This window comes from Geotrypetes seraphini, chromosome 5 (genome assembly GCF_902459505.1).
Source record: "Geotrypetes seraphini chromosome 5, aGeoSer1.1, whole genome shotgun sequence".
Classification (NCBI taxonomy): domain Eukaryota; kingdom Metazoa; phylum Chordata; class Amphibia; order Gymnophiona; family Dermophiidae; genus Geotrypetes; species Geotrypetes seraphini.
In genome coordinates this window covers 111,891,672-112,096,869 of record NC_047088.1, presented here as the reverse complement: position 1 = coordinate 112,096,869, position 205,198 = coordinate 111,891,672, and the positions used below count along the sequence as shown (strand labels likewise).

General features: G+C 43.6%; 1 protein-coding gene across 3 annotated transcripts; it reads left to right on the top strand.

Moving 5' to 3' along the window:
• Positions 1-232: 232 nt before the first annotated feature.
• Positions 233-162,617, top strand: PELO (pelota mRNA surveillance and ribosome rescue factor). 3 transcript variants are annotated; one of them, XM_033946447.1, is made up of 13 exons: positions 233-368; positions 12,942-13,034; positions 13,384-13,534; positions 13,666-13,756; positions 17,565-17,728; positions 27,609-27,669; positions 27,766-27,927; positions 56,494-56,540; positions 97,667-97,740; positions 109,308-109,379; positions 121,405-121,479; positions 140,785-140,816; positions 160,242-162,617. In XM_033946447.1, exons 1-13 carry the CDS (start codon positions 328-330, stop codon positions 160,328-160,330), a joined length of 1,152 nt encoding a protein of 383 aa, XP_033802338.1. In that variant the 5' UTR covers positions 233-327; the 3' UTR covers positions 160,331-162,617. The 3 variants fall into 3 exon arrangements, with proteins under 3 accessions (XP_033802338.1, XP_033802339.1, XP_033802340.1); XM_033946448.1 differs by having other exon boundaries at positions 140,785-140,866; XM_033946449.1 differs by lacking the exons at positions 233-368; positions 12,942-13,034 and adding an exon at positions 13,047-13,178.
• The last annotated feature ends 42,581 nt before the right edge of the window (positions 162,618-205,198 follow it).

Here is a 205,198-nt window from a genome sequence, read left to right as displayed (position 1 = left end):
ATACATTTTTCAGCTGGCATTCAAAGGTCAAAATCTACTCCTCCTGCCGCCACCTCTGCTAAAAGCCAAATCCCACATTCGACACAAATTATGTTAGTCCTTTCCGTAGCAACATAAGTTCCACATTTTCCCTTCTGCTCGCCTCGTCCACTTCCGAAAGAGAACGTTTAGTGATGACGTTTAACGCCGCTAGTAAAATGCCGGTAGCGACGCTGAGGACGTCCTTAGACTCCGCCTCTTCCTCAGTTGTACTGTGTATGTTCCGGAGCATTATTAGTCTCTTGGTGGTAGCTACGGAAAGAACGTGGTAGACAGCGGCTTCGAAGAATGAAGTTATTGAGTAAAGACATTGATAAGGACAATACCGGGTGAGTTTTGGCGTGTTTTTTTGAGGAAGATTTTGATTCCGTTTTCTGGATTAGGGAAAGCTTTGTATTTGTATTGCATGGTGTCTACTTCTTTAATGATTTCAGTACCACGAATCACAAAGTACTGCATGGGAATTTTAAGGCAGGCTCATAAAAGTCTCTGGGAGCTGGAGTAACTTCCTGTTGTTGAAGCTATTCCTTTTTATTCTCTTCATACATAACTTAGTAGATGACGCATAACTGAGAAGTTAAGAACACTGCAGGTATCCCATTTTCTTTTACCGTACACATACACATTTTGGGTACCAGAATGCTGTGCAGTTCGGGCCAAGCACAGATGCTGTCTTCATCTACTTATTTCACTTTGGTGCATTTTGGAATTTTTTGTTCGAATATTTTTATTTAGGAAAGGGGTCACACAATGCTCTTAAGATATGGTAAAATAAGCAGGTGTGGGTTTCATCTAAGTAAGTAAGCGACTATTTTTATTATCAAGTAAACTATATAATGATGGCAGAAAAAGACCTGAATAGTCCATCCAGTTTGCCCAGCAGTCACAGCCATGGTTAAATTGTCTTTCTTTGGCATTCTGGGACAAAGTGGGATATAGACCGTAGAAGTCTGCCTGGTACTGTCAAGTTCCAAAGTTCCAACTATAGGGGTTGCTGTGGAAGCTCACTTCAGCCTATCCGAACCATCTTGTTATTTGCGGAATACAGACCGTAAAAGTGTGTCTGGCACTGTCCTAACATTCTAAATTGCTGAAGTTTCCATCGAAGCGCTCTCCAGCCCATCTTAAACCAAATAACTGTATATGGGACACAGATCATACAAGTCTGTCCAGTACTGGCCTTAGTTCTTCACAGCTGGAATTGCCATCTAAGCACCACTTGACACATCAGACACATATGCAACCATTTAAGTTTTGTTTTTTAAACCATGCATTTTCTGATTAGAGATCCTCCATTTTCATCCCATGCTTTTTTGAATTCCGTCACCATTTTTGATTCCCTTGGGAAGGCATTTCAAGCATCAATTGCCCTCTCTGTGAAAAAGAACTACTACTATCATCTAATCAGTCATATCCGACACTTGGATACTCTGTAGGCCAGTCCTCGCCATGCTTTCCTATTTTCCACGGCTTCTTTCAATTGCTTGTTCATTCTTGATGGTATCCAGCCAATGGGTTTTTGGTCTTCCCCAGTAGTGTAATGAAAGTGAACAATGCCGCTCCCCTGCCCCCTTTGCTGTGCACACATGCCCCTTCCCTGTACCTTTATAACTTGGGCGCAAGCCGCCACCAACTTACCGCCTGCGTCAACTTCGGCACTCTCTCTGATGTCACTTCCTAGGCGCAGGTCCTAGAAGTGACATCAGAGAGAACACTGAAGCTGATGCAGGCAGTAAGTTGGTGGCTGCTCGCACCCAAGTTAAAAAGGTACGGGGGAAGGGAAGGGGCGCATGCACAGCAGAGAAAGGGGGTAGAGAGAAGGTGGACCGCCCCCCCTTACTACGCTGCTGGTCTCCTCTGCTTCCTTATACCACTGACCATTCCGAGTAGTACCTACTTTTCTAGTGAATTCGCCCTCATTACATATCCAAAATAGGTCAGTTTCTGTCTGGAAATCTTGCCTTCCAGGGACAACTCTGGGTTTATATTATCAAGAACAGCTTTTTTGGTGATCCTAGCTGGCCATAGGATTCGTAGATGTCTTCTCCAGCACCACAGTTTGAAGGTGTCAATTTTCCTTTTATCTGCTTTTGTGAGTGTCCAAATTTTATACCCATATGTCACGATTGGGAACACAATGGCAGTGATTAGTCTTTGTCTGATAGTGACTGAAATGTCTTTGCACTTCCATAATTTGGTCCATGATCACCGTGGCTGTATGCCTCAGTGTTAATTGATGTTTGATCTCTGTTGTCAAACCACCACTGTGATCAATGAGGGACCCAAGGAAAATGAAGCTGTCAACCACTTCTATTTCTTCATTGTTGAACTTTATATGGACTTTCTTGTTGGTAGTAGTCATGATTTTGGCCTTGATGATCAGGTAAAGTCCCATCTTCTCACTTTCTTCTTTCAGCTTCAGGATCAATTTCTTGAGGTCCTTTTCATTCTCTGCCAGCAGGGTAGTATCATCTCCGTATCTCAGCTTGCTGATTGTTCTTCCGCCTATTTTCACTCTAACACTCGAATCATTTAAGTCCAGCTTCCTCATGATTACTTCTGCATAGAGATTGAAAAGAAAAGGAGAGAGGTTGCATCTTTGTCTTGTACCCTTTTTAAAATTGAACCATTCTGTATCTCCATACCTGGTTCGCACTGGAGCTTCTTGATCGTAGTAGAGCAATCTGATTAACCTGATCAGGTGCGCTGGCACTTCTACCTCACTCAGTTCTATCCAAAGCTTGTCATGTTCAACATAGTCAAAAGCCTTGGTATAATCAATGAAGCACAGGTAGAGCTTCTTCTGGTACTCCCTCGCCTTTTCTATGATCCACCTTAAGTTTGCAGTGTGATCATGGGTCCCTCTGCCCTTATGGAATCCAGCTTAGGCATCAGGAAGTTCTCGAACAAGGATGTTGCTGAAGCACCTCTGAATGATCTTTAGAAGCACCTTGCTGGTGTGGGGGATCAGGGCGATTTTTCTATAGTTGGTACAGTCCCTGGCATTGCCTTTCTTCATCAGTGGGATAAAAAATTTCTAACATTACTTTTCAATCTACCACCCCACAACCTCAATTCATTTTCTCTAGTTTTACTGTTTTCCCTTCTATGGAAAAGGCTTTTTTCTATCTAAATACCTTTCAAGTATTTAAATGTCTGTAACATATCTCCTCTGTCCATCCTCTCTAGGGTATACATATTCAGGTCAGTGGTGTAGCGAGAGTAGGAGGTGCTCCCCCCTGCACCCTCTTCTTCAATCCCCTGCTCCTTCTGCGCCCCCCTCCCCGCTCCTTCCTCATTCCCACGCCACATTCATGCCCTCCCTTCCCCCTCAAACCTCTTTAAATCTTTGCCAACATGAGCAGCTTCTCCAGCCTGCTGCTTGCACCAGCATTGGCTTTCCCTCGGATGTCATTTCCTGGCTCCGCTATGAGGAAGTGACTTCAGAGGGGAGCTAGGTACCACGAGCAGCAGGCTGGAGAAGTTATTCACACTGACAAAGATTTAAAGAGGTACGGGGGTGGGGGAGGGAGGGCATGAGTGTGGAGTGGAGTGTGTGAGGGGGTGGGCAAAGAGGTGCAAGCACCTCCACCAAGACAGTGCCCAAGATGGTCTTGCCCCCCTACCCCCCACCGCTGCCACTGATTCAAGTATTCCAGTCTTTTCTCGTATGTCTTTTTGGCGCAAGCCTCATATCACTTTTGTTGGACTACTTAAGTCTTGTTATATCCTTAATAAATATGGCCTCCAAAACTGAACTCGGTACTCCCAAGTTGTTCCTCATCAACAACTTTTACAGGGGTATTGACACCGCCTTTCTTCTGCTGGTTATGCCTCTCTCTGTACAGCCTAGCATCCTTCTGGCTATGGCCATCACATTGTTGCACTATTTTGTCTTCTCAGACACTTATCACCCCAAAGTTCCTCTCACCTCCTAGCACATACTACTCCCTTGGATTTCTACTCCTCAAGTGAATCACTGCACTTCTTGGCATTGAATTTTAATTGCCAAACATTAGACCATTCTTCTAAACTTTTGCAGATCCTTTTACATGTTTTCCAGTATTTCTGGGGTATCCATTCTGTTACAAATCTTGGTATCATCCACAAAAAGGCAACCTTACCTTCTAACCTTTCGGCAGTGTTGCTCACAAATATATTGAACAGAATCGACTCAAGCATCAATTCTGGAGGCAATCCACTACTAACTTTCCTTTAACCAAGTGAATTCCATTAACCATCACCCTCTTGCGTCTACTGTCAACCAGTTCCTAATCCAGTTCACCACTTTGATCCTAACCTCAGCCTGTCAAGTTATTCAAGAGCTTTCTATGATGAACCATGTCAAAGGCTTTACTGAAAACTAAGTAAATTACATTCATGATTAAATTGTCATCTATCTAATTCTCTGGTTGTCCAGTCAATTCAATCAGATTTGTTTGGCATGATTTACATTTGGTGAAACCATGTTGCCTTAGATCTTGTAATCTATTGGATTCTAGGAAATTCATTATCCTTCAGCAACGCTTCCATTTCTTTGTGAGGCTTACTGGTTTGTAGTTTCCAGTTTCTTCTCTGTCGACACTTTTGTGAAGAGGGGCCACATCTGCTCTTCTCCAATCTCATGGAAACTCTCCTGTCACCAAGGATTTATTAAATAAATCTTTAAGAGGACCCACCAGAACCTCTGAGCTAGCTCTCTCAGTGTCCTATGATGGATCCCGCCTGGTCCCGTGACTTTGTTCATTGTCAGTTTTTCAAGTTGTTCATAACACTTTCTTCCGTGAACAATGCAGTATCCACTCCATTCTCATATATAGTTCTCCAGGATTTTCTTCCATAAACACAGAGCAGAAGTACAGTCAGACCTCGGTTTGCGAGTAATGTGTTTTGCAAGACGAGCAAAACACTCTCGCAAATTTTGCCTCACAAACCAAGTGTTGATTTGATATGCGAGCCCCCACCCCCAAGAACCGGCATCGCCCGTCCGCCCATCCAAATCCTTCCCACGATCGGGCACCGGTACGCAGCACCAACCCACAGGACGTGCTGGTGCCGAAAGAGCCTGCCACCTGCCGCTGATCTCTGCTGGGCCTTGAACATTTGCGCATGCTCAAGGCCTTCTGGCTCTCGCTCTCTCAGAGATTCTAATGAGATTTTCAGAGAAACATAACCAAGAATCTCATTAGAATCTTGAAGAGAGCGGGAGCCAGAAGGCCTTGAACATGGCAGATGCTCAAGGCCCAGCAGTAGTGATCAGCAGGCGGCACTGGCAAGTCCTGTGGGTTGGTGCTGCGTGCCGGTGCCTGATCGTGGTAAGAGTTTGGGCGGATGGGCGGGGGGTGATGCCAGTTCCCGGGGGTGGGGTGGGGTGGAAGCACGCCAGTGGCCTCAAGAGTGGGGGGGTCTTTTTGGGATGTAGTGGGGTAGGGTGGAAGTGCGCCAATGGCCTCGGGGGGGGGGGGGGCGGTGTTCTTTTTGAGATGTGGAACGAATCATCTGAGTTTCCCTTGCTTTCTATGGGGAAACTTGCTTTGATATACGAGTACTTTGAATGAACATACTTCTGGAACGAATTATGCTCGCAAACCAAGATTGCTCTGTATTTGTTTTGCACATTTGCCTTTTCCTCATCACTCTCTATGTAACGATTCATAGCTTCTTTCAGTCTGAATTCCATGTTTAGCATTCCTTCTTTCACTAATATATCTGAAAAATTTTTTGTTTTCCCTCTACATTTCTAGCTGTTTGCTTTTCCGTCTATGCTTTATCTCTGCAAACCCCCTGCAAACCCCTTTATCTCTGGCAACCCCCCTTGCAACAACTATTGGATCATTTTGTAATTGTCACTGGTTTACACCATACACTTGTTAACTAATTCTCTGCACCTTCATTGCATAAATTGCCCTGAACTGTTTTCTGATATGCTGAACTGTTTTCTGATATGCTGTAACTTCGCTGTAAATGTACAGTCTCTTAACCTGTAAACCGCTCTGAACTGTTTTGTGGTATTGCGGTATACAAAAATAAAGTTATTATTATTATCTCTTTCCTCACTTCCCCCACTGTCTCCTATCATCCCCTTGCCCATATCACACCACCCCCATTCCTCACCTCTTGTTCTTTACTTTATCCATTTTCTTCTCTCATTTTTCTTTCACTCTTAAATTTACACAAAGAGCAACCAGTTTTTTCTAATATCTCAGGATCAGGTTGTCTGTCTACACTGCTTTTGTGCATCCCACCTTGCTTTTTTCGTGCTGTTAATGGAATTTGCTGATAAAATTGCCAAACTATCGAGTTCCAAGGTTTTAGGTGTATCTTGGATATCTGATAATCCCAATCTGATCTGCATCATTGATTATAGTAAGTAGAAACAGGAACTACAAATACATTCCTAATCAGATTGGCTAAAAGGTCTTTATAATAGAAATGGGTAATTTGGGAGCTCAGCAGATCAACTGCATGACAGTACACTTTTATGTGCTTTATGGCCATATCGGATAGAAGGTAAAAGTGAAGGGAGATGAAGGATTGCTGCCTGAAAGATCAACTAAAGCTCTGAGAGTCCCAGGAATGCCAGTGTGAAAAGGTGAGCTTTCAGTAAGACCTGTTAAATAGTACTCTTTCCTCAAATATGGTTATATTTATCTAGGTCTCCAGGAAATGTGACAGGTTGCAGCAGCAGGCATGGCCACAAGGTGATGGTATCATGTTTAAATAATTACTTGCTGCCACCTTGTGGTCATTTTTGACATATGCCTGTACATATATGTGACAAAAGTGACAGCCTGGGTCAAGAACTGGTTGAGTGGAAGGCGACAGAGGATACTGATCAATGGAGATCACTGAGGGAAGTTACCAGTGGTGTGCCTCAAGGTTCTTTTCTTGGGCTTGTTTTTTTTACATTTTTATAAACAATATTGCTGAAGGTCTGTCTTGTATGATTTGCCTCTTTGCGGATGATACCAATAGAGTAGACACTCAGGATGGTATGGATAACATAACATGAAGAAACACCTGGTGACGCTTGAAGAATGGTCTGAAATTTGGCAGTTAAAATTTAATGCTAAGAAATGCAAGGCCATGCATTTGGCTGCAAAAACCCAAGGGAACGGTACAATTTAGAGGGTAAAGAACTTAAGTGCACGACAAAAGAGCAGGACTTGGGTGTGATTGTATGTGATGATCTTAAGGAGGCCAAAGTTTGAAAAGATGATGGCGAAAGCTAGAAGGATGCTAGGGTGCATAGAGAGAGGTATGGCCAGTAGGAAAAAGGAGGTATTGATGTCCCTTTGGTGAAACCTCATTTAGAATATTGTGTACAATTCTGGAGTCCATACCTTCAAAAAGATATAAAAAGGATGGAGTCGGTCCAGAGGAAGGCTACTAAAATGGTGCATGGTCTTCATCACAAGGCATATGGGGACATATTTAAAGATCTTTGGAAGAAAAGTGGGAGAGGGGAGATATGATAGAGACGTTTAAATACCTACGTGATGTAAATGTGCACGAGTCGAGTCTCTTTCATTTGAAAGAGATGCTCTGGAATGAGAGGGCATAGGATGAAGTTAAGAGGTGATAGACTCTGCAGTAATCTAAGGAAACACTTTTTTACAGAAAGGGTGGTAGATGTGTGGAACAGTCTCCTGGAAGAGGTGGTGGAGACAGAGAATGTGTCTGAATTCAAGAACGCCTGGGATAGGCATGTGGGATCTCTTAGAGAGAGGAAGAAAAAAAATGGTTACCATAGATGGGTAGACTGGACGGGCCATTTGGCCTTATATATGCCATCATGTTTCTATGTTATATATGATTGCCATATAATTAGTCATGTCATTACTCATAGAAACATAGAAAATTATGATAAAGACTAAATGGCCTATTTAGTCTGTTCATTCATACCAATTATTAAGCTCCACAATCCTTGATTCGAGATCCTTGGTGCTTGTCCCGTGGTCTTGAATCCAGATAGTCCTTGTCACTACTACCACCAGTCAGAAGATGTTTCACACACCCACTACCCTTTCTGTAAAGATATATTTATTTTCAGGAGGAGAGTGTGATATAGTGGCACGTAGTGGTTAGAGCTAGAGCCTCAGCACCCTGAAGTTGTGGGTTCAAACTGCAACGCTGCTTCTTGTGATCCTGGGCAAGTCACTTAATCCTCCACTGCCCCAGTAACATTAGATAGATTGTGAGCCCACCAGACAGGGAAAATGCTTGTAGTACCTGTATGTAAACCGTTTTGAGTGTGGTTGTAAAACTACAAAAAGACGGTATGCAAGCCCCAATCCCTATCCCCTTTCATCTTCAACATATGACCTTTTCTGTGTGTTTATACCACTAAGATGTAAATGTCTCTTCTCTTGCCTTCTAGTATTTGCATACTGAAATTTCTAAGTGTGTCCAAATATGCTTTGACAAAGGCAATTGTCCATTTTGGTAGCTGCACTCTAGACCAGTGTCCTGTAAACTTTTTAAAGCTGCGACACACTAAACTGAGGGCCTGGAAGTGTGCGAACGTCGACACAATGATGTCATGTGCATGTGTGATGTCATCACATCGACGTCTGTTCATACACGGAGGCCCTCCAAACAGGGCTCTAAGCCTGCGATTATGGTCCTCTTCTGAGATGAAGTACCTTGGGATTTATCTCAGTGCGGACTGGTCCAAGGTCTATCAACGCAATATTCTGGACAAGCTAGATACTATTAAGACTTTTTGTACAAGATGGAAAGATCTTCCTTTATCTCTACTGGGCCATGTTGCACTGGTCAAAATGGTCCATCTTCCTAAATTATTTTATCCCCTACAGTTGATTCCTCTGTGGAAACGGAATCTGCATTCCGATCTTTGGTGGGCTCTTTTGTGTGAGCATCTTGATGGGTTAGAATCAGCTTTTGGAAATCGGTTTAGAGCAAGGGGCGAGGCGACCTAGCCTTACCTGAAATCTGTTTACATAATATGGCAGCTCTTTTGAGATGGCTGCACGAACTCCATACTGGTGGCTCGAGGTATGTGCCTCAGGGACTTCTTGCGTATTGGACATCCTCTCTTCACCCCTTGGTGAGTATGTTGCTGAGACCGATGTCTATGATCTTTCAACCCTTTCTTGAGACCTTGCACAGGGCCTGGAAGTGATGGAGGGGTTCACTTGGAGGTAATTGTAAGAACTGGGCTTTCCTACCTCTTTATGACAACCTGGACTTTCCGCTTGGTGTAGGGGGAGCCTGCAGGAGACCTACCAAAGTTTGGTATGGGAGTTTACATGGGCCAGTCCGAGGCAGTGGTCAGAGGAGAAGCTTCTGCCCACAGACACACGTGACTTCAGGCAGGCTCTGGCGGCCTGCACAAATTACACTAATGCGCCACGAAGGTAAGGGGGAGGGAGATAGATGCGGCCGGTAGGAAGGAAGGAAGGAGGTGACCATGCGCCTTCCCTCCCTTAACTGCGGTTTCACATACTTAAGCAGCATTTCCAGTGTGCGGCTCTCCCATTTGGCCTGGCAACGGGCCCCTGCACGTTCACCAAGGTTATTATGGTGGTGGTTGCAGCTCACCTCAGGCACATGGGGATTCAAGTTCATCTCTATCTGGATGACTGACTAATCAAAGCCCCATCCAGGCAGGAGTGTGAGCTGGCAGTGCATCAAAGTAGTGGAACTGTTCCAACATTTGGTCTGGATTGTCAACTTCAGGAAAAGCCATCTGGAGTACCTGGACATTCTCTTTGACATGGCTTGTGTGGCTTGGAAGCTCAGGAGACAAATTCTGTCTGCCTTGGAAATGCAGTCTCCAACTACTAGGAAAAGTCTTTTTTTTTGTTGTTCTGTTTTGTTTACACCAAAGCGCCAGCATGAAGTTGGAGAGGGCAAAGGGGATGCAAAGGCTACAAAATAAACCCACCGGGACATTTGACCCCCCCAAAAAAAACAAAACAAAACACAAAATTGTATGATTGGGTGGGAAGACTGAATCGAATTGAAAAACATTTCCCTAAATCTGGCTGCACTAGTATCTGGGGGAGGGAGAAGGGGTGTCTGAACTAACCTTTCTATGCTGTCCTGGACTATAGCATTATTTTTCCCACATAAGACATACAGGCAAAGCCCTTTTTTGTAAAAAAAAAAAAGATATTGCATGCGGCAGGATAGGAGATTATACCATATTTGCATTCATTTAAATGCAGTTGCTGTCAGGGTTTTCGGGCAAGTTAACACCAGTTCTGAAACACTTTCTGCATTGCTGTTTCACAAAACTAACTTTGTGGGAAGCTTTCTGTATCTATCCCTGGAATTTAGATGTCCAGTCATTCCAAAACTGATTGACAGATTGGAGCCCCTGCCCCCTCTTCTTTCTCTCCAGGGCAAAACATCTGGAGAAAAATATTCAAATTAGTAGACAGGAAAATAAATGAGACTTGGGTTAGATGCACTAAAGCCAGTGATTGTTGCTAAACCACTTCTGACTGCTTTAGAAACGATTGCATTTTCTGATCCAGCCATGCAAATTAGCTATTTAATATTAAAACCCCATGCAACCAACCGAGGAATTGATGCACTAATATTGCTTAGCGATGCTCAAGAAAAAGTGATAAAAAAAGCGACTGGTAAGACCAGTTGCTTACCTGTCTTACCGGATGCTCCTCTGAAACCCCCCCCCCCCCCTTGGTACCTTTTTCAGAATTTGAAAGCAGGAAGGAAGCATGGTTCCTCCACCTCCAAGGCCCACTGATCCAAAATGGCTGGCCTCCCCTCCTCTGTTCATCACGTGATGAATGGGGAGGGGCCTAAGGCCCTGATTGGTTCAGGCGCCTGAGGCCCCTTGGGAGGGGCCTTAAGCGTCTGAGCCAATCAGAGCCTTGGCCCTTCCCTTTGTATCCCATGTGATTCATGGGGAGGGGCCTGAGTCAATCAGAGCTTTGGACTCCTACCTCTGTATCCCAGGATACAGAAGAAGGAGCCTAAGGCCCTGATTGGCTCAAACGCCTAAGGCCCCACACCAAGGAGGGAGGGCCTGCCATTTTGGATTGGTGGGCCTTGGAGGTGGCAGAACCTTGCTTACCTCCTGCTTTCAATTTCTGGAAAAGGTACGGGGGGTGGGGTTAAGGGGTTCGTGGGAACATCTGGTGGCAGGAGGTAGTGGGCATCAATGTTCCCTCTAAGGATTGATGAGGTGTGTGCAAAAAAAAATATGCATGAGCGACAAGTTACATACTCCAAAAATTTATGAGCATGCGCGCATGTGCACTCCTATCTGCGTGTTCTGTGAGGTGTAGGTCCGTGGCCGCAGGAGTGCGCATGCGCGAATCCCCAGCCTTACTGGTATGTTCATGCTGTTGTTCGGTCTGCCCTGCTCCTTGCCTTGTCTTAGTGTATTTTTAAGCTGAAAGACGTGGCAGCGGCTCCTCTCACGATCCCCACCTGCGTCGGAAGTCCGATGCAGTCAGGGATCTTGAGAGGAGCCGCCGCTGCATCTTTCAACTTAAAATACACTAAGGCGAGCAGGGCAGACCAAAGCTTCAAAAAACATTTCAGGCGGCGGTGCGGAGCGGCGGATGGAAAAAACAAGGCTCCGAGGAGGACGGCAGGCATGGCGTCGCCCGAAGAGAACGACAAGTGCCGGACTTGCGCCGCTTCCTTCCCTTTTTGCGGCGCCGCATTGGCGCTTGGCCTGAACCGTCGCCGCCGCTTCCTCTCACCTCCGCCCGCGCTCGATTCCAGTCATGCCTACTGCGTATTTTAGTGAGCGACACGAGAAAAATTATGAGCGACGCCAATGAAATTAGTGAGCGATCGCTCATGTGCTCAGCTTAGAGGGAACATTGAGAGATGCCTAGTGAGTGAGCATCCCTTCTGCCAATTATTTCTTATGTAAGGGGGGGGTTTGGCAAGGCAGGAGGGAGTGGGCATTCCTCCTGCTGATTTTCACTGGCAAGAGGGGGTCATTCGTTGGTGAGACGTCAGGGAGGGTCACCATTGATGGGGCTTTTTTCTTTTTTTTTTAATGGGGCAGATATTGTGCAGGTGTAACACACACACAGCATCTATGCCCATTAAAAAAGAAAAGAAAAGGTTTCTGCCCCAAACAGCTGAGTGGCAGGAGGCTTTTCCCTGAATCTCAGCTGTCCAGGCTTCCCCTACCAGCTCTGCGCATGTGTGAGAGTTTCTCTCGCAGTGATCAATTGGAGGGAGAGGCGGGGATTACGACAAACATCTGTGCAAATAATTTTTTTTTTTAAATAACATGGTTGTTTAGGACAATTTTCAAAACCATTTATGTAGATAAATAGCAATTTACAGGCTTAAATTAGCTGTCTGAAAATGCTCTTCCCTCAATGTATGCACTTTATAGAATTTAGTCTATACTTTAACCGCACCACTTACATTATATAAGGCATTCTTGGGGAGAAAAATAATGTTCAAAGATGGATTTTTAAAATCTACATATATTTTCCTTGGAAAAAAATTGCCTGCACAAAATCAGGGTCAAATATCACTGCATTAGACTTAAAAGGAAAAGAATGAGTGCTTTCATACTGACAACTGGTGCAGAGTCTGGGTAAAGTATAATTGTGGATTGTGTCCTAATGTGAGCAACTCATAAATTGTTCTCTTAAGCTTCTGCTGCTGGCATCATGATTGTTGCAGTTGTCTGGGTCTGAAGAAAGTCACAGCATGATGGCTGAAATGTCAGTTCTACCTACCCAGACATGGCCAGACCCAGACAACTGCATCAATCAACTCCTTTCAAGGGTAAAAGGAGTGGGGCGGGGTTACTTTATTTATAACAATTGGTGCTCCTTGATGTGCTGTGTTTGGAAAGATTGATTAAAATGTTTCTTTCCGTTCTTCTCCTTGTTTGTGGGTTTTTTTTCTGCTGGATGCTGACTCTAAAGCCAGGTGACATTGATCCCTGAAGAACCGGAGGACATGTGGCACACCTACAACTTGCTCCAGATAGGAGACAGCCTGAGAGCCTCCACCATCAGGTGAGAGAGGTGGAGGGAAGAAATAACCTGAGACCTCCTGCTATCAAGTACCTGAGAACTACTACCATGGAGTCAGAGGAAGGCAGAGAGACAGCATGGGTGTGAGAAAAAGGAAGAAGGGCAACTTAAAAGCTTCATCAGTGCGTAAGCAGATTACAAATGGGTGAAAGGATGGTATGGAGAGAGGGAGATAAAGTGTAAAGAAACAGAGGGGCATAAAGAAAGAAACAAGACAGTGAATGGGAGAGAGGAGTGGGTTGTTCATATAGATTCCCATAAGTTGAAAAGGAAGCTGAAATTTGTAGGAGCACTGGTCCTTATAAACTTAACATGTGTGTTCCTGTGACAGGAAAGTGCAAATGGAATCCTCCACAGGCAGCGTGGGCAGCAACCGTATCCGTACCACTCTCACTATCTGCGTTGAGACTATTGACTTTGACTCCCAGGCTTGCCAGTTGCGGGTGAAAGGCACCAATATTCAGGAAAACGACTATGTTAAGGTACTAAGGAGAAGGAATTTCAACCCTTCTGTTTTTGAAATCTCTGATCACCCCTTCTGTATCCATTAAATTCAGAATTGTAGCATATCAGTATATGAGATCCCCATCATTCAGATCTCTTTTTCTTGTAGATGGGAGCTTACCACACTATTGAACTGGAACCGAATCGTAAGTTTACATTGGCCAAGAAGGAGTGGGATAGTGTTGTGCTGGAGAGAATAGGTGAGTACCTGCTAGACTCTCATCCAAATAGCAACTTATCTTTTAACGTTCATAGTACTGGAGGTGGGGATGGGGGGTGGAGGGAGAGTGGGGAATTCTTGGTTTATTTGTATTAAAGGCTGGCTGTATTTTATTGTCGCTAAGGTGATCATGTTGGGGTTATTTATTATGAGATTATCTTGCTTGTATGAATGATGTTTGTTGTCTTCAATAAAAATTGTTTAAACAATAAAGGACTCATTAAAAAAAAAGTTCAAAAAGTGGCGTAAATCGGAAGACTGGAAGGTGGCGAATGTTACGCCGATCTTCAAAAAAGGTTCGAGGGGAAATCGGGAAACTACAGACCGGTGAGTCTGACCTCGGTACCGGGAAAGATGGTAGAGGCGCTCATAAAGGACCGCATCATTAATCACCTTGACGAACACGGTTTAATGAGGACCAGCCAGCATGGTTTCAGCAAAGGCAGATCTTGCCTGAAGAACTTGCTGATAGACAAGGGCGACCCGGCCGACATTGTATATCTGGATTTTCAAAAGGCGTTCAACAAGGTTCCGCATGAACAACTACTTCAGAAAATTGCGAGCCATGGAATCGAGGGTGAAATACTCACGTGGATTAAAAACTAGCTGGAGCATAGGAAACAGAGAGTGGGGGGTAAATGGACAATACTCGGACTGGAAGAGCATCACCAGCGGGGTGCTGCAGGGCTCAGTGCTTGGACCCGTGATCTTCAACATCTTTATAAATGATCTGGACATTGGTACGACGAGTGAGGTGATTAAGTTTGCAGACGATACAAAGTTATTCAGAGTAGTGAAGACACAGGGGGATTGCAAAGATCTACAAAGAGACATAATCAAGCTTGAGAAATGGGCAGCAACATGGCAAATGAGGTTCAACGTGGATAAGTGCAAAGTGACGCATGTCGATAACAAAAATCTCATGCACGAATACAGGCTGTCCGGGGCGGTACTTGGAGAGACCTCCCAGGAAAGAGACTTTGGGAATTCTTATCGACAAGTCGATGAAGCCGTCTGCACAATGTGCTGCGGCGGCAAAAAGGACAAACAGAATGCTAGGAATGATAAAGAAGGGGATCACGAACAGATCAGAGAAGGTTATCATGCCATAGTACCGGGCCATGGTGCGTCCTCACCTGGAGTACTGCATCCAGCACTGGTCGCCGTACATGAAGAAAGACACGGTACTACTCAAAGGGTGCAGAGAAGAGCGACTAAAATGGTTAAGTGAGAGCGACTAAAATGCCGTACAGTGAGAGATTAGAGAAACCGGGCCTCTTCTCCCTTGAAAAGAGGAGACAGAGAGGAGACATTATCGAAACATTCAAGATACTGAAGGGAATAAACTTGGTAGATAAAGACAGACTGTTCACACTCTCCAAGGTAGGGAGAACAAGAGGGCACTCTCTAAAGTTGAAAGGGGATAGATTCCGTACAAACATAAGGAAGTTCTTCTTCACAAAGAGAGTGGTGGAGAGCTGGAACGCTCTTCCAGAGTCTGTTGTAGGGGAAAACAGCCTCCAGGGTTTCAAGACTAAGCTGGAGAAGTTTCTGCTAAACTGGGACGTACATAGGTGAGGCTGGAATCATTTTAGAGCACTGGTTTTTGACCAGGGGCCGCCGTGTGAGCGGACTGCTGGGCACGATGGACCACTGATCTGACCCAGCAGTGGTAATTCTTATGTTCTTATGTTATTTTCTTGGACAATCAAAAATACAGATCGTCCAATTACCGATAATCAAAGCTGGTTTTATATGTATCTAAAACCAGCTTAGGCCTTTACCCTGCCTCTGAACGCCTAGATTGAAAAGAGGTGTTTTTAGAGGAGGGGAAAGGGCGGGAGGTGAGCCGACCTAGACTTAGTCGTACTGCAAGTATAGCCAAAAATGTAGAAGATTGCCTAGTCGGAACCAAGTCAAACAGGTATAAGTTCCGAATAGGGGCCGCTGAGCTGAGATTGAATTTTTTATTAAGATACTTAGTCCCAGATTCACTAAAGATAGCGACTCAATTGTTGTTGGCTGATTCTCTGGCTGATTTTCGAACAGCGATTGATTCACTATCAAATTTGCATGCAAATGATTTCTACGAAGGTGCAAATCATTTGCATGCAAACCCACCGACTCAATTGCTCAGTGAGTGATCGAGATCAATTGCTCAGTGAGTGATTGAGGCATGTGCAGAGCCCTGACAGTAGTGACAGGATATGCAGCATCCTGTCACATTTGTCAGGGCTTCTGGCATTTTTGGGGGGGAGAAGTTTGAGGGGGGTCATTTTTTTTAATGGCACAGATATTTTGCGTTTATTATACATGCAAAATATCTGCCCAATAAAAAAAGAAAAAAAAAAAGCCTCCTGACAGCGCCCCTCCCTCCCCCTCCAAACCCCCCAAAGTGGCAGGGGGGATGGTCCCTCCCTCCTGCCACCAGACGTCCGCCGCTGCTGATCTTAAATATGGCAGGAGTGATGCCCACTCCCCCCTGCCAAACTTAGATATGGCAGGAGGGATGCCCACTCCCTCCTGCCCTCTCCCCCGGTACCTTTAAGTTAGGAGCAGGAGGGTTGCCAGTCAGACCCTCCTGCTCCTGCGCAATGCGGGCCTTGGGCCATTTCCCGGTGCATCATATGATGCATGGGGAGGATCTCAGGCTACTCCCTTAGGAGGGGCCTGAGGTGCCTGAGCCAATTAGGGACTTCCTTAGGGAGTGGCACTGAATTCTTGAGGCCCACCTTATAGAATTTGTGGATTTTTGTTTTGGGTTTGCTAAGGTAAGTCTATTAACTGTTCCTTTGTATAGTTTTTGTGTTCTGCCTCCTTTACAGGCTAAGTTTCATATATAGTGGTATGTCATCAGTATACAACTGAAATTTCTCCTCTGATTTATCAGATTTACTGATGGCCTCGTATTTAAATTCAGCGCCAGATTCTACAACAGTGTTCTGTGCCCTGTATATCTGTAATTTTCTTAAAACTTATCATTTACAATCCTGGTATATGCCTCCCTACTGCCACCTAATTTAATTGGTTTTATTGCCTTTCATCGACACAATAATTGTCATTTAAAATTAAACTGTTGTAAAAAAAAACAAAAAACACAAAAGATGGCACTTGCCGACACCTAAGGGTAAAATAGGTGTGGTTAATGCTGGAAGTACCCTTGGGCGTCAGCAGGCACCTCTGTAGTCATGATTCTCATCACAGATAGGTGCTGGAAATGTAGGCCATGGTTTTCAAGGTCTCCATTTCTGGCACCTATCTGTGACATGGCTGTAATTCTCTAAATGGTGTTGTCTAATAATTGACATGCAGTCAGCGCTGCTTTTGTGGGCAGCTGCTTATCATGGCGCCATTTATAGAATCTGGGCCTTAGTGCAGCTGAAATAATTAACTCCTAGGATACTCCTAGGATAATTTCCAGGGGGAGAACATTCAGAATATTTTAAAACATTACCTTTGATACTACATGTGCAGCAAGATTTTATAATGAATGCTGATAATAATCTACTATCAGATCTTTACCTTCATCTGGTGAATAATGATGTTTCCTTCTTTATGTGCTATGATGTTTAGACAAATTGTCCATTTCAGAAGGCTTCTTTACCATTTTTTTTTCTCCATAATTGAATTGATTTGCCAGTTTTCCTCCTTTTTTTATTTGAATGAATTATTTATGCATCTCCATAAAGAGCTGTAATCTTTCTCTCAACATGGTGTTCTTTAATGGTCTCCAATTCATTGATTCTGTTCTTTGTGGTATTTCTTTTGATGCTGTCTCATGTCTCCAGATCAAGCTTGTGATCCAGCATCGAAGGCTGATGTGGCTGCTGTGGTGATGCAGGAAGGGCTAGCCAACATTTGCCTGGTCACTCCCAGCATGACCATGCTGCGAGCCAAGGTCGAGACGACCATTCCCAGAAAAAGGAGGGGGAATTGCAGTCAGCATGACAAGGTAAGAGAAAAAGAGAGGAAAGGAAGATGTAAGAAAAAGATAGAGTGAAAGTAAAATTGAGAAAATGAGAGAAGCAATGAGATGAGATGTAATACATAAGAATGGAGGCTGAAAACATTGCATTACTTATAGTATATAACCTGTCATGGCCTCAGAAGGGTTCATAGTGGTTTACAAGAAGAATAATTGAACATATCCAGGAAAAATCAAATAAACTCATAAACCTACTTACAGCAAATACAAATGATCAATCTCTTTCTGAAGTAACATCTTCAGCTGCTTGCAAAACTTCCTATAATCATTTAAACATTTCAGTGTAACTGGTAAGAGTTCCACCAGCTGTCTGCTTGATATGTAAATGGTGAAGAAAATACTTTTTTGTACTTGACCCTATTCCCCCTCGAGTAATAAAGTAAAATATTGTTAGATTGATCCCCTAGTTTTCTAACTGATAAATTTAGTAATGATTACATGTACAGAATATTGGAGCCTCTATCTGTAACCAGTGAAGTCTTGATAGTAGAGGACTTTTTTCCCCAAAACTTTGATACCTGACATATCAAATAAGCTGCTGTGTTCTGTAGTATCTGTAATTTTCTTAAAACTATCATTTACAATCCTGGTATATACCATTATGATAATTCAGTATGTTCATTACCTGCACAACCAAGTGAAAAGATTCAGGTTCAAAATTGGATCTAATTCTTCTGAGTTTCCATAGCATTCTAAAAACCTAAACAGAAACAGTTTGTGCCAGTTGTTCGAAAGTAAGAAAATTGTCAGAAATGACACCTAGTATTTTAAGTTTTGTCTCTAATGTATGTTTAGTGTCATTTACAACAAAATCTTTATTGGGGATGGGAATAAATATACTAGTTTAAAACTTAGGGGGAAATTCTAAAGACTGCGCCCCACCGACACCTAAATTAATTGAAAAACGCCCTTGGAAATGGCAAGGTTGAGGTGCCTACCAGCATCTAAATAAAAGGTGCCGGAATCGTGCCTACATAGGGGTGTTAGACTGCCAAATGCCAAAGTAGGCATGGCCAAAATCAGGAGTGGCATTAGGCGGCCTGAAGCGCCTATGTAGATGCAATTCACACAAAGATAGGTGCCAGAAATGTAGGCCCAGAAAATCCAGGCCTACATTTCTGGTTCCTATCTTTGCTGGGGGATCCTGACAATAGTCTGCAGCCTGCCATCAGCTGATCGTGGCAGAGAAATCCCTGATCAGCTGAGCCAACAGGACTCTCCAAAACCGTGGCTTTGGGGAGTACTGCCGCCTCAGCTAATCGAGGATTCTCCTGCTGCGATTAGCTGAACCATCAGGGAGAACCCCGATTCCCCTCCCTCCCCGTACTCACATACTGACTGATCCCCCCCCGTACCCTCCTCCAAACCCAACATCCCCACACACCCCCTTGTACCTTTGATGAAAAATTTGCTGGAGGGATGCCTACTCTCACCTGCCATCAGGCCTGCATCATCAAAATGATGGACCTTCCCTTTCCTATGGGAGGGGCCTTAGGTACCTGGGCCAATCAGTCTTAGGCACCTCCCAGTGCATCCCAGGATGCACTAGGAAGGGGAGGTCCTGTCATTTCGATAAGGCAGGGCTGACAGCAGGAGGGAGTGGGCATCCCTCTTGTTGATTTTCATCAAAGATACAAAGGGTGTGTGTGGGGATGTCAGGCTCTTTATGGAGCTCTCTCCTTGGAGGGGTACTGGGGGAGATCATTTGGGGAGAGAGGAGGGGTAGGAGGGGAGAGAAAACTTTCTTCTAACACTTAGCCACTTCATCATAGGTAAGAAGTTTAAATTTGGTCCAGTTACCATCTGCTATTATCTCTCTATCGGTTCAGCTAATGCAGCAGAGGAATCCCTAATCAGCTGAGCCAGCAGGAGTCCTCCTGGCTCAGCTGATCAGGGATTCCTCTGCCACGATCAACTGATGGTAGGCTGTGGAGGGGATCCCCCAGCAAAGATAGATGCCAGAAATGTAGGCCAGGGTTTTCCGGGTCTATATTTCTGGTGCCTGTCTCTGTAGGCTTGAGGTGCAATTCTCTAACCGGTGCTGTCACGTGATTGGCCACCAACATGGGCACCGGTTAGATAATCCGGGGTTAGTTTTTTCTTTGTTAAGCTTCAATCTAAACTTTACAGCCTAGTCTTCTAATATATCAATTGTTTTATGGTTGTTAAGGCTTCACATAGATCCCCAGAAAAAGGGATGTAAAGTGTAATATCATCTGCATATACGAAAAGGTGGAATTAAGGGAACCTTGAGGGAGCTCACAACCTGGTGACCAGGGACTAGATTTAACTTTATTCATTTTCACTTGATATGAGCGGTGTTTTTAAAAGTCCTGAAACTACTTTTTTACTGCACTACCAATGCCATATTGGTCTATCGGATCAAAGACATTCAACGTGTCAGATTGCAACAGGAGTACCTGATTGCTTTGACTAGTATTATCATAGGTTAGAGATATTAAAGTGACCAAAATTTTTTCTGTACTAAAGCCTTTTCTGAAAACTGATTGAGAGTGGTGTAAAATATCAAAGCGGTCCTAGTTATCAATTAATTGCAGCGCAACTAATCCATCTATCACTTTAGTTAGTAATGGAATAGAGGCCAATGGTCTGTAATTATTTACATTGTTAGAATTTAAAGAAGAATTCTTAATGATGGGAGTAAGAATATTACTAATCGTTTCTGGGAAATGACCAACAAAGTATCCAGAGAATAGGTAAGATATCTAATAAATTCCACTGAAGCATCTTTCATTAAATAAGTTGGTCAATTATCCAATAAACAATGAGAAAACTTTCTTCTAACACTTAGCCACTTCATCATAGGTAAGAAGTTTAAATTTGGTCCAGTTACCATCTGCTATTATCTCATCTCTAACTTTAGTAGTACCACTTTCAAATTCAGGTAGAGCAAAATGATGATATGCAAGCTCATCCGCTGATGATAAAACATTGTTTGAAGATATAATTTGCAATGGATTAGTCATCTGGGTAAAATAAGAAACCTTTAACCTTACAGAAGGGGTGTAAGGGAAATGTGGGGCTTGGTACTGAGTGACTGGAGATTCCTGACACTGATATGCTATTTAGCAATACCACTATTTTATTTTAATTTTTTTTTGGGGGGGGGTGTTTATTAACTGTATAGCAAGACAATGTATAGCAGGTACAGTTTAACATAAAACTACATTTCCTTAGCATAGCAGCAGATGAATCCAGAGACAAGTGGGATAGATCACATCGACCAGCAGGTGGTGATAGAGAAACTGATTAACAGTTGATCTTATAGACTGGTGTTCCTCCTGTCCATTCAGTTATGTTTGCTCTATCTCCCAGCAGGGGTTGGAGCTATCACTCTAGCTCCTGGATTCTGGCTGTGCCGAGTGAATTTGTGTTCAATTGGATTCTTCTGTTGGGACTAGTTCACTTCAGAAAGACTGGGGTGCCTGGCTGATCGGTACCGGCTTTGGGAGCTACACCTGGGCCCTCCCAGGTCCCTTCTCCACCCTCCCCTCCGGCAGATTGAGGGGTTTACTTGGGCTCTGCAGTTTTTCTTCTTTCCAGTATAAAAAAAAAAAAAAAAAAGAAAACAGAGCCTGCTTAGGCTGTGCTGGGCCTTGTTGGTCAACTTTCAATGACAATTGCCAGCCATATCCTTGCTTCCTGAATTAGTGTGAAAGTTTGGGGTAAGTAAGATTTCTGGTTTTTGTACTTTGTTGCATTAGGTTTGGTCCCGAGTGCCGGTTTTTTTGAGGGCTGCGTCGGCGGTTATGGCGGGTTTTCTCCGTTTAAAAAAAAAAGTGTTAAATGGCGGCAGAGACTGTTAGGCGGTGTTCACGCTGTGGGAAGCGCAGAACACTGTCGAGTTTGTGCTCTGCCGGGTGTACAGATGCACCGGCAGAGGATTCTTTCTTACAGGCGTGTGACCTGGCCATTTCCCGCGTGGGGGAGACGCGATCGACTTCCCCTTCCCTCGCGGCCGACGCGGCCGTGCTGCAGGGCACTTCGGCGGCTGAGGGAAATTCGGCAGTTGTAGTGGCGTCGGGAGCGCTGGGAGGAGCCGCGCTTCCGCCCTACGGCACAGAACAGGCAGGGTCGGTAGCATTCGGGCTAGGCTCGTTTTCACCAGAATTTATCATGCTGATGCACCGGGCCTTTATGCTGCAGAGCTCTCAGCCTGCTCAGCCGGTGCCGTTGAATGTTCCGTGGCTGCCTGTTCCCTTTACTTCCTCTACCACTTCTTCTAGTAATAATGCTGGTGCGGCTGCTGTTACTACTGTTGCTCCTCCGGTGAGGTCACAGGTAGCGAAGAAACGCAGACTCGCGGCCGCGGAGGAAGGGGATCCTATTCCAGTCTCCCCTTTATCTCCTCCTGAGTCACTGGAGGAAGGTGAAGTATTGGACTTAGAAGCAGAGGATCCCCCGGGTAGGGAAGTGGATGATCCTTCCGCTCTCCGTCTTTTTCATAGGGAAGAACTTTCTTCTTTAATTTCAAAGGCGTTGCAGGGATTGAACATCTCACAGGAGGACACTAAAGTTTCTGAGTCCACAAACCCCCTTATGGCAGGGACGCGGAAACCGCCTAGATCCTTTCCGGTGCATGAAGCCATGCAGGAGCTTATCGCGGCGCAATGGGACACGCCGGAGGCCAGTCTTAGGGTGGCAAAAGCCATGCGGCTCTTATATCCCGTTGCCCCGAACGAACTCGAGAAGTTTAAGCTACCCAGGGTTGACGCGCTGGTGGCTGCGGTTACCAAGAAGACTACCTTGCCGATTGAAGGGGGAGTTGCGCTGAAGGATGCCCAGGATAGAAAGATTGAATCTTCACTGAAAATGTCATTTGAAGTGGCTGCGGTCACTTTACAGGCCGCGATTTGTAGTTCGTATGCGGCGCGGGCATGTCTGCAATGGTCTCAGTTGATGGCTGATAATTTGATGGAGTCCGGGGGTTCTGTCCCATCAGAACTGGCTGATTTGGAGTCGGGACTAGCCTATTTGGCAGATGCCTTATATGATATTATTCACGCTTCTGCAAAGCAGATGTCTCTTTCGGTGGTTTCTCGCAGATCTTTATGGCTCCGCAATTGGGCGGCGGATGCAGCGTCCAAGCTTCGGCTCGTAAAACTCCCTTTTAAAGGGCGTTTGTTGTTTGGGGAAGATTTAGATAGATTGGTGAAAGATTTTGGTGATACCAAAACCCAACGATTACCGGAAGATAGGCCTAGGCCCCTTTTGAAGTCATCAGCCTCCAGACCGCGTTTCAGGGATGTTAAGAGATATAGAACAGGTAAACCATTCTTCCGGTCTACGTATGGTTCCGCCACTTCTTCGAGACCTAGGTTTTTGCAGAAAAGTTCTTTCGTACAGCGAAACCTCCTTCAGCTCAGCCTGCCCATGCCCCAGCAAGTCGCACGCCACAATGACGGGGTCTTGGCTCCCTCCGCCATTCCCTTAGGGGGGCGGCTATCGGCTTTTTTGGCGGAGTGGGCCAAAATCACGTCGGATCAGTGGGTGTTGGAAATTATTCAAGAAGGTTACAAGTTAGAGTTCGCCTCTCCCGTCGTCGATTCTTTCTTGGTGTCCCCGTGCAATGGGGCGGCCAAGGGAGACTCGGTCCGACAAACTCTTCAGGTGCTTCTGGATCTTGGGGCGGTAGTGCCGGTGCCACCGGAAGAGGTGGGCCTCGGCAGGTATTCCATATACTTCATTGTACCCAAAAAAGGGGGATCGTTCAGACCGGTGCTGGATCTCAAAAGAGTTAACAAATTTCTCAGGGTTCGCCATTTCCGTATGGAGACGGTTCGCTCAGTTATTGCGGCAGTACGACCGGGGGAGTTCCTCACGTCCCTCGATCTCAAAGAGGCGTACCTCTTTATTCCGATATGGCCTCCGCATCAGCGGTTTCTGTGGTTTGCGATCCTAGGCCAGCATTATCAATTTCGGGTGATGCCCTTTGGTCTTGCAACGGCTCCCCGCACATTTTCAAAAATGATGGTGGTAGTGGCAGCATTTCTGCGCAAAGAGGGAATTCGGGTACACCCTTATTTAAACGACTGGTTGATCCGTGCCTCTTCCAGGCAGGAGAGTTTGTCGGTGACTCAGAGAGTGATTTCTCTCCTTCAGTCTTTGGGATGGATCATCAACTTTCCCAAGAGCTCTCTGTCCCCGTCCCAGTCTTTGGTGCATCTGGGAGTGAGGTTCGACACGTGTCGGGGGAAGGTGTTTCTGCCCCGAGACCGGGGGGAGAAGTTGCATACTCAGGTTCGTCTACTTCTCGGGTCGCCCAGACCTCGGGTTTGGGATTATGTACAGGTTCTGGGCTCGATGGTGGCGACTCTGGAGGTGGTTCCCTGGGCTCGGTTCCACATGAGGCCATTACAGAAGTCTCTACTCTCCCGGTGGTCCCCGGCATCTCAGGACTACGATCAGCGTCTCCAGTGGAGTCCTCGAGCGGCTCTCAGCATGCAGTGGTGGCTCAACGAGTCCAATCTGTTCCGGGGCATGCCGTTAGCAACGCCGGAATGGGTCGTGATTACGACGGATGCCAGTCTTCTGGGCTGGGGAGCTCAGTGCCTGCAAGTATCGGTGCAGGGGGTATGGTCCTGGGAGGAGGCCCAGTGGTCGATCAATATGCTGGAGTTGAGAGCTATCAGGCTTGCACTTCGGGTGTTCCAGTCCATGATTCAGGATCGCCCGACCAGGGTCTTTTCGGACAGCGTCACGGCGGTGGCGTATATCAATCGTCAGGGGGGTACCCGGAGTCCTCAGTTGGCCGAAGAGGCAATGGGGCTGTTTCGATGGGCGGAGGAGCATGTTCCTCTTCTCTCGGTGGCACACATTGCAGGTCACGAAAACGTTCAGGCGGACTTCCTCAGCAGAAATCTTCTCGATCAAGGCGAATGGGAGCTGTCAGCTCGGGCGTTCGATCTGCTGGTCCTACGGTGGGGGCTTCCAGACATAGATCTCATGGCCTCGTCCCGCAATGCAAAGCTGCCTCAGTTCTTCAGCAGACGCAAGGAGAAGGACTCGGAGGGAGTAGACGCGTTAGCTCTCCCGTGGCCTCCGAATTCCCTTCTGTATGTATTTCCTCCTTGGCCAATGATAGGTCGAGTGTTACAACGCATCTCTCTCTTTCAGGGCAGGGTGATCCTGGTGGCTCCGGATTGACCGCGTCTGCCGTGGTACGCGGATCTAATTCAATTATCAGCAGGCGATCGGCTAAGGTTTCAGGTGACTCCGGACTTACTGACTCAGGGTCCAATCTCCATGGAAAATCCGTCCCACTTTGGTCTTACGGCCTGGCTATTGAATGGTCGCGGCTAAGAAATAGGGGCTATTCAGAGCAGGTTATTGCCACTCTTCTTCAAGCTAAGAAGATTTCTACATCTACCTCCTATGCTAGAGTCTGGAGAATTTTTGAGTCATAGTGTAGGAGGCAGGGTATTTCGCCCTTCAGGGCATCTCTGTCGGCTATTCTTTCTTTTCTGCAGGAGGGCGTAGCTAAAGGGTTGGCCTATAATTCTCTGAAGGTTCAGGTGGCGGCCATTGCTTGTTACAGGGGCCGGGTTTCTCGCTCGGCACTCGCATCGCAGCCCGATGTGGTCCAGTTCCTCAAGGGGGTTCACCATATCCGGCCTCCTATAAAGCGAACCTGTCCCGCATGGAATCTTAAACTTGTCCTTGGGAGGTTGCGGGCGGCGCCTTTTGAGCCTTTGTCTACGGCTACGCTGAAAGATGTTACGTTGAAAACGGTATTTTTGGTTGCTATGGCTTCTGCAAGACGGGTGTCGGAACTGCAGGCGCTATCTTGCAGGGACCCCTTTTTGCGTATTTCGGATGCTGGAGTGTCTGTGCGGACGGTGCCGTCCTTCCTGCCTAAGGTAGTTTCTTCCTTTCACGTGAACCAGTATTTATTCCTCCCGGCCTTTTGGAGGGAGGATTGGGGAGAGAGATACTCGTCATTGCGTCTCCTGGATGTGCGCCGGATGGTTCTACATTATTTGGGGGTGACTAACGACTTTCGTCGGTCGGATCACCTGTTCGTGTTGTTCGCGGGCAAAAACAAGGGTATGGCTGCGTCTAAAGCTTCCATTGCTCGTTGGGTCAAAGAGACGATTGCTTCGGCTTATTTGTTGACGGGGAAGCAAGTTCCGGAGCAGCTTCGTGCTCATTCGACTCGAGCATTGGCTACGTCTTGGGCGGAGTCCGGTGGTCTTTCTTTGGAGGAGATTTGCCGGGCGGCTACTTGGTCGTCTGGAAATACCTTTTCGAAGCATTACCGTTTAGATGTGGCTGCCCGTGCGGAGGCTAGTTTTGGCGCTTCGGTGATTGCGGAGGCGGCATTGGCTTCCCACCCGGTTTGAGTTTTACTTTGCTACATCCCACTTGTCTCTGGATTCATCTGCTGCTATGCTAAGGAAGGTAAAATTATGTTCTTACCTGTTAATTTTCTTTCCTTTAGAAGCAGGAGATGAATCCAGAGCCCCACCCCTGTGGACTATCTGTCTGTGTGTTAGGTGGAATTTTTTCAGTTGGGGTATTGTTGGTAATTGTATTCTTACATTTCTTATTTAAACATTCGCTACTGGAAAGAAGTTTTTTGGATACTCATTCTCCTATCTTTGGATGCTTGGGCAAGGAGCATAACTGAATGGACAGGAGGAACACCAGTCTATAAGACCAAGTGTTAATCAGTTTCTCTATCTCCACCTGCTGGTCGATGTGAGCTATCCCACTTGTCTCTGGATTCATCTGCTGCTTCTAAAGGAAAGAAAATTAACAGGTAAGAACATAATTTTACCTTTTCATACCAGCATAATAAAATGACCAAATATTCCATAAGCATAAATACAAAATGAGGTAAACTTTGGAAATGACAAATTGAAACCTAGTAATAGGTCCCACATGATACAGTATCAAAAATATAAATGTTAAACAGCATTGTAGAACAATCGGATAACAAATATTATAATGTTAGTATGATACAAATAATACCATAATGACAGTATGAACGAACATTCAGATAACATAGATATGAAGCTAATGCTGTTCTTACAATTCAATGAACCATCATACTATGTATCTGAGATGGAAACTAGACAGATTTGAAAAGAAGGAAGAAAAATGGAAGAAGTTGATTATGAAAGATAAATATAGGGCAGGAAGAAGAGATAAAAAAAGAGTGAATAGATAGAGCACAGGGAGACAGAACCAGAGATGTGGAACGAGATGATTAGAAAGTTAAAATCACCAGACAACAAAGGTAAAATTATTTTATTTTTAGCTTGGTAAGGGGGTAATGGGATTTTATATACCACCGTTCTGTGGGACAATTGAATTAAAATGTGTCGGTTTTGAGATATGCAATCTTGCACAATACAGGAGGAAATGGGAGGGGACACTTTATGCAATTAATCGCATGATTAAAAATTTTAATTGATGTACAGCCTTTGTGCATGCTGTTTCCTTTAATACAATAGGTGCAATATATTTGCCTTCCCTGCTTAGGTACTCTTATAGAATTACCCCCCAAATAATTAAAAAACAAAAGAGAACTGCAGACTAAATTTATTTAAATCAAGATCATAAATGCGGTTAATGTTACCACCTTGTACCATACCAAGGGACCCGACACGGTCCGTGTTTCGGTAAACATGCCTTCATCAGGGGTCCCAGGTGGATAAGGTTTCAAATAAAACCGCAAACGAACACTTAGCCTGATAGGATCGCGGCAACGAACTGTGAGAAAAATCTCTTGAAGCTCAGCCTTGGCAAAATAATTATGCACAGAAGAACCTTGGTATAGTAATACTGTCAGTCAGTTATATTTGTCCTCTCTTTCTGGCAGGCTCTGGATAGGTTTTATGATCAGGTCATGCAGGGGATCCTGAGGCACATAAACTTTGATGGTAAGATGCTGCACCATTTGTCTCTCTGGCTGTCTCTCTGTGTTGTTCTCTCCCTTGCTTTCCGATTTCTAATTGGTTTAATATACTTCCCCTTAGTGGTCAAGTGTGTGCTGATAGCCAGTCCAGGATTTGTCAGAGAACAGTTCTATGACTACATGTTTCAGCAGGCTGTGAAAATGGATAACAAGCTGCTCTTGGAAAATCGTTCCAAATTTGTGCAAGTCCATTCCTCCTCTGGACACAAGTATTCCTTAAAAGGTACCCCTCTCCTCTTTCTCTTTTTAAAATATTTTTAAAAGTACTGTTAGACATTAACCATTAATGGATTAACTTTTTCTGTTATATTGCAAAAATGGGCCAAAGCTCATTTTCTGATGCAGTACTACACTGGAGTAATACAATAACCTTCTGCCAGCATCTTTTGCTGTGAGAATGTAAATACAACTGATGTAGCCAGTACAAAGACCTGGATATGGTAAAAATGCATTTAAAGACCACTCGGGAAATTGCATTTAAAGACCACTCGGGATAATATATATTTGGTAAAAATGAGCCATGGGCTTCAGTAGGAGCAGCAATAGCATAGGTAATTATGGGAAGGCAATTAAACATAGGTAATTATGGGAAGAGAAGCTTTGGATTCTATGAAAAGTTATGAGGTTGAGGATGTGAGATGCAGAGGGATGGGCAGGGTTGAGAAACTGGAAGGTTGCATATGATGGATAGAGAAGAGAGGTGAAGGACTACATGTGACATAAATAGAGGGTTTTATGGAGAGGAAAGGAGAAAAGAAACAGAAGGTCATATTGTTTTCCAAATTTCCAAGGAAGAGACAGCAGACTCTGACTTGTGCAAGACCAAATGATTTAATAGAAAAATTAGAGAGCATCCCAAAGAGCTTACAGGTAGAGAATAGTTAAGAATCCAGAAACATGCTAACAGAGTACAATAGTAGTGGGGTGCACACACTTTGGGCATTGGCCAGAAAACACAATGAGACAGAGGAGCAGAAGGGTGTGGGTCAAAAGCTTGAGTGTACAACCAGGTCTGAAGGAATTTCTAGAAAGAGGAATAAGTATAGCTGGAACTCAGAGTTCCAAAGTGAATAGAAGTCAAGATACCTATAGGCAGAGTGGTATGGTATTCTGAAAGAATGGACTTCATCTTAATTGGGATGGAACTAGGTTGCTGGTGCTAACATTTACAAAGGAAATAAAGCAGTTTTTAAACTAAAATAGTGGGACAGTTGCCCAGGAGCACACAGTCAGTGTGGCTATCCTTGAAGGATATTAGTGAAACAACATATAGGGAATCCTAGTAGAGAGGTTTTAATAATGGTGAAAGAAAGCCGGGAATGTTTAAGGGGAGAGCAGGGTAAAGGTTGCAAATTATTCCTGTCAACTTATAAGCAGCTTTTAGAGGCAAGGAAAAAACACAACTTGAAGCGCCCGTATACAAATGCTAGAAACCTAAAAAATAAGATGGGAGAGTTAGAGTACATCGCACTAAATGAAGAGGTACATGTATAGGCATCTCGGAGACCTGGTGGAAGGAGGACAGTCAGTGGGACACTATGTTACCAGAGTACAAATTATAGACTACAATGATAGAGTAGATCACATTTGGAAGGGGAAGGTTGCGCTATATGTTAAAGAGGGAATTTGAGTCAAACAAAATAAACATTTTGCATGAAACAGTGTGGAATCTTTATGGATAGAAATTCCATGTAAAGAGTGAAGGAGTATACTATTGTGTTTCCCCCGAAAATAAGACCTACCCCGAAAATAAGCCCTAGCATGATTTTCGGGGTAGGTCTTAATATAAGCCCTACCCCTGAAAATAAACCCTAGTTGTCGGCGGCAGCAGCGCTTCCCCCCGTGACCCTTCCATCTCTTCCACCCATCTGAACCCCGACCCTGAAACCAAAATACAGTATCTTATAACAAATCGCATCATCAGCAGCACAGGCCCCCATCGTGGCTTTCTCACACCAGAGCACTCTGCCGCGTTCCTGATGCCGTCGTCAGCAACGCGGCAGAGAAATGCCCAGGCGTGAGAAAGCCACGATGGGGCCTATGTTGCCAACAATGCAGTTTGTTATAAGATACTATATTTCAGTCTCGTGGTCAGGGTTCGGATGGGTGGGAGAGATTAAAGAGTCAGCAAGGAGAGGGGGGTACGGTGGGGGTTGGGAGGGATGCTTCACGGGAGGATTGGAGGAAGGGAGTGATAGAAGCTGCAAGGGTTCTGCTGCACAAGGGGAGGGAGGGATATAGGTTGCAAGGGTTCTGCTTTACAGGGGAATGGGAAGGAGGGGGGATGGATAGAAAGATACTGCACAAGGGGATGGGTGAGAGGGGAGGAAAGATGCTGCACATGTGGTGGAGAAAAAGGAAATAGGAAGAATTGGGGTGGAGGAGAGGCAGGGAGAGATAATCATTGTACATGAAAAAAAATAAGACCTCCCCAAAAATAAGACCTAGTGCCTTTTTGGGCCCAAAATTAATATAAGACAGTGTGTCTTATTTTCGGGGAACATAGTAGTAGGGCCGTTCTACCGTCTACCAAGACAGAATGAACAGACAGATGAGGAAATGTTTACAGAGATTAGGAAAGCGGGCAAATTGGGCAATGGTATAATATTGGGTGACTTCAATTATCACAACATATTTTTTATCTATTCTCTTCTATTGAGAAGACAGCAATCAAAACACCTGTCCAAAAGTGGAGAAAAAAACCCTCACGTTTATGTCAACATAACAGCTAAAGCTAAAAGTAAGTAAGCTCACTCATCATAGGTAAAAAAAAAATAATGCTCCAAAGTAGGGCAGTGAACATGATATATACTCCTCCTTCACCAACAGGCAAAAAAAAAGATATGCAAGTTTATATCCAGTGTATCAGCATGTAAAAATAGTTGAAGTAGTACTCATGAGAACAGTTGAAATATTACAAAAGAACATAATTCCAACCAACAATAAATTAGTTCAATTAGTTCCAACCGATATTTTTTTTTTTATATCTCACTGAACTGGCTATGACCAACAATTATTTCTTATTCAAAGAGCATACTTTATGCAAAAGAAGGGTGTAGCAATGGGGGCAGCTTTTATGCCCTCCATTGCCAACCTGTGTATGATGGATTTTGAAAAGAAATGGGTGTACAGCTCTGTATGGTTTCAGTATGTCAAGGGTTTGTGGCGATAAATAGACAATATATTTTTAATTTGGATTGGTACTACTACTCGGAAGATTTGTGGGGAGTTTGAATTTGTCATAACACCATCCGCTTTGACTTATATTATAATACTGAATGCATTGCTTTTTTGGCTATATTAATTTTCTTTGAGGGGGACAGTTGTTCCTCCTCGGTATACACAAAACCTACATAATGGAATATCCTATTGCATTTTTCAAGTATGCATCCTATCCATTCTTTTTTTCAGTTCAATAATTTTTATTGATTTTCATATATACAGAACAAAAAGATCACAAAATTACAGAGTATATGGTCCATAAACAGTGAACAATAGAGTACCTTTGAGAAGGTTTGTAATGCATACAAATACAACAGGAACTTGAATGTATGAATAATAATAACATGTCAATGATGGTACATATCGGGCAGGTCAATGTGAAAATGGGAATCTATATAGATATGTAATTGAAGTATCATTAAGATATTTACACATTTGAACAATAGTCATGTAAAGGAGACCAAACATGTTTATACTTGTTAAGGGCGTTCCTTTTTCTGCTATTACCTGTTCGTATTTACCGTGAAGACACAGGGTGTTCCACCAAGCATGATATACAACTTTATCTAAATTTTTCCAGCAAAATAGGACAGTTTGAATTGCTATGGACAGCATGATAGTCAAGAGACGGCCCTTATCCCTATCTAGGGGTGAGACAAGACCTTGGGACATAAGAATGAGTATTCTAAGTGTGAGTGGTTCTGAAATGTTTAAGATGGTACATATGGTATCCCAAACCTTTTTCCAGAAAATATCTAGATGTCTACAGTTAAATAGCAGATGTTCCAGCGAGCCATCGCTACTGTCACAGGACCAGCAGTTAGATGACGAGGTGGGATTAATTTTATGTGAGCGCATGGGAGTCCATATAGCACGATGGAGCATAAAGAAGATGGATTGTAATATCGATGCAGATCTGATGGATTTAAATAGTGTTGACCGCACAATAGTCCAGTCTATGGCATCAGAAGGCAATTTTAATACATGTTGCCATTTGAGTGCAGAGGGCAAGGTTTTTCCTGTGTACCGCTGCATCATCTTATACCAGAAGGATGCTTTGCCATTCAATGCAAACGACTTATCTATCAATGTGCATATGCTGGGTTTATCAGCAAGAGCCTTTGGGTCTGGAATAGTAGCACGTATACAGTGTGTGAGTTGCATCCATGCATAAAACTGGTTTGTAGGAATACCCCGAATAGTTGAAAGCTCGTGGAAGGACATCCAGCCAGTGTCATTCGTCAAATCCTTAATTGACTCTATGCCACTTTGTTGCCATAGTGACTAAGTGAATGGTTTGGATTGAATTAGAAATCTCTGGTTGTTTCAAATCGGTATAAGTGAAGATTGCTCCCAACTATGAGTTAATGTGGATTCTAATACTTGTAGTGCAGTTTTATATGACATGAGGATGCGGTCACTTTTATCCAGGCGAGATAGGGTGTGACCAGGAAGGGATTTCATGCGAGCTTTGCCGTATAAAAGATGTTCCAGGTTGATCCATCCTGGCTGGTCTGAGGATCTGAGTTCATTATTATTATGACCCTGATTCCAATGATGTATAATGAAGGCACTATGGTATCTGTGGAAGTCTGGGAAATTTACTCCACCATCCATTTTCTCTAATTTGAGTTTATCAAGAGCAATTCTAGGTTGTCTCTTATTCCAGATGTATTGTGTAAGGATGGAGTCCAACACCTTATAAAAAGAGCGAGGTAGGTAAAACGTCAACATGCTCAAGACATAGTTAATTTTTGGTGCAATCGTCATGCGTATCGATTCCAGTCTGCCCCACTATGATAGATTGAGGGGGGTCCACGCGGAGCTGGTATGTCGGGCAATCTGTAACAAGTAGTCAGAGTTGAGTTGTATTGTCTTCTCTAAGGATGGTCCAAAGTAGACTCCCAAGTATTTCATTTTTGTAGCTGACCATTGTACACCAAATTGTTCTACATCAGGTTTAACCTCAGGGCACTTAAGAGGCATGACCACCGTCTTGCTCATGTTCAATTTATAACCAGACAGGTCTGAGTATTTCTGGATTGATGTTATTAAGTGAGGAAATGAAGAAGGAGTTATATAAAGAAGTATATCATCGGCATATGCTGATATTTTAGTCTCCGAAACCTTGGATTTGAACCCTTCAATGAGTTTGTTTTCGCGGATTGTGAGGCGTAGAGGATCCAATGCCAAATCAAACAGCTAGGGGGATAAAGGGCATCCTTGCCTGGTGCCACGTGATGGATGAAATATGGAGGACAAAGTGCCATTGATAAAAGTTCTGGTGGACGGTGAGGAGTAGAGGATCTTGACCTTTCGAATAAAGTCTACAGAGAATCCAAACCATTCCAGTACTCGAAACAAGAAGGCCCATTCCACGCGGTCAAAGGCCTTCTCTGCGTCCAATCCCACCGCAAGAAGATCTTGATGTCGATCCTGAGACTGAGCAATGATGTGTGAAAATGTTCTCGTGTTATCTGTAGAGAATCTCCCCGTAATGAATCCACTCTGGTCTGTTTTGATCAGTTTGGGTATGACTCCTTGTAGTCTGTTGGATATGAGTTTAGCGTAGATCTTTGCGTCCACATTTATGAGAGAGAGTGGTCTATAGTTTGCTACCGATCGTGGGTTTTTATCAGGTTTTGGGAGAATAATAATATTTGCTTCAGTGAATGATCCTTGTATCTGCCCCGTATTAATGATGTGGTGAAGAAATTGTAAGTAGTAGGGATTAATTAGATCCTGAAATTCTTTGTAGAACTCGACGGTTAACCCGTCAGGCCCAGGTGATTTGTGGGGTGCCATGGATTCTATCGCCATGGTGAGCTCTGCTAGGGTCAAAGGTTCGTCGAGTTGTGTGTTATCTTCCTGTGATAAGGTGGGATGAGGGAGATCATCCAAAAACTGTGAAGCAGGGGCGTTGTCCTCTAATTCTGAAGTATATAAGTTCTCATAGAAATTTTTAAAGGCCAGTGAGATTTCTTGGTTGGTGGTTAAGACTTCTCCACTGTCCAATTCAATGGCGGTGATGTACTTTTTATTTTCTCTTTTGTTGAGATAAGAGGCCAGCAAGTGTCCGCACTTGTTGTTATCAGCAAAATATGAGGCAACTGTTGGAACACTGATTTTGCTGCTGTTTTACTGAGTGCGGAGTTATAAAGATATCGAGCCTTCGATAATTTAGTGAGGGTAGGGATGTCTGTAGGGTCTTGTTGATGATTCATTTCCAGGTTCTTGATGTCTTTCTCCAATTTTAGGATGCATTCTGACTGAATTTTATGTTTACGGGTCGCCAATGCAATGATGACGCCCCTGATATAAGCTTTAAAGGCGTCCCAGCATACAATCCAGGAAGTTTGTTCCGGGGTGTTGTAAGTGAAGTATTCTTCTATAGCCTTACGGATGCTTAAGTTAAATTGAGGGTCTTGAAGCAAGGAGGAGTCAAAGCGCCATTGACGGTGAGACTTCTGTATTGCCTTACAGTTGATCTGAAGGGTTATTGCTGCATGGTCCGAAACCGATATGGGCAAGATTTCAGCGGAAGAAACTGAGTCGCATAATGTCGTATTCAGCAAGAAGAAGTCTATTCTCGAGTAAGACATATGAGGGTTAGAATAAAATGTATAAGCTTTTTCAGAGTTGTGGACCGATCTCCAGATGTCAACCAGGTGAAGATCCGTAATCATATGTTGGAGAGCAAACCACGTTCTCGATTTTTTTGTATCTGTATTGGGAATTTCTGTCAATTTCTGGATTCAAAACCATGTTAAAGTCACCACCCACGATTAGGTGGGAATCAGAGTCCAGTAATGCAGATGTGACGATTTCACTGAAGAATTCTGGGTTGTCCATGTTAGGTCCGTACAAGTTGAATAAAGTAATCTTCTGGCCACCTCACGTAATGGCAACCCTGACCCACCTGCCATGTAAGTCGTGTGAGGAGGAGATGACTGTGAGATCCAGTTTGTTACGGATCAAGATCATGACAGCCCCTTTCTTCTCTATGGCCAGTGAATAAAATGCCGGCAGGGCCCAGCCAAAGCGAACTTTATCAGAGGCTATCGTGTCCAGACGAGTCTCTTGAAGCATAATGACATCAGGTTTGTGTTGGTCTAGGCATAGCAGTGTTTTCTTTAGTTTGATCGCATTGTTTAGCCCTTTAGTATTAAGGGAAATGCATTTAAGGGACATTCCTTATGACACAGTGATTAACAGAGTATTTGATACCATCTCTCTTTAATACAGTGTCCACATTTTTTGTTATTAGTGACCCTGGGGAAAAGGTACATGTTAGTAAACTCTATGAACTGAAATAATATGGGACCATAATATCCATGAAATGACCTAAAGTCAAGCATTACAAAGCACGCATGCGCTGTGAGTGAAAAACAGCAGCTCCTATAGAGCACCCTTATATGAAACATCATTACATTAGGATTAAGTCTAATACAAGCAATTGAAATCTTATGAATTAGTGCAGGCAGCAAATAGTGGAAAACAGTCAGGCTAGATCAAATTGACCTAACAGCATGTCAGTCAAACCTGGTGGATAGGAGTGGGGGAGTTCAGCTCAATAAAGGCAGCGAGATCATCAGGGTTGGTGAAGTCTTTTGTTTGATTATTGAGAGTCACTCTCATCCTGGCCGGATAAAGCATGCCAAATTTTGCATTTAATTGTTTCAACTGCGGCCGGTATGAGAGCAATTTCTTTCTTTTCGCTGCAGTGGTCTTGCTCAGATCCGGTAGAAAAAGTATGGTGGATCCCTCGTGTTTAACAGGAGCTCTGATTTTGGCACGCTGCATGATGTCTAGCACATGTTGGTAGCGAAGGAGCTTGAGGACTACCGGTCTTGGGTAGCGGTCGTTGGGGTTTTTTGCTGAAGGAACTCTGTGTGCCCTCTCGATTTCAAAGTCATGCTGGAAAGTGAGGTCCAGTAGTTTTGGTATCAGCTCCTCTAGGTGTTTGATCAGGTCACGGTCATGAGTCCCTTCCTGAAGTCCAAGGAGACGTATGTTGCATCGACGAAATCTGTTATTATTATCTTCAAGCTCTGTCTCCAGATAAGCAATGCGCCGGGTCTGAGCTCTGAGGTCAGCCACGTGCTGTGTGGTAACCTCCATTTTGCCTTCCAGAGACAGCACTCAACGTTTGCAGTTGAGAGAGGTCTGCAGTGAGGGAAGTTAATTTGTCATTTATTTCTTCCGTAGCTGTTTTAGTGTCAGTGACCAGGTTTTTCAACTCGCGAAGTTCAGCGAGTATTTCGGCGGTACTTCCGGTTTCAGATCCCGGCAACGGAACTTTCGATGGCGACGGGGGATCGGGTTTGTGCCGTTTATTTACCTTTTTTTCAGCCATGCTCATTCCAAACTTAGCGATTCTGAAGCAGAAACGTTAGCTCTTTCCTAATCTGTAAAGTGTCAGCGATTTTGGACGCCGGTGCTGCGCTGCGATTACAATTACAGGAACGGGTGTAGGAACTCCACAGTTAGGCTGCCATCACACGTAGGCTCAGCAGCGCCCCTCCATCCTATCCATTCTAAGATGAATCTTCCCTTTACAATTTTTGAGATACAGAAAGTTGTGCTCCACTGTTGAAGATTATAATGATAAAGCCAAGGAGTTGATTAATAGATTGTACAATAGAGGCTATCCGAGAACAACAGTTGAGAAAGCAGCAAAAAGTGCCTGGTGGAATCATAGAGACTATTTGTTACAACAAAGAGAGCAAGAAATTCAGCACAATATGATAATGTTTGTGATGAAATATACATCTCACACTCCTAAAGTTGTTGGATCAATTGAATGTTATTTAGGTATTTTATTGGCTCATGAGGAAAGACTAAAAAGGTTAGGGCTCTTCAGCTTGGAGAAGAGACGGCCGAGGGGAGATATGATTGAAATCTACAAAATCCTGAGTGAAGTAGAACGGGTACAAGTGGATTGATTTCTCACTCCGTCAAAAATTACAAAGATTAGGGGATACTCAATGAAATTGCAGGAAAATACTTTTAAAACCAATAGGAGGAAATATTTTTTCACTCAAAGAATAGTTAAGCTCTGGAACGCGTTGCCAGAAGTTGTGGTAAAAGCGGATAGCGTAGCTGGTTTTTAGAAAGGTTTGGACAAATTCCTGGAGGATTTCCTGTTGAGACATGGGGGAAGCCTCTGCTTGCTCTGGATCGGTAGCATGGAATGTTGCTGTGCTTTGGGTTTTGGCCAGGTACTAGTGACCTGGATTGGCCACTGTGAGAATGGGTTACTGGGCTTGATGGACCATTGGGCTGACCCAGTAAGGCTATTCTTATGTTCTTATTGAGAGATTTGAATGTTAGATTTACAGTAAGAATATGAACTTGAATGACTGTCCATTTGAAATTCGAACTCGGGAATAGATGAGGAGGGTGGCATTCTCAGTTCATTGAAAATGTGGTCAATATATGGCTTGCCCAGTGATGCTGGAGGGGTCCTACTTTTACCGTTATAAAACCAAAACATTTAATTTCCTTGCTAATACTTCCTGCACATCCTGCAATATATCTGCTCATCGGTCTCTGTGGTCTCTATAATGTGGGGCAGACATCACAGCAGCTATGCATCAGTTTAACAGAACATCAACATTGTATCTCGGCTAAAACACTAATGGAATCGTTGGCAGACAATGTATAGCCAAGCAACATAGATTTGCAGCCTTTAGATGTTGAGTATTGGAACAAGTGATGGCTCACTGGGGTAATAAAGCGATATTTGTATTTATATTTATTTATTTATACCCTTCCTTTCCCAAGGCGGGTCACAGTGACCCGCAGAAGCAAAATCACATACATTTATGCCAGAAAGAACAACGATGGATCTTTATACATAGTAACATAGTAGATGACAGCAGATGGTCCATCCAGTCTGCCCAAACCTGATTCAATTTAAATTTTTTCTTCTTAGCTATTTCTGGGCAAGAATCCAAAGCTTTACCCTGTACTGTGCTTGAGTTCCAACTGCCGAAATCTCTGTTAAGACTTACTCCAGCCCATCTACACCCTCCCCGCCATTGAAGCCCTCCCCAGCCCATCCTCCACCAAACGGCCATATACAGACACAGACCGTGCAAGTCTGCCTTTAATTTACAATCAATCATTCCCACATGTTTGAACCAATCCATTGAATGGAGGATGTTCTATAATGGAGCATCTTCAGTGATGACATGAATTGGCCATGTCTGTGTGTTTTTTCATCATAGCCCTTGCATAACTATATAGTTGGGTCTCATAGAGAGTTCTTCAGATGGTGGCTTAATATGATGTGTGCATATTGATCCCCTGATGACTCGTTTGTGAAATTGAATGCTCTCTTCTTGGATGGTATATACAGATTGACCCCTGGTGATAATTTAAGTGAAACAGGGTTCTCCTGTTGGGGCATCAGCAGTTAAAGTTGGATATACGGGAAGAGGAAGGAGCATTAATCAGGTCTCATCGAAAATCTAAAACACGTCCGATGATAAAAAGAGAACATCACACAAGAGGTTATATTAATCCAGAAGAATACTGGTCACAGTATGAACTGCAAGCGGAGATAGATGAAGGAGTCAATTTCTGAGATCACTGGACGACAACCAGCAAATCCATTTTAGATAAAATTGCCCTTAAACATAATAGCAAAAGCAGTGCAAATAAATATAACAAATGGTTCGACACCGAACTTCTAAAAATGAAACAACTAGCTAGACGACTGGAAAGAATTTGGAACACAGCAGGGGAATTGGCAGACCGTAACAAATGGAGAGCCAACATAAAAAGCTACAAACAACTGATAAAAGATAAACGTAAAGCATTCTACTCTACCAAAATCAACTTATCTTGCAATGGTTCACAAGGAATCAATACAAAAGAGTTGTTCAACTTGATCACAAATTTATTTGACACCACTCGCCACACTCTACCCGTACATAACATTAAGTTACCCTCTGCGAATGATTTAGCACTGCATTTTTTTTTTTTTTTTTTTTCAAAGTATTTTTATTGAGCATGGCAAAAGGTCCGGACAAGCGATTTTGATTCAAAAATTAAAAACCTAAGAAACAACTGTCTAACAAATGATCCCAGTGATCATCAAATAGCTAACATACAAGGAAATGAAATACCAGCAGATATGATCTGGAGTTCCTTTCAAGACTTAGAATGGAATAATTTTACCAAACTATATAACAAATACTCTAAATCATATTGCGTTCTGGACTTTATGAAAGCGGCGCCATTAGAATTTAAACTATCGTTGCTACACTACTTAGCCCATAACCTAAAAAATGGAAAGTTCCTCACTAACAATGGTCACATAATAATAACCCCAATCCTAAAAAATAGTAAAGAATCATCAGCTCTAATAACCAACTACCAGACTAGTAGCATCCTTTCCATTTATTGTAAAAATCATGGAGGGATTGGTACACACCCAATTGATGGAATATCTTAATCAGTTCTCTCTCCTACATGAAACTCAATCTGGGTTTAGACCTTTATTCAGTATGGAGACAGTAATTGCGGCTATCCTAGATAATCTGCGTCTATTGTTTAGCAAGGGCCTCAATGCCCTGATCATGCAATTTGATATGAGCTCTGCCATGGGAAAATGCTACAATGCCTAGACGCTATTGGTATCAGGGATGAGGTGTTGAACTGGTTTCGTGGCTTCCTTATGTCCCGTACTTATCAGGTACGTTTCAATTATGATCTCTCCGATACCTGGAGCAATCCATCCGGTGTGCCGCAAGTGTCACCGCTATCCCCATTGCTTTTCATTGTCTACATGTCCTCACTGGGTGTGCAATTAACCCAGCTGGGGATAAAATTATTCAGTTATGCAGATGACTTTACGATTATCATCCCATTTGCTAACTCTATCATGGAAACTATTCCCAAAGCATCAGAAGCTATAAATTTGATGGAGCAATGGATGACTGACTTCAAGCTCAAACTTAATTCAGAAAAAATGAAATTTTTCGTTGCTTTACCACACCCACTTGACACCAAAACACCACTATGCATCAATAAACTTAGTTACCCTATTCAGTCTACCATGAAGATACTGGGTGTAACTCTGGATCAATGCCTAACCATGAAAGACCAGATGGACTCCTTAATCAGAAAGGGTTTTTTCACTCTCTGGAAACTTAGATCCATCAAATCATATTTTGATATGTCAGCATTCAGAATCCTGGTACAATCCCTCGTACTAAGTAACTTAGTACATTGCCTATTTAGCAATTTCCCAAAAGAATATGTGACGTTTACAATTAATGCAAAATGCAGCGGTCAGACTAATCTTCGGGCTAAAGAAATTTGATCACATGACACTTTACTACCGGCAGTTGTACTGGCTACCGATGGAAGCACGCGTAAAGTTTTAAGTTCGCTTGCCTCTGCTTCAAAGTACTATACGGACTAGCCCCTAAATACATAACTTACCTTTTCTCCTTCTCAGCCAACAGACACAAGAGAAGCTCACACTCGAACTTCGTTTCCCCCCCAGTTAGAGGATGTAAACTGAAAAAACACCATGAACACCTCTCACATCAGGCAGTATTATGGGGTAAAGATCTAGAACAATTGCTTTCGCCCACTACGTATGAGGAATTCAGGAAGCGCCTAAAAACATATCTGTTCCTGAAGTATCTAGACAGCTGACCCGTACATCTCTTTCTCCTCAATAACGGTTCTCTTGACCTATTAACCAATTTCTTTCATCTCTTAAGTTTAATCAATTTGTACCTTCTTTTATTCTTTTGTAAACCGCATAGAACTTCACGGTACTGCGGTACATAAACTGTTATTATTATTATTATTATTAGCTGTTTGAATTGGACTCACTAGACAAAGAAAGATTTCAAGACACATGCTGTTTGTGGATTTCACTGAAGAGTGGCCGAATTTGAGCTAAGTATTTTATTGTTCGTTGCAATTATGTTCTTTTGTAATATTTCAACCATTTTCATGATTATTACTTCAACTATTTTCACATGCTGATACACAGCAGTGTACCATGTGAGTTTAATTCCAGTATATCTTTTTTTTTTTTTCCTGTTGGTAAAGATGAGGAGCATATATCATGTTCACTGCCCTAGTGTGGAGGTTTTTTTGACCTATGATGAGGACTGAGCTTACTTTTCAGCTTTGGTTGTTATGTTAAGCTCCTTGACATAAATGTGAGGTCTTTTTTTCTCTCCATTTTTGAGTAGGTGTTTTGGTTGCTGCCTTCTTCCCAATAGAAGAGAATACATCAAAAGTATGTTGCAATATTATTCTATTCTGCCCAATTAAGTTTATACATAAATTATCCCATTATTGACTGGGTAAATGTTACATTAGGGAGTGCTAGGGAGGTAAAATCCTAGATGTAATGAATGACTGCTTCTTGGAGCAGCCAGTCCAGGAACTATCAAGAGAGGGAGATATTTTAGATTTATGCCTTAGTGAAATACAAACTCAGTTGCACCCCAAAAGTTAAGTGAAACTTATTATTTTTTCTGATTGAAGATTTTTTTGAATAATCACTATATTGCATTCATTCAACCTCTGTTACTATTCTATACACAGTAATTGGGTGGTGGGTTTGGCTACAGGAGCTTTGTCTTTTGGCCGAATTACCCAGTTCTAAGTGTATGTGAATCTTATCACATTTATGATATTGTAAACATTGTAAACATGTGAATAAGAACATAAGAATTGCTGCTGCTGGGTCAGACCAGTGGTCCATCGTGCCCAGCAGTCCGCTTCCGCGGTGGCCCTTAGGTTAAAGACCAGTGCCCTAATTGAGTCTAGCCTTACCTGCGTATGTTCTGGTTCAGCAGGAACTTGTCTAACTTTGTCTTGAATCCCTGAAGGGTGTTTTCCCCTACAACAGCCTCCGGAAAAGCGTTCCAGGTTTCTAACACTCTCTGGGTGAAGAAGAACTTCCATAGGTTTCTAATGAACCTATCCCCTTTTAACTTTAGAGAGTGCCCTCTCGTTCTCTCTGTCTTGGAGAGGGTAAACAACCTGTCTTTATCTATTAAGTCTATTCCCTTCATTATCTTGAATGTTTCGATCATGTCCCATCTCAGTCTCCTCTTTTCAAGGGAGAAGAGGCCCAGTTTCTGTAATCTCTCACTGTACAGAAACTCCTCCAGCCCCTTAACCATTTTAGTCGCTCTTCTCTGGGTCCTTTTGAATAGTACTATGTCCTTCTTCATGTACACCAACCAGTACTGGACGCAGTATTCCAGGTGGGGGCATACCATGGTCCGGTACAGCAGCATGATAACCTTCTTCGATCTGTTTGTGATCCCCTTCTTAATCATTCCTAGCATTCTGTTTGCCCTTTTTGCCGCTGCCACGCATTGTGCGGATGGCTTCATTGACTTGTCTACCAGTACTCCCAAGTCTCTTTCTCTCCGAGTACTGCACCGGACATCCTGTATTCATGTATAAGATTTTTTGTTACCGACATGCATCATCTTACACTTATCTACATTAAACCTCATTTGCCATGTCGCAGCCCATTTCTCGAGCGTGATTATGTCATGTAGCAAGTCTTCGCAATCCTTCTATGTCTTCACTATGAATAACTTTGTATCGTCTGCAAATTTAATCACCTCGCTCGTCGTACCAATTTCCAGATCATTTATAAATATGTTGAAGAGCATGGACCCAAGCACCGAACCCTGCGGCACTCGTGACGCTTTTCCAGTCCGAGTAGTGTCTATTGACCCCCCACTCTCTGTTTCCTATCCGCCAACCAGTTTTTAATCCATGTGAGTATTTCTCCCTCGATTCCATGGCTCGCAATTTTTTGAAGTAGTCGTTCATGCGGGACCTTGTCAACATATGTAGAGATCTTTTTTATCTTTTTTCATATTAGTTGAATACAGGACATAATATAAGAGATAACAGTGATCATAACATGATCAAATTTGAGCTGTTATATGGATTGAAGTCACAAAGGAAATCTACTTTATCTTAGGACAAGCAGGCAGCAAATTCTCACGTGTGGGGTGACGACATCCACAGAGCCCAGTATGGACAGTGGTAAAAGTTACTGCCACCTAATTTTAAAAATTTTGTGACTGCCTGCACTATGTTTGCGCAAGTGCCTTCCTGCCCAATGTCAACTTGCAGTACCTCAATTATTCATTTTCCATGGAGCGAAGAAGTGCTATTTTTCTGGACTCTGTCCAACGCACGTTGCCTTCCTATCAATATTCTTATATTTTTTTGGCCCTTTGGCTTTCTTTCTTGTCTTATTTTATATCCTTCTTAGGTTTGTGTAAAGCTTTTAAAAAATACCCCCTTTTTTTTTTTTTTTTTTCTTTCAGGACTCTTTCCTACCTCAGTGGTTTTTCCTTCTTGTTTGTCATCATTGAGTTTGAACTTGCTGCCAAGATTTTTCTGTCCATGTCTAAACCTTCAAGCGGTTTTAAAAAGTGCTGTTGGTGCCAGTGCCCTATCTCAATCACCGACCTGCACATTTTGTGTTTGCAGTGTTTGGGCCCTGAGCATTAAGAAGACAGTTGTACTCGTTTTAGGTTACAGAAATGCTCATTGAAGGCTCGTCGTAACCAGCAGGAGAAGCTGTTTGGTTCGACCATGGACTCTGGTGATAAATCCAAGCCCTCAGTACTGGCATCGACATCCAGCATCGGACATGATTTCTTCATCGGGCGAGCCCGCTAAGAAGCCATCCTCTTCCCAGCAAGGGTCACAGGCCTCTACAACATCAAGTCCTTTGATGCAGGCCAAGTGTCGACGCCATCGGTCTCATTCAGGGTGTGCATCCTCATTGAGGTCTCCCACCCCTCGACACCCTGCAGCACCAATGCTACCAGCTTTTGAGCCAAGGGTACTGATGCAAATCTTCAGGGAACAACTCAATGAGTTTTTCCCTAAGGAGCTCGGTGACATATTTAAGTTGCACTTGATACTGGTGCTTACATCGACTCCCTTGTTACCAGCCCAGCCTGAGCGTAGCACTCCAAGGCCGCATGGTACCGATTCCAGGTCTGCATCGAGATGTCATTCTACATCATATCGCCACTCTCCATTAAGGCATCAATCCTCTCCATCGAAGTTTCAGTGTGAAGAGGCCTTTAGGCAATTTTACAGCCTGCTGACTGCATTGATGGATTTGGGCCCTGAGCATTAAGAAGACAGTTGTACTCGTTTTAGGTTACAGAAATGCTCATTGAAGGCTCGTCGTATCCAGCAGGAGAAGCTGTTTGGTTCGACCATGGACTCTGGTGATAAATCCAAGCCCTCAGTACTGGAAACTCAAGGGAAGGCGGCCCAGGTAAAAGCAGAGGTGGGGGACAAACGCCGGGACCTACAGTGCTTATACACGAATGCAAGAAGCCTCAGGGCCAAGATGGGTGAACTGGAAGTCATGGCCAAAGGGGAGGACCTGGATGTAATTGGAATTACGGAAACTTGGTGGGCAGAGGACAATCAATGGGATGTGGCGCTGCCAGGGTACAAGCTCTACAGGAGGGACAGGACCCACAAGAAGGGGGGAGGCATAGCACTATACATAAAGGACTCTATCTACTCGGTCAGGATGGATACGGCGACAAAGGCAGAGGGGCTGGAATCACTATGGGTCAAATTGTCTGGAACCAAAGGTGCAGACATAAAACTGGGGCTGTATTATCGTCCACCTGGTACGCCGGATGCAGTCGGACACGACTTGGAAGCGGAACTGAAGCAGGAATGCAGTACTGAAAATGTAACAGTGATGGGGGACTTCAACTACCCGGGGATAGACTGGAGTACGGGTCACTCCAACTGCAACAGGGAAACGGAATTCGTAGAAGCTATGAGGGACTGCTTCATGGAACAACTAGTCAAGGAACCGACGTGAGGGGGAACTACTCTTGACCTCATCCTTAACGGATTAGGGGGGGCCTGCAAGAGGGGTAGAAGTGGGAGGACCACTAGGCAACAGTGATCACAACGCAATCAGATTCACATTAGAAAGGGGGACACCCATAGTGAGGAGGACCGCATCGACTGCGCTCAACTTCAGGAAAGGGAACTATGTTGCTATGAGGGAAATGGTGGGGAGGAAGCTCAAGAACAGCTTTAGGATGGAGACTGTAGGAAGCGCCTGGACCCTATTCAGGGACACCCTGCAGGAAGCACAAAACCTGTACATCCCCAGTTTCAGGAAAGGCTGTAAGAACAAGTGGTCAAAAAGCCCGGTTTGGATGACAACTGAAGTAAAGAGGGCAATAAGTGACAAGAAAGTGTCCTTCCGGAGATGGAAAAAGGACCCAATGGAGGAAAATCACCAGGAGCACAGGAATTGCCAAAAGGAATGCCACCGAGAGGTTAGAAAAGCAAAAAGGGAATACGAGGAGGGGCTGGCCAGGGAGGCGAAAAACTTCAAGGTATTCTTCAGTTACGTAAAGGGGAAGCAACCAGCGAGAGAGGAGGTGGGGACATTGGATGATGGGGATAGGAAAGGAGTGATTAAGGAAGATAAAGAGGTAGCTGAGAGGTTGAACACATTCTTCTCGTCGGTCTTCACGTGCGAAGACACATCCAATATACCGGACTCAGAGGAGCTCATGAGTGGGGAACAGGCCGAAAAATTGGAGCATATAGAGGTAAGTCGGGAGGATGTCCTCAAACAGATAGACAGGCTAAAAAGCGGCAAATCGCCGGGACCGGACGGGATCCACCCAAGGGTTCTAAAGGAACTAAGACAGGAAATAGCGGGCACAATCCAGCATGTTTGCAACCTATCCCTGAGAACAGGAGAGGTGCCAGAGGACTTGAAACTGGCGAATGTCACACCTATCTTTAAGAAGGTATCGAGGGGTGACCCCGGGAACTACAGGCCGGTGAGCCTGACTTCAGTTATAGGGAAGATGGTGGAAGCGATGATCAAGGACAACATTTACGAACACATCGAGAAAAATGACTTACTGCGAACAAGCCAGCACGGATTCTGTAAGGGAAGGTCATGCCTTACAAACCTACTGTACTTCTTTGAGGGAATAAGCAGTCAGGTGGACAAAGGGGAACCCATAGACATCATTTACCTCGATTTTCAAAAGGCTTTTGACAAGGTGCCACATGAAAGGCTGCTTAAGAAGGTATGGAACCATGGGGTGGGTGGGGATGTACACAGATGGATCAAGCACTGGCTGTCAGGTAGACTGCAGAGGGTCGGAGTAAAGGGCCAATATTCTGACTGGCGGGGAGTCACAAGCGGTGTGCCGCAGGGATCGGTGCTGGGGCCGCTACTCTTCAATATATTTATCAATGACCTGGAAACGGAGGCAAAATGCGAGGTTATAAAATTTGCGGACGATACCAAACTCTGCGGCAGAGTTAGGACGAGGGAGGAGTGTGAGGACCTGCAAAGGGACCTAGACAAGCTGGAAGACTGGGCAAACAAATGGCAAATGCGCTTTAACGTTGAGAAATGCAAGGTCATGCATATAGGAAATAAGAACCCGTTGTTCAACAACAAAATGGGGTGGGCACTGCTGGGAGACAGCGGACTTGAGAGAGACTTGGGTGTGCTAGTGGATGCATCAATGAAGCCATCCGCACAGTGCGCAGCAGCGTCGAAAAAAGCCAACAGGATGCTGGGCATCATAAAGAAGGGTATCGCAACCAGGACGCGGGAAGTCATCATGCCACTATATCGGGCGATGGTGCGCCCGCATCTGGAATACTGCGTTCAGTATTGGTCGCCGCACCTCAAGAAGGACATGGCGGTACGTGAGAGAGTCCAAAGGAGAGCAACGAAGCTGGTAAGAGGGCTGGAAAACTTCCCATACGCCGAGAGGCTGGATAAGCTGGGTCTCTTCTCTCTGGAAAAGAGGAGGCTCAGGGGAGATATGATAGAGACCTTCAAGATCCTGAGAGGCATAGAGAGGGTGGATAGGGACAGGTTCTTCAGACTGAGAGGAACAACAGGTACGAGGGGGCACTTGGAGAAACTGAAGGGGGATAGGTTCAAGACAAATGCAAGGAAGTTTTTCTTCACCCAAAGGGTCGTGGACACATGAAATGCGCTCCCGGAGGAAGTGATCAGACAAAATACAGTACAGGGATTCAAACAGGGATTGGACGGATTCCTGAGGGACAAAGGGATCGTAGGGTACTGAAAGGGGTGCGGGGACAAAGGGTCAGGAATTTGATGGGAAGATAGGACTTCGATGAGAAACCAAGGGGTGATTCAGACAGGTCATGACCTGTTGGGCCGCCGCAGGAGCGGACTGCTGGGCGGGATGGACCTGTGGTCTGATCCAGCAGAGGCACTGCTTATGTTCTTATGGTGCTACCAGCCTATGGGTCTTTAGGCTGCCAGTCAGACCAATTCCAGACTGAGCCTCAACCATCAAAAAAATCTCATGCTGCAACAAGGGGAGGAACACGCAGCAAGGCCATTATTAAGCCCGGCCAAGGATATGAGCAGCTCCTCAAGAGACAGCCCCCAAACTCAAAAAATATTACAGCTAGTTGTCCCCCTGATTCTGCTAACAGCAGACTTCTACTGTGTGAGTCTGCGTCTTCTTTCAGACAGAGGTACCAACAAGTGAGTGAGATCTCTGGGCACCAAGTCTCAAACGTAACACAACAGAACCCCCCTCCCCCCAAAAAAAAAAATAATAATAATAAAACCACAGAGTAGATCAGATACACATCTGAGCAACTTACTTGCAGAAGAAAAACTGAAGAGGCAAGAGAAGCTGGCTGAGAAGGAGGCAGAGTTGAAAAGATGTCAGCATTCTGAAAGCAACTTGTGGGTTCGAGACTAGCATTCAGGACTACTAGACACATTGCACTAGAAAAAGTTATTACTATGAATTTTTGTCTCTGTGGCAAGTTTCTCTTTGTATTCTCTTTTAGTCTTCTTTGCATTTAAGTTGCAAGAGCTTGTGTTACTTTTTAAAGAAAAAAGCTAAAAGGGTAGGATTAGTGCAGAGTGACTCATCTAGGAGGTGTAGCTAACATCACTTTCAATATAGAGGCACTTCTATGAAAAGATAATCCAGAACTCAGCTGCTCCTTGACCTGAAGAGGGGGTGAGTGAGGATCTGCTAAAAGGAAGAAAAACTCCTATCTACTGGCATTCAGACTTGGGATAAGGTAAACTTGGGCTTCAGTAGGTTATATCATTGTCTTTCATTTTAATTTTATGGTACTCTGTTATTTCAGCAAAGTCAGTTTAGACCAGGATTTCTCAACACATGGTACGTGTACTCCAGGGGGTACGTGGGCTGACTGCCCCCCACCCACATATCCGCTGCCCCCCCCGGCCTGTCTGCTCACTGGCAGCTGCCACTGCTCGCCTGCTCCATTTAATTCCCCCCGTTGTTGCCGCAAATCGAAAAAGGCCAGACACCAGCCAAGCGGACCTTCTCTCTAATGTCAGAATTGACGTTGGGGGAAGACTTATGGGCTGGTGGATGCAATCACTGCATGCACTTGGCCATTTTGGATTTGCGGCAGCAGCGGGGGGGAGGGGAATTAAATGGAGCCAGCGGGCAAGTGGCAGGATCAGCGGGGGGGTCGGCTTGGGCAGGTTGGCAGGTTTTGGCGCAGCTTCGGGTGGGAGGGAGGGAGGGAGGAATGGAGGAAGGGGGCACTAACTTGGGACATGGTGCGATCAACGCAGTGTCTTCGGGCCGGCTCCCTGAGTACTTCAGTGCACAAAGCCATGGGAAAAGGCTCCTATGCCTGAACCGGAAGCCTTCTCTCTGACGTCGCAATGTCAGAGGGAAGGCTTCAAGATGAGGCATGGGACGCGCGCGTGGAGCCGCTGCCCACAGCTTTGTACACTGAGCACTCTGGGAGTCGGCCCGAAGACACCGCGTTGATCGCAACATGGACCAGCCTGAAAATAACACCAGGGGGCAGGCCAGAAGGCAAGGCACAGCATGGAGGGACAGAGAGGAAATGCTTTTATTTTTTTACAATTCGATCTCTCTGCAGCTTTCGATGTCATCCACCACGATATTCTAATTTATCAACTTTCTGAGTTAGGCATCGACTCCACAGTCTTAGAATGGTTCTCGAACTTCTTACGTTCCCGCTCTTACACTGTCAACACAAATGGCATCATGTCCGCACCTTGGAAACCGACCTGTGGAGTCCCGCAGGGATGACCCCTATCCCCTATTCTCTTCAACATCTACATGTCTTCCCTGAAAATCTTCCATCAATCTTCCCTTGAAACAATCTACACTTATGCTGACGACATCCTTGTCCTTTTCGAGACAGACTCGAACCTTACCAACCTCTCAGAACATAACAGCCTGTATAACTAAACTCCAATCCTGGTCCCTCTCTGTTCAAATGAAACTGAACGAATCCAAAACGAAACTTCCCTTGCTCGGTCCAAAATTAGAACAGTTGCCCACCATCTTCGCACTGCCCTCTGGAGCCATGCTGCAGCTTGAGTTCTCAAGCAAAGTTCTAGGCATCATCATCGACTCTTCTCTTTCCTTCAATGACCACCTCAACTCCCTGGTAAAATCATGCTTTTTCAGCCTCCACATGCTGAGGAAAGTGAGATCCTGCTTCCGCCAACAACACTTTGCCGTCCTTGTTCAATTCATCATCCTTTCCAAACTAGATTACTGCAATTCCATCTACCTTAGTCTAACAAAAAAGTGTCTTCATAGACTTCAACTAATTCAGAAACCGCGGCCAAGCTAATCTTCGCAAAACGTAAATTTGACCATGTCTTTCCACTTTTGTCCAAACTCCACTGGCTCCCAATAATCGCCAGGTTTCATTTTAAATGCTCCTGCCTAGCTTTTAAAATCCTACACGGCATCCTCCCTCCTCTAATCCCTCTATCTTGGAACTCACCGAATCCCGACAATACCAGGCCCACACAAAAACTTAAACTTTCCTTCCCCTCTCTAAAAGGTATCCTCTATGCAGGAAAATTGGGAAAATCTCTCTTTTTCAGAATTACAGGGCTCTGGAATAACCTTACTACCCCACTGCGGACTCGGGTCTCCTTCCAACTATTCCGTAAGCATCTGAAAACCAGTCTTTTCACAAAAACGTAACGCTCTCCTCCCCCCCTATTCTCAATCCACCAAATTCAATGTGCTATTCTCTTCCTTTATTAAACTTTTGTAAACCGTGCCGAGCTCTATTTTCATGGAGAGGATGCGGTATATAAACTTAAGGTTTAGTTTAGTTTAGTTTTTTATTTAGTGATTGATTTACATCTGCTGTCTGTTAATACAATTATATTTTGTGTGTGTGTATATATGAAAATGAATGGAAAAAATGATGTTACAATTAGTACCATTATGGGGGCGGGGTCTGAGGCAGAGATTGGGTGGAGATGGGCACGACTTAGCCCAGTCTTCCTCAACTGCTGGTCCGCGGACCGGTGCTGGTCCACAAAATAATTATTTCATTTCCGCCGGTCCATAGGTGTCAAAAGGTTGAAGAACACTGGTTTAGACAATAGTGTAGCCTTTAGAAGCTCTATTAGGGTTTTATATAAAAAGTGTTTGTCTAGGTTAGTATTTTAGATTGCAGTCAATGCTGAATTGTTCTAGACCCTTCTGAGGGTAGCTAAGACTATGAACTGACTTTCATCAGATGTTTGTCGCACCCAAGGTGGATTCGCTGGTGGCACAGGTCACTCCCTAATGAGGGAGAAGTGGTTCTAAAGGATGGGCAGGACCATGGGTTGGATTCTGTGTGGGTGCTGGTTATTTTTGTGTATTTAGAGCTTTTTATATAATTTTTGGTGCATACATACAAAGGAGATAAAAATATTTGAGCACATGTCACTTTACCAAGATCAGTGATGAATTACCACCCCAGTAAGGGCATGAAAAATTACTAAGTAGTGCCTTAGGTATTTGAGGTCTGGTTAATCAATTTGACTTGATATCAATTTGTGAGTGAGTTGTACCCATCTCCCTTCTGTAGGGCTGTTGGAATTTATTCAGGACTCCTAGTCCCTGTTTTTGTGCCGGATTGAGCTTGGGTGGGTCCTGTTTGGGGTTCCGTCCGACCTCGGGGGGTGTCAAACCTGGCAGGTCTCGAGTGGGTCCCTCCCCCATTCCTCCACCTCCCCAACATTTTTTTAGAGGTGCCTCAGCAGTAACCTTGCCCCCTAAATCAACCAAGGTATACTACTTTGAGAGCCAGTGGAGTCTGTTCTGTGAAAAAAAATAAAATCCTGAGGCAGTGCCGGTCTGAAGGGTTGCTTTCCCTTTAAATATGCTGTAAATTTTCAACTAACCAGCATTTTTTTTTCTTAGCTAGGTCGCGTATGGAGCAATGAACTCTTTGCAAGGGAAAAAGTGTTCATTGTGCTCCAGACGCGAGGCACTCGTGGCCGGTCTGAAAACAGCTGTTCGGGCCAGTGTAGTGGAGGAGCCTCGTTGGCAGTGGGTGCCTGCGTCCAGGGCTCCCACTTGTGAGCCAGTAGAGGTTTGCAGGGAAGCCTGGTCTTCCCCTTCCGCCCACAGAGGGATTTCCTCAGCTGACGATGGTAAGGGTAAAAAGGATTCCCTTACCGCCAAAGCGGCTGGGGATTTCCTCTGAGCTGTTTTCTCTCACAGCTGATTCTGGCTTACTTGCTTTAGTGGCTGGGACAGTTCAGGTTTCCCAGCCGCTACAGGCCCTGGAGGGGTTATTTTTGGTGCGATTTTCGTGTTTTTTGTCAGGAAGCCCCTCCATCTTGTATGTAGCCTCAGGTGATCATCTCCTTGTTTTGGTATAACAGGGACAAGTTTCAGCTGGGTCCCCTGCTGTGGCAGGGAGTCCCATGGTACCACCGGGGGTTTTTTCCTCCTCATTTTCTTTTGTTTTGTGTAAAGCATATATTCAGGTGGCTTTAGGTCCTGCTTGTGCTCCTGGGGGCTCAGGGTGTGTGTGGGGGGGTTTCCCTCCACACCCCCTGCTGTTTTGACCCCTTAACTCTTTTGTGTCCCCCTCCTACTCCCTCGTCCAGGTGCCTGTGGGTGGTCTGGGGTGAGGACTTGTTTTGAGGATTGTTTTAACCAATGCATGAGGACCTGGATCCTTGGGGAGACCTCCAGGATCCTCTCGAGGGGACGGCCGCTGGTACCGGGAACTTAGTCTTTTTCCATCTACTAACAAGGAGACATCTGTGGTGCACCTTTTTATTCAGATCTCCTCGGTGTTGCACTTTGAGTAGGTGCCACCTGAGACCCCGCGTGTGGAAAACCCTTTTCTTTAGGGGGTCTGCTCTGCATCCTGCTCTTTTCCTATGTTTCAGGATTTTCAGGATATTCTGGCGCAGTGGAATATGCTGGAGCAGCCGTTTCGGTTTGCGAGCTCCAGGCCTCGTTTGTATCCCATCCCGGAGAGGGATAGGGCTACCTTGAAGACGACAGTGGTGGATGCGGTGGTCTCGGCTATTGCTAAATGGCATGCTGTGCCCGTAGAGGGCAGTTCTGCCTTATGGGACTCTGGGGAGTGTATGATGGAAACCATTCTTAAGCATAATTTTAATGTCTCTGCCTTGGGTGTCCAGGCGGCTATTTGTGAGGGGCTTGTAGCTCGGGCTGTTTTTCAGTGGGCCGAGCATGTCCTTGACTGTGAGTCTGATGACTGTTCCTTCATGGATCAGGAAGTGGCAAAGATGCTGACGTATGCCAAGTCTATGGTTTTTGGGGTGACCGCTCGTTGTACCTTGGTTGGCGGTTGCGGCGTCTTAAGACTAAAAACTTTCTAAATTTCCCTTCAAGGGGTCTTTTTTTTTTTGTTTGGAGAGGTTTTGGATAAGTTGGTTCAGACTCTGATGGACTCAAAATTGCTCCGCCTACCTGAAGACCGTGCTCACTCTACTGTTAGGGTTGGCAGTGCTCGAGGACATTTGCAGGAGTTCCGCAGATACCGCCCTGGGCGTGGGGTTGCTCCATTCTCCTCTTCTGGGTTTTCCAGGGGTCGTTTTCTTTCAACACATGCAGTCCTGGGGGGCATGTCAAGGAACTCTAATATCTCTGCCCCCGCACCCCACCCCAGGGAATGAGCAAACTCGAGGGCATAACTGTCCCGAATCACCTCCAAGACCCACGGATTGGACGTGATTTCTGCCCATTTTGGAGAAAAAAAATCGCACAGCCGGGCACCCACAATGGACGCGATTTCTGCTCATTTTGGAGAAAAAAATCGCACAGTCGGGCACCCACCAGAATCTGATTCCGGTAGGTGCCCGGCTGTGTGATTTTTTTTTTTTTTTTTCTCCAAAATGGGCAGAAATCATGTCCATTGTCAGGCACCTTGGAAGAAGCAGGCTGTTTGCCAGACCCTTCAAAGATTGTTAGTTCTTAAAGCAGTAGTTCCAGTCCCTCCTCAGCAGTGTTTCTCCGGCAGGTACCGTATTTTCACCCATATACCGCGCACCCGTGTAAAACGCGCACACGGGTATAGCGCGCGGGGAACACAAATTTATGTAAAAAAAATTTAATATAGCACGCACACGCGTATACCGCGCATGCTAAAACCTCCTCCCACCTACTCCGAACCGGCATCCTCCCCCCCACTCGCGCCACCCCCTCCCCCGCGATCCTACATCCCCCCCAGCACCGCAAAATATCTCTTACCCGATTGGGCACCAGCACCAATGCACAGGATGTGCCAGTGCCCAAAGATCCTCCCTCGTTGGTTTGGGCTGGGCTGGGCGGTGCGGTGCGGGAGAGATCCTCCTTCTTCCTGCGCCGGGCTGGAGAGAGCGAGACCAGAAGGCTTTGAGCATGCGAAAATGCTCAAAGCCTAGTCCAGCCCGGCGCAGGAAGAAGGAGGATCTCTCCCGCACCGCCCAGCCCAGCCCAGCCCAAACCAACGAGGGAGGATCTTCGGGCACTGGCACGTCCTGTGCATTGGTGCTGGTGCCGGTGCCCAATCGGGTAAGAGATGTTTTGCGGTGCTGGGGGGGATGTAGGATCGCGGGGGAGGAGGGGTGACGCAAGTGGGGGGGAGGATGCCGGTTCGCAGGGGGGATGCCGATCGGATTGAAAAAAAAGTTGTAAAACGCGCTCACACGTATAACGCGCACGGTTATCCACGGTTTGTAAAATCATGTATAATGCGCGCGTTATATGCGTGAAAATACGGTACTCAGTTTATTTGTGGTGCCCAAGAAAAAGGGGACTTAGCGACCTATCTTAGTTTTGAAAGGGGTCAACAAGGCTCTTAGGGTTCTTTCTTTTCACATGGAGACACTGAAGGCTTACTTGCATGTTCCATTCAGGGTCTCCCATCAGCGTTTTCCTTCGCTTTGCAATCTTGGGTCAGCACTTTCATTTCTTTGTGCTTACTTTCGGTCAAGTCAAGACTCTGCGAACATTCACCAAGGTTATGGTTATGACATCATCAGTAACGTGGCAGACTGAATTCACGAGCGGGCAAGACCGAAGCAGCCTGTTTTGCATGCTGCCAGCCCGACGCTGCTTAGGGAGGGTAAGTAAGGCTCGCAGCGGGTTTCTGATGGAAGGGTGGGAAGGATGGGGATGCAATGAGTGCGGGTGCTAGGGGAGGGGGGCAGTGCTTGGGGGGGGATGCTTGCTCAAAGTTCTGCTGCACAAGGAATGGAAGGGAGGGAAGGAAAGCTGGGTAAGGGTAAGGAGTGTGTGGCGCAGTGGTTGGAGCTACAGCCTCAGCACCCTGAGGTTGTAGGTTCAAACCCCGCGCTGCTCCCTGTGACCCTGGGAAAGTCACTTAATCCTCCATAGCCCCAGGTACGTTAGATAGATTGTGAGCCCACCGGGACAGATAGGGAAAATGCTTGAGTACCTGATTGTAAAAACCGCTTAGATAACCTTGATAGGCGGTATATAAAAACCTAATAAACTTGAAACTGCTGCATGATGGATGTGAGGAAGGGTAGGATAGAAGCTGGCAAGGGTCCTGCTGTGCAAGGGATGGGAGGGAGGGAAGGGAAGCTGGGCAAGGGTCCTGCTGAACGAGGGATGGGAGGGAGGGTATGATAGAAGCTTCACATGTATGGGAGAGAAAGGAAAGAGAAAGAATTGGGGTGAAGGAGAGGAAGGGAGAGATGATCATGTACATACCCCGAAAATAAGACCTAGTGCCTTTTTTGGGCCTAAAATTAATATAAGACACTGTCTTATTCTCGAGGAAACATGGTATTTGTTGGAGTTGAGGTCTTAGTCTGACTGGCAGCACAAAGATTTCCAGTTTTGGATCCATTCTGGAAATGATTTGAAGTAGGTAATCTTCTCCCATCAGTCAGGTTGCAGAAAAGCTAATAAGGCAGACACCAGCATGGCACAACACAGTGGAAATGGGGGGGGGGGAATTTGATTTTTGAGGGTTTCTGGAGCCAGAGATAGGGTCCCTCCACCTCCAAATCACCTTTTCCTGAGCTTTTAAACTTCAGAGGAGCCCACATGGGCCACTATTGGCGTAAATTTGCTGGTGGAGACCACTTTGGATTTTAAATAGTCTTTTTTTTCTAAAGCCTCCATCTGCCTCAAAACCCTCGATTTGGGTCAAAATTTATTGGGACTCCTCGGGCCATTCTACCCCCTTATCTTGACAGTTTTATGCTGGATGGTCAGCTGAGGAGCATCCATGTACTGCAAGAATCGGGCTTAACCTCATCTGAGTCTTCTAGGGCTGGGGAACCTCAGGGGTCTGGTTGGCAGTGAAAAAATCCCTCCCGGAGCCCCTGAATAGCAAGTCCACAAAGCGCAAGTGCGTAGATGCAACAGAGCCCAAGAGAAGCCAGTCTGAGGCCCTACAGGGGTCCATGGGACCTACAGTTCAGGGTTTACCCTGCATTTCGTTAATCTCCTGTTGAAAATCTATTTGACGGGACACTCTGTACTGCCTGCAAGTGCACCGGCCTTGGACCGGAGAGAGATCCCTCTGCTAAGGAGCCCGACGCCCAGCTTGAATGACCAGGTGGACGAGGACTGGAGATCTACAGGAACCTGTAGTTACAAGAAAAAAACATGCCTTTAACATGCCTTTACTGTGCCAGAGCACAGTTTTTTGCCTGGAGGACTCTGGTTCCCTTTCAGGGTTAGGAAGCAATAAACCTGCTTGACCAGGGAGATGATCCAATGGTGTGGCAGCTTTTTAAGTCAGCTACTATGCCTCACATTATTATGGATGTGCTCAGGGAATTGAAGCTGGAGCCAGAACAATCGTCAACCTTTCATTGCACAGTTAAGAGCAGTACAGATACTCAAACTACCTTTTTAAACCAGTTTATCAGGAACAGGTACAGTACACAGGTTTTCTTTACCACAAAGATTCAACTTGCATATATGTACCCATAAGACCTAGAGCAAGGATATTTGACAGCAACACAAAGGGAGTAATAAAGTTGTCCTTTAATCGTAGGGTCTCTGACTTTGACACAGAGCCACTGTTGCAGTCTGCTCCTTTGTATCAAGTTTACTTTGATTAGTGCCCTCTAGTGACTTAAGGTGCAAAGCTCTGATCTCCCAATTAGGTCAACATCAATCAGCAACAGATGTTAACATACTTTTGTTGTCAGGTCTCTGTATTTGACCCAGTTTGTAACCTCTCTTCTTTTTTTTTTCCCTAGAAGTGCTGTCTGACCCCTCTGTCACAAGCCGCTTGGCTGATACCAAGGTTGGTAGCCCTTTTCCATTAGACCAAAATTTAAACAGATTTAGTTATCAGAAAGAGACTGCAGTTAACAGACCCTTATTTTTTTCAGTCAAGCCTGTTTGTGTAATTAAGACAGCAAAATTATTTATTTTTGCTAGTATTTCTGCCTTAATTGAAATTCAGTAGGTAACTGCTTTGTGATGAGTGGCCATAGGGAGGCAGCAATACTTTATTAAAGATAGAAAATATTATTAGTACTACATGTAATCTTTTTCTGTAGTGCAGTGTCTTCAGAACTGTTAAGAGACATGCAAAGTCACATTTATACAGGGATATTGTGAATGCTGTAATTTAGAAAGACAGGGGCTATTATGGTGGGTTGGGAGGACAGTCCTTATCCCAAGGAACTTGGCTGCAATATGAGTATTTTGGAACTGGAGCTTCTTCAAATTGTCACAGGTTGGGTACTCCAAGGATGTTTCTATAACTAGGTACCTACAGGGCAGGATTAATTCTTCAAGGGCCCCTAGGCACACATGTACACTGGGCCCCCTAGCCCTGCCCATGCCCCACCCATGCCCAACCCCCTGCCCCCATTTATTTACCTGTTTTCTTATTTACTTCTTAATTTCCACTTGCATTTCTTTTTTTCTTTTATTATAAAATTCAAAACAAACAGATTATCATGCCAGTGCCAGTCTACAGTTTTAGTTCTATGCAAGCCCCCAAACATCTCTGAACAAATCCCCCTTCTTTCCCTTTAACTATGAACCCTTTCCATATGTATATAAAAGTGTTCAAATGCATTGTAATACTATCTGAAACATGTCTATATTAATAACCAAGTTTGTAACTCCTCTCAACTGCTTCACTCTGTCGTCCAACTTTAACCCATATATATTTATAAACAACCAAATCTGTAACTCCTCTGATACATTCCACTCCATGTATGTTAATTTGTAACAAAACAACAAGGCAAGCGGTCCACCAAAGAATCCAACCTGAAACAAAAGATCGGCAGACAGTAAGGAGATTCAAATCAGGTTTATTCAAGGTGTTCCCAGGAACCATGCCTGATGCATTTTGCCAAACAAAACCATGTCTTTTATACACACAGGGCACAGAACCATCCTTACCCAGTATGGAATAAGTAATCATAAACTACTCCCCTCCTCCTTTTTACAAAAATACGGAAGAGGTTATTTTGCGCTGGCTGGTGGGCTGAATGTTCTGCGCTGTTCTGACGATCATAGGAATTCTATGATCATCGGAGCAGTGCAGAGCATTCAGGATACTGGTTTGTGCTACAAACCGAAGGAATGGTACAGTTTGGGGGGGTGAAGAAACAGTGGTGCATATCCCCCCAATAAAGATAGCAGATGTACCGTATTTTCACGCATATAACGCGTGCGTTATACACGATTTTTACAAACCGTGTATAACCGTGCGCGTTATACGTGTGAGCGCGTTTTACAACTTTTTTTTTTTCAATCCGATCCAGCATCCCCCCTGCGAACCGGCATCCTCCCCCCCTCCCCCGCTCACGTCATCCCACCTACCCCGCGATCCTACATCCCCCCAGCACCGCAAAACATCTCTTACCCGATTGGGCACCGGCACCAGCACCAATGCACAGGATGTGCCAGTGCCAGTGCCCGAAGATCCTCCCTCGTTGGGCAGGGCTGGGCGGTGCGGTGCGGTGCGAGAGAGATCCTCCTTCTTCCTGCGCTGGGCTGGACTAGGCTTTGAGCATTTGAGCACTGATTAAGGACAGTATCTGTGAACACATAGAAAACAATGGACAGCTAAAGTCGAGCCAGCATGGCTTCTGCAAGGGTAGGTCATGCCTCACAAACTTATTGTACTTCTTTGAGGGGGTAACAGACAGGTGGATAAAGGGGAATCCATTGACATCATTTACCTTGACTTTCAAAAAGCCTTTGACAAGGTACCGCATGAAAGACTGCTTAAAAAGCTGTGGAGACACGGGGTGCAAGGGGAGGTCCACCGATGGATCAAAAACTGGCTGGCAGACAGGAAACAGAGGGTTGGAGTGAAGGGCCATTACTCAGACTGGCATGGGGTCACGAGCGGAGTTCCGCAGGGGTCGGTGCTGGGACCGCTCCTGTTCAATATATTTATAAATGACCTGGAGGCGGGAACAAATTGCGAAGTTATTAAATTTGCGGATGACACCAAACTCTACCGCAGGGTTGAAACCATGGAAGACTGCGAAGATCTGCAAAGGGACCTAACGACGCTAGAAGAATGGGCCAAAAAATGGCAAATGAACTTTAACGTAGGGAAATGCAAGGTCATACATGTAGGGAAAAAGAACCCGATGTTCAGCTACAAAATGGGAGGATCACTGCTAGGGGTAAGTAACCTTGAAAGAGACCTGGGAGTGATGGTGGACACGTCTTTGAAGGCGTCGGCACAGTGCGCCACAGCCTCAAGAAAAGCAAACAAAATGTTGGGTATCATTAAGAAGGGTATCACGACCAGGACAAAGGAGGTCATCCTGCCACTGTATCGTGCAATGGTGCGACTGCATCTGGAGTACTGTGTCCAGTATTGGTCGCCGTACCTCAAAAAGGACATGGCGGTACTTGAGGGAGTCCAGAGAAGAGCAACTAAACTGATAAGAGGTATGGAAAACCTCTCATATACTGACAGACTGAAAAAGCTGGGGCTGTTCTCCCTGGAAAAGCGGAGACTTAGAGGAGACATGATAGAAACCTTCAAGATCCTGAAGGGTATAGAAAAAGTAGACAGGGACAGATTTTTCAGATTACGGGGAACCACAAGTACAAGGGGGCACTCGGAAAAATTAAAAGGAGACAGGTTTAAAACAAATGCCAGAAAGTTCTTTTTCACCCAGAGGGTGGTGAACACATGGAACGCGCTTCCGGAGGCTGTGATAGGCCGGAGCACGTTACAAGGCTTCAAAGAAGGTTTGGATAGGTTCCTAGAGGATAAAGGAATTGAGGGGTACAGATAAGAGTAGCGGTAGGTTATAGGGATAGTCTGGGACCATTGCTCAGGCAATGGGCCTGATGGGCCGCCGCGGGAGCGGACCGCTGGGCGAGATGGACCTCTGGTCTGCCTCAGCGGAGGCAACTTCTTATGTTCTTATATAGGCTCTCTATCAGCTGAATTAATGTGTTTGGGTATTCCCATTTGCACTAGAGTTCTCCATAGTTTAATGTAATCCACACAGTCAAAACCTTTGCTGAAGTCGATGAAGCAAAGGTATAGGGGTTTTTGGTATTCTTTGTTCTTCTCCAGTGTTCATCTAACATTGGACTAGGACTCGAACACAAGTTGATGGCACCTAATAACCTTTGTCACCCGGTTTCTGCTTTCTTCATTTTGTCATTTTCTTCCTTCCATCCACTGTCTGCCCCTTCCAGAAACTTTGTCAACCCCCTTTCATCTTTCCGTTTCTCCTCCTGCCCTCCCCTGCCCCCTTGGTCTGGCATCCATCTTCTTCCCTCTGTTCCTCTCACGATCTGGCATCTCTCTCTCCTTCCCCCTCTCCTTCCTTCCCCCTCTCTCTTCTCATTTCCTCCACTCAGATCTGATATTTCTGTCTCCTTTCCCCCATGCTCTGGCACCTCTCTCTTCTCTGTTTTCTGCTTCTGTCTAAATTAAATTATCTCTTACTATTCAGTCCTCAGTTTCCCTCTTTTCACTGTGTCTACCCACAGATTGCCACCCCTTTCTTTCACCCCTCCACTGTCTCACTAATGCTCTTCTTCCCCTCATCCAGCATATGCCCTTTTTCTTTATCCCCTCCTATCCAGTATGTATTCTCTTTCTCCACTTCCATTCAGCATCTGCTCTCCCCTCTCATCCATCTGCCCTCTTCTCTATCTCCCTTATCCCCACTTCCATCATCTGCCCCCTTCTTTCCTTCTCTTCTTGCACCCCAATTCCATCATGTTATCCTGCCCCCCTCACCTCTGCTGCTACTTTCCAACATGCTCCTGATGCTGATGGCACAAGTTCTCCCTACTTCCATCATCTGCCCTCTTCTCTCTTTTTCTCCCTTCTCCCCTCTTAACCTCTCCCCCTAGTTGACCCATATCCCTCCCCCTCACGGGTCACCTTTGCAATGTTTTCTTTGTCTAGGGAATACTTATAAAACAAATTGGAGAAATTATTTTATTTTCACTCACTATACAATTAAGCTGTGGAATTTGTTGCCATAAGATGAGAGTCAAAGCAATTAGCTTAGCTGGCTTTAATTTGGAAACACCCCAAAACCATTATTAGTTATGTAGTTGGGTATGAGTAATACAAAACAGAAGTACTCCCTGGGATCTTGTTGAGTATCTGTTGGATTGGCTACTGTTGGAGACAGGATGCTGGGCTTGATGTACTAGTCTAATCCAGTCTAGCGCATCTTATGTTTTTATGTTCCTTATAACCCAAGCATAGTACCGGGTAAAGCTTTGGATTCTTGCCCAGAAATAGCTAAGAAGAAAAATTTAAAAAAAATTTAAATTGAATCAGGTTGGGCAGACTGGATGGACCATTTGGGTCTTTATCTGCCGTCATCTACTATGTTACTATGTTACAAAATTATGCATATGAATGTACAGACTAATGCCAGATATAGTGGTTCCTTGGTTTACGAGCATAATCCGTCCAGGATCATGCTCGTAATTCAAAACGCTTGTTTATCAAAGCAAAGTTCCCCATAGGCCTTAATGCAAACTCAGAATATTCGTTCCATAACCAAAGTTTGCAATGGTGGCCCAGGGGTGAATACCTGCCTGCAGGTGCTGCAACGATTCCAAAGTGGTGCCTTCCTTCCTTCGGGGTCCCCGTGCGGCTGCTCTCCGCTTCGTCCGATGCCTCTGCCATCGGTAAGCGCCTCCCAGTTCCCATCTAAGCCTGCCGCCATCCTGAATGAGCATGCGCGCGGCTTCATCTCTCCTCTCCTAAGTCAGCCGCTGCCCCGACAACACGCTCACCACGTATAAGCATGCAGGACGAGTAGGAGAGGTGAGGTGAAGCCGCGCACATGCTCATTCAGGATGACGGCAGGCTTAGATGGGAGCTGGGAGGTGCTGACGAACAGCAGAGGCATCGGCCGAAGCGAGAGGGCAGCCGCACAGGGACCCCGAGGGAAGAAAGGCACCACTTTGGAATTGCTGCAGCACCCGCAGGCAGGTAATAATAATAATTTATTTTTTTGTATACCGCCATACCCAGGGACTCACCCCTGGGCCACCATTGCTGAGTGCTCGTTTATCGGGGCAGTGTTTGGTTTACGAGACAAAAGTTTGCTGAGTGTTTTGCTCGTCTTGCAAAACACTCGCAAACCGGTGCACTCGTAAACCGAGGTACCATTGTATATACATAAAAGGCAATTTTATGTTGAAACACTATTTTGCAAATCAGTGGCATAGCTGGTTCTCAGTGGCCCTAGGCAGAAGGGCCAAGATGTTCCCCCTCCCCCGCCATGCTCAGCTACTTACCCAGCTGCAGGATCTTCCTCAGTTACAGCATAGAACCATGAGATAATGCAGGCTATAATTATTTAAATAAATCAGAGACAGTGTTAAAGGTTATCTTTCTGGCCTAAGGGGACCTTTTCTCTGCCGCATCCTACCCACAGAAAGTTGGATCAACATGGCAGAATATGACAGAGGAAAAGTATTTAGTGCTGTCTGTGATGCTGTAAATATGGAGGTCCTGATGCTGAATGGTTGTTTAGTTGGAGGCCTTAAATTGATGATGTTCTGCCGAAGCCTTCCTGCCTATATCTGTTGAAGTGAAGTGTGGGTTGCTGAAGGATTGCAGCTCTCCTTTTCTTCCATTTTGGAGATCGGCATTGTGGCTGTTGGTAGAATGACTTATTTTCTTGGCTGTGTGTGGGCCCTGATTCTGCCCCATTTTGCTGTGCTGACTCCTTCCGCTGAGTGGCTGTGCTGCAGAGATTGCTGCTTGCATCGGGTCCGTCTAATTTGTGACGTCCGAACCCCACCGACCCTCCCACCACGAGATGACCAACAAACCTCCCTGCAGCGTCGGCAGCCACAGCACTCTAAACAAGCTGCTTCGGGGCCTTCTCACGCCGGTGATTCTCTCTGCCATGTCACTGATTATGTCATCTTGTGGTGGGAGGGTCGGCATGGTTCGCATGGGAGGGAGAGACAGGAGGGTCAGATCGGGCGACGAAGCTGCTGCCGGTGAATCCAACGAGAGAGATCATGATGGGCTAGTTAAGGGTAGAAATGCCTGGACTGCGAGGATCCAAACGATCCTAAAAGCTCCGCACCGATAGGCCCCTCTGACCATTGTGGGCCCTAGGCACGTGCCTACTGGGCCTATCCTTTAATCCAGCCCAGGGTGCCTAGTAAATGAGGCTAAGCATGAACCTATTTCTAGCCTAATTTCTGTAAGTGAAACTGGGTAAGGAAAGGGGTGGAGTAAATTTTCCATGTTTTAATCTGTGTCACTGCATGGTTTACAGACAGCTTTGATGGATAGGACCCAAGGTGGTTGCAGTTGGAATGGGCTCTATAAAGTCCTTTTCCTTTGTTTACCTTGATCATTGCTCAAGTTCAAATATTTGTGCCCCATTTTCCAATAATGCTTGTACTTCATATGTACTACAGTATATGGCTAAATGTTTTAAATTTTCTTGATCTGATATGGAGTCTTTCTCTTTGATTCAATTATGATTTGAAGATACAAGATAAAAGCATTTAGTTAGGGTGACTAGCAGGATAGGGGTGTCTGATATGTACACCAGCTTTTACATGGTAGTCAATTAAGCAATTTGGGGCACTTAATAGGAATATAAGTATAAGCATTATTATCAGTGGCTGCAATTGAGGTACTGTTTACAGTGTTGAAATTAGATGTTTGGTTACTAAGCTCGACCTCTGGGTTAAATGATTTTTGTGTTGCTTCTAACTACTTCTAACTGGTCTCCCAAAGTGTCGCCTCTCCCCTTTTCAATCTGTGCAAAACTCTGCTGCGTGACTTATCTTCTACCAACCTCGCTACGCTCATGTCACCCCTCTCCTTAAGTCAATTCACTGGCTTCCTATCCACCATTACATACATTTTAAGTGCCTATTGCTGACCTACAAGTGTGTTCATTCTGCTGCCCCTCAATATCTCTTCTCTCTCCTTATACACCTCCTAGAGAACTCCATTCCTCAGATAAGCCGCTCTTAACTGCCAATTCCTTTCATGCCTGGAATAAATTACCTGAGTTTGTCCACCAAGCCCCTTCCCTTACCTTGTTTAAAAGCAGACTGAAAACCCACCTTTTTGATATAGCCTTCAATCCTTAACCCTACTCCTCTGCCCTCCAACTCAGCCAATAGATTAATCGTTCCCCTTAACTGTATCCATGACATCCTGTTTGTCTGTCTTGTCTGTTTAGATTGTAAGCTCTTTCGAGCATGGACTGTTTTCTTCTTTGTGACTCTGTACAGCTCTGCATATGTCTGGTAGCACTATAGAAATAATTAATAGTAGTAGTAACTTTGTAGATTCACCTAAGAAGGCATTTATTGTATATAAAAGGGCAAAGCTCAGTTGTGGATATGCATGTGATGCTCTTAAGGGGGTTTGGGAGTACAATTTGGAGGGAGCCTTTCTGAAGAACAAACAAAAGTTGGGGTGGACCAAGAACTTCCCTGCACACAAGTGTAGAATATAAAGCACTCTTATTGGCAAAGCACCGACATGTAAAAAGATCCAACATGGAGCCGTATTTCGGCAGATAATTGCCTGTTTAAAGGGTCACAAATACTCTGTCGGATGTGTTATGTCAAAGAGCAGAGTCTGCATCCAATAGCACCCATAGTGTACTAAAGAGAAAGGCAAGAAAACAAATATTCAGTTTCACAGCCAGTGCTGCAAAAGCCTTTCTGTGATACAGTGGAAAGGTTTCTTTGGACTGGTGTCCATTATCAGAGGCATTAACTTTGGGACCCTTGAACTCTTTTCCTACCTAGTGAAAAACCTTCCAGGATCTTCTATTAATTCTGATATTGTAATCCATCTGGGGACAAATGACCTGGACAACAATAGCAAGTTTGGAGCACAGAAAACATTCCAGAAGCTTGGGGAGTAGCTTTTTCTGAAGTTATTCCTACATATGGAGAGAGGGGATGGTGTACCAAAGCTTATTTGTTCATCTAGTTGTACAGGTGAAACATAGATGAAGCATAGAAGATGACGGCAGAAAAGGGCTACAGCCCATCAAGTCTGCCCACTCTGCTTACCCACCCCCTGTCTATGCCCTAATGTCCCAATTTCCTTATCTTAACCCTCAAAGGGATCCCACATGGGTATCCCATTTATTCTTAGTCTGGCACGCTGTCTGCCTCGATCACCTGCACTGGAAGCTTGTGCCAATGATCAACCACTCTCTCTGTGAAGAAATGCTTTCTGGTGTCGCCATGAAATTTTCCGCCCCTGAGTTTGAGCGGGTGCCCTCTTGTGGCCGAGGGTCCCTTGAGAAAGAAAATATAATCTTCCACTTCGACACGTCCCGTGAGGTACTTAATTGTTTCGATCATGTCTCCCCTCTCCCTACGTTCCTCGAGAGTGTAGAGCTGCAATTTGTTCAGTCTCTCTTCGTACGAGAGACCCTTGAGCCCCGAGGTGTTTCAGGTTGTACTTGGAACCTTTTCACACATACTTCTACTTCATAAAGTGCCTGTTTTCCTGTAGTAACTTAGTCATTGCTTAACAAAACTGGGTTCATTGGGTCAATGTAAGTAGCGGCTAACAGAATTTGATTATCCAGCAAGAGATCCTCTCTTTTCTTCATTGAATGCCATAAAAAATTAATCCTCCTCTTTTGTTCAAGATATACATCAAGCTTTTCCACTCCAACAAATTTCATGTTTATTTAAGTTTTGATGTACCGCTCATTATACTACTGAGTGGTGTACAATAAAAATGGGGGGGATATAGAGAAGGGGGGTACATTATATAATGAAAGACATAAAATACAATATGGTAAGATGGTTATAGGGAAGGGGTGGAACTACATCTTGATAGGAAAGAAGGAGGGTGAATCACATTAGGAAAGAGGATTAGATAGTTTTATTTAATACTCTTTTTATTGAAACCAATGAGAAATACAAACATCCGTACAAGAACAATAATTTTTCAATAATGGACCATGCCCACCATGGTCCCAAGCTGTCCACCTCTGCATTACAACACCTCCCCTTGGTCCCCCACCCCCATCCTCTCTTCCCAACCCTCTGCCCTCCCTGTCCCCAAACAGAAAAAAAGGTATAGTAACCCATAGACTAAACTCAAGAAACCTAATTACAAGTTATTCAAGACCTGACAGCAACTTCTCGGAGCCAGAATATTCAGATAAGCAGTCCACACTTGAAGGAAAGCCTTACGCCTTCTCTGGGAGCCAGAAGCAGCTCTCACCTCCCATCTCATCAAGGCATGGAGCTTGTTTCTCCAAAACCACATGGAAGGAGGTAGCTCAGACAACCAATGATTCAAAATACATTTCTTCCCCACAACGTAACATTTGCTCAAAAACAATTTTTCCCGAGCTGGATACATATGCAAAAAAGAGAAATGGCAAAATAGCATACTAGGCTCAAAGATAGAAATAGCTGTATTTAAGATTTTTTTCCAAGAGGGAAGCAACATCTTTCCAAAAACCTTGAACTGTTTAACACGCCCACAGACTATGCACATAAGAGTTCACTGCAGAATGACATTTTATACAAAGCTGTTCATCAACATTTCCCATATAATAGGCTTGGTTTTGAGGGACATAAGCCTGCACAACATAGTATGATAATGACACTCTTGTAATTCTGCACTACCCACCACAGCTGGTATACCCTTAAGAACCCTTAGCAATATAGGTAATGACAGATTCCAGTTCAGGTCTCTCTGCCAGTGCTGTAGCACACTAGGTAGTTTTATAAAATACTTCTTAGATCGAGTTAAAATTGTTATCCCAGGACAAGCAGGCAGGTATTCTCACTAGTGGGTGATGTCATCCGACAGAGCCCCGACACGGACATCTTGAAAGCATGTCTTGCTTGAAGAAACTTAGAAGTTTCGAGATGCCCGCACCGCGCATGCGCCAGTGCCTTCCCGCCCGATGTACCGGGCGTGTCTCCTCAGTTCTTTTCTTTCCGCGGAGCTGAGAAGTTTGTACTTCATTCTGCGCTGACTGAAATTCAGTTTTTTGCCTTCTAATTACCCGCGTTTCTGTTTCTTTCTTTGATTTTATTTCAATTTTACTTTATTTTTCTAAAAAAAAAAAAAACTTAAAATTATTTCTTCCGGCGGTTCGGCCGGGCCGGCCTCGTGGCTGCGGCCTAGCGGCTTCGACCTTGCAGCGTCGATTTTCCGGCCTATGTCCCGACCAATCACCGGTTTTAAAAAGTGCAGCAAGTGCCAGCGTGCGATTTCGCTGACGGACCCACACCGACGCTGCCTTCAGTGTCTTGGTCCGGAACACGTTCCGAAATCGTGCCGGCCTTGTTCCACGCTCACTGCGCGCTCGTTTAAGCGGCGCTGCTTGCTCTGGGAGTCGATGTTCAAGATGGAGACTGCCAAGGACATCTCTGCTACTGCGGCTGTTGAGGTTTCGCCGGTCCGTTCGAAACCTGCATCGACGACTCCTGCATCGAGCATCGTGAAGCCCGCATCGTTCACACCGGCTTCAGCATCGTGTTCAGCATCGGCGCCTGCTTCCGTCTCCTCGGTTCAGGTACCGCCTTCCACTGTTCCTCCGGTGGTCATCAAAGTGCCTAAAGCTAGCAAGCAGAAGCACTTGGCCACGAAGGAACGCGAAGACCATACTGGAGGACCCCCTTTCGGTGCGGATCCCTCCATATCGGCTTCGCTTCGTTCCCTGCTAGAAGCTCAGTTTGTCGAGCTTATGCGCACTATGGGACCCCGGCTTATCGCCAACATTCACGGTGAGCTTCCGACCCCGGTTTCAGAGGGCGGTCCGCCCCCTCCCCCTCCTCCTCGTCGTTCAATCTCTCTACTCGACGAGGGGGATCGGTGGAGGGCGGCGGAATCCTCCAGGAGGGCTTCCCTTCCTGAGATGCCACCTTTGGAGCCCATCACACCTCCACGCCAACAGGGGGCTAGAGCGGCTCCTAATAATCGTAGTCCTGGGCATACTGCATCGCAGGAGGAGTTCTTCCGCACTCCATACCAGACCTGGGTGGCGCTGCGTGAATCCGCATCTCTGCCACCTTTACGATCCACTGCATCAAGCCCTATCCATTCCTTTGAGGCTTCGAAGGACCACTCGATGCATAGAAGATCTCGTTCTCCGTCCCGTCACCGGAAGGGGCATCGATCTCGACACTCTTCTCGGCACTCCTCACGTCATTCGGAGGTGTCCCCGCAGAAGAAGATGCAGCGTTTGGGATACTCCTCGTCGGATTTGTCCCAGCCGGAAGGGCCGGAGTATGAGGAACCATCTACCTCCTATTCTCCCTGCCGATCTCAGCTCTCCCTGGACCCGGAGGCTTCCACGTCTTCTAGCCCGTCTCGTCGGCCGGCCTTGGCGGACCAACTGTCTTTCTCATCCTTTCTCCGACAAATGGCGGATGACTTGGATGTGACTTTGGACACTGGGTCAAAATATTCTAAAGAGTATTTGGACACCATGCATTTACCTCACCCTCCGGCGGAGACACTTCGGCTTCCTCTACACAAGCTGCTGGACCAGACTTTCATGCGCTGTTTTGAGACACCGTATTCCTTACCTGCAGTCCCCAGTAAACTGGATGCTCGATACCGCATCGTTCACCACAAGGGGTTTGAGGGAGCTCAACTTTCTCATCAGTCCCTTCTCGTCGAGTCCTCTCTCAAACGTTCTCATCCCTCCCAAGTCTATGCTTCCGTTCCTCCGGGCAGAGAGGGGAGAACGATGGATAAGTTTGGTAGACGTATCTATCAGAACTCGATGATGGCGACTCGAGTGCTCAACTACAACTTTTTCTTCTCTTCATACTTGGATTTTTTCTTGCCGGTGCTCTGCAAGTTCATTCCTTTCATCGATGCTCAGGCTCGTTTCCAGTTTGAAGAGGTGGTGGCGACCCTGTCCCAATTACGCCTTCAACTGATGCAATCCTCCTATGATGCCTTTGAGCTCTCGGCTCGAGCGGCGGCATGTTCGGTTGCCATGCGTCGCCTGGCATGGCTTCGAACCATCGATATGGATCCGAACCTCCAAGACAGACTTGCAAATGTACCTTGTGCAGGAGCGGATCTATTTGATGAGTCTATCGAAACTGTTACTAAAAAGCTGTCGGACCATGAAAAGTCTTTTCAGTCTATTCTACGTCCTAAACCGAAACCTCAGCAGTCTCGTCCATCTAGACCGCCTCAGATTTACCAGCGGCGTTATCAACCGAGGCAGACTCCTCCTGCGAGACAGCCTGCGAAGAGACAGCCTCCGCAAAAGACTCAGCAGAAGCCTCAGATGCCGGCTGCACCCAAGGCTACTCAGCCTTTTTGACTCTCTTCCAGGGAGCATAACCGACGTTCTGTCTTCCCCTGTTTTTCCCATAGGGGGTCGTCTCCATCATTTTTGTCATCGATGGGAGTCAATCACCACAGACCTTTGGGTCCTTACCATCGTAAGAGAGGGATACTCTCTTCATTTCCAACGGGTCCCCCCGGACCACCCTCCAAGAGAGTATCCTTCCAACTTAACGCAGACCGCTCTTCTTCTCCAGGAGGCTCAGGCTTTGCTTCGGCTGTGGGCCGTCGAGCCGGTCCCGTTAGATCAGCAAAACCAAGGGTTTTACTCCCGGTATTTCCTGGTTCCGAAGAAGACGGGCGATCTGCGGCCCATTTTGGACCTTCGAGTCCTCAACAAGTTTTTGGTCAAGGAGCGGTTCCGTATGCTGACCCTTGCCTCTCTCTATCCCCTCCTCGAGCAGAACGATTGGTTATGCTCTCTGGACCTCAAGGAGGCCTACACTCACATCCCGATTCATCCGGCCTCCCGCAAGTTCCTCAGATTTCGGGTGGGACATCTACATCTGCAGTATCGAGTGCTTCCATTTGGCCTTTCCTCTTCACCCAGAGTCTTCACGAAGTGTCTGGTGGTGGTGGCCGCTGCACTCCGGAACATGGGTCTCCAGGTGTTTCCATACCTCGACGACTGGCTCATCAAGGCCCCGTCGGCCCCAGAGGTCATTTCGGCGACCTTGACTACAATTTGTTTTCTGCAGAACTTGGGCTTCGAGATCAACTTTCCCAAGTCACATCTTCAGCCCACCCAGACTCTCCCCTTCATCGGGGCGGTCTTGGATACCATCCAACTTCGAGCGTTCCTTCCTCCTCAGCGCATGGATGCTCTTCTTCTACTCTGCCAATCGGTGTCTTCTCGCCCGTCCATCTCAGCGAGACACATGATGGTCCTCTTGGGTCACATGGCATCCACAGTTCATGTGACGCCTTTTGCCAGACTACATTTCAGAATTCCTCAATGGACCTTGGCATCTCAGTGGACTCAGGTGTCCGACCCGTTGTCCCGCCACATTGTAGTCACTCCTGCTCTACGGCAGTCTCTTCTCTGGTGGATGACCTCTTCGAATCTATCCAGAGGTTTGCTGTTTCACTCTCCTCCCCACCAGAAAGTTCTCACGACCGATTCATCGAACTATGCATGGGGAGCTCATCTGGATGGTCTTCGCACTCAGGGGTTCTGGACCAGTGCGGAACGACTCCATCAAATCAATCTTCTGGAGCTCAGAGCCATCTTCAATGCTCTTCAGGCTTTTCAACATCTGCTTCACGACATGGTGGTCCTGATTCGCACCGACAATCAGGTCGCCATGTATTATGTCAACAAGCAAGGGGGCACGGGCTCGGCCTCCCTCTGCCAGGAAGCTCTTCGAGTCTGGGATTGGGCGGTCCGCCACAACACCTTCCTCAGGGCTGTCTACATTCAGGGGAAGGACAATGTCTTGGCAGACAAATTGAGTCGTCTTCTCCAACCTCACGAATGGACGCTCAATTCCAAACCCCTTCATCAGATATTTGCACAGTGGGGGACACCTCAGATAGACCTCTTTGCAGCCCCCCACAACTTCAAGCTGCCTCAGTTTTGCTCCAGGATCTACACTCCTCTCCGCCTCGAGGCAGACGCTTTTCTGCTGGGTTGGGGGAATCGCTTCCTATATGCGTTTCCTCCTTTTCCTCTCATTCAGAAGACTCTGGTCAAGTTGAGATCAGACCATGCCACCATGATTCTAATTGCTCCTCGGTGGCCCAGACAACCTTGGTTCTCCCTTCTACTTCAACTCAGCAGCAGGGAGCCCATACTTCTTCCAGTGTTTCCTTCACTACTCACTCAACATCAAGGTTCACTACTTCATCCCAATCTGCAGTCCCTCCACCTGACAGCTTGGTTCCTTTCAACATAACTCCTCACCAGTTTTCTCAAGCAGTGAGGGAGGTCTTGGAGGCTTCCAGGAAGCATGCTACTCGACAATGCTACTCCCAAAAATGGACTAGATTCTCCTCCTGGTGTATTTCCAATGCCACGGAACCTCAGCGAGCTTCCCTTTCTTCTGTATTGGACTACCTTCTACACCTATCTCAGTCTGGTCTCAAGTCTACCTCCATACGAGTCCACCTGAGTGCTATTGCGGCTTTCCATCAGCCTCTACAGGGGAAACCTTTGTCTGCTCATCCTGTGGTTTCCAAATTTATGAAAGGTCTTTTTCATGTCAACCCTCCTATCAAACCTCCTCCTGTGGTTTGGGATCTCAATGTTGTCCTGTCTCATCTCATGAAGCCTCCGTTTGAACCTCTCAACAAGGCTCCACTTAAGTATCTCACCTGGAAGGTGGTTTTTCTGGTGGCCCTCACGTCTGCTCGCCGCGTCAGTGAGCTTCAGGCCCTAGTGGCGGATCCACCGTTCACTGTATTCCATCATGACAAGGTGGTTCTTCGTACTCATCCGAAATTCCTGCCTAAAGTGGTCTCTGAATTTCACATCAACCAATCCATCGTGCTTCCAGTGTTCTTTCCAAAGCCTCATTCTCATCCTGGGGAAGCTGCTTTGCACACTCTGGACTGTAAACGTGCTTTAGCTTTCTACTTGGATCACACAAAGCCTTACAGAACTGCTCCTCAACTTTTCGTCTCCTTTGATCCAAACAAGTTGGGACGACCTGTATCGAAGCGCACCATCTCTAACTGGATGGCGGCTTGTATCTCTTCCTGCTATGCCCAGGCTGGATTATCCCTTCCCTGTAAGGTCACAGCCCATAAGGTCAGAGCAATGGCAGCCTCTGTAGCCTTCCTCAGATCGACACCGATTGAGGAGATTTGTAAGGCTGCCACTTGGTCCTCGGTTCATACATTCACCTCTCATTATTGTCTGGACACTTTTTCCAGACGGGATGGACAGTTTGGCCAAACAGTGTTACAAAATTTATTCTCTTGAAATTGCCAACTCTCCCACCATCCCATTGGGGTTAGCTTGGAGGTCACCCACTAGTGAGAATACCTGCCTGCTTGTCCTGGGATAAAGCAATGTTACTTACCGTAACAGTTGTTATCCAGGGACAGCAGGCAGCTATTCTCACGTCCCACCCACCTCCCCTGGGTTGGCTTCTCAGGCTAGCTACCTGAACTGAGGAGACACGCCCGGTACATCGGGCGGGAAGGCACTGGCGCATGCGCGGTGCGGGCATCTCGAAACTTCTAAGTTTCTTCAAGCAAGACATGCTTTCAAGATGTCCGTGTCGGGGCTCTGTCGGATGACATCACCCACTAGTGAGAATAGCTGCCTCCTGTCCCTGGATAACAACTGTTACGGTAAGTAACATTGCTTTATGCCTTAATATATCGTATCTTAGGCATCGTTGAATAAAAAAGTTTTGAGATTGGATTTAAATTTAGTTAATGAGATTTTGTGACGAAGATATGATGGAAGGGCATTCCAGAGAGTGGGAACTGTTACTGAATAAATGTTTTTTTGCATGGTGTCACACATATGCTTTGGAGAAGTAATAGTTAATAGATTTTCCGGTGCAATAGGTAAGACATTCACTAGACAGTAGGGTTATTTCCCTGTAGCCACGTGCTGCTGCAGAAGGAATCCACTCTGGATTTTTCACTCTGCCTCTGTTGTACTTCGTTGGACTCTCTAGCTCCACCTTCAGTTCTTTCTTTCTGCACGCATGCCTGCAGGAGTGTTTGTTCAGCTCTCCCCATTTTATTATTTTAATTTGATGTACTTTTGTCCCCTTTTTAGGTAATTTAGTGCTTGGAGCATGCCTGCTTGAGAATTCATAGACTTCGGTCTGTTGCTGACAGGCCAAGCCCTCTGGATACCTGTTAGCTAGCCTGTATAGTTTCTCTGGAACTTAGGACTGTCCCTGAGGTGGTCTCACCTCCTGTTAATCAGGGGTCAAGCACAGGCTGCTAGGTACCCTTAGGAGGCTTGGCGGGGTCTCGCAGGGTCCTGGCTGCCTCGTCGTGCCTCCGCCCATCACAGTGTGCATCCGTTGGTCCGCAGGGGTGAAGGAGTAGTCATATATAGGAGTTTGACTGGAAGCCCGAAGATCAGCTTTACAGATCCATTCCTAGCATTGTGGCAATGAAAGGACTCATCCAGCTACTGTGAGAGAGCTGAAAGCAGGCTACAGCATAGATTCTGTCTGGGCACAGTGAGAGGAATCGGGGGAGGTTGGAAAAGTGGGGTTTTGAGTGTTTCTAAATGCTCCCCTCCTGAAAAAATCCTAAAATCGCTATTTTTACAGTTTGGGAAGTGTGAAAAATTTGGTGTAAATGTTTGATGGCGGCCATCTTGGATTTTTAGCAATCTTTTTTTTTTTTTCTAAAGCTCCCTGCAAATTTCACCTGGAGACTTACTGAGATGGAGTCCTTGGGCTCTCTTCATGTGGATTCTTGCCAGGATTGCGCATATTTAGCGTTTTTAGAGCACTGAGCCAAGAGGGGAAGCCCCAAACAGCTGAGCAGCAGGGGAAGCCCTGAAGCCACGGTGGCTTTAGGGAGTCATGCTTGCGTTGATAGGCGGGCAGGGATAGCAGCAAAAAAAATTTGACAGGAGGGTAGGAAGTAGCTGTGTCCAGAGTTTGCTGTTCTGAGCAGGTGCCAGGCACAGTTCCTCCCCCTTTTACCAGCGCTGCTCTGCACGAATAGTTTGCATTTAATTTGCATGCTATTCATACTGAACATCAGCCTTTGGGGAAAAATTGTTCCCGCCACGTAATTTTTATTGTGGCATTGAAGCGTTGTGTATCAGGGCCATTGAGTTAAAAGCACAAAGAAGTAAGAAGAAACTGCAAGGCCAAAAAGAAAAGGATAAGTTTGTTAGTTTTGTTTAGTTTTGTTTTTGTAATCTGTTCCTTGCACTTTTGTTAACAAGTTGATACATGTTTAACCATGTTTTTTTTAATTTGAACTAATGGACATTAGGGAGCCATCTTATAAGATCTCTTTGGCCAATGTCTTATTGTTTTACATAACGTATCTTGCAGTGTTTCAGTTTCTCTGTTTTTCCCTCTCCTTTTTAATCAATGGCCTCTGTCTCCCTCTTCCACTTGCTTTCTTGAGGTTCTCCTTAAGTCATATACTGTCTGCTGCAAGAGTGGAATTAAGATTTTGACTTTAACTGTTGTAAATAACTGGCAGTGATTAAATGTGAAAACCACCTTTTCAGAAAAAAAAGACATGCCACATGAAAGAGAGAATAGTCTCCTAAAGAGATAGACCATGGGAGTAAAATCCATGGAGTAACCCACTCCCCAGGTCACATTGTTAGCTCTTGCAGGGACTTGCTATCAATAGCAAAAGAGGAAAAGACACAAGTGCACCTCCCCTCTTAGAAAATCAGAGCAGCTCTTTGGCATTTCAACACCTTTAGGGCTTAAGATCAAAGATTGTACTTCAAGGAAACTAGGAGATGATTGAGAAGCAGGTCTGAGCCTGCTAAGGAGAGGATGGAGGTATAGAGAATGCCAAACCCCAGAGAGAGAGATATGCTGATCTGGAAGGAAATGCAGACTGTAGACTTAGAACTATGTATCTACATATGATATCTTTTTATGCTTATGATGGAAGTAAACAAAAATCTCCAGCAATGCCTTTATAGTTTTAATAGGTGCTGCTAGTTACGGGTTCCATTTACTAACCTGTGTGATACACAGTAACATACATTCAGACTTTTACTACATCTTTCATTATTGTCAGCAAACAGTGTTCTCAGGTTAATAATAGATGACATCTGTTTATATTCTACCACATGAGAATATGATATCAAAATAGCATTGAAAAATTAAGTTATATTTATGTGTGACTTGGCATCAGCAGTACAAACTTATGTTTAAATCATTTTTAGTGAATTAAGATAATCAACTTATACAAATACAATCCATCTTACTAGATATATCAAAATCAAAGTAATTATACCAAGCCAACCAAAGAAACAATTCAACAGTTATTCAGCATGAATTCCTTCCCTCCCTCCTTTCTTCTGTCCTCTTTGTCTTGTGTTGCAAGTCTTATCCTCTGAAGAGCAATCATTTGCGATCTCCATGCTTGAATTGTTGGCATAGTAGAAGAAGGGTCATAAAGCAAGTATAATTTTTTTTATTTGCCATTAGGAGTAGGTGTAATCTATCAAATACAAGTGGTGAAGTGCCTTAATCTTGCATTTGGATTTTAGCAGTGCTTTTGATTTAGTGGACCATGAAATAATGTTGAACTGCTTAGATGCAATGGGACTTTCAGGAAAAGTGTGGAATTGGTTTCAGGGTTTCTTGATGAAAAGATCATACTGAGAGTTTTGTGATGGTAAATACTCCCACTCTTGGAGTAATCCTACTGGAGTACATCAGGGCTCCCTGTTTTCTCCTACGCTATTTAATATTTATGTTTTATCACTAGGACATCTATTGCAAAATTTAAATCTAAACTTTTATATATATGCTGACGATATTTCTATTTTAATTCCTTTAAATGATCTAACTCTTATCAACAATCTTGGGCTCAAATTACTTAAATTTAACCAGATCTATATATAGGTCACAACTTCTCCCTTTCACTTTTAGGCCTAGCCTTATTTGTAAAACATTTTCAATTACCCTCCTGATGTTGTTTTTTCCTTAAATGTTCTTCTACTTTCTTTAAAAAATTGTAGTTCACCCCTCTTCCCTTGTTTCGCTAATTAATTGTGTATATAGAGTGTATGTTTACTTGTATAAATTGTTTACTTTGTCCCCCACCCAAAAAAATTTTTTTTATTGTTATACGCATTGAAAATATTTGGCACTGCGTTTATATCAAACTTTTAATAAACTTTAACTAATGATATTTTAAAGCAAATTTCCCATATCATGACCGAGATAGAGAAATGGATAATCAATTTTAAATTGAAACTCAATACAGAAAAGACAAAAATCTTTCTGGCCCGCCCAAAAGACAAAATAACTAGGCCATCGCTTTGTTTAAATGGTCATGACTACCCAATCTCAAAATCTATAAAAATATTGGGAGTCATACTAGATTCACAACTATCTATGGTAGAACATACGAATTTAGTGGTGTAAAAGTGCTTTTTTGCACTATGAAAATTAAAGACCATCAAAAAATGTTTTGACCCTCTATCTTTAGATTATTAGTGCAGGCACTAGTTTTATTGATACTGGATTACTGTAATATTGTTTACTTGGGAGTCCCAAAGAAAATCTTGAGAAAATTGAGAATAGTACAGAATATGGCTGTCCGATTGATATTTGGGCTGAAGAAAAATGACCATATTAGTCCTTACTATCGACTGCTACATTGGCTTCCGGTGGAGGCACGAGTGCTATTCAAATTTTTTTGCATCTGTTTTAAGTTGGTTTGGGGAGTTGCCCCAAATTACCTTTTATCTCATTTTGTGTTATACAGTCCAACGAGGATAACTAGAAATTCCAATTTATTTGCTTATCCGAAAATTACTGGCTGCAGATACAAGACTTTTTTGGAAAGGACTCTTGCATTTCAAGCAAGTAAGCAGCAGTCCTGGTGGGGTAATTGTATTGGTGGAATTATGTTGTCTTATGGTGTATTTCGAAAAGTAATTAAGTCAGCGTTGTTTGACAAATTTATTTCCTAAATGAGGATATTGCTATTAATCAAAATTTTACATTAAATATTTTAGGAAACTTGTTGTATTTTAATTAATTGTATTTCACTGATTGTCCAGCCTTCTTTTGTGTAAACCGCCTAGAAATTGTTTGATTATGGCAGTATAGAAGAATACAGTTATGTAATGTCAGCGATCCAATTTAGTGTCTGATGCCAAAACAGAAATACCACTACACATTGCCAGAACAAATTTATTTATTTGTCAAACTTATATCCCAAGGACCTATGTGAATTACAGTAAAACACTCATAAAAACAAAACAATGACAAACACATACATGTATGACTTAGAGGTGTTTTGGGTCCAAAAGGACTGAAGAAGAGCTGATAAATATCTTCCTACAGGGGACCATGACATCAATAATGTTTTTTGACATTCATTCCTATCAGAATACCTGGCCTAGGTCACACATGCAGAACACAATAATAATGGGTGATTTCAATTACCCTGATATTGACTGGGCAAATGTAACATCAGAGCATGTTAAGGAGGTGAAGTTCCTTGATGAAATCAAGGACTGATTTATGGTGCGGCTGGTTCAGGAACTGACAAGAGGCAAAGCAATTCTAGATTTAGTCCTTAGTAGAGCACATGATTTGGTGCTGGGACCGCTTGATAACAGTGATCATAACATGATCAGATTTGATATAATCTCTGGAGTAAAGGTGTCACCAGGGCAGTGCAAGGAGAGAGTTACCTCCTCAGTACAAAGCCCCTTCAAAGTTTGTGGAGGTGCGGGAACCTGTGGTCCAGTCGGAAAAGGACTGGAATGATTTGGGATCAGACTCTATACCATTGCTCTCCAAAAAAACATCCTTTTTTTAGGATTCTGTTTCACAGTTTGGTGCAGATAACCAGGAATCAGTGGCAGCCCTAGACCAGGGAGAGGATCCGGCGGTACAAAGAGTTTTCAAATTGTCAGATTTAACTGGTTTCTTTGCGTGAGTTGGATCTAAACCCTGCAGGTCTCAGCTGCTCAGCTTTCGCTGTTATGCAATAACAAGTCACAGTCCACATGTTTCCCTTCTCTCCCAGAGATTACCAGTATGATAATAGAGCATTGGGATATGCCAGAAGGTCCCTTAATGGGGGGCGAGGGGGATGACAAAATTGTATCCCATGGCTTCAGAATTTCAGCAACTATTTACACCACCAAAAGTGGATTTGTTGGTAGCGCAGGTTACTAAACTGATTTCACTGCCTAGTGAAGGGGGTGTGATTCTGAAGGATATGCAGGATGGCAGAGTGGATTTGGTCTTCAAGAGACAATTTGAGGCACTGGCTTTAGGCCTTAAGGCAGCACCCACAGCATCCTTTGGTGTGAGACTGCCACAAAATGCTACACCAGAATCCGGGCGCAGAGGAGTCAGTTTGCGCCCTGTCATCCTTGCAGGGGTGGATTATGTGGCTGACGCTATCAACAGTATGCTCAGAGTTATGAGTGAAGTCTCAGCTTATATAATCCCTGCCCACAGAATGATCTGGATTAGGCAGTGGGTGGGAGATTTGGCATCTAAAGGTACTTTTGAGGAGATTCCCATTTAAGGGACAAATGCTCTTTGGCAAAGGACTGGATGACCTCATGACAAGTGTAATGGATCATCCTAAATCCTTGCCAGACAGTTGACCATGAGGATCAGACAGTTAAGTTATGGTTCCTTTCGTGGCTACAGAAGATTGCGTTATGGGTCTAGACAAAGGTTTGGCAGCTCCAGGAGAGCTCAGACATCCGGCTCATACTCAGCAGCCAATTCTAAGAAGTCCTAATGATGCCAGGACAGCCTCCAAGCTCCCTCACATAGGAGGGGATGCATGTGTTGTCATTGTGTCACATCCATGCATGCTCAGAGGCCTTCCAGTTGTGTGGGGGTGGGGTTATGTGGGGGCGAGGCTGGAGCAGAACAGGCAGGGCTGGACAATGTGTCCTTATTTTTATAGCAAAAAAAAAAATGGTAACCCTATGTCAGAGGTCTCGGCACCTGTAGCCTAAATTTTAGGCTAGCTCCTAAATTCTAATGAAATTTGTCAAAGTCTGCATTAGTTTGTTGTTTGTTGAAGATGAAAAGTGAAGAAAAATGGCTAGTACAATAAAACAGGAGGAAGTAAAGAAAGTGATAGGAGACAAGAAAAAATCATTTTGGAAGTGGAAAAAAGACAAAACCAAAGGAAATTGGAGAAAGCACAGGCAGTATCAAAAACAATGTCACCGAGTAGTCAGGAAAGCCAAGAAAAAGTATGAGGAGAGACTGGCCAACGAAGCAAGAAATTTCAAACCATTTTTCCGATATGTGAAAGGGGAAACAGTCAGCGAGGGAGGAGGTGGGACCCCTGGATGAGGGTGACCGGAAGGGAGTGGTGAAAGAGGAAAAAGAGGTGGCTGGTAGGCTAAACGAGTTCTTCTCGTCGGTCTTTACACTAGAAGACACATCCAGTGTGCCAGAACCGGAAAAAATCTTCAGGGGAGATCAAGAGGGGAAATTATCATGCATGGGGGTAAGCCTCGAAGACGTTCTCAGGCAGATAGATAGATTAAAAACTGACAAAGCTCCGGGCCCAGACGGGATCCACCCGAGAATACTGAAAGAGCTCAGAGATGAAACAGCAGAGTTACTGCGGCATATTTGCAACCTGTCCTTGAGAACAGGGGTAATCCCGGAGGACTGGAAGATAGCGAATGTTACACCGATCTTCAAGAAAGGATCGAGAGGCGACCCGGGAAACTACAGACCGGTGAGCTTAACCTCTGTTCCGGGGAAGATGGCCGAATCACTGATCAGGGAAGGTATCAATGAGCATATAGAAAAAAATAATCTGATGAGATCAAGCCAGCATGGTTTCTGTAAAGGCCGATCATGCCAGACGAATCTACTGCATTTCTTTGAGGGGATAAGTAAACAATTGGACCAAGGTGACCCCGTAGACATCGTATATCTAGATTTCCAAAAAGCCTTCGACAAGGTGCCCCATGAACGCCTACTGAAGAAACTGTGGAGTCACGGGGTGGAAGGGGATGTGCACAGATGGATCAAAAATTGGCTGGCGGACAGGAAGCAGAGGGTAGGAGTAAAGGGGCACTACTCTGACTGGATAGGGGTCACAAGTGGTGCTCCGCAGGGGTTAGTGCTGGGACCACTGCTGTTCAATATATTTATTAATGATCTAGAAACGGGGACGAAGTGCGAAGTTATCAAGTTCGCGGATGACACAAAACTCTCCAGAATGGTCAGAACTGTTGAGGAATGCAAAGACCTGCAGAGCGACCTGAACAAACTGAGTGAGTGGGCAAAAAAATGGCAGATGAGCTTAAATGTGGAGAAATGTAAGGTCTTGCACATAGGGAAGGGGAACTCCAGGTACAGCTATACGATGGGAGGGAGGGTACTCGGGGAAGGCAGCCAAGAAAAAGATCTGGGGGTATTGGTGGTTAACACAATGAAGCCGGAGGCGCAATGTGCAGCGGCCTCAAAAAAAGCAAGCAGAATGCTGGGCATTATCAAAAAGGGTATCACTACTAGAACGAAGGAAGTTATCCTGCCACTGTATCGAGCAATGGTGCGCCCACATCTGGAATACTGCGTCCAATACTGGTCGCCATACCTCAAGAAGGACATGGCAATACTCGAGAGGGTCCAGAGGAGAGCAACGAGGATGATAAAGGATATGGAGAACCTCTCATATGCCGAACGGTTAGACAGGCTGGGGCTCTTTACCCTGGAAAAGCGGAGACTGAGAGGGGACATGATACAGACTTATAAAATCATGAAAGGCATAGAGAAGGTGGAGAGGGGCAGATTCTTTAGACTAGCAGGGGCAACTAAAACAAGAGGTCACTCAGAAAAACTGAGAGGAGACAGATTCAAAACGAATGCAAGAAAGTTCTTCTTCACTCAACGGGTGGTAGACACCTGGAACGCGCTTCCCGGAGAGGTGATAAGCCAGAGTACAATTCTGGGGTTCAAAAAGGGACTGGATGACTTCCTGGAAGCGAAGGGAATAACGGGGTACAGATAGAGGTTTACCTCACAGGACACTGAGCAAATAGGGTATGGACTTTTTAGGTTAGGTAGGGAACATTTTCAGGTCATGGACCTGGAGGTCCGCTGCGGGAGCGGACTGCCGGGCACGATGGACCCCTGGTCTGACCCGGCAGAGACAATGCTTATGTTCTTAAGACTTCGTTAAAACAATCCTTGTTTTTTGTGTCTAGCCATTTTTCTTCACTTTTCATTTTTGGTTCATCTACGAACTTCTATAAGCTTATCTAATTGTTGTCAGTTTTCCTCTTTCTTGTTGTAGTTAATGAATGCTAACCATTTTTTCTTACTATTTCAGCTTCTATTCTTCTACTTTATAAATCTGTGGTGCCCTATTTTTCCTGTTTATTTTTATTTTCATTCATAACAAAAATGTTTATTAGCCCTTACAGTTGTTTTCCAGCTGCTCTTCTGATTCCTGTAGTTTCTCCCATTCAACTAATAATATCTGAAAGTACTGTCCAAGTTTTAAAATTAGACCCTTATTTACTAAGCTGCATTATAGCAGCAACACACATTTGCTAATTACACAATTAACACCAGAAATTTTAATGCAGTGCATGTTAATGAGCTGTGAAACATGCAAAGCAGGCTATAATGCAGCTTGTATTAAATTTTAAATTGGTGTTATGTATTGAAAGTTAACACTTCAAGGGGTCTGCCAAATAAGAGAACTTTTTCACTGTATCTGGTATTGCACCCTTACACACTGACTATGCAACTATGACTTGGTGGCCTCCAGCATTTGAGGATTCAACCTGAAGGGATGATGTAAGTCCACATCCTTCTCATTGTGGTTCTGGAAGTGCCCCGTCCCTGGACTTCATCCAGCTCCCCATAGACAGGGTCCTTCCTCCCAGTGAGAATCAAAACATACACACAAATATATATATATATATAGAAGTGTTAAGTAACATTAGTATGTATCATTTTAAATTGCATCTTCCTCGAGGGAATATTTTCTGTCAGCCCTTTAAGCCCAGTAAATCCTTTCTAAAGAATTTGAGGCTACACATCATATCAGTATTATGTCTTTTCATTGCAAGATTATCCAAATCTCCAGCAGTTTATACTGTAAAGCTTGATAAGCTATTTAAATGAAAAATCCTTTGAAAATGGAGTGCAAGCAGCCTTCAAATGAATTTGGTATAAACCAGTAATTGTTGATCCCTTGAATAGAGCTGAAATAACGTCTAACCTGCAGGAAGACACAGAGCTCACAATTCCTAGATAAAATTTAAGTTTTAAATCTTAAATTTATATATATTGCATACTGAATTTGGGCCAGGTCTGTAAAAGGAGTATTTGGGTCAAGGAGAGACTCAAGATTTGAAATCACTCTATGAAAAAACCAACAAATATATATATATTGCATACTGAATTTGGGCCAGATCTGTATATAATTCAGTTTCTAGACTGTATTCCCCCCTCCACGAAAAAAAAAAAAATAATTGATCTGATATAAAATACAAGATCTAGACATAAAACAGACATCATAACCTGAGGAAAAAAGTCTTCACATTGCTAAAATACAAATCCATTAAAAGTGATGAAATAGTTCCAAATTAACATTTAAAAGATAAAATCATTGCATATAAAATAAATGATCTAAAAACATATAACCTTAACTCATTAACTTGAGTTTTATAACATTTATTTGTAGAAGGGGCCTGACAAACCCATGGAGACCATTTGTGTTCTTCCTGTAGGAACTCATTACTATCATCTCTTTGTCAATGGATATGATTTATTAAATTTACTTTACTGTACTACCTTTTCTGACAAACTTAACAAAATGGTTTACAGACTAAGGTCTCCTTTTATGAAACTGATAGCAAGTTTCTAGCTGTGGGGAGCCGTGCTGAATGGCCCATGCGTCTCCCAACGCTCATTGGGTTCCTATGAGCGTCGGGAGCAGCACGGGCCATTCAGTGCGGCTCCCCGTGCTAGAAACTGCTATCACAGTTTCGTAAAAGAGAGGATAAATATAAGCTAAAGGAACACTAATCACTTGATAGGAAAGAGAAAACAAAAGATTCATTCTGACAAAGGAGATAATTTCAACAAGCATACAGGAGAACACACAACAAAAAGAGTAATAAAAAGACACAAGCTTTTGCATTTTATTGATCTGAATAGCTTGCCATAAGTAACAGATGGTTTTTCAATTCATTCTTGATTTTTTTTTTTTTTTAAGTTCATACAGTTTTTATTGGCGATCAATGCAGTTAAGAGTCACAGATAGGAACACATCCAGGTCCTAGGACAAATAGAAGGAATGTATATAGCTCAAGCCAAATGCTGATCACTTTTACTACTTATTGTAAAAAAAAAAAAAAAGTACTTCCCTCCCGACAAATACCCCATCCCATAACGTAAGACATTAGTTATTATCGTACTGTTATGGCAGGAAGACAGCCAAATATCCTTATCGCTCTGATACTACATTACAGGTTTTATTATAACTAAACCAACCTAAATCCCCTATCAACCATCCCCCTCTAAACCACTCCTCCCTCCTCATGCTCTATCTCCTTTCATTAAATGACACAAATGCTTAATGTAATAAGAGGTTTGGACTCTTGTAACCTCTCCATCATCAAAAATGGAACCATTAAGCAGTACTCCCTACTTTATGTCCTACAGCCTAAAATCCCTCCCCCACTGCACTACCTAATAAAGGACAAGGCAGAATAGATGCAATCCCCCTGATATTCAGTGAGACAGCTGGCCGGGAATGACTCCTGACTGGCTAAGTCCCATTTGGCCAGCTATCCACCGATATTCAGTGGATCAGTTACCGCCGATTTTCAATGACTGACAGGCTAATAAGGCCAGATAGACTTGCCTTGGCCAGCTAGGTGTGACCAGCCAAGCTTTGCCCCAAATATTCAGTGCCTGGACTGGATACTGCCCCAGCACTGATTGTTATGTCTTTTTCGGATTCCATATGCTAGGTGTTCAGTCCCAACCCACAGTCCAGCTAGTGCAGAAATCCACAACTTTTCTGAGCATATGATCCACCCCCCCCCCCCTTAGCTTGAGAGCTGAGAGTTGGTAAACAAATCCAGTTCACTTTCTGCAAGCAGTTCGTGCAGAAGTCTTTTGCAGTTTCTTTGCTTCTATTTCTTTTTTTTTTTTTACTTAAAGTTTGTTTCTAGGTGGCTTCAGTGCCTTGAGACCTCTTCTCGGTGGTCCCCTTTCGGAGGAAATAGTCCAGCGGTGCTGGACTGCAGCTTGACAGAGAAACTCTGGTGGATCTGTGGAGCCAGCTTGCTTTGTACTACCATTTATAGATTTGGGGTCTCTTCCCCTGGGAGTCTGCTGGCCTGTGACCTTGTCACAGGCTTCAAGCGCAGGATGTATGTTTCTGCAGCTAAACCCACCTGGATTTCAAGGTGCAGGCTGCTTTTCCTGTTCCCGACCACGTGGACAAGGATCCGTGGGGGGTGGAGGTCATAGTCCAAAGATCTTCCACTCTGGTCATTTGGAAAAGTTTCCATTCAGCTGCTGTTAAAATCGCTGACAGGCATGGAACTGCAGATATTGTGAGTACCTCCATTATTTCCTATGTGAACTTTGGGGGCGGCTTGTAAAATGATTTAAAAGTCATTTTTCAGTTTCTGAGGGTAGAGTTCAGGTCCCCCACCTCACCAGACCCCAAATCGCTATTGTTTATTTTCGGATTTTGTTTATTTTTGCCATTTCTGGCACAAATTTGTGATGACGGCCATCTTGGATTTTAAAATCGATCTTTTTTTTTCTAACTTTTATTTCTGTTTCAAAATCGATTGGGATGGACTTCCCAGCTCATAATCTATTGAATGTGGACATTGATTGCACCGGATGGGCACCAGATCAGCAATTGTGTACCTCATGCTGGGGGAGGGGACAGGAGCTTCGGACTTTGCCTATTCCTTGTCCTCTTGAGCTGAGAAGCCGGCCTGGGTCTTTGCCTTCTGAAGAAAATTTCACCCAGAGGCCATTCAGGAGGCTTGCGCAGTACGCCCGCATTCAGAGCCTGCAGACTCTTGACACGATGCATGTACCTCAACAGATCCCTTCCATGGTTGTAGAGTGGGCCTTTTCACAGAATTGTATTTGGCTCTTCTGAACGGCATATCCTCAGACCCTGTTCATTTGATGCGGCTGGCAGGCACGTTGGAGCTTTTTCGGTCTATAGCATTTGTGGCAAAGCTTACTGTTCGGGAGCTCTCATGTCTGGCCATGCCTGACCTCAATTGCAGTAGTTACCATGCAGTTTTTATGATTCCTCTCTCTCCTGCCACTGTATTTAATTTGGATCCTACTAATGCCTTTGCTGAGACTGGTCTACTCAGCCACCCTGAGCGTCTGGATTTGGAGGTGCTGATCCTTCACATTTGCATCAGGCTGCTGTCCGCCTCTTTACAGCTGATGTTCTGAATTCTCTGGCTTTGGTCCTGGACTGTTCTACTATGCCTTTTTCCATTCAGTCCACAGCTTCTTGGTCTGATTTCAGAAATATGTGATCCCCGGAAAGCTCTTTCCAATCTACCAAAGCTGCTGCTGCTGCTAGGCCCTGAAAGGATATATAGGGTTGGGGATGCAGAACCCAAGGAGTTAGGAGTTAAAAGCACTCTCAAAGAGGTGGGCATTTAACTGGGCCTTGAACACTGCCTCTGAGATGGAGCCCGCCGTAGGGTTTCGGACAGCTTGTTCCAAGCATATGGCGAAGCAAAGCAGAAAGGACGGAGTCTGGAGTTGGCAGTTGAAGAGAAAGGCACAGATAGGAGGGACTTACCAGCTGAGCGGAGCTCACAGGGGGATCATAGGGGGAGATAAGTGAAGAGAGATAGTAAGGGGCAGCTGAGTGAGTGCTGCTGCTGAGTTCCGCTGCTCAAAGTTTTCAAGTTTGGACAATTTCCTGGAGGTAAAGTTAATAGTCTGCTTTTTAGACAGACATGGGGGAAACCACTGCTTGCCCTAGGATCGGTAACATGGAATGTTGCTACTTATTTGGGTTTTTGCCCTACTCTGCCACAGCTACTTTCCTGAACCAGCAGCAGCAGCAGCAATGACAATAAACTTTAAATTCAGTCATCGTGGGACCTTCCTGCACTTCCCTGTGGCTACCAGTCCTTCCCCTCCAATATCACTTCCTTGTTCTGGAGCAGAGCAGCATTCTGCTAGGAGGTGCAGGAAGGTCCCGCAATGGCTGTATTTAGGTTTCCAGCCACTACTGCTAGTTTGAGAAGCATACAGCAGCAGTGGGGAGGTGAGGGGACAGGATACTGGATGGCATTGGAGTGGAAGGAGAGAGAAGTGAGCAGTATATTGGTATGGAACGGTGGTGGAGGGAGAGGAAAGTGAGGTAGAAGGACAGAGGGGGAGGCAGATACTGATACAATTGAGGTGCTGGATGGGGAAGAGGTAGGAGGGATAGAGCTGCGCTGCTCCACTTCCTCTGAGATCTTAATCTGGAGAATGGGTGGAGATAGCTACACCCTAGGGACTGGGATTGCACTTATTTTTCATCCGTACACTGCTCCTACTCTCACATAGATTACATTTTGGTGGAGAAAGAATTGCTAAACAGGGTGGGCTGAGCCAGAATTGAGACACAGACCTGGTCTGACCACTCACCTGTGTGGGTGTATTTGGATGGGGGTCTTCCAAAGCACGGGTAATACCTATGGAAGGCTAAACGATGGCTTCTTAGATGATCCTGTGATCCTACGTAGGATTTAGACAGTTATTGACGATTATATCCAGTTGAATCTAGGTGGTGAGACCGTCCAGGAGGCAGTTTGGGAAGGCCTCAAGGCGGCGGTGTAGGGTCACCTCATCTCCATGGCGACCCACTTCCCCTTGAGATTTAGAAGATCTGTGGATGAACAGCATAGAAATTCATCTAGAAAATAGGTTTTAAAAATAGCAAATTGGAAGGATTTGGTAAGAAAAATGTCTTATTTGACCCTCTGTCACTTTTTGGATGTTTTTCTGTTTTGAAAAAGAGCTTCACGGATACCTATGTATCTTTATAAAATACTAGTTCATATTCTTCAGAAATCATGTCTACATTGAAGGTTTGAACATGTATGCCTGCTTAGAAATAGGCATAAATATTAGCATGTAATGTATTTGGGTGTGTTATAAAGCGTGCTCATAATTTGCAATGTGCTTTTCCCAAATTCCTCCCTAAATATGCCTGTTCTAAAGTCACTTTCAATATGTGCCTAAATGCATCATGCGTAATGTGGGAATGTGTGGCACAGTGGTTAGAGCTAAAGCCTCATTACCCTAAGGTTGTGGTTCAAACCCCAGGTACATTAGGTAGAATGTGAGCCCACCAGGACAGATAGGGAAAACATGCTTGAGTACCTGAATGTAAACCACTTAGGCTATAAGGGCCAGATTCAATAAAGATAGCGATTCAATCGCTGTTGGCCGATTTCTGGCCGATTTTAAAACAGATTGATTTACTATCTTTGCTGCATGCAAATGATTTGCACGGAAGTGCAAATCATTTGCATGCAAACTCCCCGACTCAATCACTCGGTGAGCGATTAAGTCGGGGCAGCCCTGACAGTAGTGACAGGAGAAGCGGTCTGCTGTCAGGGCTTCTGCTGTTGTTTTTATTTTTAATGGCAGAGATATTTTGCAAAATATCTTGCCAATAAAAAAAATAATGAAAAAATAAAGCCTCCCCTCTCCCGACAGCACCCTCCAACCCAAGAAAACCAGCTGCTACACCCGAAACTGCCCTCCCAACCTGTGTGAATATGGCAAGAGGGATGCCAACTCCCTCCTGCTATCGGGATCCCCCCCCTGAACTTACTGACACTGCCCCCCACCCATCCGTGCAAATATGGCAGGAGGGATGCCAACTCCCTCCTACCATGGAAACCGCACCACCACCACCAATGACCTGTGCCCCCCCTCCTCCCCTCCCCATACATTTAAATGTTGGGAGCAGGAGGGGTGCCTAGTCCCTCCTGCTCCATAGGACTCCAGTGATCTTTAGGAGCAGGAGGAAGCGCAAAGTTCTCTTGTTGCTCTGCCGGCCGCAACACAATGCCGGCCTTAGGCCCTGCCCTGGTGCATCATGTGATGCACGGGGAGGGGCCTATGGCCCTGATTGGCTCAAGTGCCTCAGGCTCCTCCCTTGGGCAGGGCCTGATGCACCTGAGCCATTCAGGGACTTTCTTAGGGCTGAGCCTAAGGAAGTTCCTGATTGGCTCAGGTGTCTCAGGCCCCCCCAAGGGAGAAGCCTGAGGTGCCTGAGCCAATCAGGGCCTCAGGCCCCTCCCTGTGTATCACATGATGCACTGGAGCAGGGCCTAAGGCCTCAGAAGCATTGCGGGAGGCATTGGAGCAGGAGGGATTGAGCATGGCGGAATAGAAATCTCTAATGTAATGTAAATTGCTGCCTTCCTACTTTGCATGCCGTTTCCCCTCATTTGCATGCACGGATTGGGTCGGAGGTTGATCGGTACACAGGTTAGTGAATCGGGTCAGAGGGAAATCAGATCGCAAACCAATCGGTACACGATCGGTTTGCTTAGTGAATCTAGCCCTAAGTGGTATATAAATACTTAAATAAACAATAAAATAAATACATATATTCATATAACTTAATTTTATAAGGCCTTTTACGCACATAAATCAGCATTTATACATGAAAAAGATTTATAAATTTATCTGCTGTCATAATTTATATTTCTGTTTCTCATAACGATGCATTTGTATTGGGTGTGATTAAAAACATCCACACTGGTCACCTGATGATGCTTTGCTGAGTGTCAATTCTTTACCTTGGCTCTGAATTCATCCTACATAATTTTTAATATTTTCCCCATATCGCATTGCAAAAGCTGGACTCACTAGGCTGGGATGGAACATGACTAGGTGGAAATTTATCCTCCGGGGGAGGTGTACCAAATTATGGCCATTAGAACCTGTGGCCTGCACAAGTCAATCGCAAAGAGGAGCACTCTAAGATGATGCTGGTAACACCCTCACTGCTTATTGTCACGCTCTAGGATGAAATGGTAAATGAACTTACCAAAAATTTGTCAGTGATAATTAACAATAAATTGTCTAAACCAAAAGCATCTGTGAATGAAATCAAAGAAAGTCTGGACAAGTTCTTGGAGGAAAAGTCCATAGTCTGCTAGTGACAGACATGGGGGAAGCCACTACTTGTCCTGGGTCACTAGCATGCAATGTTGCTACTATTTTGGGTTTTTGCCAGGTACTTGTGACCTGAATTGGCCACCGTGAAAATGGGATACTAGGCTATATGGACCAGTAAGGCTATTCTTATGTTCTTAACATTAGATCCAGTGTATTTATCAGCCTTCCTCTGGACCTATGCGATCCTTTTAATATCTTTTTGAAGGTGTGGCCTCCAGAATTGTACACAATATTCTAAATGAGGTCTCACCAAAGTCTTATACAGGGGCATCAATACCTCCTTTTTCCTATTGGCCATACCTCTCCCTTTGCAACCTAGCATCCTTCTAGCTTTCACCATCACCTTTTCAACCTGTTTGGCCATCTTAAGATCATCACATACAATCATACCCAAGTCCCGCTCTTCTGTCGTTCACATAAGTTCTTCACTCCCTAAACTGTACCGGTCCCTCAGGTTTTTGCAGCCCATTACATGACTTTGCATTTCTTAGCATTAAATTTTAGCTGCCAAATTTCAGACCATTCTTCAAGCTTCCCCAGGTCTGTCTTCATGTTAATCAGCCTCAAGTGGTCTGATTTCCAGGATGTAACAGAAGAAGTGGGATGGAGTGATGACTATTGGGTCAGTGGGAGCCCCACAGGGGAGAACTCTAACACTTTCTGCTCCTGCAAGGCTCATGCCATTGTCAGCAGCTCATGGACAGGATGGAAGGGTTAGCACCTAGAGGGGACAGGGAGGGGGAGGATGAGGTAGGGCTTTGAACTTGAGAATGACATGGTGGCTGTTACCCGTGGCTAGCCACGGGTAACCCACTGAAATAGGGAAAGAAAAAAAGTGGTTGCCACAGGTACGGGGACAAGGTCATTCTGACACAACCAGAAACAGGAAATTGCGTCGGAGAAGAAGTTTCAGGCAGCCACACGCGACTTGATGAAAGGCTCAGGCAGCTGGGAGATAAAAAAATGAAAATCCACCACTAAGGTGAAGGGAGGTAGGGAGATGGCAGGATGGTGGCGATTAGGCGGGAGGGAGGGGGCTAGTGGAGAGAGAGGGGGAGGGGAGAGATGAACAGACGCTGCATGGAAATGGGTAGGGGAGAGAGAGGGAAACACGCTGGAAGGAAGTGGAGAGACAGGGGGAGGGAGAGGCAGATTCTGCATGTTACTGGGTAGGAGAGAGAGAGAGGAGAAGATGCTGCATGTTACTGGGTAGGAGAGAGGGGAGAAGGCTCTGAAGGAGATGGGTGCCAGACCAAGGGGGGGGGGGGTGGAGGGAGAGTCACAGTAACAGAGCAGATGCCATATGGAAGTGGCAGAGAGAAGGCAGCCAGTGGATTGAAGGAATAGAATGACGAGAAGATGTGGAAAGCAGAAACCAGACAACAAAGGTAGAAAACATTTATATTTCTTTTCTTTTGCTTTAGGATAAAATAGTGCATTAGTTATGTGGATAAACGTTTGTAAATGACAGTTGTACAGAATATTGGTTTTTTTTATACTTTAATAAAATAAGTTCATTATAAAATTATTTGAGGCTTGTGCGGATGGGATCAGATGGTTTGTGGGGGTGGGGACCAAGCTAATGGGGATGGAACAGGAACAGAGCTGACAGGGATTGGGACCGAGCTCACGGGGATGGGGACGGGGATGAGCTCACAGGGACGGGGCGGAGACGGGGCCAAATTTTTGCCCCGCGTCATTCTCTAGTTTGAACCACCTAGTTTGCATTACTGTGATGGTGTGTGCTAGGGGGAAGTGGGACATGACTGTGTATGCACGGAGAAGGGATAGCTGAAGGTTATGCTTGCAAGGGCTGGAGGTGGGGGGAGGGTACTGAGATGATACGGATGGGGGGAGGCGGTGCTGGGAGAGGTGGGTGGAGATGGTGGTCATGGTGATGGGGATGTTACAAAGGTGGTGACCACCAATAAAGAGTGCACTTGCCTTTACTGGAAATTAGTCAGAATGAGTGTTTGTCTGGCATGGACTCCCCAAGCTGGTGTGGTTAGTAGTCAGTTCTGTGGTGGGCGACAAGCTCTTTATCTTCATCCTCTGGCTCTTCCTTCTGTTTGCTGTGCCTCTTCTGGCAGGAGTAGTCATCTTCGGAGAGCCAGGTTGTGTAGCATGCAGCAGGCCATGAAAATCTGTGTGACCTTCTCGAGGCTGTAGAAGAGCTCCCCTCTAGAATGGTCCAGACATCTAAACCTCTGTTCTTCAGCAGACCAAAGCGTACATTCAGTGATGGTGTGGGTGCTCTCACACCTATGTTTGTACTCCTGCCTCATTTTGGGTGTGGACAATGAGAGTCATCAGCTAGGTTCACTGGGGATAGCTTCTGTCACCTCTGGGGAAACGAATCACAGACATGGGTGTGTATTGGCTGATATGGTCACTTTGTGGAGGTAGGGTAATGGGTGTGGGTTCTGGGGCCTTCTTGAAAGAGGGAGTGTGGTGACAGATAGGAAGGGGGAGTGCACAGGGAGAGGAATGGCCAGTAGGATAAAGGAGGTATTGATGCTCCTGTATAAGACTCTGGTGAGATCTCATTTAGAACATTGTGTACAATTCTGGAAACAGCACTTTCAAAAAGATATAAACAGGATGGAGTCAGTCCACAGGAAGGCTACTAAAATGGTTGATTGTCTATATCATAAGGCATATGGGATAGACTTGAAGATCTCAATATGTATATTTTGGAGGAAAGGCAGGCGAGGGGAGATATGATAGAGATGTTTAAATACCTTTGTGGCGTAAATGCGCATGAGTTAAGTCTTTCATTTGAAAGGAAGCTCTAGAATGAGAGGGCATAGGATGAAGTTAAGAGGTGATAGGCTCAGGAGTAATCTAAGGAAATACTATTTTACAGAAAGGGTGGTAGATGCGTGGAATAGTCTCCACTACCTCTACAGGGAGACTGTTCCACACATCTACCACCCTTTCTGTAAAAAAATATTTCCTTATATTACTCCTAAATTCAAAAAAGCATGGGACAGGCACTTGGGATCTCTTAAGGAGGGGAGGAGAGATAGTGGATGTTGTGGTTGGGCAGACCGGAGGAGCCATTTGGTTTTAATCAGCCGTCATGTCTCTCTTTTTCCAGCAAGGCATTAACTTCATAAGAATTCAGTGCATCCATGCTTGACATGCCAGTGGCCCATCACCACAGGTGCAAACCACTGACCCTTGTAACAGCATTGTGAACACCTCCACCTACTGCACCTCCTGTGACCCAGCACCAGCATTCGTACCCTCACACACCAGCTGCCCAAAACATCATTCTCACTCCACCAGTAAACAGTGCTCACATACACAGCTGCAGGACAATGCATTCACTCTCCCACTACCACTAGCAAACAGCAGCAACACAGAATATGACAAACTAGGACTGGAAAATAGAACAATAGTAAGAGAGAGATGGAAAACAGGTAGAAGGAGGCATAGGCGTCGGAACGGGGGGGGGGGGCACAGGGGCCTTGGCCTCCCCAAAAATTGCTCATCATTAGGGGGGGAGCAAACAGGGAAGCTGCCCTATCTTCCGCCATAGCCTGCAAGTGACTTCGCCCATGCTCCGGGGCTCTAATGCTTTGCTTGCTGGCTTCCCGACCCTTTTCCGACGAAACTGGAAGTTACGTCGTGAGGGGGGAGGGAGGGAGAAGTGAAGTCAGCAAGCACAGTGTTAGAGCCCCCGGAATATGGACAAAGTCACTTGCTGGCTAGGACGTGTCTGCGGGCGATAGGGCAGGGAGGAAGGCGTCAACTCGTTGCTCCTGCTTGCTTCGGGCTAGGGTGGCGGGAGATAGGACAGGGAGGGAAACGTTCAACTCGCTGCTCCTGCTTGTTTCGGGCTAGGGTGACGTCAGCAGGAGATAGGACAGGGAGACTTTCAACTTGCTGCTCCTGCTTGCTTCGGGCCTTCCTCACTGCCAGGTCCTGCCTTTGCGGAAACAGCGAGGAAGGCCCGAAGCATGCAGGAGCAGCGAGTTGTGAATGCTGCAGTGTGATAGGGAAGGACGAAGGAGGGATGATAGAGGGAAGATAAATGCTGCTGCTGCACCCAATTGGTGAGAAGGAAGACCAGGGAAGGGAGAAGAGAGGAACGAGAGATGCCAAGTCCATTGGGGGGGTAGATGCTGCTGTTGCACATAATTGGGGAGAGAGAGGGAGAAGGAAGACCAGGGAAGGGGGGGAGAGATGCTGCTGCTGTACCCAATTGGGGGGGAGAGAGGGAGAGAGGCAGAAGGAAGACCAGGGAGAGGAGAGGAACAAGAGATGCCAAGTCTGGGAGGAGGGAAGAGAAATGCTGCTGCTGCTGCACACAATTGGGAAGAGAGAGGGAGAAGGAAGAGAAATGCTGCTGTTACATCCAAATGGGGGGAGAGAGGGAAAGAGGGAGAAGGAAGACCAGGGAAGGAAGAGGAGAGGAACGAGAGATGCCAAGTCCTGGAAGAGAAATGCTGCTGCTGCACCCAATTGGGAAGAGAAAGAGGGAGAAGGAAAACCAGGGATGGGTGAGGAGAGGAACAAGAGATGCCAAGTCCATGGGAGGGAGGGAAAGATAAGGAGATACCGGACCATGAAGTGGGAGGGAGGGATGCCAGGGCATTGGGGGGGGGAGGAGACAGATGCCTGACTCTAGGGGAAAGGAAGGAAGGAGGGAGGGAGTTAAAGGAAGGAGAGGAGATGCCAGATAATGGAGAGGGAGGGGGAGATGGAAGAAGAGGAGAGAGATGCCAGAGCATGGGGGGAGGGAAGGGAAACTAAGGAGACAATTGCCAGACCAGAGGGAAAGGAAGGAGAGGAGGTGCCAGAGCATGGAGGGAGAGATAGGAGAGGGGAGAGATGCCAAGACATGGGGGAGGGAAGGAAATAGAGATGCCAGACTGTGGAGTGGGAAGGAAGGAAGGAAAGGAGAAGAGAGAGATGCCAGAGCATAAGGGAGGGGGTGGTGACAGAAAAATGGAGAGGGGGTGAAGCTGAAATGAATCATGTATAAAGGAGACAAGGGACACAGAATATACAGTTTATTGAAGGGACATAGAAAGAGGGAAGATGCCATGGATGGAAAGGGCAGATAGGGCGGATAGTGGATGGAAGGGGCAGAGAGAAGGTGGACAGTAGATGGGGTAGAGAGGGAGAGGGCAGAGGCTGGGTGGAAAGGGCAAAGAGAGATGGCAGATGTTGCATGGAAGGGAGAGGACAAACGCTGCATAGAAAGAAGAGCGAAGAGAAGATGATTAAAGCAGAAACAACAAAAGGTAGAAATAATTTTTTTGTTGCTTTTTGTAGAATCAAGTAGTATTGTAACTGTATTGATAAAAATTTATAAATAGGAAATGGAAATAAGGCCATTTTGGGGGGACTAAATCCCTTTCCTCAGGTCAAGACAGGATTCCATAACAGCAGTATACTGTACTGTCCTGAAGAAAGATTTGGCCTCTGAAAGCTAATTGAAAAATGGATTAATCCAATAAAATGGTATTTTCTTATTTCTCATTATTTGTTTTATTTCTATTTGTTAATTTGTAAAGTGGTGATTATTTTGTATCAGTTTTTTCAAATTTACTACTACTATTTACATCTACTGTCTTCATGTTTTGCATAGTATTAGGGGACATGTGTCACTGTTTCTGTGGTGTTGCATTGTATGCAAAGTCTTGCATATTAAGGTTTCATTTTTATATAATAGTACTTTAATTTATGGTCCCATATTTGCTTATGGGTTATCTGTATTCTGGTAGGAATGAATGTTTAAAAGCATACAGTGTGCTTTGTGTAGTTTAATTTTGTGGTTAACCATTGTGTGTTGTTAATAAGATTATATTGTATGTATATATGAAAAATGAATGGAAAAAATGTATTACAATTAGTACTATTATAGGGTGGGGTCTGGGGCAGAGATTGGGTGGGTTGGGGTGGATATTGGGCAGGGTCTGCCCTCCCAAACAAAAAAGCGTTCCGCTGCCTATGTAGGGAGGTTTAATGGGTATTGGGGACAGTGAGGGTTTGGTGGGGGAAGGAGGCCTGATACAGAGGAAGGGATGGGTGTGGCTGTGAGGACTTGCAAATATTGGCAAAGACTCAGGAGATGAGCTACAGGAGGCAACTGTGAGGGAAAGGGATTGGGACTTATATACCACCTTTTTGTAGTTATACAACCACACTTGAAGGGGTTTACATACAGATACTTCAAACATTTTCCCTATCTATCCCAGCAGCAGTGGAGATTTAAGACACCATCAACACCTTTTCTCACATTAGGCAGCATTATGGGGTAAAGATCTAGAACAGGGGTGCCCAATACGTCGATCGCAATCAACCGGTAGCTCGGGAAGGCGACCCCAGTCGATCGCAGAGCGGGTTCCCTTCTTCCTTTCTCTTTTTTCCCCTCCTGACTGGCCCGCCTCTTGAAGAACGCCGGACAATCAGAGTGCTGGCAGGGCGGGGTGAAGGTCGGTGGGGGATGGAGCTCAGCGCACCACAAGAAATAGAAGCGCCTGCTGATTGAGGTAAGAGCCGAGGCCTAGTGCTGCCCGATATACAATTTTAAAAACCCAAAAATTGGCCTCCCAATCAGTGGCGTACCGGGGGGGTGCGGTCCGCCCTGGGTGCACGGCTTGGAGGAGTGCACAGCCGTCCGGGTCCTCCTGCCCTTCCTTTCCCCCGGTCCGCGCTCAGGGCTCGTGTCTGCCTGGTCCTGTTGGTTATCGCGGGAGTTGACGGCACCATTCGAGCATTTTTATTGTTGGTAGATCATTTTGACTTGGTCATTTTAAAAGTAGCTCGCAAGCCCAAAAAGTGTGGGCACCCCTGATCTAGAACAATTGCTTACGCCTACTACTTCTGGGGAATTCAGGAAACGCCTAAAAACATATCTGTTCCTGAAATATCTAGGCAGTTGACCCGTACAACTCTTTCTCCTCAATAACTGATCCCTTAAGCTGTTAATCTCTAACTTCCACCCTGTTAAGTTCAATCTATTTGTACCTTTCTTTTAATCTTTGTAAACCGCATAGAACTTCACGGTCCTGCGGTATATAAGCTGTTGTTATTATTATTATTAAGTGACTTGCCAGGGTCACAGGGAGCAGCACGGGGTTTGAATCCACAACCTCAAGGTGCTGAAGTTGTTGCTCTAACAATTGCGCCATACTCTCCTCCTGGGGACAGTGAGGGTGAAAGGGTTCAGACTGGGGCAAACAAATTAAGTACTCTGCAACTCTCTATTATTTCTCACAAACGATCAGTTCACCTCTCTACTCTCCAATTCAGAAAATTCACAAATGAGCCAAAAGACAGATTGGCACGTGTCCTAGATGCTTTTAAAGAAGGTTTAATTCTCTTTTTCTTTTCTTTTTTAAATATTCTTTATTCATTTTCAAGATTACATTAAGTGTTAAAATATATTCAATCACATAAACCATAAATACATTACTTAGAATAATCATCTCACAAATTCATATCTCCATCCCTATCCCAACCCTCCCTCCCATATATTCAATTATCATATAAAACATGTAATAATAAAATCCCCCCCCCCCTGCACCTTAAATTAACAAATAAATATAAGGGAACCAATTTTAAATTAATCTTTACAATACTTCGTTAATGGTTTCCATATATCCTGAAACTTTTTAAAATAACCCCGCTGTACTGCAATAAACCTTTCCATTTTATATATATGGCATAGAGTTCCACCAGAAGTTGTAATTTAATCTCCTCCAATCCTTCCAATTAAATGTGATCTGCTGAATGGCAACTCCAGTCATTATAAGTAATAATTTATTATTATTTGCAGAAATCTGACTTTTTGCTCTCATTTACATACCAAATATCACAGTATCATAGGATAATGCCACCGGGTTATCTAATAAATTATTAATTTGGTCCCAAATTGATTTCCAAAAATTCATAATAAATGGGCAATGAAACAATAAATGATCTAAAGTTCCTGCTTCTAAATGACAGTGCCAACAACATCTATTAGACAAAGAACTATCTATTTTTTGTAACCTAACAGGGGTCCATAATGCTCTGTGCAACAGAAAAAAACAAGTTTGTCTCATAGATGCTGACACCGTACATTTCATCCTCCAAGACCAAATTCGTGGCCATTGAGATGCAGTAATTTCATGCTTAATCTCAATGCCCCAAATATCTCTTAGACCAGTTTTTAAATTCTTTTTATTAAATCCACTTAACGTTTTGTACCACTGGGCAGCCTGGTGACCCAAGAAGTCTGTCTGAAAACACATAAACTCCATACTATTATGATTATTAAGGTTTTTCCAATCAGGGAACATTTTTCTTTTTGCCTCCAGTCATTTTGCCATCCATTATCGCCAAAAAATGACAATCACTTAACACCGCCCATGTCACAGCCACAGAAACGCCCCCTCTGGGAATGTTTGTTTTTTGACGAATATTGGACTTGGATGGATTTTTTTGATTGTTGGTTTGATTATAAGTTTTAGACATTTTTCTATGAGAAACACATATATCTGCCATTTTTGAACTTTTTTTTTATTATTATAAACCACTATACATGTATATCTTTTATAGAAAGGGAATGAATACTCATTGGTTTGCATGAAAGAGCAGTGTTTCTAAATGGGCTTAGCTCATAGGAAATAACCTCAGAGTGTATTAGTTATGATTTCAGTCTCTAATATGTAGTACTTTTGATATATGCAATATATCCCATAATTCCTTGTTTTTATGTGGTTTTTTTTTTTTTTTTCCCCCTGCTAAATTTTGTCTTACCAGGCAGCTGGAGAAGTGAAAGTCTTGGAGGACTTCTACAAGATGCTTCAGCAGGAGCCTGATCGGGCCTTCTATGGGTAAGGGAATAATTGCAAGCAGCAGGGGATGCTGGAAATGACTGCATAAGGTGGTGCTTCATAATATGATGAAATATGTACAGGTCAAGAAGGGTGTGAAGAGAAACAGTTAAGAGGATAGAAAGGAACTGGTGATTGGTTCAAAATGACTTAAATGGGTAGTGGGTGGTTGGTGAATTTTGGAATGTGGAATCAAGATTTGAGCGTATATAGGTTTTTTGTTTTTTTTTCTTGGAAGAAAGTGGAGAGGGGTTTCACTGTACACTGGTTTGTAGGTCTTGGCGCTTTCCATGTGAGGCTGGGTTTTTTGTGGGGGTTTTTGTCAGTGTAAAGAGGTTCCTAGATATCTTTGGGGGTTTTTGTAAAAGTTTGGCATAGTAGGCCTTTTTAGCTTTGTGGATAGCTAATTTGTAATTTTCTAGTAACTTTTTCCAATAGGTTTTGTCATTTTGGTCTTTGGATTCGCACCACTTCCTTTCTGCTTTGCTTAGTTCTCATTTTTTTAATTCTGAGGTTGTCTGTAAACTAGGGAGAGAAGAATTTGTAAGTGTTCATTTTTCTTTCCTTGGCTTCGACTAAATTCTCATAGAAGGTCTTGAATTGTGTGTGCCAGTTTGATGAGCTTCTTCGATGGGGTTAGGCTCATTCATTTTTTGTTATTTTAGCGATACCAGATGAGTTTTTTTTTGTTTTTTTTTAGGTCAATTGAGTCAGGATTAAGTACTTTCTTGGATGAGATTGTGTTCTTAATTGTAGGATCTGTTGTGTCATCGGTAAGGTTAAGAACATAAGAATAGCCTTACTGGGTCAGAGCAATGGTGCATCAAGCCCAGTAGCCCATTCTCATGGTGGCCAATCCAGGTCCCTAGTACCTGGTCAAAATCAATGAGTAACAACATTCCATGCTACTGATCCAAGGCAAGCAGTTTCTTCCCCCATGTCTTTCTTATCAGACCATGGACTTTTCCTCCAGGAAATTGTCCAAACCTTCCTTAAAACCAGCTAAGCTATCCGCTCTTACCACAACCTCTGGCAATGTGTTCCAGAGCTTAAGTATTCGCTGAGTGAAAATTTTTTTCCTCCTATTGGTTTTAAAATTATTTCCCTGTAACTTTGAGTGTCCCCTAGTCTTGTAATTTTTGACGGAGTGAAAAATCGGTCCACTTGTACCTGTTCTACTTCACTCAGGATTTTGTAGACTTCAATCATATCTCCCCTCAATCTTTTTTCAAAGCTGAAGATCCTTAACCTTTTTAGTCTTTCCTCGTACGAGAGGAGTTCCATCCCCTTTATCATCTTGGTCGCTCTTCTTTGAACCTTTTCTAGTGCTGCTATATCTTTCTTGAGATAAGGAAACCAGAATTGAACAAAATACTCCAGGTTAGGCCACACGATGAAGCGTTACAGAGGCATTATAACATTCTTAGTCTTGTTAACCATCCCTTTTTTAAATAATTCCTAGATTAAGTAGTGGTCGGACCAGGGTACTGGTGTTGTGAGATTGGTCTTTTGTGTGAAGACTAAGTCTAGTGTATGGCCAACAGAGTGAGTGGTTGAGGTGATGATCTTGTAGAAGCCTAGGTCAGATAATGTTATGAAGTCAGCTGGAGCCCCAATGGTGTTGGGGTAGTCGGAGAAGCTGAAGTTGCCAAGGATGATAATTTGAGAAATAAGTAGCTTGCAGATAAGGTCATTTAGGGCTCTCATAGGGGAGCTTGGGGCTCTGTATATCAGGGTGAAGGTCAAGTCTCTGGTGCGGCCAATGGAGAAGGTGAAGTATTCAATGCCACTTAGTGTGACAGTGTCTATTAGTCTTGGAGTGATGCTTGATTTTATAATGGTTGCTACTCCTCTTCCCTTGCAGATATTTACACATGAAGTGAATTAGGTTCAAATGACGTGCTAAAGTTTAAATGGATATGTGTATATTTTATAAAATACAGTATCTCACAATCCTGCCTCGGATCCCTTCAACCTGTGCTCTTGAGAAAGCATACATATTTACTACATTAAACTATGTACTATGAGGGTACTTTCTTAACCAGACACCTATTTTAAGGTAGCAAAAAGTGCCCTGTTTTATGAAGAGATATAGGCACCTACTATTCTTTATAAAATACTAGCATATGGGACTGAAAATACACCTTCATTTAAGGTGTGATCACTTCCACCAGCTCCATAGTTGGTGGAAGTGATTACAGCTCAAACTGTGTCCAAATTCTGCTTATGTGAAATGTAGTCATCTGAACGGTTGGGCACACTGGATGGACCATTTGATTCTTTATCTGCCGTCATTTACTATATTCATTATGTTTATGCAGTTGACATGTATAGTTTAACATTGGTCGGTATTTTTAAGATGTAATTAACCTTTCAGAATCAGAGAAGTCACATTTTGCAATTGTTGGAAGCTGAGAGCTAGCTGTGGTTTTTCATATTCTAATTATCAAATTCAGAAGAACTTGGAGAGCTGCAGTCAGAGCTCCTGCTTATATAGTTCATTAGGACTGTAGCAATAAAAATAAAATGGTATGTGGTAAAGAATCAAAAATATAAACAAGCTGAATATCAATAATAGGAAACAAAACACCAAGCAAATATTCAGGATAGAACTGCTAATGGCAGAAGGCAGAAAGGCAAGTGATTAACACGGAGAAAAAGACCTCAGTGTTTCAAGGAAACATCCAAGAAACTATTATGACAAGTAATATACTGTCATAAAAAACACATTCTTGGTCAAAAAACTCCGTGAATGAATATTAGAAAGCTGTAGTAACACAGTTTAAAATACACAGTTTAAACTGCAAATAGCAACAAAAATAAACTTGCACTTATCTTCCATACATCTCCCGACAAGCAGTTAAGTAAGATCTCCACTGCTCTGTAGAAGGAACCAATTCAATTCTCAAGTTGTGCTTCAAAATACATCTCAATATTCCTGACAGGCCCTGTTTCGCCGATTGGCTGCTTCAGGGGAATATCTTTGAAAAAAGAGCAACAGCTTCAAAAATCTTCCGCGGGTAAAGAATGACACGGGGAAAAAATTTGTCCCCGTGAGCTCAGTCCCTGTCTCTGCCCTGTCCCTGCAAACCATCTGATCCCATCCTCGCAAACCTCGAATAGTTTTATACTGAACTTATTTTATTAAAGTATAAAAAGAAACAATATTCTGTTGTTTCTTTTATAAATCAAAGTTCTGGCTGCCGAACTAGAGGAAGAGATCTTCAGCTGGCAGGGCTTTGTTTTATAAATGTTTATCAACACAACTACTACTGTATCCTAAAGCAAAATAAAAAAGAAAAGAAATAGAAATGTTTTGTCTCCCACTCCCGGCATTCCCTCCCTTCCTTCCCCTCACCTTTGCTGGCGGTTTTCATTTTTCTGTCTGTGCGGCCCGAGCCTTTTCTCAAGTTGCATGCGGCTGCACTGAAACTTCTCCTCTGACACAATTTTCTGTTTCCGGTTGCGTCAGAGGAGAAGTTTCAGGCAGCCATTCATGACTTGTTTAAAGGCTCGTGTCATTCAGAAACAGAAAAATGAAAATCGCCAGCAAAGGTGAGGGGAAGGGAGGGAGGGAATTGCCTGGACCACAGCGATCAAGAGGAAGGAAGGAGGGGGCTGCTGGACCACACGATCTCGAGGGATGATAAGTATGTTGTGCACATTGCCTCACTTAACTGCGGGGACAAAGCCATTCACCGCTCTACGGGGCAGTGAATGGCCTTATCCCTGTACTCATGGCAACCAGTTTTTTTACTCTCCGTTTCGGCGGGTTATCTGTGGCTAGCCACGGGTAACATCACCGAGTCATTTTCTAGTATGTGTCTCTGGGTGAGTGTATATCTGTGAGTGGACGTGGTTTTATTTGCAATAGAAGAGATATTCTAGACAAGTGGGTAGTATCCCAATGGCCACATGCCATCTGCAGAAGGAATCCAATCTGGATTTTTCTCTCTGTGACTGCTCTTCTTCAGTGTGTTCTCTAGCTCCACCTACATTTTTTCCTTTTGCACACATGCTAGCAGGAGTGTGTTTGTTCTTCTCCCTCCTTTTTATTATTTTATTCAGTGTTTTTCATCCCTTTTTTGATATTTCTTGTGCTCGGAGCAATTATTAAGCTCTGCCTGCATGGAGAACTCACAGACTTCAGTCTGCAGCTGACAGGCCAATCCCTGTGGGCACCTGTCAGCCCAATCCCTGTGGGTACCTGTCAGCCAGCCTGCATCTGCTTCTAAGAAGTTTCTCCTACAGCCAGACGTAGTTTGGCACAGGCTGTTGGGCATACCTAGGATACTCAACAGTGTCTTGCAGGGTGCCATCTGCATTTTGCGTTGCCGCCCGTTCCTGAGCGCATCTATTGGTTCACAAGGGTTGAGGTGCAGTTTGGCATGGAGTCTGACTGGCAGCCCAAAGATCATTATCATGGAGGCATTGTAAGCATGAGGCAGTGGTTCTCTGATTCCAGCTACTGTAAGAGATCTCTGGCATTTTCAGCATTTCAGCACAGGTCACAGTGAGTAAGGCTGTCACAGCCTGTGATATGAATTGGGGTGGGGGGGTGTCTTTGAATTTAGCAGTTTAAAGGTTTCTGTGTTCCCCCCCCTTGAAAAATCCTAAAATCGCTGTTTTTAATGTTTGCAACGCATGTGGCGGGAGTTGACAGTGTACCAATTGGCTCTCTCAGCAGAAAGACTTTGGATCTGGGTAAGTGAGAGCTGTCCTCAGCAGCATTCCAAGTCATTGTGCAGCGCTGGGGCCAGTCCCACTTCGTCCTCGTGGCCATGGCAAAGGGCATGACAACACCTCAGTTCTCTAGTCGCAGGTCCTAGCCTGACAGCACAGATATTGATGTGCTCATTCAGCAGTGGCCTCAGGAGATTCACCTGTATATCTTTCCTCCCTGGCCCATGATAGGCCGAGTCATTTGGTGGATAGCGACCCTTTTGGACTGTATCATTCTGATGGCTTCCAGACTGGCCTCACAGGCTGTGGTACGCAGATCTGCTGCATCTTCGCAAAGGTCGCAGCCTTAGATTCCTTGCCCTTCCGGACCTGCTTTCTTGTGATCCGGTCTCTATAGAGGACCCGGGTCGCTTTGCTGTTACGACATGGCTTTTGCATGTGCAGCTTTAGCGCATACAGCCTATTTGGAGGTAGTTATTGCCACGCTCCTCAAGTCTATGAAGTCGACTACTATGTTTGCCTTCACTAGGGCATGGCAGACTTTCCAGCATTAGTGTGACCAGGAATGGAGGGAGCCATATTCTGCTCCGATTTCGGTGGTTCTTGCCTTTCTTCCAGCTGTTCTAAATACAGGCCTCACTGTGGCATTCCTTCGTATCCAAGTGGCTGGGCTCTTTTGTTTCAGAGCCTGGGACCATCCTTGATCTTGGGCATCTCACCCTGCCATTGCCAGATTTCTGCACAGGGCTCTTTGCATTAGGCTACCAATTACACCACAGTTCCCTATGTGGTATCTCAATCGATGCTGTCTGGCTTTACCACAGCTCCTTTTGAGCCTATTCGGGATGCTTCCCTCTTGGCCTTGACTTTCTAGATTTGTCTTTCTGGTCACTGTTACTTCAGCGAGCCATGTTTCGGAACATCAAGCTCTTTCTTGTAGAGTGCTGTTCTACCAATTCTTGGTGTCTGATCTTCCTTGTGCATGGTTCCTTCTTTCCTGCCAAAGTTGATTTTGGCTTCCATGTTAATCAAGAGGTGCATTTGCCTGTTTTTCAGCCTACTGGTTCCAGGCCGCAAGATCACCTTTTGAAGAAATTTGATGTGTGCAGGGTGCTTCTTCGCTACCTGAAGAACACTAACAACTTTCGTCTCTCTGACCTTCTGCTGGTGCTGCCTCATTCTGTTGAGCAGGGCACTTCTGCTTCCAAGACTACCATTTCCAGATAGATATGTAGGGCCATTTCATCAGCCTATATTCTGGCTGGGACTCGGTCTCCCTTCTCCATTAAGGCACATTCATCTAGGACTATGGCTTCTTCGTGGGCCAAAGTTAATGCAATCTCCCTTGAGGAAAGCTGCCTGGCAGCAACATAGTCCTGTTTGCACACATTTGCCAAGTATTACAGAGAGGATGTGATGGCAAGGTCCTCGGTTTTCCAGGTTGCGCAGTTAGCCCTCCCTGGCATTTGTCTAGAATGTCTCCCTTATTGCATTTAAAAAAGATTATGCACTTACCCTAGCAAGCTCTTTTCCAGTAGATAGGGGAGACATTCTATACTCCCGCCCTGCCCTCCTCAGCCTACTTACTGTCCGTTTCTGCTTATCCAAGTTGATTCTTTGATGTTAGTCAGCCCTTGCGCTCTTTAACATAAGAACTGCCAGATTAGATAAGACCCAATAGTTCATCAGCCCAGAATCCTATTTCTAATAATGGCCAACCCAGGTTTACAAGTACCTGGAAGGATCCCAACCACCGTATTTTTCGCTCCATAAGATGCATTTTTTCCCCCAAAACAGTAGGTGGAAAAAAGGGGTGCGTCCTATGGAGCGAATACCTAATCCCCTCCCCCCGCCTGCCCGTTACCTTATTTAGACCGCAGACCGCCCCTCACCCGCTGCCACTGCCAGTGGTCGCTCGCTGCTACCACAAGTTGAGGAAGAGAAAGGCCAGGTGGGTGCAGCGATTGCACACCACCAGCCCATAAGCCTTACCCCCGATCCCGGACCTTCTCTTCGATGTCAGGAGTAAGGCTTGGCCCTTCCCAGCAATTCATTCCATTCAGAGATAGTGAAGTGCCGCCATCTCTCTGCTTGTCCCTTGCTCTCGGACTGCAGTGAGACCATGGCTTGCTGTGCCGTGCTGATGAGTTCGACCTACTGCTGAGCCAGGAGTCCCCCTGCCGCTGCTGCTTTGTCGATGTGTCCTCACAGCGGCAGCAGCGGGAGATAATTAAATCCAGCGGGCAGGCTTGGGGGGGGGGGAAGAGGACAAAGGCTGGAAGGCAGTGAGGGGAACATAGGAGGGAGGAAGGAAGGGACAATTATTGGGCCTGAGTTGGGGGGTGAGGAGAGGACAAAGGCTGAAAGGTATTGAGGGGGACATAGGAAGGAGGGAAGGAGAAAGGAACATTTGTTGGACCTGAGAAAGGAAAGAAAGAAAAAGAAATCACCAGACAACAAAGGTAGGAAAAATGATTTTATTTTCAATTTAGTGATCAAAATGTGTCAGTTTTGAGAATGTATATCTGCTGTCTATATTTCGCACTATATTTGTCTATTTTTCTATAGTTGTTACTGTGGTGACATTGCATATTTTAAAGTCATCTGCCTTACAAAGAAAAATGGGGAGACCCAATGATCCACAGTGAAAACAACCCACCGATGAAAACAAAAACTGTGGATACAGATGTTCTGGAGATAATTTATTAAACAACGACATATAAAACCATGAAAATTCAATTAAAAAAGTACATTGATAAAAAATACTGTGATAAAAATCCAACCGGACCCTATATGGTCCGTGTTTCGGCGAACACGCCTTCCTCAGGCGTCCTAAAAGGAAGAGTTAATGATGAATAATGATAAAGAGAAAGATAAAAAATGTGTCCTCTCCCTGCCCGCCCTGTCTCTGTCTACCGCTAGACCTCCAGAGGGGGGACAGGGTACAGAGCCTGGCAGGGAGGAGGGACAGGGTGCAGACCCTGGCAAGGAGTGTGCAGTTGGGTGCAGAGCCTGGCAGGGAGAATTTGTTTCAGAATGTTTTTTTTCTTGTTTTCCTCCTCTAAATCTAGGGTGCGTCTTATAGTCAGGTGTGTCTTATGGAGTGAAAAATATGGTAATAAATAGATACCATACTGCTTTCCCTTTGAGATAAGCAGTGGCTTTCTCCAAGTCTTACCTTTTCTTTAAAATAAAAATATACTTTTACACAGATTCACATTTCATAAAAAGTGACAGGTAAGGTAGAATTACAGTACATTGAAAAGGAAGAAATTGCACCTCGTAGAATTCAATAAATTTCCTTTAGCACTATTATAACCAAAGGAACTAATAAAGGAAAACAAAAATGAGATTGCACCAGTTAAGATATACAGCCAGTCTAAAAGCATATATTAACTCTGAGAAATTATACACAAATTTCCAGTACCCTTTTTCACAGAAAGAAAATTTGAAAGTTGTTTCAGATCAAAGAAAATACACTTTTTACTCTCAAAAATGAGCCTGCATTTCCAAGAAAATGTTAACATGAAAGTTGCCCTCAGAGCCAGGTCTTTAGATTTATACACCAAGAACACCTAGGTCCTCCCTAGGCTCGCAAGAACGTCTATAAAGTAGACGACCCTCCTCAGGGCTTTGTAAAAAAAAAATTTTAAAGTGTGTCTTGATTGGCTGTCTAGACAGCAGTAGGATATGCTGCCTACAATCAGGACACCGTTTATAGAATTTGCTCCCTAGTGTGTCCTCTGGGGGCTTAAGAAACAATCGGGAAATATTCATATTACTGATCTGTAAAACAAATCATTCATATGTCTGAAGTATAATCAGAAGAGTTTTCCTGTCTGGTTCAAACACAAATGTTGCTGCAAGTTTTTTGACTCACTATTTCCAAAGAGGATTCTAACAACTCAGTGAAATCCTCCCTATTGTTCCAGGTTACTACCACCTATAGATTTTTGCACAGTCCCACTCTGTTCCTGGACAAGTGGGTTATGCATCCCATGACACGAGACTGCTTGTAGGAAGCCTCATTTACATAATTTTTCTGACCCTCCCCTTTTAGTACTGCTTTCTGGTCTCCAGTTGCTTTCATACAGGCGAGACAGTAGGAGCCAGTCTTTTTTGCTCGGGTTTATTTTTTTCTTCACTTTGCAACTTCATGCTGCAGAGGTTCCCCGCGCGGACAGCTCTGGCTGCAGGAGATCACAGACTTTGTGGGTAAAGTGTGCTTCCAGGAGGTTAGCTGCTTTGCAGTGCTCCTCCTGGACAGCCTGCACTTTCAGATCAGGGCTCAGGGACCATTCCTTTGGAAGCTGGCTCATCCCAGGTTTGTCCACTAAGTGGGTTTGAGCACAGGCTGCATGGCTCTGTGGGTTATGTCCAGGATCGGGGCCAACTGTGTTCCTCCACCAGGTCTTGTGCATGGTGTGTCCTGGGGTTGGTGGAGGTCTCCAGCCATGGTGTCGGACTGGAGGGGTAGTCAGAAGACCAGCAGACTAGATTACAAGGCTTGTTGAGGCAAAGGATCTCCCGGTAAGCTAGTGTCTCTCAAACTGTGTGCCACGGCATTGTGGTGTGCTCTGAAGAGATTCCAGGTGTGCCACGAGAGATTCCAGAATTTTACTTTATTTTTAAAAATTCCCTTTATAAGTATACACTAGAATAGATGACACGTATGTTGCGTATGCAAGAGTTGGTCAATGTTATGAGCATCTGTGTGCGTAAGGATATAACCACCCAGACAAGCATCATTCTTTGACATGATTGATCCTTGAAAACTAACAACAAATAATTTTATTTTAATTTTTTTATGCAGTAATTAACTTAACTTGAGCAACAAAGCAATCAAGGCTTTGTTACCGTTTGGAACTTAGCTCTGACAGAAATTAAATTTTTTTAAAAAAGAGAACAACTACGGATGGTGGATGATGGAAATGCATGTTTATTTGTTGACTATCAAGCCCCACGTTTTGAATTAATTTGCCCTCGAAAACCATCACATCCATCGCATTGAGTTTTTGTTCGTTTTGCAATTTTATAATTTCAGTTATAATGTGCTTCAAAAATCATTTGCTCCGTTTAGTGTACCGGAACTAAAAAAAAGTTTGAGACACTGCGGTAAGCTGTGCTTCCTTTTCTTCAGCTCTCAGCACAGCATGGTACAGTGAGTAGGCTGACACTCAATTACAGCAATTTTTTGGGGAGGGGGTCTCCAAAAATAGTGCAGTTTGGGAGATAGTCCTAGGTCCCCCACCCCTAAAATCCTAAAATTGCCACATTTAGGGGGTTTCTGTGTTTTCTCAGGTTATTTTCTTTTGAAAATTGCTCCCATGGCAGCCATCTTGGATTTTCCCCATTTGAATTTAAAGTTATTTTTTGTCTCCACAAGCTTCGTTTTTGAAAGCAAACTATTTGGTGGACTCCTCAGGGCAGGATACTTCGGATTCTTGCCCTATTTGGCTTTCTAGCGGGATATGGGTGGGATATGACCGGTCATTCAGCCACTTTCCGACAGGAGCCCATATCCCGTGAGTTTACTCCCTCCTGATGATGCGTGGAGCGAAACTCGAGTTGAGGGACGGGGTGTAGGCACCTTCTGGTGTGCACTGTTGATTTTGAGGTGTTTTTGGTTTATTTTGTTCACTTCTACAGCAGAGGAAATGTTGCATCGTTCCCAGATAAATACACCTTTTTATCTGGATTTTAAAAGATGATGCACTTTATGGAACTATACTGTGGTTGTGATGATCCTAGTCAGCAACCTCTTCTCTACATACCACATTAATTTCATTTGAGCATTGAAGTATGCGGATCTGAACACAGTCTTTAGCACATACAATTATTTGGTTATGCAAAGGATTGATTAACTTATTCATGATTATACAATACATATAGTAGATTTTTTAAATATAAGGTATTCAGCCTGAGTGCAATTCAGCATTGAACTAATATAAAATCTCAGGACATTTTTATTGCTACACTCCATATAGTTTATGATTGCAAGTTAATTGCTAATTGTCAGTGCCAATTAGACTAAGTTATGCTTGTACATCGTCTATGCACCGATGTAAGTACACAACTTTAGGTGCCATTTACAGAATTTGGCCATAAGAGGAGGTATGACGGCAGTTGGGGGGGTTGGTGGAGAGAAAGCATGTGAAATGTGCCTCATGGACTAATTTCCATTTTATCTGTGTGTGTGAATTTGAAAGGAGAAATATTCCTCAACTGCTATATTTCAGTATGTATCAAAGTTTATGTGCTGTAGAAGCTGAAACTGTTTTTCATAGAAATGGTTTGGGCTAGTTTGGGATATGATTTATTTCTCTGGAACTTCTAATCTGATCTTGACCCATTTTTAATTTGATGCACTGGTTTTATCTTCATACCATATCCATTCTATTGAATTTTCAATCTTGACCTTTTGAAGACATTTGGAACCCCTTTATGTATAAATCCTTTCTTACATCCATTGGTTTGGATAGAATAACTCCGTATTGTGGAGGTGTTCTAGGAGTAAGTGGAGTGTGAAGAATGGAACAACACATATAGTTGTGATTATTGAAAACTATTTTCATGTTTGTTTTCTTTTTCATTCTGAAAATCTTCCCACAGAGAAACAGTTGTGAATCTCTAGGTAATTTTACTTAGCCAATGAAGCAAACTACAGGAGATAGTTTTTTTTATTATTGTTACAACCTTATGTTTAAAAGTACATGCATAGTTTATACAAATGTGGGCCCCTTTGATTATTGCCCTTAAACTGAGTTGATACTAGGACACATAGGGTCAGTGGTAGTTGTCATGACATCGGAGGACCATTATTTATTTTTCTTATTCTTATCCTAGTTTACGCCTCCGTTACAACTTATTCCTTTTCTTTGCAGGATCAAGCATGTGGAAAAAGCAAATGAGGCTTTGGCGATTGACACTTTGCTGATCAGTGATGACCTCTTCAGGTAACTGCCAGGGGATTACCTTCTGTACTGTTTCTTCTCCTCCTTCCCCAGAGACAGGTAGCGTTAAGTCTCAGAAAACAAGATGCTTTGTTTTTATGAAAGGCAGTAAAGCAAACTGGCAAATAAACTAAACTGCATGTAGTACTCATTGTGCAGGCACTACCACTGAATTGGCAAACCATTTAAAAGATGGGCTGTTGCATACAGAAGATGTACACATGAGGCTGTTTCAAGTTCTTTGTGAAGAAGGATACCTACAAGCTACTGCATGATTTGAATAACTGCAAGTGAGTCATTGTGTAGTCATTGGATATAAACACTTTAAACGAGGAAGCCATGGATTTATTTGGTGAAACTTTTATCCTTGCCAGAGACACTGAAGTAGAGGTCTGCATGGGAACGGGGATCGCGGGAATCCCCCCTAACCCATGGGACTCCCACGGGGACCCCCCTCTAGCCAACGGGACTCCCACGGGGATGGAAGGCTTTGGAAGTAGGGTTCGTCCATATAATATAATGGACACGTCAGCCTTAGTAAAAGAGGGGGTTTATAAGTTAATTACCTGAACAGAAAACAAAAAAAGAGTTCCACCAAAGAGATTCCACAAGGAAAACAGCAGCGCAAACACAAAAGAAACTGTGGAATTGATGATCCTGTCAGAAGTAATTGCTGCTTTTTATGGGGATGGGCGGGGATGGAGGTAATTCCTTGCGGGGATGGGTGGGGACGGAGAGGATCCTGATGGGGACAGGTGGGGACGGAGAGGATCCTGGCAGGATCGGGTGGAGACTGAGAGGATCCTGGCAGGGATGGGTGGGATTTCTGTCCCCGCGCAACTCTCTACACTGAAGCTAGCCTGTCTTTTTATCAAGCTAGTTATATAGTTCCAAAATGGGACAATGATCAAGAAGCAGCGACGGTCTGGAGTAGAGATCTAACAAGCAATGATTTGGTAAATGGCAATGGTTTGCACATCCTGATGAAAAATAATACGAGAGTTTCAAGATCTGCAGTTTTGCAGCAACAACATGGGTTTCTGCTGTGTATCTTTAAATCACCTTATGGAATATTTTTAGCAAAAATTTCAGAATCAGCGGAGTGCCCTAAATTTCATATTTCCCCAGCCACTCTCTCACATATATTTTAGTTCTGTGGGAGAATTCAAGATTTTTGGACGTGAATATTGATGTATCTTGACATTATACTTTGTCAGGAGATACTTATTTTTATTTATTGGCAAGCAAAATTAGATAGCAAACATAACCAAGTACTTGAACAATGATAGGCAGTGCCTTAACCTTAGGGTACATTCGCACAAAAATACAGCAAATATAGGATACTTCTGAGAGCAGGTATACAATTGTTTTCAAAATTTGTGACATTGGGAATTAGAAAAGGCACTAATTTTTGGAGTGACTCCCTGTTGGATATGGAAGATTTGGAGAATTTATGGCTACAGCTGCCACCATTGAAACAGCATTTTGCAAAACAGGGCTGCTGTTGGGTGTCCTTCATGCTTATATCTCCAGAATTTATTTGGAAAGACAAGGTAGGAAGTTTCTGCCATTACCTTGAAGACTCTTATGTATATGTCTAGAACAAAGGCAAGCCTATGTTGGATTGTGTTTGGAATGGTAACATTATTTTTATTTATTTATTTCTGTTTTTTATACCATTCTCCCAGAAGAGCTCAGAATGATTTATATGTGCTTCCTTACAGTTCTTCAAGAACACTGAAAGCATTGCACTGAGCTGTGATGCAACAGGCTTTTCTATATTAGATTAGAGGAATAAAGAATTCTATTTACTCTTAACTCCTTATTTGCCTGTGTCTGTGAGCGTTCCCTGCCTGTCCACGGAGTCACGTTACCACATTCTGAAGGAGATGCTGGATGTCAAAATGAAGATGAATAGTGATATGCCAAGGCTAAAGGAGAAATTCAATAATCTAACAAGACGAATAGAGGCCCAAAGAAAACAGGATGCAGAGATAGGAGAAGAATGGGAACATAAGCTAAAAGCCTGCAAAACGTTTCAAAAGCAAATTGAACATTTAGTGGACAAACTTGAAAATCAAGGAACTAATAGTCTAATATTAGAATTTATGGAGAGCCTAAAGGGGCTGAAAAGGATGTCCCATTCAGTATATATGCAAGCTGCTGAATGTATGTTTCCCAGACTCGTAGGTGGCACCCTGGTAGGAAATTGAGTATGCTTATAGGGAATTGATCATCAAACTCCTTCAAGAAACTGATTCTGTGCAAATATTTCCTGAATTGAGTTTGGAGACATTGAAAAAAAGGAGTCATTACAGTATGAACCCGGACTGCAGGAAAAGGGACTGAAAGCTGACATATGGTTTCCTGCAAAGCTGGTAACCACAATCGATGAGTAAAAAGTTCTTGTCATCTCTCAAGAAAGAGGAGAGTTTTTCTAAAATTATTTTGAATTCTCAAGTTTCAAGTTTAATAATAATTTGATTAATCGCTTAGAATTAATCTAAATTCTAAGCGATGTACAAGTTAATAAAATTACAATGTAAGGGGGATAATACAATAAATAAGACTAACAAGATTATTGACAAATTTGATAAGACTAGAAACATAAGGGAGGAGATGGGTAAGAATTACAATTTATATAAAAGTTAAAGAAACAAATAAGGAGGACACATAAGGAAAGGGAAGAAGAAAAAAAATAAGATTAAATATAATTAAATAAAATAAAATAAATGAAAAGAAAAAAATAAATAAATAAATAAAATGATTACTTCAATAAAAAATTTTTTTAGAAAGAAAAAAATGGTGTTGGTTCAAAGACTAAATAATTAATTTATAAAGGCATCTTTAAAGAGAAAACTCTTCAGTTTACCTTTAAATTTTTCTATATTGGTTTCTTCCCTTAAATGGCTAGGGAGAGAATTCCAGGTTTGGGGAGCTGTAACTGAAAAGATCAACTGTCGTCGAGTATTTAAGAGAAGGAATTGTTAGCAAATAATGTTCAGCGGATCTTAATGTTCTATTGGAGGTGTAAGGGATTAATAACTTGTAAATAAAAGCCGGAGTTTTAGAAAGAAGCGATTTAAATGTAAGCAAACATAGTTTATATGTTACCCGATGTGCAACTGGAAGCCAATGGGCTTCCTTAAGAAGGGGTGTTACGTGGTCGAACTTCTCTACAGTTGGAGTTCTCTAGCAAAGTTCTGGGCATCACCATAGATTCATCATTATCCTTCAATGACCACCTCAACTCCCTGATAAAAAAATGCTTTTGCAGCCTTCACATGCTGAGGAAAGTGAGGTCCTGCTTCCACCAAAAACACTTTGCCGTCCTCGTACAATCCATTATCCTTTCCAGATTGGATTATTGCAATTCCATTTACCTAAGCGTAACAAAGAAAAGCCTTCACAGACTCCAACTAATCCAGAACACCGCGGCCAAACTTATCTTCTCAAAAAGTAAATTTGACCATGTCTCACCGCTCCTATCCAAACTCCACTGGCTTCCCGTTATTTCCAGGGTCCACTTTAAATGTGCCTGCCTAACCTTCAAGATCCTCCATGGTATCTTTCCTCCTTTTATCCCTCTATCCTGGAATTCCTCAAATCCAACCTCCACTAGATCCACGCAAAAATTAAAACTATCCTACCCCTCCTTAAAAGGCATCTCCCTTGTTGGTAAACTTGGCTCTTCCCTCCCTTTCAGAATCGCTCAGCTCTGGAACAGTCTCCCTTCCCCTCTCCGCAATTTGAGCCCCCTTCTACCATTCCGTAAGCATCTGAAGACCTGGCTCTTCTCCAAAACGTAACCCCGTCCCTTTCCTGGCACTCTTACACCTAACCTCTCTCCTCTCTTACTTATATAATTCCACTGGAGTTCCGTTCCTTCCCTAACCATGTAAACCGTGTCGAGCTCCATCTGCGGAGATGATGCGGTATATAAACCCAAGATTTAGTTTAGTTTAGTTTAGTTTCTTAGCTTTAAAAATGAGTTTAATGGACGTATTTTGAATGATCTGTAGACGTTTGATTAAAAATGAGGCTTGTGGGTTGGACTGCAGAGGGAGAGATGAGCAATTCAAGAACTGTGGCTGGAGTACAATGAGAAAACCAGCAGAAGGACTGACGAGAACAAAGGACATTTTTGGCCACCTGGAAATCTGAACTATTCTGTTCATGCCTATTGTCCAAATTCCAAGGAGACCTAAGTGAAGATGACTCACTGGGAGGTAGGGATGGTAGAGATAATAAGGACACACAAACACTAAGAATCAGGATTTGATATGATTTTAATACTTGATAAACTGCTAAAGACCAAATGTGTTATAGCAGTTTACAATTCTAACATGCAGTTTCCCATCAACCATTACATGCTTTAAGAAAATCTTTATAGTTCTGAGGGTGCCATATCACCACCAAAGAAGAGTTAGATAAATACCTAGAATCAACTAATCTGCCCAAATTATGTGCAGAAGACTGTGCATGACTGAGGAGACCGATCCACTTTGAGGAAGTAGAGGCATCGTCCAAAAGTTTACCTATGGGAACATCAATAGGGTAGATGTTTGTTTGTTTGTTTTAGTATTTATAGACCACTTATAGCCTAACTTTCAGGTACTTAAGTATTTCTCCTTATCTGTCCTGGTGGGCTCACAATCTGACTAATGTTCGTGGGGTAATGGAGTGCGAAGTGACTTACCCAGGGTCACAAGGAACAGCGTTGGGTTTGAGCCTGCAACCTCAGAGTGCTAAGGCTACAGCCCTAACCACTAGGCCACTCCTCTGCTGTGAATTTTAAAAGGCCATTTTCGGAGCAATTGTTGCTTTTTTAGGGGGGCATGTCTTTTTAATAGGGCACTCAATGAAGGAAGGCTGCCTGTTTCCATGTAATGTGCACACATGATGGTCCTGCCCAAGTTAGTGTCCTGAGACCAAATAGTTTTTTTTGTTAAGGGGTAGAAGGAAGCTCTTGAGGATAATATGAGAAGGTCAGTCAGTTTATAAGAACATAAGAATAGCCTTACTGGGTCAGAACAATGGTCCATCAAGCCCAGTATCCCATTTTCACGGTGGCAAATCCAGGTTACTAGTACCTGGCCAAAACCCAAGGTGTAGCAATATTCCATGCTACCGATACAGGGCAAGCAGAGGCTTCCCCTGTGTCTTTCTCAATAACAGACTATGGACTTTTCCTCCAGAAACTAGTCCAAACCTTTCTTAAAACCAGCTACGCTATCCGCTCTAACCACATCCTCTGGCAATGCGTTCCAGAGCTTAACTATTCGCTGAGCGAAAAAAAATTTCCTCCAATTGGTTTTAAAAGTATTTCCCTGTAACTTCAAGTGTCCCCTAGTCTTTGTAATTTATGACAAGAGTGAAAAATCTATCCACTTGTACCCATTGTACTCCACTCAGACTTCAATCATATCTCCTCTCAGCCGTCTCTGAAGAGCCCTAACCGTTTTAGTCTTTCCTCATACGAGAGGAGTTCCATCCCATTTACCACCTTGGTTGCTCTTCTTTGAACCTTTTCTAGCACCACTATATCTTTCTTGAGATAAGGAGACCAGAATTGAACGCAATACTCCAGATTAGGTCGCACCATGGAGCGATACAGGGGCATTATAACATTTTTAGTCTTCTTAACCGTCCCTTTTTTAAAATAATTCCTGGCATCTTATTTGCTTTTTTGGCCGCCTCCGCACATTGGGCGTAAGATTTCATCGAATTGTCTACGATGACACCCAGATCCTTTTCTTGAGTGCTAATCCCCAAGGTGGACCATAGCATTGAGCATGCATTAGTTTTTTAGCCGTCCGCGTGGGTTAGCACTTGATGAAATGTCCGTGCTAATCCCGCTAGTGCGGCTTGATAAAAGGAGCCCATAGTGTGGGTAATTTTATAAAATCAAATTTGTTATATTTCATTTGTTGAAACCGTTATTGATATAAGTACTCCATTGGATTGGATTGGGACTTTATGATATGGTGATTTACAAAGAAAATAAAAATTACTTTGTAAAAATAGCTCTTTGGGGACTGAATTACCACTGTAGTTTGTATGATAATTTGAATTGTTGAAATCTACCCCATACATATGAATGTTCTTTGAACATTTATTAGCAATTTTTCATGTCACATTTTTAGTTTCTTTGTTATCTTTGATCTTTCTTCTGGTTTTCTTTTTGTATTTTGTGTCCTAAAATGGAGATATTTTGGCAAATGCTGTTACGAGAAAAGACTAGGGTTTTATTGTTAGGTAGGGAAGTTGTGAGTTTATCTCAAGTTCATAACTGTGTGGGGTATTTTTAATCTATCCATCTATCCATCCATATTTTGCCTTGGTAAGGCTAAAATACTCATAGTTTCTAGCTAGTTGATATTTATTTATGTAGTATTTCCTTGTGGTGTACAAGATAAAACCATAATTGAATGTACAACAAAACCAAAATGCTTTGTAGAAGATATTTTTAATCCTGAGTTACATAGTAACAGTAACATAGTAAATGACGGTCCATCCAGTCTGCCCATTACAAATACATGATTAAATTAACTAGTCTCTTCTTTGATATTTCTGAATCATGGATTGTAATGGTTTTTTATTCCATTTGTAGAATCTTCTCTTTCCCCACCAGCTAAATTTTCAGTTCCATCTCTACCAAGAGTGAGTAAGTAATCACATTCTGTGACTGACAGTGGGGATATATCCTCAAACAATGTGGACAGAATAGACAGGCTGGATGGACTTATGACCTTTTCTATGATAATTTACTATGCCACCATGCTACATGGCCAAGTTACATTATTATGACCACATGCTAATATCCAGAATAACCACACGGACGGTAGCCAGACCGCCGTGGGAGTGACACAATAAGATGCTGGATGGTTGCTAGAGGTATCTGAAGCCATGCAGTCTTCAGTGCATCTGACAGTTGCTAACGTGTGCATGTTGGTGGATCCAGTTGTCAAACATGTCGATCAAGATGCTCAATTAGGTTAAGGTCTGGGGAATTTGGAAGCCATGGAAGTAGCTGGAAGTCTTGGTTGTGCTCTTGTGAACCACTCCCAAACAATTCTGGCAGTATGACTTGTTGCATTGTCCTGTTGAAAGATCCCATAGGCCATAGTGTCACCCAGCCGGCCCCACTAAGAACAATGTGGTGATCCACCACCAGGCGGCACTGCCTCTCAACAGGGAGAAAGAAGGCCCTACAGGCAGTGCTGGCTAATAAGGTTTGCCAAATCACCTTTACAGACCACCCAGAAAAGCTCACAGAAGTCACTAAGGCAAGGTTTTAATTGTTGAAAACAAAAGTAGTCCTTTATTATGCAGTCTTTGCAAAACAAACAAGTTTTCAGGAATGACAAAATCAATCTCAAAACAGGGCAAAAAGGTAAAACAGGAAATATGCAGTGCACAAGAATAAAATAATGCGGCACCTAAACACAAAGCAATAGGTATGTATAGATAATGGCTGACTACTTGCATTCAGTGGATCTTTGGCTTCCTTCAGCCTGGTTAGATGTCAAGCCCAGACTCTGCTTAGGCCTTGTTTCCAGGATAGCAGAAGGCTCAAAAGAGAGGAGAAAAATAACCTTGAGTAAGTTCCAAACACAAACACCACTTCACAGGTTCATTTATCAGCACTGCTACATAGGTATTGCTTGGTTAACTCCACACAATGTGTATGGTGCAGCATAAGTTTCACAGTTCAGTAAAATCTTTCAATTAGTCCCAGCCAAAAAGAAGAAGAAAAAAAAAAACATCCATGAAACAAAACACAGTTCAAGCTGATTCTTCTCAGGTGAGAGCAATAAATGTTTACTGCACTATTCCTTTGCAATGAGGCAAGGAAAAAGAATCCCTTCTCCAAGAAAGAGAAAAAAAACCCAATAAGCAGGGTTCATTCAGTTAATCTCCATATCTTCATTCAGCTCACCTTGTACAGGAACTACTTCGCACACTTCCATGCATTCCTCAGGAGTAGGCCGAGTGGGCAGTCCGGTTTCCTCCAGTTCCATCAACTCCTCACCAGGACTGGATCTGGGCTGAGCTGTTTGACCTTCTGGCACCTTCTGCTGGGCTGGATTCCATCCACCTTCCTGAGCTCCTCCCTTCCCTGTCAGAGGCTCTGGCTTATATTGTGACAAGCCAGGGTGGTCAGGGAACATATGCTGATTACAGGCAGTTTTAAAAGGTTTTCTTATTTGTCTAGAATAGACTCCTTTTGCAGAGCTGCTTCTCTCATTCTGCACAGAGATGGCTTCTAAGGTTACTGGGATAGGCAGCCTCATAGTTAGGGAAAATTCCTCTGATGGAATTTACTACCACCTGAAATATTGTTCTCCCTGCTTTTAACATGGGACAAGTTGGAAGCAGTGCCGGACTTGCCACAATAGGGAAGACTACCAACATGTATGGGTGTACTTGATCAGCAAGGATGGAGAGATACCCATATCGGTTGAGAGTGCCTTTCAGAGATATCAAAAAACCCAGACCATACCAAGTAAACGTTCCCTAGACCAGTGATTCCCAACCCTGTCCTGGAGGAACACCAGGCCAATCGGGTTTTCAGGCTAGCCCTAATGAATATGCATGAGAGAGATTTGCATATGATGGAAGTGATAGGCATGCAAATTTGCTTCATGCATATTCATTAGGGCTAGCCTGAAAACCCAATTGGCCTGGTGTTCCTCCAGGACAGGGTTGGGAACCACTGCCCTAGACCATATGTTTGCCACCACCAGCATGTATATGTCCAACAATCGTTGCTGGGTATTTGTTCTCGGCTGTTACACATATTTGTTCTCGGCAGTTACACATCTTACCAACATCCATCTGTTCAATGGAGCTCAAAATGTGACTCATCGGAAAAGGCAGCTCTCTGCCAATCGGTTCAAGTCCAATGTCAGTACTCCTCTGCAAATTGCAGCCGTTTTCTGTGATGAACCCTAGTGAGCAAGGGTGCAAGCTCCGGAGCCCCATTCACAACATGGTTCACTGCACAGTCATTTTGGACACACATCTGGAAGTCCCCTGGTTCGTTTGAAAAATGAGTTGTTCCATGGTAGTGTGCCAATCGGCCCGCACCAATAATTTTATCTTTAAAGCCGATGTTCACCTCTCGTATTGATGGCTCATGCTGCCCCACAGTTACCACTTTGGGTCATTGAAAAGGGTCCATTCATTCACTCATGGTACACTTTAACCAGAGCAGCTGGTGAATAGTTCACAAGCTCTGTCATTTCTGAAATGCTGCTGCCCTTGGCCGAGTAGCTGATAATCATGCCTTTTTCAGTGTCTGATAAATCACACTTTCCCCATGACAGCTATGGTTGCTATATTGGCAACTTGCTGATATCCCACCTTATATACCCATGAAGTCAGTGTGTGACGTGTATTCATTCATTCATTGGCAGTGCATCCCTGACGTCAGAGGTAGATGGTGGTCATAATAATGTGATTTGACTGTGGTATATTCATGTACTTTACACATTATTTTTCTAAAATACTCTGGAAATAGCCTGATGATTTTTTTGAGAGATGACTCCTATGTCTATTCAATGTATTTAAAAAAGAATTAGAAAGAAAAAAAGATCTACTCTCTCACCTCTTCTACCATAACTGTTGATCTGTACTTAAAAAGACTTACCACATTGTATAAAACAAACTAATGCAACTTAAATACTTTTGACACTATATGAAATATGACTGAAACTAAAGCAAAAATAGGTAAGTTTCTATGCTTTAAAGATGAAATGATTTAAGGAAATAACAAAACCTTGTATCAAAGCTTCACAGTGACTGACTGGTAATACCTTTTTCTCCTCCCTCTGGTTAAGTCCAAATTCCTCCCCTCTTCTCGTCCTTTCACTCTTCCTCAAACCTGTTCTCATCCCTAGAGCAACTTCTGATACCCTGCCCTCTCTTCCAGGTGTGAGCCAGGTGTTGCAGAAGAGGGCTGGGTGGGATCATTTAAAAACCGGTACAAAGAAGATTTAGTACTTTTTACAAAGGTTCAGGGAGATGGCAAGAGGATAATTGGCTAGGTTAATGCATATGAAAGGGGATTTCTCCACACCTGAAGTTCAAAGGGGACAGTAATGGGAGGAGAAATGAAACAGTGTGATGTGGAGAGGAAGCTGAGAGAGGATTTACTGAAGGGAATGATCAAGAGGAATGAAAGATGATGAAAAGGATGGTGCATGTCTTTTCTGTTTGTGTGAAATTGGTGTTTACAGCCTTGTGAATTGTGGATAGCAGGCTGATTTTAGTATGGAGTTAACTTCATTTTGTTTTTATCACACCCCTCCCCAATGTGCTGCTTCTTTCCCTCTGTATGTCCCCTTTGTTTCATGTCATGTCCATATCTGTCTCCTGAGAATATTTTTCTCCTGCCTTTTTTTTTTTTTTTTTTTTTAAATCTCTCTCTCTCTCCTCCTTGTTCTCTGAGTCTTCCCCTCCTTCTTAGTTCAGTCTCTTCCATTTTCTCTCCTTTCCTGATACCCTTTCCTTTCTGGAAAATATAAGGTTGAAAGAAACAGAGAAGATGGGGAGAGGAGGGAGAAACAGATAAAGGCAACATGAAGGAGAAAAAAAACAAATCATGTTTAATAGTGTTTCTGCAAGTAAGAACCACTCAGTCCAAAAGTGGTTGATTTTGCAAATCAGGAATTCAGGCCTTCAAAACAGCTCAATTAGGTGGACTTCGTATAAACTTCTGAATAAGATCCACCATCAACAATGTTAAAACAAGAAACGTGTAATACTAAAACTTACCTCAAGGTGATTTCCTGATACATTGTTCATAACAGAAAAAAAAAAATTCTTTCAGATTACCGGTAGTGGTTCAATTTCAGATTAGTTTGTCCCAGTGATCTGGTTCTTCAGGTATGCTGGTCTTGGAGTACAATAGTTCCAGGGAGAAACTCGGTTTCTTTCATTTTATATGTTATACATAGTGACATAGTAAATGTCGACAGATAAAGAGACCTCCAGAGGCCATCTAGTCTGCCTAGCAAGGTGGCCAGAACTGTATTTGGCACTTTACGCATGTTGCACTTCATGATTAAACACTAGCATACTAAAATATCTCTCTCCTTGAAGTCTGCCTGTCATTGGTCTTATTTACCAACCTCTGGTGCTGCCATCAAAGTTGACTTCAGCTATGGGAGTGACTTTAGTTAACACCTTACCTTAGAACAACAAACAGATTTGTTACTCAGGAAATGTTTCTCAGTTCTTTGGAAACTCTGAACCATTAAAAAATATTTTTATACAGCTTCCTTTCGTTTGTTAGTTAAGTCACGATACTGAGTATTCTTGATTATTGTAATTTAATCTACTTGGGTGCCTATAAGAAAATCTTCAAAAAACTAAGAGTGGTTCAAAACACTGCTGTCCGACTGATTTTCAGTCTGAAAAAATGGGAGCATGTTACTCCTTATTACCAAAAATTACACTGGCTGCCAATTGAAACTAGAGTTTTATTCAAATTTGCATGTATTTTCTTCAAATTAATCTTCGGTATTTCCCCAGGTTACCTTGTTTCCCATTTCTCTTTAAATCATTCCAATAAGCCCACACGTAGAGTCCAGTTATTCATATATCCTACTGTCAAATTGTGTCATTTGAAGAGATTTCTCGAGAGAACTTTCTCTTTCCAGGCAGCCAAAATGAACACCTGGTTTGCAAAATCATGCCAGGAGTCTCATCCTATTATTTTTTTTAGAAAACTATTAAAGACACAACTATTTGCCAAATTTGTAACCCAAGCTTCCTAATGCTTTTTAAATACAACATGTATTGTGTACATTCTAGAAATTGATGTATCTTTTTAACTGTATATTCGCTGGATGTTCAGCCTTATCTGCTGTGAACAACCTAGAACCATTCGTGGTCTGGCGGTATATAAGAATAAATTATTATTATTATTTAAGGCTTGCTTTAATTGGATTCCATCCTTTTTCTGTATAGAGATCCTCTGCATTTATCACTTTGAAAGGTTGTTTGTTTGTTTTGGCAGGCACCAAGATATCCCCACAAGAAGTCGTTATGTACGTCTTGTAGACAGCGTGCGCGATAATGCAGGAACTGTGCGGTAAGCTGTTAATATAGTATGAAACTGTAATTATTGTTTTTTGGGTTTTTAAAAAAATTATTTATTTATCATATTTTCCATAACATATCAAGTATCCACTTGTACAGAAAGGTGAAGTTAAGTAAAGAAACAAACATTACAAATTATAATAATATAAACAACCATAGTAAGAAATTTAAAGCTTAACTTCAGCTCAAGTCCTCAATACTAGGGTCCAAAAAGTAGAATCAGCGAGCAATTAATAGACACATTTAAGAAAAAGAAGAAAACAGGAAATTCAATCAGCTGAAGGGAATGTCCAAATTAAACAATAAGCACTCATGTTGTCCCTGCTTTCAGGCGGGCAGCCGACAAGAAGGTCAAGGTTGTCAGTTGGCTAGGATCAAAGAAAACATATTTTTGCATTTGATGCTATATCACACATTTACATGGGTGATGAAGAAAAAAAGTTGCCCCAAGAGCAGTAACACCTGGTTTTAAGATCAGAAATTCTTGTGCCAGGTCTGGAAACATTTGTATTTTATATCCAAGAAATTATTTTAATTTATTTTTGAAGAAAAGTCTAAATAACCAGTTTTTATCTGGTGCTAAGACTACTGTAAGGAGAAGTGTTGCCGGTGTAGCCATTTCCCTATCCGAACGTTCCAATATCATTGTAATATTTAGTGACTGCTGATCATCTTGTAATTTTTGTTGTTCTTGTTCTTCTTCTCTTCGTACAAGCAAATAATAAACCTGGGTAAATGGTGGCAACAGTTTTTCTGAAATTTCTAAGACCTCCTTCATGTAACGTTTTAAGATGTCTCTGGGAGATATTGCCGCAACTGTAGGAAAATTAATCAATCTGAGATTATTATTGCGAGAGAAGTTTTCTAAAGACTCCAATTTCCTTCTCAAATTTATATTATCTCTCACTAATGTTTCTGTGATCTGTTTAGAGGCAACATTAGACTTTTTAAGGTCTTGTAATTCAGTTTTAAGATTTTTAATATCAGTTTCTTGAATATTTACTTTTTGCTCCAGCTGAACCAGTTGGGGCTTAATTGATTTGGCCAGGTCTGCCACGAGATCCCAAATAGCATCAAGGGTTACCTCTCAGGGTTTCTCTAATGTAGTAGAAAGTTTTTTAAGTTCAATTTTTGTATTCTCACAAACCGACCTCTCCTCCTGGTGGCGACTCTTCCGTTCGCAATTCACCTTCTGAGTAGTAGAAACCTCAGGCTCCACGGGACTCTCCTGTAGATGTAGGGATTCCAAGCTCCCCTCTCTTATGTCAAAGGCCTCCGGGGAGAAAAGCACACCGCCCTCTGATTGCTCCTCCATCTGCGGGAAGCTGGCAGTCTGAGGGAGAGTGGGAGGTGCTCTGGTGTTGGGGCTCAACGTGATCTCCAGTCCCGCTACAGACTACTTCAGCGGGGATGCCGACGCAGCCGACACTTCCTGCATTGGGCGCAGGAGCTCGTCGATATTACCGAATCTGTCTGGGCTGGGACGCCGCAAGGCTCCAGCGGCACTACAGCCTCTCCTTTTCAGCATCTCCAGAGGTAAAACTTCTTAGAAGCAAAGAAAAACAAAATATTGCTCGAGCGTCTGTGCTGATCCGCTCAGCTGACCGTTCCATCCGTCATCTTGGACAGCAGTAATTATTGTTATTGATTAAAGTAAAGCATAATTAAATGATTTATCTTAAGACAAGCAGGTGCAATGGAGCTATATATGGGTCATATAATTCTGTCTTATACTGACATGGAAGACTTTAAGTGTTATGTAGAATAGACTTCAAACATTTTGGTTGTTTCTTGTACAGTGCCAGATTCTCAGTTTTTACCTTTCCTATAAGAAGGCATTCTATAAGACTTCTGTCACAGCCTTGGGGGGGAGAGGAATTTCTTATTCTTTATGCTATCTGAAATATTTTCCCTTTTTAGTAACCTCAGGTTGTCAACACTTGAGAGGATTGTTAGTCTGTTGCTTTTATACATAATATCATCATTATATAAAACACCAATAACTAAATCTAGAACAGATTCATGAAGTGTGAATTGGAAGACAATAAAAAAAATCCATAAATGGGCAGTAAAATGTAAACGGACAAATACTGGAGGGAGAGAGTGGTGCAGTGGTTTAAAGCTACAGTCTCAGCACCCTGAGGTTGGTGGTTCAAACCCACGCTATTCCTTGTGACTCTTGGGGGTAGAAGAACGCTAGAGGAGTCATGTTTACAGCACTGTAGCACTTTTTGCACAACTTCACTTTCTATTTATGTCCAGTGGTTACGTTAAATATCCAACCCGAGAAGAAATCCCAGATAAGCAGAATATCTATGTGTTTCAGTATCTGGCAGGAGGTTGGTAATGGGGCAGCAAAATTTATGAAGGCCCCAGTTTAACCACTACAGCATGTTATTATTGCACCAATGGTTATATGGACTGAGCACTTTGCTAGTTTATAAGGACATTTAATACAACATTGTTTTTAACAAAGAATAATTAATAAAGGGGAGCAGGAAGCAGAGGAGGCAGGCAGCGTTGGTGCTGAGCACCGAAGAAAGCAGAAGGGAGTAGGAGGACAGTAGGCTCGGGGTAGCGGCGAGAGTTCGCTCCGCCCCCCCCCCACGCGTCACAGGCAGCGCCGGACTCCCCCTTGAAAAGGGGAGGAGCCAGCGCGGCACACGCGGTGCCGAAGAGAGAGGAGGAGAGAAGGGGAGCAGGAAGCAGAGGAGGCAGGCAGCGTTGGTGCTGAGCACCGAAGAAAGCAGAAGGGAGTAGGAGGACAGTAGGCTCGGGGTAGCGGCGAGAGTTCGCTCCGCCCCCCCCCCCCACGCGTCACAGGCAGCGCCGGACTCCCCCTTGAAAAGGGGAGGAGCCAACGGCGCCCAGCCGTTCGGCGCGCGGCGAAGGCGTGCGGTAAAGGCGCTCGCCTTAGCGAGAGCGCCTTTGCGAAGGGCCTTGCAAGGGACGAGCGCTACTCTCAAGAACACCAGAGGAGAACAGACCGGTAAGGAACCGACAAGCACAGAAGAGAAGGAAGAGACAGACACAAAAGAAACCAACCCGCACATACAATCAAGGTGAGGTAGAGCAGAGACAGCACACACGAGAGAGACAACAAGGCAAGAAACACAAGGAAGCAGCAGGTAAGGAACACAAGCACACAAAGGCACAGGCACTGTAACACAAACAGACTCACTCAAATAGGAAGACTGCAGTCAGGAAGTCAGAAGGTAAGGGGGAGGTAGGATCAGTAGGAAAAAGAGCAGCAGTAGGTCACAACAAATCACTCAGATAACCCACGAGTGAAGCACGAAATGGAAGCCCAAGGAAGTCAGAAGATGAGCTTTCCTGTCTTCTGTATCGACTGCAATATGTATGACTACCTCCCTTCGGGGATCCAGGCATACATTTGCGATCGATGCATGGAGATGGATAGCTTGAAATGTCAGGTAAGACTATTGGAGGGAACAGTGATGGAACTTGAAGACAGAATCCGAGCACAGGAGAAGATTCTAGTGGAGCACAGCCCAAACGACGAGGTCAAGGATCTAGAAATGTTCATAGAGGAAGCCCATCAGCACCACGTAGAGATCCCAGGGCTGGAAAACTGTACTCAGGAAACCCAAGTGAGGAGAGAAGACACCCATGCAAACACAGAAGAAAATGAAGACGAGGTAGGAGACAACCGCACACCAGGAGGAATAGTGAGAGCACAGGAAGATGTCCCCCCACCCAAAGAACAGGAAACAATTTCAAGAGTATCATTGGAGGAAGAAGACAGGCCCTACTCCAAGGACGTGGACCTACGCCCCCCAAGGAACTCCCGAATAAAGAAGATGGGGATCATCGTAGGCGACTCCATTATACGACACGTGGACAGCCACACCGCAGGAGGAAGAGAGGACAGAGTAGTCACCTGTCTGCCTGGAGCAAGAGTAAAGGATGTGACCAACAGGATCTCCAGGATCATAGATGGCGCACGGGGAGTGGACACCGCTGTGCTTATCCACGTAGGAACAAATGATGTGAGCGGGCGGAAGTATAACAGGGAAGAGCTGAAGGGCCAGCTCCGCTCACTCGGAAGACAACTGAAGATCAGGGAGGTGAAGGTGGCCTTCTCTGAAATCCTCCCTGTACCAAGAGCAGATGGAAAGAGACAAGGGGAATTGCAAGTGATCAACGCCTGGATGAGACGATGGTGCGAAGACGAAGGCTTCGACTTCGTGCGCAACTGGACGGCGTTCTGGGGAAAAAGTAAATACTACAGAAGGGATGGACTACACCTCAACAAGGAAGGAGCAAGAGTTTTGGCAGGCAACATGAAGAAAGCAATAGAGAAGGCTTTAAACTGAAGGACAGGGGAAAGCCGACAGTCGACCACCGGTCGATGGCACGGACAACAGGATGCCCCGACGTAGGAACAAAGGACTACTACTCATACACAAGAGAGGTCGACCTCACAGCCAACAAAGGAGAACAAGCAGGAAGGGACAACTCAGACACAGGAGGGGATGACCACACAGCAAACATGGGAGATAACACAGGAGCAGTAAAGGATACCGTAAATGAAACTGTAAGGACAGCCAAGAGTAGAAGGTCCAAAAAGGTAACACGAAGGGAACTTAGATGTATGTATACAAATGCTAGAAGTCTAGGAAACAAAATGGGAGAACTAGAGACGATAGCAAGACATGAGAACATGGATATCATTGGCATAACAGAAACATGGTGGAATGAAGAAAACAAATGGGACACAGTACTACAGGGATACAAACTATATAGAAGGGATCGAGAAGGGCAGAAAGGTGGAGGTATCGCCCTATATGTTAAGGAAGGAATAGATTCTGTTGGAATGATTACAACAGACAGGAAAGAGAAGCTGGAGTCCCTCTGGATCAAAATTCCTGGTCACAATGGCGCAGATACAAAAATTGGCCTTTACTATCGTCCCCCAGGACAGGCGGAGGTCACTGACTCAGAAATGATGGAGGAAATCAAACAAGTATGCAAGACAGGCAATGTAGTTATATTGGGAGACTTCAATTTCCCAGGAATAGACTGGAAACTAGGAGCCTCCAACTGTGGCAAGGAGGCCAAGTTCCTGGAGGTGCTAGGGGATTGCTTCCTGGAGCAAATGGTAAAAGAGCCGACAAGAGGCGACGCCACCTTGGACTTGGTCCTAAATGGTCTCACCGGACCGATAACAGAAGTAGAAGTCATGGTTCCACTGGGAACGAGTGATCACAATGTAATCAACTTTAAACTTGACATCGGGAAAGGGAAACATGCCAAAACCTTAACCACCACCTTAAACTTTAAAAAGGGTAAATACGATTGCATGAGAGCCATGGTAACAAAACGACTCGAGAAGATGGTGGACAAACTTGAAACAGTAGACCAGGCATGGTGCCTATTGAAAAATACTATTGCAGAAGCACAAGATCTCTACATTCCGAGGATTTCCAAAGATCGGAGAACTAAAGGCAAAGGAGAACCAGCATGGCTTACCATACAGGTGAAGGAAGCCATAAAAGAAAAGAAGGACTCTTTCAAAAAATGGAAATGCACGAAGACAACCGAAGCCTGGAACAAACATAAAGATGAACAGAAGAAATGTCACAAGGCGGTGAGGGATGCAAAACAGGACTATGAGGAAAAAATAGCCCGGGAGGCCAAAAACTTCAAGCCCTTCTTTAGATACGTGAAAGGGAAAAAACCTGCAAAAGAGGCAGTGGGACCCTTGGACGACATGGGAAGAAAAGGGTACATCAAGGAAGATAAACAAATCGCAGACAAACTAAATTCCTTCTTTGCGTCTGTCTTTACGAAGGAGGACACCTCAACAATACCTGAAGTGGAGAAACTGTTTACAGGAGAAATAAAGGACAGCCTCACCACAGTTGAAGTGAACTTAGATCAGATATACTACCAGATCGACAAACTTAAAAGTGACAAATCCCCTGGACCGGATGAAATTCACCCGAGAGTCTTGAAGGAATTGAAGGTAGAAATCGGAGAGTTACTGCAAAAACTTGCAAACCTGTCAATCAGAACTGGTCAGATACCAGACGACTGGAGGAAAGCGAACGTCACGCCAATTTTCAAAAAAGGATCGAGAGGAGAACCGGGCAACTATAGACCTGTGAGTCTTACATCTGTCCCCGGCAAGATGATTGAATCACTGATCAAGGATAGCATAGTTCAGCACTTGGACACACATGACTTGATGAAACCCAGTCAACATGGATTCAGGAAAGGGAAATCGTGTTTGACGAATTTACTCCAATTCTTTGAGACCGTGAACGAGCAAATTGATAGTGGAAAGCCGGTGGACATAATATACTTGGACTTCCAGAAAGCATTTGACAAAGTTCCACACAAAAGACTTCTTAGGAAACTACAAAGCCATGGCATAGAGGGAGATATACAAAGATGGATAGGCAAATGGCTGGAAAACAGGAAGCAGAGAGTGGGCATAAATGGGAAGTTCTCCGACTGGGAGAAAGTGACTAGTGGTGTACCCCAAGGCTCGGTACTTGGGCCGATCCTTTTTAATATTTATATCAATGACCTGGAAAACGGAACATCCAGTGAGATCATCAAGTTTGCAGACGACACAAAACTCTGCCGGGCAATCAGATCGCAGGAGGACAGTGAGGAACTCCAGAGCGACTTGTGTCGGTTAGAAAAATGGGCGGAGAAATGGCAGATGAAGTTCAACGTGGAGAAATGCAAGGTAATGCATTTAGGCAGTAAAAATAAGGAATACGAGTACAGAATGTCAGGTGCAACTCTGGGAAAAAGTGAACAAGAAAGGGATCTGGGTGTACTGATAGATAGGACCCTGAAGCCATCGGCACAATGCGCGGCAGCGGCAAATAAGGCAAATAGAATGTTGGGCATGATAAAGAAAGGAATCTCGAGTAGATCGGAGAAAGTTATAATGCCGCTTTATAGGGCAATGGTCAGACCCCACTTGGAATACTGCGTCCAACATTGGTCTCCCTACTTAAAGAAGGATATAAAACTGCTGGAGAGGGTGCAGAGACGAGCAACTAAACTAGTGAAGGGTATGGAGAAACTGGAATATGAGGATCGACTTAAAACACTGGGATTGTTCTCCCTTGAGAAAAGGAGACTGCGTGGGGATATGATCGAAACCTTCAAAATACTGAAAGGAATCGACAAAATAGAGCAGAAAAAACTATTTACATTGTCCAATTTGACACGGACAAGAGGACATGAAATGAAGCTAAGGGGAGGCAAGTTCAGGACTAATATCAGGAAGTTCTGCTTCACACAGAGAGTGGTTGACATCTGGAATACTCTCCCAGGGGAGATTATTGCGGAATCGACAGTCCTAGGCTTCAAAAGCAAACTAGATGCATATCTCCTTGAGAGAGGCATATAAAGATATGGTTGGCTATAAAATAAGCCAGGTGTATACCTAGCAGGGCCTCCGCGTGTGCGGATCGCCGGACTTGATGGACCGAAGGTCTGATCCGGAGATGGCGCTTCTTATGTTCTTATGTTATGTAGCTGAGATTTTAGAAATATCTTGAGATTTAAACCAATACTATTCTTTTTTTTATTATTTATAACTGTTTATTGGTTTTGTAAAAACAGCTTATTCAAAGTGCAACAATTAACACATTAAAAAAAATCAACAAACAGCACTTACATACTATGCTTAAATCATGAAACAATCCTCCCTTTCAACCCAACCCCCTCTCCAACATAAAATATAACCTAAGCTTTAAAGGTGTTTGACAATGAATCTAATGGACCCCAAATCTCTTTAAACTTCTGGGATTCACCCGATTGTTCTGCTAACATTCTTTCATACCAATAATACAAACAAAGTGTCTCCCACCAAAATGGAAAATTAAGACGGTCCCAATTTTTCCAGTTCCTTGTAATCAGTTGCAAAGCAACTCCAGATATTATAAGGAAGAGCCTATCTTTAGGATCATCAAGTGGACTTTTAAGCATCAGCGAAGGGTCAAATAAAGCTAGTGGTATAGGAACCCCTAGAATAAAATCAATTTTGCCCCATATAGATCTCCAAAAAGCAAGTATCAAAAGACAGTGGAACAGAAGATGATCTAATGTTCCCACTTCAACTTGACAGTGCCAGCATTTATTAGAATGTGTGTTATATAGTTTTTGTAGTCTCACTGGGGTCAAGAATATTCTGTATAATAAGAAGTATAAAGTTTGCCTCATAGCAGCTGAAGCTGTACATCACACTCTAGGATTCAAAATTTGGGGCCACTGAGTGGCAGAGATATTGTGTTGTATTTCCAGACTCCAAATATCACGTAAATGTGTTTTGGGATTTTTAGAAGCCTGATGCCCTTGAAAGTCCATTTGAAAACACAAGAAGGGAAAACCATGATGGCTTGTTAAAGTGTGCCATTCAAGAATCCCTTTTTGGATAGCTTGCTTTATTGCAACACAAAAAAAAACCCAAAAAGGGAGACCCAATAATCCACAGTAAAAACAATCCAAAGATGAAAACAATAGACTGTGGATGTTTTTATTTGCTCTTTACAATAAAAATACAAATAAAAGTCTGAATTAGTAATACACATATGATTGTCCTGACGGAACCTACACGGTTCATGTTTTGGTAAGACCGCCTTCCTCAGGGGTCCTAAGTGGGATAAGATATAATGAGATGAAATAAGAAAGATAAATGAGAAATAAAAATGATGTGAAGGTAACTGTGATGCCAACCATATGCATGCATATTTGATGACTGATCTTTACCACAACATAAAAAGAATGAGAGAAGTGCCAAGACCACAAGATTGATATCTGACGGGTTTTGTTGCTCAAAGACATTCTTTAAATAATACCAGATTGGCATTTCATTTGCTAAATTTAGCAAAAACAATGGATGATCCGGCTTTCTCTGTTTCTTTGGATGTAGAGAAGGCCTTTGATCGTGTAGCATGGACTTTCATGTATCAAGCAATGGATTTGTTTGGAATAGGATCCGGATTTATTCAAATGATTCAAACCTTGTATAGCTCCCCTTCTGCCAGATTATATATTAATAATACATTTTCAGAGCGTTTTTGTCTAAAGAGGGGAGTTAGACAAGGATGTCCCTTATCTCCTTTGCTTTTTGATATTGTTTTGGAACCCTTGTTGTTGGCCATTCAGCAGGCAAAGGAGATACAGGGAATTCCATATGCAGGTTGAGATTATATGCAGATGATATTTTGCTTCATTTGAAGAATTCTGAATCGACCATCCGGCATTTACTGGAATTGATTGATCAATTTGGCAAATTTTCTGGGTACAAAATAAATTGGAGTAAATCAGATGTTCTTCCATTAAATGTGCTTTGTGTAAAAGGATTATTTGACCCATTCCTATTCCTTTGGAAGGAAGAGGGTATAAAATATTTGGGTATCGTGATTCAAAGAACATTGGAAGATACAATGACAGTAAATGAAAAATCCTTATTATTGAAAGTCAAAGAAATGTGCAAGCATTGGAATCCTTTACATCTTTCTTGGTGAGGGAGAGTCCAAACCATCAAAATGATGATTTTTGCCTTTGGTTTGCTACCAAAAGAGTATGTTGCCAGTTTATTTTCAAGGGTCCTTCTATAAAAAATTGAATGGGATCCTTACAAAATTTATTTGGTTGGGTAAAACTGCTAGAATTGCTTTAGTATCTTTGCAATAATCACAATCGACGGGTGGGGTAAATTTTCCAAATTTTTATAGGTATCATCAAGCCTTCATATTGCATCAGGGTATGTAATGGATCCTTCCTGAACTCATGGAGAATCTACTGGACTGGCTCATGTCCCCATTATGTCTGAGCCATATTTTGAGTATCAAGTTGCCTAGACTATATAAGGACAATAGTATTCTTTTTCCACCTGGAATACTTTAAAATTTATTAATAATTTAATACCTACTTCAATACAACAATCCACGTGTCAATCTCTATGATTAAACTCCAAGATGCAAATTGGTGAGTCTAAAATCCTCTGGAAACTTTGGCTTCAGGCAGGCATGCATACTTTGGATGATGTGATCTCAAATGGGAAAATGCTAAATTTATTACAACTGCAACAATCATTCGGCATATCAAAGTCTCAAATTTATAAATGGTTGCAGTTGAAACAGGCCATTCAGAAAGGGTTCTCTGATTGGCGCAACTTGCTGAGCCTGTTTCCAGACAGCTAGGGCATCTGGCCACCAAGTGGTTATTTGAATAAAAAACCTAAAACAAGCCTAAAAGACATTTGGAGCATTGAGTTAAAGCAGCAGATTTCTGCTACTCAGTGGCCACGGATTTGGACTTGGAGGATGAGATGGACAACGTCTGCATCTATGAGACAAACCTGGTTCTTTTTGTTACATAGAATTTTTTGGACCCCAGTTCGTTTGCAAAAGTTGGACAGTTCAAAGTCTAATAGAAGCTGGCATTGTCATCTTGAAGTAAGGACACTGGATCATTTGTTGTTTTATTGTCCCTTGATAACTCAATTTTTGTAAATCAATGTGGTGACAAATTAATAGGATATTGGAAACATCGATTCCGTTGTCCTATGATGTAATCATTTGTGGGATGTTGTTGAACGCTAAAAATCCATTAGACAGGTATAAAAGCAGACTCCTTATAATTATGACAGGGATTGCCATGCAAATGATTACTAAGAATTGGAAAAACTGGGACAGGCTAAATTTTTCCTTTTGGTGGGAAACTTTGTCTATGTTATAGATATGAAAAATTGAATTCAAAAATATTGGGTCATAATAAATTATTTAAAACAACATGGGGTCCATTAACGAATTTTGGTAACTGATTAGTTATATAATGCCTTTATTTCCTATTTGATTTGCACACACATCCTGGTAGGGAGGAAGGAGGGGGAAATAAATTTTGTATTATTCTTTGATCGAATGTAGTGCTGTTAATGATATTAATTGTATTCAAAATTTATTGCACTTTGTACTCGAATTGAAAATCAAAAAAGAATTAAAAAAAAAAAAAGCAGAAGCCCTAACAGCAGTGACAGGAGGCTGCTTCTCCTGTCACTACTGTCAGGGCTCTGCGCATGTCTCAATCACTCACTGAGCAATTGAGTCGGTGGGTTTGCATGGATGAAAGAAATTTGCACTGATCTAAGGCAGTGAGATAGGAGGTAACGTCCTTGGGGCCGAATTAAGAGCCGAGATTCATGAATTAGGGACCCGTGTTGAAGACACGGAACAGTTATTAGACGAACAGGCAGATGCCCTAGAAATGGTGGACAAACATTTGGAAATTTTACGAGCAGGTAATGCTTCTTTGCAAGATAAATTAGAGGACTTAGAAAACCGCAGTAGACAGAACAACTTAAGTTTTCGGGGCCTTCCTGAGGTTCCCACTTATACTGACTGTGAGCATGTGGTGCAACAAATCGCAAGTTCCCTGCTGAAGGTGGAGACTCAGACTATTCAGCTGGACAGAGCCCACTATGCTTTGGGTATACCTTCCAATAATCGGCCAAAATATATTGTGGCCTGTTTCACCAGCTATAAGATTAAGGATCGAGTGTTACAAGCAATAAGGAAGGAGGACAACTTTGTCTGGGATTCATACCCCGTTGAGATTTGCCAAGACTTGTCGAGCATGACGCTGTGGCGCCATGCCATTTACTTGACATCTTCATGAGCTAAACATAAAGTGTAAATGCCGTCATCCTTTTGCTCTTGTGTTTTACAAAGATGGGAAACTACAACAGATCCGCACGCTGCAAGAAGCTCAAGGACTTTTTCCTCAGGATACAACATCTACCTTTCCGCCGTCATCGGCAGCTACTGGGCTGAATTTGAGACCTCGACCCAGATGGCAGCAGGTTATGAAGGGCAAAGGCCGCCTGCAGCATCAGCAATCATCTTCGGCAATGTCTGCGGAGTAGTCTGGCACCTGAACATGCTTATTGGACTTAATGTTGGTCTTTGCTTCATGATGTTTGATTAGTGTTTCCTAAGTGTATGGGTGATTCCTTGTTTTGGGGCATGGCTCTTCTTATCTATTTAGTGACTGCATACTATTTCTGTATAGTGATGGTGGTTGGCCTGGGTACGCTCCCTCACTCTTTTCTTTCTACAGTATTTGGGTTGTGCATTTTGAGTCTCGAAACCAATCGGTGGAATCATGTTGGGGGTTTATTTGGGGGGTGTTTTTGTGGATTTTTTAAGTTTGTTTTTCTTTACTGGTTGGTTGGGGGGGAGGTTCTAGGTTTAGGTTGCTGTTTTCAGGACTCATGTCTGTTATACGTTGCTTGTCTCTTATGTAAAACAGAGGTGTCCAACCTTTTGGCTTCCCTGGGCTGCATTGGCCGAAAAAGTTTTTTCTGGGGCCGCGCAAACACTGCAGCAAGGCAGAGGAGGGAGCCAGCAAGACGATAAACACCCGGGGCAGCAGAGGAAAATACTGCATCGCCCTCGACCGGGGCCGCACAAAATACTTCACAGGGCTGCAGGTTGGACACCCCTGATGTAAAAGGTTTAAACTCCCCACTTAAACATCACCTATTTTTTCAGGATTTTTTAAGGGCACATAATCATTTAGCTTTTATTCAGGAAACTCATTTATTGTCCTCTCATGAGCTTTATTATAGGCATCACAATTTTCCTTCTTTATTTTTTGCATCTAATCAACAGCATAAAAAAAACAACCCAGGGGGTTTTAATAGCTCTATCCAGGGATATTCCTTGGCAGGTTAAAAAAATATTTAGAGATAAAGAGGGTAGATATTTACTCCTTATAGTGATGGTTGGTATGTTTATTTTCCTAATGAGGGCCATATTTCTTTTTTTGACTCTTTGACTAACCTTCTTTTTCAGCATGCTGAAGGTTGTTTACTTTTGGGAAGGGATTTTAATTTAATATTGCATCCTACTTTAGATAATTCAGCTTCTCATATGAATTATAGCAATGCGGCTAGAGGCGCTTTTAGCACTTTTTTGCAGCAGTGGTCTCTTTTTGACCTTTGGAGGAAGTCCCACCTCCAGGATAGGGATTATACTTTTTGCTCTGCGGTCCACAAGACCTTTTCTCACATTGATTACTGGCTCGGGGATTCTCGTCTTCTTGGTTTGACAACGGAGGCGGAGATCTTGCCTTGTTCTTGGTGTGATCATTCTCCTCTGCTTTTGGAGTTCACTTGTTTCTAGTTGGATAATAGAGCTTTTAGATGGCATCTTAATGATGCCTTATTGCTGACTCCGCAGCATGTTGAGCAATTTGAGAGTGAATTAAAAGATTATTTGGCTCGCAATAACAATAGGGAGGTGGATTCCTCTATACTTTGGGAAGGGCATAAGGCGATGATGTGTGGCCGCTTGATTGCATTACAGTCTTATGTATGTAAATCCACATGGAGGCTCGACTTAAGGGTGGGAGCGTGCACATCAGCACTATCTCAACAGCTGCATGATCTGCGTTTAGGTTTGCATAAGTTGCATCTAGAATCGCTTGTTACTAACAAACTCATTTTGCATCTAGAATCGCGTATACAACAAACTCATTTTGAGTTTGGTAATAAACCTAGTTGGTTGCTGGCGCAGAAGTTGAAAAAGCAGGAGGAGCGTACAGCTATCCCTCCACAGGGTACAGGGCCACAGGGTACTTTGTGTACATCTCTGGATTCTATTTGTGAAGTTTTACTCATTATTATACTACTCTTTATACTCCTGATCTTGCCCCTTCTATGGTAGAGATTGAACAATTTTTGCATATTGTTGCTCTTTCTTCCCTGCAGATCTTGGCGGTGGATGATCTTTCTCGTTCTATAGAATTAGAGGAAATTCAGGAAGCTATTCATGATCTGCCTTTGGGCAAGTCTCCTGGCCCCGATGGGTTTTTTAATCGATGAAATAAACGCTTTGGTGTTATTTTGGATCCTATTCTTCTTCACATTTTTCATTCATTTGATCAGGCTGCTGTTCTCCCGCATTCTTGGCGTTTGGCTTCAATTACCTTACTTTTAAAACCGGGTAAGGATTTCCATTATTGTCAGTCTTATAGACCTATTTCCTTATTGGGGACAGACTGCAAAATATTCGCTAAACGACTTCAACGTTATTTACCTGATTTGATACGAGGATCAGGCAGGATTTTATGTAGGGTAGACAAACTTTTGACAATATTAGATGGGTCATCCATGAAATCCAATATACCCATGATAACTATATCTCAATGCTCTTATTGTCCCTTGATGCCGAAAAGGCATTTGATAGTGTATTGGCCATTCTTGTTTGCGGTTCTACAGCAGATGGGCATTGAGGGGCGCTTTATGTCTTGGCTTAATCTATGCGGAACCTCTGGCTTTTTTGAGAATTAATCAATCGCATTCTTTGGTATTCCCTCTTCATAGAGGGATACAACAGGGTTGTCCTCTTTCGCCCTTATTATTTGCTATGGTTATGGAGCCTCTAGCTCAATCCATTCGTGATCATGGGGGGATAGGGGGACTCTCCTTGGGTTGCTTACATTTGAAGGTTAATTTATTTGCGGATTATGTTCTGTTTACGGTCACCCGGCCGGCGGAGTCTCTGCCTCCCCTCATGACTCTGTTGCGAACTTATGGTAATCTTTCAGGGTTTAAAGTAAATCTTAAGTCAGAGATATTGAATATTACATTGCCTCAAAGCACTGTGGACCTACTTAAACCTTGTTATCCATTCCGCTGGGCAGTCAAGAGTATAAAATATTTGGGAATTAACATTACTCGGTGGGTGGAGGATCTTTTCTCTGCTAATCTTCCGTCTAAAACTCAGGAATTATTTCGACTTCTGGATACCTGGGAAGGGAGGGGGATTTCTTGAACTGGCAGAATTAATGCTGTAAAAATGATAATATTGCCAAAGTTATTATTTCTATTTATGGCTCTCCCCTTTCCTTACCCAGATAAATTTTTTCACCAGCTTAAACGTCGAGTTTATCGATATATTTGGAATAAGAGATCCCCATAAGTTCGGGCTTTGGCATTGCAACATCCTAGGCGTGCAGGGGGGATGGCAGTCCCTGATTTTTTATTTATTTTTTGTATTACAAAGCAGCACATTTGCGGATTTTTCATGATTGGTTGGCTCATCTAAGTTGTAGGTTCGGTTGGAGCAGAGTTGGATTCCCTCTACCCCCTTGTGGGCGGTGCCTTGGTTACCTTCCTCCTCTATTCAAGGCATTGCTCAGAGGTCTCCACTGGCATTACGGAGTCTTTTGGGTATCTGGGGCGGATTAGATCTCAATCTTTCCCAGATCGAACATATTTTTTGCAAAACTCCTTAGGTTATTTGCCGGAATTTCAGCCGGCTTTTATTGATTCTTCTTTTCTGGGATGGGGTAAGCATGGGCTATACACTATAGGACAACTTTGTGAGGAGGAATATGGTCTCTCAGATAGTGATTCTTTTCGATATACCCAGATGCGTACTTTTTTGAACCGTCATGCGGCAAAACACACTTAGAAAAGGCATTATATAAGGGTACTAGCAAGGGGGTTGTGTCCCGAATCTATTTGGCTTTGGTGAACTCTGCTGATCCAATTTTAGTTTACAAACAACATTGGGAAAAGGACCTTCAAATTACTTTTACTGACTAGCAGTGGGATCATAGTCTTTCTAGTTTGCTTAAGGTGTCCATTGATAGTTCTTTACAAGAAAATGGACATAAAATGTTTTGTTGGTATTATATATCAGCTCGTCTTCGAGCCTGGTTTAGCCTGGGTGATGGAGCTTGTTGGCGGGACTGTGGTGCTCAGGGGATATGTTTCATATTTGGTGGGCCTGCCCTAAAATTGGTGGCTTTTGGAAATTAGTACAGTCAAACCTCGGTTTGCGAGTAACACACTTTGCGAGTGTTTTGTAAGACGAGTAAAACATTTGCTAAATTTGAGACTTGCAAACTGAGTGTTGACTCGCTAAACGAGCTCTCAGCTTTGGTGGCCCAGGGGTGGGTACCTGCTTGTGGGTGCCGCAGCCCCTTCAGCAAAGTGGCTTCCTTCCCTTGGGGTCCCCATGCTGCTGCCCTCCTGCTTCGGGCGATGTCTCTGCCGTCCGCCAGCACCTCCCGGCTCCCAATCCAAGCCGGCCACCATCCTGTGCAAGCATGTGCACAAGCTCTCAGCTCCCGAGCCAAGTTGGCCACCACCTCGACAACGTGCGCTACTTGCAAGCACGCACAACTTCGATGAGCACAGGACATTGTATGTGTGTTTGCACGTGGCGCACACATTGGGGTGGCAGCCGGCTTGGCTCAGGAGCTGAGAAGTCATGCGCATGCCAGTCACCAGCCAATTTGCTGAACCAGATATTCAGTGGAAGATATTCGGCTATTGAATATCACTAGATAGCCTGCTGTGTGCTATTTAACCAGCTGGGAACAGCTCTTGGATGGCTAAATAGTGCTGAGTATGGGCCTCTGTGTGTTTAAACATATTGAATATACAAAGTAAGTAAACATGATTGCTTTAAGTTATCTAATCAGGTGAACAAATAAAATAGTTTAAAAGCAAGAGCACTGTGCTCAGAAAATAAAACATCAGGCCCAATTTTTAGACCGCGGAGGCAGCTCGGCTACCTCCTGTGGTCCTCGACGATTCCAGTTGTTCAGTGCTGGAGCCATATCTGGCCACTGGCATTGACTTTCTGGGGCAAAGTTCAGCACTATGGATTTAGCCGGCCAAGTCAATATTCAGCTGCTGGCCGGCTAAGGCCTAGCAGCCAAAGACCTGCCTTTTAGGTAGGTCTTTCTGGCCACATGCCTTAGCCGGCCAGCCGATGAATATTGTCAGTAATCAGGTATGTTGTGTGACTTAACTAGTCACCTTCCACAAACCGGTATTCAGCAGGAGATAGCTGGTCATAGCCCACTGAATATCAACAGATTGTTGGCTATTAATACTCCTTAGCCAGCCGGGAGCCATTCCTAGTTGGCTAACTGCTGAATATCAGCTGGATTGTATATACTCAAATGGATTTAAGATCAGACAAGCATTCTTAAGCAACCACCCAGGTGAAAATTGTAATTAATTAAGCCAAAATGGAATTAAAATGAAATGATATTTTTAGAACAAAGTTGATTACAAAAAAAACCAAGCACATGACATCTATTAACATGAAAAAATGTTAATTATGTAGCCACATTTCAAATAATGCAAAGGAAAAAAGTGTTTTAAGCAGGAAAGACAAAAGCTGACAGCTGCCAATGCCAAATGGAAAAAGTGAAAGTAAGAGTAAAAGAAGCTGGCTGCTCATATTGCAGAAAATAAAATAAAAAAGGGTGGGGGGACATGCATAAAATAATTTTTAAAAAATGCAAAACCAAATCTCAACAAAAACAGTAAGAGCTTAGACTTAACCACGATTGGCATTTCCAAATGTGCCACCATCAAAATGAACCTCGGTTTGCGAGTAATCCGGTTTGCGAGTGTTTTGCAAGATGAGCAGAACACTCAGCAAACTTTTGACTCGCAAACCGAGCACTGCCCTGATAAACGAGCACTTACAGTCCAGGAAGCGCCGCTTCGGGGGATTCCTCTTCCGTCTTCCGGCCAGCCTTCCACGTCGGGTGCCTTCCGCAGGTTGGAGGACCTCTGGGCCTGCGTGGCCGGGTGCCGTCCCGCCTGCGCATTGCGTGTGATGCGCACAACGTCAATCATCGGCGTTGTGCGTGGCGTATGGGTGGGGCAGTGCTCAGCTGCGTGGGCTCAGGTGGGGGCTCTCCAACATGCGGGGGGCATCCGACGTGGAGGGCTGGACGACGGATGGAGGAGGCATCCCTTTGAAGCAGCACTGCGGGGTTCCCTGGCAGCTGGCGGACATTTGAGGCATCCCCCCGAAGCGGCACTGTGGGGTTCTTCTTCGGATTACAGATGGAGGAGGTGGTGCTGCAGCACCCGGCACCCGACAGGTACAGACCCCGGGTTCTGGAACGAATCTTCAGTGTTGCCACTATTTTCTATGGGGAACTTTGCGTTGATAAACGAGCATTTTGGATTATGGGCATGCTCCTGGAACGGATTATGCTCGTAATCCAAGATACCACTGTATATCCAAAGAAAAGAATGCCATGTATGCTCTCTTTTGTACAGTACAGGGGATCATGTATCTGAGTTTCTCTTTTTTTTAGTGTTGCACTATATGCAGAATCAGGATCTTGGGGGGGGGGGGGGGGTTCTGTTTAATTTAAGGGTTTATCTGTGTCCTGTGTATGTGGAAGAGACCAAGAAGGGCATTTTTGATATGATGTCCAAATCTGAGTTTGGACGTTTTGTGGAACACACACAAAAATCCAGTATTGAACATGACCATTTTCAAAACAAAAATTCTCTCCTTTTGTTTTGAAAATGACCATTTTTCAGACGTGGTTGTCCTCAGAGGGTCTGTCATTTAGAACCATTAAAAAAAAAGAATCCTAAAGAAAAAAAGCACAAAACAAGCCATTGGGGATATAGGAGGGGCCAGCATTTTTAATAGATTGCCCACACAGACATCCCAGCAGAGAAATGGGGCACCCTAGGGAGCACTGTAGTGAAATTCATATAAATGGCCCAAGTACACATCTCACCATAACTCTGTATGGTGAGCTCTCCAAAACCTGGGCTAGTAAAATAATTCCAGCTTTTTGCTGGCATTATTTTACCCACTATACATGCGCAGATGCTCAAGGCCCAGCTCAGGCAAGAGGCAGGATCTTCGGGCACAGGCACATCCTGTGTGTTGGTGCCGGTGTCAGATCGGAGTAAGGGATTGTGTTTGGGTGGGTGGGGGATGCTGGATTGCGGGGGGAGGGGCGACGCGAGTGGGGGGCAGTGCTGGTTCTCGGGGGGAGCGTTCATGGGCGGGGGGGGCGATGCCGGTTCTTAGGGGGTATGGGGTGGGGGGTAAAGTGGAGCAGAACCGGTGGCCTCGGGGGGGAACGAACCAAGCGAGTTTCCCTTTACTTCCTATGGGGAAACTCGCTTTGATAAATGAGCAATTTGGTTTACGAGCATGCTTCTGGAATGAATTATGCTCGTAAATCAAGGTTCCACTGTATTTACATGTTTTATATATTTTTGCTTTGAACCACAAAGTAACTTAAATGATGTGCTTTAGGACACCAAACCCAGAATTAGAGCCCTTTAACAAACCTTATGGTGCAAGTAACATGGGTTAGTGCCTTAACATAGCTTAATAACTTAATCCCCTTAGTTTTCTTAAAAATGTCTCACTTGTCTCTTCAATTAAGTTTTGCTGATTATACTTATCCCAGTACCTCATTTTTTTGTCTTTTTTTTCCTTCTTCACAGTATTTTCTCCAGCCTTCACGTGTCTGGCGAGCGTAAGTGTTGCACAGCACAGAGAGTACCCATAACCTTAGAGTGCTGCATAGTTGAGTCTTATATTTTTCTTGATTATCTTTTCTCAAAAATCCTCACATTTTGCCTATTTATTGCTTTTTCCTTTGGTCTCCTTTCACAAAGCTGTACTAGCGATTCCTGTGTGGCATATACGACAAAGCCCATTCAATTCTACAGCCTTATTGCATTTGCTACGCAGAAATCACTAGCGCAGCTTTTTAGCTTGCTTTCTGAAGGGAAAGAACTTATAACATCCCTATGCTTTGATATGTTGGCATGCTTGCATGTAGACTGTATAATTGTGGATGGAATGTCTTCTATTTTTGTTCTCCTCTTTCACTTTTTCAAGTTTCTCTTGTCCTTTCTTTCTTTCTTGATCTTTTTATTTCATTTATTTTTAGTTTTTATTTTTCCATTTATGTCCTCCATCTTTAATATACCTTTCTGAAATACACTGCAGCCCTAGCTGGACTAAGGGATTATTGGCTGACAAAAACAGGTACTGTAGCAGCAGCTGCCAACTTCATTTCGTGGGTCAGAATGCACCACCCCCACAGCATGTCCAGGTTTGACCTTTCACTAAGTGTGCAAGAAATACAAATCTACGACATATTGCGTAGATATACCTGTTCACAGCATATGAGTTCCCAAACAATCTCAGAGTCTTCTTTTGAGTGACTAGGGGCATTCAAATTATTTTTTGTGTAAGTGACAAGTTCTAAAAACCAACAATTTTTTATTCCAGTATTAGCAATGCATTTCTATCTATAACACAAAAAATCATTGCAGATGTGATAATTGATTTAGCTTAATGTAATTCATTTTTTGTAGTTTAATTTTGTTTGAAAGTTTGGTTGAGTCAGTATTTTTGTGAGTGACCATGTAAAATGTATGAGCAATTGCTCATGTGCTCTGCTTAAAGGGAACATAGGTATTGACCAAAAGGGTCAGAAGTTATCATCTAATCTATTTAGAATTTCTAAATTGCACTTATCCAGTTATCCAGTATAGGTTCAAGGCAATTTACAAGCCAAGAGGCCCGTGGAGTAGTATGGGGAAATATAGTCAGAAAGCAGTCAGTGACAGTTCAAGTTTATTGGCATTTGATGAATCGCTTATTCGATATACTAAGCGATGAACAAAATTATTTTTTTAAAAAGGGTATATTACATAAAGACAAACCAAATAACATCATTCTTTAATCTATATAATAAAACCGTAGGCGGCGCATGCGCAGTCTTATCGGCGTGCTTCCGTGATCCGTATGTCCGTGGCCGCCAAGACTGCAGCATGCCCCGCTCTTTCTACGGCCCCACGCGGCACTTCACTCCATTTTCGCCAGAGCGGTTTGCCCAGATAGGGGAAGCTGAACAGCTCACTCCCGCCTCTGCTCGACTTCCTGTTCACAACCCCCCCCCCCCCCAAACAACCGCATAGGAAAAACTCACTCCCTACTCTCCTGCCACGGCGGTTTCTCCACATAGGGAAAAACTCAATCAATGCTTCCTCTACTCGGCACGGCGCTTTACCCAGCAGACATTGAATAAAAGGTTGCCTCCCCCTGCCGCTCTGAATACCTGACCGGCTAACTTTAAAACCGCGGCTGCAGCTGCTTTGAAGACCTGGCCTGGCCGCCTAACTTTAAAACCAATCTTGCGTCCGGCCGCAGCTTTGGACAGAGGGGCAGCATTTTTGTGGGAGCCGGCCTTCGGAGAGGCTTGCAACGTGGAGACGGATGCGAGAGGGGCTGCCGCCGGAAGGGCTTTGGTAGAGGAGCCAGCCAGACCGCGCACTCAGTCTGCCTGTCAGTGGCGGCTCCTCAATCTCGCCTCTGCAGTCGGGTGGTGAGGGAGGCGGGGAAGGCAGCCGCTGCTCCCGGAATCCACTGTTGTTGCCATTGCCGCCACCTCCTCCTCCCCGGCCTAGGTGCGCAGCGTTGGGAGCGGGGCCCGGCGACGGATGCAGCAGTAGTGGCGGCTCAGGGGGGGCGGTGATGGCGGCGATTCCTCCCGCGCGGGGAGTCTCTGGGTAGGTTCAGGGATGCGCGGGGTATGTTCAATAATCACCCATACCCCTAAACTCACACGCAGCCGACCAGCACGGAAGCCCTGCCCCGACCGGCTCCTCCAGGCCAACGACGCTCACAGGCCTAAGTCGGCCAGCCAAAGCAACGGATCCGATGCAGCAAAAACGGCCGATCCCCTAGCAAGTAGCCTGCATGCTGCTCCCGAAGCTGTAACTCAGGTTATTTCAGTGAAAGTGTGAAGGGAAAAGGTGGAGAGATAGAAAGCAGAGAAGCTGCAGAAATCTCTCTCTCTATCAATTTCTCTATCATTAAACAACTTTCAAGATAGAAAGCAGGGAAGCTGCAGAATTTTATGACTTTTATTATGATTTAAAAATCCTGAACTTTACTTAAGTCCTTTCTTTGCAGTTTCCAAGTATCTGATCATTTTAAATGTATTATTTTAAAGTTTCCTTTTCAGTAGCAAAAGGGGGCCAGGGAGTGAACTTGCTTTGCTTTGGGGGGAGGGGTGTGCTGGGTGCAGGAAGCAATCTTTATTTGCTTTGGGGAGGATATAGAAGGGGGCCATAGAGAAAGACAAAGAAAGGCAGGCAAGTGGCCATGGAGACATAAAGCCAGACAGCGCACGAGAACGAAAGACAGTGGGCACGGAGAGAGACAGAAAGAAAGAAAGACAGACATACAGGGGACCAGATGGAGAGAGACAGACAGAAAAAAAGACCAACAGAGGGAAGGAAAGAGACAGAAAGAAAGAAAGACAGACAGAGGGAAGGAAAGAGACAGAAAGAAAGGAAGAAAGAGACAGGGGCAGGGAGACACACAGAAAGAAAGACATATATTCTAGCACCCGTTAATTTAACGGGCTTAAACACTAGTATAATATAAACATGAATAGGGAGGGAAGGGGGGAAAGTTACAATTTTTATCTTAGAAGAAATAAACAAGGAAGGAAAAAACAAGAGGGAATGGGGGAGATAGAAACTTAAGGACATTTAAATTTGTGATAAATTCAAATGTTAAAAGCATCTTTAAAATGATAAGATTTTAAGGATTTTTTAAAAATGTAAGATCTTTTTCGTTTTTAATGTATTGTGGCAAAGAGTTCCACCATTGGAGACCCATTACGGAGAACATGTCTGATCTTCTCGTACCTACTATTTTCAGGGAAGGGACAGATAATAGATTTTGGTATGATGACCGAAGTGGACGTAAAGTGTTATGGGGTATTAACAATCTGGCTATGAATTGGGGTTCATTGAAAGTTAAAGTTTTAAATATAAGCAGCATGACCTTAAAGGAGATGCGATGACTGATTGGAAGCCAATGGGTATCGATCATCAATGGCGTAACATGGTCATATTTCTTGGCGTTATATATTAACTTGATCGCTGTGTTTTGTATAATCAGCAGTCTTCTTTTTTCTTTTTGGGAGATATTGAGTAAAAGTGCATTACAATAATCTATTTTTGCTATAATCAAAGAGTGAATCAGTATTTTAATTGATTTGGGGCTAAGAAATTTGGTGATAGATTGGATCAAACGTAACTTATAGAAACAAGTTTTAACTATGTAAGAAATATGTTCATGATAAAGTAATTTATCATCAATTATAACCCCAAGAATTTTCACAGTGGAAACTAAGTTTAAGGGGGTATTATTAAGGACAAATGGGGTCTTCAAGTCTATGTCCTTTTTCCAAGTGAAGAGCATTGTTTGGTCTTTTTTATGTTTAATGCCAATTTGTTTGAATTAAGCCAGTTTTGAATTATTTCTAGTTTTTTATTGATCGACGAGATGTCATTGTTATTTTCTGGATCTAATGGGTGAATAAGTTGAATGTCATCAGCGTAAGAGAAAGAAGTGAAACCATTTGACTGACAGATACTTAGTAGTGGCGAAAGAAAAATATTGAACAGGAGAGGGGACAAAATGAATCCTTGAAGAATTCCGAAAGAAGAAGAGTAGGCTTCAGAATGTTCTTTGTTGAACCTGACTAGTGAGGTACGATTGGCGAAGTACGATGTAAACCAGGTAAGTACATGGTCGTTTATACCTATTGATTCTAACCGGTTAAGGAGTCTATTGTATCGAAAGCTGCGGAAATGTCTAATGAGAATAGAGCAACAGATTTATGGTGGTCTAAGAAATAATGGATATTAGTTGTTAATCCTACCATAGAATATTCCGTGTTGTGGAATTTCCAAAAGCCTGTTTGGTTAGGGTGTAAGGCGTTAGTGCTTTCAATGAAATCGGAAATCTGGTTAAATATCAATTTTTCTGTTAATTTTGCCAGAAATGGTAAATTGGCAATTGGGCGATAGTTCGATAGTTCATTTATACTAATTTTATGGTCTTTGAGTATCGGAGTGATAATGGCGGTTTTCCATAAGGAAGGGACAGTAGCAGTGAGTAAACTCTTTAGGATAAGTGAATGAATGAATGGTCCAAAACAGGTAAAAAAAATTTTTATGTAGAATGGGGGAATGATTTCAAAATGGGAACCTTTTAAGTTGATTTGTTGAAAGAGAGCTTCTATATCTTTGAGGGAAGGGATTTTGAAATTGGAGCATTTTGCTATAGGAATAAGTTCGGTTTGATTAGTGTTCATGAGATTACTGGCTGAGTTAGAAAGAAATGAACTTCGAATGTTATTGATTTTTTGATTGAATACGTCTGCTAATTCCTGTGCTTTTAAGGAGGACTTCTGGGTAGTATTGCTTTTTTTGTTTTTTGGATCAATGGATTTTAGAATATTGTATAAAATGGAAGAATTTTTAGCATTGTCAATTTTATTTGAATAATATTGATTTTGGTTTTGTAAGCTGAAGCATTATCTCTATAAATTTGAAGATTGGTTTTGGTTTTAGTATGTCGCCATTTTCTTTCTAAAGAACGTAACTGTTTTTTCAACAGATGGAGTTCTGCCATGTACCAGGGGTTTGATATTTTACGAAGAGATAAAGTTTTATTTATTATTAACATAAGAACATAAGATTTGCCTCTGTCGGGTCAGACCGGAGGTCCATCGTGCCCGGCAGTCCGCTCACGCAGCGGCCCCTCAGGTCCAGGACCTGATAGTGCTCCTACCCTAAAACTCTCGCTTTTCGCTTATGTCCTGTAGAGTAACCTTCTATCTATACCCTGCAATCCCCTTCGCTTCCAGGAAGTCATCCAGTCCCTTTTTGAAACCCAGTATTGTACTCTGTCCTATTACCTCATTTGAAAGCGTGTTCCAGGTGTCCACCACCCTCTGAGTGAAGAAAAACTTCCTTGCATTCGTTTTGAATCTGTCCCCTCTCAGTTTTTCTGAATGACCTCTTGTTTTTGTTGTCCCCGCTAGTCTGAAGAATCTGTCTCTCCACCTTCTCTATGCCTTTCATGATTTTATACGTCTGTATCATGTCTCCTCTCAGTCTCCGCTTTTCCAGGGTAAAGAGCCCCAGTTTGTCTAACCTTTAGGCATATGAAAGGTTCTCCATTCCAATCTAGTGACTAGATTGTGTGAATTAAGTTGTGATAGTAATTTGGGAATTGCGGCGCCCTCCGTTTGCGCACAACAGCATGCGCCGCAGGAAGCCCAGTTATGAAGGGCATCAGCTGACTTGGTGGGGGAGGCATCCGGCGCGCCCTTCATAACTGGGCTTATCCCAGGACAAGCAGGCAGGTATTCTCACTAGTGGGTGATGTCATCCGACAGAGCCCCGATACAGACATCTTGCAAGCATGTCTTGCTTGAAGAAACTCAGAAGTTTCGAGATGCCCGCACCGCGCATGCGCCAGTGCCTTCCCGCCCGATGCTCCGGGCGTGTCTCCTCAGTTCTTTTTCTTCCGCGGAGCTGAGAAGTCTATCTTCAATTTGCGCCCATTGAATATCTTTTTTTGCCTTCTTTTTGCCGCGGGTTGAGTTCTTTTGGGCTCTCCTGTACGTTTCTTTCTTTCTTTGATTTCTTTTTTAAAAAAAAAAAAAAAAAAAATTTTTCCTTCCGACTCCGGGTCGGCCGCGTGGCTGAGGCCCCGCGCCTTCGACCTTGCGGCGGAGCTTTTCCGGCCTATGTCCCGTCCGATTACCGGTTTCAAAAAGTGTAGCAAGTGCCAGCGCGCGATTTCGCTCAGGGACCCTCATCGACGCTGCTTACAGTGTCTGGGACCGGATCACTTTCCGAAATCGTGCCAGCCTTGCTCCACTCTGACGGCGAGAGCGTTTAAGCGCCGCTGTCTGCTCTGGGAGTCCATGTTCAAGATGGAAGCTTCGTCAGATCCTGCAGCTTCGACATCGACGGGGGCTTCGACTCCTTCAGCGAAGCCCGCTGCCTCCTCGCCTGCTTCGGGCCTCCTGAAACCGGCATCATTCACCCCGGTTTCGGCCCAGGCTTCGGCGCCGGTGCCTTCCTCCGTTTCCTCGGAGCAGGTATCGACCCCTACTGTTCCACCAGTGGTGCTCAAGGTGCCGAAAGCTGGCAAGCAGAAGCACACTGCACCTAAGGAGCGCGGAGACCATGCGGAAGGGCCCCCTTTTGGTGCGGATCCCTCCATATCGGCTTCGCTGCGGTCCATTCTGGAGGCTCAGTTCGTTGAGCTCATGCAAACCATGGGGCCTCGTCTGATTGCCACCATCCAGGGTGACCTCCCGGCTTCGGCTTCGAGGGGCGGACCGCCCCCTCCTCCTCCTCCTCGCCGCACGACCTCGTTGCTCGGCGAGGAGGAGCGGCGAGTGGTGTCCAGGTCCTCAAGGAGGCCCTCCGAGAGTGCTATGCCTCCTTTGGAACCGATTCCCTCGAGGAGGGCTTCTCTTAGTGATATGCCTCCTTTGGAGCCCATTCCCTCGAGGAAACCCTCGTTTAGTGACCTGCCTCCCTTGGAACCGATTACTCCGCCCCATGATTCAGTGTGGCGTCCACCTTCGGGGCCATCCAGTCCGGGGCATAGCAGGAAGCAGGACGAGTTCTTCCGAACTCCCTATCAAGCCTGGGCGACGTCCAGAGAAGCACCGACTCTTCCACCTTTGAGATCGACGGCATCGAGTCCGATCTGCTCCTTGGAAGCGTCTGACCCAGTCTCGTACAGAAGGTCTCGATCTCCTTCCAGGCATCGGGAGGGGCATCGGTCCAGGCATTCTTCGAAGCATTCCTCTCGACACTCGACCGTGTCGCCTCAGAAGAAATTGCCTCGGTTGGGGTATGCTGCTTCGACTGGGTCTCCTCCTCCGGGCCCGGAGTTCGAGGACCCCGAAGTTTTCTACTCGTCCTGTTGCTCACAGGACTCTTTGGAGCCTGAGGCTTCGTCTTCTTCTAGTCCGTCTCGCGGACCGGCGACGGCGGACCAATTGTCCTTTTCATCGTTCCTCAGGCAGATGGCGGATGACTTGGACATTACTCTAGATGCGGGGTCTCGATATTCCAAAGAGTATCTCGATACCATGCACTTGCCTCGGCCTCCGGCGGAGTCCTTGCGGCTTCCCTTGCACAAGCTCCTCGACCAGACCTTCATGCGCTGCTTCGAGTCTCCTTACTCTATCCCTGCGGTCCCTGGCAAGTTGGATTCGCGGTACTGCACGGTACATCATAAAGGCTTCGAGGGTCCTCAGCTTTCACACCAGTCCCTCCTGGTCGAATCCTCGCTCAAGCGGTCTCATCCTGGCCAGGTCTACGCTTCCGTACTTCCGGGCCGCGAGGGCAGAACCATGGATAAGTTTGGGCGACGCATCTATCAGAATTCGATGATGGCGTCTAGAGTCTTGAATTACAACTTCCACTTTGCAACCTACTTGGAATTTTTTCTACCTGTGCTTCGAAAGTTCACTCCATACATCGAGTCCCAGGCTAGGTTTGAGTTTGAGGAAGTGGTTGCTTCATTGTCCCAACTCTGACTTCAGCTGATGCAATCTGCCTATGATGCGTTCGAGCTCTCTGCCCGAGCGGCGGCTTGCTCGGTGGCGATGCGCCGGTTGGCCTGGTTGCGGACCATTGATATGGACCCGAATCTTCAGGACCGCCTGTCGAACATCCCGTGTGCTGGGGCGGATCTTTTTGACGAATCCATCGAGACTGTCACGAAGAAGTTGTCTGACCACGAAAAGTCCTTCCAATCTATCCTTCGGCCGAAGCCCAAGCCTCAACAGTCTCGACCTTCTCGTCCACCGTTGATTTATCAGAGGCGTTATCAGCCGAGGCAAACTCCTCCTGCGAGACAACCGGCGAAGCGTCAGCCTCCCCAGAAGGGTCAGCCTAAGTCTCAGTCGCCGGCTGTTCCTAAGACCACACAGCCTTTTTGACTGTATCGTCGAGGGCATAACCAACCTCGTTCTGCCTCCCCCTGTTTTTCCCATCGGAGGGCGCCTCCATCATTTTTATCATCGCTGGGAGGCCATAACAACCGACCTCTGGGTCCTTACTATCATCAAGGAGGGATACTCTCTTCATTTCCATCGGGTCCCTCCGGACCACCCTCCAAGAGAGTATCCTTCCAACTTGACTCAGACCGCCCTTCTTCTCCAGGAAGCTCAGGCTTTGCTCCGGCTTCGTGCCGTGGAGCCGGTCCCGATGGACCAACTGAACCAGGGGTTTTACTCCCAGTACTTCCTGGTTCCGAAGAAGACGGGCGACCTGCGACCCATTTTGGACCTCAGGGCCCTCAACAAATTCCTAGTCAAGGAGAGGTTTCGCATGCTAACGCTTGCTTCTCTCTACCCTCTCCTCGAGCAGAACGACTGGTTATGCTCTCTGGATCTCAAGGAGGCCTACACTCACATTCCCATTCATCCGGCCTCCCGCAAGTTCCTCAGATTTCGGGTGGGACATCTACATCTGCAGTATCGAGTGCTTCCATTCGGCCTGTCCTCGTCTCCCAGAGTCTTCACGAAGTGTCTGGTGGTGGTGGCCGCTGCACTCCGGAACAGGGGTCTTCAGATATTTCTGTACCTCGACGACTGGCTCATCAAGGCCCCGTCAGCTCCAAAGGTCATTTCGGCGACCTTGACCACGATCTGCTTCCTACAGAGCCTAGGCTTCGAGATCAATTTTCCCAAATCTCATCTGCAGCCTACCCAGTCCCTTCCCTTCATCGGGGCGGTACTGGACACCATTCAGCTTCGAGCATTCCTTCCTCCTCAGCGCATGGGTGCTCTTCTTCGTCTCTGCCAGTCTGTGTCTTCTCGCCAGTCCATCTCAGCGAGACACATGATGGTCCTCCTGGGCCACATGGCCTCTACAGTTCATGTGACACCCTTTGCCAGGCTCCATCTCAGAACTCCTCAGTGGACCCTAGCTTCTCAATGGACTCAAGTGTCAGACCCGTTGACTCGACACATCATAGTCACTCCTGCTCTTCGGCAGTCTCTACTTTGGTGGATGACCTCTTCGAATCTATCCAGAGGTTTGCTGTTTCACACTCCTCCTCATCAGAAGGTTCTCACAACCGATTCCTCGACCTATGCCTGGGGGGCTCATCTGGATGGGCTTCGCACTCAGGGATTCTGGACCAGTGCGGACCGCCTCCATCAGATCAATCTTCTGGAGCTCAGAGCCATCTTCTATGCTCTTCAAGCTTTTCAACATCTGCTTCACGACATGGTGGTCCTCATCCGTACAGACAACCAGGTCGCCATGTATTATGTGAACAAGCAGGGGGGCACGGGATCGGCCTCCCTCTGCCAGGAAGCTCTCAGAGTCTGGGATTGGGCAGTTCGCCACAATGCCTTCCTCAAGGCTGTCTACATTCAGGGGAAGGACAATGTCTTGGCAGACAACTTGAGTCGTCTCCTCCAGCCTCACGAATGGACTCTCCATTCCAACCCCCTTCATCAGATATTTGCACATTGGGGGACGCCTCAAATAGACCTCTGCGGCTCCCCACAACTTCAAGCTGCCTCAGTTTTGCTCCAGGATCTACACTCCTCATCGACTCGAGGCTGATGCCTTTCTGCTGGATTGGGGGAATCGATTTCTGTATGCGTTTCCTCCATTTCCTCTCATTCAGAAGACTCTGGTCAAGTTGAAATCAGACCAAGCCACCATGATTCTAATAGCTCCTCGGTGGCCCAGGCAACCTTGGTTCTCCCTTCTACTTCAACTCAGCAGCAGGGAGCCATTCCTTCTTCCAGTGTTTCCTTCGCTGCTTACTCAGCATCAGGGGTCTCTGCTTCATCCCAACCTGCAGTCTCTCCACCTGACAGCTTGGTTCCTCTCAACGTAACCCCGCAACAGTTTTCCCAGGCGGTGAGGGATATCTTGGAGGCTTCCCAGAAGCCTGCTACTCGTCAATGCTACTCCCAAAAATGGACTAGATTTTCTTCATGGTGTATTTCCAATTCTAAGGAGCCTCAGCGAGCCTCCCTATCCTCTGTTTTGGACTATCTTTTACATCTGTCTCAGTCTGGTCTCAAGTCAACATCTATACGAGTCCACCTGAGTGCTATTGTGGCTTTCCATCAGCCTCTACAAGGGAAACCTCTCTCTTCTCATCCTGTAGTTTCCAGATTTATGAAAGGACTTTTTCATGTCAATCCTCCTCTCAAACCGCCTCCAGTGGTTTGGGATCTAAATGTTGTCCTTTCTCAGCTTATGAAACCTCCTTTTGAGCCTCTGAGCAAGGCTCCTCTAAAGTTTCTCACTTGGAAAGTGGTTTTTCTGGTGGCCCTCACATCTGCTCGCAGGGTCAGTGAGCTTCAGGCCTTGGTGGCGGACCCACCTTTCACAGTATTCCATCATGACAAGGTGGTCCTCCGCACTCACCCGAAATTCCTGCCTAAAGTGGTCTCTGAATTTCACCTCAACCAATCCATTGTGCTTCCAGTGTTCTTTCCAAAGCCTCATTCTCATCCTGGAGAATCAGCTCTTCACACTCTGGACTGTAAACGTGCTTTGGCTTTCTACTTGGATCGCACCAAACCACACAGAACTGCTCCTCAACTTTTCATCTCCTTTGATCCAAACAAGTTGGGACGACCTGTATCGAAGCGCCCCATCTCCAATTGGATGGCGGCTTGTATCTCTTTCTGCTATGCCCAGGCTGGATTACCTCTTCCCTGTAAGGTCACGGCTCATAGGGTCAGAGCAATGGCAGCCTCTGTAGCCTTCCTCAGATCGACACCGATTGAGGAGATTTGTAAGGCTGCCACTTGGTCCTCGGTTCATACATTCACCTTTCATTATTGTCTGGATACTTTCTCCAGACGGGATGGACAGTTTGGCCAAACTGTGTTACAAAATTTGTTCTCCTAAGTTGCCAACTCTCCCTCCATCCCATTGAGGTTAGCTTGGAGGTCACCCACTAGTGAGAATACCTGCCTGCTTGTCCTGGGATAAAGCAATGTTACTTACCGTAACAGTTGTTATCCAGGGACAGCAGGCAGCTATTCTCACATCCCACCCACCTCCCCTGGGTTGGCTTCTCTGCTAGCTACCTGAACTGAGGAGACACGCCCGGAGCATCGGGCGGGAAGGCACTGGCGCATGCGCGGTGCGGGCATCTCGAAACTTCTGAGTTTCTTCAAGCAAGACATGCTTGCAAGATGTCCGTATCGGGGCTCTGTCGGATGACATCACCCACTAGTGAGAATAGCTGCCTGCTGTCCCTGGATAACAACTGTTATGGTAAGTAACATTGCTTTCCTGCGGCGCACGCTTCACTTGTCAGCACCATTGCACTGCCCTATTGCACCCTGCAAGCATTTTAAATTGATTTTAGAGTTTTTACCTTTGTTTTAACTTTGTTCTTATTTAATTTTGTTTCATAGTCTACTGCTTCCTCTTCTGCGCCGGACGCCTCCCCCACCAGGTCAGCTGATGCCCTTCATAACTGGGCTTCCTGCGGCGCACGCCGTTGTGCGCAAACGGAGGGCGCCGCAATTCCTAAATTACTACCACAACTTAATCCACACAATCTAGTCACCACTAGCCACAAACGTTGGCTCACAGTTTTATTCTTTCTCTATTTTGCTCTCACAGGAATCCAAAACTATTGCCTTAATACTTCTATAAACGTTAATATGTCTAACAATAACATTCCAGTTCTCTGGGGCCATCGCCCCCTAACTCACAGATTAATAGCTCCCCGTCATCCTTCTCTCTTAGAAATCCCAACTTCTACACCATTCCATAATATTAAAACAGCAACCATTGCCTCAACACCTTCAAAAAATTGTCCAATCCCTTCTTGAACCCTAATACCGTACTCTGTCCTATCACGCCCTCTGGAAGCTCATTCCAGATGTCTACCACCTGCTGGGTGAAGAAAAACTTCCTAGCATTGGTTTTGAATCTGTCCCCTTTCAGCTTTTCCAAATGCCCTCTTGTTCTTGTAGTTTTCGAAAGTTTGAAGAATCTGTCTCAAGAAGAATTTGGCCGTTGGATCTCTTAAAGTATAAGTGGCAGGACTCTTATATTTTAGGGCTTGAGTAAAAAAAAGTTTCCTCGGCCTCTCATCTAGTTGTTGCCAGATGTTTGAAAGGATTGCTACTGCATCCTCCTCTATAACAGCAGTTCCTGATATAGGATCTATCTTGGTTTTGCAAGCCCTCAGTAAGGCTCCATAAGAGCCTTTGCAAGAAGCATCTCTGGATCTTACCATTAAGATGCCTTTTCTAGTAGCCATCGCTTCAGCAAGAAGGGTTTCAGAGCTACAAATTGTCATGCATAGAGCCTTTCCTCAGGTTTATGGAAGCAGGGGCTCCCTCCGCAAGTTCACGTCCTTCTGCCAAAGTGGTCTCAGCCTTCCATTATAACTACATAAAGATGGCACCTGCAGGCATAAAGGCTATTGAGTTTTGGAGGGTTTTGGTGAAATGTGTATCTGGGACTTTTTAATGTGATGTCACTGCAGTACCCCCTAGAGTGCATAACAACTCATCAGATGCTATGACTTCACAGCCACATGGTCTTCACAGTCCATGTCACTCCATTTGCACGTCTTCATCTCAAGGTTTTGCAATGGACTCTATCAACCCAATGGTCTCAAGTCACCAGTTGTCTGCCTACTCCAATACAAGTCACTGCAGACCTTCATCACTCCTTCTAGTGGTAGATGCTTCTGTCCAACCTCTCCCTTTTCTATCTGTATCCCTATCAGAAACTTCTCACCACAGATGCTTCCATATGCTAGGCTGGGGAGCTCATCTAAACAGTCTCCATACTCGGGGAGTCTGGTCTCCTCACGAGAAAATTCTCTACATCAATCTCTTGGAGCTCTGCACAATTCCCAGTACTCTCCACATATTCCAAGACAGACTCCAGAACCAAATAATCCTCATCTTCTATGTTTCCATGGATAAGGCCAACCCTCTTCACAGACTACTTTGGCCAATAATACAACCTAGAGGAAATAGTTGGCTAACCCCCAACTAGGAACACAATAGGATGAACACAGTATGGATACCCAAAATTGTAGAGGATATAATAGACAAAGCACAGATAACTAGATTTATCAGGATGATCATAGAACACGATACAGATACTAAGCGTGCAAAGAAATAGGAGTAGTATGAACATAGTATACAATACTATTATATGTGTATATATAAGCAGATAGTTTGATTATTGTATAAATAGGTGCAAAGAAGTAGAATGATTGATTCACTAGACTGCTTGATTTTGGATGACTGAAAACTAATATGAGATATTACCTCACTTTTTTATTCTGATTCCACAACTGTTCTTAGTTTTCTTCTATCACATACAGTTTTTCACAATTTTACTTCAAAGATTTATTGCTGGGACATTATAGTGAAGAGCGAGGTGAACGTTTTTACCAAGATATTAAGGAGATGGAGAGGGGGTACCAGGGGAGATGGAATTAAATTATGATGGCCTACTACTGTTGGATGTTAAAAAGGGACAGTCTAGATCTGCAAGGAAGTCAAAGAGAAGAAAGTTTGAAAATGAATAGAACACTGTTTGCTTTTTGTTTTGTTACAGGGTAATCAAGAAATAAATTAGGGCAGTTCTTTATAGTATTTTTAAAATGTTTTTATAATAAAAATTGACCTCATGTGAAATGGTGTTTGTATACATTTGTGCTTACAGTAGTTAAAATTATGAACACGTAACTTCTTATTTTGTGTAAAAACCTGACGTGATAGGCAGAAATGGAAATCATTTCTAGAATCATAAAAAATTGATTCAAGAACAATTACTTTTAAGAAATCATCTGAGTAAAAGTTTTAAAATGCAGACTGGTATATGATTTAATTATGGCCCCCTTTTATTAAACTGTGCTAGCAGTTTTTAGCGCCGGGAGCCTTGCTGAATACTTCGCGCTGCTCCCGACGTTCATAGGAACTCTATGAGCATCGGGAGCTGCGTGGGGTATTCAGCACCGCTCCCTGTGCTAAAAACTGCTAGTGCAGTTTAATAAAAGGGGGTCTATGTCTGTATTGAAAACCATCTTAGAAAATGCTAACTCTGTATTGTAAAATCTTTACAGAAGCTCATGCAATGATTATGGTTTAATTATGTCAGTATTGAAAAACTTCCCAGAAAACGCTAGCTCGATATTGTAACACCTTTATGGAAGCTCATGTATTGTAACACCATAACAGAAGCTCATGTAAATCCCTCTGATTTTGACTTTCCAGTCATTAGTAGCGGTATAGAAGCTTTCAATAAACAATTTGAACAAGCAGGGAGGCACAGGATTTCATCTTCTCTGCACAGAAGCAATTCAGATTTGGACTTGGGTGATTTCTCGCGGCATACTTCTCAGAGCAGTTTATCTTGCAGGGAAGCAAAACATACTTACAGACAAACTCAGCAGACTCTTTCAACTCCACGAGTGGTCTCTCATTATGTTTGCCTTGCATCAGATCATCTCCAAGTGGAGGACCCCCAGAAATAGATCACTTTGCTTCCCCCCACAACAACAAACTTCCACTTTTCTGCTCCAGACCATATGCTTCCAATTGTCTGGAATTGAATGCCTCTTCCAATTGTCTGGAATTGAATGCCTTCCTGATAGACTGGGGAAACAAATTCCTGTATGCATTCCCTCCAGTACCTTTCATCAGGAAAACTCTATTCAGACTTTGCTAGGAGTGGGGAACCATGATCCTCATTGCACCTCACTGGTCTCCTCAACCATAGTTCGTCTTCTTTTGCAGCTCTCAAATCAGGAGCTCTCAAATCAGGAGCTCCTACAAATTGCAGCTATTTTCAACTCTTCTAACACAGAATAAAGGCTCTCTCCTTCATCCCAATTTACCCTTATTAGTGCTCACAGCATGATATGTTTCTTCGAGCACATGAATACCTATACCCTGTCTGCTCCAGTATCAACTTTTATTGAAGCATCCAGGAAACCCTCCACACAAAGATGCTGCCATTTCAAATAGAATCGATTTGCTATCTGGTGTGGCCTCTATTCCCTGAGTCATGCTGCTTGTCCACTTCCATTCTGACCTAAACACTAACTCTGAGTTCTTTTCAGTGCAATCAATGTGTTTCACTTCATCCCTTGGAATCTGGATTCATGAAAGGCCTTTACCATACTAAACTACCTATCCCGCCACCTGTTGCCTGGGATCTCAACGTTGTATTATCTGCTGTTATGAAGTCTCCCTTCTACTCTTGACTTTCACACTCAAACATCTTACTTGGAAAGTTTTTTTTTCTCATAGCCCTTATGTCTGCATTTTGGGTGAGTGAACTACAAGCATTTGTATCAGGTCTACCCTATACAAGATTCTACATGGACAAAGTAATCCTGTGGACTCATCTGAAATTCTTTCCAAAGGTTGTCTCAGAATTTCACCTCAATCAGTCCATAGTTCTGCCTAGCTTCTTTTCAAAACCACATTCTCATCCAATGAAGCAGCTCTCACACCTTAGACTGCAAACATGCTCTAGCTTTACTACTTGCATCAGACTAAACCTCATAGAACTTCCTCCCAGCTCTTTTTGGCTTTTGGCTCTAACAGACTTGGAGTTCCTGTGACCAAGAGAGCCATCTCCAATTGGCTAGCAGACTGTACAGTATGCATATACTCAGGCTGGACTGACACTTGAAGGCTATGTTAATGCTAATAATGTAAGGGCTATGGTGACTTCAGTAGCCCGTTTGTTGCTCCTCTTCTGTTGAGGACATCTGCAAAGCAGACATTTGATCCTCAATATGTACCTTCATGTCACACTACAGAACTCCAGAAGATTCGGTTTGTTTGGGCAAGCAGTTCTGCAAAATTTGTTTTTTTTTCTAAGTACCAACTTTCTTTCCAATCCTTTTGGGTTTTGCTAGGCTCCTTCCAACCCTTTTGGGGTTTGCCAGGCTCATTTTTGTTCATTGTAACCCTCTTTCTAAAAGCATGATCCTGGCAGGTTAGGAGTCCCATCTGTGAGAATATTATACTTGCTTGTACTCAGAAAAAGCAAAGTTACTTGCCTGTAGCTGGTGTTCTCCAAGGACAGCAGATATATATTCTCACAACCTGCCCACTTCCCTTATCTGGCTACGTAGCTTTGTTTTTTTTTATTATTATTATTTATTTATTTATTTATAAGATTTTCCATTTTAATACAAGCATTACATTATACAATGCAAAAGATCCAGAAAAAATATTTCAACAAAACTTATTTAGGAAAAACATTATGTCTTATTTAGTCCACAATTTAAACCACAATTTAAAGATCAAGAAAGGAAATAAACTTCCAAAACATTAGTAACAAATCAACTAAACAAGGTCACGGCATTAGATTCCCAAGTTACAACCAGCTGGCAAGTCATACATTACTAGTCATGGTTACCATTTTCTCCTTTGATCCAATAAATTCCAAAAGTTGTTTGGGCTCGAAAAAAAGAAAATTCTTATTTTGAAAAGATACATAACATTTTGCAGGAAATTTAACAAGAAAAGTAGCCCCCAGAGCCAGGGTCCTTGACCTCAAGGACAAGAACTCCTTCCTACGTCTCTGGGTTATCTGAGCTAAATCAGGAAAAACTCGAACATTAGAACCCAAAAACTTATCATTTATATGTCGAAAATACATACAAAGAATAAATTCCCTGTCACTCTCCAAGGCTAAAGTCAACAACATGGTAGTTCTTTGAGTGACAACCTCAAGGGAATTTTCCAGAAATGAAGACAGATTCAAGTCCACTACTTTATCCACTGGGGTTTTTATAGGTTTGGATTCCCCTTGTGTTGTTTTTAAATTCAAGTAGTAAGCTCTAACAATTGGAGGCAAATTTTCTGGTGGAATGGCTAAAGTCTCTCGAAAATATTTCCTAGCCATTTCAACTAGTGAAATAATAGGACACTTAGGAAAATTCAAAAATCTTAAATTATTTGTCCTCAGTTGGTTTTCGAAATTTTCCATCTTACGGGAAACATAAGATCTCTCTTTAACCAGTTCCACCTGAACCTTCTTTACTTCATTCAAATTATTTTCCTGTTTCTCCAACCTTTCATTAACCTTAGTAAGAAGCACCCCTTGTTGCTCCACTTTGGAGAAAACAGTTCCATAATCTGTTTTAATTGTAGATAAAGTCAATTTGAGATTGGAGTCCATGACTGATATGGCCTGCCATAGCGCCTCCATATCTATCTTATCTGGTTTCTTCATCTCCCCAAAACTGATAGCATTCCCTCCTGAGGCACCTCTCACCTTTTCTTCCAAAGTGCAGGAAATTTATTGATGGCTCCCATCTCCTCCTTCCATTGAAAGGCTTGATAGGGATGTCCCTCCAATGCTGGAGTCACTTTCTCCCTCTCGGGGCTGTCGGGCTCCAAGCAGTCCCTGCACTTGTGCACTTCTGGGCTGGGGAGGAACCAGCCTCTGGTCCGGACTCAAAGTAGTCCGACTCTCTGCGCTGAGGTTCGCCGAGAGATCCGGGTACCCTCCCGAAGTAACTGGGGTCGCCTCACCCATGCGAGCAAAAGCGCTCATTATGGTAGATTGAATCAGCCGTTGAAGGGGTTCAGCCGCCGGAGGAACTGCGCGGGTGACTCCCTTCCTCTTCCCCATAACACCACCGGGTAAGAGGCACCGACACAGATTCAAGTACAAACGAGCGGAGTGCTCGCTCAGGCGTCCGCTCCCGACGCCATCTTGATCTCAGTCCCTGGCTTCGTAGCTTTGTTATTGAACTCAGGTCCCAAAAGCCGACATTGGGTGGGAAGGCTCCTGCGTGTGTGCAGTGGGAGCACAGCCTCAAAGATTTAAAGTGACAGTACTGGGTTCTGTGGATGATGTCACCCGCATATGAGAATATATGCCTGCTGTCCTTGGAGAACAGCTGCTACAGATAAGTATCTTTATTTTATTTGTGGAATTACCTTCACTTAAAAATCATCGTGTTCAGAGGATTCTTTTATTCTTCACTCCTCATCAGCAAACAAAAGATTTAATGCAACATCTTTTCTTATGCATATCAAGCTGTTGGAATGCCCTTCCTCTTAGGGTTAGATCCAAGATTTGTTATTTGACATTTAGAAAATTACATAAAGCTTATTTGTTTTAAGAAATTCATTGGATAATTGTTTCTAATATTTCTTTTTTCTGTGTATGTAATTTCACTAGATATAGCTTGTCCCCTTGATTATAATCTGCATTGATCTTTTTTTGGTTTGAAGGGGAATATAAACATTTATAGTATTATCACATTGTTATTAAAGAAAATATAAAAATAAATCTAAATTAAGCACCATAGACCATCCTGCTTATTTGGGAATGTGATTGGTCCTTTTACTTGGGCTGAGACCAAGCAAGTGTTTTTCATTACTTTTAATGTTTATTGATGTGTGTATGTATACATATATATATATATATATATAATTTTATTTTTTTGCTTTGTTTTTAAATTGGTCCATGGTCTGTTTTCCAGAGTGCATATATTTGCTGAAACGTGACCATTTAGATCAGTGGTTCCCAAACCTGTCCTGTGGGACATTCAGCCAGTCAGGTTTTCAAGATATCCCTAATGAATATGCATGAGAGAGATTTGAATACCTGTCACTTCCATTATATGCAAATCTCTCTCATGCATATTCATTAGGGATATCTTGAAAACCTGACTGGCTGGGGGTCCCCCAGGACAGGTTTGGGAACCACTGATTTAGATCCTTGTGCAGTTTTCTAGTAGTGTGTTGATAGTAAAGATTTTTGGCAACAATTATGCCTCTTTTTTTTCTTTTCTTCTAATTTTGCTGTAGGCCGTAAAAACTAATCCCAAACCTTTAACATTACCCACAAGTAGAGTGGCAACCAGTGTAATTGTATCAACATCCAAATAACATGTTCCAACTTCTAAAGAATTTCTAGTTGTTAGTATGCCAGAGACTAGCTGTAGAATTAACTTTTAAATTTTTTGGCAAATGTTAATTTCAAATAGATTTTAATTTTTAATTAAATGTATACTTTTTTCATTTTTGTTTGTTCTGCTAATTTCCATTCAGAGCTCAGCCAGTTGACAGGGGTGGCAGCTATCTTGAGGTTTCCAGTTCCTGATCTTTCTGAAGATGAATCCAGTTCAGAGGAAGATTGAGTATAGTGGCTATTTCTCTCCAACTACAGCTAACTGGCTCTAGAACATGTGTTGGCTGATTTTTGATCCCTGCAACAAAGGAGGCGCTACAGTTTTCATCTGATGCTGTCTCAATGTCTGATGCCCCCATTATCATCCTCTCCACCACTAGACTTTGCTGAGTGCTTGCTCAGGAATTGTTTACCTTTCAGAGATGCAATCCCTATCTTAATATGCCTAGTTTACTTTGTATTTGTGTGCCATCTTGAATCCTGTAACTGGAGCACACTGCATTTATTCTTCAGAAACAGACACACAATTTGAACTGAGCAAGGTACAATATTTATAACTGTTTTCCAAATGAAGACAGTCACATATATAGATATAATTTTCTTTAATTGCTTTTTGAGCAAAAAGCATGTCAAAGCATTTTAAATTCATAAAAATATACAAGAGATATAAAAGGAAAGGAGGATGATAAGCTGCTCATATTGCCAGATTTTGTGAGTGAAACAGGTTTAGAAACAGGCCATTTCACATTTTCATGCACAGCTCAGATGTCCACAAACCTACCTGCTGTTGAACAAATTGGCTAATACAGAGCTAAATTAATGGGGCTGTTTTCAAAAATCTGCAGGCAAGTGAAAAGTCTGTAGCCACTGTCCCCTTTGGACTTTATAACAAATGGGAAAGATCCTCACTCTGAAAACTTCCAGAGAAAAGCACCTGCAGAAATCTGCTTCTGCTTTTTCTGTGCCAATCCTGTGTTTTTCTTTGGATATTTTTACTTAGGGAAATAGAGGATGATTTTCAAAATTGCCTTCAGAAGGTATGTAAATATAGCAAGCCTTTTTATTGATCAACAGAGGGAATTTTGGGTAGCCCATTCAGAAATGCTCTGTGGCTTTTCTTCTCTGTGCAAAGACAAAAGTGCAAGCCACTGGCTATTCACTCACTGTTGTCAATTAGACCTTGGCTAGGGGCTGTGGACTCAATTTTGGGGAGCAGAACTATTTGCCAATAAAATATATATTTGTGGAAGAAATGTGATTTTCAAATGTACAGTTCCTAAAGAGTGAGTTAAGAAATTGTATGAATGGAACAAGAATAGTTCACCAAAGTTGGCTTCTGTTGATTTAATATTATGTCCTTACAGCTGCTTATAAAATTGTGCTTTCATTGGTTGAACAAGTATTGCTAATATTGCTTTGATTGGTTAATGTACCTTAAAATTATTTCTTAGCTCAGTTGAAAATATCACCTCTTTACTCCTAAAGTTTTGCTTCTATTGACTTAACAAAATTATCCTAATATTGCTGCTTTCATTGGCTAAGATTATCTGAGCACTTAGTGATCAAGGTGGTACCTCAGTAGCTGTGTTACCCCTGGCTAAGAAGATAATCCAAAACTGTATTCCTGTTGGATAAAATGGCCTTAAAACTGTGGTTCAGTTAGTATAGTAATCCAGAGCTGTACTTCCTTTGTCCTTGAACATCTTTCTCAATCTGGAGATTCACTAATGAAAGAGATATATGTATGAATTTTAGTCATTTTCATCAAAATTATCTGATAAGTTGATAATGTGCTGAAAAGGGAGACTAGCTTATAAGGAAAGGGGTGCTTAGAGTTCTGTTAGAGTATCCTAAAGCTATGGCATTGACTGAACAACAAAAATAACCAAAACGCTATAAAGCTGAGTATCTCATTGGACCTAAAGATGTATCGGAACTGTGCTCCCATTTGACAAGAACATAATGCAGAAGTGTGTTCTTATCTCCTAAAAGATGCTTTAATGTGTACAGCTGCCAAGAATGTGCTTCCAAAGCTTTGCTCCCATGTGTCAACTGAGATCTGTTCTTCTGACATTTGATCCTTTTTTTTTTTTTCTTCTTTTTCGTTCTGCTAGGTTGACTCTTTGGTTGAGCTATGTACACAGTAGTAATTTTCATAAAAATATAATGAAGCAGACCACTGAACAAGCTACAAGTTTCTATATAAAATAGATTAACTAGAGGAAGATGAGAGCATTGAGTCAATATTTAAAATCTGTGGTTGCTATTGTATAGGGGAGTTTTAATGCCAGTTGTGGCATTTATATTAATCATGAATATTCAGTGCTGCTATTCAGATAGCTTGTGGCACTAATTGTCTAACTAGAGCAGGCTGAAATCTATCCAGAAAAGGTAAGAACAGCATTTTTTTTTTTTTTACTGTCCTAACTTTATGCAGATAGTGGTCTGAAGAGAATGACACGGTGACAAAATTCATCACCGTTCCCGTCCCCGCGGATAACCGCAGGAAACCATCTTCATGTCATCCTTTAAGGAGAGAGGGAAGAATCAGAGTATGAATGGCCTCAACCACTGACCCACAAGCTTTTCTTTGAAGAATGCTGGTGTAGAAGGACTGAGGTTGAAATAGACACTAGAAAATGACATGGGATTATTTCCCGCGGTTATCCGCGGGGCGGGAACAGTGATGAATTTTGTCACCGTGTCATTCTCTAGTCTGAATGTCTCTACTCTCCAGATAACTTGCTAGTCTACCCATGTACCATCTTGATTGTGCTGAGGAAGTCTTAAAGGATAGCCAGTGACACTATCTGTTCAGTGACTGCTGCTCGATGGATATTTGCTTTTAAATATTGGGCCTCCTATATTTTTTAAGGCAGAAGAAGAAGAGCAGAAAGAAATCAGAGAACTAATTGCATGTCAGAGGAGTGAGATATCTGTTCTCTGATAATTAAAAAATAAGTAAAATTTCAATTTCTTCCAAATACTCGTTCTAAGAGAGAACTGATCTGTCCAGAGGTAAATTGAGTAAAATAAAATTGTTCTTCCAATGTTGCAAAGGGCCTTTTTCTGTATAGGATGCCAGTATCGGCGGCCACCTAAGAAGCAGCCGCTGATTGCAAGTCAATCAGGCAGCGGCGTCCTATTCAGAATCAGATCTACACTCCCGGACATAAGTTTTAAATGCAGAATGCACCACAAATGCCTTCCTCGCAGGTGTCCTTCTTTGGCAGCATTGTTTCTAAAAATGTGCATCTCGATTGGCTTCTGGACAGCAGTAAGATGCCTACCGCCACTTAAAATCTAGATGCACAATTTAAGAATCAGCCCCAAAGATCTAAACAGGATCATAATTAATAAAATGGCTATTGGCAAGGAAACTGAAAAAGATACCTATGAGAGAAATTTGTTGTATTAATATAGAAATTAGAAAGGAAGAGGATTCTTTTACAATATAGTTCTCTAAATTAAAAAAAAGTCTTATAGACAAGTCAAATCATTGCTGAAATGAACAGATTTAAAAATAATAAGAATCAGAAATATGACAATTTTAGGATTTCTGAGGGGATGTAAGAGAACTTGTGCTACTTTTAATTATTCAAATCCTGAAAAGGTCAAGGCATTGTATATGTTATATACCTGTAAAGAAGGAACTTTTTGATTGTCATTGTTCTAAATAAAGTCAGAATTAAGATAGTGAGTTTTATATACTGTACTCTTGCCTAAAAGAGTGTGTACTGATTTTTTTAAATTTGTACAGGCACTGTAGCTGCAAACTGGCACTATAATTGCAAACAAGAGTCAGCATAAGGGTTTGGGTTTAAGTAAGATTTTTTTATGACAACTACATGAACTGTGAAAAATCTATGACTACCTGAGAAAATTAGAGGGAATTGTTGTAAGTAAATGCATGTGAAGCTTGTTTCATATACAAATTCTGGGTCTGTGAAATTGATTGTACTTCATAGTAACAACAAAAGGGATTCCTCAAACAATATAAAATGTTTCAGAAATTTATTGTAACACAATGGACATACAATGATGCGTTCATTCTCTGTAATTCATATATGTGCTAATATATTTTAAATTTAACTGAATGTGCAAGTTTTGATAAAAAAAAATCTATGGCTGTGATAGAATATATGGAAGATATGAGAGAATAACTTTCAGTGGAACTAGGGAGGTAAGCAAAGTTGCTTAATCCCTATCCATTCCGCCAAATATTTTAATGCCTGCACCAATAGTTTAAATGTAATATTTTATATATAAGCAGATGACATTTCTATTTTAGAAATAATTTTACCCCTGAAATTTTAAACCAGATATCTTCTATTATGATTCAGATAGAACATTGGACAATTAATTGCAAACTAAAACACAATACAGAAAAGACCAAACTTTTCTTGGCTAGTCCCAATGACAAAATAACAAATTCATTACTTCATCTTAATGGTCATGACTACCCAATTATTAAATCTATCAAAATTCTGGGAGTCACAATAGACCAACATTTAACACTAGGAGAACACATGAACTTAGTGTTACAAAAATGCTTTTTTACATTGTGGAAATTAAGAACTATAAAAAAATATTTTGATCCTTTATTGTCCAGACTATTGGTACAGGCATTAGTTTTATCTGTTTTAGACTATTGTAATATCATCTATTTATGAGCGCCCAAAAAAATTCTAAGGAAATTAAGGACAATTCAGAATACAGCTGTTCAGTTGATTTTTGGTTTAATAAAAGAACAACCATATTAGTCCATACTATCGTTTACTTCATTGGCTGCCTTTGGAGACAAGAGTATCATTCAAATTTTCCTGTTTCTGCTTTAAGCTGATATCGGGATTGTCGCAAGCTTACCTTTTTCCTCATTTTGTGTTGCATAGACCATCAAGAGAAACTAGAAACTTCTACTTATTTGCTTATCCAAAAATTAATAGGTGTAGATATAAGACCTTCTTAGATAGGACCCTAGCATTTCAAGCTTGTAGGCAACAATCTTGGTTAGGTAAATATATTCAGCAAGCTATGTTATCCTATTGCTGTTTTCGGAAACTAATTAAGACCACTTTGTTCGATAAGTTTATTACTTAATGAGAGTTTTACTATTGAAATTGTATTTTACAAATATTTGTATTTTTTTACTATATTATTGTATTTCGCTGATTGTTCAGCTCTTTTTAGCATAAACCGCCTAGAACATTTGGTTATGGTGGCATAAAAGAATAAAGTTATTATTAAAAATCTGAATTTAGATATAAGAACATAAGAATAGCCTACTGGGTCAGACCAATGGACCATCAAGCCCAGTAGCCCGTTTTCACGGTGGCAAATCCAGGTCACCAATACCTGGCCAAAACCCAAGGTGTAGCAATATTCCATGCTACTGATACAGAGCAAGCAGTGGCTTTCCCCGTGGCTTTCTCAATAACAGACTATGGACTTTTCCTCCAGGAACTTGTCCAAACCTTTCTTAAAACCAGCTCCACTATCCGCTCTTACCACATCCTCTGGCAACACATTCCAGAGCTTAACTATTCTCTGAGTGAAAAAAATTTCCTCCAATTGTTTGTAAAAGGGTTTCCCTGTAACTTCGAGTGTCCCCTATTCTTTGTAATTTTTGACGGAATGAAAAATCGATCCACTTGTACCCATTCTACTCCACTTAGGATTTTGTAGACTTATATCATATCTCTCCTCAACCATCTCTTTTCCAGAAACACTTGGAAAATAAGGGGTAATACTGAGGCAACAAATGCCAACTAATGCCAAAAATTTTGTATGCAGAATGTATGAAAAATTTCACCCCTGCTACTCCAGCAGCAACTTAGGACAGTATGACTCAAAAAAACCACAACCTCCTCATCAGCTTATTATAGTCATACTTTTTATAATTGAGCCAAATAAACCTTGCCCTGTTTTATAAATTTGTCTGCTCTAGGGAAAATACAAACAATACTAAAGGTGTTCAAGTAGCTCAAGCAGGAACACCCCCACTGAGACGTACCAAAAATACAACATGGAGGGCTATGTACGTCAACGCACACAGTTTGGGAAACAAGATCCTGGAATTAGAAACGGAAATAAGGAATGCCGACCTGGAATTTGGTTGCAATATCTGAGACCTGGCTCACAGACTCCCACGGGTGGGACATGGTCTTACCAGGTTACAACTTGCTTTGCCGGGACAGGGAGGGCAGAATAGGGGGAGGTGTAGCATTATATACTAAAGATGACATTATGGTCACAAGAATCTCAGATGTCCAGTACACTGGGGAATCCCTTTGGGTTAATTTGGCCAGAGGGAAGGACAAATGCTTGTATCTTGGCGTAATTTACAGACCCCCAAGACAACATGATGACCTGGATATGGAAATAATCAGTGATATAAAAAATATCACATTGCGTGGGGACACAGTAGTGTTAGGTGACTTCAACATGCCTGATGTGGATTGGGATAAACTTACCTCTGCTTCCGGCAGCAGCAGGAGGCTATTAAATGCTATGAAGGGAGCTGGTCTCAAGCAACTGGTGTTGGACCCAACAAGGGATCAGGCAATACTGGATCTATTACTTACCAATGGAGAAAGTGTCACAGAGGTCTCGGTGGGCGACACATTGGCCTCCAGTGACCACAACATGGTATGGTTCAATCTTAGGAAAGGTTTCACTAAATCTACCACACTGACCAAGATCCTCAAATTCAAGGACACAAACTTCAAAGAAATGGGAGACTTCGTTCACCAGGCGCTACAAGAACAAGCAGAAACCGATAGCGTGGAAGAAATGTGGTCGACTTTGAAAACCACCATACAGGAAGCGACAAACCGCTATGTTAAATTAGTAAGTAAGCAACGAAGGAACAATAAGCCGAAGTGGTTCACTACAGAGATCTCGACCCTTATCAAGGAGAAGAAAAAAGCATTCATCTCTTACAAACAATCAGGGAAACAGGTCTCTAGAGCAGACTACTTGACCAAATCAAAAGCCGTCAAAATGGCAGTCAGGGAGGCTAAGTTTCACATGGAGGAGTCTCTGGCAAAAAACATCAAGAAGGGAGATAAATCCTTCTTTAGGTATATCAGTGACAGAAGTAAAAACTCAGGCGGGATTGTACGTCTTAGGAAACCAGACGGAGACTATGTGGAAAAGGATTCGGAAAAAGCCCAACTATTAAATGAATACTTCAGCTCAGTCTTCACCCGAGAAGCGCCGGGGCTTGGCCCTCATCTACAGACAAGGGTTGACTCAGTTGATCCGTTCAGTAACTTCGAGTTTACGCCCAGCAGTGTCTACAGTGAGCTATCAAGGCTCAAGGTTAACAAGGCAATGGGGCCTGACAACCTACACCCCAGGGTGCTAAGGGAGCTGTGTGATGTCCTGGCGGAGCCACTGTCCAAGCTCTTCAACCTCTCCCTTAACAAAGGCAGCGTTCCGTTGGACTGGAGGACGGCTAACGTCATTCCACTCCACAAGAAAGGCTCCAAGATGGAGACAGCAAACTACAGACCAGTAAGTCTAACATCGATAGTAAGCAAACTAATGGAAACTCTAATAAAACACCAATTGGATAAGATCCTGGATGAGGAGAATCTACGGGATCCCCGTCAACATGGATTTACAAAAGGGAGATCGTGCCAATCCAACTTGATCAGCTTCTTTGACTGGGTGACGGGGAAGCTAGATATTGGGGAGTCCCTGGACATCGTGTATCTGGACTTTAGAAAAGCATTTGATAGCGTACCACAACGCAGGTTGCTGAGCAAGATGAGTTCTATAGGATTAGGTGACACATTGACGAAATGGGTTGGGAACTGGCTTGGAGGTAGGCTTCAAAGGGTGGTGGTGAACGGCACACCCTCTGAAATGACGGAGGTGATCAGTGGAGTGCCACAGGGCTCGGTCTTGGGCCCAATCCTATTCAACATCTTTATAAGGGACTTGACAGAAGGGCTTAGGGGTAAAATAACATTATTCGCTGATGACGCCAAACTAAGTAATGTAGTGGGAAAATGCACAATAGATGATGTTTCAATGCCCGACAACATGATGCACGACCTACTCCTACTGGAGCGCTGGTCTAGGTCCTGGCAACTCAGCTTCAATGCCAAAAAATGCAAAGTTATGCACCTGGGCAACCAAAATCCATGCAAGACTTACACCCTAAATGGCGAGATCCTAACAAGAACTGAAGCAGAACGTGACCTAGGGGTGATCGTCAGTGAGGACATGAAGGCTGCCAATCAAGTGGAGCAAGCTTCATCCAAAGCAAGACAAAGTCATAGGTTGCATACGCAGAGGCTTCGTCAGCCGAAAGCCGGAAGTCATTATGCCATTGTATAGATCCATGGTGAGGCCCCACCTGGAATACTGTGTGCAATTCTGGAGACCGCATTATCGCAAGGATGTGCTGAGACTGGAGTCGGTTCAGAGAATGGCCACTCGGATGGTCTCAGGACTCAAGGATCTCCCATACGAGGAACGGTTAAACAAATTGCAGCTATACTCACTCGAGGAGCGCAGAGAGAGGGGGGACATGATCGAGACGTTCAAGTATCTCTCGGGCCGCATAGAGACGGAGGAAGATATCTTCCTCTTCAAGGGTCCCACGACAACAAGAGGGCATCCGTGGAAAATTAGGGGAGGGAAACTACGAGCTGACACCAGGAAATTCTTTTTCACAGAAAGGGTGGTTGATCGCTGGAATAGTCTTCCACTACATGTGATCGAAGCCAGCAGCGTGCCTGATTTTAAGGCCAGATGGGATCGTCACGTGGGATCTATTCACAGGGTAAAGGAAGAGGAGGGATCTATTCACAGGGCAATGGTAGGGGAGGGACATTAGGGTGGGCAGACTGGATGGGCCTTGGCCCTTATCTGCCGTCTATTTCTATGTTTCTATGTAGTCTTAATTTCTTGGGAAAGGTCTCCCAGCTTACAACTTGAGGTCATATGCAGCTGTGAGTATAACTGATAATAAAACCTCAAATTGTTGACCTGCAGGCATCCCATACAGTTTTGTAGGCTAGGGAGCCATAGTCATTCTGTTGAAGAAAGTACTGATTTCCTAATAGATCATTCTTATCTAATGCAGTAAGAGAAATGGATCAAAAAATGCTAAGGAATAACAAGATGGTGGCATGGTCCAAAATAAGAACTGAAGATATATACTGTATATGTATCCAAAACAGCTGAAAAAGTAAGCTAGATATATTTTTTTAATGTCAATCCTGGAATGAGATTGCTGGGATGTGACAATAAAGGTGAATCTCTTGTAGGTAGGATACAAAAGTCTTTATAGGACATTTCCACTCCTTGTTTTATGTCTAGGATACAAAAGATACCATGACTCAGCCGATCCCTATATCTCCTTCAGGCTTTTAATGGCAGCAAATGTCAGAGACGGTCCAGGCTTACATAGTGATAAGTGATCCAAATTAGTAGCAATTTAATGGACAATTCAATTTAATCAACACCTCCACCCCCCGATTAGTCCATTAAATTGAGAGTTGACTGTACAGTACTTACATATAATCTGTTCACAAAATCTAAGTTTATTTAAAATTTTCTAAATCCTAGGGGGAGCCTTCAGGATGGCTTACAATCTAAAACAAATTATAATAACAGTACAATGTAAAAATAGAAACTGACATAGTACATAAAATTAAGGTTCAGGTAACAGAAATACAAAAGCTATAGCAAAGTAAAGAACAGAAATAACATTAGGGACATTCTTCTGTTTTCCAAGATACCAGCAGTGTTACCCTTTAAACCTGAGAATATGCATCGGAAAAAAGGTATGTTTTCAGATTTTCCTTAAACTTATCAATGGAAGTTATTGATTTAAGTATCAAAGGGGCCATTGACAGAGAAAATAGCTTCTTAACCATGTTCATGGACTATTACTTTAAGTGATGGAATTATAAGCACTTGCTTATTCGTAGATCTTAAACTTGTACCAGATATATATGGGCTCAATAAACATGCTAGGTACGGTGGTTCATCTGTGATCAAAACCTTGAATGTGATAAGAAGTAATTTGTATACAATGCGGTATTTTACAGGAAGCCAATGAGCGTTTTTCATAAACAATAATATGCGATAGAATTTATGAAGAATATGAATTGCTCTTATAGCTTTGTTCTATATTATCCGCAGTCTATGAATATTCTTCTGACGTAATCCTGCATAAAGGGAGTTACAATAGTCAATTTGTTGAATAACACGAGAATGTACTAGGATGCACCGGGAAGGCCTCCAGCTGATTGCGGCAGGGAGATTTCCTTGCAATCAGTTTAGCAGCCACATTTATTTGAAATGTAGGCCATTTTAGGCGCCTGTTGTGGCCCTCGGTAGATGCCTAGGGCCGCTTAAGCTCACCTAATTTCCAGTCGAAACCATACCCAGCTTTGGATGAGCATAAGCATCCCTAGATGCCTCTCTGCACCCATAATGGACACCTACAGTGTATGAGGCCTGCCTTGGGTTGTGTTTGGTTGGGTTGTTTTTTTTTTTAGAGAAAACGTGTGCCCCGATTGGCTGGTTAGACAACAGTAGAACACCTACCACTGCCTACAATCGGGACACCGTTTATAGAATTTGGCCCCAAATTTTAATCTTTTTATTCTTACTCATAAAAATCAACATGAATCACAATTAACTTATACAGTAAAACCTTGGATTGCGAGTAACATGGTTTGCAAAAGACAAGCAAAAGGTTTGATAAAATTTTAACTTGATCATAGAAACATAGAAGATGACGGCAGAAAAGGGCTACAGCCCATCAAGTCTGCCCACTCTGCTTACCCACCCCCTGTCTATGCCCTACTGACCCAATTTCCTTATCTTGACCCTCGTAAGGATCCCACATGGGTATCCCATTTATTCTTAAAGTCTGGCACGCTATCTGCCTCGATCACCTGCACTGGAAGCTTGTTCCAATGATCAACCACTCTCTCTGTGAAGAAATACTTTCTGGTGTTGCCATGAAATTTTCCGCCCCTGAGTTTGAGCGGGTGCCCTCTTGTGGCCGAGGGTCCCTTGAGAAAGAAAATATCATCTTCCACTTCGACATGTCCCGTGAGGTACTTAAATATTTCGATCATGTCTCCCCTCTCCCTATGTTCCTCGAGAGTGTAGAGCTGCAATTTGTTCAGTCTCTCTTCGTACGAGAGACCCTTGAGCCCCGAGATCATCCTGGTGGCTGTCCGCTGAACTGATCAATGAGCATTGTCTTGCAATGCGAGCACTTCAATGCACGCCACGTCATCACAGTACGCACAACATAAGAGCATCATCGCTGAATGCAGCAATTAAGCGTAATACAAGCACGCACAGTGTACACATACAATTTACCCACAGTACAATATACCTTATCCCGGCCTTGCCTTCACTGTTGCACAGACCCTGAACCCCTACTCATTCTGCCAGTGCCCATTTGGCTCAAAGTCTACATAGTCCTACCCAATTCCCTGAGTTCCCACCTAATCTAAATACGCTGTGGGAGTGTAGTGACTGTTCTAAACGAGCGAGGTCTTGCAATACAAGTATGTACAGTATATTTTATATTAACATTTTTGGGTTGTAGAATGAATCATCCGAGTTTCCATTATTTCCAAGGGGAAATTTTCTTTGATAATATGAGTGCTTTGGATTACGAGCATGCTTCTGGAACAAATTATGCTCGCATACCCAGGTACCACTGTATTTTATATTGAAGTTATACAAAGATTACTACAGAAGATTTAGAAGTGAGTAATTTCTTGAGATTTGCAATTATATTGTAAGTCACTTTCATGAATCAGCCCCCAGATATAGCCTCCCATCATGTTCTCATTATATTGTCCTTGGTAGCATTGTTCGATGTCCAATATATCCTGGTAGAAGTGCTTACCTTGCTCCTCTGAGTGTGCTTCCATGTTCTCCTTGAATGTCTCAAGATGAGCATCAAGGACATGGACTTTGAGAGACATCCTCATACAGCCCATTTTACTGTAATTCTTCATCAGATTCTCAACCAACTCCATGTAGTTTTCGGCCTTGTGATTGCCCAGAAAGCCCTGAACCACTGTTACTTAGTTGTTCCAAGCTGCTTTCTCCTTCCTAGTTAGCTTCTTGGAAAATTCCTTGCACTCCAGGATCTTCTTTTTGTGGTCCAGCAAAGACACCAGCTTTGGCCTTTGCCACAGACAGATTAGGGAAGATGTCTTGAAGGTACTTGAAAGTTGCCAACTCCTTATCTGACTTTGTTTCATTAGGGCCAATTTGATGTGCAGTGGTGGCATCAGCACCTTACGGGGGTCCACCAGTGGTTCCCATTTGACATTGTTTCTCCCCACAGAGAACTTGGCCCACTGTGGCTAGTTTCACCTTTGGTAGTGCACATTTCTGTCCCTTCTGTCCCAAAGGCAGAGGTAGCAGGGAAACTTGGTAAAACCACCTTGGAAACCCATTGGGAATGCCATCATTTGAAGTCTCCTATGACTTCCCAGTTGAACTCATCATACTTCAAGGCACCGAGTATGATCTTGATGCTGTTGTAATCCTCTTTGAGGTGCACTGAGTGAACCAATAGAAGTGACGGGTACTCGTTCCCTTTATGGAGCAGCACAACTTTGATAATCCTGGATGAGCTGTTAATGAAGAGATGCCTCTCTTTTAGGTTACAAGTGATTCCAATTGCCTCAGACTGATAATATTGTGGCAGAAGCAAAGCCCATCTTGATGGGTGAAGAAGGTGGAGAAAGCTTGGAGATGCTTCCTCTGATCTGTCACTTATATATTTTCATCCAACAAGTCCCACTGCTTGAGCTTAGACATCAAAAGGGCCCCTAGGTTTACTCAGCTTGGAATCAATCTGGAATGTTCTGCAAAAAGGTAAATTTCAAAATATCAATGACCTGGTCACAGAAACAAAGTTTAAGGGGAATGATAGCTATTTTCTGTACTTTTCTGGCATAGGCAATTAAGAAAGAACACTTATTAGCCATCATTGACTATTTGTGGAATTAGAAGTACGCCAGGAAGTATTTCTTAACCGAAAGGGTAGTCGATCATTGGAATGAACTTCCATTGCAGGTGATTAACGCCAGCAGCGTGCTCGATTTCAAAAAGAAATGGGATATGTATGTGGGATCTCTAGCCGGGTGAAGTCTGGGGGTGGGTCATTAGCGTGGGCAGACTTGATGTGCTACAGCCCTTTTCTGCCGTCATATTCTATGTTTCTATGTAAGACTTTATGCCTGGTTTTTAAGGCTTTATACTATTGAAAGCTTAAATATTTTGCATACAGTGTGATTAATTATATACCCTCTAGGACAGTTTGCTCCACTCAGCAGGTTTTTTTGAATATGTCTGGTCTTGCCGAGGAGAAATTAGTCTTGATTAGAGAAAAAGAAAAAAAAAAGCTTTAGCTTTGCTGCACCAGTAGCCCATCACTCAATACTACCGAAATTATGCTTTCAAGCAAACGATTTGATGTGTTAAAAAGTCAGACATGGTTATTCATGCAAATATTCAGATAGATTGGTGTCTATCAATGACTGTCTATGGGAAATGGTTGATGAGATGTAGAAGGTAGATTTGCGAATCATCAGCATAGAAGCCGTAGGAGATATTAAATGATATTAACTTATCTGGTCTAAAATTATTTTGCCTTAGTTTAAATTTGTTATCTACCTTTTAATCTTCTAGGAATATATCAAGTCTAAAATGCTTTTGCCTTAACATTTTTATAGGCCTAGATTCACTAAACCTTCTGATCCTGTCCTGACGATCGCAAAACCAGTTTTATTGGTTTTTAAATCGTTCCCTGACCCAATTCACTAAATGGCCCACCATTCACTTAACAATCTGGGACTTCCTTAGGCTCAACCCTAAGGAATTCCCTGATTGGCTCAGGCCCCTCTCAAGGGAGGAGCCTGAGGCGCCTGAGCCTAAGGCCCTTCCCCGGTGCATCACATGATGCACCGGGCAGGGCCTAAGGCCCAGTTGTGTCTGAGGAGGCCAAGGAGCAGGCCGAGGAGCAGGAGGGACTGAGCATCCCTCTTGCTCCCAACTTTTTTTGCAGGTACACGGAGGGGGACTTCTGCATCAGGTGGCAGGAGGGAGGGGGCATCTCTCCTGCTATAATTTAGAAGTGGCATCAGTGGGGTGGGGGGAAGTAGGGAGTTGGGGACCGGACTGGCGTTTGGGGGAGAAGGGAAGGAAAGGGGAGGGAAGAAGGGAGCCCTGACAGTTTCTGTCACTACTGTCAGGGCTCTGCCCTGTCTCAATCGCTGACTGAGCAATTGAGTCGGGGAATTTGCATGGAAATGATTTGCACCTCCGTGCAAATCATTTGCATGCAAACATAATAGTGAATCAATCGCTGTTGGAAAATCAGCCAGAGAATCAGCCAACAGCGATTGAGTCGCTATTGTTAGTGAATCTAGGCCATAGTGCTTAACTGCCTTAACTGGAAAGGGTACTTTTCTGTAATTTGCTAAAAGGTGAGAAAACTGTACAATTGAGCTGAATTAGGTGTTAACTAATAAATTTGTTAGGAAGATAGAATGGCTGCAAAGGTCACTCTGGCAGATTAATTATTGTGCTAATCATCAAAAGGGCTATTCAAACCATTTCTCCTACAAGCAAAAATATACAGAAAAGAAAGGTCCTAAGAACCTTCTTTTCTGTGGGAATGCTGAGAAGAGGAGGTTTTTGTGGGTAAGTGGTCTACAAGCCACGGGATCCGGAAGGTTCGCCCCCCACATTTCGCCCCCAGCAATTCGCCCCTCACATTTCGCCCCCCACATTTCGCCCCCAGACACATTTCGCCCCCACACATTTCGCCCCCCGGATGTTTTGCCCCCACACATTTCGCCCCCGCACATTTCGCCCCTGAGCGTTGGATTATGACCCCCATCTTCTTTCTTCCTCCCTCCCCCCCCCCCCAACAATTATTTGAAATGTTATGACAGCCACGGCGCTGTATCCATCGGAGGAGACTTCTAACCTCGGCCTGCCCCGGAACTCTTCCTGCAACAGCAACTTCATGGCCGAGGTTAGAAGTCTCCTCCGATGGATACAGCGCCGTGGCTGCCATAACATTTAAAATAATAGTGATCGGGGGGGGGGAGAGAGCAGGTGTGGGGAAGTCCGGAGCTGCAGGGCCGACATTAGAGGCAGTGAGAACAGCCAGCTGTGCACTTTGAATTTGTAGCCTGCCGTCGTGTCGGCAAAGAAATCGCCTGCGAGAGGAATAGTCTGACACTCAGGGGCGAAATGTGCGGGGGCGAAATGTGTGGGGGCGAAACATCCGGGGGGCGAAATGTGTGGGGGCGAAATGTGCGGGGGCGAAATGTGAGGGGCGAATTGCTGGGGGCGAAATGTGGGGGGCGAAACTTCCGTGAACCACAAGCCACATGGTGAACGTGGTGATTTGTAACATGGCGGCCACCATGCTCAAGTGTCCAGCTGAACCCCGGCTGTTGCTGAACCACCAGGGGCGGGTCCTGTACTGCTTTTCAGGGTCCAATACTGACTGGTAAAGGTTAAGGGGAGAGGAGACAGAGCTAGTGGGTCAGTAAGGAGCTGGCATGAAAGGAAAGGCCTGCTAGTGCTGGTCCCTCTTCCTGCTTCACTTCCACTTTGCTCTCACCTGGGGCACTCTTAAACTTTTTTTTTCTTCTTTAATTCTTTATTTGATTATTCATTACAATAACAAATATTCACAAATATCCACTAAATTCTTTATATGAAATACAACTTAACATATAAAGGAAATTAATCAACCATGATATAGTCCACATTATAATGGTCACCAGTATTGATTAGAAACTCAAATCCATCTATCTTTTAACATCACAGGCAGTAATTGGCCAATCTATATAAATCATACACCCTCCTCCAATATATATAAAGTTATTAATAATAGAAATTAAGCTTTCAGCAAAGGTTTTCCTTTAATAAAGTCTTCTAACTGGACTGGTTAAAAAAAATATATACTTACCACTTCCATACGAGACATAAGAACATAAGAATTTGCCTCCGCTGGGTCAGACCAGAGGTCCATCGCGCCCAGCAGTCCGCACCCGTGGCGGCCCATCAGGTCCATGACCTGTCATGTTATCTTGATTTAGCCCTATAGCCCCCTTGTTTTTATCTATACTCTTTCCATACTCTTATCTACTCTTATCTGTATCCCTCAATCCCCCTATCCTTCAGGAATCCATCCAATCCCTCTTTGAATCCCCTTAGCGTACTCTGCCCGACCACTTCCTCCAGGAGCGCGTTCCAAGTGTCCACAACCCTCTGTGTGAAGAAGAACCTCCTGGCATTTGTTCTAAACTTCTCCCCTTCCAGTTTCTCTGAGTGCCCTCTTGTGCCTGTGGTTCCCCGTAGTTTGAAGAATCTATCCTTGTCTACCTTCTCCATGCCTTTCATGATCTTGAAAGTTTCTATCATGTCCCCCCTAAGCCGCCTCTTTTCCAGGGAGAAGAGCCCCAGCTTGTCCAGCCTGTCAGCGTATGAACAGTCCTCCATACCATTTATCATTTTCATAGCTCTTCTCTGGACCTTCTCAAGACTAAGCACTTGCATGGGAATTTCAGAAAGAAGGTAGCTCCAGTTGCCAGCACCTTAGGTTTTAGCTGGAGGAATTGCTTCCTTTTAAACTGGGTATGCCTAGAGACATCTGGAAAAATTGTCACACGTTGGCCACAAAACAGGTCTTGTTTTTTCAAGAAATATCATTTCAGAATAGCCTGTTTTTCCAACTCTGTTTTGAAGACCACTATTAAAGTTGCTCGTTTATCAATTATATCCTTAGAGGATTCAAGAAATTGTGATACATTCAAACTGTCAGGTGAAACGAATTTATCCATTTCACCTTCTTCAAGTATTTCTTTAGACGCTCTTGGAATGTAATAGAGGTTATCTAATTCAAGAGTATCCACTTTAGTATATTGTAATATATCCCTCAAGTACATTTTCAAGAGTTCTATGGAAGACAAATAATGTGTTACAGGAAAATTTAATAAACGGAGGTTTTTAGCCCTTATAGAATTCTCTAGCTTTTCTAACTTAGCGTGAGTCAACATACCATCTTTAATATTGGAAACAGCAGTAACTTGTAAAGTATTAACAATTTGATCTATTTTTCTAACTTTTTTGCTGTTTCACCCTGTTTAAAAATCATGTTCATTAATTTTCACTGTTACATCTAAGGAAAACTGACATAATTTCAAAACAGTTTTTTGTAATGATGACTCTATTCTGTTAATACTTAGCCATACATCGTTTAGAGTGATCTCTTTATCTTTAGGGAGAACTTCAGAGCCTTGCCCTATGACCATCTGCACTGGGGTCAGCTCTTTAGGTCCCTCCAAAGATTGTACTGAGTTCTCTAGTCCAGGAGGTGAAGATGTTTGTGGGGAAGAAGATGTTCCCTCCAACGCTGAATGGGACTCTTCTAACCCTGGAGAATATGGTGGTTGTGGAGGTGGTGTAGGTTCTCTAGAGGACAGCGAAGCATTAAAAGTATCTAAGTTTACCTGCTCTTTCACTTGCGGCAACACAGGAGCCATAAGATGGCGATCCATCGGACCAGTTATCAAAGTTGGTGGTATTACTTTGGCCTTCCTCTTGCCCATATTGGTAAATTTTGATACTCTCTGCTCCCTGCTCCTCTTGGGCTCCGAAGGGGGCTCAAAAGGGGCGTGCCTCTTTGGCCAAGCCCCTTCAGCTTGCGACCGTGGGTGTTGATTAAAAGATCCCAGAAGGACCCTCTCAGCTGGCTGGAGCAGTAAGCTGCGGGACTGCCTTCCCCGATATTGAGAAGTGCTTCACAGCACTGGAGGCAGGTTCTCTCCGCGGCTGGGTGTTGATTGAAAGGTTCCAGAAGGACCCTCTCAGCTAGCTGGAGCAGTAAGCTGCGGGACTGCCTGCCCCGATATTGAGAAGTGCTTCACAGCACTGGTGGCAGGTTCTCTCCGCGGCTGGATGTTGATTTAAAGATCCCAGAAGGACCCTCTCAGCTGGCTGGAGCAGTAAGCTGCGGGACTGCCTGCCCCGATGTTGAGAAGTGCTTCACAACACTGGCGGCCCACTCTTTAAACTTCTTGTGCATCCTTCATCAGTATTAGGAGAGAGAGACACACACCAATCAACTGTTTTAGTGCCAGGCTCTGTGATGGATGAGCTTATACTTCTTGTTAGCCTGAGTCCATGGAAGGTAGGACCATTGAAGTTCCCTGACGTCAGAGCTCTTAAAGTTCAGATAGGGTGATTCCTCATTGGGTTTCATGACTCCACTAGTGGGGTGGTAGGCTTTCTTTCTTTCTTCAGACTTGACCGCTTCACTGGTATGCAGGCCTTAGATCCAAGTAAACCAAATCACAATTGCTGCACTTAGAAACGGAGAAAAAATGTTTTATCTAGTCTGCCTATCCATACCATCTACTATCCCTTCTCCCTTATAGATTCATTGTATATAGTAAATGATAGCAGATAAAGACCTAAACGGTCCATCCAATCTGGCCGGTCACACTCATTATACATTCATGTTTAAATTGTCTTTTCTTTAATATTTCTGGGCAATAGGCCATAGAAGTCTGTCCACTACTGTCTTTAGGTTCTCACTGCCATTGAAGCCCACTCCAGCTCATTCTAAACCACATCACCATATACGAGACACCTAGTATCGACCTTAGTCAGTTTTTTTACCATTCATTAGAGATCCTCTGTGTTCATCCAACACTTTTTTAAAATTCCATCACCATTTGTATCTCCACCACCTCCATCGGGAGGGCATTCCAGGCATCCACCACCTTCAAAAAGAATTTCCTAACGTTACTCCTAAGTCTGCCACTCTGCAACCTCAATTCATGCCCTTTAATTTTACCATTTCCTTTCTCTGGAAAAGATTTGTTTCTATATTAATACCTTTCAAGTATTTAAACATCTGAATCATATCTCTCCTGTCCCTCCTCTCCTCTAGAGTATACATATTCAGGTCTTCCAATCTCTTGTACGACTTTTGGCATAAGCCCCATCACATTTTCATCACTTTCTCTGGACCAGTTCAAGTCTTTTTACATCCTTAGCCAGACATGGCCTCCAAAACTGAAAACAGTACTCCAAGTGAGGCCACCGCTTTGTCACACTGTTCCATTGTCTTCAGATCCTCAGACACTATCACCCCAATGTCCCGCTCCCTATCCATGCAAATAAGTCTCTCATCTCTCAGCACATGCACTTGTGGAGTAGAAATCTGAGGGAACTCTATCACTCTGCACTTCTTTGCATTGAATTTTAGTTGCCAAATATTAGACCACTCTTCTAACTTTTGCAGATCTTTTTTCATGTTTTCCACTCCTGGAGAAGTCTTGGTATCATCTGCAAAAAAGGCAAACCTTACCTTCTAACCCTTCAGTAATGTCACTTACAAATATATTGAACAGAATCTGACCCAACATTGATCCTTGTGGCACTCTACTGCTCACCTTTCCATCCTCTGATTGCATTCCATCAACAAGTTTCTAATCCAGTTCACCAATTTGGGTCCTAAATCCCGCCTGTCATGTTTATTCAAGAGCCTCCTATGAGAAACCATGTCAAATGCTTTGCTGAAATCTAAGTAAATTACATCTAGCGCACAACCTTGATCCAGTTATCAGGTTGCAAAGTCAAAGAATTCAATCAGGTTTGTTTAGCATGATTTACCTTTAGTAAAGCCATGTTGCATCGGATCATGTAACCCGTTGGATTCTATAAAATTCACTATCCCTTCCTTCATCAACACTTCCATTATTTTTCCAACAACCGTTGAAGCTTACTGGCCTGTAGTTTCCCACTTCATCTTTGCAACCACTTTTGTGAGGAGGGACCACATCCTCTCTTTTCCAATCCTACGGAACTTCTCCCACATCTAAGTGTACCCTTTTGCTAATTCCATCTCCATTATACATCAAGTCCCTGTGAAAGCTCTCTCCTCATCTGTGTGCGCAAATGATTCCTGTTGCCATGTATCAGTGCATATACCACACAAAGGAAACGTTTACCACCCACCCTTAAGGGCAACAGGGAAAAAAAGCTTTCATGGAAGGTATACCTTTGCTTTTATAAAGCCTAAATAATTTGTGGATGGCCTATTGGGTATTCCTTTTTTATTGACAAAAGGGTTGTGACAGAGTGTAGGAAACCCTGTCACGTCCCCAGCTGGGCACTGCTGCTCAAACTCAGAATAAACCTCAGGAAAACCTGCACTTCCCCTCCTGGCTAAATTGGCTCAGAACCACAGCAGCACTGAGAAAGTTTCTCCCAGGAAGGGGGGGAGGGGGAGAAAAGTAGGAAACCAGGAAATGACTCGGGAACTTGCTGAGCCAGACCCAGGAGGAGAGGTGTGCTAGAGGGAACCTAGGAGCTAGAGAAGCGGGTTGAAGGGCCTGGCACAGAGTTTGTAGGAGGTAAGACTCTACTGCCTAAAAAAAAACACTACCTTTGTTCTAGTGCCTCCAAAACCTGGGATCAACTGCTGCCTAACTGTTTCCTGCACATAGAATAAAGACTGTTTGGGGCATGTCACGCCCTATGAAGAACGGGACTTGTGTTTGGGAAAAGCCTACTGTTTTCTTTTGAAAAACACAAACTTAGAGGAGCCTGTGAAGAAACAGGCTCTGCCCTACTGTGGAATTAAAGAGTTTTTTTTCTTGAATGTCCAGAGTGTGGTCTGTCTGTCCGTCTTTATCACAAGGGTATAGACTGGTAAAATCATAGCGGTGAATTTTTTTCCCCAGGGTTTGTTTTGTAGTATATACAAACAGCATTTGTTCTACCTCCCAAAAGGGCATCTTTGACCAGAAATTGTAATTTTGAGCCATCCAGGAAGTCTGCACAGCTCCTGTCATTTTCTTGTACTATTCGCTTCTTCTTGTGCTCCCACAGACATACAACCTGCTTTTATAATTGTTTTTATTGTCTTTACTTGTACCCCTCTAATGTCTGTCTTCTCCACTCTCAACAGGCCCTCTCTCTCTTGTAAAGGACTGCCGCCGCGAAGCGGCGGCGCCGACGACTCCTCCCATAATTCTTTGCTGGTAACTGCCCCTATAAATTTCACTGCCTTGCGGCGCACGCCAAAGGAGCACACCTAAGGAGCAGGTCCTGCTCCTTTATGCGCTCCTTCAGGCAGCTCCTTCATTTACTACTAACTTCACGTTCTAACCCTCTCTCTACTTCATTCTCGTTTGCTCTCCCCTCCCTCCATAGATTGTTTTATTTCATCCTCAACTTATACTTCTTTTTTCTCTTGAACTTTCATAGCTCAGTACTTGATTTCTATAGTTTTCCATCCATTACCCCAAATTCCATGTCGTCCATCCCAACTATCTGGGGCCGTCGCCATACCGAACCCATAACTTACAAGCATCAACTCAAACCTCACTTAAGGCAACTTATTTCCATCCCACTTCATCCCCCTTCCAATCCCTGCTTTAACCAACCCCACCACCCCCTGACAATTAATTTTGGCCTCATAAATGTTCGTTCTATAAAAAACAAACATCATCTAATCCATGATATTATTACACAACACAAGCTTCATATTTTATGTCTTACAGAAATCTGGCTAACTCGGGGAGATGATGCTTACATTACTCAGGCCTGTCCACCTAATTATAAAACATTTTTTCAACCCCGTTCTAATAAAAAGGGAGGTGGACTAGCAATTATATATCATGCCTCAATTCCACTCCAGGTCAATACTTCCACCTTCTTTTCTCACTTTCCTATTGAATCTCTCCAATTTTCAACCAAACTCTTCTCCTCTCTTAACTTTCTCCTTATCTATGCACCTCCGCCAATAACTAAAACTTCTCTCTCATCTCTTATCTCCACTATAACTGAATTCAATATTGCATATCCTGAGTCTATAATTCTTGGAGACTTTAATATTCATTTCAACTTCCCTAATCACTATAACACTTCCGAACTTTTAACTCTAATTTCTGATTTATCACTGTCTCCTCTCATTCATACGCCTACACATACCGCAGGAAATATTCTAGACATGATCTTATGCCCAACCACAATGACTGATTCTCTCTATAATTTTGATTTTATTCCAGTACCATGGTCAGATCACACCTTAATCACCTGGCAATCTAACATATCAACCCATTCAAATATCATCAAACCGATAAACAATTCTTTTATCAACCGTAATTTAAATACTATAACTCTTCCTGCCATTCAATCCTCCTTTGACCTAAATCTCCATGATTTTTCATCACTATCTATTACAGAACAATTCTCTAATTGGGAAACGGCTACAAAATCCCTACTAGACTCACTAGCTCCTAAATCTGTCAAACAAAAAAATAAACCAACTCTCAACTCTACTTCCAAGAAACACCAACCCTGGTTTAACGAAAACCTGATTCTCCTCCGTCGACAGGTACGGTCAGCCGAAAACAGATGGAGAAAACATCATTATAATAGTGACCTTTTGTCATACAAAGATAAAGCTACACATTACAAAAAAATCATTCAACAAACAAAAAAAGACTATTATTCAAACCTTATCTCCACCACTAGTAACTCATCCACTCTTTTTAGTATTGCACAATCTCTTTCTAAATACTCAAAAAAAAAAACTCCCCCCTCCAGATTCATCTCTACCATCTGCTAAGGAACTATCCCTCTTCTTTGACAACAAAGTCACTACTATCCGAACTCACCTCGGACCTTCTCTTCCAGCTTTTTCACTTCCTACTAATAATGAATTAACTTTCATACCTCTCAGTTCCTTCTCTACTTTCAAACTACCGTCCTTAACTCAACTATCTTCTATTTTACAATCTATAAATTCCTCCAATAACTCTATTGAAAGTTTTCCCCCATCTCTTCTCAAAAAATTCTTTTCTTTCTTTGGTCCCTATATAAGAGAAATGATTTCCAAATCTTTTACTGACTGCTGCGTCCCTTCTACATGGAAATCAGCTCTAGTTTTCCCTAAACTTAAACAACACAACTCTGATCCCTCTATACCAAATAACTTCCGTCCCATAGCGAATTTGCCATTTATCTCCAAAATTGCTGAAAAAATTATCCATTTTCAATTATCAGAATTTTTTGATCATACACATGCTTTACATCCTTATCAGACTGGTTTTCGAACTTCACATTCCACAGAATTATCATTACTTGGTTTAATTACAACTATACAATACTCTCACGATCACTTAAAATCTGTAATATTAATTTCCCTAGATTTATCAGCAGCCTTTGACACTATCGATCATTCTCTCCTCTTATCCAGATTAGCTGAATGCAACATTACAGGTCACGCTCTCAAATGGTTCACATCCTATTTTCATCAACGTAGCTTTACAGTTCACGCAAAAAATCAAACTTCTTCTCCGATAACTCAAACTTTTGGAGTTCCTCAAGGCTCTATTTTGTCACCACTACTGTTCAATATCTTTCTTTCCCTTCTTCTTTCTCTCGCCCAATCACTGGGATTTTCAATTTTCGCCTATGCTGACGATATACAGTTACTCTTCCCGATAAACACTTCAAACCCATTAGAAATAAAAGATCTAAATACTAAACTAGATATTGTAAGTGATTGGCTTTTTTCTAACAAACTTTCACTAAACATTGATAAATCTTGTGGTATTCTGCTCCCTATCAAAAAATCTGAAACTTTACCTGGAACTGTTTATATCAAATCCACACCTTTAGCAATGGATACTAAAATAAAACTATTAGGAGTAATTATCGACCAAGATCTTTCCTTTCATGATCACATAAGCTCAGTAGTAAAAACCTGTTTCTTTAAATTACGCATTATCCGTTCACTCAGTTCTATTCTAAATAATGATTCAATTAACATCCTCATTCATTCCCTAGTCATTTCGCATTTGGATTACTGTAACTCTTTGTTAAATGGATTACCTCAAAAAGAACTTCGACGGTTGCAACTTATTCAAAATACTGCAATAAAACTAGTCTACAAAATAGGTAAATTTGAACATGTCACCCCTCTTCTCAAAGAAGCACATTGGCTCCCAGTCACCCATCGCATAACCTACAAAATCCTACTGCTTATCTTCAAAATCAAACAATCTCTCTTACCTTTATTTCTCGATAAATTATTAATTCCCAAAAGCTCTCCCCGATCCTTACGATCCACCGATCAAAAACTTCTTTTTGTTCCGTCCCTAAAAGAGTCCTACTATACTAGGAAAACTAACTTTTCTATTACTGCTCCAACCTTATGGAATTCTCTCCCTCAATCTCTTCGTGACGAAAATCATCTACAAAAATTCAAAACCAATCTTAAAACTTTCCTATTCCAAGATGCCTTTACCAAATCCTAATCCTTACTTAATCTATTAAATTTTCAACACTCTCTCGATTCTTATTTTCTTCACTAGGGCATCTCATAACATCACGCACAATTACCCTTCATGTTCTTTCCCTTCCCACTATATCATTTCTTCTAACATCATGTAACTTTTCCCCTCCTCCCCATCCATCCTCACGGTCGTGTTTGTCTGTATATGTTTAATATGTTCCCCCTATACTCTTTAATACACTATTAACTCGTTCCTACTCTTTTATTTTAAATTTTTATTGTTAACCGGTCAGATATTTGCTTTATGATCGGGATATGAAAAACTAATAAACTTGAAACTTGAAACCTTGAAGTAGAGAATTACATGGGAACAAATTTTTCCCTGTCCCCACAGGAACTCAATTTCCCCATCCGGTCCCCGCCCTATTCCTTAACCGCACAAGCTTCAAACACTTATGATTTTAAAGTGTTTGAAGCTTGTGCAGATGAAGACAGTTTGCAGGAATGGGGCACGGACAGAAAAAGGACTTGCCGGGATAGGACAGGAAAATGAGTTCCCGTGGGGATGAGGAAAAATTTGTCCCTGTGTCATTCTCTACCTTGAAGCCCTGGCTTTCCAGGAATGATTTCTTTAGCAGTGTTTTGTAATAAAGAAAGCCAAAGGTTGTGGCTGTTACAGGGGTGGCGTAGGGGGTGGACCACCGTGGGTGCCAGGATTCCCTGCCACGATCAGCTGATGGCAAGCCATTCAGACAGGCTGGACAATACTCTTTTTTTTTTTTTTAAGATCTTTGGGTAGTGGGATGGGATTGATGACCACTGGGGAGTAAAGGAGGGGGGGTCATGCCTTAATCCCTTCAGTAGTCATCTTGACAGTTTGGACACCTTTTTGTGTGTTTGAAACAGGTCTAGCTCCATACTTCTAAGACCATTTCCTTAAAGGTTTGATTATTCCTGCAGAACGTCCAGGTCCTGAGCCCACCCACAACATGCCTCAAATTCACCCCCTTAAGATTTAACAACCAGAAATGTCTGGAATGTTAGTTTTGAGAATGTTCACTTAGACGTTTTGACTAGTAAGACGTCCAAGTGACAGTTTATGCTTTCTTCTGGATAGCTATCCTTTTCGTAAATGAGCCTGATAGTCTTTAAAATTTTGTCACAAAAAAATCTGTATAAAGAAATACACCCAAGACAATTCCCATTTTCTTGTTTCATTCAAATCACGTATATGCAATTAGGAACATACCACCCTATTTCCTGCATATATTAACAATCCTAAAAAATATATTTTTCAAATGTTTCAAGTTTACCGATAAGGGTCATAAAACATAAGTGGTCACTGTTACTGCTTAAGGTTTCACAGCACAACTTACACATTATATTTACCATTATATTTATGGTTCTCATACACATAGGACTCGCATTTCTGACACAGTGTTTTAAACACTCCACTTCTTTTTTCTGTGCCAACTGCATATGTCTATCTCAGGGGTAGCCAATGCCGGTCCTCAAGAGCCACAGGCAGGATATCCCCAATGACTATGTATGAGATGGATTTGCATGCACTACCTCCTTGAGATGCAAATCTATCTCATGCATATTTATTGGGGACATCCTGAAAATCTGACTTGCCTGTGGCTCTCGAGGACTAGAATTGCCTACCCCTGGTCTATCTAAACAGTCTTTAGAGCGATAACACAGCTTGCATTTAGGACATCTCTGTTGTACACTAATATTGTTCACACAAGTTGGTGTCAAACAAAGATGACACTATAATGTACAAGTGTGATCGTGACTATAAGGTTTCTGGCAAAAAATACAGAAGTTACAATCCCCATAGAATTTTTTGACATCCTCTATGCCATAGAAATGGTCAACAAACAAGCCCCCTAACGCCCCCTCTCCGGAATTACCTGGCCACACGCCCGACCCTTTCCCCCTTTATTGATTGCTGTCTTCCAGCTCACTTACCCTCCTCCTTCTTCATCAGCCAAATTCGGCTAAAGTTGTTGTAAAAATCGCCCCCCCCCCCCTTTATTGACCGTTTTCCTCCTTCTCTACTTCCCACTTCCGCTTCTTCAGCCATGTTCGGCTGAAGATGTTGTAAATCCAATACATTGCTTGTAAATCCAATTCATTGTTTGTAAATCGGTATGTCAATGCGGATCCTAATGTAATTGTTGTGAACCGCCCAGAACTCGATGGGCATGGCGGTATATAAGAATAAAATTATTATTATTATTATTATCCTGTATCAACAAGCAAACAGTTTTAGGATACATGGGTTGATCTGATATTTTAAAGTAATACCATGAGTTTGTATAAAACGTAACCTATATGTTTATCTTTAAACTAGTCTCTAAGCCCGTTACATTAACGGATGGTAGAATAGATGTGTGTGTCTGTCTTTCTTTCTCTCTCTCTCGGCCGCTTTCTGTGTGTCTTCCTTTCTTTCTGTCTCTCTCTTTCCTCGGCTGTCCACCTTCTCCCTTCGTTTTACCTCCCCCCTGTCCAGCAGCACCCCTTCTCCCTTTTACCTCTCCCCTGTCCAGCAATAGGCCTTCTCCTTTCCCTCTCCCCTTCCACTTCTTACCAGCAAGGGACACATGATTGCTTTCTGCCCCCCCAGTACACCCCTCCCCCCAAAGCAGCCCCCTTTCCCTCTCCCCCTCCACTTTTTACCAGCATGACACAAACTGCCGCTTCTTACCACCTTGCAGTGCAGTGGGACACCTCGCAGTTGTTGCTGACACAAACTGCCGCTGAATTCTAAGCCACAAGCTGACCCACGCACCGCAAGCCCACCTCCAATTGAATTTGACATGGAGGTACACATCACGCTGTCAGGGAACACAATGTTGTAAGTGCGCTTGCGCGCTTAGGGGTTTTATTATAGAGGATGCTGTTCAATTCTTGCTATATCATTGAGCATGACTTTATGTAATTACTGTTCCAAAACGATATGTAGTTTTTTAGCACCTTTTAACAGCTTGGCATCTGTGAGTATTCTAAGACTACTAGTAAAAACACAGGTTATTGCCCATGATATTCAAGTCTATTAAATATATCCTTTTTTAAATGCAAAATTTGGCTAAGATGTATAGGCTTTAAGACCCTGCGGGCCCCCCCCTTGTTTCTTATTACAAGCACAGCAGCATAGAATATGAGCATAACAACTGCCGCTGCTGGGTCAGACCAGTGGTCCATCGTGCCCAGCAGTCCGCTCACACGGTAGCCCTTAGGTCAAAGACCAGTGCCCTAACTGAGACTAGCCTTGCCTGCGTACGTTCTGGTTCAGCAGGAACTTGTCTAACTTTGTCTTGAATCCCTGGAGGGTTTTTCCCCTATAACAGCCTCCGGAAGAGCATTCCAGTTTTCCACCAGTCTCTGAGCGAAGAACTTCCTTTTTTTAAATTCTTTATTTATAATTTTAATAATTGACATTCTTTTCAAATCAAACAAGAAAAATACAATGTAAACTATAATTATAACCAAATTGTTCAAAGACATCTCCTTATTAATACAAAGTATAGTTAGTCCACAATATTCTGGAGGGCGTGGCTAAAATAAAACTGAAATAAAACAGGAAATTAAATCAAAGGAATCGAATGGAAGTCTGATTGCTCTTAGAACAATTCTTTTCCTGAGCTATCTTGAAAAACAGTAAAACTCATAAGTTAGATACAGGCTGTTCTCTAGCTGAAATAAATTTAGACAGCTGTTGCGGCGTGTAGAAAACATGTTTATTTTCTTTATATACCAATACGCACTTGCAGGGGTATCTTAGAGCAAAAGTTGCCCCTAAATGAAATACCTGAGGTCTCAAAATGAGAAATTGTTTCCTTCTCTTTTGAGTGGAACGAGAAACATCTGGATACATTCTTATGGTATTCGTCATAAAAGGAACATCTTTATATTTAAAAAACATCTTAAGCATCCATTCTCTATCAGAGTCAATATCAAACTGTACAATTAATGTGGCTGAGACCTGGACCTCAATATCTGACCTCTCTAGGAAATTCATCAGATCCAAACTATCAGCGGATACATTCTGCTGGTTAGGATTTTGAGATTTAACTTTCGTAGGTAGGTAATAAATTTCTGAAAGAGGTGGGTATGAGGTTTCAGGCACTTTCAGAATTTCACTCAAATAATCTTTTAAACATTGCTAAGGCAGTTATAGTATAGACTTTAGGGAAATAATAACCCTGAGATTACATCTCCTAATAGAGTTTTCCATCATTTCTTGCTTGAAGTGCAAACTAGCACTGTCCTTAGTCCAAGTTAAAGCTTGTAATTCCAAGAATTTTATTTTAGTCTCCAATTCAGTCACTTTACTATCTAAAGAAGTTACCTTGGTCTTAAGTTCCAGATTTTCTGAAAGTATTGTAGTACATCTCGTGGAAAGTTGCTGGATTTGATTCCCTAGGGACGATTGCATATTGGATATTTCCATTGTGAAGACTTTAGGCCTCTGTAAGGGAACTACAGTGGTACCTCGGTTTGCGAGTGTTTTGCAAGACGAGCAAAACACTCAGCAAACTTTTGACTCGCAAACCGAGCACTGCCCCGATCAACGAGCACTTACAGGGGATTCGTCTTCCGGCCAGCCTTCTACATCGGGTGCCTTCCGCAGGTTGGAGGATCTCTGTCTGGGCCTGCGCAGCTGGGTGCTGTCCCTCCTGTGCGTTGCGTGTGACGCACACAGCGTCAATCAATGGCGTTGTGCGTGTCATGCGCGGTGTGCAGGTGGGGCGGCGCTCGGGTTGGGGCTCTCCAGCATGCAAGGGGCATCCGACATGGAGGGCTAGCCGGCGGATGGAGGAGGCATCCCTCTGAAGGCACTGCGAGGTTCTCCGGCGGCTGGCATCCCCCCCCCCTCCGAAGCGGTACTGTGGGGTTCTCCGGCGGCTGGCATCCCCCCGAAGCGGCACTGTCAGGTTCTTCTTCCGATCGGGCCTGTAGGTAAAACAGTTTCGTCTAGGAACACCCGGACTTTAGATTTACGTTTTACCATCCGGTATCAGGAAAAAAAGCTTATTGCAGGCACAACAGCGTCTCCGTGGTAGCATCAGGCCGCCATCTTAGTTACGCTCCGCCCCCAGAATGAAGAAGAACTTCATAATGTTTGTACGGAATCCTTTCGGCCTCAATACCACACAGGATTGGTCAATTTTCATTTAGTGTTTGACAAACCCTGCTGCTCAACCATTGGTGGGAATCATTTGACCAATGGCATTAGCACAACAGTTTAAAATTTACTGCACATATGCTGGCGTTCTAAGGATATAAGTGCCATTTTTTTTCAATGTGACTGTGTAATGACAACTTGAAAGCTAGTGTTAAATGTAAGTACGCTTTACTTTATCTTTTTGATGTTGGATTTTAGAATATACTTACTATTCTTTTTATGTTCTTATTCTTATTTTTAGCCCGTTTATATAAAAATAACCCTGAGGAAGCCGCCTCACGGCGGCAAAATGGGTTCCCGTAGGACCTGATACATGGGGCTAGCAGCGAGAATATTACATGTTGCTGCATGATAACCTAACATCAAGTCGAAAGATAAGTGCTGGATTATAGCCTTCACTGATGTTACATCTAAGCTATATATAAGTTAAATTGCGTAGTTTGCACTGCTATCCTTGCAATATTTGCAAATTTGAAACGATATTTGCACAATCTTTGAAACAATGCTATTTTGCACATTAGATAGAAATTAAAATTAACTAAAAAATATAACAACAAAAATTTTTTAGAATTTAAATTGAATGAGTAGTTAATTATTTAAACTATTTATTAGTGACAAATTAGGTCACATAAAGAAGTGAAGGTTTTGGATCAATGAAAGATACCCACGCCACAATTCCTTATTTGGATGATACTCTTATGATCCTTGGAGTGGCAATTCTGAGATTCTTTCCTTCATTGTTTGCTAAACTTTAATCATCTATTGAGATGGTCCTTTCATAAAAAATGAACCCGGTGTTATTTCTTTTTTCAAGGATTTCTTGAAGAATATGGTCTTTATTTAGAAAAGAAATAAAGACCATACTCTTCAAGAAATCCTTGAAAAAAGAAATAACACCGCAAGTTTCAAACACCACCTCTCACTAAAGCCAACTACCCCAAACAAATAACCATACTCATTTCTTACTCTCTGAAAATGACCAAATTTCTTTTTTTTTGGTAAGTTCTTGTTGTAATACTTCCTTGATAATTCTTTTGTAATCTTCCTTGAACTGCAAGGTAATGGCGGAATAGAAATCCCTAATATACTGTTAAGTGTTTGTTCTAATTGATTACAAGCTCAGAGCAGTTTCAGGATTAGATATGACTGGTTCAGGGGAGGGGGAGAGAGGGAATAGGTCAGTAAACAGGTTATTTAAGCTCAACAGAATGCATTTTCCAATGTGGGAATTGATTTAATAATGAGCTACAAAAGACAATATAGAGGGGTTTACAATTTGAGGGGGGCATGGGCAGGTGCCTAGCCAATATTTGTGGTGATGCTGAGCCAGTTGGTATAAAATATAATTTGAGCCAGTTGGAGCAAATATAATTTCATTGGCAGAGGGCTATGCTCAGATAATGATGTCGGAGAATGGTATGGCAATATAAGGTATGATTAATTTTATTTTTTGGGGGGGGGGCAGACTTTGTATGTGGAACCTGTCTGATACTGTGGTAAGGATCTGGAGGTAGTGGGAGTGGAGACCTTGTGCAAGTGGTAGGATCATTTCTGAGTGTAGAAGGATTCAGATGTATTGGTGAATGTAAGGCCATCTATAACTCAAACTTCAAGGAAGGAATGGAGGGGGAAGGAATCACAGTTTGACTCAGATAAGCATCAATGAAATGAAACCGTAGCAAATGTTTATCCCTAATTACAGAATCTATTCTATATGTTATTGTGTACAACATGTGAAGTATGGATGTGATAGAAGGAGCCATATGGAGGGCATCTCGAGTGCTGATGTTATTTTTCCCATGTTTCCTGTAAACTTTCCTACCTGCACTATCAGACTATTAATCCTTTTCCTTGCATTTCATTTTTGGCTGTGGTCTGATAGGGAAGAAGGGCGGGAGGGGGAGTGTCCTGACAATCAGCACATTTATCTCTTTGATATCTAGGTAGGCTGTAGCAAAATCAATGACAAGAGTGGCCCAGACTGAGTTGAAAGTAAATCTGCAATGAGAGCCCATTCTAACACCTAGCTCTGCCATTGAGAATACACATCCCTAGCCTTTTGCATAGATTTAAGAATATATCATATTATCCCAGGACAAGCAGGCAGCATATTCTTGACTGATGGGTGACGGCACCGACGGAGCCCCGGTACGGACACTTTTAGAGTGATTGCACTCTAAGAACTTGGAAAGTTCTAGAGACCGCACCGCGCATGCGCGAGTGCCTTCCCGCCCGACCCCGACGCGCGGTCCCTCAGTTTCTTAGTTTCCGCGGAGCTAAGAAGTCGCATTTTCAACGGCTGTTGAAATATTTTTTCATTCGCCTTCCCGCTCGCGTAAACTTTTTCGGGTTCTTTTTGCCCTTCCGTTTTTCTTTCTTTAAAAAAAAAAAAAAAAAAATTTCTCTTGTTTTTGTCAAGTTTCTTTATTTGACCCGGCGGGGCCTACTGCCATCATCGAGGCCTCGGCCTTCGATTTGGCAGAAGCCGTTTTTACGTTCATGCCCCCCCAGCCCGGGTTCAAGAAGTGCCAGCGGTGTGCACGGCCTATTTCCCTTACAGACCCGCACAACTGGTGCCTTCAGTGTCTGGGTCCGGAACATCAGGCCTCTACCTGCACCCGCTGTGCCACTTTGAAAAAGCGGACTCTCAAAAATCGAGAGATACAGCAGAGACTGCTTTTCGGCACCGACATGTCCGACCCCGCGTCTTCGGCGCCGGTCTCGGTACCTGTTTCGTCGGCACCCACCTCATCGACGCCACGCGATACCGCGTCGGCGTCGCAGCATGCAGGTAAGCCGGCTAAGAAGCCTTCCCCGCTGGAACGTCCTCCGGTCTCCATTGCAGAGAGTCCAATCCTGCCGACCGTGAGGCGCCAGCGGAAGCGCTCCGCCCCTATTGAGGTGAGTCCCTCGACATCGGGCTCCTCATCTCCGGGGCGTCGAGCGGCACCGCAGGTACCGCAGAAGAAAAAAGCGGTACCGGTGCCCTCCCTTGATGATCGCATTGCGGCCATCTTGCAGGTACAGCTGAAGGAACAGCTCAAACAACTCCTTCCAGCTCTCCTGACACCGAGCCCTCCGGTATCGGTCCCCACTGAGCATCCGGTACCGATCGTGGAACAGCCAGTATTGTCACCATCCACTCCTTCGGTACCGGTACACTTGACCTCATCGGCATCGATGCCTGTCCTCGCACCGGAGCCTAGGTCTCATCACCAATCGGTACAGACATCGGCTCCGGTGCGACCGATAACATCGCCCGGTACCGCGTCGGTGAGGTCGGGTAAGTCGGTACAGAAATCCCGACACCGAGAACCATCCACCCCTGAGTCTCGGGACCGTGGTCCCCATGTTCGAGACCCTGATCTGTGGGGCGACTCTGAAGAACCTCTTCAGTCAGAAGGGGAGTGTTCATCAGAGGAGGACGAGCCTGTTCTGCAGGATATTTCCTCCAAACCTGATTCCACCTCTTTCTCTTCTTTTTTAAGAGATATGTGTGAATCTCTTTCCATTCCATTGGAGGCTGAGTCTAAAAAGTCCAAAGCTTTCTTGGACGCTCTTGATTTTGACCAGCCTCCAAAGGAATTCTTGAAACTCCCTTTACATGACATCCTGAGGGAGACCTTTTACAAGAATCTGGAGACTCCTCTTACCATCCCGGGAGCCCCTCGCAAATTGGATTCCCTTTATAAAGTAATCCCTATTCCTGGTTTTGATAAACCACAGCTCTCTCATGAGTCTCTTCTTGTAGAATCCACCCTCAAGAAGTCCTTAGGAGCTAGTGTCTATGCTTCTGTCCCTCCTGGCAGAGAGGGTAAAGCCATGGACAAATTTGGTAAGCGACTTTACCAGAATGCGATGCTTGCTAATCGTTCTGGTAACTATGCTTTTCATTTTTCATTTTATTTAAAGCATCTCCTTACCACCATGGCTTCCTTTGAGCAGTACCTTCCTGTGGGGAATCGTGAGGCTTTCCATCAGTGCTCTTCAGCTCTTTTCCAGCTTCGGAAATTCATGGTAAGGTCTATATACGACACCTTTGAGCTTACCTCCAGAGCAACAGCCATTTCTGTGGCCATGCGCCGCTTGGCTTGGCTCAGAGTCTCTGAGCTTGATGTTAATCATCAAGACCGGTTGGCTAATGCCCCATGTTTAGGGGATGAGCTGTTCGGAGATTCTATGGACTCAACGACCCAGAAGCTCTCGGCTCATGAAACCCGCTGGGATACCCTTCTTAAGACCAAGAAGAAACCTCCACCTTCACGGCCATTCAGACAGCAAACGGCCTATCAGCGGCGTTTTGTGGCTCGCCCCTTGCAGCCTTCCACTCAGCAACCTAGGAGGCAGCGTCAACAGCAGCGGCAAACACCTAGACCTCAGCAGCAACAACCAGCTAAGCAGCCTCCTCCACAAAAATCGACTCAGCCCTTTTGACTTGATCCTAGAGGGCATAGCCAGCGTTCAACCATCTTCTCTCCTCCCTCAACCGATAGGAGGACGACTGTCTTTCTTTCTCAGCCGGTGGGAAGTTATCACTTCGGACCAGTGGGTCCTCAACATCATCCGCCACGGCTACTCTCTCAACTTTCACACCCTTCCGGGCCAAAGTCTACCAAAAGAGTCTGCTTTGCACACTCCTCAATCTGCCCTCCTTTGTCAGGAGGTTCAGTCCCTCCTACTTCTAAACGCTATAGAGGAAGTTCCTCTGGACCAAAGAGGGCAAGGATTCTACTCCCGGTATTTTCTAGTCCCCAAGAAAACAGGAGACCTCAGACCAATTCTAGATCTGCGAGATCTCAACAAATGTTTGGTCAAAGAAAAATTCAAAATGCTATCTCTAGCTACGCTTTATCCTCTCCTCGATCACAACGACTGGTTATGCTCTCTCGATCTCAAAGAGGCCTACACTCACATTCCAATTCATCCGGCCTCCAGACAGTACCTTCGCTTCATGATAAATCACTGTCATTACCAATACAGAGTGCTCCCCTTCGGTCTTGCCTCCTCTCCAAGAGTGTTCACAAAATGTCTGGTAGTGGTGGCAGCATTTCTACGCTCCCACCACCTTCAGGTTTTTCCCTACCTGGACGATTGGTTAATCAAGGCCATTTCATCTCAGACTGTTCTTCTGGCCACCAACCAGACCATCTTTTTTCTACAACTCCTGGGGTTCGAAATCAATCTACCCAAGTCTCACCTTCTTCCTACGCGGAGACTTCAATTCATTGGAGCGGTACTGGACACGGTCCAGATGAGAGCCTTCTTGCCGGACAACCGTCTTCACAACCTCCAATCGCTCTGTCAGCAGGTGCTGTCCCAGCACTCCATTTCTGCAAAGCAGATGATGATTCTCTTGGGTCACATGGCCTCCACAGTTCATGTCACACCCCTGGCACGGCTTCACCTGCGCACTCCTCAATGGACCCTGGCTCTCCAGTGGTCTCAAGCGACAGACTCTTGCTCACGACACATATCTGTGACATCGTCTCTTCGTCAGTCTCTGCAATGGTGGTTGATATCCTCAAATCTCTCCAGGGGCCTTCTGTTCCATCTGCCTCCTCATCATCTGGTCATCACCACCGACGCCTCCCCTTATGCATGGGGAGCCCATCTGAACGAGTTCCAAACTCAGGGCCTTTGGACTCCTCAGGAAAAGAAGCATCACATCAATTTCCTGGAACTCAGGGCAATGTTCTATGCCCTCAAGGCCTTCCAACACCTTCTATTTCCTCAAGTCCTTCTAATTTGCACAGACAACCAGGTGGCTATGTACTACATCAACAAGCAAGGGGGAACGGGCTCTCGCCTCTTATGCCAGGAAGCCCAGAGAATCTGGTCTTGGGCATCCTCGCGCCGCTTATTCCTGAAAGCAATTTATATTCAAGGGGAACAGAACTACTTAGCGGACAAGCTCAGCAGAGTTCTCCAACCCCACGAATGGACTCTCGACCCATCGACTCTACAGTCCATATTTGCACAATGGGGCACTCCTCAGGTGGACCTTTTTGCAGCTCCTCACAATCATCAGTTGCCCCAATTCTGCTCCAGACTTTACTCTCCTCACCGTCTGGCAGCGGATGCATTTCTTCTGGATTGGTCCAATCTGTTCCTTTATGCTTTCCCTCCTCTGCCTCTCATGCTTCGGACCTTGTTCAAACTGAAGAGGGAACGAGCCACCATGATCCTGATTGCACCACGGTGGCCCAGACAGCATTGGTTCTCCCTTCTACTTCAACTCAGTTCCAGGGATCCATTTCTACTTCCACTGTTTCCATCTCTGCTTACACAAGATCAGGAAACCCTCCTCCATCCCAACCTGCAATCTCTGCACCTGACAGCTTGGTATCTCTCGGGCTGACTTCAGCTGATTCTTTGTTATCTCAGCCTGTTCGCTCCATCCTGGACGCCTCCAGGAAACCAGCCACTCTACAATGTTACCATCAAAAGTGGACGAGGTTTTCTTCTTGGTGTCTCCTACATCATCATGACCCCAGGTCTCTTGCTGTGGAACCTCTATTGGATTATCTGCTTTCTCTGTCTACTTCTGGTCTCAAGTCTACTTCCATCAGAGTTCATCTCAGTGCCATTACGGCTTTTCATGAGCCAGTCCAGGGGAAACTCCTTTCAGCTCATCCCCTGGTCTCCAGATTCATGCGAGGTCTTTTCAATCTGAAACCACCTCTCAAAGCACCTCCGGTGATCTGGGATCTGAACGTGGTTCTCTCCGCCTTGATGAAGCCTCCATTTGAACCCTTGGCTACTGCCTCTTTCAAGTTTCTCACTTGGAAGGTACTTTTTCTTATTGCTCTCACCTCTGCCAGGAGGGTCAGTGAGCTACATGCACTAGTTTCTGATCCACCTTTCACTGTCTTTCATCACGACAAGGTGGTTCTACGTACACATCCAAAGTTTCTCCCTAAGGTTGTTTCTGAGTTCCATCTCAACCAATCTATTGTACTACCTGTTTTTTTCCCTAAACCTCACTCTCATTCCGGGGAACAGGCTCTTCATACTTTGGACTGTAAGCGGGCTTTAGCTTACTATTTAGACCGTACTAAGCCCCACAGATCATCTCCCCAACTTTTTCTGTCCTTTGACCCGAATAAATTGGGACGTCCTGTTTCTAAGCGCACACTATCTAATTGGCTTGCTGCGTGCATTTCATTCTGCTATGCTCAGTCCGGACTGACACTGGAAGGTTCTGTCACGGCACATAGAATTAGAGCTATGGCAGCATCTGTAGCTTTCCTCCGTTCCACGCCCATTGAGGAAATCTGCAAAGCTGCTACGTGGTCCTCAGTCCATACTTTTACATCTCATTATTGTCTGGATGCTTTCTCCAGACGGGATGGACATTTCGGCCAATCTGTTTTACAAAATTTGTTTTCCTAATGGCCAACCTTCCCTCCATCCCTCTTTTTGTTAGCTTGGAGGTCACCCATCAGTCAAGAATATGCTGCCTGCTTGTCCTGGGATAAAGCACAGTTACTTACCGTAACAGGTGTTATCCAGGGACAGCAGGCAGATATTCTTGCGTCCCACCCACCTCCCCGGGTTGGCTTCTTAGCTGGCTTATCTTAACTGAGGGACCGCGCGTCGGGGTCGGGCGGGAAGGCACTCGCGCATGCGCGGTGCGGTCTCTAGAACTTTCCAAGTTCTTAGAGTGCAATCACTCTAAAAGTGTCCGTACCGGGGCTCCGTCGGTGCCGTCACCCATCAGTCAAGAATATCTGCCTGCTGTCCCTGGATAACACCTGTTACGGTAAGTAACTGTGCTTTTTGGTTACTTGCACTAACAAAATTATTTCTTTGTTCTCTAAGATACGAAACTAAGGTGTCTTGGCCTTGAATATGCCCCTTGATTGGAAATCAAATCTATTTCTTTGTGCATTTCAGTTTCCATATAAAATGATTTTGCCTTTTAGATGGTTGTAAATAAAATATTCAGGGTTAAATCAAGGAGGATCTGAAAGGGGTATATAGAGGACACAGAGGTAAATATCATGTATCAATTGCCATACATATCTTGATATTTTAACCCACAGACCAGTTTCACTTTTTTTAAATAGGCATAATAAAATGTGCTAATTCTTTTATATACCAGGCTAAGACCTCTTTTACTTTTACCTCTTTTTTTTCCCATTTATGGCAGGAATTAACAACTGTCTAAAGCCTAAAAGGCTGAATTGGGTCCTTTTTTAGCCAAGTTTCCTGTAATATAACCATGGCTTGTCATTTTGTCAGTGAAAACAGAGTATCTTTTTCTCTCTCTTTCAGATCTGAAATCTGATTGCAGCAAGTCTAGCTAAACTTGTTTTAAACTGCATATTTGGCAGCTAGGGTAAAATTCCCCTCTAACGCTTTGATCCTTTATCAGAGAGCATTTCTAACACTCTTATTAACAACAGCAAGAAAGAAAAAAAAAAAACCTTTCAAACTTCTTACACTGATTGGGTGTAAGAGCAAAATAAACACCTCTGACCAAGCCATACCTCTATCCAGGTCTGCATTTCAAAGTATGCATAGTAGACCTGTGCCTATAATAGCAATCATTCTAAAAGTTACATGCAATGGAGCCATACAACCACCTAACTTAATTGCTTTTAATCAGCTTGGTAATTGAGCATGCTGTTAAAAAACCAATTAAAACTCATTTTTAAAAAAAGTATGCACCAGCATGAAAGGAGGCGTCTTACAGCGCCTAAGGTCAAAATAGGCTTGGTTGCAGTACAATACAATTTTATTTGTATAGCACCAATGCCTCTTCAAAGTTCACAGCGGTTCACAAACAATGAAGTATCTAATAGTAGGTGCTTAGAAAAATGTCCCAATAGGCTCACATCTAACTAAAGCACCTGTATGAACAATTGCTTACAAACCAAGAATACAAAAAAGACCAAAGAAAAAACAGAGAACAAAACTGAATTAAAATAAAAACAAAAAGCATTAAAGTTGAATAAGAATAAAAATAAGACCCTGTCAGATTACAACTACCCATATTTCGAATAGTTCAGTTTCTAGTTTCTTAAACAAGCTGCAATGGAGCCAGATGACAACCAGAAACATGATATGACAAGGATTCTCCAGTCCAGCCAGAGCACCGATTTCCTCCTCAAAGATCTATCTCATTGCAAAACAATAAGATGTTTATATAATCATAATTAAAATGTAATTGAATAAATAAACTAAATATGAATAAATCAAATAAATTAATAATTAAGAGGATTAAAATAAGGAAAACCCAATATAAGAAAACAAAAGAATGCTTAATAAAGCATACAAAATAATACCATAGCAGCCCTATGAAACAAAGAGAGACAAAAAGAAAATTCAGATAAATTAACACAAATAATCATTAGTCCATGTCCACAATGAGCAAGTTTTAATGTTCTGATTTAGAAAAGGAAGATGTTATAAAGGAAGAATGGACCATCCTCTCCCAGCTGGTAACTGGATATAGAGCAGTTCATCAGACCGCCTGAATGACAATCTCTCACCCAAGATCTGACCTCCGTCAAGAGTAAACGCCAAGCAGAAGGAGCTGGTGTAGACCAGCTAACAAGGCCCAAAACTCTAGTGGATCCACCGCCATGACAGGGAAACCTCGAATCACATTCGATTTAGCTGGCAGGACAGGAAGAGCCCCGCAAAGGCTCAGAAGAAAGGCCCCAGCCGTCACAACGATGGGTCCAGCCAGCACAAAGGAAGAGACATCCAGGGAGGGAAGGCAAGAAAACACCAGTGGCAAGGTGAATGAAAACAACTGGCACCAGGAGAAGACCGCTGGCATGAAGGAAAGCCGGTAAGTAGCTAAGCCAGCATGAAACAGAGCCTGAGCCTTCAATGAGGAAATGATCAGCTCCACACTCCCTCAAACAAATAGGAAGGGCCTTGATACAAGTAAGGCATCTCAACCATTAAACAGATAATGGTTGAAATCCATACCTGCAATATTATTTCCTTAATGAAAGTTTCACATTCAAAAATAAAATAAAAATGGGGGAATGGCCAAGATGGCGGCGCTAAGCTAGGCGCGCTGAGAATGCTCTCATTCGCAAGGAAATTTTCTTCTTTGCTATGCTGCATACTAAAAGAAAAGGCAGCATTAGGGTGCCTATCTCTTCCACACCCGCAGCGGTCCATAACCAGCGAATGATTGAGCAGTACCTAACGACACTTGCTCGGAGAACAGGAGAGCTAAGCCCCGCTCCGGGAGAGATACAGGGGCGATTGATCCTGCTGAGGCTGGAGATCTCGCTCTCACCTGCACCAGATGTCCCGCCTCCCTGCCGGCTGACGCTGCTGCCCTGGAAGTGGTGAACACAGTGGCTGAAGATGCACCCGAGGTTCCAGAGGATCCATGGCAGATGAGCTTCTGCTGATGTTTACTAGCTCTGGGGAGTTATTCCCTGACACTTTGGCAGCCATTCTGAAGTGGCTCCAGAGAGTGGATGTTGCGACCAGAAAGACTTGAGAGGAGGTAAAAGCTTTGGGGATGAAGCTAGATAATTTTATAAAAATATCTGAACAAACTAAACTGAAACTAAGAATACTTTAACTAAAATACAAAATGAAGTACAATCCTTGATAACCTACAAGACTGCTGCAATAAAAGATAGTGTTTTGCTACACCAGAAAATAGAAAATTTCAACCAACGGTTAAATGTGAGGATTTTGAACTTCCCTAAAACTCCGTGTATTTCTTCATATAAAATGTTAAAAAAAGACGCAGTGGAAATTTTGTCCTATTCTTCTGAACATATTCCCCCATTGAACAAAATGTATTATCTTCCATTGCCTATAAAGTCTGCCCAGGAAGTTATGGAAGGAGAGAAGAGACAGGTTCCTCAGACAGATTTAAACAACATATCTGCAATCCTAGAAGAATCTATTTCTGATGAGGTGGAGAGAACTACATTACTGATTTCCTTTGTTTTTCAACCGGGCTTCCTAAAGCAGCAGTAGCAGTGGCCAGCTGTCTGTGAACAGGCAGTTTGTGGCCTACCCTGTCAGGGCTTCCTTCTGCGACAGAGGGAAGGCCCCAGCAGGGTAGGCCACGAGCAGCCTGTTCAGATTGCTGCTTTTGCTTGCCATCCACCACCACTGTTGCTGCTGCTGATTTAGGAGGCCTGGAGGTATGTCAGGTCTCACCAGGGGAGGGATGGTTACTGAATCATTGAGTCCGACTTTGGGGGAAAATGAATTGATTCAAATTGATTCACCAAAATGAATCTGTGACTCAGTTTGAATCTGTGAATCAGCCAGCACTAGTGCAGATTGATCTTTTAGCCTTGTATGATGGTCCTAATTATTTTTGTGAGTTTGAATTGGGCATGAAATTATTGTGTAGTTTAAGTTTCAAGTTTTATTAAAATTTGATTTGATCGCATATCAAATTCCTAAGCAATGTACAAAAATTTAAATGGGTACAATTCAGAACATGCAATCATATGAGAGAGGGAGTGTGTGGTGCAGTGGTTAGAGCTACAGCCTTAGCAGCCTGAGGTTGTGAGTTCAAATCCCTCGCTGTTCCTTGTAACCAAGCCACTTAATACCCACATTGCCCAGGTACACTAGATAGAGTTTGAGCCCACTGAGACAGATAGGGAAATATGATTAAAGTACCTGAATGTAAAACCACTTAGCATATAAGTGATATAAATATTGATTACATACAAAGGACAAAAATGAATTGAAACAAAAGGGAGGGAGGGGAGAACTACAATCATAATAGAGGAATATTAAAGGCAAAAACAATAGGGTTGGAAAGAATGCAAGAAAAGAATACTGTATAAAGCCCAAACAATAAAAGAGAGGAATGTTTAGAGAAGGACCACAGTCATCTGCCAAGAGTGTATATGGGAATGGAGTGGATTTTGCACCATTCATGAAAAAGTGTTTATGAACAACTTGAAAAACTGAAAATGGACAAAATTACATCCCATAATACTGAGGGAGCTCAGAGATATCCTGGCAGGACCTCTTAAAGATTTACATAATAACTCCTTAGAAGTGAGAGAAGCTTCATGGGATTGTAGACATGGTCCATCTTCATAAAACAGTGACAGAGAAGAAGTGCTAAAATATAGGTTAGCTTCACTGTAATGATTGGAAAAGTAATTAAAATGCTACAAACGAAAGGATAGTGAACTTCCTGGAATCTAATTATCTAAGACAAGACATTACCAGAGAGAAATCATGCCAAAGGAATGATAGATTTCATTGACTGAGAGAAAAGAGAATTAGATCAAGGACTTAAGCTAGATTTAGTCTACTGACTCTACTTAGATTTCAGCAAAGCTTTTAATACAGTTGCTCATAAGGCTCATGAACAAATTCAGCAGGCTAAAGTTATAACTCATAGTGGTGAACTGGATTAGAAAATGGTTGACTTAAGAGACAACAGAAGACTGGTAAATGGAATTCCATTGGAGGCGAGTAGTGGAGTGCCTCATGGATTGCCATAGAGACTCCTGCTATTTAATATATTTGTGTGACATTGCCAAAGACTATTAGGAAAAGTTTACCTTTTTGCAGATGACACGAGGATTTGCAATAGCTTGGACACCCCAGAATAATTATTGTAGATTACTTCTTGTGGACAACACGAGAAGCAATCTACAAAAATTAGAATAATGGTCTAATATTTGGCAGTTAAAATTAAATAAGAAGAAGTGCAGAGTGCTGCACTTGGAGCTCCTTTTACGAAGCCGCATTAGTGGTTTTAGCGCATGCAGCATTTTAGCGCGCGCTAAACCCACGCTACACAGCTAGAACTAACACCAGCTCAATGCTAGCGTTAGCGTCTAGCGCAGCTGGCAGTTTAGCATGCGCTATTACGCACATTAAACCGCTAATGTGGCTTCGTCAAAGGATCCCTTGGAGAATAGACAAATCAAAGGGAGTTGTACGTGCTAGGGAATGAGAGGCTGATATGCACAGACCAGGAGGGGGACTTTGGGTGATAGTATCTAAGGATATCAAAGCAGTGATACAATGGTACAAGACAGTGACCATAGCCAGAATGATGCTAGGACGAATAGAGGGCAGCATAACCAAAAAAGCAGAAAAAAGGAAGTATTGATGCCCCTGTCCAAATCACTGATGAGGCCCCAATTAGAATATTATGTTTAGTTATGGAGATATTTCTCACTAAAAGACTTAAAGCAGTTCAGAGGAAGGCAACAAAAAAGACAAAAATGCACATCATTACCTTTTGGTCACTTCATTCTTTAAATCATAGTAATTTGGTTTAATTTGGTGTGCGGACGAATTTTGAGTTATTTCTCATTCTAGAAAAGTCTGGGATATTAAGCATTGTGGCTGTAGTTCTTTTGAACATTTGGCTCTTTACTGCTTATTACCTCACACTGAGGATACACCTCACCAATTATAATATTCAGTTTTAATTCTGAGGTTTTTGATTCGCTCCTCCCCCCGCATATTGGCAATCGCTGCTTTTAGTGTGACTTAATGTGTTTAGATGGGCAGTAACTCCAGTAGTTGGGATTGGGAAATCAGGCCAGTGCCAGGCAAACTTCTATGGTCTGTGTCCTGGAAATGACAAAGGCATTAAATATGCGTATTATATATCCCATTCATATAATATGGTAATGAGTGTGTGTCATGTATCTCATTTGGGGAAGGAAAGACATCTTACAGTTGAAATTAGCAAGTAATATGTTGTTAGCAATATTGTTAGATTGTTGGTTTAATTGTGCAGCTATTAATAAAGCCACTCTTCAGGACTATTGGCATGATGACGTATTGTGTTCCAGCTTCCAAGCCTGCATCATGTATGTGGCTGGCATGATGGGGAATTGCTGACTGCCCTGTTTGGGTTACCATTGTGTAATCATAAAGCAGTGCAACCAGTACGGAGTGGCAGGTAGAACTGTAGCCATCTTTTTGGGGCAGACTGAATGGGCCAGAAAGGTCTTTATCTACCATCATTTATTATGTTGATATGTTTCTGAATATCGGCATGAAGTTATTGACTGTTGAAGTTGCATGCATGTTATATAGTTTTTCCGTCTGATTCTGTTAGTTGAATGATGCTTTAATTGATGAGATGTTATTTTATGGTGTGTCTTTTATGATTATGTTTGTTATTTTATAAACTGTCTAGGATCAGTTACAATAATAAATAACCCTGTTTTATTATCCTGTTCATCTTTTTCGATTTGGTCTCAGTCATCTGTTCCACTTGAAGAGAACAGTTTGCTTACCATTTCTTCCTAAGGGAGCTGTTACATTTTTCAAAAATCATTTTTGTTGCCTTTCTCTGTAATTTTTTTCACCTCTGCGGCCATTTTGAGGTGTGTCTGCCAAGTCGGTTTACTATGCGAATGTACTTGGATATTCAGATGTGGCAATAAGAAGTAAATTCCCATGATGTAGCCTTAGATAAGGCGAAACAGAAGTGCTGTCTGTCGGGAAGAAGTTGTATGAAAGAGCGTCTAAGAGATGCAATTTAAAGACAAGTTCGCCTTGCTGGTTTACATCACGCTCAGCTATACCCTCTAATATGAACTGAAAATTATTTTTCACTCCAGGCTGTAGCCATTGTTGTTATATTTTGGCAGATTTAACCTCTCGTTCCATTCAATAATAATTACGAGGACAGAAAATGAACTTTGAATAATGATATAAATGAATGAAATGAAAAATTGATGATATAAACGTATGGAGTTTTTTCAGACCAGTGATGATACGGATAGCTTAGGGTACTGCATAGTCCTGGCAGTCCGTGTATGAGGTCTGTTTTCTCCATTTTTTAAAATATATTATTAGTTTCTGTCTTGTTTTATTTATTTATTTTTGACGTGATAGTGTGAATGAGGTTTCTCTACTAAATTTACCATACAGTACTTTTTTCTGAGTTTTGTGCTTTGCTACACACGGCTGTACCCTGATATTATTGGTTTACTGCAACCAGAATGGCACATAAGGGCAAATTATATAAGAAGCGCCCAAAGGTTAGGAACTGTTCAGCGTGATTCAAGTAAAATTGGGTGCTGTTTAATGAATCACGCTCAGTGGCACCTATTTTACATGTGCCCAATAAATAGGCCAGCTCTAGGCACAACTAAAAGGAAGGTGCCCATATGAGCGCTTAAGCACATTTAAGCGAAGCGATTCTGCAACAAGGCGCCTATCACAAAGCCACGTCCACGCCTTATGTGCATAGCGCCTATTTTTTGAAGGCCACCTAAATTTTTAGAGGCACCTTGTTGCAGAATTGCGCTTTCTTGATAGGCGCCTATGTTTCAATTATTGCTGATTAGAAAGATTAATTGAGCTTGTTAATCAATTTAGATAGGCGCCTCTCTAGATGGGCGCCTCCAAAATAGGTGCCTAACATTAGGCACCGTTTACAGAATTTGGGCCATAGTATTCAAGGTGAGGTTGCACCATAGATTTATATAGAGACATTATAACATCCTCACTGAGCTAAAGATTTAAAGGTATTATCAACCAGATCCTTTTTTAAAAAAATTATTTATTTATTTAAGAGAATTTGATATGCTACCATTCGGGATTCATCATGGCAGTGA

Coding starts and splice junctions, on each gene's coding strand:
- PELO (XM_033946447.1), top strand. CDS start 328: ATGAAGTTATTGAGTAAAGACATTGATAAGGACAATACCGG. Junction 109,380..121,404: donor ATCAGTGATGACCTCTTCAG/GTAACTGCCAGG, acceptor TTGTTTTGGCAG/GCACCAAGATATCCCCACAA. Junction 121,480..140,784: donor GATAATGCAGGAACTGTGCG/GTAAGCTGTTAA, acceptor CCTTCTTCACAG/TATTTTCTCCAGCCTTCACG.